Source organism: Ambystoma mexicanum, chromosome 1q, assembly GCF_040938575.1.
Source record: "Ambystoma mexicanum isolate Mex_15411 chromosome 1q, UKY_AmexF1_1, whole genome shotgun sequence".
Classification (NCBI taxonomy): domain Eukaryota; kingdom Metazoa; phylum Chordata; class Amphibia; order Caudata; family Ambystomatidae; genus Ambystoma; species Ambystoma mexicanum.
Genome location: NC_090922.1, coordinates 645747563 through 646035920, shown reverse-complemented (window position 1 = coordinate 646035920; position 288358 = coordinate 645747563).

Genomic DNA, 288358 nt, shown 5'->3' with positions numbered 1-288358 from the left:
GCCATAAGTCATTGACTCCATGGACTGCTTCACCACTAGCCAAAGACAGTTGCACATGCCACCTCATTCCCATGCATCCTCCAATGGTGGTAGAGGTAATGAACCAACGTATACTCTACTCTCTACATGAACCTTCTCCACTTACCTATTTACTACCTGTTCTTGAACACCACACCTCCCCACTATTGTGCAAGCTGTGTCCAGCTGGGCCTGGGTTTATAGCGGGGTGTGGGGTCTCTAGCGCCACTTGGATGCGTCTGCCCAGCCTCTGCAGATGGAGATGTGAAGCATGATGGTGGGGCTTGCACCAGCGGCATCTTCAAGATCATCTCCATCATCATTAGTCGCTGTTCAATGGCTCACACCCTTAAACTGATACATGGGAGAATGTTGTGTGTTCTGCGCCCCTGAATGTTGCTTGGCTCTAATGTTTGCTTTAACCTCCATAACAACTTCCCCTGGCACAGCCTTCCCAGGCACCAGGCAGCTAAATTGCTCATCAGAAATTACCAGTGGTGTTTACAATGCTTGGGGTACAGCAAAGTGGTGGAAGTGGCAGGGAGCCACCGAACATTTGGCTGTGTTGGGGATACAGGGGTGCAAAGGATACTCCAGTCATCGACAGTGACTGGCGGTTCAGGGGTCGGCACAGAGTCACAGGTGGTGGCAGTGGTAAAGGTTGCAATGAGATATGAGAGTTAAGAAGGTGTTGGTGGTGGCGTTTCCAGTTGTGGCGGTAGCAGTGGTGGCAGCAGAGGGGCAGCAGAGTGTCCTGGTAACCAATACAGAGTATATGCAAGTCTCAGACAAAGTGTTCAACACTCAAACACTCCCATTAATGGCTACTGCCTGTGATGGCACCTCTGTGATATGACACGTTCGAAAAGGCTGACTTAAATGCAGGAAGCACTTTCTCATACCTGTGACATCTCCTTGCTGTATATGTTTGTGTCGGTATGCATGTGTGTATTTGTGTGATTGCGTGTTTGCGTGTGTGTGTATGAGTGTGTGTGTGTGTTTGTGCTGTGCATGAATGTGTGGATTTGTTTCTACGGGGCTGATTTTCAAAAACTCCTTTACAATGTTAAAATCCTATCAAAAACGTTTTTATTAATCAGACTATGATCTGTGTATATTTCTTTTTGTGTGGTGAGCATTTCGTTTTTTCGGTATGTACGTGCTTGCATATATTCCCACAGGTGGCATGTGTAGTTGTGTTGGTGTTTTACGCATGGGGAACTTCTTAAAGAGTAACATGTTCTTTCATTACAGACAATCTTTTTTATGTGTGGCCATATAACAATTATTTTAACAACTGGCGAATCTTAATATCCAGTTAGGGCAGCTCGTCAAAATGCTGTGTCGTCATTGCACTGTAATAATAACCACTTGCAGTAATGCAGTTCTGCCTTCAGGATTTGACAATGAGGACTGGTTGCATGAAATGGAATGATAGAAAAGTCGGCCAGTCCATACACATATAACAGCAAGGTTTACTCTGCTACAATATAAGTCAAGCTGGCCACCTAAGTCTTGTTCAGATCACCTCAGGAATTTATTGCAAATTTTGCAAAGCTTTTGACCTGTATCGTCTTATTAAACTTTTATGAAAAATCAATGGAGTTCAATCATATTGTGGGCTGTTCCTCACAGAGATGTCACTGGTAAATGGAGAAGTCCATTTATCCCTCTGTCGGGAGGGAAAACGTTAGATCTGTTAAAGTCTTACATTGCAACACTCGTCCTGCACTGCTTGTAAACATGTCAATTGGTCAACAGAAAGAGACAGAGCAAAGGCAATTAAAACACAGAAAATATGAAGCACGGGCTACCAGTTCGCAGACGCTTCCAGCCTCGTGCAGATGTTTGAGATATGTTTAGCAATTTTCTAGCTGCCAACGTACTCTCCGTTTTTATTCCACCCTTGTGTGAAGCACCAGAGAACCTTGCACCATCGTGTAGCAAAGGACTGCCTAGCACTGATGATTTCTCTTCATCCTTTGCAAACATATAGTTTGATGAGCAAACAACACCTTCTGTCAGTGCCACAGCTGGGATAACAACGTATTGTGTAGTTAATAATGTATTTAACATGTGCAGACCTTGAGCTATTTGAGGGAAATGGTAAAATAACACATGCGGTCTGAAAGGTCAAACCAGTAGCTTTCTGCTTAAGGGCATAATTACATCCTGGGCCGAATTTTTAGCACAAATACGGCCTTTGGTAATTACTACAACCACCAGTGATAATTCCAAACATCCTCTCAATTGCAGATTTAGCAGTATCCCTGGCTGATAATAAGCTGTAGTTATTTTAATCAATCTATTCATTGCCACACTTTCTTTTATGAAGCAAACAGATAGTTTAGGAGTGGTTTATAACATGCAAAAAAACAAGGGGAGGGGGGGCAGGGTCCTGGGAGTCCCTCTGGCAGATATTAGTCCTGGTTAGAAGGGCCTTACCCAGATTCTTTAGCTCACTATCTTTCACAGAGGAGAAATATCCAAAGCATATCAGTCTTTGTCCTGCCCTGGGACAGTCCAGCACGGGAATGCTAGGCAATTCTCCTCTGAAGAAGAGAACTAACAGCAACCTCAGACATGTGTTTCGGTCTGGTTGAACCTCTGCAGTAGGGTGGCGCTTTACCTCTCTAAGAATAGTGAACAAAGGGTCCATGTCTGGATTCTCCTAGTAACTTAGAGTGAGACTCAACGTTACTTAAATTAACAAGGGGGGCTATGGGAGTTGTAACGTTCACCTGGTATCCACGGGGACATCACTCAGCCTGTTCTGACCTCTTACGACCTGAAACCCTTCCCTGGAGGCTATTCGGGTGGAGACTGGGCCTGAAACACAGGATTGGTAGAGTTTAACTCCCTATTGTCTCTGTGTGCTTGAAAACCTTCTTCCCCGGGGTCCAACCCTTCCCTTTGATCCACAGCTCACCTTGTTTTCTTGGATAGTGTGCTCTCCGTCCTGCTTTCAGCGCAGGGGCCCGTTGATTGATGCAGGCTCGTTGCTAGTTACTTCACTGGCAAGAGTCCGACAGGTAAGTATAATGAGTCTTTTGAACAGTTTGTTCCTTTCCTTCCTTAGATGATGGCCGGCGTCCGGGGATGGCGGCGTGCTGCTGAGATGAGTAGCGCTGAAGGTGAGTGAGAGCACGATGCGTGATGCAACCTTTTCATATTTGCATTGAACTTAGTTATTTTTCTGTGTCTTTTAGGTGCTGCGACGTTTTCAGCGTGGATGCCGGTTATGAAGAACAAATGCGGTAGGTAAGCGCGGTATGCAGCGCCTCTAGATGTTTCCACGCTAACCTGGAGTGTCTTTTCCCTCTTGCAGGTGGATGAGAAGTTCCGGAGTCAAGAGTTCCCCCAGAGCGGCTGGGATTCAGGTAAGCGTTTGAAGCTCGTACAGTATTTAAAAATAAGCGGAGATTTGCAGAATGCCTACTAATGCCATTTTTCTGTTCTTTTCCCTTTTCCTTAGGAAGCGGCGTGCCGGGATGGGAATGACACCTCCGAAGATGCCCGCAGAACAGAAGGAGCGATGAATGATGGGCAGAAGCGCTGCAAGGTAAGGCTGTTCCTAACTGTGTTCTTGTTCTTGCAGGAGCTGAGCGCAGAAGAAAGATGCAGGCCTACTGGAGACCGATCCGAACACGGTGAGTGTCACGCTGCAGGTGCAGAAAACGCAAAGCATGTTTCTCAGCCTGGGTGTGGCTTAGTCTCTGGATATCCCAGGTGTCTCTGGGCTGAATCACATCCAAAAGACTAGACCGCACATGCAGTTGTGGGAACCGAAATATGTGGGGCCATCCATCTTGACCCCATCAATGCACTACAAGTCCAATCCCCAATGTTATCCTATGGGAGGTAGTGAGTCTGGTGCCACAAGCGCCAAGTCTGACTCCAAGTGGGTCTTTGGAGGGATGGAGAGGCCCTTGAGGGCCATGTAGGTGATCGTGGCCTGACTCCAGCCTGACATCTTGGAGGGCTGGGGACATGAGGGGCGGGAATCATGACATGAGTCTCTCTGATAGCCGTTGATTCTTTGCCATCTTTTGTTTTCATACTTCTGGAAAATGATTGGATTCCTGCTAACATAGGTGAATTATATAGGAATTCATAGTAAATGCCTCCCAGAAGCATGCATTGTGGGAGACATTAAAATTACTTTGCCCTATTTTGGTGAGTTTTAACATGCTTTTTTAAAATGTATTTGATGCTTCTATGGATGATGTTTTGTGGTTGTAGTTGCTTTCTCTACGTCTGGGCTGTCCAAAGACATTGGTAAGTCAGTAACTGATGTTATTCTCAGGAGCTTTATTCCATGTCTATCATAGTTTCAGGAAGGTAGTAGGAATGGCTCAGGAATTACTGTTGATGTTGAGGAGCGTTCATTCACTTCAGTAGGGAGCACTTTATTACCCTAACAAATCGGGGTGAAGTGAGGTGGCATAGACCTACATGGTAGGTACATGGTAGGATCCATGTAGGCTGATTGCTCGTTTTGATGATACGTCACTAATGGACGCAACTCTGTATGCCTTGAAAGTAAAGTTGTTCCTCTAGTTTCCAGATAATTAGAATGATGTAATATTAGACACTTCCAGTTTCTTGTACAAACAATTGCCACAATTTTTAACTTTTCCACATGTAGATCAATTATTTTTTAGCTCAACCCCCTTTAGAAATTGGAATCCCAGTTCAGAAGTAGAATATGTTTCGAGTGCCCCAAACCTTAACTCCCAGACCAATGAGTCGTGTACTCTTAAATTAGTCTGCTCTTTTTGAAATACAGTAAAGGCACAGGAAAAGTTGTAGAGTGGGTATGGAATATTTGCCTGGAGTGACTCTTTTGACAGCTCCTTTGATGAACATTCTAGATTCAGCTGAGGAGGCTAGGTCTCACAGAGGGCCAGTGGACCAGTGGGCCCATAGATGCTTCAGTTTCGGGCATAATGGGCTTTATGTTTTAATGGTGATGCTAATGCATCCTGTTCAGAATTCTATGCCAAGGGACAGACATTTGATCCCCCTTTTCGTTTACTCTTTCACATACATTTACGTATCAAGCTCTGTCTATGTCCAGATGTTAGAGATATCAGAGAGAGGCTGTTAGCTTTGTCTGAAGCACAGAATACATATTCCATTCAAACTACAGCCATCTACTCTTTCACTTCAATCCCACTCATCTGAACAACAACAGTACCCTCCATGATTACTAGAAACTTGAAAAAGCAACTCACCCAGGGCTTGAAATGGGTCTTTCTGACCTTACCTTTCAGCCACATTATCTGCTGGAAAATTGGATTTACAAATATGTGAATTGGAGAGTACACTAAGCGGTGAATCTCATCCTATCCCAGGTTGCCATTCACTAATCTCATCACTCATCTATCTGTACCCTGCTCTTCTTGGTTGATTACCAAGAAACATCACCCAAAGAGTGACCACTTAGAATCCATTAAATCTAGAAAACTAAGGGCTTCTTTACAAGTTGGGAAGTATCCCAGCGGTAAATGTGCCGGGTTACCACCCAATGGTATTAGCGTTACCGCAACTCGTTCCAGAGCAATTTGCGCTTGATCCCGAGTTCTGGTGGCACTGTTAATACTCACTGATTCTGTATCCATAAGACTCTATCAGGCTTTTATGCACTATTACCTCTAGCGTTAATAGCACCAGTGGTAATAGCACCGAAAAGGGGTAGAAAGGAGAGGTTTTTACCTCCAGCAAAAAGCTGGAGGTAAATCTCCCACTTTTATCTCAAACTCCAGATTGGGTGGAGTGTTAATGCGACAGTAATAGCATAACCACTGCATTGTTATGGCTCTGCCCAGTCCCTTATGAGTCTCTTTTGGCACCGCATCATGGTGCTGGGGGTATCCCGGCAGTAATTGCACCAGGATACTGCCAACGCAAATAGTGTTACCGCAACTCGGTCCGGCGCTGTTAGAGCTGGATCCCAAGTTGCGATAAGGCTGCTACTCCCCATTTGTTGCAGAGTCCAAAGGACTCTGTAGGGCAGTATTGGCGCTATTAGAACTGGTCAATTAGCTAATTACAAGGCATGAATAAATGGAGAAAGACTAAGGAAGCCATTATTTCATTTGCTCTTTGGACAATAATGGTTGCCAGTGTTATAATGTAAGCAAAGGGAAAGGTGACCCCCCAACACAAAAGCTGCAGTTACTATCGTGAACAATGAATGGGTTCCAGATCTGATTACATCATGTTATCAGAACAGTACTCAATCTATTGCATAGCAAACAGTAAGGGTACAGAAATACAGCTATGCTGGGAATTTGAGAGAACAATGTCTGAGACAAGTAACTCAAAATATTGTCATGGAATAAAGGAGTGTGCTAAATAATTTGAGAGACAATTGTGTTGATGCCTCTATTCAATAATGCTTCCAGCTTTCTTCTTTCTCTAATAGAGAATTTGAAACACTTACCCTGATCCACAAGATGTACTGGAAAATAGTTTTACCCCTATGATCAAGAATATCGCTCACTACCAACCAAGTTGACTATAAATATCTGCTTCACCCATGCAAAGGATGGCTGGCCATGCTAAAAAAGCAAGACTTTCAGGAAAGAATCTTCTAGAACTGGAATATCTTTCTGGAATTATCTCACCTTTTCATTCAAAGAAGCAAAACAAACAGAAATTCAGACTAATGCTCAGAAAGAAACTTTGTCATCATAGAATATTCACTTAACACTCATGGCTCGCCACTATCTTTCAGACTTAGAACTTAGCCCTTTATAGAGGACAACTGAAGGCATAGCCCCCAAAAGACTCATTCTGCATTGTGAATTTGAACAATTGTATCCCTTTATGCCAGCCATTAACATTTAAATCCAAAGGTCACCAATCTGTTGTCCTTGCGCTTGTCTCACTCCATCTAACCTAACTCTTCAATCTTTGGCATCCCGAAGTGAATCTTTTTTTACGTGGTGCCTTCTTTACAAATCAAAATAAATACATTAAGAAGTCAAAATAGATCTCATAATCTTTGTCAAATATCAGTATTTACATGGGGGTAGCCTAACCTAATATTAGGGGTTTTTCAGTTTGGTCACTGATGGATGAAAAGAACGCAGCGTTTAGCATTAACGTTCCACTTATTCTGATGCCTTGTAGTAATTAACATTTTTGTTGTTGTGCTCTTGGTTAAAAACAAACCTTAGACACAAAACTATGTACAAACATACATACATACAATAAATAAAAATGAAAGCCTGTATAAAATGTAATACCCAATATCTATTCATAATAATAAATCCAGTAAATGTTAAAATAATTACAAGCTAGGCAGTAAACCTATTTAAACCCATCAATAAGTAACAATCTGAAAACAATGGCGTGCTATCCTATAAACTCTGCTTAACAAATACAAGTAACACCATAGCGATTGTCTAAAGTCTTTTTAAAAATTCTTTCCAGATGACCAAAGAATCTCCTCAAAATATCAAACTCCAAAACTTGTGTCAGAGACAATGTTTTCTGATCTATGTACAAAACAATTGTATCCCTTTACATAAATGGTTGATATATAAGGGCAATTGGTTAAAACATGACATATTGTTTCAATCTTCTTATTAAATAGATGGCATAACCGTTGTTCATAGGGTGTATCCTTTCAGGCCCCTATATCCTCATTAGTTTGCGATTGGTTGATTTTCATGCCAGAATGAAATCTCTGATGATTCTATTGTTACATTTTGTTGAATAGTCAAAAGGTTGGGGGAATCGTAATCAATGGGTCACGTTTTCAGAGACCTTTCTTTTAAAAGCTAACTTTGATAACAGCTGATTTCTATCTCATAAGTCAGCTTTATGTTTCATTGCCTTAATGACCACCAATAGAATGAGTGGATCATCAATATTAAACTCAATTAGCACAACAAAAACTGCAAATCTCATCTTCCCAACTGCAAAAGATTTTTGTTTTAATCGTTCTACCTTTGGCCCTATTCAAAAAACAGATGAGTAATGAACCAACATTCTACTCCATATCTAGTCATTTTTGATAGAATACGCCACTCCTAATCAACCAAGAAGTTTGGGATGACATAACGCCAGTCTCACAGCAAATAGCTTCTGTGGTTTCACAGCTAGGCAAACTGAGAAAACATCTCCAAATATTCCCTTCAAGGCTATGTAACCATCATATTTCTTTATCTCTGAATGCTTCTAGCCCACATAAGATTCCAGGTGCAATACAGCTTCCATACAAATGTATTAATCCGGCAAAGGAATGTCCCCCTTTGTGAGTAATAAAGGATTTGATCATTCTTATTTTCTTTAGTATTTTAGTCTCAGTAAAGGTGTGCAATACATCTGTATGTAATCTATAATTGATAGGTATTCCTAAATAGATTCAATCTTGGATTGCCTCAATGATAGTGTCACCTATTTTCCAATCAAACCCAAAACCTTTTTTCTGTGTTCACCTATGAACATAATGTTGGTTTTCACCACATTTACAGTAAGGCCATTAGCTCTAGAATATGTACTAATACTATCTATGCTCCTTTGCAAACCTATTGATGTTTTAGCCATTAATAAAGTATCATCAGCAAAGCCGAGCCATGCCGTTGATTTTATTGTTATTGTTATTGTTATTTTGCATTTATATAGCGCCTTATATACCATTGGTATGGTCTGAAGGCGCTGGTAGGTTGAACGCCCTTGGGAACCGAAGTTCATATCAGTAGAGAGAGTAGAGAGAGTCAAAAGGTGCGTGTGAGCACCAGGTATGTGTACAGCTCGTGCAGTATCAGTGTAATAGCTGCTTTCTAGCGGTAGGTGTGGTGGTTGAGAGGTCAGGAGTATGTGTTCGTTCTGGCAGGATTAATCCAGATCGGATGTGGCTGCGTTAGGCCTGAGGAGAACGCCTTGCTGGGGGGTGTGTAGCCAGCAGTGATTATTTAGAATGATGTGGAGTGAGCAGCGAATGTTGATATGAGAACAGTTATACCGAATGGTGTCATAGTATCTCTGTGTTCTAGTTGAGTGGTGATGTAAGGAGAGAGTAAGCGTGTTGGTGAGATATGATGGCTTTCATGCACTTTCAGAGACTTCTAATTCACAGGGAGGCTATTGAGGACACTTCTAAAATCAACTTTTACGGAGAGGCTATTGGGCACATTTCTAAATTTGACTTTTCACAGAGAGGCTATTGAGCACAATTCTGAATGCAACATTTCACAGCTATTGGGTGCACTTCTGAATTCAACTTTCTGAATGGAACATTTCACAGCTATTAGGTGCACTTCTGAATTCAACTTTCTAAATGTACTTCTAAATTCAACTTTTCACAGAGAAGCTATTGGCTACACTTCTAAATGCAACTTTCTAAATGTACTTCTAAATTCTACTTTTCACAGAGAGGCTATTGGGCACTCTTCTAAATTCTACTTTTCACAGAGAGGCCAATTTTGGTTGAAAAATGCATACAGTTAATCACATTTTGCATATCTGAGACAAACTGGTTGTGGAGCAGTGGTGCCAAAACGCAAACCCTGGTCTCAATATCCTCAGACATCATTCCATTTGTCTCCAATCTTATGCATACAGAGGTTCCTTGAAAGAGTTGCATAATCTGATTCAACATCGATACATTGCAACCCAATATCACCAGTTTCTGCCATGGTAACACTCTAGATACTGAGTTGAATGCCTTTGAGTAATCAATGTAACACACATATACTTTGCTTTCTTTTAGATCCCAAGCAGATCCTATTGAATAAATCAGTGTGTATATGTTAAACATTGTGCTCATTCCTTTTCTTAACTGTTTGTTCGGGTGGTGGGCAATTGTATGTTTAACCCACTCGTTTAATGTTTCCAAAAAACATAACGAGAACATTTTAGACATTGCATTATTTGAAGCCAAAAGTCTGCAATTATTCAGGTCAGAACGTGTGCACGTCTTAAAAATACGCACTAAATGTACCTTCTTCTACGAAAGAGTGTGTCTACCAGTGTTAATAATGTTTGTGAATAGAATATTTATAATCTCTGCCCACAATTGTGGTTGTGCTTTTATCAAAATATTCGAGATTACAGTCTGTACTGGGGCTTTCAACTTTCTAATAATTCTACAGACGTTTTCCATTTAAAAGAAAACCATTGACAGTCCTTTAAGTCACTTACAGTCATCATCATATTCTCGTTTAATCTACCATTCGCAACATGTAGTTAGTATTATCAAACACAGTAGAACATCGTACTAATAGTAGAGTTCCTTCATATTCTCTGTGTAAATTCTATTTTGGCCAGGTTTTATTGAAAGTGGACTAGAGGATTTTTTTTTCAGAATTCAAATTAGTAGAGACGAAAGCCATAATGACCCATTATTTCTAACGCATAAGCAAACATACCAATCTTTAGAAGAAAGTTTATTTTGAAACACGTGGGCAATAGCTAGTAATAGAAATGCTTTGAATGCGAATTTTTAAACCTGGTGGAAACATCAAAACAATTAATATCTCATTCTAATATGAACATAGAAAAAGGTGTTTATGATAAGAATATTATGGCCAGCCAACCATTGGCCCTGTGCAATACAATTAAGAATGTCTCATAGATCCTTTTAGCCCTTATTTAAAATGGTAATTCCTGCACCATAAGTGGGAGAATGGCTAAACAAGCACTGCTAAACACTGTAAAAAATCAATTATGTGATAAAACCAGTGTTGTCCAACATGATACTAATCATATCAATGTCATCACTGCCATGAAAACAGAATTACTTGATGGGGCCTAGAAAGAACCAGAACCGACATCGTATAGCAGGGACAACTGTGAATTCAGGAAGGAGATAACAAAATAACTATTTTTCACCAGCAGGTGCATCATATAACATTAACGTCCAAAGTGTACAGACTATTTACCCATTTCCAAAATCTGTGCAATGCTATTGGATACCCAGAGGTAAGCAGTATGATGACTTGTGCAATGGGAATTGAGGAGTGGGTCCAACTTCACTGCTAAGTGGTGCAACATGCCTTCATGACTGCAACTGCAAATAAAGCCCTATCCACACACAGGATAGATGTAGATTTATTTCTGAACCATTAAAATTGACCCTTCTCTTGACAACATTTATTTATATTTTGGTTTGAATGGGCTACTCTCCTCCCCAAATTCTTTATATAACCTTCTGCCAGTTTGTTTTGACAGACTGTTCTACAATAGGAACATGTACTGGGTGGATGAGAATAAAATGCTGTACAACATACACTATGGGCCTAATTACACGGATGGCGGTAAGGATTTACCGGTACTGGTAAAATACCGGTACCGGTAAACCCTTACCGCCTTACTACGAGGTCCCTTTGCGGGTTGGGAGACTTAACGCCTGCTTTTTGCAGGCGTTAAAAACCAACCCGCAAAGGGAGCCAGGGAGCTAATTACGGTACCGCAATTTGCGGTACGGTAATTAGCGCCTTCCCCATTCCCATTGAGCCCTATGGGGCAAAAATGGGAATGGGGAAGGGCAATGGTGGAAGGGGGAATTACCGCCCCGCCAACCTTGGAATGGGGCGGTAATTCGCCTTTCCGCCAAGGCGGTGCCGGTATTTTACCGGCATGAACCATGGTGCTAATAGCGCCATGGTTCTCCGCCATCCGTGTAATGAGGCCCTATATTTTCTAAAAAGGACAGGGACTATTGAACAAATCTTGATCCTTAATCTGATCTGTGAAAAGTATGTCTTTGGCTAAAACGTTTCAACCTACCTGGATTTTATGGATTTAATGGGGGCATTCAACAACAACAACAACAGTTGTTAAGTGGAAGCTATGGGAACTCTGCAGAGACATGGGAATGACACATTATTTCTGGAGAACAATAGTCAAAAGCAACTATGACCTAGATGTCAAAGTCTAGTTCATTTAAGCAAGGGAACTCCAAGAGACACCCTTGCATGGTATCCTTTATGCCAATTTCTACTTAAAGGAACTTAATAAACTCAACCCTGACACACCAGGACAACAGCACATCAGTGTCATGGATTTTGTCAATGATGTGGTATTATTATACCATACCCCACTATCCTGTTGGAAGCTAGTAACAGGTTGTATTGGTTTTATGGGCACACATTATTGTATATTTACAAGCACTAAATCTAATGGTCTGTATGTGGGTAACGCTATAAGGACTCCTCATGGGTACAGTGCACAAATTGAAATGTGCCACTGTGTGTTGTCTAGGTGATATCGTTTCCAATACGTTAAGCTGGAGGGCCAATGAAAAAACCCTGCAACAAAACTAACCCTGAAGCCCACTATGGAAATGGTTTACTTCTTAAAGTTTCAGACATACATTGCACTGGACCCTATGTTAGAAAAAATGATCTAAAAGAGGTGCATTTAATTATTACACATTACCAAATGCTCTGTTCAGAAATGCCACGTAGACTTGCTTGTGGTGATTGTTATTGATGTATTAGTCCTATCATCTAATTGTGCCCAATCTTCTGCTTTTTGTGAATGAACACATTTTGGACAGTAGGCTGTTTTTCAGAGCATAGATCTCAGTATCCCTATTATAAATATTTCAATTCCATACAAAAAATGCTTTCAAAACAGTAGTCAAAACATTTCTTATGGTTTCAAAGAAAGTATAAATAGTCAAATCAAAAGACAATCAGATCAAAATTATAATCAAACATTCATGAAGTAATATAATATATTAAGAGAAATATGAAATAACAGAATACAAAAAGAAACAGTATAAAAATGAATAAAAAGGGAAAAAAGAGAAAGAAAAATATGAATAGTATATTCTAGTTCTCTATCATCCTGAATTTCATATTGGTTCTGAGGAGTTTACATTTGCATTATTTGCTTATCCACTGTGTATGTAGTTAAATGTGTAGCAATGATCAGTGAATCTGAATGTTACCCATTAATTGATGTCCCAAATGTGCTCCATGTCACAAAGTGCAGTGCAACTCCCTAAATCACTGTGTCTGTGTGTTTTCCACCTTACTATGGAGCAGAGCCTGCTTCAATGACTGGTCCTTCAAAATGAAAACATTAATGAGACCCCAACTCAAGTCATTATGTACCATTTAATACATTTAGAGGTTATGACAATGTGCATAGCGTTAAAGTATAGCTAGTAAGATAGCTCAGCGGGTTGAGTGATTGCTGCTGCAGTCTTTGTGTGATCTGCAGATACAAATCCCGAGAAGGCCAACTCAGCCTTTTATACTTTGGAGGTCGATAAATGAGTATCAACTTCGGTTGGGTGATATTGTATGTAAATATTATCCATGTAAAGCACTTTACCAAAAGCGATATATAAATAACACATAATTAACACATCATTAAAGTACATCAAAAGAATGATGAGAAAAGAATTCCTCATGTTATAAAAAATATTTTGGTAACAGCATTTGATAAATTCAACTAAAAATGATCCTACTGAAAAGTGTCATGCACTAGTAGTAGTAGAAGTACATTAGAGATTAGTTCAAATAAAATTCCTCAAACACATATACTAAAACGACATGATACAATAAATAAAGATACAAATATGCAAACAACAATACTATAACCATGCAAAACATAAATAGTGCAAGTTATATAGGGCCTCATTACGACTCAGGCGGTAAGGGGTTTACGGCGTCGTAAACAGCGCCGACCCTTACCGCCTGATTCCGAGGTCCCTTAGCGCCATGGAGCTTTTAACACCTGCTTTTAGCACCTGCTTTTAGCAGGTGTTAAAATCCATGGTGCTAAGGGACCTTGATGTTAATTACGCCACCGTAATTTACGGTGGCGTAATTAACGCCTTCCCCACTCCCATTATGCCCTATGGGGCAAAAATGGGAATGGGGAAGGGTAAATGGGGATTGGGGACTTACCGCCCCGCCAACCTCGGAATGGGGCGGTAAGTCCGCCAACCACCATGGCGTAAACGTAGTTTACGCCATGGTGGTAAAGGTACGACCCAGGCGGTAACTTACCGTCTGGGTCGTAATGAGGCCCATAGAGTTAAGATTTTGCTCTCTAACTTTCATTGCCACATCCAGAAAATGTTGCATCTCACAACAGATGCGTAGATCCTCGGCCTTCATGCCATAAAGACATGTCAACAGCATTATCTTTGGCTAGAATTCGGGAACCTCTGTACAAGCAGTAGAACAAGCATAGGTCTCAGCCTCTCGAGTCAGAAAGGCGGGTGAAACACACAATTCCGTTTTAGGCGGGTGAGAGTCCATTAAAGCGACTGGAAACATACAGAGTTTGGTGGGTGAATTAACACTTTCTCTGGCGGGTGACACCCGCCAAAAGCGAGTGAGTAGAGAGGTATGGACATTTTTGGCAATAACAACATACCAGTTAGAAAACAACAACATGCGCATGTTGAATTCTACTTATATATCATCACATCTACACAAATAGAGCCTTCATTATTCCAAGCTTGTCTATTTAAGAACAATGGGAACTGATGGAAATGTTGTACATGTCATTGAATAATTGTTATACACCGAGGTTAAGTAGCTTTCAGAGAAAGCCAATGATATTGATGATGCAAGGTAGCTTTAACCATTATATTTGTTTGCTCTGACAATAAAAAAAATACTGTCTTCATTAGTTTTTAAAACCTGAGAAAACAGATTCTTAGAATGTAAGTCAATAGAGCCAGGATTCTAAAGTACATTTGGAAAACCCAGCTTAATAAGACAACATTTAACATAATATACCCATTCTATACCATGAAAACCTGAGCAGCATTTGGCAGGAGAATTTGAGTAGTGAATGTCAGGTAGGGGCTAAGGCACAGGCTATTTTCTATTCACTAGGTCTACATCGGCAGGCACTTAGGTTGTTTCTCCTGATGGCAATGCAGTAGTAGTTGGAGTTCTAGTGAACTTGCAACTAGACTACTGCAACAGCCTTCTTGCAGGCAGCCCGCTTAAAAGTGTCACTACCTGCAGAGTGGGGAAATCATTTCACATCTCAGGATTGTGCTGTTCTCTTCATTGGCTGGCTTTGGGGGACAGAATAGATGTTAAGGTCCTCTGTTTCATATACAAATGCTTAAACAATCTTGGCCCATCATTATTGGTGGATCAAATCAGCAGATATACAAGATGCTCCGGTCAGGCGACAAACTGTTCTTGACAGTCCAATCCTCTTCTTGTGTTTTTAGGGGACACCGTAGATTTGCAGTATTTGGTTGTAGAATATGGAACCATCTTCCTTTTGAGATTAGGGAACTACAACCCTTTCTTCAATTTCACAGAGCCCTAAAAACGACCTTATTTAAATAAAACATTGTAGAGAAGTTTCGGGGTCTGGATACTGCTTGGGGTCATGAATTGACTTGTCTCCGTTCTTTCTCCCTCCGTATATTATCAACATATGTACCTAAATATGATTAAGTTCACTCAGCGGGCTGTATAAATATATCAAATCAAATCAACCTTCTCCAATGCCGATACGTCTTTCATAATCAGTTTATTTAGATGTGATTTTTTTCATATGCCCACACCAACAGCCATGATAGAGCGGGAGCAAATCGACATTGTGGTCCGCTGAGATTTGTAATAAAATAATTTCTCAAAGTCAAGGATACATCCACAGAATATATTTTATACACCGCTCGGCCACCATGGGCTTTATAAAAATGCAAAATTCCTATATTTGCTTGTTTCATACAAGATGTAATGTACACAATCTGTGGACAGTGGGACTTTGCATCTGACACCCACATAATGAAAAGTATTCACTTTCATCAGAGCAACACCCTTCACATATTACTTTGGAAATTGTTAAACACTTTTTTTGTAAAGTAAGACATGAGATTTAGATCTATTAATTAGCATACTATTTGAACATACTCATGCAGAAGTATTTCAACGGCAACAGCCATTCTCCCAATCAACACCACCTTGTCCACATAGGCTTAGTACAGTATGAGCCTATACTTGGCTCTAGGGATGTCAGTTGTTAGAACTTGCAAATATTCATCCAGACTGTTAAACAATTAATTAAATAATAAAGTCAACATCACACATCACTGGTGAACCATAATTGAATTCTGAATGTGTCTATGCAATCATCTGGCTGCCATACATGAACACAGTCTCAGTTATAGCATATCATTTAGGCAAAATGCTGTGTAGTTGTGGTTATATACCTTAGTTAGACAGAATGCAGCATACCAGGGATCAATCCACCTTATTGAAAGCCATCAACAAATCCATGAAGGCCAAATAGGAATTTCCTTTTATTGTGGTATTTTTCAATTTTAATTATGAAGGATGGATTAAGGCGTTGCTCCACAGTGTCCAAGTCCGGTCAAACCCCCAAGTTGAAACTCAGATAGAATGTTCATTCAATTAACCCAATTGTAAAGATCAAATAAATGTGGCCAGAATCTTTAATGAAACCTTCCTGACTGATATTGGCCAAAAACAACTAGGTGTAGAACAGGATACTGTTTCAAAAATAGGAGTAATAGAACTAAGATGCCAATAACCTGGCAGCCCTCTAGTAATAAGTACTAATTGGATTATTTAATAACAGAGGTCCCCATAGCTCAATATTGTGTTAATAAAGGTCTCCAGGTACCCGTCTGGCCATGGAGCTTTAGAACACCCTAGCTGGCTAATGAAATCAATTACTTTTTTTAGTGATAAATTGGGTGGCAGTTATTTTAGGTCTTAAAATGTCATTCCTAATGGATGTTCGTAGTTGCCAGTAGTATTTGAGCTATAAACTGGATGTTCGTAGTTGCCAGTAGTATTTGAGCTATAAACTTAACTAAAAAGGTGTAGCCAATCACATGAGGATATATTTCCCCTTGCACAGGATTCACCTAGGATCCTGATGCTACCAAATACCAAAAACGTTTGGAGTCTTCGGTATTACTACAAAATATAACTTTGTCCCTCTTTTGCTTTTTAAATCTTTTAGCTTTACACATAACACTCCAGTAGATTGCACGGGCGTCACTAAGGTCTGTATTATTTAGGTGTGTATTCTTATAAGCTAACAACAACTCTCTACTCGCAATTCTATATTTCCTAGTATACAAGCTATGCTTAGTTTGATTACCTTATGTTCAGGTCACAGTTGTAAGCACTTTCTTAAAGAGCAATAATGTTTAGTATCTTCGCTCCATCATCATCATCATCATCATCATAATAGGAACGTCAATATTTTAAATGCTCCTACCCTTCCTGGTCTATTTGCTTTGTTAAGCAAGTTCCATTTTGGGTGGTCGATTTCACATTTTTTCTGTCATAGGATACTACTTCCAGAGGAACAACATCATTATGATCAAATGTTAAGGTATCTGCCATAACTACTGTGAGGGAACAGAAATGAGGCACGGATACAGAAACTTAGGGTTTTGGCAATACACTTTTATTGATAAAAGTAAAGGGGTTTGAAAAATGCCTCTCTGTCCCTGCACTAAGAGGTGTTTCCCCAGCAAAAAAAAGAAGGATCTGTCGGATGTCAGAATGTCCAAAGTAAAATATCATGTGTCCAAATTACTGTTCTGACTCTCACATGCTAACAAACGAAACTCTAAGGTGAAAAGGGTAAGGTCTTTGGCCTTGAGTGATTTATAAATGTTCAAAAAAGAAAATGCATAACTCCAACACAAAATTTGCAGAAGGGTAGAGTTCCTTGTTCCAGAGGGTGGTTTCCTTCCCCTGGAATTCTCGTCTCTCTGTTGTGTATTCAGAGATATCAGTTCCCTGAGTTTCTCTAGCTCCACAATACAACTGATGCACAAAACAACTTGTCTCTGTGTCCTTGTCTTGTCAGACCTTCCAGGATTTTGCGGCATGAAATGGCAAATTTTGCGGCAAGAAATGGCAAATTTTGTGGCACAAACCTTTATTTATTGCGGCATTTTTGCGGGACATGTTGTATTAACTGGAGGGTGTAAGATTGCCACATTGCAGGAAATAGGCAGAGTGCAAGGCTAGAAGAGAGCCAGGGTATCATTATTATGTATCTTTTGTATTAATTTAATAGGAAGAGTCCCAGATGTCTCTGGCTTGGCAGAACAGTGTTTGCTTTGGCTACATTTCTGGTTTAATGTTCATGCCTATTTAATAGTATTAACTAAATTGACCATTATCAATTGTAATGCTGAAAATATTCCCCTTCTATGTTCTCCAATCCCCCAAACACCCACACACCTCTCTCACCAACACACATCTCACCAACTCTCCATCACAACTTCCATTCCTTAACCTCTCACTCTGTCATACAAATACTCATGTGCTATGTCACACTGTCAAGTCACAATTTGCACTGTCACAATTTGCACTGCCCAGCCACTGCCACACTCCAAATCATACTCCCAACTCACACCTTACACTCTACAATTCCTCCCTCAATATACAGTCCTTCATTCTTTTGTGCTGCTTCTGCATCTTGCATCTTTTCTCCGATTCTATCGCATTCCTCCCTCATCCTTTTTCCCAATCTGCAGCTCACTGCCTATTTCTGGCCAACCGCTTCCTCTCTGCTTTCTGGCTCACTGACCACACGCTACCTCTACTTTCTGTACCTCTGCTCGCTCTCAGATTTCTGGCCCACTGCATCACTGCTTCCTCTGCTCTCTTGTGCAGCACTTCCTCCGCTGACCCACTGCTCTCCCTCTGCTTTCTTGCCTATCACTTCACATCTCACCCATCACTCTCCCCCTCTCTCATAGTGTAACCATTTTTTTATTTTTTTTAAATGTAGATTTTGACCCAGTTCCTCAAATAATGGGGCATTTAAAAAAAAGAACGGAGGATATGCTATTTTTAGACAACCCATTTTTGGAAATGAGCAGGTCACCTTATTCTCAAAGGTGACCGGCGCATTTCCACAGGCTTGAGCTGTAGCGCAAATTGTTTGCTGGCAGCTGCCTTGAATGGTGTTCTGGGTTGTTTGACCGAAGTGTAATTATTTGCGGCGGAATTGACCGTAGTCAATTTTGCTGTGAATTGATTTGCACTTCAGCCAAACAACCCAATATGTACCTTTCACCACCACCCGACCCCCACCCCTACTTAATTTCTTGGTCGCTGCCGCTTCCCCTGCAACCCTGCGGTGCCAGATCCGTCCCTCTAACGCGGGTCGGATCCGACTCCGCAGGATCCCTTTTTCGTTATTTTAATTTTTTCTGTCCCCGCGCCCAATTTTGAGGAAAAAGGGGAAACACTTCTGCAACCACCCTAGACCAAAAATACTGAACATGTGGAGCGGGTGACACCCCCGCAACACATGTTCAATATTTATTGTCATCAAAAGGGACAGTACTTTGCATAGAATCGCTCTCCCGACAGTTTTCTGCAAGCTCCCAGAGCCTTTCACAGGGACAGGCACTCCAGGTGCCTGCCGCTGTAAAATGCGACCCAAAAAATGCATTTTTATCCTATTTGAGGAACAGAAATGCAAGTGACTCAGCAGCGGTTCATACCTTAAAAGAAATGCATGACAGGGTCAGGAAAGACCCTGTCGTGCAGTGGCAGCCCCACATCCCGTGCGCGTAGGGTTGCCTACAATTTCTGCACATTTAAAAGTGCATCTTGCTTGGAAATGAGGGATGCGCTTTTAAATTGACAGAAACGCCACTTTATTTGATCAAGGAGGAGAAAAAGGCCATCTGAATGGGCGCGCATATAAAATGTGCCCATTCATGTGTCCCTTGTGGATTGGGCTGCACTTTTTTGGGGCACAAGTAATTTCATTTCTTGTGTAAAAAAAAAAAAAAGTTGAGGACCTGGCACCCTGAGGATTTGTTTTCTCAAAACAGTAATTTTTGCAGATTACTTTAAAAAAAACATTTTTTTTTTTTAAAGACGCTATTTTTGCACAAAACGGCCATTTTTGCGGCATTTTGCGCAAAACGGCCGTTTTCGCAGCATTTTGCGGGATCGCAAAATCGCTATGAGCTGGAGGGTCTGAAGTCTTGTTAGGATGCCTGGTATACTTTATTATCAGGTTTTTCCTTCCTCTCAGCTGTTACACATACCACAAAACAACTTGGCTATGAGTTTGTATTTTGGTAGGATGCCTGGGATAATACTTTGCCATGTTTTCACTCCTCTTCTCTTTTAGTTTCACACAGCCATCTTGCTAGTCCTGATGTAGCCTTCTCAGGATTCCTTTAAGTGCTGTATTTCTTATACACTCTTTGGTTTATCTTTGCCTCGTGTGCTTACCTACTAGGGCTTTCCTCACATGAACACTCTCACAATTGCCTGGTATTTTCTCCTGCCAGGGCCTTTTCATCTGACCACTCTCGCAATTGCCTGGTATATTCTCCACCCAGAGCTTTCTTAAACAAACAGAATTGGAGCTGCCTGGTATACTCTCCTTCCAGGACTTCCTTATATGCACACATTTGCATCTGCCTGGAATACTCTCCTGCCAGGACTTAGTTAGATAAACACTCTCCTTCCAGGGTTTTTCTCATGTGGACTCTACCCACACTTCCAAACTTAATATGCTTTAATGTTTGGTTTTTCTGATGCTGTATCTGCCTGGTATACTATCCTGCCAGGACTTTTCTTAATTGTGTATTGCATACATTCGCAAAAGTGAAAGACTTTTGCTTTACTTCTGATTTCCCTTTTTACAAAATGTTCACTGGCTTCCTCTCTTTCAAACACTTTATTTGCTACTTCAACAGATATTTTCATGTGGCATGGCTGCCAATATGCCCCAGAGTCCCTGCTTCCCTTTCTGAGACTCACTGGCTCACGCTGGTGTACCTCACTCTTCCTATGGCAAGCTGGTGGTGGTCGTCCAGAGTCTATTCCCATCTCACTGCTTTGTTCCTCAACTTCTCTGCCCCTCCTGGTTCCTGCTAGCCTCCTCTGCTTTGCGTTAGGCTCTGGTAAGGTAAATGCTGCTGCTAAACACCTGCAAATGCCTAGGAGCCCTGCATTGACTTCTAGCATTCCTGCGTTCCTTTTCATGGTCGGCTTTCCGCTTCTGCTTGCTAGAGCCGGATAGCCCCACGGAACTCTGAGCAGCTCAATGGTCTCTCGGCCCTCACAGAGAGAAACAGCTTCTTCCCTCAAGCAGCGTGCCCCAGGCAGCTGTTGCTGCAGTTTAAATTTCCCGGCTACAGGCAGGTGCACACAACAACTAGAGCGCACTGTACACTTGGTCTTTTACGCTCTACAGTACTTGGCTCATCTTCCTCGTCCCAGTATTCTTGTGGTTATGGGAATGGTAGTCCATTCTTGATGTAAAGCCTGGGTAAGTGTTTTTTAATGGCAGGTCAGTTCTAGATGACTTGTAGGTAAAGTCTGAAAATGTGTTTTTCTTTAAAGGCAAGTCAGCTCTAGATGACTTGTTGGTAGAGTCTGAGGAGCTCTTCTCATAGGTGTTAAAGGGTAAGTCTGTTTTTGATGGCTTACATACAGATCTTGTTAGAGGGTCTTCAGTATCCTTCCTAAGTGTATGTGGAGAAGTGTAACAATATGCCATTAAGACATGGGGTATGGATGGGGTATCCTCAAGAGAGCAAGGGGAATGCAATGCCTAGTCTGATGGTGCCCTGCTACTCCCACCGGAGGTTGTCTCCCCCATATGATCCTCCCTAATATAGCCACCCCGAAGATCAGGATCAGGTAGCGGCTGCCATCCCCTGGCCACCTGGGGAGAGGTTACTGCCAAGAAAGAAGTGATGACAGCATCAGAATCATCACATCACCCTGATGCCACAAAGGGAAATTGTCACTTTCAACAATTTTAGTAGATAAATAATTATCCACCAATCACAGGACTGAGTAATTAAATAATTAATCTGTGTGCCACAAGTTTGAGTGATTGATTCTTTGGCTGGACTAGCATATACATTTTAGTCAGACAGGAATATAATAAGATCTTTGTCCTGTTGATTAATATAAGAGAAGTTATTCACACAAGGAATGCCCCAAGCCTCCAACTCATTGACATCAACATCATTACTAGCATCCCCTAAGCCTATTCTAGCATTATAATCACCACCAATAAAGATACAATAATCAATAAAAAGCCTAAGGTAGCCAGATCAATTCCCAGTCCGTATATCTTACATAGTTCATTGAGATACCTAATTTGCATATTAACTCCTCCATAGTTGCTATGTACATTGATAATGACGTTCTCCTGACATGCCCTTGTGCAGGATATTCGTGGGCACAACTGGCTGATCCTTAAACCTATCTGGTGTAATATTGTCTTCTAGAAAGGTATTAACATCAGGAATTAAATTAACAGCCCTCCCAACAAATTCACAGTGGCAGGGTGCAGGTGGTCAATCAATCAAAATAATATTCCCCTCTTTTGTATGGTTTCTAGCAGAAATTAGGCCATTATCATTTCGGGGAAGGCCTGTTAAAATATGACATTAAGACCCGATCGGTGGCATGAGCTAAGGGCCTGGGCAAAGTGAGGGCATTTAACAAGGGTCCCCGGGCTAATAAGACCCGATCCCACCTGGCAGGGAGGGTCTTAACGCTATTAGCCCCCCGGGTTACCCAAGTAGAAACCCGGGGTGCTAAAAAAAGTATTTTCATTCATTGAACGGGACACCGTGTGCATCCCGTTCAATGAATGAAAAAAACTTTCTTAAGATGGCTGCCATGGAAATGGAAAGCAAGGCCCCTCTTCGATGTCCATGGTGACCACAGAGCGACAGCAGCATGGGCCTAATTAGGGTGGGGGGGCTGGAGGGAAATATTTAAAAAAACAAAAAAAGGGAGGGTGGAGGTAAGATGGCACTGCGTGCAGGGGAAGCACACAGTAGGCTGCTCAGAACGCGGGCTGAGATTAGCAGTTGCAGTCTGCGTTTTGAACAACCAGATTGGTTGGCTCCCCCGCCATGGGTGCTAATCTAGAATAAGAATAATGGACCACCCTTAGCTTAATAAATTAATTTAATGCAGGTAGAGCTCTATAGCCAATTGCCAGAAGGCCTTTTACCAGGCAGACCTCTGATAATACAATATTTATGCTGTCAAGTCTATCCTTCCAAGTGGAAGACATTATAGCTACAGACATAACATCACAACAGATGACTGCTAAACTGGTGAGGGGGATAGCTCAGGTGCAATGTGTCAGTCTTGGAAGCAAGACAACGCAGCACAACACAGGTTTGAATCTCGATCGTGTGCTTAGAAACCTGTCTCTGATATAAAGTGCATTATAAAAGAACAATTATAATTATGATGTGGTATAGCCAGTGACTGACTTTATAAACAGTGAATCATTCCCTACAAATTCGCCCAATCTTCACACATAAGAATTGTGTTAGAAGCATACTCCAGCGCTTGGTTGTGATGCCCCTTCACTGTTGAACTGTTAACTAAATTGAGATCAAATGAGTAGGTGGCTTACTAAACTGAATCTTTTTGGCAATTACCTCCATAAGGGGATTCTTGTTTTGGCTTTATGCGGCTGCGATTAATTATAGACAAATACATCATCCGAAGGAAAGTCAGTGTCTATGTAGTCTTCGTCTATCTGAGAACTGCGTTTGAGGCAGTGCCTAGGCAGCGGCTCTGGCAGGTGATTAGGGGGCTTGGAATCCCAGAGGCCGTTCTGAGGGCCATTCAGAGCCTGTACACAGGCAATATGGCAGCAGTACGATGAGGAATTGATGGCAGACCACGAGCTGGATACACATTGAAAACGATGTGTGCCAGGGATGTATTCTAGCCCGTGAGCTATTTTACATGTTTATCAACGCTGTAATCAAAGAGCTGCTGGCCTCTCATACCAATGCCCCAGTCCTAGCGTGAGACAAAATACTGGTTTTGATGTAAATCAGTTGTACTTTTGTTAACACCTGGTGGCTTCCGCAGGCTAATTGGATGTATTCAGTGGTCGAAGTGAGCGCGAGCGGTCGGAATCGGTGCGCCTGTACTTTTTTAAATGACCTTTTACAGCTCCTATACTTTTATTTTAAAAAGAAACCGTTCCGGAATGGTTTCATTTTAAAATAAAAGTTAAGGAAGAAGTTGAAACTTGCACTTTCAGTGCACTGCACTGAACGTTCCCTTAAACAGCAGGTGCAAGTGTTTGGGGGTGTGTATTGTGTGTGGGAGGGGACGAGGTGATGGGGTTTGTGGGGAGTGGGTGCAGGCCGGCAGGGAATATAGTTCCACTACTTATTTTCGTACACTTCGACCACTGGATATATTTGTTCATTTTAGTAGAAACAATGGCCTGGCACTGAACGTATCCAAAACTAAATTGATGATATTGAAAACCAATGTCAGGGGGGAACACATGGGCCTCAAGTTCTCTCTTGAGGGTGCTATTGAGCAGGTGGTCTTCTATCTGGGTAGATATGGTCGGGGCTTGGCCAGGTTCACTGCTGAATATGGAAATGGGGTGCTGCGTGTGTCCCTATTCGCCTATAAGGCCAAGGCAAGACATGCCGCTATTTATGGGGCTGAACTGTGGGGCAGCCTGATTTACATGGACTGGCTGTCACGGAAAATAGGTACTTGAAGAATGTATTGGGTTTACCTACCAGTACGCCCAATTTGTTAGTACTCCTGGAAACGGGCATGCAGGGGATTGAGTCGGTCTGCTGGGTACGCCAAGTGTTGTTCTGGGTGTGAATTTGGATGATTGCGAATATGGCTAAGTATAGGGACGCAATGATCGATGTTCGTTAGCAGCAGGGGGGCTCGTCGCTGAAACGAGTGTCACTTCTCAAAGCATCTCTGGACGCTCTTTGCCTCTGTGCTTATTGGAGCAATCCTAGCTTATCTTATCAAAAAATCGAAAGAAGTGGTTGGCGCGCTATTTAACCATCAAATCACAGGCCGGATTGGAAGATTACCTCAATTCATGTCAACCCGAAGTGTGAAAGAGTAATTTATCTAAAGTTTCGATCTGGCAAGTTGCCAATAGCAATTGATTCATCTAAGGGGCGCACTGAGAGCTCAGCTGTATGCCCCTATGTAAAAGCGCGGTTGAGGATCTTGAACATTTTCTTACACTGTACCCATCCACACTACCCCTGAGGAAACTCCATCTAAGGCCACTCTGGTGCATGTTTGGGTACAGGGCCATCGCTGATGCTCTGGCAATTTGCACACATTTTGCTCATATTCTGGCAGTTTTTGCAACCTGCAGGTATCCTCAATGGGTGTGGAGCGCAATAATTAAAACTCTTGGTGCAAACTCTGTATGAATGGATTTATGGAAGCGGCAGGATGCTTGATTTGAAAGGAGCATGATGAAGCCCACAGGCTGTGATGAGTGGACCCCTACCCCAGATATCAATCCACACATCTTTCACAGTTTGTAGGGGTCACTGGAAAGGCGTGTTATGGTTTTGGCAATGAATGCATCTTTCCAAAGGCCACTATATCAACCGAGCTATAGCTTTCTCTTTCTCTATCAATCGAACTGCCACCAGGCCTTGGAAACGCACCGTTAATAATTGAAAGCTGCTTGCTTGCGTTCAAAGAACTTCAGTTTTTTATTCCAAAAAGGCGATGCAAACGTGATAATAACTTTGTTTCTGAAGAATTCAGTGATAAATCCATCGAAGGGCTTCTCCCTCGAGTAGTCATGAAAGTTCTCTCTAATGTGTAGACTACTATCTCTGTAGTGAGTTGGCAACACAAAACAGACTTACACTTTTTAGTGAGCAAATGCGCTGGGACACTTCTAAAATGTCTGAGTCTATGGAAGGCCCAAGTGAAGAGAGGACTTCAGTGAGGGCTTAGGGGCGTTGCCGGCACTGTCTGCTCTGAACAAGGGGTGATATCTGTTAGCACCCAGATGCCTTTTCCCACAATCCCAATTTATTTTTTGTTTTCGGGAAATTGAAGTTGCTCCTAACTATCAAGCTCAATTTTCCTTAAGAAACTACAAACAGAGACAACAGTAAGGGGAGCAAGCTCCTTTACCATTTCTCTGGCATCCATGAGTGGCGAGTGAGATGGCTAGTGATTAGTCAGTCTGTGAGCTGTGGAGAAGGTTAGTAGGGTGGGCAGGGTCTCACGTTGGAGGTGGCAGATATTACCTTGCGTGGGTGAAGGGGCCACTGGGGGAGGAAGAAAAAAGATGGTGGCGAGGAGTGGAGGCGAATGGGCTGAGGCATTAGAGGCAAAGAGGTATGGGGGTGGTCACTGGCCAATTACACCCTTGTTCCAGACGTCATGAAAGGTGGGTGCTCCTCCCCACACTGTTTATTGGCAGGGGTGGACTGGCCTATAGGGAACTCTGAAGATTTCCTGGTGGGCCTCCGCACCCTGGGCCTCTTGTGGGGTAGTTACAAATTGTCTCATAGGAAAAGCATTGGGCTTGCTGAAATTGTGTCATATGGGGCCACTTTGAACATTATTTCCAGTGCCTCTTTTGGTCCCCAGTAATTATTTCCAGGACCTCTTTTAGTTCCCAGTCCACCCCTATTTATTGGACTGACTTCCCTTCTGATCCCATTTGTGAGAAGATGATGCTGGAGGGCAGAGGCTGGATGGTGCATATAAACAGGACGTCCAGGCTTCCATCTCGAAAGGCAGAGGGAAAGAAGGTCAGGGCAGGCATAATCATTGTTGTGTGGGCACATGCGAAAGGTAGGGAGGCCTGTGGAATAGGCAAGGTTTTCATATCAGAATAAGTGTGTACTATTCAACCCTGCCCTGCACTAGAGTTGGAACTTAGATGGCTAGAGAGGCAAGATATTGTAAGATTCCTGATGATGAATCCTAAGGGCAACATTTAATATGCGTAGAGCATGAAAGGAAACATCAGGGCAATAAGCACCCATTTTAACGACTTCAGGGTATTGGCGCCGGGCCCAAAGTTAAGGCTGGCCAGTTCCACTCGGTGAATCCCCCAGAAAGGGTGTGTTTTGCTATTTGCACCCCGAGGCTAACCCTCCTGGTGTCAACAGCAATACATGTATGAATCAACAGATCACGGCCAGCATGCAACCCGTTGATGCATACAAAGGCTTCCATTATTCACCTAAAATGGCCACCATAGAACTTAAAGTAAGGGCTCTGATGTGGAACCCCTCTTCCAATTTCATGGCGGCCATTGGTGGGGTCGGGTGAGGTGTACCCCACTACAGGTAAGTGGGGGCTGGCAGTAGTAGGTGGTGGGGAACAGAGACTGGGAGAATTGGAAGCAGGAGGGATGGCTGGTTAGTGACTCCACTGCTCGTGTTGCTCAGACTCGTTAGATTCAGCCCAGGTTTTGAGCAACCTGATTGGTTGATGCACCCACTGAGGGTGCTAATAATCTGTTAATCGCAGACAGCCATGGAAACGTGCTACTATAGAGAAGGTGGTTATGGATTGAAATAATTTCCTTATATCAAGTGTGTGAAATGTTGGACTGCATTATTTCATGATTTCACAACAAGATGTCTGAAATTGAAGGTGATAGATATAACACTCTACAAGTGGCACTTGGAGCTCTTCAACAGGCTTCTATGACACCTGTACGAAATTAAAATGACATACTAACACTGATGGAAACTCAGAAACAGAACACTTCCATTGTTTACAAAATGCTTCTAAGAAAAGCAACAAAAGACGATTCCGGAAGCTTGCACACAGCCTAGTAAATGGAGAGCTACATGGAGATACTGCAGTCCTTACATAATGATATCCTCTTATTAACGTTAGATGTTTGCATTATCTTACTTTGCCATTCATTGAGCAAAAAAAGCCAGCATGCTGGGCTAGAGCAAAGAGAGTGCCTCTACAGCGGTTTAGGAATGTTACCGGCTTAGACAGCACCCTCTACCAGGTTCTCATGCTAATAGCAGCCTGGGAATCCCCTCCAAGTGCCAACCGTTTTTTTGTAAGATAATCAGATGCACAATGACAGAACGAGCCCGATTCCCTTTGACAAAAACAAAAACAAGATGGCAGCACACAAGGTAGAAAGAGGCATGTATCACTTTTCATTGTTACTGGCAGACTTTGCATCAGGTCGGGCAGGCAGTGGATGCAGCAGGATCACAAGTAAGAAGCCGAGGGTGGAGAGCCACAAGGTAATCAAGGTGAGAGGGAGAGTGTGGACTGGGTGGTTTGGGTGAGTGGGAAGCAGGTTGGGCCCCAGAGAGGAAAACAAGGTGGCAACAGGGTAATGACATGGAGGCTGCAAAAGAAAGGAGGCTTATATCATATGTGCACACCACATTCCCAATTGGTTAGTGCCACTGCCCCGAGGAGTAATTACAAATGTCCTATTGGAATGTACAATGCCAGCTGGAATAAGGTATGTTTATGTAGAAAGAACGATTTTTATCTTGCCCACCTATTCACAACATGTACCTTGGGATGGCCTACTAGATGTACTATGTCGTGCCCTTCACCTCTTCCCCTGTGGGCGCAGTAATTTGGGAGTAAGAACTTCATTGACTTTCAGGCTGGTTCAATCATTCTTTTCTCATAGCAATTCATGTTGCGAATACTTAAAGAAGGCTTTGCGTATCTAATTCATTGACTGCATGAAATAAAGATTCAATACGAGGCACCATTTTAGCTGTTCTCACTGCATCATTCTTCTCATTCCAATGAGGTTCATGACCTGTCTAAATACCTGTTCCTTCCCTGCATGTTTCATAAACATGGATTCGTGTTGAACACGATCAGCCAAGAAATGTGTCAAAAGATATTGAGCAAGGAATATTTTTAAGCCATGTTGCTTTTTTTGGCAATGAGCTAGTGCGTCTAGATTTAACAATGTTTCACCACGTGATGCATTCACTGTGCGTGAGAGTATTCTGTTTCAAAGATTCCAAACCCGGAGTTAGCTTAAACGCTTAACACACTATCTTTGATCAGAGCGTGGCTGGCTTCATGGAGCGCTACACAATGGAGAAGATGGCAGTGGCACTGATCATTGGTATTCCCTTCAGCCGTATTTAACAGAAAAGTAGACAGACTCTTGCATCCTTTTTCTCCATGATTACACCAGCACCAACACCCAATAGCATCTCGAACCAAACGTTCTGGTGCCCATTCTATGCATTCCAAAGGGTAGAAATCTTACCTCCAATTACGGAAGGGGGAATACTGCTACACCGTAAAATGGGCTCCTCTGGTTTACCACCAATAGCGCATACATTACTCGGGGTGGTCAATAGAGTGCAGCCAGCAATCCCAGTCAGACTAAAAGATAACGGGCCTCATTACACGGACGGCGGTAAGGGTTAACGGTCACCGTTAATGGCAACGGTGACCGTTAACCCTTACCGCCTTACTACGAGGTCCCTTTGCGGGTCAGAGGATTTAACGCCTGCTTCTTGCAGGCGTTAAAAACCAACCCGCTAAGGGACCTCGGAGCTAATTACGGCACCGCAAAATTGCGGTGCCGTAATTAGCGCCTTCCCCATTCCCATAGAGCCCTATGGGGCAGAAATGGGAATGGGGAAGGGCAATGGCGGAAAGGGGATTTACCGCCCCTCCAACCTTGGAATGGGGCGGTAAATCCCCTTTCCGCCAAGGCGGTGCCGGTAATTTACCGGCATGGTCCAGGGTGCTAATAGCACCCTGGATTACCGCCTTCCGTGTAATGAGGCCCAACGTCTTAAAATGGTGCTAAATACCACCACAAATGATCAGCTGTGAGCTTGACTTAAACATGGACTTTAAGCATGAGCAGCTGCTATGAAATACAGCCCATGTCATGTTAAATTGCATAACACTCCAGAAGAAATGCAGACATTTATTTTCGCCCCCATCACTCCTTCTGAAATCTACATATGTTACGATCTGCGGTACTTTTCATCGTCAGTGATACTTTTTTTCCATTAGCAGTATTCATGTTGAAAAAAGATGTTTTCTGTCAGTTTTTTTTTTTGTTTTACCTCTGCCAATGTTAACTTCTGTTGGTTATTGTCACCTGTGCCGTTTGTTTCAGCAAGTACCACAGAATGCTAACACCTGGTTTCAAACCATGGTCTGGCAATCATGTAGGAGCAGCACTGTACCACTAGCGGAATATCCTACAGAACAGGGCACCAAGTTTCACAAATTATGAATATGCAATGTGAATGTTATCAGGTGTAAAGCACAGTTACAGTGTTGAGTTATATATAACAAACACACATATAGGGCAGAAATATTACTTTAACTGGATAAAGATCTCTGTGGACCAGTCTCCACAATGCAGCCCTGCACATATATCCACGCACTGCATACACCCCTAAACAGAGATATTAAGGAGGAAAGTGAACAGAAAATGCCCTACCTCAGTATTTAGCTGCAGTGAAATGAAAGGGAAAAATCTAAACTGCATGTGGAATGGTGCAGAAGTATCCTGCCATGCGTGTGGGGCTAGGGGTGGCGATCAGATGAGAGCATAGGCCCCTTGCTCCTGCTTGCTCCTGCTGCTGGTCTGATCATAAGAGTTCAGGAGTGCAGCCATCATGAAATATGGTGGGAAGAGTAAAATGCAGCCAGTTGCACCTCATGGGGAAAGAGGCCGAGCAAATGCTAGGTCACATGTTAAAATAGGGAGGGAGGTCAGCTAAGGCTATGAGGAGAAAAGGGGTGAACATTGAGCAGTGGAAAGGAATGCAGTGTGGAGGTGCTATGTTGGTGTAAGTATAAAAGGAATAATAAGGTGGATAATACAAAACTATTTCTCCTGCATGCAACAGGTTTAGAGGCCTGACCTTGTAAAGTGGGGCAAGAGCCTCCCCTCAACTTGAGGCAGGAAGCCTGCCTAGGGTGTCTGTTAGAGGCAGTCCTACCCTATCAGGGTGGTCGGTGGGGAGTTTGGAGGGCTCAAGTCTCTGTCCCTTTTAACTGTGCCTGGCTAAATGTGGGAAGTACAATTCTTTCTTAACGCATACCTGTTGCACACTATGCTGGCTAATGTTATTCTCTTTTCCGGTAGAACTAAAATGCCCAAAATCCCTGTGGTTAGAGGAAAGAGTGAGGCACCCAACCGTGAGAAGACCAGCAGGAAACACCAGGACCACATAGCAAACTGCATTGTACGCCACTGAAGATCCATGCTGACAGCATGAAGAATGAATGCGGTTGTCACAAACTGCCATTGCAACATTCCAACAGACCTCAACTTGAAGATCACACGGGGGAGACTGTACCTCGTGTGGGGCACCATGTCTGAACTCCAACCGACCGCTGCCTAGAGATCACATGGCTATGAACTCTGAAAGTGACTGTGCTTGTTATGGGCCGCCATAGAAAAATTCTAGCGTACACACAATTGAGGAGGAAGCAAGGCTTCAAAGGCTTTTAATATCTCAAAGCGGTACAACAAAAATGCAGGGCAAGAACTGGCAGGTTATTGGCCCGGGGATCCAAGTGGGCTTCAGCACCAATCAGAGGAGGAGAAAGAGGATAAAAGGTCTTAGGCAAGATTGTATGCAGTACCCTTTGGGTGCACTACAACAACCCTGACCTCCTGGCAATAGGAACCCAACCTTTGGTATAAGTCTGTACTACACAGGTTGGTAGTGTGTTGAGCAGCCAGGCTTATCTCAAGAGGGGTCAATGTGAGCTGTAGGGGAGTTACTCAGAGATTCACAGTGACACGTATTCAAATAAACTCTAACACACAAGGTTTCTTGATTAAACAATTATTAATTGATTTAACAGTCAGTTAGAGTAAGCCTTCTTCAGAAGGGCAATATAAAGCAACACACAACTATACTTCAAAATGCACACTCATAGTTTTCTAAATCAGCAAATACCCATTTGGGATGGCCCACAGACACTACTTACACCCTCAGGTGACTTCAATAGTTAGGGTGCTGGGGACATTAATATATCACTGTTGCATTTAGAATACTATTGAGAAGAGTGTCAAGAAAAGAGGTTTCAGAATAAGACAGGTATTTACACAATTATTCTTAATCAGGTAAGTACTTTCAAAATAACGCCCCAATGCAGTCAGTTAACTCCTTCCTTTAAGGAAGGCACAACAAATAAGCACAGGAGAGAAGAGTCATTCTGGGAGCCAAGCAAGCCAATGTTAAGTTAGCAAAAGTCAAGGTGCTACCGAAGCACTTCTTGCAGGTAAGTAAAAGTATTGCACAATGTTTTAGAAGTATTTGTAGAATAAGAAGAAATCAAAGTAGGGCCACAAGCTGAGTAGGCTTGTGAGGTAAAGAAGCTGTTAGCAACTCTACAGATGCAACAAGACAAGTCTCCAATGAGTACAAGTGAGGTTACGCAACAAGACTGTACAGTACCTTTAGGATGAAGAAAAGTGCAGCAGATGGCTTCTGGTCCTGAGCAGCTCTGCAGAGCCTGGTGTTCCTGGGCCTCAGTCGTGGGGACAAGAGGGAGGACTTCTGGGGACTTCTGCACTGCAATGGGATGGTCATCGATCACAACGGGGAATCTTCAGAAAAGTGGCACTTCAGTGTTTCAGCTCCTCGAGTCCACCGCAAATAGCAACACCGCAGTTCCTGGCTGTCGAGATGGGCTTTCCTTGCATCTGGGGTCCAGCACTCTATTGAGTTAGCTCAGGCTCAGTCAGTCCTGCTTCCTGGGAGTCTGAAGGATCTCCCTGGAGCTCTTGGCCAACTTAAAAGCAACGCACATGAACTTGTGTTCCTCTCCCTGGCTATTGGGTTCCAGGAGCAATTGCAGTGGAAATTCAACCAGCTTCGAGACGATGTCCAGGTGGCTTACTTTGGAGTTGATTGGTCCCACCAACTCAAGGGGAGAAGTCGTCCTTACAGGGCTTTTCTAGTCGAAATGAAAGTGGAGTTTCAGCACAGCAGCAGGGCTTCACCGGGAAAACCAATGGTCCAGGAGTTGCATCAGGTATCCTCTTCAAGTAGTTCTTCGGATTCCTTCGTCCAGTGGTTGACTCTGCCTTCCAAGCCAAAAAGCTTTGCCTTTAATGCAGGTTTTGCCCATTAATTCCAGCCTAGCTGTCAGTCACCCAGCATGGTGGCTGTCCTTGCTGGACAGCCAGCCAGCCAATCACCTAGGAGTTCATTCTTGTCTCCTAGGAGACTAAGCAGAGGGAGTTTCAGGCACCTCCCTCGGTTTCTGCCCCCTCCAGACACTCTGGAGACAGAGGCGAGCTTCACTTGTGAATCCCGCCAAAGATAAAATGAACAAAGGGACCAAACCTGGTTTGTCACGCAGAGTAAATCTCAAGAAGGCCCTTTCCACGGGGGCGCTGTTGCGCACAGAGGAAGATGGCGGCTTCTGTGTAAGCTCCGGCAGACTTCGGTGCCATAAGCCGGGATAATCGCTTCTAATTGTCCCGATTCCCCATGAAATTCGAGAGGAGCCTGCAGTAGCACCCTCGGAAGACGCACAGAAAATCTGAGGCCAGACGGAGAAGGGATCGCTGAGAAATAAGCGCAGCAAGATCCCACGGTGCGTGGAGGAGCAGCAACCGAGAACGGCGGGGAGGAGACCGGATCCAAACCTACACGAGCAACGCAGGCGAAAAAGCAGGCAAATGCCCTCGCGAGAAGGAGAACCGCGGGCGCTCCGAACATCGTAGAGCGCCTGCGGACCCTCTCGTGGATGATCAGATGAATCAGGAGAGAGGGGAAGACTTCGGATCGCACCGCAACACAGAAGCGGGGAGGTAAGACGGGCCGACCCCTCCCCCGCCGATACATGCGACTCTCCCTCCGAACGGAAGGCTCATAGAGCGGCACTAAAGGGGGCATAAACCGAACACTATAGGCACTGGCAGAGGTATTGCATAGCTTCACAGTTCGGGGCGAGGTGTCCCCCCAACTTACACGCGCCCCCTGAGATAAGGAAGTAGCACGAATGCTAGACAAGGTGCGATTCAAGACGCATAGATTGCCGCCTCCTCTCGTAAATGAGCGCAACCCACGTGCCCATCTCTACCCACGCGCTGTACAGACCACACAACCCTGGAAAAGGAAAGAGAACTAGGAAAAAGTGCCTGCTGGTATACTGGTTAACGGTATCTGCGCCCTAAACACACTTTGGCAATTGTGGCACTCGCAGGACATATAAACACAGCAAGTTGAGCACTCCCATAAGCTAGTCGGAACTTCCAGCTAATTCGACGACAAAGCAAGACGCACATCCCTTTTAGAGGAAATCATTGAGGACACTCTTGCAGAGAATTTAACATTGAATTCAACTGAATAGGTGACGATGCCCAAGAACTTTGGCCCCAAAAAGAACAGAGGCACAATAGACAAATATACAACCGCAATCCAAAAAGACACGGCATCTGAGGTCGAAGGGGAGATGGCAACGCAGGACAATCAACCCCCTCCTGCAGCAATGAGGAACCCTCAGGAAGTTTTCACGGTTATGCAACAGGGCTTTACAACGCTCACCGAAAAACCTGACGGGATCACAGCCAGTGTGGCCACCCTGAAAGCCCAACTTGACAAGACCACCTCTCGTATGATAGAGGCTGAAACAAGAATATCAGGCACGGAAGATGCCCTTGAAGCATTGAAATCCACAGTCTCCACTATGGCTATTGAACTGGGCACCGTGAAAACCAAATGTGAGGACTTAGAAGCGAGATCTCGGAGGAACAATGTTCGCATTATTGGGGTCCCGAAAGACGCAATTAAAGGGCCGATGGAAAAAGCGATAGAAGACCTCCTGCGCATGCTATTAGGGGATCCTGGATGGTCCCCAATGTTTATAGTGGAGAGGGCACATAGATCAGCGGCCCCGAAACCCAAGCCAGGGGCTTATCCGAGACCAATCATTGCACATATATTGAATTACAGGGACAGAGATCTGATCCTGAGAACCTCCAGAGAGAAACAGGAGTTAAGATGGGAGGCAAATATAATACGCATCTACACGGATTTTACGTTGGTGGTCCATCAGGAACGGAAGCTCTTCAACGGGGTCAAGAAAATGCTACGAGACCGGCAAGTGCAGTATGCAATGCTTTACCCCGCCAGATTGAAAATCCAACACCAAAACAAGCCCTTTTTCTTCACATTTCCTGAAGAGGCGGCGAACTTTGTAGAGACACATATTCCTCCGAATAAGGAACGATCCGCAACTGATGGTGACTAAGATCGGAAAAATGGCCACATTACCACCAGCACACCATAGAAGCGAAATGGACATTAGGCAGGCTCCACACGGAACACTACACTAAGGTGCGTCGAAATTCAACTCTCAACGACTGTCAATAAGGACCTCAGACAGCACGATAAGAGCGAGTAACGGGACAAAACCGGAAATGACTCGACACCGGCAGCTTCACAGAAGACGCCGCAGCCCCCCCTGTAGCAGGTGATTAAGATGTTGATGGGAGGGAAGGGATAGACAATCTATTGCACAGTTGAAGTTTGGGGAACTGTGAGGGTGGGGGAGGGAGGACACAGGGGATGTTGGGGGTTTGTTATGTGCAAGGGGTGGAAAAAAGAAAAAGCACACAGGGGAATGGCACGTTTGCACTATAGCACACACCGGGAGGCTACTGTAGTACAAACCAAAAGAAATACGTAAGAGACAATGGGTAAACTAAACAGAGATGATATAAATGCGATAAGCTGGAATGTAAGGGGCCTTGGGTCTAAGATAAAGAGGAGAAAGATCATGGCATATCTAAACAGACAAGCTGCTAAAATCATCTTCCTTCAAGAGACACATATTGGTCCAGGGCAGACAGAACATGTGATACCTAATTGGGGCTCTTATCAATATTTCACCACATATTCCAGACGAGCGAGAGGGGTCGCAATATTACTGCATAAAACATTACCATTCCAGCTAATAAAGGCAGAATGCGACCCGGAAGGGAGATATGTGCTACTACATGGCAATCTCTGTGACAAAGAAATCGTTTCCTAAACATATATGGCCCAAACGTAGACCAACCAGATTTCTACGCATCGATCTTTGAGAAACTAGCAAGTTTCCCAACGGCGCAAGCGATCTGTGGTGGGGACTTCAACACTATCTTAAATGTACAACTCGATCGCACATCCACTCAACCTAGGTCATTAACTAAAGCTGCCCAGTCAATCCTCACATATATGTCAGACCTGAAATTGAGGGATGTCTGGAGAGCACTACACCCAGACACGAGGGAATATACATACTATTCCTCAGTCCATGATATGCATTCCAGAATAGATCTATGGCTACTGGACCCGGGCAGCATGACATGGGTCACAAACTCCCACATTCACCCTAGGACCTACTCTGACCACTCTCCGATACAACTAACACTGAGAATCTCAGATAAGACACATTTCCGTCCACCATGGAGATTTAAGCTGGAGGCACTGAGAGATCTAGTTTATAAGAATTCAATGGAACAACACATACAGGAATATTTTGATTTAAACAAAAACTCGGTCTCAACTCAGGCTACTTTATGGCAAGCATTTAAAGTGTGCATCAGGGGGCAGTCGATATCTATAGAAGTGGGAATCCTGAAAGATATTAGGGGATGGGTAACCCGACTTGAGTCACACATAGCCGCCCTACAGGCCCAATATGCGATCACTCCATCGCCCCGAATTAGCTTAGAGATCAAAAACACGCTCGATGAATACATCGAGGCAGCAGACCAAGAGGTCAGATACTTCGATAGACCAGTGGCAGCACGTAGGTATGGAGAAGGGGAAAGGCCAGGAAGGCTATTGGTTAGGACAGTGCAAGGTGAAAGGGGTCCCACGACTATACCCTGTATACGAACGACAGATGGTACAGTGACCACTGATCAGACAAAATTGAAGGACACATTTTATGCATTCTACAAAGACCTACACTCTCCACAGAGCACTGTCACAGAACCCGAAATAGAACAATATCTGTCCCGAATACCCACGACCCTCATAGAAGATGCCACTAGGGAATCACTGGAAGAACCCATCACAGAGGCTGAGATAATAGAAGCAATCAAAGCACTCCCCAGTGGGAAGTCGCTGGAACAGACGGGTTGGGAGCTGAGTTCTACAAAGAATTCAGTCATCTGCTAGCGCCCAGACTTCATGCAACATGGATAGAGGCGATACAAAAAAAATAGCTCTCAGAAACCACAAGAGAGGCAATAATAACACTGCTACTCAAACCGGGGAAGCCTCCCGAAGACTGCGGGTCATATCGACCACTCTCTTTAATAAACACGGACGCTAAGATCTTAGCAAAGATTCTGGCCATTAGACTCACACCGCTGATGCAGTATGTGGTTCATGAGGACCAGGCTGGGTTTATAACAGGCAGATCCGCAGCAACTAACATAAGACGATGTCACCACATCATCTCCACCATCCCCCCCGAGACCCAAGCGATAGCAGTCTCTCTTGACATGAGGAAAGCGTTCGATACAGTTTCCTGGCCCTTTCTGCGAAACTATGGGTTTGGCCCGCAATTCATAAAACTGATCAAAATATTATACAAACGACCCCAAGCGAGGATTAGGATCAACGGGACACTCACAGAGGTCCTGGAACTGCTGGGTGGTACGAGACACGGTTTCCCACTATCCCCGCTCCTTTTTGCTTTAATAATAGAACCAATGGCAGACATACTTAGATCACGCTACAACACGTTTGGGATCCAGAGCGGCGGTAAACTGCATGTAATAACACTATATGCCGATGACAACCTATTATACCGATCGCACACTCAGTAAGGTCCTGGCAGAAGTGGGGAAGTTCGGCGAGTACTCAGGGCTCCGCCTTAACCCTAACAAATCGGAGATATTCCCGCTGAACGAAAATACAGCCCAGCCTCGAAACCTGCATGGCCTCATATGGAGCCCAGTCCATATCACATATCTAGGCGCACACATAGCAAGGACGGCCCAACTTTCTCGCACCCTGAACTACTCCTCTCTAGTAGAAGATCTATGCATCAAAATGAAACGTTGGAATACCCTGCCCATATCTATGATGGTAAGGATAGCACTGATTAAAATGATTATACTACCAAAACTTTTCTACCTTTTCAATGCTGTCCCAGTCTGGCCAGGCCGAGCTCTGTTTTCCAGGATAAACAGTGCCTGTATAGCGTTTGCGTGGGGTGGACATCCGAGATTAAGCTGGAGGGTCATGTCTGACACGTACCCTAGGGGTGGATTGATGGCACCTGACCTGGAAATATACTACCTTGCGGCACAGGCACACCATGCTGCGAGCTGGGCCACATCCTTCATAGACCCAGGCCCCTCTCCCCCCATATCAGTAGAGCGTGAAGCAGTGATAGCACTGCAAAGGATCACTCGGCCGGCCCCCAAGCACTATAACGCAATAAACCCAACCAAAGTCACGATCACAGCATGGGCAAAAATCACGGAAATATTTGAGGCCAGTAAATTATATCATCCAAGCATGCCAATCTGGGGCGACCCTTATACATCTCTATCTGATGAGAGTGCAGTAGCGAAGCACTGGAGCTCGAGAGGAATTACACAATGGGGACAGCTATTCCCAGAGAAGCAGTTTGTACTTTGGGAAGACATTAAAGACGTAGTGGGTAACACAAATAAACATAAGCTTCAATATGCTCTGGTGGAGGACACTTCACGTCGTATGTTCCCTTCATTCCCGAAGGAACCGGAAATTAACATGGCGCTAGGCTACTTTTACACTGGGGGGACACAGAAGATAACCGCCTCAGCGTTGTATAAGATTATAATACAGACACGACCGAGGGTGAATCATTCAGCCAGGGGTAAGTGGGAGCAAGATCTGGGACAACAGATTGAGGATCAAGAATGGTCTCAGATATGCTCACTAACCAAACAAATATCATGCAACTCAAGGTTTCAGCTGATTCATTATAAGATAACACATAGGACACACTACTCCCCAGCAAAACTCAAGAAAATATATCCCACCATGCCCGGCAACTGCCCAAGATGCAACAGCGAGAATGCGAACATATTTCATATGCTGTGGGATTGTATTAAATTGAAACAATATTGGGCTGATGTATGTGGAGCACTGGACATGATGGCAGATCAGCCAATGGAATGGTCCCCGAGAATATGTATGTTGGGGGCAGTGGGAAAGATGAACCCGACATGGCGTAAACTGCTAAATGTGAGCCTACTAATCGCTAAAAGGGTCATACTGATGAGGTGGAAGAATATAAGCCCCCCGACCAAAGAAGACTGGAATAAGGACATGATGTGGGCTAATGACAACGAGGAATTGTACATTGACTCTGTGTTACCCTCCTCCAAACCTAGAAACATATGGTCAAGATATAAACAATACCTAGCGGAGTTAAATGAACTTGAGTTCCCAACCACTGAAGAAATCTCGCCGGCTTAAGTGATGTAAAAACCAAATGTCTGGAATAGTGTTATGTGCATAACCTGTGTGCAAATATAAATAAAGTTGTTAAAAAAAAAGAAGGACCTTTCCACAAAGAAATGGTGAAAAAAGAAGACTGGGGCCATTTTGACAATAATTGCACCCTTGGGTGCTTTACCGCAGCTGCGAACGCCACCTGCAGTAAAAGCACATCACAGTCGTTAAAAGTAAAACACTGCCACCAGCCATTCATCGAGGAAAGGGTGACATAAAAATGTTACTTGAGAAACTAGACAAAGGGGATACTAAGTAACCCCCGCAGCAATGTTATTGTAAGATAGTGTGTGCTGGGTCTAGAAAGTTACAAATGTAAGCAAAGTCAAGTTCACTTCACTGCTCTTGGAAACAGTATTTATCCAGGATAAGGTATTTAAACCTTTGGGAAATCTAAAAAGACTGAAGGTGCTGTGTGACACAATGTAAAAGAGGATGCCTATGGAGTTTGTCAGACTCCACAACCAAAAGAAACACAGTGTTCAAAACTCACGTAAAAATACATGAGAGAGTGGGGAAAAAGGTCTCACTTTCTCCAGGTTAAAAATTCAAGTCCTCAAAATCCAGCAAAGTTCCTGGGGGTCTCTAAGGTAGAGAGGAATTAGCACATTTCTGAGAATTCTCCCTAACAAAAGGTTACCGGGAAATCTGGGCAGTAGGAGTTGTTTGGGCAAGGTCTAAGAAGGAGTAAACAGACCAAGAGACCAGGCAGACAAAGAACAGTGCAGCGGAGCATGGAGGAAAGTTATTGTGAGAATGTGCAAGTTGAAGTATTTGGTTGGTGAGAGAAAGTTGTACTTAGGTGTGAGAGTGCGTCAATGGCACGGCGAGTGAATGAGTTAGTGAGATTGAGTGGGAGTGTTAGGGAGTAAGTAATGCTAAGTGAGAATGAAAGTAGTGTGACTGTGACAGAAGGAGGGATGGAGTGTACTGTAGAGTGGGAGTAGAGCAGAGAGAAATAAAGAGTAGAGGGAGGACAGTGTAGTCGAAAAGTAGAGGAAGAGGGAGTAGTGGAAAGTATTGGAGGGAAGCATAGTGGAGAGTAGTGCGAGGAGAGAGTACTGCAGACTAGTGGAAGAAGAAACAGTAGTAGTTAATGGAGCAGATGGTAGAGTGAGAGAAGGAACGTCAGAGGGACAGAAAAGGGGAGAAGAGAGAAAATGGGGCGATGGTGGGAGGAAGAGTGGGGAGGAGAGTAGGGAGAAGGAAAAGGAGACAATTCAAATATCAGGCAAGACATACAAGGGCATGAGAGGGAAGGACAAATAGAGATTTGGTAATTGGAAGGCACCTAGTCCAATTGAGAAGTTCATTGTTATTCCTGAGGGACCCCTGAATAGGATCTACCTAAGAAATCCCAGAGGGATAAAGCTAGATAAGGTATTTGCCTTTACTCAGTCATGGCCAGCTTGTGAGTTACTAGATAGTAGGGGTTACCAATCTCTAGTGGCCATCTATGCATATAGGGATTCCTGGTGTATGGTGGCAAGAGCCTAGGGGAGACCAGAGATAAAGGGACAGCTATTATTGAGCTTCCTTCTCAAGCTTTTTAATGAAAATCCTTGAACTGTCTGTGAGAGCTGGTATGTCCTTGAGCCCATCTGTGACATCCAGCAATTCATGATAAATTAAGATGTGGGGTCTCAGATGTGACAGAATGCTATATGATGAGAGTGAACTATTCTTGAGCTTTTCTTGATTTTTATTGAACATACAATTAAGCAGGTAATACTGCTTTTGAAAGAGAGGTCTGCTAAAATGTTTCTTCAATGGACCCCATACAGAAAGCTTGCCCTGTACCAATCCCATGTTGCCTTTTGCATTTAAAAGAAGAAGAGCACCCCTCATTCTTTCATACTTCTTTAGATACCCAGCAAAAGAAGAATACAATTGTGTCCTTCTATTGGGAGTGCCGTCCCTCCCAGTGCCTGTTGCCATAGAGGTGAAGAGAGAAAGCATGCAAGGCAGAAGAGAACTCTGGCCTCTACCGATGTCCTGAGGAAATTGGGGTGTAACTTCTGTGGACCAAGGTTTCACTCCTGGCTTCAGTAGAACCAGGGCCCTGTCACTGGAGGTGATTGAATGCTTCTAGCTGTCAGCCAATCTGCCTGGAATGGGAGTACATCAGAAGTACTCACTTTGACCTGGAACCCCTGGATTAGGGCTCACAGCAAGGAAGAATTGCAAGAGCAGATGTAATCCTGTTTCACTGCTTCAAATCATCATCAGGCCAGTATGGCCATGTTTGACACCTTCAAACTACACCAAACATGCAGTTCTGTGTTTGGCATTCCACATACTTTGAGCTGCTTACCTACATCTTTGAGGCATCCTGACACTGTCTTGCACCAGTAAAGAACGCTGCTGCCTCCACCGAAACACTGACTGACCACTGTGAAAGCGCTTTGAAGCACTGCACTTGTGTATAAGCACTTTATAAATAAAAAGTTACAATTACAATGCTCCAACATAACCATAAATTGGCCTGACTCAACCATCAACTTGAACTGATGGAAGCCATTGTGTCTCTTACCGACTCGACCCAGCACAAGCATTAGTTTGAGCCGATTCAACCACCGACTTGAACTGTTAGAACCATCAAATCACATCACCTTGACTCAATCCATGCACAGCCCCATCTCAATACCAACTCACCACTGAAGCAATGTAATTCAACATGTCTTGATACCAGCTCGACTACAGGAAAGTGAATAGCCCTGCCTCTCTGGTCCACATATTCATGAACATTAATCTTTTGCCAATTGAGTATCTGAACACCTCTGCTCATTTACCCAGAATGTTATTCTTCAACAGGTTGTATTTCTGTGTTTCTTTATGGGGAAGCTTTTTTGAGTGTGTACTTAGTTATTTTCATTTTAATTTTTTAATTAGAAGTCTACATGGAGTCTGGATTGGGTATTCTTTTATTTTAGAGGCTCTGTATTGTGGTTACTGTTATCAGCGTACACGCCTCCTGCATATATAGGCTCCTTTGGCATTCACTACCACACAAGGTGCAAGATATATACCTGTCGGACTGAGCCTGATTCACCTTTGTGATTGGGATCACTGCTGGCTTACTAGTAGTGTGGGTCTGAGTAGGTGATTCACCATCACTCATCCCTGTACTACAGAACAGTAGTCATTTTCTCACATCAGATTTCTCAACATTGTATGTGGCCAAATTTGATTCAAATACATCTTATTGTAATAGTTTCCTTTGATATAATTTCCGTTGCTTGAAAGTGCTATTCATTAGTTTAACAGAAGCAAGGTAATCAGTAGTTTTGGGCCAGCTTCTCACAAAGCAATCCTTTCTAAATGTTCATAGATCACCCTGTAAAATTCCCCTCGAATAGTTGTGGGTCGACTGGGGCACTATCAAATACCTGGAAGGTTTGATGGGTATGTATTTGTATAAAGGCTCAGACTAGATTTCGTATATTTTATAATTAATTTGGGTGTGTTTTAAAAGGGAAAAGATGTCCCCTTCACTAAACTTTTAGGGCTGTCCAGACTTTACACAGGACAGAGAGACATTTATCACTAATAAAACACATTTGATAATAATTTGTCCCAAGTTCACAAACTGTTTGATAACTTGGTAGCCAAGTTTGAGGATTCATCTTGCTATCAAATATGTTTTCCCAAGCCTCGTAACCAATTAATCACTTATACTTTATTTTATTTATTTATTTTATTTATTTGCTCATTTGCAGAGTGCACCTAACCCAAAGGTATCTGGGCACATTGTTTGAAAATTACAGAATTGTTACAGTAGGGAAGCCATTTCAATACATTAATGGTACAGATGGAGAGTGACATTTCATGATATTACAGATTCAATTATGATATGATATGATATGGCATTTATAACGCGCCCATACACAAGTGTTTCAAGGTGCAATGAGATGGGGGTGGGGGCAAAGGGAGGACAGACAACGATCCTACTAGGCCAGGCGTCATTCAGATTGTGCAAGTGCATGGGAAGGGGGGAAAGGAAAAGTTTTCGGGGGGAACGGTAAGGGGAAAGTGGAATAAATAAGATAAATAAGACAAATAAAACAGCCAGCTAGTGGCAAGTGCAAGGAAGTGCAGACATAAGTGCTGGTAGGGGGACTGTGAGAAAGGAGCGACATTACCGCTCATGTGCAAAGAGCCAGGTTTTCACATTTTTTGAAAAGTCCAGAAGGACAGTTCTGCTCTTAGATCTAGGGGCATGGAGTTCCAGAGTTTAGCGGCTACAACCGGGAATCTGTTACCCCCTTTTCTTTGTAGTTTAAATCTGGGAGTCTGGAGATGGTGTACATGTGCTGGTGTGGGTGTAGGTCTATTAGAATGATTTCTTGTGAATTTGTTCGCTAAATACTTGGCGCTGAGTTTGAAAGGCACTTATTTGTTAGTGATAGTGTTTTGAAGGCAGTTCTATCCTGTACTGGGAGCCATTGGACATTTCGTCTTTCTGATGTAATGTGGTTGGCTCTCGGGATATTGAGTGTGCATTATTTTGTAACACCTGCAGTTTGTTTTTTACATTAAGGCTACTCGTATCTTCATACAAGGCATTACAATACTCCAGTCTAGATCTAGATAATATGAGGGCTCTGGCCAAGGTAATGCAGCTGTTTGATGACAGGAATGATCTACAGGCATTAATAAAACTTGATGTATAGGCCGCTGCTGAGGCCGTTCCATTAATTTGTCTTGTTAGTGTAAGGGCTGAGTCAAGGTATATGCCTGAAGTTTTCACTTCTTTGGAAACTTTAATAGTGATGCTGTCAATATTGAAGGCTTTGAAATGGTTGTCTAGTTTGTCTAGTCGGTTCTGTGATCCAACAAGGAGTAACTCTGTTTTATCATCGTTAAGACAAAGGCCTGTATGGTTAGGTATATTTCATTAAGTAGTTTAGAGTCGGTGTCGTAAGAGCCTGTGATAGGAATGAGGATTTGGGTGTCATCCGCATAGTTCATGTAGGTGATACCCAAGTCATCCAAGTGGTCAGGTCAAAAAGTGGCTTAGTAAAAATGTTATACAATGTAGGGGAAACACAAGATCCCTGCGGTACTCCACAAGAGACTGGCTCCATAGATGCTGTTGGGGCGAATACCCTCATTTTTCTGTCAGAGAGGAAGGACTGTATCCATAGTGAGGCTTTCGTGGAGAAGTGGGCCGCCGAAGTCAGGTGTTTACAGATGACTTTATGGTTGACTAAACCAAGTTGAAGCCCACTGATACGTCCAGTAGGTGGAGTAGCGCTAGATTACCTTTGTCTTTTAGTTCATCCATTCAGTGCTGTGACCTGGTCTAAAGCCTGACTGGCGAAGGCCCAGGAGATTATTGGATTGAAAATGGTTTTGAATTTGTAGGTATGCTGCGCTATCAGGGATGTCATTTGGGGGTCGCCAGAGGTCGCAAGAGTGACCTCTGCTGTTTCCCCAGTGACCTCTGGCATAATTTTGCAACCTCTAGCCTTGGCCTGGAGCCTGGAGCTTGTTTTTTCTTATAAATAGTTTGCTACAAACTATTTAATTAAAAAAACGAGCTTACTCCTGATGCCACCGACCCCAGGCCTGGCCAGAGGAAGCATAGAGCCAAGCGGCGGTCCCTGATGAGGTTTGGTTGCTAAGCAACCAAGTTCGAGTATAGACCTGAAGGCACCAGCGTGGCGCGTAATTGCCTTCAGGTCTATTACTCGAGCTACGTTTGCTTAGCAACCAAACCTTGTCAGGGCCCGAGGCAAGAATGCAGTGAGAGAGAGAGGACAGGCATGGAAGAGGGTGGGGAGCAGTGTAAAATCTTCAGAAGTGAAGAGGGAGTGGCTGGTCTCGTGTTTAGGGCCGGGTGCACTTTCCTCCTCTTCTCCGTCCGTTTTACTCTTAACTGCACCTTTTCTTTGTACATCTCTGACCTGCACATATTTTTACATGCATGTTTTCTGCAATGCACAAAACATCATTCGCTTGCACCCGAAATACACCCCATTGATTGTGGGTGCAAGCACTGGGGCCATTGCTGGATTCATGGAGCAGTCCCGCTTCAGGATGCTACCCTCCAGGGTCCTCTTCCTAGGTAAGTGCACCAATCCCACTCATGCAAACTCTGCTGGGCCGGGTACCAAACGGGGCCTCTGTATTAAGTGGTCGCTAATGAGCTCGAGCAAATGAGCGCATCATTAAAAGTACAATCTCGGCCAATTAGAGGAAGTGAAATCACTCTCTGGGCGCGGGACACCGGCCTCACTCTACCAATAGAATTACATGGGCTTTCCGGGGCCTTTCAAGCGCCCAGCGCATTGCAAGTATAGGAACGCTGGGCACTATGTCACGTGAGGCTGTATGGGTCCCAGAATATGTGTACCCCCCGCTGATCTGAAATCTCTGGTGTATTGTCAGATGGTAATTGCGGTACTGCTGCTATTTTATCCCGAACTGTATACTGTTTTGTCTTAATTGGCATTGTGTGAGTTTCTGGTGGAGATAGCCCCACTTATAGACCAACACAACCAACCAAGTGCCTTGCTGGGATGCGCTTTTTAAAGCTAACTACAATATGCCAACCCTGAGTATTTGTCAAGATTAGTTTGTGAAGCCGAAAGCAGTGCCTGGAAGTTGTCAGAGGCCATCGGTAGGCGCTATGGAAAGCGTATGTCAAACATTACTCTCCGCACTCTAGGCAACCCCTTATATGGTCTTGAACCGTCTGTGTTTCTTTGTGCGTTGGAAACTTGCTGGAGGGCGTAGAAAAAATACGATGTCACAAACAAGAACTTTGAGTGCTGGGGAGACACCGGGGGGTTGCATGTACAAGGAATTGAGACAATGTAGAAACGAGAGCGGCAGGACTCTGTGCTGGGCTTTTTCAGGGCCAGGAAGGAGCTCAGGAGATTGTAACCAGATGTGCCGGGGGGGGAAGCGGTGGGGAAGTGGGTCGAAGAAAAGAAAGAGGGGCCAACAAAGTAGGAGGTTTGAACAGAAGGGCATGCAAAGTCTGGGAGAAAGAGAGGGCCATGAGATGGAAAGAGAGAAGACTTGGAAAGGAAAAATAGAGGGAGCAACAAATGTGTGGGGGAGGGAGAGAAAGAGGGGACAGGAGAAAGAGAGGGGTGACAGCGAGAGATGGAGATGAGGGAGAGGACAAAGTGGAGAGAAAGAGGGGCAGAGAGAGCGGGCAAGTGGTGTGAAAGGAAGGGAGGGGGTTGACAGGTCGGAGAGAGGAGTAAGTGGGAGTGGAAGGTGGAGATGAGTAGTAAAGAGAGGGATGTGTGAGGAGGGAAGGGTGTACCTCATCATTCAGGCATGGATGGCCTCACATGGTCTATGCCTGAATGATGACAAAACAGAACTCCTCCTTCTAGGATCCTCACATAACCTTAGCAAATTAAACCATAATTACTCCTATTTCATAATTGACAACAATAAGATTATGGTAGCCAAGGAGGTCAAAACCCTCGGCTTCTACTTAGATTCCACACTTACCTTCAAAAAACAAGTTAATGCTATGGCTTCCGCCACATCCTACACATGCAAACTTATCAGAGCAGCTAAACCTTTTCTCTCTCCATCCAATTGCATCACACTAGCCAGGGCGTTGATCTTGTCCAAGCTGGACTATTGCAACGCACTATATGTAGGCTGCAACAAGTATATCACTAATAGAATACAGATCCTTCAAAATAATGCCCTCAGAGCGGCCCTCAATATCCCGAAGAAAGCCCACATTTCTGACTCTGGAAGATCCACCAACTGGCTATCCACTAAAGACAAAATATTCCTCAAATCGGTCTCCCTGATTCACAAATACCTCCACCAAGCAGCCCCCCAATACCTTATCACTAGATTCACCAGACCAACTTCCTCTCGCCCCTCTAGAATGGCCAACTCCAATTTCCTCCTGGTACCTAGGTTTAAACGTACAATGTCTGGAGGGAACAGCTTTCCGGTAAAAGCAACACAATTCTGGAACTCCCTTCCTCCCACCTGCAGGGATGACCTCCCCTACCGCCAATTTAGATCTAAAACCATCCATTGGCTCAAGGCTCACGACACATAATGACCGCCTGCTCCCTCGCTGCCCTGATGTCCCACACCACTATGCTTGTAATTTTGTATATTTAGGTGTCAACTGTTAGGCATAGATACCTCTCATGAGACAACCGGCATCCTGTATATAATGTTGATACTGTTTTTTTGCTGTATTCTATGCCTTTTTGGCGTGCATTGTCTATTCTTGACGCGTCCAGCACTGTAACCACAGCTGGGCCTCACACCTCTGTATGTAATCAAGCTTTGCAATCCTCTTGATGTCTCTGCGCCTTGCTACCTCTGGGTTAGGTGCGCAATATAAATAAATAAAATACAAATACAAATACAAGGGTGTCAGCCCCAGAGAGGCGCATGTGAAGGGAGGAAAGGATGGCACAGGCAGGCTAGTGGTGAGAGCAAAGGAGAGAGTGGGAGGAAAAGAGGGGAGTGCGAGAGAGAGGAAGTAAAGCAGAGGGTGGGGCGGGTAGGACGTCTGCTTGCATTCATATTGATTTGGTAATATGGGCCAATACGCAGTGCTATTAACGATACATATGGTGATCCATTCTTGTGTAAAATGTACATCAATTTACAGGGTTATCGTAACCATATTGTTCGTAGTGTACTTAGAAACAATGCTATGTGATGCCACTTCCTGTGATATCACGCAGGGGCGTGGTCAAATGACATCACATCATGTGATGTCACTCTTGGGGGAGTGGCATTGTGATGTGACTTCCGCGACCCCTGGCATTTTGGTGAAATGACGTCCCTGCGCCCTCTCCAGAATTTTGAGCAGGAAAGGTACAGTTGTTATAGACCAATAATTAGTTGCAACATTGGGGTCTAGGGTAGGTTATTTGAGCAGAAGGAGGAGCAAAGCATCTTTAAGGTCGGTTGAGACAGTACTTTATTCAAAGGAGGCATTTATTATGGAATAATGAATGGAGCAAGCTCCTCTACAGCATCTTTGATGACTATAGCTGGGCAGATGTCACCCTGACATCTGGATAGTTTGAAGTTACAAATTATTTTCTTTACTTCAGTTGCTGAGACAGGGGCAAATTCAAATGGAGTGTACTAATTAGTGGGGGGAGCCATTGGCTTTAAGAATTGGGTATACGGTGGTAGGCTACAGTTTTTAGCTTCGATTTTCTTTTGTTGAAGTGACATTTTGTCCAACAAGACTTTTTTAATATTTTTGCATCATGTCGAGTCTTTAGTGCAGGATTCTTGTGGTGCCACAGGAGATTCTAATTGTCGAAGGATGGCAAACAATTCTTTAGTACCTGAATTGGCATTTTTAATTCTTTCGTTGGGGCACTTTTAGTTTGGAGGATGGCAACTTTATAGCTGTTGGAGGCAATAGTGAACTTCTCTTTGTTCAGGGCTGTAGTTTATTTTTCTCCAGTTTGCTTCTGCTGTTATTTTGGTACTGCGCATAGTTTTGAGGTTAGTGGTATACCACATGTTTAAATGTGCAAGCGGCTTGGCTTTGCGCATTTTTAGAGGTGCCACTTTATCTACAGCCTGAAGTAGGGTTTGATTGTACAACTCTACCAGTGATGATGGATCCACGCTAGTGTGGTTAGAGTGATTAGTAATGGGATACAATAGGGGCAGTAATCTCTCAACTGTGATGTTCCGTGTATTTCTCGTGAGTGCTGATGGTGCTTGGGTGGAGCAAGAATCTAGGAGAGGTTTGTCCTGGATGTTGAAGAAGATAACGTGATGGTCAGACCAGGCGCACAGAGTGTTAGAGAGAATCTTACTGTCACAGTTTAGGTCTGCGAGCCAGTCCACAGTTCTACCTTTAATATAAATGGGGTTGGTAATGCAGTCAAAAGCCCAGCTCAGTGATAGTATTAGTTAAGGCTATAGCCTTGCCATTGTTGATGTCATTGAGGCCTATGTTTAACTCTCCCAGCAACAAAATTTGGGCTACTGGTTTGGTGTTCCATGTGAGGAGTTGTGTAATATCTTCCTCAAATGATGATGTTGGACCTGGGGGTCTATAGATGAGGTGGATAGTTAGAGTACGGGTGGCAGTGAGAGGTAGTTTGATGGAAAGGAGTTCTCCTGAGGGGAACCGTTGGTTAGGGAGTTCTCTTAGACCAAGCAGATTTTTTGCTATTAAAGCTACTCCCCCGCCTCTTGAGGATTCTCTGTCCATTCTGAGAATAGTGTCATATTCAGGAATGGCCAGAGAGTGACCCAGGCAAACCTTACTAACAACATGGTTGGTGTAAATGGCAATTTTAGCAATGTGTTAGATCGCTATAGGTACGCAGGCGAGATTGTAATCCAGCAGGAGTATGGATGCACAGGTAATATAAAATGGCAGCTAACATTGCATAATATCACACAAACTTTATATAGGCGGCGCTACAGTTCAGGGGCACAGTGGTGAGTCGGCAGTAATTTAGGTGTAAGACATGTATTGTGTATCATTCTATTCCCGACGGCAGTGCTAGAGTTACAAGTGGTAACTACACAATGTGGCACGTTGCTGACAATACTGGCACACTATCTTTTGGTACATCTTTAGCGTAGGGTCGCAATTAGCTCAAGCAGACAAATGAAACAGCTAGTGGCATAGTAAAAAAGGTTTACTGTTAGTCGGCAAGACAAGGGTTATTCTCGGTACGTGCAAGATAGAACGAAGGTGGACCCTGTAGTTCAATGTTAACGCAATGATTACCAACCACTTGGGTTAAGCTCTGGTTGCACTCCCTGTGGCTTACTTTAGATGATCTTGTGAGTGTTCCACTTGTGTAGGGACTTGGCTGCAAGGTTTGCATTAGTCTGCAAGGGCCAGTATCGTGCTGTGAAGTTATTGTGGCAAGTGTTCCTTCTCACAAAAGTGTTGTTACTGCACTTCGGCATGGACAGGGACAGACAGGGGCCTTGATCGTGGGCCTTTGGTGGGGGCCGGCACTTGCCTGCCAGCTCCCTGATTGGCTAGTTTAAAGGAAGTATGCAGCCAAACACAGCCACATTAGGCTGTATTCCGGAAGCTTTCAGTGAATGTAGAGCGCCGGCCATCTTAGAAAGGAGAATTCTCCTCCGGCAGATGATACAGATTATGGCAAACCTGGTGGCCGTGTCCTCAACAAAGAATGAATAAATGCTCTGGCTTTGCCGCATTATTTACAAATTCACATTTTCAAACATAAGACATAGTTCTCCCATCCATAAGAAAAACTGGGGCAGGGGAGGCATCGGATATTTCACAAAAAAGATATTGGGCTCTTTCTGTTAGATAAGTCAAGAATATGAACCTAGGTCTGCGTTACATGCACTAGGAATAGGCAGACAATGTATAAATGAGGGATATTAACAATTTGACACCAACAGGCTGTAAATATGTTTTTCTGGGTGATGTTTTACCATGTTAATTTAGCAACCTAGAATAGTCTCAACACCTTTCTCCAGAAGTAACTCTCGCAGACTCCCCCGATCTTCCAGAATAGGTTCAATAATGACTCAGACCCATATTTCAGAACTGCCACAACCTTTTGCTTATAGAAGGTCAGGATTGGAGTCATTGAAAACCTTCCATAACAGTAGTGAAGGACTCTCCCTTGTTTAGTCAGTTTTGTAAGTTTATCCCTGATCAACGTATGGTGTCCTTGTTTGTTGATATTTCTTATTGATCACGGCTCCCAGGTTTATTATAGAGTCTACCTTCTCCAACATTTAGCCATTAATAGACCTATCAAAGGCTTTCTCCCTTTTTTTGTTCCTCGCGTTGACTTCATTATCATATTTTTTAATTTCTTATTGCTTGCCTTCATCTCATTATGGTCTAAGAAACCTTTTGAAGGTGTCCAGCCTTCTTTGCAGACCAATTTCCGTCTGGTCTATAAAGACCAGATCGTCTGCGTGTAATATCCAAGGGATTACCCCCTCATTCATTTTTGGTGGGAATGCTTGAATGTCTTTTTGTGATTCATTCATGTCTGCCATGTACAGTACAAACAGGAAAGAGCCAGTCACATCCTTGCTTTATACCCCTGTATGTATGGATCTTTCTTTTTTGGGAGCCTTCTCTTGTGAGGCGCACCTGGATTGTTGTGTTCGTATAGAGCGATTGTATAGTTTCTATTAAATCCTTGGGACACTTCCACAGCTTTAGTTTTGTCCACAAGTGTTCTCAGCAGACCCTGTTGAATGCTTGTTCTAAGTCTATAAATCCACAGTGGACTTTGGTATACATCACCAGCGCACGTTGTTTTAACAGATTCAAAATGAGGAGGTCTAATGTTGTACCTACTCCAGTAATAAACAATGTCTGTCTCGGGTCTAATATCCCTGCCAACGTTGCCCATAATTTCAGATCTCTAAATAGTAATGAGGTGAATAGTTTCATATTGAGTCCAAAAGGGCTATTGGCCAATAGTTGCAGGGGTTTCCCCGATCTCCCTTTTTATAGACAGGATCTATTAGGGCTTCTTTCCACGACTCTGGTAGGCTTTTGGTTCTTAGTATTTTTCTTAATACTAGGGTAATCAAATTACTAAAACTCTCCTCATTTGTCTTCAAGGCTAGGTTTGAGATGCCGTCTGGTCCGGCTGCCCTTCATGAGCTGAGATTTTTGATCATTCTTAATATCTCTGCTTGAACAAAGCCCAATTTCCAAACACTTTGATCTTTAGAAGGCTCATCACATTTCGTTGTACTTTTCTTTTTGAATAGAGTCGTGTAATGCTCTATCCAACGTTCTTCCGACACTTGTGTTACAGTAGAAGCTGACTGGAAATCATTTCCGTTGTTTATAATGTCCCATAGGTTTCTTCTGTTATTTGCGCACACTGCAGCTAGCATCTTTTCTGCATTACATTGGGCTCTATTCTCTCGGGTAGCTCAGAGCCAATTGTTATATCTTTGTTTACATACTTGGATTTTTTCCTGCTTATCCCAGCATTCGGATGTGTGCAGTGTTCTAAGTTCTGCGCTATACTACATAGGCATGCTTCCTCTCTATACTTAGTTTCTTATCCACACTTCCTTTAATTTCAAATTCTTTTAAGAGCCACCTGTATTCCGCACCCTCTGGATTTTCCAACATCTGTTTTTCGTATTTCCTTGCAAGTTTCAGTAGTTCTTTCTGCTTGATCCGCAGTTTATTCATCCCCCAAGAGACTTCCATGGGGTTGATTTTCTGGGTCTTTGGAGATTCTAGGGGTATTACTGTTTCAATCCTCAGTAAGTCATGGTCGAATTCTTTTTGCTTTTGTACCTTGAAAAAGTGACCCATTGTAGTAGTTTTTCAGACATGAAGCAGTAGTCAAGGCATGCTCTGCTTGTACCCCTGGACCAGGTGTCAGCTCCTTGGAGGTCCCCATTCATTTGACCATTTAACATCCTCATTTCCCTGATTTCCATTTAATGTATCCATCGTAGGGGCCTACCCCTCAGTTCCGATACAGTTATCAGCTTCCCTTTTTTTGTTAGTAATGTAATGTTTAGGTCACTGCAGATCATGATTAATTGATGTTTTTCTTTTAACATTGCTTTGTACAGCTCACTCATTATATCTTCCAGTTGGGTCTCTATTTGTAGCATATTTTCACTCTAATATGTGTTTATTAGCAGTAGTTTTCATTCTTTCGCTTCAAGCTGTTTACTTATTTCCAGAATTTGTAGGAAGAGGTTAGTAACTCGATGTTCCAGGGCCTTTAAGCCAGCTTCGATTTTAACCAAAGTTATGAGCCCAGCATAAGGTCTTCCTCTTTCCCCTTGCTTAACTTCATAGTTCTCACATAGTGGCTTATTCCTTACCCATGTGTCCTGGCGACATAGGATTTCATATTGTCCCAGGCAGTCATCGTCTCCTGAGTACAAATGCTTGAAATCGCATGTGTTCCACGAGGCACAGGTAAGTCTCCTCCCATCGTCCTTCTTCTCATGCTACTGCTTCTTATTGTCTGCAAGGGCTCCAGACATCCAAGACCAGTCTTGCACTGTCTCCCTAGACTGTACTTTAGTTTTTGTCAATTTTACGTGCTTCCTTGAGTTATCGATTGTAAATCGTAGACTTTTCTTCAGATGGTCGAGCTCATTCCACTGTACAGTCTCCTCTGCACCTCCAGTCCTCAGTGGTAAGTTTTGGCATTCACTAACAGTCGACTTCTTCTGTTCCTTTTCACTTTTCTTTCTGATTTTCTCGAGTGTACTATCTCCCCAATATCTTTTTGGGAATCAGCAATCTGCTGCTCCCTTATGGTATTTCTTTCAGGGTTGGGCACTCCCTTTTCCTTCAGGGATTTAGTAGTATGTTTCCTTTCTGTTTTCCGATCTTTAAAGTCAGTAATTTCATAGCCCAAACGGGCTATTTCATGTCTTACTTCTAAGAGAGCTTATTTGATTGCAGATGAGTTCAGGTGCAAGGTTACCCAATCCGATCTTCTCTCATTAACAAATTCCACTATTCGAATATTGTCTGATGATATATATCTTTTTTTCGGAATGTTGCAGGAGGTTCATCACATTTTATCTATTTTGGATAATCTTTCTGGAGTGTTTCGACATTCTTTCTAGCCGTAGCTTGTGAACCCCACCTTCACGCCGAGGATTTTTCTTTACCCATTTCCTGACTGCACTTTGATGGTACATCTCCTTAGGTTTGTAATTGTCCTCTCTGCCCTTCTTCAGTTCTTCCTTCTTCTTTTTTTCTGGTTTTCTCTCTCCTCTTTTACAGGCATTTCGTTTATCTTCCAGTGTTCTAAATGTGTCTAATTTACCTCAATTATTGCTTACCACTTTATCTCTCTGACTCTGCTTGTTGCTCTCACCTTTATCAATGATACTATTCTCTTTCCTTGCCTTTAATTTTGGCACGTCTGAATTAGGTATCACCGTCAGATCTCCTACTTTTTTCCTCCCATTCCGTAGAGCTAAGATTTTCCCACTCTTCCTCACCCTGATTTCTTTCCATGATCTCTATCAGATCACTCAGGCTGGCTTCTGATTCAACATCATCAACGTCACCATCACCAGGTCTTCACTTATTACTAATGAGTCTTCTAACACCTGCAATTCCTCAGGATCCACAGATATAATCATTTCCCTTCTTGCTTTCTTTGCACATTGGGTCAGTTCCAATTTAGGAGATCTTATGTTCCTTAAAAAGGATGTTGATCCATTGAATTTTATTTTAGGGACCGCTTTCATGTTTTTCATTTTTTCTTTTTTATTTAATTAATTGTGTTCCTTTACGTTTGAATGTATGACTTTTACATTTGGTTTTCCTTTATTTCTATTTTTTTTTGTTGAGTCATGGGACCAAATAAAAAATTGCGAAGTTTATTCCCCTGATCATTTATACTTTGCAGGTTACTGGGGTTGACATCCTTCCCCTTTGGGCTCGTCTTCGATCTTTACCTGGTTATCCGCTCTTTTGTTTTCGCCCACTAAAGTAGGCTGCTCACTACAATCATAGTTGACTAAAGTAGCTCTTTTGGGGCTGGCTTGTTAGTAGTGTTTTGCTTCAGCTTTTTTATGGCACTGTCTCATCCATTTACAGTCTTCTAAGACCACCTCCATTAATTGTGATTTATCATTCCATTTTCTCCTGGCAATATCACATAGGCGACTTTGCCATATGTAGGTTAACTCAGCTTCCTTATCCAGTCTCTGTTCTATATTTTCCATGAAGCATTCCAATTTTAACATCTGAGAGTAGGTATTATCGTTTCCCGCTTGAAGATCTTGCAGCAAACTCTTCATGGCTTCATACAATTTTAGGAAGTGGAAACTGCTATAGTTAATGCGGTGATCACTGTATTTTGTATGTGTGCCGAAACAATCCCTTTTTTGCTCTGTCCATGTCTGCTTGAGCTCTCCCATTTCTCCTCCTCTCCCTTCTTCTTCTGTACGTCCTTATTTCCTTCATTATATGGTAACACTCTAGGAGTAGCTTCATTCTCTTGCTGGACACCTGCTATCACATGATGTTTTTGGGTTAGTGGAGCATGAACAAATCCCAATACACTCCATACCAAGGTTTTCTCATCCATCTTGTGCATTAGTAATGCCTTTTTATTTTCCAATGCGGATATTTTCTCGATTATGAATGATAAAATGTTTTTGCTTCTGTCACGCAATTTTCCCAGTTAAAGCAGTAATGCCTAGTATCATTTTTTCTGCCAAAGCGAGCCTTGCTCGGCATTGAGATCACTTACATTTTTTCTTGTCACTGCCATCAAAGTGGCTTCCTCTTCCTGGGGTTTCTCGGCAAGTGACATTTGCCTCATGATGGAATCCACTTAGTTTAAGTCTTTAAGAGCCAGACCTCTATCCCCTTCCCTTTATTTTCCAGATATAGGGGTTGGAAAAGACAGTTTACCTTTTTCTGAACCTTTGCGACTGTTTATAGGCCAAGTTTGCTCCTCCAAATCATCTCAGTCATCGAGGTCTTCCCAGGTCGGGCTTTCCATTTCTTCTGTTGTCAGACCCATTGACCTTCCTTCCAACTGGGCTGGCCGTTCACTTTTCTCCTGTCGATCGTCAGTCATAATTGGGGAGGTTAGCAGCTCTTTAGGTTGCTCCATGTCAGTCCACAAGGGGGTATTTCGAGCTTCTATCCCCTTTTTACCTATGTGATAGGTGTGATTAAGGGAACAGGGAGGAGGTTCCAGCATGCCCGACGAGTCAGTACTCATTGATAACTCTTGATGAAAATGACTTCCCCCCCTGGGAGATTTTGGCCAGGTCTTCTCTGTCAACTTCGGGCTCCACTCTTAGAATTCTTTCTTTTGTAAGTTCCTTCGGAATTTCATTTAGGGTATAAAGGTCACGTTGCTTCTACGTCTTTGTTGAGTCATTTTCATTCTCATTGGCTCCCATGGGACTTACGAGGGAGACTGAAGATTTTTCTCCCTCTACCGAGTCTTTCATCAGGCACATGGGCCACTGCCCTTGGACCAGAGGCATTGCTAGGGGGGGGGCTAAGGGGACTATAGCCCCTGATCTTTTGGTTGTAGCCCCGGACAGAACTTAGGAGCTACAACCAAAAGGCTAGCTAGCCCCCGGTCCCGACAGTTCCAACATGAGCGTAGCCCCAGGTCTTTTCCAGACCTAGCAACACACCTGCCTTGGACCCCCGATTCTGACCCCTTTTCCACCCCATGGATACCATTTGGTAGTCTCAGCGTTTCCGATGGTATGCAAGCGGGCCGAGGTGCATCATGAGTGATGCCATTTGTATTTTTACGTGCTTTATCTAGTAGGGATTTCGAATTTCTCCTTTCAATTGACCCTTTCACTTCCAGCCCATATATATCGTTTGATTGCTGTTGCAGATTTTAAAATGTGTCACCGGAGTCTATTTGCTCTCTTTGCTCTAATTGCTCTAGACTCCGCAAGCGAGATTGGTTAATGTCCGTTTGACAATCCGTTTTACCCTCTGTGATGTTTGCTCTACGGCCCGGCCTCAGCGGGTGAACGCGGGCGGGCCTGTTCAGTGGCGCAGCGCGGGAACAGTCGCAGCGCAATAAAACACGACTCGTTGGTGCGATGCTTAAACCCGGACTGGCGTCCTCACGCCAGTTCCGGTGATTCCTTTAATGCTTCCGTGTCACGTGACCCTCTGCGTAAGGGCACGTGACACCACATTCCTCCCCAACTTGGAGATATAAATACACGGTAATTAACAACAACTATTGTAAACTGATACGACCTACGAAGTAATACACAATCACAATGCACCTGCTTTCATTCGCTGCTTTCAGGGTTCATCTTGGCGTGGGTGTCTGACGATAGACTCCATCTACTACATACCCCTGGAGGCGGCACGACGGTTTGGGTTTCTCTCTCAGACGGTAGCGGGTGCTTCTTTCCTTGGGCATGTCTTTCTTGGTGGTTTCCGCTTCGGTTCTCTCATCTGGCAGGTGTGATCTGTCTGGATCTCCTGGTGCGGCCAGACCACCCGGTGGTGTCGGTCCTTGAGGTGTACGTGGCGTTTCTCCTTCGCCCCCTCTCGGGGGCCTTGACGGTTCTTCCCACATTTCCGGGGGTACTTTCCTGAAGTGTGACATGTTTCTTGTCACGGTTTCTCCCCCTCGGGTGGCGGTGACCATGCTATGGTTGGTCGTACTGACTGTCCATGGTCGCACTTCGAAGTTGAAGGACATCTTCTTGGGCGGTGCGCGGTTCTTGACGATGACGGTGTCTCCTGGGGTCAGTTCTCAGTGGCAGGCTCGCCTGGCGATGCTCTCTTGTTCGTTCCGCTTTAGCTGTCTGGCGTCTATTACTGGGATGTCAGGTTCTGGGGCTGTCCAGTGGGGGTGTACGGGGAGTTCCGCTTGTATGGGTACTCCGAACATGAGGGCGGCGGGGCTGATCCCGGTGGCTGAATGCAGGGTTTGTCTGTGTGTTCTCAAAAATCGATATACTGTCTTCAGCCACGGGTGCCCTTGTTCTTTGGCAATTCTGATGACTTTGTTGAGCGACCCCATGAATCGCTCAGCATCTCCATTTGCTTGGGGCCATCTCGGGGTGATCCGTTGGTGTTTGACGTTCACTTCTTTAAAGTATTCGCGTAGCTCCTGACTGGTGAAGGAAGGCCCGTTGTCGCTTTTCACTTTCCTCGGAATTCCATGAGTAGCGAATATCTTCTCCAGCGCGAGGATGGTGGTTTCAGCGTTGGTAGAGGCTACGTACTCTACTTCCGGATATCTGCTAAACTCGTCGATTAACACGAGCAGGTAACCTTCGCCGGCAATGGTGCAGTGGTCCATGCTGACTGCGTCCCAGCGTGTGCAGCTCCTCGGGACACTGCTGATTGGTTCAGGGTTTTCGGGCCTCCTGGATGCTTGGCAGGCTGCGCAGGATTCTACCAACTCCACTACTCTTTGCTGCATGTTCGGCATCCACATCCTAGACTTGAGGTATGCTGTTGACTTTACGATCCCTTGGTGCCCACTGTGGGCTAACTTGAGAGCTCTTTCCTCCAGGGACTCTGGTAGTATGATTCGGTGCCCCTTTAACAGCACCCCTTCCGGGGCTATTGAGAGTTTGTGTCTGATCCCGAACAGCGCTCTGAGTTTGGTCTGTGCCGATGTTGTGCGTTGGGCTATTGACATGAGATAGTTTTTCCAATTCCGGGAGTGGATGGCTGCGGCTGTGTGCTGTAGGACGGTATCCTCCTCTGTCTCGCGCACCACTTCCTGCAGTGTCAGGGCTCTCGGTCTTGCGCAGGCAACTATGTGACAGACATGATCATCGGTCTCCTTCGCATGGTGTTGTTCACTGTCGGTAGCTGGCCTCGGGTGACGGGACAGGTAGTCTGCCGGGTTGTCCGATCCTGGGCGATACTCCACCTCGATGTTGTACGGTTGTAGCTGCAGCATCCATTTTTCTATGCGTGCAGGTGGGTGGGGAGCAGAGCCTCGGAAGATCGGGATCAAGGGTTTATGATCTGTGAAGACTTTCGCCTGCTTGCCTAGCAGGTACACTTTGAAATGGCGGCATCCCCACAAGATGGCTAGGGCCTCCTTCTCTATGTGTGCGTAGTTCTGTTTGGGTTTTGTGAGTGCTCTGCTGGCAAATGCGATAGGGAACACTTTGCCTTCGTTATCCGTTTGGGTAAACACCGCCCCTAGGCCAACTGGGCTGGCATCAACGAGGAGTTCAGTCTGCCTTTCTATGTTGAAGAAGGCCATGGTGGTGGAGGCAGATAGAGTGTCCTTGATTTGTTGAAACGCTTGTTGATGAGCTGCGGTCCACTCCCACTTCTGGTATTTCTTTGTTAGCTCCCTGGGCGGGCTCGCAATGCTTGCGAGGTCAGGGATGAAGCGTGCGCAGTAGGTCGCCATCCCCATGAAACTTCTCACTTCGGAGGCTGATTGTGGTGCTTTGGAGTCCTTTATGTCTCGCACTTTCGACGGGTCGGGGGATACGCCTTCCGCGCTGAATATGTAGCCAAAGAAGCATAGTTCACTCCTGCTGAATTCGCACTTCTCTGCGTTGAGTGTCAGGCCTGCTTCTTCGAGCCTTTTCAGGACTGCCGCTAAACGCCGATGGTGCTCACTTTTGTTTGGGGCGTATACAAGGATGTCATCGCTGATGTTGGTGGTTCCTTCTAATCCCGTGATGACCTTGCGGATTTCATGTTGGAACACTTCTGCAGCAGAAGATATTCCAAAATTGAGCCGTTTGTACCTCATCAGGCCGAGGTGAGACGAAAAGGTGGTAATGTATCTTGACTCTTTAGATAGTCTTAGCTGGTGATAGCCTGATCTGAGGTCAAGTTTACTGAAGACTGTTGCTCCGGTGAGGTCTACGATGAGTTTGTCGATCGTGGGGGTCACATGGCGTTCCCTCCCAATCGCTACTTTGGGAAGCCTCATATCTATGCATATTCTTACTGCGTTCGGCTGTTTGGGTTTTTGTGCTACAACCATGGGTGAGACCCACGGAGTTGGTCCGGATGTTTTCTCAATGATCCCTTCTTCTTCGAGCTTGGCCAGTTCCTTTTCTACTGCGCCTCTCAGGTGGAATGGGATCCGTCTGTGTCGAACTGCTTTCGGTTCAATGGTGGGGTCTATATGAAGCTTGATGGTTCTCCCCTTGAGGCACCTGATGCCCTGGAATAGCTTTCTGTGTCGTCTTAGTAGGTTGCTGAGTTCGTCGTGTTGGAGGCTGAAAGCGAAAATGTATTAGCTTCAGCTTCTCTGCCGTTTTGCAGCTCAGTAGCATCTCGCAGCCGGCGTCCACTTCATATATGCGTGCACGGCAGTTAGTGTTCTCGTGGGCAAAGTTTGACTTGAACAACCCTCGTACGGGGAGGGGTTTCTTACATCCGTATGCATATAGCCTGACTTTCTTCTGTTGGAGGTTGGGTTTCGGGTGAAGTCTGTTGAATGCTGCCACTGGCATAATGTTCACTGTTGCGCCAGTGTCGATGACTACTTTTAGTGGTTCTCCATTGGAGAGAACGGTGCACGGCGGTCTTTTCCTCTGTCGTGACCGATGTGGTTCTACTGCAGATATTAGGTGTATGCGATGTACTTGTCTGCTTCCCTTTTTCCGTCTTCCTTTGTCTCTCCTTTCAGGGGATGTGCTGCTGTCGCTGTCGTCGCTGTCGCTCGAGTCTGGGGACCTTTGGGATTCGTCGACGGCTCTGGCTTTTCCTTTGCGTGCTTGTTGGTGGGATGATTCTCTGGGCGCAAACTTTTTCCGGCGTTCTTGCGTCTGGCGCGGGGCAGAGTCTTTGTCAGGCGGGTTCAGGCAGACCGTGGAAAAGTGGTTGAGGCGATTGCATTTCCTGCACGTGGATCCCCATGCGGGACAGGAATCGCCTTTGTGCCACGGGCCTCCGCACCATTTACAGCTCTTGCCCCGCCCCTGTGATGGGTGGGGCCTCACATCCTGCCTCGTGCGAATGTTCTGGCGTCTGGAGATAGCTGCTACGTCCTCTGCAGATCCAGGGTTGTCTAATGGTAGTCTCTGGATTGCTGCTTCCATTACCGCTACCTGGTCCTCCGTTTGCTCGCGGAGGCACACCATTTCGAGGATGCGTGACAGGCGTATGTTTCTTTCTGATAGTATGGCCCTTCTCAGTTTTTCAGAGGATATTCCGTTGATGATCTGGAGACAGATGGCGAATTCTTCGTCCGGGAACTCACAGCCTACTGCCATTTCGCGAAGGCGAGCGTGAAATTTGTCTACTGTCTCCTTCTCCCGCTGCCTCGCCATGCAAAAATGGAAACGTTCGTAGTCTGGGTTGAGATCGGGTTTTAACATGTTAGTGAGTGCAGATCTCGCTGCGTCATAGTTGTCTGCGTTACCGCGGTTCAGTGTGGCATTGAAGAGGCGCAGGGCCGCTGCTCCGATGTTGAGTAGGAGGAAAGTGCGCATCTTCTTTGGCATGGTAATGTCTCTGGCTTCGAGGTGCATCTCAAATTGTTGAAGCCAGATTTCCCACCTGATGGCAGCACCCATGGTGAATGGGTCAAACGGTGGCATGAATGTTGTCTGTGTTGGGTCGGGGTGTTCATTGGAGAGGCTCCTCCCGGAGGATGGACTCATGCTGGTCCTCCCGGGGCTGGTGCTTGGGCTGGACATGTCAGTTTTCTGCGTGTTCTTCCTAGCGTTGGGGCGTAGGCCTTGGGTGGTGGTGCTAAGAGTGTCGCTTTAATATCGCAGGGGCCAGTGCAGCCGGCATGTATAGAGCTGCGCAGTACCTGCTTTGATCCGCCAGACTTCTCCAGGAGGTGCAGGAGGAGCGTTAGATGGCCTTATCCTTGCTGCGTGTGGGAGCCCCTGTCTTGAGCATTTGCGGGGCTCCAACCAACTTGTGCACAGCATTATGTTCAGCCGCGTGACGTTCGCAGCCTGTGGCTGTGTCAGAGGTGTTGCGCCGGTGCGGGCGTTGGTGCGCGGCTCCGCGTGAGGAGGAGGCGCAGGTCCGCGTCGGGTTCTTAATTAGCCTCGTCGCCAGTGTGATGTTTGCTCTACGGCCCGGCCTCAGCGGGTGAGCGCGGGCGGGCCTGTTCAGTGGCGCAGCGCGGGAACAGTCGCAGCGCAATAAAACACGACTCGTTGGTGCGATGCTTAAACCCGGACTGGCGTCCTCACACCAGTTCCGGTGATTCCTTTAATGCTTCCGTGTCACGTGACCCTCTGCGTAAGGGCACGTGACACCACACCCTCCCCTCTCTTTTTGCTATTTCCAGTTTAAAACGTGGTTTCGTCATGATTTATGCTCAATGAGCGCGGTGGTGGGTTAATGTTAGCTCCTGTGTTTGGTTTATTGTTTGCTTTGCTCGCTCTGCTGAAGATGAAGACAAAACCGGCAGGGATTTTAAGCGCTGCCTCGCCTGCATTCTGGTTCCCGTCGATCCACCTGGAAATTCAGTTTGTTTTGTCTCTGCCGGCGGGCATTTCATTGTTGTGCAGCTCCTCTCGATAATATCGTCTGCAGCTCCTCTTGCTATCGAGAGGTCCAGGGCCTCCAGCGACCTCCGCAGAACACCACTTTTCCACCACTTTCAAACAACCTTCGCGGTAGGAAGTGGTTTTCTGAGTGGTCACACCATCAGTACAGCGGCTCTGCCTCCTGGCAGGTTAAAGGGACAGCCAAGCAGCAGGATGTCCGTACACCGGACAACACCACTTTTCCACCACTTTCACAGTAGAAAGTGGTTTTATGAGTGGTCACATGGTCAGCAACAGCGGCTCCACCCCCAGACAGGTCAAAGCGACAGCAAGGCAGCAGGATGGCCGTACACCAGACAACACCACTTTTCCACCACTTTTGCACTGCATTCGTGGTAGGAAGTGGTTTTATGAGTGGTCATGCGGTCAGCAACAGCAGCTCCACCTCCAGGCAGGTCAAAGGGACAGCAAGGAAGCAATGTCTGTATAGAGGACAACACCACTTTTCCACCACTTTCATGGTAAGAAGTGGTTTTATGAGTGGTCACACGGTCAGCCATAGCGGATCCGCCTCCAGGCAGGTGAAAGGGACAGCAAGGCAGCAGGATGTCTGTACACCGGACAACACCACTTTTCTACCACTTTCGTGCTGCTTTCACAGTAGGAAGTTGTTTTATGAGTGGTCACATGGTCAGCAACAGTGGCTCCACCTCCAGGCAGGTTAAAGGGACAACAAGGCAGCAGGACATCCATGCACCAGACAACACCACTCTTCCACCACTTTCACATATTATATCCAGGTGGCCCACACTCTCACATTGCAACCCATGGACAGAACTCCATTATGTGTTGTACTCTTGTCATAGTGTCTCCCATCCCCACTCTCGTCATTACCTGTAGGAAGCCTACCTGAAAACAAGGTCACTGTGCCACCTGTCCACATAACCTCATGCAGCTTTCAATGATCACAGCCCACACACCATCGCACACACAAACCTACAACATGCTGCTGATTAATGCCATCACATTTCTTGGACATGCAACTGTATCACAGACTTGTTCACTTTTTGCAACCTCAATGCCATTTGGTTTAAGTACAATAATTTCAAAAACTCTTCTTCGCACGTGCTCAATATGCTTGTTTCCTTGGGATTCCATATGCATTGTGTAGATATTGTTTTATTTTAAAGTTATTGCTGATAGGGTGTACCTAGCTTGAGAGCAGCATAGTAATTTAAAACAGGAGGGTGTCAGCATTGGGCTTGGAATGTTTTACAGTAGTGCTTTATTGTTAATGGCAATTGGTAATTGTTGGTGGAAGGAAGGAGGGATTTTTTTTGTTTGCCAGGTATTATTGAAAGTGTCATGTTTTTGTGGAACAGGAAGATAGTGAGGGCATTTCGAGCCTCTGCAAGGATGAGTTTGAGATGGACAGGGCATGGCAATATAAGGACTGTTTGCAAGTCTTCTCTTTACCGGCTAGCTTAGACTCCACACTCTCCTTCTCTCCCTACATCTCTGATGTCTCTAAGAAGCCACACTACCAGCGGCACCTCCTCAGAAGTATTATTCCTTTCCTCTCCTTCCTCCAGAAGCTCACTGTCATCAGAGCTCTGGTTCTCTCTAGGCTGGACAACTGCAACAGCCTCATTCTAAATCTGTCTGCTTCTACTCTATGCCCTCTGCAACTCATCCAGAACAGGACTACACGACTTGTCCTTTGCCTCAGGCCCATGGATCGTATCTCTCCAGGACTGAAATCTCTGCACTGGCTCCCACTGACTGTGAGGGTAAAGTTCAAAACCCTCTACATTGTCCACAAGGCCTTCTGGGACCTGGGGCCTCAATAACGTCAACTCTCTCTTCCTAAATATCTTCCTTCTCGAGCTTTTCGCTCATACGCCTCCAACTCCCTCAGGGTCAGTCGCTTCTCCAAGCAACACAATGGTGGTAGATCTCTTTCTGTGGCTGGGGCCTCACTCTGGAACAGCCTCCCTGCCTCTCTGAACTTGAAGAGAACCATCTCTGGTTCCAGAAGCATCTCCAGACCTTCCGCTTTGCTTCTGCTTTCTCTCCTCCTCTCGTCTGCTGAATTCCTGCCTGAAATTGCACTGGTCGCCTGGCTACCCTCTGATCTCGAGCCCAGGCCCCCCCCACCAGCTTCACACCTGCACAGCCTCCCAGGCAACCCATGTACTTGGGAGCTGTTTCTGTATCCCTACATTCCCCACCAGCTCTTCACACTGCTGCACTTGCCACATGCTGGCTGCACTTTTTAACTATTGTTGTATTTATTCTATTTATTTTCTACTGTTGATCCTATGCACTGCACTGCCCCCTTCCCTTTGCCCCCACACTTTCCCTTTCCCCCTCCCCTGCACTTGTGCAATCTCAATGTCACCTGGCCTATTAAGATAATTGTCACTGTCTTCCCTCTGTTTGCCTCGTCGTGCCTTGAAACACTTGTGTATAGGTGCGTTATAAATGCCATATTATATCATATCATTTTATGTTGCCATTGATCTCTAATTACAAGTGTCTATGTCTGCATAGATGTAATACTACATATTTGTAAGCTATGTGACTGTGGAACAAGGCATAAACTCAATATTTGTGCATTTGCTGCCATCTCAACAGTCGGAAATAGCTGTAGCCTAGTGCAGGAATCTGAGTATATGTATGCTCACACAGCCATTTACATTATTGAATTGGTGGTACTCTACATCTGCAGCTAGTGAGATACACAATAGACTTACACAATGCCAGAATACCTACTGACACCCTAGTACTGTTTGCACCCAGAGGCAGCACTTTGAACGCATTCAGAAGCACACAAACACAAGAAACAATCAGACAAAAAATTTTCAAACTAGAACAACTTTCCAAAAAGAAATGGTATGAAATGGTATGATAAGTCATTTATAAGGCACCTGTACACAAATGTTTTTAGGCACGACAAGTCAAGGGAGGGAAGAGAGAGGGAAAACAATACAAACAATGTTACTAGGCCTTGTGACATTCAGATTGTGCACGTGCAACAGCGCCAGAGTGCAGGGGTGAGGGAGAGGGGGAAGTGCCAGAGAGAGGGAGGGGAAGTGCGATCAGGGCAGCAATGCTCTAAATTAGTGCATCTAGGGCAGTGTAGTTCTGGATAAGTGTAAGGAGGCTGAGGATTGTAGAGGTAACTGTTACAGCCCCTAAGTGTGCGTAGCTTGGAGGCAGTGCAGGGGAGACTGATCATGGAGGAGCCTGGTACCCATTATGCTTAGAGGGTGGCCAGGCAGCAAGTCAGTATGGTTTGTTTGTTTGTTTGTTTGTTTGTTTATTCACTTATTACGCGCACCAGACCCGGAGGTAATAGGGTGCGACAGAAAGACAATGCAAGGCATACATAGTTATGCAGTAAACAGGTATGTACAAAAATAATGCAACAGCTTCAGTATTTACAGGCAAAAAATGAAGTAAAAATATAACATCTATAGACTACAGTAATATATCATGTACAAGTTGCATAAGACATGCATAAGTGTGGTAAACAGGTAGGTCAGCAGGGGAGGGAGACAGAGAAGCAGAGGAGAAAAGGAAGGTCTTGTGCTGCTTTCGAAACTTCAGGTAGTCTGACTCAAGTTTGAGAGGGAGGCACCTGCAGAAGAGAGAGATCTACCCCCACTCTCTGCCTGGAGAAGTGTCTGACCCTCAGAGAGTTGGAGTTAGTTGAGCCAAGCGCTCGAGAAGGAAGGTAATTTTGAAGAGAGAGTTGGATGTAGTGCGGGACCCAGCCCCAGAAAGCCTTGTGGATGATAAAGAGGGTCTTGAATTTGATCCTTGCAGCCATGGGGTGCCAGTGGAGAGAATTCAGTGCTGGAGAGATACGGTCCCTGTGCTTGAGGACAAGGATAACTCTCGCAGTGCTGTTCTGGATTAGTTGAAGAGGGTGGAGAGTACTGGGAGAAAGCAACCATGTACAACTATTTGGAGCAGGGCAAGATACCAAGAGGCCTAAGCATACTAATACTCCCAGACTTCACTAACTCGGAAGATTCAGACATCGCCCAAAAATGGGAAGACAATTTAAATCATAACCCCAAAGTCATTATTGAACTACTTGTGGTGCATGCCAATCAAGAGCATGCCAGGATAGAGAAATAATTTGAGGGAGTCAAAAATGAGATAGAAGAAATACCAGTACCAGAAACTACCAAACACAAAAATGTAAACCATGTTTGATATACTTAAGACACAACAGGATGAAAATCACGTACATTTTTTCTTGATGATAAAGACTATAGGGAGGATAGGGTTTACACCATCCAGCCTAAATACAATGAACCCTTAAAATGAAACTCACATAATAGCACAAAGGGCTCATCCCCAGCCAGTTCAGACGTAAAGAGTGACATGGATAGACACCATGGAAGATCAGAAAATAGAAAAATTGATAATGGTAATAATGAAAAGGCAGAGCAGTGGACCAAAAAAGTTCTTTCAATGAAACCAGATGGTACAAGAAACGCAATCAAAGGGTACTCACAAAAAACATACAATTTCAGGACCCACTAGAAACAGATACAGCAACAAGAAAAACAGACAGAGAGGAAAGCCATGTGGTAGACTACGACATAGACAAGAGACCAGAGACACAGAGAGTAGTCACAAGATTGTAAACAAGAAAACAACAAAGGCAAAACTGACACCAAATGTACTACTCAACCTCTCAGACAAAAATCTCTCACCAATGGAGATATCCTTACTCAACAAGGGCCTATAATTTGCTCGCACACATATCAGTGATCCTGTAGAAACGCAAGGTGATATCTACAAATTCATGAGAACGTTTACATTAAAGAAATATTTTCTGTACAAACAGAACACATATGAGAGTACGACAGGTCCTCCTATGTTCGGTTCCCGCAGGTGTCCCACGGACGAAAGGTGAACTAGTTGATTGTGGGAGAGTCGATGCCAGGGGCATCAAGCTGATTACTAGATGTAAGTAGACCATTGTATGGATTGTAAGGTTCTTTTAGTTTAAATCAGATAAATAAGGAATAACTGGATTTTTGGGGATTATAAAAGGAAGAGAGATAAGAGTTCCTCGAATTCACGGGCTCAAGAGAGACAGAAAGGGTACATGCTACAGTTCCATATCAGAACATTAAGGGTTCTTAAGGACAGAGCGTAGTAGAAGAGCATGAATTAAACTACCAGAGGGGACCCACTAAGGCGGAGGGGAAAGACATATGTGATGGGGAATATATATATTGGAAGTGTACATAAACAAAGGGTATAATATGATTGTATAAAAGATAACGTGTTTAAAACAAACAACACAAACAAAGACTAGCACAGTTAAATAAATAAATAACATGTATTTCTTTACACTTTTTTAACAAAGGATCGACATCGATGAAATAGCTAGAATTTAGATGAAACCAAAATAGAAGTAAAAAAGACAGTTTGAAGATATTAAAAAAACAATAGAAATATAAAAATAAAGAATGGAAAGTGTAAACGAAGGAGTTAGAAAAGGTGTCAAATAAATTCTATTTAAAAAAAATAAGTAAACATAAGGTAGGGAAAATATTCTGATCTGCTGGAATACGAGTGGTGGATTATGGTGCCTACTCAAACATATTGAAACAATGGCCCTCATTACGACCCTGGCGGAAATCGTGGTGCAATATGCACCATGGAGCACGGCGGAAAGCTGCCGATAGCGCCATGGGGGTTGGCGGAATGGGGCGGTAAATCCCCATTCCCCATTTTACCCTTCCCCATTCCCATTTTTGCCCCATAGGGTATAATGGGAGTGGGGAAGGCGTTAATTACGCCACCGTAAAATACGGTGGCGTAATTAACAACAAGGTCCCGTAGCGCCATGGATTTCTCCGCCCGGAAAAACCAGGCGGACAACGCTCCATGGCGCTACGGGAACTCGTAGTGGGGCGGACGGGTCCGCCGCGAATACCGCTGGCGTAAACCCACTCCGCCAGGGTCGTAATGAGGCCCAATATGTTTAATTAATTTGGAAGTAAGAGAAACATTTGAGTAAGTATTGACAGATGGATCAGCTTGTCATAATGGAAGAAACACCTCTCACACATCTATGCAGGACACTGCACAGATACACTGCCAAGATTATGCAGTACCATTCCGAAAGGCTTAAGAGCACGACCAACAAGACATTTATGCCCTGGCCTTCAGGAGGCTTGTTGTCAAATACGATATTACGAAACATGGCAACATATTTACATGCAACGCATAAGGTAAAGAAGCTAGAGAAAAGATTGACAGTAGTAGAACTTTTGAAAATGTACCAGAATGAGAAAGTAGACCCAGTCTATAGAAAGTGGATGCTTAATCAGCATAAAGGGGAAGACCCAACGACTTCAGCTCCTCTTTCCCCTCCCAAGAAGCAAGACATAGAAGATAAAGAGAAGGGATTTTTCACTCTAAAGGAAGTGAAAGCAGCAGTGGGGTATGCTAATCCACCATACGACCCCCCTGCCTATCCTAGTGAAGAGATAGAGGAAGCGAGTAAAAGTATAGAACGCAAATATATACAGACACACAATGAAAGTAAACAGTGTGATGAGAAAAAAGATAGAACAAACAGATAGAGGTAGAGGAAGAGGCACAGAAACAAATAACATAAGAATAACAGATATAGCTAAGGGTATGGCAATAGTACAGAACAAATGGATGGGAGGACAAATATTGCTCAAACTAGATGATAAAGGCCCTGATGGAGTTCAAAAAAGAGAGGCAGGAAAGAGTAAGACTAGAAAGTGAAAGAGATGGAAGAAGAGAGTATTTATGAACAAGAAAGAGACAACGAATGTAAGCGAAGGGAAGAACAAAGAAAACATGAGGCAAAAAGGGAGAAGGAGAGGCTAGAAAAAGAGAAATGAGAAGAAATAGAAGTCCACAGATTGAAAGCGTGTAAGTAACAAAGAAGGCCAGAGGAAGAGGAATGAAGGGAAATAAGGGAAGAAAGTCACAGAAGTAGGGGATTTAAAGATGATGAGATTGAATATTTCTCCCGTAGAAGCATTGTTAAGTATTTCAATCAGGCGATACACCCTGGTCCAAGCCTAGTATGCAGCGCACAACTGAAATGCCTATTTTGTTATATATGTATAGGGTCAATATTTGAGAGATACACCACTCATATCACCCCACTTTTTCAAATACCCTGGGTATCAATGGACCAGGAACCAGGCTGGTTGGTAAAGGTAGTATTTATTTATTTAAAATTCAAGAAAATCATACACTTTTTAATATATGGAGCAGCAATTACCAATGTGGTGACAATAACAAATAGGAATGTGAAAAATGCATTTAAATTATTCCTTTAGCAAAACAGATATAAAATTCCAGAGAATAGAGATACTTTTGACTTTTTGGAAAGATAGCACTCAAGTTAGGATTTCCCCCTGCAATATCCCTCAATCCACAAATAATCAATTCTAAATAAATATAAGGAAGCAGCAGGTAATCAGGAATGAGGAATAAGAAACACAATTCAAATCCAACCTTCCCTCCCAAACAAGAGAGAAAAACAGATTTGAAACCCTTGCAATGTTAAAATGACACTCGGAAATGGCTGAATAAAACAATGAATGTGTGCAAAAATCCTTAAATAAGTACAATTATCTAAGGGAGCAAAAGCATACAATTTGAAAATGAATGCAAGGTTTAAAACAATTAATAGTAAAAATAACAAGTGTAAAACTTTGCAAAAATGCTCATTCCCTCCTGAAATTAACCAAACGGTTTTTAATATAAATTCACTGTTTTGGAGTGTGGTCTTTTGGTAGGGGTGTAGCTATAGATCTTAGGTACAATCTGGAAGTGAAGTTAAGTATCTAGCTATTAAACTGAGGGAGATAGGTAATGCAGAATAAGAGGCATTTTTAGAAAAATTGGGTAGTGAAACAGAAAAGAAAATCAGTTTGGACAAGAACAGGTTTACTCTATACTAGAGCATTCATGCTAGAATACCAAAGAGGGACAAAGTAAGCTCCGGGGTTGATTCTTGAGTTCAACCCTAGTTCCCCATCGCTCGCCTTGGTCGATCTAGTCCGATCACTCGAAATAGGATTGATAGTTTAGGATTTAAATCACAAGAATTACTAAATAGTTAGCTCTTGCACTAGAAATCAATGACAGGGTTGCAATAAGGATTCTGATAAGGTTACAAGTTAATAAGGTAAGGATAGGAGGGTTTTAGAGATTGGGATAGGACAATCAAGGCAAGGTTTACTATGTTTATAAGGTTCCTATTGATACTCACAGTCCACTTTTAGTTTGGTTTTTGGACAGTCAGCGGTTCTGGTCACCACACGGGTCTGGTCTAACACAGGACAGCCAGACAGAATCAGCGGGCATGGACTGGATACCGGGTAGCACTTCTGGTTACTGGATAAAAGGGCATCAGCATGATGGCAGGTTTGCAGCAGCATGCAGTGAGTGGTGGCAAGCCAAGCTGGATTTGGATGCTTCCCAACACCACAGCATTTCCCTTGGTTATGGGGATTATTTTAGGATTGAGGCCTAGCTGAAGAAGAATCAGCAATGCTTGGCCTTGTGGTTGGGATCTGGAGTTTAGATGGATAAATGCAAGATGAAGACAGGAACAGACAGGAACAGGACGCCCGCGTAGGAATCAGGAATCAGTGTGTGTGTGTGTGTGTGTGTCTGCTAGTCAGGGGCCCTTATTTATAATGCCAGATGAGATCATAACAGTATATGACAGAGGCAGGATTCACTATGCCCGCCTTTAATAACAGGATTGAGTAAGGGTAGAAGTATCCACCTAGCTCTTTTCTGATTGGATTTCAGGAAAAGGATTTCATGTTTATGAGGTTATTTTTACTGTATCTAGAAACTCCCATATTTACTTTACTGAAAATCCGATTTTGCCAAAAACACATACTTCTGCAGTTACAACCTCTTAGTAAGTCAGATATACAGGTTACATATTGTGTGCTGCACAGATCAGTACAATTCTCAAGTCTGTGGGACCTTGCTTCGCCTTTCTGATACATTTTGGTTATTTTAAACATTAAAAATTTGGCCTTAAATTCCACAATTTTATTCACAGATGCGAATCGTCCCCAGGGATGTATGTACAAAAATGTAGGTGTGCAATATTAATACTTTTCTTGCAATTCGACATGTATCACTCTTTCTGTCCAGAGTGTGTCAATATATTCTACCAAGTTTCAACATACAAGTTGGAATTCCATTTTTACGCTGTGAAAATTCCACATTTTTAACAATTTTGTCAGCTGAGATACAAGTCTTTTAAAGTTCTTTATGAAATAGTCTTAAGACAAATGGGAGTCAATGGGCCTCATTGCGGGTCGGGCGGTCCAGAAATAACAGAAGCATTAAACCCGCCGCCACTGTTAATTCCGGACCGCCCGATCTCGAGTCCTGCAGGCGGGAGGTGGCGTTCCCGCCAGGTCAGACCTGCAGGCGGACGTGGAAACACCAGCACCATCACGAGATGGTACCAGTGTTTCCACTTCCCCATTCCCATTGAGTCCTATGGGGATTTACCGAATTCCGCCTCGGGAATCCCCGGGACACCGGGGTCATAATGCCCCGGTAATTCCGGGAATCACGGAGGTGGAATGTTAAAACGAGTCTGGCGGTAACCGAGCCGGAAAAACCGGCAGGTTACCGCCGGACTCGTAATGAGGCCCATTGTCTGTCATTTCTTTTCTTCCCTGCTGACACCAACTGGCAGGTTCTTTCAAGCAGGATGGGGGCCTCTCTCTTAATTGAAGGTTTTATTTCCCCTTCCCACTTGACAGGTGAATGTCCCAGGACTGCTATTGTCCCAGCATGGGGCACAGACAAATGTTTGATGAGCTTGTAAACTTTCTTTGTCCTGGTCCATTTAAAGTTTTTCAGGCTCGCAATTAGCACTTTTGGTGTCCTGGAAGTTTCTGGTGTGCCTCTCTTCCTGAAGGAAGTTACAGAGCTGGAACTTGAACAACTGGTGTTTCTTGAGAGCTTGCAATCTCAGTGTTTTAACCTTTATTCTCTTATTTTAAGTCTTGAATTAAGCAACCCTGGGGAATCAACATAGCCTATGTATGTATTATCACCAGCCACATAATCCTTTTACATTGCTAAATAAGTAGGCCTTCACTCAATAGTTTACTTTTAAATAGGCAATATTTTCTTCAGTCAGCAAAACCCATTTGACCACATGTGTTAAAAACTGCAAGCATTTCTTTCTTTTAAATTCGGTTTTCATCTCCAGCAGATTCACACACTGCCTTGGCAGCTGTAATCATTTTCCTTGCAACAGGACTCTTATCTAAAGTATAGATATAATTTTCCTTGACCTGGCCCAAAGGGTAAAAAGTCTCTTTGAACTGCTGCACCTGGATGCATTTTGCCAAGAAATAAATGCGTGTGTCCTGTATGAGTGAAAATGAAGTTGATTTTGATTTCTCTGAGAGTTGGTTTTAACTGGGCCTTTTTACTCAAAGTGGTTTCAGAATGACAGATGAAATTGGCATCAAAGCAGCATGTTGAAAGCGTGAAAACGGTTTCATTTTGAAGGGGATTTTGGCTTTTGCAGCAATGGCAGGCTTTCCTTTTCATTTGATTCCATATATGTTTCAGAACACACTGGTGTATTTTTCAGTGTGTCCCCTAGTTCCATTTTGCCCGAAGTGTGTGAGGCAAAATGGTGCAGCCATTTTTCTGTTGTTGCTGCCAAAAGCAGTTTTGAGAGCCAGCGCAGCCAGGTTACTGTTTCTTGCGCACAGGCAGCTCAGTGATGTAAGGCAATGCCGTTGAGTGGGTCAATATATCCCATACATCCCCCAACTTCTCCTGTGCTTTCCAAGTCGAGGGGGAGTCAGACAAGTGGGAATTCTCCTTGGGTCACAGCAGGATCAGTTGGATATGAGTCCTTCTTCCATCAGAGAACGGTGCGTCCTGCTCCTCTTGTTCTCTCTGGTCAGAACGTGGAATGACACCACCACGCTTTCCCTCAGATCTTCCTTTCATAGTGTGGAGCAACACTGCCGGATCTCCTTTGGTTCCTTCCTTCCAGGTTGCCGGGGAGGTCCTCCTTGGTTGTTAGATAGGCGCAACCCGTACAACTCTATAAAAAAGAACACAAACCGGTTACAACAATTTCCCACTAACTGTCCTCCAATCGGGATGAAATCAGTGGGATACGCATGCATTCAGTGACAATTAAAATATACCTATGCTTCAGATGTATCCCTCGCTGGGTTTTCTATGGACTCCTCTATTTGTTGCAAAGTGTGCCAGGGGTGGCAGCTCTTTAGCTGATTGATGTGGACCCACTTCTCTTCTGTCAAGTCACCTTTGGGGATGAGGATTCTGTAGGCGAGGCCTGGTATGGTGACCTCTCCTCCATTTCTGAACTCCAATTTCCTACCGTAGCACTGGGGCTGACGGGAAGGCTTTCTTTGGAACTGCCATGGCGCTGAGATTTACTCTCCAGTTGGGACCGGGCTTGGCAATAACTGGGATCCAAATTAATCTCGAGTCAGTTGAGGATGTGACTGCCCATATAAAAGGCAAAAGGAACACATTGCACGACCCAACAATTGTGTTCTATGCTTTCGTCACCTCTAGACATTTTTAACATACAACTTCTAAGCAGAAGGTGTTTGGAACAGGGAATTTCCAGGCCCATACCCATTGATAAACTGACTCTATAGCGGTTAGGGTTTGATCTTTTGAGAGTTTCTTGAATAATACTTCACTGATTAAGCTTTCTTCGCTATTCAAGTCAACTTAGGCGAGGACAGACTCCTTCCCGTCATTTAAATGAATCGGGAAGAAGAGCTGTTCGCCCTTCTTCTGAATGCCAGCCACTGTTGGTGCTGGTTTGTTATCAATTTGGGCTATGGAATTGGGATTTTCAGATTGTGAATTGGTATAGAATTTCAAAGTATTTCCTTCTAGTGTGGAATGCTACTTGAGACTGGAAGGAAGGTTGATTTTCAGGAATGGAGAGGAGTTCTCATCACCAGTTTGTTGTTCCACAGCAATTATTAAGACATCAAGTATTTCATTATTTTGAAGATGAAACTTAATTTGATCTGTTTTTTGTTCAACCATGTGGCATGTGCCATTTAAACTAACATGGTTGACACTATGTTTAAACTTGATTGGCCTGTGAGTCTGGGTCCAGAGGAACCTGTTCACACAGCCTATTAAGGGGGACAACCTTCGCAGGATGTCATTCCCTAGTAGACAGGGTGTGCCCCCTGGAACCACGACTATAACCGGGTTCTTCATCTTGTGTCACCCAATTTTAATTTCCAGCTCTGCAGACCCCTTGACAGGAATTTACTTCCCATCGAAGTTCTGGAGTTGTCCAGGAAGTGGGGTGAGAGGGATCTGCTTTCTCTCCCCCTTCCTGAATTTTGCTGCTCAAAGGCCCTCTTTGACAGAAGAGTAGTTTGGGATTCAGTGTCCACCAGTGCTGGAATTGCACATTGCCCTTGCACTTGGACGGAGGCGTACAATCTACCTTCTTTCTCCTCCAAGGGGCAAAGGTAATGGGCATTCTGGGTAAGCTGGGTGGTCAATTTCCTTATTTCTGACTCTGACACAGGGATAGTTTGGGAATAATTCTGTGTTGGAGTTGGGGAATCTGACAGAAGATTTTGACACACTGCTATTTGGGGAGTTTCGGGTTCCCCTTTTTCTGATTCTCGGCTGCCCCGCCCTTTTTGGAGGCAGTAAATAGAAGTGGTTGGTGAGGTTTGTTGTTCCTCTTGTGCTGGTTCTGGGCTGCCCCCCTTCTAGGAGGCGGTCCCCAGAATGGAGTTGGGTAGCTTGGGAATCCTCTTGTGCTGTTTCTGGGCTGCCCCACCTTCTAGGAGGCGGTCCACAGAATGGAGTTGGGTAGTTTGGGAATCTTGAAGGAACATTTCGCACTCAGGGATTCGAGGAGTTTCGGGCTCCTCCTTTTCTGATTCTGGGCTGCTCCCCCTTTTTGGAGACAGTGACCAGAATGGCTTTGGGGAGCTGGGGAATTCCCTTTTTCTGATTCTTGCCGCCGCCCCCCCCTTTTTGGAGGCCATCCCCAGACTTGGTATGGACAGTGTGGTTTCCTTGATGCTCATTCTGGGGTTCAATGATGGGCGATTCTGACTCAGTTCCCACATTCACCAAGTCTTCATTTGGATCTCTTGGGATCCATTTATCTTTGGGAGGAGTTCCCCGTCCCTGAAGGAGATTATTTTTTTCCCAGAATCCTCTGAGGATTCCTCTCCTTCAAATTGAAGGCCACTAACCTCCTCCACAAAATGGGTCTTTTTGGGTTCTTTATTTCTCCTACCCGCACTCTGTTCCTTGGGTGGCAGGTTTTTGGGGGCAGAAGATTTTGGTTCCAGTTCCTGGGTTTCCAGGGGCTTTTCACAGGTGAGGAAGGAAGCGTCCTCTAGGGCTTTACACCTCCCTTCCCCCTGTGCCTCCTCCTCTGGAACCAGTGAGTTGTTGGGGAGTTCCCCCGTCATTGTTCTGAGGTAACCAAATCTTGGTTTGTGGAGTTCTGAGCCGCCATGTTCATCTGAGGGTTCTGTAGAGCCCTCAACATGCGACCCAGTTCCTGGGATAGGTTCTGGACCTGGCGCTCCAGTTGTGACACCCATTCAGGCTGGTACGGGGGTCTCTGTTCACCCCTACGTGAGCCACGTGAAGGGTAACTATCCTTTCTCCCATAGTACCCTGGGTATTGGGGAGTCTGGTAACCCTCCACCCTTGGCCTCCCCTCTCCCGGATTGGGCTGTCTTGGCTCCTGAAAGCGGGGAAAGAAAAGAGGGTTGTCCTGCAGGCTGGGGTTTTTTGGGTACCGGGGAAATAAACTCAACCTGGCATTTGGGGGATTACTGCCCTCCTGAGGGAAGTTAGGGGGGAAGTTTCCTGGGACAGCACTTACCTGGTTGAACCCCCCCTGGGGTCGGGGAGTCCATACATACCCCAGGATGGGTCTGTTACCCTTGTATCAGGGGCTGATGTAATCAGGGGAGTTAGGGGTCCCATTTGCGGGATTACCTCCCTGACTACCACCTGTCTGGGATTGGCCCGAGGGCCTTCTGGGTCTTTGATTAGGTTGGTTTTGTACAGGTATACGTTTAGGCCCCCCCCATCTCTAGATCTAAAATGGGGGCAGCCTTCACCTCCGCCACATTCGCAGCAGCAGGGGTGTTGGCTTGTTTGGGGTTTTTGCTTGTGTTTTTGTTATCTGCCAGTTTTTGTACCTCATAAATGCGGGTCACCTGTCCTATGACCCAGTCCAGTGATCTTTTCTCATGAAAGTCCCTCACCAGCTGGGTCGTTATGTATTTTGGGAGTGCATGAAAGAAGGTGGTGATGAACTCCCGACTATCTGTGCGCACACTCCATGTGGTCTGTGCAAATGCGCGTTTGAGCTCCTGCACAAATTCCTGTGGGTCCTGATCTTCCCTGCACTGCAGATTGTAGGCCGCCTTGCGTGCCTCTTGGGGCTTTCTGTGTGCAGAGAAATGTTTCAAGATGGACGACCTGTAGGTGGACCATCATCAGTGGTTCTGGTCCTCCAGTCCCGCAAAGAAACTGGAGTATTCAAGGGAGAATGTGCATTTCACATACTCTATGTGATGTTGTCGGTCCTTCATATGAAAATTATCCATCATTTGCTCATACAATTCTAGGTGTTCCCAGACAGAATACTTTGCATTTTTATGCTATGGAGTTATCACACTTCTAATGGACTTGATCTGCCTAATAGGATCTTTGTTCATAGCTCTCTTAAGTTTGTTTGCCTTCTTTGTTATAGTCACCCGAGTCCACTCATCCTCAAACTCTGAGGCGCTGCTACTTGAGGTGGCTTCTTGATCCTCTAGGAACTCCTTGATTCTGCGAGCTTGAGAAGGGCTCGCAGAATGTTGGGGCCTAGTTTTCCTACTCCTGGGGTGCTAAGAACAGTCTTCCGACTCTTCCCTGCTCCCAGGATTGGCGGAGTATCCCCCCCACTGCTCTAACTGGGTAGAGGTCTTCAGGATACTCTTGTTGGGCTGTATTTCCTTGAATTCCCCATACAATTTCACAAACTGGTCCCTTGAAAGTCAGTGTTTTAGTGGCTCTAATTCCCTGACCCTCCCCTCATAGGAGTTTTCCTTGTAAGAGATATCAGCCCTAACATTTGTGTATCTGTACAGGAACGACCGCCTATCAATTTCTGGGGGGCGCTGATCTGTCAGTCTCATTTTACCAACCCTATTGAATTCTGCCATCCTCATGGCCCCTCGATAATATGAGCCAGTAGACATTAATCTGGCAGTGTTCATGGTATTGAAGGGGTTTGAGTCCCTGAGTACAGAGGTCCTTATGTTATGAACAGGGGTTGCCCTGTTCCACTCTACCTGTTCAGGGTCCCTCACGTTGGAATTTAGTCTAGCACCCTCTTTCTCCAATCTTGCTGCCTTTTCTTTTTCAGCCCCTCTTTCCTGGTGATAAGCAAAAATCTGAGCCTTTTGTTCGTCTATCAAGGCCTTACTGGTCTCAATGATTTGCTCTTGCACTGCTACTTGTTGGTGGAGTCCATCAATCTTTTCACAGAGCGCCTCATTATCCCTCTGCGCTTCTTACATGTTTTGGGAGTACTGGGACATTCTCTGTTGCAAGTGATTTATCTCCCGGGTCTGTGTGTCTTTGGCTTGGTTGTTCTCTTTCAGAGCACCTTCTACCCGTCTGGCATGCTCCATTAGCTTCCAATGCTCAGGTCTTAGTTCTTTTAACTCATGGAGGGCCAACTTACCTTCCTGTAACTCGGTTTGTTACTCACTTATTTCCTGGACTAGGGCGTCTTTCTCTTTAGGGTGCATCTCTGCTCCGCCAGGGCATCTCTTTGTTTTTTTATAGTATGGAATTTCTGGCGCCCTTGATCAAATTCCTCTTGAGAGTGGAGGTCTTTCACAATTAATTTATTATTTTCCTCATTCAATTTATTTATCTGGCCTTGTAAACTGACTACCTGCTCTGTGCAGGCTCTATTAAAATGTAATTGTTGCTCCAGCTTGTGCTGACTCTCTTGCAGAGAGTCAACCCTTTTCTGACACTCCTTTTTTTTAGTGCCTGTAATTGGGTGTCTTGCTCTGCCTTCTTGAGCTGTAGGAGGGCCAAATCCTCTTTTCATTTGGTGACATAATCTCTAGATTCTGCCTCCAGTTCTTGGCTCTTCTGTAGCCTTTGTTCTGCTGAGTCTAGATCAGTCTGGATTTTCTCTAATCTTTCAATCTGGTTCTGTGCCAGAATTGTGTTTTCAGCATGCTTTTCCCATATAACTCGTATGTGGAGGTATAGGTAGGCCGCAATTCTGGCAATTTTGCTTTGCTACTCTTTGACTTTTGGGGCCATGTATAATTCACTAAGAGCTTGGTGTAATAGGCCATTGTCCTGCCATGTATCCAGGTTCATGGCGGTGACCTGTTGTTTGATTTACTGTAGCCAGACATGTCCATCCTGTTCTGGCCACTCACCTCTGACAAAAAACTTGTGCAGGTAGTGCTCCCTAGCCATACTGATTTCTATTGCAACAGCCATTTTGGAGATGTTCTTTCTTTATTAATTATTTTGAGGTTGATTTAATTTTACTTTTACAGACAGGCCTGGTTTTGGAGCATTTGTTTTGGGAGGCGCTTGTACAGTGTACGACAGTATTCCAACCACACAAAGTATTACTACTCTGCAGGTAAGTCTGCTGTATTAGACTGTCACGGGTGGTAACCAAACTCAATCCCCAGACTTGAGCCCCTAAATCTGTTAAGTATTTCAATAAGGTGATACACCCTGGTCTCAGTCTAGTATGCAGCGCACAACTGAAATGCCTATTTTGTTATATATTACACAGCCACGGTAGTGGCTGTGTAGTTATGGTTAAGTTGCTATTTCCATAGGAAGAGCACTTTTTGGGCGGCCTATAACTCCCCCTTGACGAATCCCCACCAAACTTTGCAAAAAAAGTATATGGGCCACTCTGAATTTTTTTGCAAAGTTTGGTGAGGATTCGTCTACGGGGGAAAAAGTTATAGGGGGGCCCCATAGACTGAATGGGGGAAAAGGTTTGCGCACGCCTACAGCCCAAACTGCTGGACGGATTTTCACCAAATTTGCAGCAGGAGCTTGGTCCCGAAAGCGTGCTTTTGTAAATTTGGTGCCAATCCGTCCAGTACTTTTCTTTAAAATGACCAAAAAGTAGGTCTAAAAAAATGAGTGATATCTATGTCCGCTCGGCGGTCACACTTCCCTGTTCGCTCCGCGGACAAGATACTGACTGGCTAAGGGGCTCACGTCATGACGGCAGACACGCAACGTCTCTGCCGATTGGCTGCAGTAAGACGTGTTCTGTATCAGATTGTTTGGATGCGCCCAACATCTTGGATATGCCGACAGCGCAGTGGCGACCAGTGGCAACATGCAATTTCGAAATCTATTTTGCTGTGTCATAGTGCTTGGGGAGGTTCACACAGTAAGAGATGGGTGAAAAACTGTATTTGTTCAGGCGGTAGGTGTTAATGATGTATTCACGCCTTGTTTGGAGTATTTCTGCGTACAGAAAATGAGGGTTTTAATAGGGGTAGTATTTCAGTCCGTGCTGCTCACATGCACCTTGAAACTGTTCTAAGGACACGCGTGGTGTTCGCGAACATTGAAATTGAGTACATGTTGTTATTACATTATTTTTTCCTATGGTTGTGCTATTGATTAGTACGCCACCATGGGTGTGACATGCTGCGGTGATTGTGGCCAGGGCCTAGAGTCTTGGATGCATGGCCGTAGGCCACATACTTCCAAGACTGTAGGCCCTGGCCACAACCACCACAGCATGTCACACCCATGGATACACCTGTAGTATTGGTTATCGATCACATGGTTGTGGGGAGTGTGTACAGTCTTGGGCAGGCCATACACCAAAGAACAAAGTTATAAGCACTGGAGGTAAAAGCCACTGCACATCCATACATTGTAATATATATGGACATACAGGTAGGAGTCTAGCCTCTGGCCAGAACCACTGAAGCATACCACAAGTATCGATACACCCCTACTACCGCACATCACTCAGGTGGTTGTGGGGATGATCTGCAGTCTTCGGTGCATGGCCCAAGAACAAACTTGTCAACTCTAAAGTTATAAGCCAACATGGATTTTACATAGTGCGGTGGTTGTGGGCAGGATGTACAGTTTTTGGTGCATGGCTTCAGGCTGTAGGCCATACACCGAAGAGCGTAGACACTGCCCACAAGCAGTGCAGGATATCACATTCATACATCACACCCATACGTTCAATTATGTATCTGGTAGGTGTGGGCAGGGCCTAGAGTCCTGGGTACAAATTGAGTACATGCTACAGTTATAATGTTTCATTGTATGGGTGTGTCACTCATGAATAAGCGACCATGGGTGTAATATGCTGCGGTGGTTGTGGCCAGGGCCGTAGGCCTTACTTCCAAGACTGTAGGCCCTGGTCACAACCACCGCAGCATATTACAGAAATGGATACACCTGTAGTATTGCTTATGGGTCAAATGGTTGTGGAGAGTGTGTAGAGACTTGGCTGCATGGCCAAAGGCCAGTCACCCAAGAACAAAGTTATAAGCACTGGAGCTATAAACCACTTCACACCCATACATTGAAATATGTATGGACATACATCTAAGACTTTAGTCCCTGGCCACAACCACTGCAGCATATCACAGCTGTAGATACACCTGTATTTGTATTTATTTATTTATAACGCGCAAACCAACAGGCCCGGAGGCATCAGGGCGCAATTTGTACAAGGTTAACAGATATGCAGGCATAACAGAGAATCATTAAACATTTACACATGGGTGCAGGTATAACATAGAATCATTATATACATTTACAAGAGGATCTTATATACATATGTACAGTAGTTTCAGTGCCGATAGGTGATAATAGCGGTCGGCAAGTCAGGGTAGGTCAGGAAGAAGCGCGAAGCCGGCCTTAAAGCTGGTTGAAAAGCCAAGATCTAGTATTGGCTTTGAAGGTATTGAAAGAGTCTTCCGCTCTAATTGAAACAGGGAGGGAGTTCCATAACTTGGAAGCTAAGACGGGGAAACTTGAGCCCCCTGCTTTTTGCAATTTAAATCTGGGGATCGCTAGACATTGGGATTGGGCTGTTCTTAGAGGTCGGGAGGAAGAGTGGCGCGACAGTCGACTACCAAGGTAGATCGGGGCTTTGTTGGCTAGGCATTTGTGCGTAAGGGCGAGTGTTTTGAGTGAAATTCTTTGTTTGACAGGTAGCCAATTTAGCTTACTTCTGGTTTCTGTGATGTGGTGGTGTCGGGGAATGTTTAAAGCGGCACGAATGGCGTTGTTTTGTGTCGTTTGAAGTCTGTTCAGGTTCTCTTGGCTGGTGCCAAGATAGAGAGCACTGCAGTAATCAATTTTAGCCATAATAAGGGTTCTCGCTAGCGTAACGCTGTTAGACGTAGTGAGGAATGGTCTGCAAGCTGCGATAAGTTTGCATGTGTATGCAGACGCAGATCTGACAGCATTAGTTTGTCGGGTTAATGAGAGTGTGGCATCAAGGTAGAAACCTAACGTTTTGGTGTCTTTTGAGACACGAATGATATTACCATCTATGTTGAATGACTGATAGGATGGCTCTAGTCTGCTCAGGCGTTGTGTGGTGCCCAAGATCAGGAGCTCCGTCTTGTCATCATTCAAGCACAACTGATGTTGGGCCATCCAGGCTTGGATGACCAAGTAGACGTCGTTAAGGGCCTTGGTTTCACCTAGATAATCACCAGTGATGGGGATGAGTATCTGGGTGTCATCCGCATAGTTAGTATAGGAGACACCCAGATAGTCAAGCACATCAAAGAGTGGTTTCGTGAAAATGTTATAAAGTGTAGGTGACACACAAGATCCCTGAGGAACGCCGCAGTGAATCGGGGAAGGGTCCGCGGCTGCGGATGGGGCAAAGACTCTCATGGATCTGTTGCTCAGGAAAGATTTGATCCAAGCCGCAGCCGAGGAAGAGAAGTTGGCAGCTGAATGGAGGTGCTCGCACAGGATCTGATGGTTGACCAGATCGAATTCGGCTGAGAGGTCGAGAAGTAGTAGCATTGCTAGTTTGCCTTGATCTTTTAGAACCTCGATTTGAGTTTTAAGGTCTAATAATGCGGTCTCTGTCCCGTGTCTGGGGCGGAAACCAGATTGTCGTAGACCTAGTAAGTTATTAGTTTCCAAGTAATTTTGGATCTGAAAGTATGCGGCACGGTCTAGGATCTTGAGCAGAAATGGTACAGTGGTGATAGGTCGGAAGTTGGTGGGAATGTTAGGGTCTAGGGAAGGTTTTTTAAGCAGTGGGATAACCCAAGCGTCCTTCAGATTGTCCGGGACAATTCCTGTTTGAAAGGAAGAGTTGATGAAGGCCGTGATGAATGGGGCCAACTCATGCGCTGAGTCCTTGATAGTAGGGGCTGGGCACGGGTCACCTTGGCAGTTAGTTGGTTTAATTCTAAGAATTATATTTTCTACCTCTGCCACGGTAAGCGGGGAGAATGCGAATGGTGTGATATTGGTAGAGTCTGGCAAGGGGGCCTTAGTGAGGGAAAGAGCGTGGTTGTCGCGGTTCAGGCTGTCCTGTTTATCTTTGATTTTGTCTTGTAGTGTGGAGATTTTATTTAGTAAGGCTGCTTGGATGTTGGCACACCATTTACTATCTTTCACGCATGTGTCAGGGGGGGCGACTGGAGTTTCAAGCTCTCTTAGGATTTTAAAGAGTTCCTTGGTGTTCGAGTCGGCTTGTATAATGCGGTTGTTGAAAGATTCCTTTTTTGCCGTGATGATGGCATCTTTGTAGGAGAGTGAGGCTAGGAGGAAACTGTCTTTATGCTCGTCTGAGGGGTGGCTTTTCCATCGATTTTCGGCACAGCGTTTGGCTTTGCGGAGCAATCTTAACTGAGGTGTGAACCATGAATTGAGATAAGCTTGAGGTTTAGCCTTTCTAAGTTTGAGAGGTGCTATACAATCAATGGCAGTTCGCATTGTTTGGTTGTAGGTGTGTGCTAGTGAGGTTGGATCAGAGTAAGAGTTGGTGGCTGTGTTAAGGGAAGGGAGTAACAATGGGAGGAGTTTCTCCTTGGTTATATCTTTTTTGCTTCGAGTTGGGAGTGCTGGGGCTAATGGTGACGGGATTCGTGGTGTGGCTTCAATGTTGAAAGTTATAATGTGATGGTCGGACCATAGACAGGGGGTATTGTTAAGGACCTTGATATTGCAATTGGAGCCAGCTACCCAGTCAAGTGTTCTACCTTTAATATGGGTAGGCTCTTGGATGTATAAGGTAAGGCCGAGGTCAGATAGTGCGATCTCCAGGTCAGAGGCCACAGGACTTTTGAGTCACCAAGACCTAAGTTAAGGTCGCCTAGGATGATTGTTTGCGAATTGTTCTTTGTATTGTTGAGGAGGAGAGAGGAGATTTCACTGACAAAGGTTGGTGCGGGTCCTGGAGGTCTATAGATTAGGTGCATGGTGGCTGTTTGGTTAGGTGTGAGTGCTAGTTTGACAGACAGCAATTCGGCTGATGTGAGTTTGGAATCAGGTAACACTCTTAGGTCACCTGTACTATTGCACATTACTCATGTGGTTGTGGGGAGGCCCTGCAGTCATGGGTGCATGGCGAAAGGCCATGCACCCAACAGCACATTTATACGTAGTGTTGTTACAAGCCACAATGGGTGTGATATGGTGTGGTAGTTGTGGCCAGGACGTAGAGTCTTTGGTGCATGGCCAAAGGCCATGCACCCAACAACAAACCTATAAGCACTGCAGTTGTAAGCCACTATGGATTTTATATACTGCATACCTATACATTGAAAAATATATGGCCTTAAACCCAAGTCTGTAGCCTGTGGCCACAACTACTGCAGCATATCACAGGTATAGGTACACTCATACTATGAAACATCATTCAGGTGGTTGTGGGGAGGCCATAGCTTTATGGGAGCATGGCCAAAGGCCATGCTCCCAAAATCAACTTTATAAGTAGTGAAATTAGAAGCCACAATGGTTGTGATATGCTTTGCTGGTTGTGGCCAGGACCCAGAGTCTTAGATGCATGGCCAAAGGCCATGCACCCAAGACTGAAGTCATAAGCAGTGAGGTTATAAGTGAACATGGGCGTGGTATGGTGCGTTGGTTGTGTGCACGTTCTAGTGTCTTGCCTGCATGGCTGCAGACCATGCACCCAAAACTAAACTTAGAAGTAGTCAAATTAGAAGCACCATGGTTTTGATATGTAGCGATGGTTGTGGGTAAGACCTATAGTCTGGGTTGCTTGGCCGTAGGGTGTAGGTGGTAGGTTATACATCAAAGATGCTAGGCCCAGCCTACAGCCACTGCACCATATTACTGCCATAGATTAGCCATGTAGATTTGCATATGTATGAAATGACTGTAATTATACTTACTGTTTAATTTGTTCAGAATCCATATATGTTTTACATGACTGTAGTACTTGGCGGAACTAGCCTTTTCAATTTCTGTGATAAAAGAAAAAAGTATGTTAGTGTTTGCATTTTATGAAGACGTATTACATTGTATAATAGACAGTTTAGCTTTTTTTTTTTTACCCTCATATTTAATTTACAAACCAGTGTACTGTGCATTTTGCTCAATTTCTGTGTTTGTTTTTCAAATCCTTGGGTCGGGGGAAAAAGAATCCTTGTTGGATTAAAAAAAAACTTTATTTGCTATGCTACAAACAATTATTTTCTTTGAGCGTTTCCTTGTTCTTTCTGATTAATGTTATGTTTCTTGCCTTGTTGCCGATTTTTTACAGAAGTTAGATACCTGTTGGTGTATTCTAACTGTGCATTTGTTGTTATGGTTCTGTGGTATTCATTTATCTGTGTCGTTGTTATACACTCTTGGGCAGTTAGATACCTGTTGGCATATTCCAACTGTTTGTAGTCTTTCACTTAATTTTTTGGTAATGTTAAAGTACACATTAGTCAAAACATTTTGGGCTTGAGAAGATTAAATACACATTTGTAAGATTTGCTGGCAATCCCTGCTTTAGAGTAATGGTGCTATCATTACATTCCACCCATCCACATTTCTTTTTAATGTATGCAGTGTAGTGACCTGCATTGGTTGTAGCTCCTGCATGGTAGATTATACCTACTGTTCTAAAGGTTTTCTTTCCAAGCGACACTTGACCGTGTGTGAATCCAGTCAGCTTTCAGTTGTTTTTCGTACCATCTGTATTATAACGTAGCAGCAAAAGTATTATGTACTTACTATGAGTTTGTATCAGTAAATTGGAACGATTGTCTGAATTGCACATAGTACATAATCTGCCATGGTTTGCATTTCGTACAAGTTGCTGAAATGGAATGGATTCACAATTAGATATGGATACATACACAAATCCCTCATTTGGGATTTCTTCCTGTATCACATTGCTACAGAGTGCATGTATGTTTCCACATGTAAGAAATCTGGAAGATTTCATTTATAGGTATGCTTTTGTTTTTTAGTACTTGTAGTAAGTACATTAGAAATTCTTGTGGATCTTCTTGTGAGTTTATAGTGAATCTCACCATTCCTGCACAGTAGTCCAATTTTATTCCGTGAACACTGTACGTGTTGTCAGGATTGTTTGTTGTGTTTCTATGAAGGACTAACATTTGCAAACTCAATTGGTCTGTACTGTGTAAGTAAATATTGAATACTCATTGCTACATTTGCATAGCAACTTACACCAGTTTCATTTGAAAATTTGAATGGACCAGCTGGTTCTGTATCTGAGTGCTTTTTTCGGAGTTTCTCTTCCTTCTTTGAAGAAGTACTTGGTTTACTTTCTCTAATAGGTTCTTCTTTGCTTGTGGTAATTGATGAACCTTTACCTTCTTTTGTTTTCTTTGAAGGATTTGCTGTCAGATTCTGTTGCATTTCTGTTTGAATTAGTTTTCTTTTACCACGTTTTACTTTTTCTGGAACAGGATATTGTTTGAGATGGGGGGTGTACAGTGAACGCAGTCGATTGTATTCTAAAATGCAAGGAATATCAGCGTTCACTTTACTTGCATCAAAGTTGATTAGAAATAGACCATCAAGTGTAGGTAAGCGGGGTAGTGCTACGTAGCTCATGCCTTCTTTAAAGACTGTGTTTCCTATATCTATCAATGCTTTGTCTAAGGTAAGACCTTGGGATTTATGAATGGTGACTGCATATGCAAGAGTTAGAGAAAGTTGTTCTCTACGTACATACATGTCTTTGAACAGAAGGAATCGAGCAGTTGAGCGCCCTATCCTTTTCACTTCTGAAAGTTTGTCAAAGCGAATATTGACAGACTGAATGTTGTTGTAACGTGGGTATGATTGAAAGCCAACAACTGTACCCAGTGCCCCATTAACTAGCCCTTGCTCCACGTCAAGGTTATGTTTAAGCATTACTCTACAATTTAAGGATAATTTTAATATTTTTTCCAACCCAGCTGTGTTGGAGATTGAATTTTCTAAGCTACTTAGTCTTGTTGTGGCTTGCTCACACATGGGTAGTGTTATACCATGTACATCTAGTTTGTCTGTGGCGCAAATTTCCATTATTGGTTGCATTTCTTTATTTAACATTGTTTCATTAAATTTGACACAGCTTGCAAGAGTTGGCATTAAGGCCATACAATTGACATGTTTGTGCGCTAATTGTTCCATAACATCTGTAGCACATGCATTATCGCCATAAAGTGCATGAATGTGCTGGTTTTTCAATATTGCTTGTGCTTCTTGAGATAGTACACCAACTCTAATACTTTTTAGGATGTTGGCATAAGTGAGATCTTCAGATTGCTGCATGTTTTCTGTTAATTCTCTATATTGGAAATGTTGCCAAAGGTTGACATTTCCTATGCTGCCAACAGTTTTACGGCAGAGTTTGTGTCCTACGGGTTTAAAAATAGGTTCACCTTTCACTGGTGTCAAACGTAGAAGATCTCCGAAAATGATAATGTGTTTCCCTGCGAAGAGTTCTTCGTAGTTTGTTTTAAGTACTTCTTGCAATCTGAGGTGAATCAAAGCCAACATTAGGTTGGAGACCATGCTCACTTGATCTATTAGTAGCATTTTCATTTGCTTTAATACTCTGCGTAGTTCCATTGCAGCTTCTGCAGAAAGTTTGTAATAGTCTAATTTGTTTTGGTGTTCTACTGGAAGAAGTAGTAATCGGTGTAAAGTGACACTGCCTATGTTGTCGGCAGCTGAAGCTGTGGGGGCAGTTACAACAGCTGACAGTTTGTTGTTTGTCAATTGCTGAAGGAACTTGCTGATGATTTTGATTAAGAATGTTTTTCTTGACCCAGCTTCACCACTGACGTACAGCAGCATTGGTTTGTAATTTTGGCAGGTACATTCTTTATTTTCGTGTTGTACACCATGTGCTATTTGTTTTGTTACATGTTCAAAAATGGTGCACTGATCTTTGTTAAGTATTGCTTGTTGTACAGTTAAGCCATCTATATTTTCTTGATAGTGGCACATGGTGTTTTCCACTTCTGTCATAGCTAATTCTGCCTCCTTTGCTGTTAGTGGCTGTCCTAGTGGTTCTTGAATTCCTGTTACAGAAGGTTGACTACTGTTAGAAGAGTCCTTATCTAGTTGGGCCTGAAGTTCTTCTTTGTGTTGCTGTTCATTGTGCAACATTGTTTTGTACTGCGTAAAGTTCACATCGGTGATAGTGCTTTCATTTGCTTTGAAAGCATCTTCATAGCAGTCATAGTTATCTAGTATCTCTTGCTCTTTTCTCAATGGATTAAAAAGTTGTAGCAGAGACAGGTAATATAGTTTTTTCTGTTGAGGAGTTTTTAATGACAATTTAACATGATTAATAAGCTTCATTTGGTAAGTTTCACTAAGCTGCCTTCACAATCTGTGACTTTATTTCTGTATTTGCTTTCATCGGGTTTTATATTATTTTTGTATGAAACGTTTTGAGCGATGTGGTATAGACACATGCTTTCCAAAGTGCTACTCCTGTTCGGATAGTATGTGTCCAGTAAATTGTTTATTAAAATGTCTTGGCTGTTGGGATCATTTCTGGCAATTGTTTCTATGTCCTCATATGATTTCAGAACTCTTTTTTCTAGATTTAGCAGGACCAAGACTTAGCCATACTATGTTGTCTGATTTTCCGTACAAAGCAGTACCGGTTAAACGATCTGCCGCTTCATATGCGCCACATTCTCTATGAGAGAGCATTTTTATGCCTAGGCTGTACAATTTCTGAGATAGTGTTTTGTCTGATGATAAGTCATCCCAGAGGTCTTGAAGCTCTGTTGTTTCTGCTTTTGTTAAGAAGGCTGTAACATATCGTGCAACAGCAGTGGAATTGTCTGCAATGTACTGCACATCTATGTTTGCATTCCATAATAGGGCAATGATTGCATTGTAATCATTGATATATTTAGATTCGTCGGTTCTTTTTATGTAATACGTGTTCTTAGGTGATTTACCTTTCACACTATGTCGAACTGAAGACATGAAGTTGTTCACTTCACCTGTTTCTGTAACTGGTCTAGGGAAACCAAACCGGCATTTGGTGTAGTATTTCCCTTTGTTTTTGTATTTGCGCTGACAATATTTGCCGCATTTGTGTCTTTGAAATTGTAAATTCTGCCCGTGCGGACCACTATGTGTCCATTGTGAAGGGATTTCACAAGTGACATATTTTTGAATGAACTGCAAAACAGTGGCATCAGTGTTGTGACCAAACTAAGGTGCACCTTTGATCCATAAATGCATGTGAATATGTGGTGCTCCTCTCGCTTGTTATTCTTTTCTCCAAAAGAAGTGTTGCACTTCACCGAGGGGAGGAACAGTTTTATTGCAAATAAAGTGTAGCATAGCAATGAAACGATGATGGAAACATCCTGACACATTTGGATCTAGAGAGCAAAGTTCTCCTGGTGGCAACATATCTATGTTGGTTTTGTTGTTGTTTGATATGCATAGGAACTCATGTAAATCTTCCCATGTATATTCTGCACAACTTAGTGTAACAAACCAAGTCGGTGGTCCAAGGTTTCTGATCATACAATGTACGTCTCTGTGGCGTCGGAACCAGTATTCTTTTGTACCACGCATTTTTGCAAACAAATTTGTTATACTTGATTGTAAAACCTTATCTTTTTCTTGTACTTTTTGTATTAATTGCATAGCTGACATATTTTGAAAGTGAGTTCCAGATTTCAAAATGTGTGCAACTCTGTAACATAGGGTTGCTAGTTCACTTTCAAAGAGTAGATGAATATGTATTCCACATTTTGTCCAAACCAGGGATCTTGCGAATATATTCATAATGAGCGGTATTCTCATTCCGTAATCTGAGTGGGTCTATCATCGTATCTTCTACCTTTGCCAGTAGGAAATAGCAGTGGAAAAGCATGTGTTTCTATATGTATGTTTTTTCCCATATGCTCATTGGTGAACCTTTGGTTTGTCACATTTGGTAAATTTCTAGTGCATCATCTATGCTTTCATTGGAATGTAATGGATGAATTGTGTACTGGTCCAATAGAGTGGATACTGCAGCAGGATCCAGAAGTTTGAATTGTACAGTTTCTGATGACTCTTCAATTATTTCAGTAAGCATTTTTTAATATTTATTTCCTTGTAGTATTCATTATTGTCTTTTAGATATTGCAAGGCGTGTCTAACTTTATGTAAGTCCACCAGTTGTTGCCAATTTCTTTTGTCTTTTGTTGGTACACCATTTACCAAGACAATTAAAGAATGCTCTATTGAATGTTGCACTCCTATATTGTGTACATTTTCTGTTAGATCTAATGGAAAATAAACTACTTTGCCACAAATGCCTTTCACCAATTGAAAAGGAGGTAATTTTGCTGTTTATGGGTGAAGGCGTATAATTGCTTGAAATGGGTGAACTGTTTGAATTATGATGCTCTCATACAAATTGAGTTGTTGGAGGGTTTTTGGTAGTGGGAACAATTCCAAATTATTCATGATAGCTCCTGAAGGAGTTTGGTTGTTGTCTAGTTTTGTAGTGCAGTAACTACAACATATTAGGGGTTCACTTATTTGATATTTGTTTTCAGCTAAAAGGTAGAGAGCTAATTCAAACCATTTGGAATCTTCATTGTCTTCTATTTTGTATGCTATGTCTACATTTTTTGTGTTCCTTTTGTAAAACATTCTGAGGCAACACACACACACATGGTTTGGTATTTCAGCCGATGCACTTTTAAATTGTAGAATTTATTTTTTGTATGTGTGTAATAGAAGGTTGCTATGTGCAGAAATGTTGCTATTCAGTTCTAAAACTATTGCATTTTGTAAGTGGCTTTCACTTCCAAAATATTTTCTCTGGATACGGTCAATTTCTTCTTATAGATATTTGGGTGTACCATGCAGAAGAGTGTTATTTAAGTTGGCTAATTCTGAAGCTGGACTTTTAGCATAGTATATTTTATACACTAGATTTCTTACATTTGAATGATGTATTGATATCCTTTTGATATTGTGGAAGGTGCTTTTGCAAATAGGTCCACAAATGCTGGCTAATGAATGTCCTTGTAGTCCTGTGTATTTGCGCACTGGACAGATATCCATATTTTGTAGCACTTTCATTTAAATTTTGTCTTTACCTTTCACATACTGATTGAGGAACTGACGTAAAGATTTGAACAATTTGTTAGGAATGGCACACATTGACGTGCATGGCCATTTGTATACTGGACGGTCTGGTTCAGTCGAATCGAGAGGTAAATCTGAGTTTTCAGGGTATACTTTTCTAAGCAGTGTTTCTTGTTCCATGATGCTATTATTGATTTTTTCATACCCTCGTCCACTGCTATGGATGGCAATTGTGTTTGTTTGATTTTGTTTGTATGCTTCTTCATTAAAATATGGTTCTGTGGTTGTTGTGTGACTCCATTCACCTCCATAAATATGTAAGAGGTTATTTTTGTTCACATTCCGTTTATTGATCAGTTTCTTTTGTAGTTTGGTACTTACTTTTGTTAGTGGTTTCATTCTATTTAACACTAATATAAACAACTTCCTTTTCAGAATGATTGCACGGTCCACGAGAACTTGTAGGATTAATTTTCTACGGTAGGTTTTAAGGGTTGAGGATGATTTCCATCCTCTTCTTATTAGATTCTAAAGGACTCTGTTGTGAAACATTTTTGCTAAAATCCTTTTTTTACTATAGGTTCTTGTTACTATATCAGGATTAATAGGAGCATTGTTAGCAGTACTGGTAGCCAATTTTTTGTGAAGAGTTTTGTGTTTCATGCCACATTTTGTTGGAGGAGGTAAAGTTTTGGTAGTTGAAGCTTCCTTTGTTTTGGTAAACGACTGTATTAGCTGTTTTGTTCCAGGGTTCTCTACAAACTGTGCTACAGATGGATGCTTAGGTTGGACACTTTTATGTTTATTTGCTCTACTTCTGCGTTCCTTTCTATGGACTTGCTTTTTTGCAGGCATTCTTTGGGGTCTGTTGAAAAAAAGAAGGCATGGTTTGGTCTGTTGTACAATGTATGTGTGCTGTGTGCATGCGTGCATGAGTTTGACGGGGAAGCTCTTTGTGGTGGTGTGTGAATGTGTATTGGCCTCTTACAATGATTTGGGAAGGCTATTTCTCTGTTTGCATACTACTACAATGTGCTTCAGATGAGAGTACAAAGTGGGCTAGTGGTGAGGAGAAGCATTAATACTGAACGTAATGGCATAAAATTGAAACAGCTATTTGTTTTTTTTTTGGGAAAATCATACTTTATTGAAATTTTGCATGTGTTATATCGTCACAAGGCATATATGAAGATAGAATAACATGAAAACCAATTATAACACATCCTCCCCACCCTCCTCCTGTAACCCTCCTCCCTCCCCCTCCAGTCCAAGTTCTCATTTGCTTCTTGCTTAACAGGTCTGCGGGGAGCATAGCGGTACTATAATAATGTGTCACTTAGCACGCCAAAGTCGTGGGGCAATTATTAGGAAGATCACAATCGAGATAAGAAGCAGCGGCCCAATACCCCTGGGAGAGAAGCCCCCGACCGGGGTGTAGCACATCAGGCAGGGCATCCATATTTATCAAAGAAGGGCAGCCATATTGCTTCAATATTCAACTTAGCCTCATCAAGCAAATGCGTGAGGAATTCCATGTCGTAAATCGCCCGCACTTTGGTGACCCATGCTTTTTCCCCCGGCATTCTGGGGCTTTTCCATTTCTGTGCCAAGCAACACCTGGCCGCTACCATCATGGTTTGTAACATGTGATCCTGGGTGTCTTCCTGGCCATTTCCAGGGTCTATTCCAAAGAGGAGAAATCAGGCGCTGGAGGATCGTTCAACCCCGTCCACGCCTTTAATCCAGGATAACAGCTCTTTCCAGTACTTTTGAACCTCTGGGCATCCCCACCACATATGGAAATAGTCCCCCCTCAATGCCTTGCACTTCCAGCAATGTGGGTCGTATCCCGGCCTCATTCTTGCAATCCTCTGTGGGGGGTAGTGCCAACGTTGCAGAACCTTAAGAGCCTGGTGGCGATATTGGAGTGAGGCCATGGATCTGTTGGCCCGCCTACACATTTCAGCCCATCTTTCATCATCGATTTCCTCTCTCAGGTCCCTCTCCCATTGCGTGCGTGCCAGCAGTGGGTCTCTCGGGACAGAAAACAGGAAGAGTCTGTAGAGGTGAGATATTATCCCCTTAGAGCCCCTGGCGGAGAGGAGGAGTTTCTCAAAATCTGTAAGGTCCCTCCTAAGGGTATCCCCCCATGATGGTTCGGTGAGGATTCCCTTGAGTTGGAGGTAATGGAAGGGGGACAGAGTACCTATTCCCAGGGCCTCCTCCAGGTCCCTCAAGGGTAAGAACGTGCCCCCCACCCAGAGGTGGCCGGTCTTGCTAAGGCCAGCTTGGAACCACTCTTGATATGCCGCAGGCTCTGCTATCTTAGCTAAAAAGGGGGGGCCCATATGCAGCTCAATGGAGAAGGCCAGGTTGTAAGCCAGCGATAATAACCTCCCTCCCTCCACAAGGAACACAGTACTTTCACAATTGGGTGGTTCAGGACACTTCTGGGAATATTTTTCCTAGGGACCCAAAGCCATTCCTCCACTGTGACAGGAGCTAGGACTCTATTGTCCATGGCCACCCATTGTTTTTCTGAACCTGGGGTAACGTGGTCGATTAAGATTCTCAGCTGGGAGGCTCTGTGGTATGTTTCCAAGTCGAGGTATCCCGCCCCGCCGTCTTCCTTTGACCTGGTAAGTACCTCATAAGAGATCCTATGTTTTTTGCCCGCCCAGAGGAAGTTGAAAAGGACTCGCCTCGTTTTCATGAAAAATGTTTTGGGGATCAGTACCAGGAGCATTTGGAAGAGGAATAGGAGCTTGGGGAGAACAACCATTTTTATAAGATTAAGGCGTGCCATCCAGGAGAGACCCGACCCCGCCCACCTCTCCACATGTTTTCTGATTGCTGACCAAAGGGGGGGGAGTTGGCCAAGTATAGGTCCTCGGGATCGCGGGTCACTTGGACCCCAAGATATCGGAATCCCTCCTCCCGCAGAGTGAAGGGGAGCCCACTCACATAAGCTGCCTCTGGATCCGGCAAGTTTCCCCCTATGAATGCCCCCAACTTCTCAAGGTTGACCTTGTACCCCGAGAGTTCCCCGTAGCGTAAGAGACCCTGTAACATCACGGGGACCGTCAGGGACGGCTTTGTAATGTAGAGTAGTGCATCATCTGCGAAGAGGCAGATTTTGCAATGTGTATCCTCTATCTGCACCCCCTCTGATGGCCTCGTCATTGCGGATCGAGATTGCCCATGGTTCCATTGCAAGGGCATAAATTAACAGGGATAGTGGGCATCCCTGTCGTGTGCCTCGCTCAAGAGGGAACACTCTCGATTCAGTACCGTTTGCTACTACTCTGGCGGAAGGGGAAGAATAGAGCGCCGACATCCAGCCGGGCCACCTCAGGCCCATGCCCATAGACGTGAAAACCTCCCCCATGAAAGCACAGATGATCCTGTCGAAGGCTTTCTCCGCATCGAGGGCCTAGGAGAGCCCCCTCATCTCGAATCACCTTGGATGCGAGCACGTGGAGAGTCTTCCCCATGTTGTCAGAGCCCTGTCTATTTAGGATGAATCCCGCTTGGTCGGGATGTTTCAGGCGAGGGAGGCAGCGTTCCAGTCTGGAGGCCAGGATTCTCCCAAAGATTTTGGCATCCAGATTTAGGAGCGAGAATGGTCTGTAGGACCCACATTCCAACCGGTCCTTGCCTGGTTTGGGTATCACAGTGATGAGGGCCTGTAGGAACGTCAGCGGAATTGAGTCTCAATTTCTGATTTGGTTAAATAATTTGACTAATGGCTTTAGCAGGACAGAAGTCCGCTGTATAGCCATCCCCCCCTGGTGCCTTTCCCATCTTTAATCTCTTAATGGTGCCCTCCACCTCCTCCTCCGATATCTACCCCTCCAGGGCCTCCAGATCGGCTTCCGACAGCTTGGGCAGAGGGTGTTCTGCCAGGTAGGTGCGGATGTCATCTATTGATTCGCCCCCTGTCTGGAATAGAGCTTGCTATAGTAGTCGGCGAAACATTCTGCTATTTCCACCCGGCCCCCGTGGGTCCTGCCTTCCCCGTCCCTGAGATGAGCAAATCCTCTCTCTGCTCTACAGCCTCGGGTTCTTTGTGCCAGGAGGGTCCTGACCCTATTCCCCCGTTCATAGTACCTTTGCTTAGTGTATCGTATTTCCTTAATGACTTCCCCTATGAGGACTGTGTGGAGTTCCTGTCTTTTGCCTTGCATCTCCAACCCCCGGAGGCCCAGCCTGGCTCGCAACGCAGCCAACTCTGCCCAGATCTTACTTTCAATTAGGCCCCTTTCCCGCTTGTGCCTTGAACCCTCTGTAATGAGGAGGCCCCTGAAGGTGGCTTTTGCAGCCTCCCATACCGTGGACATGTCGTTCTCCCCATTGTCATTTGTCTCAAAGTAGGCCAACATCTCTTTCCTCATGAAGTCCTGAAATACGGGGTCCCTGAGGATCGTGTCGTTACACCGCCATCGGGAAGATCTTGGGGAGACGGGTAGAGACCAATTGGCTATAAGTAGTTTGTGGTCGGACCACGTTTTGGCTTCTACTTTCAGTTGTTCCACCACCCCATCCCCCTCTTCGGAAAGCAACAAAAGGTCAATTCTGGTGTAGGTGCAGTGTGGAGGTGAGAAAAAGGTGTATCCGCCCGGGCCTGGATACGTTTTACGCCAGACATCAACCCAATAATGTTCCCTCAAAAGGGTTTGCAGGGCCAGGTTATCCCTGGAAGCCACCCTAGGTGCCCCACCCTCGCAGTCCACCAGTCCAGACGGGGATCTGATATCAGGTTGAAATCCCCACCCAATATCATGGCCCCTTCTGACCATTCGTCCATGAGATTGAAGATCTGGTTAAGGAAACGTATTTATCCCGAGTTGGGTGCGTATAAAGTGGCCAGGGTGATGCGTTCTCCCTCATAGGTACCCTTGATTCCTAGAAATCGGCCTCCAAAGCCCCTCTTGGTTTCTATGCCCGTGAGGCGAAAAGTCTTACCAAGGAGGATGCCCACCCCTTCCTTCTTCGAGCTCCTGTGGGAAGCCCAGTAATTGCCACCTATCTCTTTCCCCTTTATCTTCGAATCTTTTCCTTGCCTATAGTGTGTCTCTTGTAGTAAAAGGACCGTCAGGTGTTGTTTGCGAAACATATTACTCATGAGGGACCTTTTGTTTTGAGAGTTAAGGCCCTTGACGTTCAGCGTGCCTATCCTTCCGTCAATCATTGTCGTCTATCATTTTGTGCTCTGCGAGCTCCTTAGAATGTCCGCTGCCTAGAACCCGTTGTAGGACCAGTGTCCATGACTTGAACTGGATAACCCCCTTCCCCTTAACCCCATCAGAAACTCCGTCTCCCCTCCCCCCTCCCCTCTCCTTACCTGTTTTGTGGGGCGTTCACCGCCTGCTCCCCAAGAGGGGTTGAAGCGAGCAATGAACCACCTGGGTCATTTAAACATAAAGCTGACCCCCAAACCGTGGGGTAAACATACTGTGCCGGCCGTGGACTGCGGGCCCACAAAGACCATGGAAGGGTCCTAATCGGGCCCTGGCCCGGCACTCGGACCTCAATTACCACGTATGTGTTCATGGGGGGGTCCACCCGATCCGCTGAGGGGTGTCTGGTCTTCCGGAACTTATGTGAGCCTTTAACTTTTAGCTTCCCTTGAGAGGGGTCCGGGCCCCGAGGGGCATGTCTGCGACCTCCGTGGGTTCCCCTCCGGTCTCCAAATGATCCTGCTTGGTCACTCGTGAGGTCTTCTGTGGCCTTTTGAATGTCTGTTTCTGTGACTAGTTGGTATCTCTGGCCCTGCCACTCAAACACCAGGTAGAATGGATGACCCCAGCGATATCGCACCCCCTTTCCTTGTAGCCATCTGGTGATGGGGCTGCATTTCTTTCTCATCTGGAGCGTGAGGGCGGAGAGGTCCTGGTATATCGTAACCCTGGAGTTCCCATGCTGAATATCACGCAAGGTTCTTGCCCTCTCCAAGACCCTAGCTTTGTCTCTATAGTAGTGAAATGTTGCTAGAACCGAGCATGGGCCCCTGCCTCCGCCGCCGGCCCGGTAGACTCTGTCGAGGAGAAGGGTTTCGCCTGAGTCGGACCCCAGGACAATTCGGATGATGTCTTGGATTTTGCTTTCCAGTCCCACCGGGGTCTCTCCCTCAGTCTCCGCAAGGCCGAAGATCCTCAAATTATTCCTCCTCTCCCGGTTTTCCATGTCATCAACCGTAAGCCTGAGATCTTCCTCTCGGCGTTGAAGTTCCTTGAATCTTATGTCCATTTGTGTTTCAAGGAGGTCCGTTGAAACCTGATTATTCTCGACCCCCTCCATTCGGTCCTCTAATGTTGTGACCTTGGCCGTGAGGTCGGCCAATTTGGCCCCCATGTCTGTCCTCAATCCTCTGATCTCCTCGAGGATCATTTGATTGTTGCACTGCATGGCGTTCATATCTGGGGGCTGCGTGGTGGTGGGACCGGTTTCCATCGTGCGGTGTCCTGGGGTAAACTGGTGTGGCATGAGAGTTTCTCTCCAGCTCATGGGGTGCTGTTCTCCTTGGGGTGCCAGGGCCTCCCAGAGCGTCTTTTGGGAGGATCCCGGGGCCCCGAGGCGTCTGCCACAACGCTGTAACTCGAATCCTTGTGGTTATCTTTCAGGTGGTAGGGCTGTACCTCAGCGTCCGTGCTTTGTTCTGAAGTGCACCCCTTCGATTGCACCAGGGGCACAGTCTCCCCTGGTCGGCCTGATGTCGCTGGGGTTTCCTGGTCCACTGTGATATTCCTCACGGGGGGTCAGGGCGGGACTTAGCAGTTGGCTGGAGGTTTGAAACTGGGGGTACCGCCACCCGGGGATGGGTCTGGCCCGGTCTGGTTCCTTGCGCCTCTTCGGTATGGCGGGCCCCCTGTGCTGGAGCAGTGATCACCAGAGGGTGCAGATGGAGGTATGGACCCCGACGGAGCCCCCTGGGTAGGGGGTGGTGCTGTTTTACCCCTGGTGCGGCTATCACGTGGCAGGGTTGTAGGGCAGCGCCCGCGGTGCGGTACAAAGTGCGGCTGGTGGGCAGGTAGTTCAACTTGGCTCTGTAACTCAATGTGGGGCTGGAGCCGCAGGGCCCAGTGGGCAGACCCCTGCGGATGGAGCCGGTCCAGGCAAATGGGTAGACCAAGAGGCGGGGGAGCCCCGGCGCTATCTCCGGTGTGTCGGAAGGTTCCTCAGCCTGCCATCACAACCCCCGGGGAGTCATGCAGGGCGAGCCCCGCTGCATTCGTGGTGGTAGAGTTCAGCGGGGGTGTAGGCCGCCGGGGCGTGTCTCCACTCACCCTGTGGCGGCTGTTCAGTGCGGGCTGGCAGGTTGTAGCTGTGGGACCCGGGCGCGCTCCCGCGTCGGCCCGGGCCAGGGCGTGCCGGTGGCACTAGAGTCGGGGAGAGCCCCGCAGCCGCTGCGTTTGCCTTTCCCGCGCAGTGGGCGGCAGTTCGCCGTTGATCTCCTGGGGTAGAGGGGTGAGTCGCTGGCAATCGGTGGGGAACTACGGGAGGCCCGCTCAGCCCCTCAGTGTCATTGTGGGCAGCGGTAGCTCCGCGCGTAGGCGTAGGTGGAGGGCCCAGCTCCTCCCCCAATGCGTGGCTCACCAGCACACGGCTCTCGCCGCAGAACCTCCACGAGTGCGCCTGGGGGGGGAGGGCCGCGGCCTGCAAGCTTGTAGCGGGAGAATGGAGGCACCCCCGGAGGCCGCGAAAACACCTGCACGTTCCGTATGAGTTCCCCTTCTCAAATCTTGCTAGGAATCGGGGCGCATGGGTTGTTGAGGCATATCTTGTGGCTTATTTCCCGGGGCCAAGTGGGGAGCTTAGATTTCAGGCAGCCATCTTGCCTGTGCCCCCTGGTGGCCTTCCAGCTATTTGTTTTTTAGTAGTAACATTGTAAGGGTTCTGTATGTTATTTGAGTTCGAAACATACAGGGATTTATGAGTCACTCTGCCTGTTATTCGTTGTTTAATAAATGGAGAATTGTGGGTAGAATGGTTCAGAAATTACTGTTAAATATATAACCCACACAGTCTGTTTGAGGAATAGTTAGAATATAAAGGTCGTACTGTACTTATTTTTTTTTGCAGAATGACCAGGTTTCTTCAGATATGTCGTTTGCAGTGTAGATGCTGTTGATTTTCAGGAGAGTAGTCTTCACTGCGATTGCAAAAAGAAGAAATTAGTAACTTAGTGTGTTTAAAGCGCGATGTTACTGTACAGGTTAATTTAGTGATCGCATTGGAAGTAACATTTGGAAGTAACATTTATGCAGGGGATACACAGTAAAAAATTGTGCCATTTTGTAAAGGAAAATCGAGTTTCGCACTAAATAGGGAGGATTGTAACGTATGTATAGGTTATGCGGGAGACAGTAAGAAGTAGTGCAGTTTGTCAATGAAAAATCAGACAGCGTTGGTATGTATTGGCTATGCAGATTTAGTGGCATTAATTTGTTTAAATGAAATCATACGTGTGCGCATGCATGGAGCTGTACGTAGAAATCCGCGACACTTGCACAGTAGTTTTTCAAGTAGGTGCTTTGCAATGATATGCGACTTGCATTCAGAGTGATCAATAGTACATTTGAAGTGCGAAATTTTGATGAGAGAGTTAGAAGTAGGAATGTTTAATGTGATAGGTGGATGGTTGTGGATGGTTGTGTGACTGCTTAGCTGTGTACAATGAGGAAATGGATTCGTGAGTGATGCAGAAAGGGTAGAAGGACTGGGTACGTGCCGCACATAGACAGCGCTTGGCCGTGGGTAGAGCGTGTCACAAACGGGTTTCTACAGCAAATCCAGCATGGAAAGAGGACTGTGTGCAGACACAAAATACCGGGTGTCTGTAAGGCATCTGCCCAAAAAGAAAACCTCTCTTTTCAGAGCCCACCTTAAAGGGGAAAAGGGGAATAATATTTAAATGTACATTTGTCACGCTCTGATCCTGTACGTTTCCGCGAACATGGCGGTATTTTGTAGGTGGCGCGTATCACCAACGGGGATTCTAGGGTGGAGACACATGCAAATGAGAATGTGCGAAGGTAGGGATTGGTCAGTAAAAGTCAGTGGGGGTTCTGTAGGGAGAATTTTAGTGAGAACGTCTTTTCCCTGACAGGAGATCAGACAGCCATGGCTCTGTGTGTTCAAAAACAGATTATCTGAATTTGGGGAGACTCATGGATACATTGGTTGAAGGTGCATGCAGAAAGTTGCGGTCTATCTGCAGATCTTGGATTTCCTCATGTGGAAGTGCACTGGCATGGCGTGCATGGAATGAGGTGGCTGGACTCGGTACCTCTCTGTGCTTCTTTACAGACAGAGCGTCATCCTGATATACTTATCATTCATTGTGGAGGAAACAGTTTGGCTATGTGTTTGGAATTTCTTTGCAATTTGCAATGAAGGAAGGACTTGCGAAGGTCATGGACATGTTTCCAAATTGCCAATTAGTTTTTTCCCATATTGCACAAAGACAAAAGTGGCTGCGTTCTTCTGCATTTGGTCCACAAATGGAAAAAGCGAGGCGCAATGTGAATAAGGCAATTTGTGCCTTTCTAAGAGATGTTGGCATGTCCATCTCACATATGCTGGCAATCAGATTTTTCTTCGCAATGTACATCATGCATTGCAACTTTTTTTTTCAATCATAGTCACCTATTTGGCTATCCGTTTTTTCAAACCTACAATTTTTGAAGCCCACACAACACCACTGAAAGGCTGTTTTCAGAGCCACCGCTTACTCCCAGCGAAAACTCTATTGGTTTTGCTTTGCTTGCACCCTCCATTTTTGTGTCCTATGACCATCCACTGACTTTTAAAAAATGCGTGGGGCCTTCGACGGTCACTTCATAGTTCTATTGTTAAACTGAGAAAGGCGGCTCTGAAAAGAGCCTTTTTTGTAATTTTTGTCATTTTCCAGTTTACTGCTTTTAAGGACACGACACACTAGGAGAGGAGGGCAAAGGAGGGTAAGGAAGGGACACCAACCACGGGGATAAGAAGGGCCAGGTGGAGAGAGAAAGATATAGGGTGGCCTTTACTTAGGTAGGGAGCAGTTCTTCTGATGCTCAGTGACCGTAGCCTCAAAAGCACTTTGAAGACTCTCCCCCTGCAGATTACTGAGTCACAGTACACACACAATATTGTGACCCTCGAAAGGTAAGGGTCAACAGCATCGCGAATGTCCGCACTGTGGAACGAAGTTAGGTGTTGCTTCACGGTTGTCGTACCAAAGCTCTACGCACCAGGTCTCCCGCGACTCAGCACCAACTGGCACTGGTTATACTTGACCAGCTTCGCATGTGCTTTCGGTACGTTCACAAAAACGGAAAACAACCGCCACACCTACGACTCCCGCCGAGTGTTTGTAGTGTGGAGTTCCTCCACCTCATTCTATTCTTCCTCTTCTTCCTCGATCTCTACATCCTCACCCGTATATCCTTCTGCAGGCCCTTGGGGAGGTGGTGGTGGTGGAGGGTTTGGGGGTGGTGCTGAGGCTAATGAAGCAACAGTAGCCATGGATGCCATAAGGATTAGTTGCCTAATGGTCACTATAGCAGTAAAGGCAGCACAACTTTAACTGCTATAGCCAGTAGCACAATGAAGATGAGCTCCAGGGTGTGGCCATTTATATGGGTCGAGGGGTGTGGCTCGTGACCATATTGATCACTCAAAAGCACTGAAAAAATCATAAATGACACGTTCACAGGCAGAGCTATTGTATGGGACATGTCAAATGGTGATTTTATACTGAAAAATAATTTCCCATGTATGTATAAGTTATTGTGCAATGTTGCGGAAGCAGACAAAGTGTGCAAATTTGTCCACACGCTCAGCGTGGGTGCGGTCACATGATGACATCCTGAACACATCCACAAGGGGAATGCGTGTCTGCTGGACAGCAAATGCAGACTAACAAACGTGCGCATGCGCACCATTTTGTGAAAACAGAAACAAAATATCGAGGCTGAGTACCCCAAAAGGAAATACACCGAACACAGGTTACAAAGGTACATACCAAGTACTTTATTCTCTACTGAATTCTACTACAAAAACAGTGCAAAGTCAGATAGCCATCGGCCCTCAGTAGAACACAACGACCTCCAGCGTGGTTCAGTGTGTTCAGTGAGAGAGTGTACATTAGAGTGCATTCGCTTTTTATACATTTTGTGGGCACTATGTCCAGCCCCACTTTGGGTTAATATTCTATGTTATAAATCACCAATTCTAGGGTTTGTGCCGAGTCTCAAATAACCGCATTTAACTGGTTTGTCTTTAATACATGTAACAACAAGCGTATGCATTAACTGTGTATTCTACAGTTTCGCATGCAGGCCTTCTTAAACATAAATACAATGTAGTAAGACAGATGTTCTTCGTTCAGTATGCAAACACATTGGGCCTCATTACACGGTAGGCGGAGAACCATGGCGCTATTTGCGCCATGGTTCATGCCGGTAAAATACCGGCACCGCCTTGGTGGAAAGGGGAATTACCGCCCCATTCCAAGGTTGCCGGGGCGGTAATTCCCCCTTCCACCATTGCCCTTCCCCTTTCCAATTTTTGCCCCATAGGACATAATGGGAATGGGGAAGGCGCTAATTACGGCACCGCAAATTGCGGTTCCGTAATTAGCTCCCTGGGTCCCTTTGCGGGTTGGTTTTTAACGCCTGCAAAAAGCAGGCGTTAAATACCCCAACCCGCAAAGGGACCTCGTAGTAAGGCGGTAAGGATTTACCGGTACCGGTAAAATTCTGGTACCGGTAAACCCTTACCACCTACCGTGTAATGAGTCTCATTATCTCCAATATATACTCGTGGATTAGTTTCATTGCGCGAGTGATCCCTTTACACATAGGTCAATGAAGGACAAGGTCTCAGTTCATGACCTCAACAAGTGGCCTGCAGGCAGATTACACATTAGCTATGTAAAGAGGTCAAGACGGCCATGTTGTATTTTGCAATGACATCGTCCACCATTTTAGCTCACAGGGTGACTTTTCATCAACGAATCCTAAAATGTCGGTTTGACCTAAAATGGCAGCCTACATAGATTAAAGGTCAGGACCTTGCAACACAGATCTCGCAAGCGACTTTCGAGCAGCTTGGCGTAGGCCAATATTAATATATTTATTACAATAAGAGGCATGATATACTTTCTATTCCGACAAGTGTTCTACGGACAGTGCTCGGGTCCTGCAACTAATTAAAAGTACGACACAAGTGAGACGGACAGTTAGGGACCGGCGCGATGTTCGTAGTACTGTACTTATGGGTGTACTGCGCATGTGCGTACCTGATGTGATGACTGTACGGACAGGTCCAGTGTCCTTAGGACACCTCCATTTTGTTTGACGACGAACATGCCGACCACCGCGCGTGTTCTACGGACGGTTCCATCTTGGCTGCGGACGACACAGACAGGTACAGTACAGTGTTTCCTCCCATTTGTGAGCGGTACGGAGAGGTATAATGTTCTTAGAACGCCTCATTCTGTTTATTTATGCACACCTTGTGTTAGGCAGAATCCTGTGCAGTGCCCCTAGGGACCACTACACACAATTAAGACTACAGTGGTGGTGATACAAGTTTTACCTTTGGTACAAGCCTGTACTACTATGTCATAGTGGTAGAAGTGGCAGAGCAGCCAGGCTTATCTCAAGAGTATATGAGCAGTAGCAGAGATTACACAAAGGGACCAAAATTACTGTGACTCAAGCAAACACTGACTCAAGGTTTCAGGTAGAAAAATTTTAAGTACATTTATTTTTAAACCAGTCATTATAAACACAACACTTCTATTAAACTTCAATAAAAACCACACGTTAAATATACTACAACTAACCAATTCACTTTGTACAGTAAGTCTCAAGGTAAGTACCCTGTGTTGGAATGAACCGGTGTTAGGCACAAAACACGTTATCGCGAAATAGATTGCAATCACTTTTTGACAGTTCGGTCTACTAAACAAACGAGTATCCGTGACATGAAATGCTACCGGAGCAAAAAAACACTTAGCACCTGAGCTACCCAGAGGGAGTTGGAGGCAAAAATCACAAGCAATATTTTGGTTAGGCAGGCAGATTCAAGAATACTCAGAGACAGGAGTTCAAAGTCAAAGGGCCGGAGCCAGGGTCGAAAGACACCGGGGCCAGTTGCCGAAGATCACACGGTCTAACAGTTCACGATTCAACGGAGCCAAAAGTACTTCGATATTGTCAATGTTCGGAAGCAAAAGTTATAAGAAGGAGGGAAGACAAGGTCAAGCCTTGGAAATGAAGAAAAAGGGATTCACCCAGTTTCCTCAACAGAACACATTACCTTGTTCCAATGGTGCAGCTGGTGCCCTGGCAGTTGTTCCTGTTGGTTTCCCGCAGACCCACGATTCCTGGAGCTTAGTCGAGAAGGAGGACGTCTGAAGGGGGTCTGCACCACACAGGGATGAGGCCGGCAGCAGCGACACAGAATAAAAGGTGCGCTCCTTAAGAACAGGAGAGGGTCTTCAGGTGGCTATCCGGACCACTACAGCATTGTGCAGCGATTTCGACCACAGAAGAGGATCCTCTGGCTGTAGAAGATGAGCTGGTTATCCCCACCAAGCTCAAGGGAAGAAGACTCCGGACTGGATCTTCTCTGAGTCATTGAAGGGCAGATAGCTCAGGACTGCAGCAGGGCTTCACCGGGACAGGGTAGTTGCAGCAGCCGTCGTTCTCCCTGCTTCTCTTCGGTTCCTTGTAGTTCCAGTGGCAACTCTCTGACTTCTAGCCCAAGAGACCTGCCTTTTATGCGAAAAAAACCCTTTCTCGCAGCCTGGCTGTCAATCACCCAGCAGGGGGGTTGTCCAGCCGGGACAACGACCCTGGCCAATCATGACAAAGTGCGATTTGGGTTTCCTAGGATACCCTGTGCAGGGGGTGACTACACCCCTCCCTCACATTCAGCCCACCTAGACACCCAGGCGCCTTGAGGAGGGCTTCTGGGCAGAAGCCCGCCAAAAGACAGTGAACAAAGAAGGCGAACCTAGTTTGCCGCGCAAAGTAAAACACAAGAAGGACTTTAACAAAAAGAAATGGCGAATAAACCCAACCAGAGCCAAAAGAAAGACGATTTGGTCAAGCAGGTTTTTGTTCGAGGCTAATATAATAGCCAAGAACAGTACCACGTTTATCTAATATAATCGCTGTAGAAAAGGTAGGGTAGATACCACTGCCACCAGCCAAGTCTAAATTTTAATTAAAAGAGCGAAACAATGCTCTAGGAGGAACAGATACAAAGGGATATGAGTTAACCCTTTCCAGTGCTCCATGGAAGATGGGTGTACTGGATCTGTGGTAGATTGACTAAGTAAAGTTAATGGTAACTTTTCCCTTTTCTGGGGGACAGTAGTCGCCTCAGAAATGGAGTCAAGGGAAGTCTCAAAGACAACCCTGTGCCACGGCACTGAAGGTGCGGTGTGACACACACAAAGAAGGGGGCTACTGAAGTGGTGTACGTCAGAGTCCACAATCACAAAAACAGATGGAAACACATAGCAAAACACAGGTAAGAGTGGGGGAAAAGCTCTCACTCTTACAAGGTGGAAAAAAATAAACTCCAGAAGTCCAGCAAAGCTGCTGGGAGACTCACTAGGTGAGGGAAATTAGCCATAAATGAGAATTCTCCCTAACACCTTGCACAGATGGTGCATTCTAAGATCAGTTCCATCTTGGTTGGCATTGGTACGGGTGCGTGTATTGCCGTTAGAACATCCATATTTTATTGCTTTCGGCTAGCTTGAACAGGCGCGCTGCTCGCAAACATTTTAAGTCTTTTTTAAAAAAAATGTTTCCCTCAAATCCTTCCTCTACAACAAATGTACAAAAACTTTCTAAAAACACACACACACTTCAATCAACAGAAATACAGGGGGATGCAGATACTGACACGAATATAGGGGAATTAGGGTTCAACACGGGCTGATTGTGAGGAGATCATTTGTGTGGGGAAGAAGGGATGGATGTTTCATAAAAACGTCTATTTTCTTTTTTAAGGTTTGGGGACGGTTCACTAGGAAATGTAGAAGTGGGGGAGGTACAGGTGGGACAGTGATAACATATTTTTGCTCTCACAAATTCCTCCACAAATTCCCTTAAACCTTAAAATTGTCATTTAGTGTGTCCATTTTCAGTTCTATTCTTTTTAGCCTGTCTTCCTCTGTGTCGTTTGTTGGCCTTTCCTCTTTTTTTCCTGGTCGGTTAAAAATAAATATATATATGTTAAATGCCCATAAAATACTGATCATTATTTTGCTTATGCAGAGCATTGTGTACCATTACCATTGCTATCTTCAGACATTTCCCCATGCGGAAAATTCTCCTCCAGCCACTCCAAAGTACTGCACATTTCTGTGTCAAAACAACAGAAAGAAATTATTTTTTCTGCCCCTCATACCAAAAAAAGTACTCACACATAAGAAAAATGAAGTTCACTTACTATTTTGTTGTAATTTGTCTTCGTTGTAGTGCATGCGTCTACTTTTGGTCCTGGCTGCAGAGTTTCTGTGATTTAATTACGTTGGAGTCATACTTTCTTTTATTTATGGTATAATCTCTTTCATTCTACATGGTCATTAAATGCATGGTTTTTGTTCCAGATGTTTAGATTTCCATATTTATTTACTTGTACTTAAAATGTCTTTGTGTGTCCTTTTTCAAAGTTGAGCATTTTTTGTGTAACACAATAGTACAATTTCAGATACCGCCTGACTGTTTGGGTAGTGTTGACCTCGTCCATGCCTGTACACACACAGGTGCTCAGTCCGTGCCTTTCAAATATCAATAGCGAGGGGGTTCTGTATGGTCTATGTTACATGTATATAAAGTAAGCAAATTATACTACATATCGCCCAAGAACACATGATGATAGTGTATATTCAGCAAAAAAACTTTATTAACGCAATGTTATGATTGGGTTCCCCTTCAGAAAACCTGTGAAATTCAGTTAAAAAAAAAACTTTGTTAAGGGAACATTATGGTTAAGTTGCCCTACCAAAAACCTGTGCGCTTCACAAAAAAAACTTTTCAAACGTGCCATTATGGTTCAAAGTAAAACTGATAAAACCCTGAAATTCGCCAGTTATGGTAGTCTAAGCGCCCATAACTGCCCGCACCACTGTCCTCTGCTAACACTAACACCCAGGACATGAAAGATGGCATCACAAATGTCATTAACAAAGTTTTATTTTAGTGAATATATATAGGTTCAATATTTGAGAGATACACCACTCATATCACACCCCTTTTTCAAATACCCCAGGTCACAATGGGCCATGAACCAGGCTGGTTGGTAAAGCTAATATTTATTTATTTTTGTATTTAAAATTCAAGAAAATCATACACTTTTTAATAAATTGGGCAGCAATTACAATGTGGTGACAATAACAAATAGGAATGTGAACAATGCATTTAAATTAACCCTTTAGCAACACAGATAGAACATTTCAGAGAATAGAGATACTTTTGAATTTTTGTAAAGATAACACTCAAGTTGGGATTTCCCCTTCAATATTCCTCAACCCACAAATATTCAATTCTAAATAGATATAAGGAAGCAGCAGGTAATCAGGAATGAGGAATAAGAAACACGTTCAAATCCAACCTTCCCTCCTCAAACAATAGAGAAAACAGATTTGAAACCCTTGCAATGTTAAAATGACACTCGGAAATGGCTGAATAAAACAATGAATGTGGGCGAAAATTCTTAAATAAGTACAATTCTCTACGGGAGCAACACTGGAAAGTTACAAACAATCATAAGCAATATATTGAACAAAAGCATACAATTTGAAAATGAATGGAAGGTTTAAAACAATTGATAGTAAAAAGAACAAGTGTAAAACTTTTCAGAAAATGCTCATTCCCGCCTGACATTAACCTAACGGTTTTTAATAAAAACAGGTGAAAGTCACTGAAGTGAAATGAATTCTCTAGCTATTAAACTGTGGGAGATAGGTAATGTAGAATAAAAGCCGTTTTTAGAAAAATTGGGTATTGAAACAGAAAAGAAAATCAGTTTGGACAAGAACATTTTTACTCTATACAAGAGCATTCAGGCTAGAATACGAAAGAAGGACACAGTAAGCTCCAGGGTTGATTCATGAGTTCAACCCTAGTTCCCGAGCGCCCGCCCTGGCAGAACCAGTCTGATCACTCAAAATAGGATTGATAGTTTAGGATTTAAATTGCAAGAATTACTAAATAGATAGTGCTTGCACTAGAAATCAATGACAGGGTTGCAATAAGGATTCGGACAAGGTTACAAGTTATTAAGGTAAGGATAGGATGGTTTTAGAGATTGGGATAGGACAAGCAAGGCAAGCTTTCTATGGTTCCTATTGATACTCACAGTCCAAATTTAGTTTGGATTTTGGACAGTCAGCGGTTCTGGTCACCACATGGGTCTGGTCTAACACAGGATATCCGGACAGAATCAGCGGGCATGGACTGGATATCACACTTCTGGTTACTCAATAAGATAGGGCACCAGAGGGATGGCAGGTTTGCAGCAGCATGCAGTGAGTGGCAGCAAGCCAAGTTGGATTTGGATACTTCCCAACACCACAGCATTTCCCTTGGTTATGGGGATTATTTAGGATTGAGGCCTAGCTGAAGCAGACTCAGCAATGCTTGGCCTTGTGGTTGGGATCTGAAGTTTAGAAGGATAAATGCAAGATGAAGACAGGAACAGACAGGAACAGACAGGAACAGACAGGAACTGGACGCCGGCGTAGGAATCAGGAATCAGTGTTTGTGTCTGTGTGTGCTAGTCAGGGGCCCTTATTTATAATGCCAGATGACATCATTACAGTATATGACAGGGGCAGGATTCACTACGCCCGCCTCTAATAACAGGATTGGGCAAGGGTAGAAGTCTCCACCTAGCTCTTCGCTGATTGGATTTCAGGAAAAGGATGTCATGTTTATGAAGTGATTTTTACTTTATCTAGAAACTCCCACATTTACTTTACTGAAAATCTGATTTTGCCAAAAACACGTACTTCTGCAGTTACAACCTCTTAGTAAGTCAAATTCAATGGTTACATATTCTGTGCTCTACAGATCAGTCCAATCCAATCCTCAAGTCTGTGGGACCTTGCTTTGCCTTTCTGATATATTTTGGTAATTTTAAACATTAAAGATTTGGCCTAAAATTCCCCAATTTTATACACAGATGCGAATTGTCCCCAGGCATTTATGTGCAAAAATGTAAGTCTGCAATGTTAATACTTTTCTTGTAATTCAACATATATCTCTGCTTCTGTCCAGAGTGTGTCAATACATTCTACCAAGTTCTACCGGAATTCCTCTTTTACACTGTGAAAATTCCACATTTTTACCAATTTTGGCAGCAGAGATACAAGTCTTTTAAAGTTCTTTATAAAATAGTCTTAAGAAAAATGGGAGTCATTGTCTGTCATTTTGTTTCTTCCCCGCTGACACCAACTGGCAGTTTCTTTCAAGCAGGATGGGGGCCTCTCTAATAATTGAAGGTTTTATTGCCCCTTCCCACTTGACAGGTGAATGTCCCAGGACTGCTATTGTCCCAGCCTGGGGCACAGACGAATGTCTGATGAGCTTGTGAATTTTCTTTGTCCTGGTCCATTTAAAGTTTTTCAGGCTGGCAATTAGCACTTTTGGTGTCCCTGAAGTTTATGGTGTGCCTCTCTTTCCGAAGGAAGTTACAGGGCTGGAACTTGAACAACTGGTATTTCTTGAGAGCTTGCAAACTCAGCCTATGTGTTTTAACCTTTATTCTCTTATTTTAAGTCTTGAATGCAACAACCTCAATAATTTACTTTTAAATAGACCATTTTTTCTTCAGTCAGCAAAACCCATTTTACCACAGGTGTTAAAAACTGCAAGTATTTCTTTCTTTTAAATTTGATTTTCATCTCCAGCAGATTCACACACTGCCTTGGCAGCTGTAGTCATTTTCCTTTCAGCAGGACTCTTATCTAAAGTATAGATATCATTTTCCTTGACCTGGTCCAGAGGGTAAAAGTCTCTTTGAACTGCTGCGCCTGGATACATTTTGCAAAGAAATAAACGCGTGTTTCCCGTGCAAGTGAAATGAAGTTGCTTTTGATTTCTCTGAGAGTTGGTTTTAACTGGGCCTTTTTACTCAAAGTGGTTTCAGAATGACAGATGAAATTGGCATTAAAGCAGCATTTTGAAAGGGTGAAAACGGTTTCATTTTGAAGGGGATTTTGGCTTTTGAAGCATTGGCAGGCTTTCCTTTTAACTTGATTCCATATATGTTCCAGAACACACTGGCATATTTTTCAGTGTGTCCCTTTCTTCCATTTTTCCCGAAGTGTGTGAGGCAAAAAAGGTGCAGCCATTTTTCTGTTCTTGCTGCCAAAAGCAGTTTTGAGGTCCTGGTGTGCATAGGAGCCAGCCCAGCCAGGTTACTGTTTCTTGTGCACAGGCAGCTCAGTGATGTAAGGCACTGCCGTTGAGTTGGTCAATATATCCCACAGCATGATACTCATAGAAACACAAGAGCAAACCGAAGAGTAGAGAGGATCACAACCATCCCGTGGAGGGTGGTGAGGACCTTTAGATATGCCAACATGGAGAGAAGAAGATACAGAAACCATAGGAACAAAAATGGGGAAACTATATAGACAAATGAGGGATAAGGTGGGGTATGGAACTCAAGGGGCGAACAAGGAGCATCGTTCAGAGGAACAGGAATAAGCTTAGATTACATCAGAATAAACGATCATAGAACTATATTTTTAAGTGGGCTAGAGCTTGAGGAAGTGGAAGACAACAATAGTCATACGAGTTGGGGCATAATAATGTCAGATTTTTAAGAGAAGCAAGTGTAGATAAAGGGGTAAAATGATTAGTTATACAGGACCCTATAAGAAACACACCAGAACCAATATCATATACAGAACAACCACAAGTATGATTGCATAGTAATGTACGATTGCATAGCAGAGGAGGTGCATTCCTGCCCTATGTGAGCAGGCTAAGGGCATTGCCACGGAGAATACAAGCAGGTGATGATAAAACTGCCTGGAAGACAAAGAGTGTGGGTAGGTATGACAAAGAATCAGGGTTTTCACAGTTCCCTCGATAAGAGAAAGGGGGTTGTGGGTCAACCACAGTATATACCATGGCCCCAGATGGATAAGGATAAATTAAAAATGCACACTGCCGAGTTTGACTTCTAGTGCAGGAAAGTGGATTCAGGAATTGGAGAAAAGGACGCCAGGAATGGTGTTAGCTATAGGTGATATAAAAGGCCTATTATAGGCCAATCTAGGGTAGCAATCTTCTGACATTTGGAAAAGGGCAGGGTATCCAAAAGTAACTGAGCAAAACACAGTACATGATGGTGCGCCATTCAATAACTGTAGATCAGACCTATAGTGAGTGATTAGAGTACATTATCCAGAAACATCAGATATTGGGGCAGTAATGACTAGGAATATGAGGGAGGATGAAGACCCTGTTGCTTATATTCAGGATATATGGAGTGTGGATAAGCACGGACCGTGGGATAAAATGGTAGCATTATTTTACCACATATTATGCCAAAGACTGACAGGACTAGTACAACGGCAGTTAAAGAAACAGGTGGGAATGGAAGAAAAACCATGGCCAGAGATACAATTGGCAATTGTGCATTATTGCAGATTGCTAAAAGAAAATAAGAAGAAGAAAGCCAAGGGTATAACGTGTAAGGGAAGCATGGTATCAAAAGCAAGACAGACACAAAAGATACATTTGGAAAATCGTTATTGTTCTCGAAAAGGGGTTGAAAGAATGCCTATCTTGCCCTACTTCTAGGATGAGAGTACGCTCAACCATCAAATAATAAATAAGACAGTCCTAGTGGAGTCTGTCAAAACAAGATGGCCTATACTAACAAAACCTAATGCCAGCCCTTATTCTAATGTAACAAAATGTGTGTGTGGAAAATGTGTATGCACAAGGAGTAGAGTGCAAGCATATAAAGAATCAATGTGGCTGAATCAGCTCTCCTCCCCACATTGGACAGCACAGAGAAAGGCACCCCCTGAAGCCAGGATGACACACTCTGGCTCAGGTTCTTAACACAAAGGCACTACAAAATGTGGATCGAAAGCCCGCCTGGCCGTCCATGTTAAAGTCTTACTTTCCAATTTCCAAAACACAGTTCACCAAAAGTTTCACCTTGGTCCCCCTGTGTATGGTTCAGACCTCTTAAAGCAAAAGTTCACATCGGTCTCCCTCAGTCGGGCTCAGACCTTTCACAGTAAAAGTTCACATCCGCTCTGGTGTGGACACCACCAGGTAACCCCAGCTGCCCCGGTTTGACTCCCTTGGGGTATAGCTCCCTCTCCACAATACAGCCTTCCCTGTACTCACAGGTCAATCAGTAAGGCAGTCCTTCATCCTCCAGGCCTTTCAGGGTCTCTCCTGCTTGAATTCTCATCCTATAGATTCCGTGCACTATGCAGCATCCCTAACTCGCTCAGCGTGTGCTTTATGTTTCACCTTTTATACTCCCTGGGAGAGTCAACCAGAATCAGGTGTTAGTGGTTGTAGAGGGAGGCCTGATCTTGCCTGTCCTTGTTAAGGGGACAGTCTTTTGGTAAAAAGGATGACTCTGTCCTCTGTGTCGACTGCGTCTCTTCTCAGTGATCTTCCTCCTCTTAGTCTCTCTCTTCTTCATCTAATTGTTTGTGTAAAAAAGAGGAGTAGGCGGAGTTGGCAAGACGTAGGCCCTCATTACGACCCTGGCAGAAATCGCGGTGCAAAATGCACCATGGAGCACGGCGGAAAGCTGCCGATAGCGCCATGGGGGTTGGCGGATTTTCCGCCCCATTCCGACCTTGGCGGGGCGGTAAATCCCCATCCCCCATTTTACCCTTCCCCATTCCCATTTTTGCCCCATAGGGTATAATGGGAGTGGGGAAGGCGTTAATTACGCCACCTCAAAATACGGTGGCGTAATTAACGACAAGGTCCCGTAGCGCCATGGATTTCTCCGCCCGGAAAAACCAGGCGGAAAACGCTCCATGGCGCTACGGAAACTCGTAGTAGGGCGGACGGGTCCGCCGCGAATAACGCTGGCGTAAACCCACTCCGCCAGGGTCGTAATGAGGCCCGTAGTGTTTTCTGGTAATTAAAGGAAAATTGGGTATGGTATTGTCAGATCGTGGAAGGTGGATGCAGGGTTGCAGGTACATGGTTTCTGGTTTACCATGAGGCTCTCCCCTTCTTTCTTTAGGGAAAAGTACTGAGGTAGGATGGGACTTGGTTTAATATATCACATGTAGACTAAGGGGGTGTCGGGCAGCGGTGTGTCAGAAAGGCAAGAATACTGCGTCCCCCCAGGGCATTTCTTCTGACGTCCCCAAGGACCCCCTGTCCAGGTGATCCCTCCATACTGGTCTACCCCCATGGTCTGGTTCCAAAGGTGGTGGCCGTGCCCCTGGTCACCTAAACAAAGGATTTTCTGGTTCTATCCGTGAGAACACCCTTGGGTGTCTCACAAAAGCAAGAAGAGGTGAAGTTAGTGCATAAAGAATTATCAAAGTTCACCATTGAGGGAGAAGTGTTGACAAGTAATGAGGGAAACATGGCACAAATAGTACAATTCCCACAGAAAAATAACAGAGACAATGGCCAAGATCAGAATGGGTAAAATTATATACCCAGAGTCAGAGGTAATGGCCCTCAAGGAGGAGGATGTAGAGGATTTCAAGACCCTCAAGGAAGGGGAGGATTTAATGGCAGACTGCTGATATGTTGGAATTGTGGAAAAATAGGATGTGTTGTTAGAGTATGCAGAAGGGAGGATAGGATAGGCTCCACAATATAATGCAGAGTTGCATGCATATTATGCCCAAAATCACATGCAGAATCAGGCATATGTGCCATGACCACAAATGTTTCAGCAAGTGCCAATACTAACACAATTGTCACAACTTCAGCAATTTCAACAAGTACCAACACAGACACAGTCAGTGCATGGCAGCAACAGTGAGCACCAATGCAAATGTAAGAGGTGCCCACACGACAGACACAATATATCCCAATGCAACAGACAGATACATCACAATGGCAGATGAACACGGGAGCTACACAAATGGCAAAACCTAAATTAGAGAGTGTGCCTGTGGTGGGAGGGAATCCTTTCACCGCTATGGGGATGAATTTATACCCAAAATACGACAGCCTACAGGACAACTTGATGTGTTCAGTACTATCCATGTGTTCAGTACCATCTGTAACACCAGACCCCCAAGAGGAACCAAGGGTCAAGGTGACAATAGGAGGTCAAGACATTTTCATTTCTTGTAGATAATGGAGTGACTTGTTCCTGTGTCCGTGAGGGAAAATACCCAATGTCAGGCATTGCCATGAATGCTCAGGGATTTACTGGGCGAGCAGTTTAGTTCCATTTACAGATAAATTACCCATTTCTATAGGGGAACATGATAGGTCCATACCATTACTATATTGTAAACAGGCACCAATGAACATAATAGGACGTGATTTGATGACAAAACATAACATGATGGTATCTTTTGCTGATGAAGGTTTAGTGTGCTCAACGCCGGGGATACATTGTATAAATGTAAGGGAATTTATATCAGCCTTTGCAGGAAAGAATGCCTTAAGGGGAGTCCCTCTAGGCAAAGAAGTGTTGCTGTATGCAGTGAATGTTCTATTATCATGGTTACCCAAATTGACAGGTACAAAAATAAGGGTGCCAAATACATTTTTGTAAGGCCAGAAATTCCCATGGATAATGACAAAGGGCAAGTTATTCCATTGGAATTAGAAACAGCTGTGGTAAGAGAAGAAAGGGTGGTCCTTCATTTGACAGACGATAATGGAAGAGGATGGAGAACAGTGATAGCCCTCAATGAAGAATATAGACTGACTGATTTGACCGATGAGGAACTATTTAGAAATCACTAGTCAGATGACGAATTAGTCTTTTTTATAAGTCTCACCTACTGGATTAATGTTGAGAGCATAGAAGTACCACAGAGAATGGCGTTGGTAAAAACAAAGCAAAGCAGAAAAAGTGGGCACCACAATTGTTAGTGTTTGTAGTCGTGGTTAATCACATGTTATTTCATGTCTACTATTTCACAGGAGCTAACTGAAAAGAGTCCAGAGACACCTAGACTGCAAATGACTGTGCAGATAAGCTGGATAAGATATCCATCTATTCAGTTCCTCTCATAGGGCCTCATTACACGGTAGGCGGTGAGCCATGGCGCTATTAGCGCCATGGCTCATGCCGGTAAAATACCGGTACCGCCTTGGCGGAAAGGGGATTTACTGCCCCATTCCAAGGTTGGAGGGGCGGTAAATCCCCTTTCCGCCATTGCCCTTCCCCATTCCCATTTCTGCCCCATAGGGCTCTATGGAAATGGGGAAGGCGCTAATTACGGCACCGCAATTTTGCGGTGCCGTAATTAGCTCCGAGGTCCCTTAGCGGGTTGGATTTTAACGCCTGCAAGAAGCAGGCGTTAAATCCTCCAACCCGCAAAGGGACCTCGTAGTACGGCGGTAAGGGTTAACGGTCACCGTTGCCATTAACGGTGACCGTTAACCCTTACCGCCATCCGTGTAATGAGGCCCATAGTGTCCCAAAAGTTGGGTTTCAAATGGAACGTTATATTTACTCTTCAGATATATTGCTTAAATATCCAATTCATTCTTGCCAGAAAAAATCAGCCAAAGTCATAAATTCCTTTTTTGTGAAGTAATTCTATTTAGTTAAATTCACTAAATGCTCAGATGAGGCAGACTTCAGCACAAATATACATATCCTTGAGGATTCTAATGCCAATGCATTTCGTAGTTATTCCTTCATCAGGGCAATCCTCTTGGTCTATGCATTCAAAATGGTTAGAACATAACAGCAAAAATAAATGCAACAATCAAGTTTTGCAGTAAAAATGAAGCACATACCATAAATCCAAATGTTTCATGTTGTTATCAGCCCATTAGATATGCAAGAGAGGCAAATACAGCAAAAATGTGTCAATAATTGGGCAATGTGTTCCTAATTTTTAGAGTAAATGAAATATCCCATTCTGTGTTACCTTAGAATGTTGTTCCTTTAGCAAGTGCTTGGTCGATTCGTGGTACGGCTCGGACGCCGTCATACAAACTACAGGAGCTGTTCAATGTAAACATATCCCTGATTAATATCACGTTAGTATTTCTGAGTTTGGGATAGCTAGATCATAAGTGTCCCCTGCTTTCCTGTCTGTGTGAGCTGCTTGTTCTCTCACGGGTGCATCACTGCTAACCCATGTGCGCGGCTCCGTTTCCTATTCAGAGTTCGTAGCTGTGGCAACGGAACTCTTTCATTGTATTCTGCCGCATTTTCGAGCGGTGTGCGTGATAGTAAAAATTATTAATACCAGTCTTTTCCACACACCAACAGATAGGAACAACTTACTACATAGACTCAGCTTTCACCTGCCAAGTCTAACCATAATCTACCATTCAGTCAGCTACTACGAGTTAAAAGAATAGTGCGTGATCCCGAAGACTATAACCAGCAACAAACCATGATGTGCAATAAATTCCTAGCTCGTGGTTACAAAAAAAAATTAAATAGACTCTACAATACAACAGATTAACACCACTGACCGAGAAACACTTCCTTCAACCAAAGCTAAAACTACTAAAGAACTGACAACACCAGTGTATGTATCAAAGTTCTCGATGCAGAGTGTTAGGATCAAAAATGCTATTAAGAAACATTGGAAGATTTTTAGTGATGATATAAGAGTACAACATCTTTTCAAAGATCCTCCGGTTTTTACATTTCAGAGACGCCACAATTTACGAGATGAATTGGTGAAAACTAAACCACCCACAAAAGAACCAGCAACACAACATAAAGCAACATACCCCTGTTTACATTGTGTTAATTGTGGTTTTGTCAACAGAAGAGATACAGTGTACCATCCATATACAGGTGAAAAGATTAAACTGAAGACTTTTGGAGCATGTGACAGCATCATTATTATCTATGGGATTAAATGTCCTTGTGGACAGTATTATGTAGGTAAATCCACAAGACCAGCTAAAATCTGCTGGGGCGAACACCACTCATGTATTAGGAAGGGTAATACTAACTCAGCAGCAACACGTCACTGGATTAAGAAAGGACACAATTTATCCCAAATAAGATTTGTAATTCTTGAAGTACTCTCGAAAAACAACCCACATGAGGATATGGACCTGAGACTTCATCAAAAAGAAACTTATTGGATTGATCGGTTGGGGTCTCTTACCCCGAATGGACTGAATGAGGAGACCAATTTCCATTGCTATATTTGAATTGGTCATGAGATCTGTGGACACAACATGTGTATATACGTGCCAAACACTATGTGATATGTGCTACAAACAATATGTAACATAACTGACTGTTAGTTTTACTTTCATGCTATACACATTATATTATGGCATTTGAGGATTTATTTTTGTTACGTTGATAGGGGAACTGCTGTTTTGGTCAACATGTTATGATTTAACTTGTTAGGAATATTGAGGGCTTTACAGATGTATAAAAGTTTAACTTTCTTAACTTTACTGTACAAGTGGGCCAGACAACCGGTCCTGAACTTTTCTCCAAACGGTTGGGACGCAAGGTGCCGTTTCGCCTGGCTTGATATTACATATACTGCACAAGGGGTCGAAATGCCCAATACAATTGGAATATCCAATTACCACTGAGTACGCCTGGGTACCATGGGAACTCACCATGGTTACCAAGCGCATATGTATCATTAACATTTACATTTATTTTTTTTAATCTGTAATACCCACCTTTGAATGCTTATGCTCGTAAAATGCACACAATATTTTCCATCACATAAGATGCACACATACATTTCCATCATTTTTACTATCAAGCACACCGCTCGAAAATGCAGCGGAATACAATGAAAGAGTTCTGCTGCCACGGCAACAAACTCTAAATAGGAAACGGAGCCACGCACGCGGGTTAGCAGCGACACGCCCGTGAGAGAACAAGCAGCTCATACAGACAGGTAAGCAGGGGACACTTATGATCTAGCTCTCCCAAACTCAGAAATACTAACGTGATATTAATCAGGGATCTGTTTACATTGAACAGCTCCTGTAGTTTGTATTACGGCATCCGAGCCGTACCACAAATCGACCCAGCACTTGCTAAAGGAACAACATTCTAAGGTAACACAGAATGGGATATTTCATTTACTCTAAAAATTAGGAACACATTGCCCAATTATTGACACATTTTTTCTGGATTTCCCTCTCTTGCATATCTAATGGGCTGATAACTACATGAAACATTTGGATTTATGGTATGTGCTTCATTTTTACTGTGAAACTTGATTGTTGCATTTATTTCTGCTGTAATTTTCTAACCATTTTGAATGCATAGACCAAGAGGATTGCCCTGATGAAGGAATAACTCTGAAATGCATTGGCGTTTCCTTTTGTTCCAAACCCTGCGACAATATTGTGCAATGTTGCGTCAACAGCCAGGTATATTACTGTTGTCAATTTGAAAACAATTTTTTTTTTTATTTCCTTACACGAAGACCCACAGGATTTGACTTCCTTTTCATATAGAACAATTTGTCTGAAACATATTGGTTTGCCTCATGGGTACTGTGAGTCCCCTTCTATTTTTAATAGAGTCCTTCAGATGGACTTGAGCTTGAGAGCACCATAATTCAATACATGGATGACATTTTAGTGTGCAGTGAGACAGAAGAAAAATGCAGAGAAGACTCTGTCAAACTTATGACGATACTTGCAGAGAAATGGTACAAAGTAGACAAAGAATAATTACAGTATTGTCAAGATAAGTATTTTACATAGGGCAGTTAATCTCAAATGAAGGTAAAAGAGTGACACCTGAAAGAGCAGAAGCCATTATGAGAACTGTGCAGCCGAACACGGTGAGACAAATGCAGTAATTTATATGTAATTATTGCAGAGCTTGGGTCTTTGACTAAAGTACATATATTCAACCACTTTTGATAGTGCTTAAAGAGGCATAGGTGGCTAAAACTAAAATAATGTGGACAGAAGACATGACTGAAGGATTTAATTAATTAAAAAACACGATTAGTACAACTCCTGTATTAGGAATTCCAAATTACAATGAAGATTCTTTTTTTTTCCATTCAAATCGAGAAGTCATGACAGCAGTCGTTACACTGAAAACGACATTAGGACACAATCATAATCCATTTGCTTATTACAGTGGGATTTTAGACCCAGTAATTAAAGGACACTACCCTTGTGAATAATCTTTAGCAGCTGCTGCATTTGCCATAGAAAAGGATTCAACTATAACTATTGGGTGTTCTGTAACTCTATTTGTAGAGCATGCACTATTTGCAATTCTAGAGAAACCGAAAAGTACATTGACCACTCAAAGAGCATCAGGGTATGCCACATTCATGTCATGATGTGCATGATTGTGTTACTTACATCGAATGTTATAATGATATTCCCCATGTTAGTGAGAATGCTCTAGGAAGAGGGGAAGTGGTTTTCATTGATGGTTCATCTAAAATTGACCAACAGACTGGGTTGAGACATTCGGGATCGTCAGTAGTAAGGGTGACTTGAGAGGGCACCTTTGAAGTATTAATGAGTATAATCTTTGGCAGCTGCTGCATTTGACATACAAAAGGCTTCAAATATACCTCTGGGGTGTTATGAAACTTTATTTGTAGAGCATGCATTATTTGCAATTCTAGAGAAATCCAAAAGTACATTGACCACTCAAAGAGCCCCACTGAGGAAATTTGGAGACAGGACAATATAGGAAAGCGTGTTAAGCCTCTAGTATTGTTGAGAGTAGATCTGGAGCAGCTCCACTATCCCGTGTGTGTGACTCGAGAGAGTCTAGCTGCTAAAATAGCAGAAGACTAGTATATACCAAACCTCAGTGAACATGTGGCACAGTTCATTGTAAACTGTATTGTGTACCAGAAATGTATGGCAGGGCACAACCTGCGAACAGAGAGAAGAGTCATTCCTAAACCTAATGGCCCTTCCAAAATTTGCACATAGATCATGTGGATATGTTGCAAAACATGTAAAGGCTATCGATACATGATAGTTGTAGTTTGTCCCTTTTGCAGATGGATTGAAGCTGGTCCTTGCAAAATTTTAATCTCCGAGGTGTTTCCAAGATGGGGAGCGTGCGAAGTTTTGCGATCCAATAATTGACTGCATTTTCTGAATGAGCTCTTTGAAAATATAGTCTCACTATTAGGCATCAAGCATACGTTTGCTTCAGCCTATCACCTGCAAGCCAACAGGATATGTGAGGTATTCAATGGACTTCTGAATGAAAGGATAGCAAAGCTTAAAATCACATTAAAGAAAGGATGGCTATATTGCCTAGCCCTTACAATATATGCACTACGACATCAACCTGGCTCTGCTCACCATTTAACACCCCATGAGCTGGTGACAGGACACCGAAGGACAACTCCTCACACCCCCAACAAGGTCAATTACAGATGCACACAGTGTGGCAAGGGCCTTATGCGATGAGATGCATGATTATTTGAATATGATGAGTCAAGGTATTTCTTTTATTTCTCAACAGTTCAAGCATCACCAGGAGGGATCAAGTGTAAATAAAGAAGACAATTTGCCTATTAATTTGGAAAAAGCATTAAATACATTGCCAGTATATATAGGAGAATGAGGTGCTGGCATGCAAATTTGGGCATACCTGAGTACCCCTCAATTTGAAGGGCCCAATGAAGCGGAGGACATAAACCCTACTGCAGTTAAACTGAAGGGAAGAAGTGTGTGGATCCACCTGCATGACACCAAACCCTATAAAGTTGGAGCAACCGTGACCTCTCCTGCACCTACCTACAGTGAAGCAAGTATCCCCAATGAAGCAAGTGCCCACAGTGAAGCCAGAGAAGGACAACAAAGTGTCACACCCCTGGAGTATACACAACTACTTCCTAGCCACGGAAGTCAAATGTAGTGACCCCTCCCACCTTGGTTGACACGGGCTCCTGATTTTAGAAACACAGGTTCCTCAAGGCAGCCAAAGGGGGAAAGAGGGTTAGGGAGTGGTTGTGAATAGGGAGAGGGTGTTTAGGGTAACCGGAAAAGGGGAAGTGGATAACATACACCAAGAACAAAACCATACTAAGCTTGCATTGGTATACCTACTGTCAGTATGCTTCTTAATTAGAACACTAACTCACCACACTGCAGTTGCGAATTTCCCTGAGATAGCCACAAACATAAGCACAGAAAGCATGAATGAAACATAACACTGAACACTTGTATACTCATGAACCATGGAGGCACGTACTTCTTAATTAGTAATGCCCCTTAATGCGGGCCTCAGTGCTCTTCTCAAAGACACCTGCACCATCTGGTAACATTAAACAGGACTAAGAACATGATAAATAATACAACATGAAATGACAAAATGCAGCCACAAACAAACATAGCGTTACTTCACGATATGCCTTGCCCTCCCTGCTTTCACACTGCTGAGTGTCTTTCTCAGTCCGGAAAACATCTGCGTTGCTTTAACACACATATAGTAATCACAGAACAAGTAATCATGTGTATTTCCTAACCATACCGCACTCTTGTACTTAATTCAGAGCAAACTTTCAAAGAACGTTCCTATTCAGACTCCTCATGAAACGCGACATCATCAGCACAAACATTCAAGTGAGCACATCTGAGGCCTGGGGGTGGCTCACCTGCACCACCCCGGCATAGAATATCCTGCATTGTATGGAGACCTGCCATGTGCAGCTCCGCACTGCTGCAGAGTTTCACCTCTGGGCCCGAGACTAAAGGAATCATCGCTGGACCCCGATCAGCATATCAGGATTCTCCATGTGCTCTGACTCAGCACTCTGCTTCCTCCGGCCTGTGTCACATCATCAACGCCAGCAGGCAGCAAGGGCCGGGAAGTCCTTAAATAGCAGTTGGCTGCACCTGCCTTTCCAGCCAACTGCGATGTGAAAGACCTTGGGGATTGTAATTTCCCAACCCCTTTTTGCACAAATCCTTATTTACCAACGTTTCTTCCAAGGCAACAGCCCCTTTTTCCTCACACAAAGGATGACCACACGATCAATGGTCAAAAACTTGGATAAAGAAAGCAAACATTTTTTAGATTAGGATCGATTTATGGAGTAATTCATCTGCAATAATCTTGGAACACCTTCTCTAGACTAAGGTAAAGAAGACTATGAAATAATCAAAGAAGGAATATTTGAGCTTTTATGTTCCTGATTGTTCATACATTCCTACTTGCAGTTTTTTCCTATATACTTCGGTCTTATCCAGCTTTAATAAAAAGAACTACTAACATTGCAAAATTTTTCAGAGATCCAAAGAGTTGCTTTAATGTTTTAAAAATTGTTTTGGCAATCATTTTAAGGTTCTTGTTATAAATGTATTACTCACAGCTAAAACAATAGGAATTGATACATTAAAAATAAAGCAGTAACAATGGAAATGTTCCAAAAGGTGAGAACTGTAGCACCACGAAAGAGATGTACCAAACAAAAAATTATTATTGGAGCTTTTTGTGGTATTTTGATTTTGACAGTTCTCCTTATAACATTGGCATTCATGAATGTTATAAGCAGCGAGAAACCAACAAATTAAGCATCCCCTGCTAGTCCCATTATTCCTATTTTCCGTATAAAGAAACAAGAACCCACTTACGTTCTGATATTAAAAAAACCTTTTGCTAAATATAGAGATGATGAGGAAGATAATGAAAGTACCAACTTCTACTTAGATAAATCGGCTCATTTGGCAAATAACTTATGGTATCAGCATATGAAAGAGGTGGGAGAAAGAAGTTTTTTCTTGTCTGCTCATTAATACTGTATGTCAGGAATGCAGCAAGAACATTTATTGCAAGAGAAATGTCCCCACATAATGCAAAATGTCTGTCATCTAGCTACCTCCACCACAAGAGGCCAATTTGAAGGGAAGTGGGCAACTTTAAGATTGCGATCAAGGCAGACTTCTCCATACAAAGATACATACTTGAAGAGACCAAGGATGGAGAGTGGACTAGGGTGGACAAACAAAAAGCGTATGTATCCATCCCAAATTGGAGAAAAGATTCAAGTTGTTGATATGAAGAGAATGGATTGCTCAGACATGACTGAACAATCAGGAGAGCCACTTTGCTAGGTAAGAGCACAGATGTTGGTGTATGAGCAGCACTGGATGTGAAGATGGCCTAATATCATGACCTACACATTTATTGGAGAAAGAAGCAATCCATGAGGTGCTAAAGGTGATTGATGATGCCTATAATCATGCGCCAAGCATGCAAGACTACTAACCTGGGTTGAGAACGAAGCAGGACCAGTGCATATATTGCAAGTGGAAAACAGACAACCTGCTTCAAGAATGATGGCAAGGTCTATGTTGGAAAGAACATAGGTTAGGAGAAACAATAGACGTACCAGGAATGCATGGAGGAACTGCAGTTCTGATGGATCGATATTGCGCCTGCAGATCCAGAGCCTACATGCAGTTGCCTAAAAATTGGAGAGTATGCTCAATAGTAAATGTACATGTCCCAGCAATAGTCATCCCAAGGTGACCTCCACATCGAAGAGTTCCCAAGAATGAATGAATATAACAGAAGGAAGAGATCACTTCATCTTCTCCAACTAAAAAGAGAGAATTACTTCTCATCAAAATCAATTGAGGCTTACGACAACATTTCTGATGAGTACAAACTACTCAACAAGACCACTATGATAATGACATATATATTCATACCAGGACTTCAAGCTTCAGTGAATGCCAAGTGTCTCCATATCACAAGATGGGAGCTGCTGCAGACAATCAATGCAACAATAAAAGGATTCAGTGCAATAAAGGAAGAGTTGACAGCCATCAGGCTGATGACTCTCCAGAACAGGTATGTTCTGGATTTGATAACAGGAATGGAAGGATTCATGCGCACCAAGGTGGGACCTTCTTGCTGTGCATTTAAACCTTCTCATGATGGAGAAAATGGAACCCTGACAGAGGCAATAATGATCCTGATTACCATGCACACATAGATGGAAAATGAAGCCGATAAAACAGCAGGAGACGATTGGTTTTCATCGTTGATTGGATGAATTCCATCTTGGTTGGCAAATGCTTTTAAACTACTTGGAGCAATATTACTATTGGAATGAAAGTAATAATTGACATTAACAGCCATGCTGGAGAGAAAACACAGACTGAAGAAATAATTTGAGAGGAAAGAAAGAAGAGTTCTCTTGCCCCTCTAGGAATGAAGTCCTATTATCCACAGGATCAGAAAAAATATGTGGGAGGATGGATATTTTGTGCACAAGCAGGATATTGTCATCTGATAACCTGGAGTGTAGATGAATATATGAATAATGCTGGCCACCTGAGGTGGGTGAAAAATATGGGTTCCAAAGAAAAGAAAATATGAGGAGATGATCGAAGAAGATGAAGCAGGAATTGCAGAAGAGGAGGCAAAGAGTTAGTCCCAAATGCAACCAGAGGGGGAACGTAGAGGAACAAGTGGATGCACTTTCCTCAAGGGGCCACCCATTGACCCCTGTCCTATTGGAATAACAGATGAGAAGCCACAATTGGGAACCCATGCACAAGTTTATGTGACATGTCCACACCACATCAATTACATGAAAGACGATATGCACCCAGGCATCCATTCAGAAGATACCGCTACGTTGAAACAGTGGAGCAAAACTATCAAGAAGATGTCCATTGCTGAGTTGCCGCAATGCATCCATGAATAAAATGGTGTTCGACAGGGATGTACGTTAAACAAAGTCTAATGACAGCAAAAGAATGTCCCAAAGAAGATGTATGAATCTATGCTGAAACAATATGAAAATAAGTAAGAACAACAATGTAATTGGAGTACTAAGAAAAATATGTGCTCCATGATGCAGCACGTGTGAGCACAAAGAAGAAAGAAGTGACCCATTGGTCAATAACTGTAAATACGCTGAAACGCAAGGTAAAAAGAATACGTAGAAGCTTGCTTATGAGAAGTATATATTCAACGTTTAGGAAGACTATTAGAAGATGGACGACAGATTATGTCAATCAACCAATCTACCTCCAAATACGAGACCAGGATCTTAACATGGAAAGATGATGAAGAAGCTGTTTTCCTTTGAAAAATAAAGAGGTACATTGGCTTGGAAGCAAAGATGCTTTCTCAAGAGATGGAGGAAAAGCACAAAGGGAGTCTACGAATATACCATATTTCCCAAAGATTAGGAGGTTCAAGAACATTTACTGATGCCAAATATTGGACAATTAAAAGAGCATGAACTTAATATGGGATAGAGCGAGCAAGTCTCTAAAGGCCAAAAGGAGCAACTGCACCCAGCATAATTTAATCAAATCATGTTAAAAGCGCCAATAGCGATATGGATAATTTCATGGTCTTGTTACACATGATGAATAACTCTCAAACTATTCATTAAGTCCGAAGATGAGATAATGATGTGCCTATACTCCCTCGAATGTCCCGAGACAGTGCATATTGGCAAGGTCAGCCTTCAAGCAAGAAGAAACTGGCACGAGGCCTACCGATGAGAGAGGGCAGACTAGTTGGGGAAACAAGGGGAAAGCTGACGTATCTCTAAGCACCTATGTTTAATTTCTATGTACGTGTTGCTAGAAAGCCGAACATCCAGTTGTAGTTGGGTCACCACCCAATTAGAAAAGCATGCCATGCACTTTTACATACAATGTTGAAAACTATTATTCCGCTGCCACATTCTCTGCTATGACAAGTGTATAATACCACAAGTATAGAACTAGTTCAGGGCGTGTCTTACAGATAAGAGACCGCCAATGAGGGATTGATATGCGTATATTCTCTATGTAGCCATATTCCCATAATACAATCCCACCGCTTGATAGGTTTTTTGATGAGTGTTTATTCGCCCTGCTTTACTTCTTTGAGATTAAAGCAGTATTTTACCATCCACTCTGAGTGATCTGAGATGTTTTATTGAAGATTCCATCTAGCGCACAGAAGCTTCAAGGTGCTAGAGCACATTAGGAAAGCAAATCATGCAAGAAACATTTAGTGCAGTCTCTGATACCCTCAGAAAGTGGGAGCAGTTCCTCTTCATATTTTAAAGAAATAGAGCACAAAAAGAGGAGTTGGTAAAAGATCAGCTACGACTGCAAATATTAATTTCCTAATTCAATTGGCCGTGGTACTTCCTTGCAGTATTCCTACCTTCTCTGGTACCTTGTGCAATTTCTTCCAGGATTTAGAATAAAATATAAAAAAAAGGGTGGATTCAGAGAAAAGAGCTTACATCTAGGTATTCAAATAATAAGATCGTAAAGGGTGACCGTGTGGAATTAATCAACAACCCATGACCCTATTGGAAGGAGTTTATTAATTTGATTACATCGACAAAGAGCAGCTAGTCCACATTTGAATAAATAGGGAGGTTCCATTTTGCCACATTGTGGCTGTAGTCATGAACATCGTGTGCTACTACAGGCTTTGTATGCATGGATGTACAACTTGTGTTTTTCTATTGTATGTTTTACTTTTTGTAATATGCAATCCTCGTGCATTCAGCTGCATAGATGTTTCAGGCTATAGCTAGGCCCCTCTGTCCTATTTGTAAAATAGTTACATACGAAATCTGTACTATAGTATGTGGATGCAAATCTACTCTCTCTTTTTTACATTGTCACAATGTGGGTATGTTGGATTGGTGTATTGTCTGTATTGTATCTGTATGTGCTAAGAGTCCATTAAAATGCAATTGAATTCACATTACTCATAAAGGCAAATGTAGGTACATATGTGACTAGTCTAGCTATGTCCTTTTACTGGAAACCGTTCTAGAGGTCCAAGATCGTAGAGTAGTATCATGATAATTTTGTAGCCAGCGCCTTTCTTCAGGTCACTGGATCCTTGTTATCAAAAGAAGGCTGACTGTGACGCCATAGAAATGGAGAGTGCGTGCACAGGCTATACCTAGACAAAGCTAATGCTCAGGTTGCCACACATGTGCAAATCCATTCTACATTTTCAATGCGCAGTAATCGGTGTATGTGCTCACAGTTTCAGTATCATCATGGTCAGTCTATTTCTTCACATGTACTGGAGCTAATGATTGCTTTGTGGGCAGTAGATTGCAATAGGAAAGCCACATGCCTAGTGGCACACTGGGCCCCATTATTGTTTAAGCAGTGTGGTACAAATGCAGCGGTAATACAATTACTGCCTCATTACTGCACCGCCCAACTACAAGTTTGGTGGTGAGGAGGTAGAAAAACCTCCAACACAATGCTGGAGGTAATTCTGCCACCTTACCGCTAATATGAGCCCATGTCAGTGGCATTACCGCTGACGGTAATACCACCAAAGTACCCCAGGAAGTCCTATGGACTACATCAATGGGGACTAACAATGTCAAACTGCCCCTTGTAAACCTGCAGTAATACCACCAGACTAAGTGGCGGTAATAGTAATACAGTTTGGTGGTATCTTGGCAGATTTACCGCTGACTACCAAACATGTAGTGAGTCCCACTGCCCTATATATATGGGCTGTGGGTTGAGTATGCAGTTATTGGAGTTGATGTATTCAATTCCACTGCCTCTCATGGTGTTAGTGTCTCTGATGTTGCAATTTAACTAGCCTTAGCACATGCCATCTGATATTACTTTCCCACAAAAACCCCTGTTTTGACATTTCATTACATGTTCTTCCAGCCTCACAGTAAATCAACCAATGATATGTTTGATGTAAAGTAATGAATTAGCAGGTACATCTTTTATTGTATTAAAAAAATGTAATCTACTTGCAATTTTCCCGAAACATACAGATCACTGGTGAATGTATTTCTTATATCAACACCTTTTAATCCATATAATTCACAGAAATAACTGTAATCTCAAATAAGAATGTAATAGTATAGTGTAGTGAATTTGGAAAATATGCTAGATTCTGTCACTCTACAAACCCATGACAGAAGAACCTAAAAAGACCACCATTTTATCTATCATAGCACATCCATTCTGAATCATATCACATTACATAGGATTTCATTTTAGACACGGAAATGTTTGCATATTAGGGAAGCCACTTTGTTCCCCTTTGCTGTCCCTACTAACTGCACTAGTGTACTAAACAGATTATTTGCAGGAGACATTCATGATAAACCTTTCCATGGTGAATGTTTTCCTTCTGCATGTAATTGCCCCCATACCATGATAATGCTCATGGATGATTGTAACCTCTGAACATTGTATGGGTAGAATATCAACTAATCAGGCAAGGTTCATAGCAGGGATCAGTGGACATCAGCAGAGACCACTTTCTCTTCATGTACCACAGCCTCTTGGAGATCTTAACAGTGCTGCTCGGGTGTCTTGGACTGATGGTAGAGACGTATACATGTGCTGACTCAGCAATAACAGAGTCTTCGTTGAGACAGTCTTCCATGGGAGGAGCGCACTGCTGCTGCAATAGGCCCTACGATCTACTTTCAGGAATCCCTGCACAACCAACAAGCCCATGTTCACAGCTCTGTCTAGTGTAAAAAAGAAAAAAATGAGAATGCCCAGCTCCTGTAAAACCTTTCTAGCCCCATATTGCTCCTTTAAAAATTCAACATGCCAGACAACATGGCACACCTCATAATTCTGCCTCCTTCTCACTTCAACCTTAGCACTGATAACTCATGTACATCTAGCCCTTGTGCCATATTCTCTTCAGAATACCAAATGTAAATCCAACCTCAGTTAATGACTGACAAAACAGAGTCAGAAAACAAAAGATAATTTCCGGTAGCGATAGTCCTTAGATCTCAATAAATTACAATATTTTTCTAAATTGATGTTTTATTGAAGTCAGAGTAGGAAATTGGCCAGAACAAGACAGAGCGTTGCTCCACCAAATGTTGCCTTTCCCGCGCATCCTGCGGCTCATGAGCTGGTCCAGGGAGGTTTGCAAGCCGACATCTCATGCTTCAAATGACTACGCACAGGAGACTGAATGCAGAAACATAGAAGGCCTATGCTACTAGCTAGCAGCTGTCCACACTGGTATATATCTCTGGCAATTTACAAACATTGTTTTGCTATCGTGAGAATTGTGTGTAATGAAAACTTCCATTACTCACTCAAAAGTGTTTCTTGCTTTGAAACATGTTTAACATTTAAAAGTGTGTCTGTTCTTATTTTCCCATAATGCTCTTTTGCTTGTGTGCAAATGACCGGGCTAGCTTCTATGGATATTGGGCTTCATTATGACTTTGCCAGTATCCTGGCAGTCATTTCTCCAGGATACCAGCAAATGATAACACCATTACCAGCACTCGGTCTGGCTATATTACCACTGGATACCGATGCTGGTAAGTCTGATAGGACTCCATGTGGGTTTTTGCCGTTATTACCGGCACCAGTAATACAGGTGCCGGTAATACTGGCTAGTTTTGTCAGTAGGGTGGCGGAATTCCTCCACACCACCGGCAAACTTCTACTTTGCCAGTGCAGAAACATGCCGGTATACGTTAATACTGGCATGTTAATTCCACGCCAACAAAGTTAAAATGAGCCTCATTTTGATGCGTGACTTTGTCTGGGGCCATGACCCTCGGTCCCACCCGCCCCTCTCCAAAACACCCCTCAAAGAGGACAGGGCTCCCCATGTAAATTATTTCCATTTACAGCACTTAGTACCATGTTGTCAGGAATAACCAGGCAAAGGCACGTTCTGGAGGTTAGAGAGTTGGAGTCTCATTGGATAGCCCAGCATACACGAACATTTACAAATTGTTATCTTTAATTATTTACGTTATTTAAAAAAAGAATTCAGCTGTCAGATGTTGTCTACCTTCTGTTTAGAAAACGAAAACTGAGGCCTCAGAGGATCATTGGCCAGCCTATCACTGCTGTCCTATTATGCAGTGTCACCTTTCCAACTCACTGCTCACTCCCGCCAGACCCAAGATGAATTTGGACTCTTGGCACCTCTGCAGACCAGGCAAGTAGACAGGTCAGATGTCATTCAGGACTACAGTCAAACCTCCAGACTGATGCTTGGAGGCCTGTGGGTGGTTGCTTCTTCCTTCCTGTTTCAGTGTCTGTTGGGGGGATGAGGATCAGAAGCCCAGCTGCATGGTTGAGTATATATAATAGGGGTGCCTACCAATGGGGAAAGAAACCAAGAAGGAATGTGTGGTCCCTCCTGAGGGCCAAAAGGGCCGGATTACGTAAACTCTGCACTGCTGCAAGTGCAGTTTTACACAATATTAGCGGTAGGGCAAACATTGTCCAATGCAAAAACATATGTTTCCAATGCGCTTTTGCACCATGGAAAGCTTTGCTCTATTGTTAATACCATTCCGTATTAGCATTAGAGCGGACTGTTCCCTGGTGCAAAAATGCATTGAAGGAAATAGGTTTTTGTCATAGAACAAACGTTGTCATTCTATTAATACTGTGCACAATTGCACTTGCAACAGTGGCACATTTCTGCAATCTTGCTCCTGGTGCTGAAGTATGCACTGGCTGACTGGTAATCAGCATCTGTGCCTACTGCCAAAGGGGGCCCAAGCTGGAAAACAGGAGAGCACGTAGGGTACAGAGCCGTGGGACGCAAGTCTCTCGCCTCAGCCTAAACGCTCTTTCCAATTACCACTCAAAAGCCTAACATTATGTGCCTCTATGGCAGTCACAAAAGTCCCGCAATGTGAGAGAGTGACAAAGAACACTTATGGAATGACAGCGAGTCCTCGTGGGAATTAAGGAATTTATATAAACATTGGCAGAATGATTAAGACACATATACTTCTGTTTCCCAGTACCTGCTTTCTAAAACATTTGCTTTCATCCACTACAGTATAAATCGATCGGTTTGAGAAAACAAAGACATATTATAACTATTTAACATAAGTACCTTGAAACCACCGTATATTTCGAGTTATTTTCTGGCAGAAAAATAAACAATTATTTAAAGGATACATCACCCCTGAATTAAACTTTTCATTTTTCTGTGCTGTGTTATAAAAAAGCAAAGACCCTTCCTGTTCTCAGATATGAACGTAAAAATTGCTGTGAGGACCCTGGCCTGGCAGCGGAAACGCGCGAGCAATACGACCTCCTATTCCACATCAGAGAGGCTGCATTTTAGACCAGGTAAGACAATCTAACTCATGTATACACATTTAAATTGTTGTACATTTAAAATAAAAATAATAACAAAAATAAAGCTGTAAATATTGTAAAATTAAATATCTTTGGCATAAGGTTATTTTTTCTTGAGCCCTGGTGAGTGAGGGGCTAAACCGCCCTTGGTCCTGAGTTTAGTTTATTTATTTAAGGACTCCCTAGTCATTCCTTGTGCAAAGCATTCCTGGATAAAAGTTGAACAGTTGGAAAAATGTCACTCTGTGTTTTCATTTCACCGTTTATGTTACATATAACAATGTGGGTCTAAGTGACTGCAAATAGATGAGCCGAAGTCGGTTTTCCTGAAATGGCGGTCCCTCGCTGAGGTGGATGACAATCGCCTCCATCCTTTGATCGCAAATGGTAGAGAGGAAATCCGTGTCTCCCAGGATGGGAATGAGTCCCCCTGGTGTATATCTCCATTGTCCCAGCGTCATGCAATTAAAACATAGGCTATATTTTTAGCTCATATATCCAAAGTGAGGATTACGTTGTAATTGACATCAAAGTCTTGACCGAAATAGTTCAAAGTGTGCCTTTGTCCTCCAGTGCACCCAGAGGAAATGAGAAGTTGACAGATTGTGTAAACCGGTAGCCAGGGTGCAACACAAAAAGCGTTGTTTATTATGGAGTATATTCTCTCCATTACAAAACGCTTAATCCGTGTTGATAAACTGAAAAGGGTATTATCCACCAAGAATGACGATTCTGAACAAATCACACCGGATGCACGTTTTTAGATGCCCGTTTCTTGGATGTCGAATTCACGAAGTAAACTGCTCATTGGCTGCAAGTTGTGGTCTAGCTCAAATAACGAAGTCAGGCTCCATTGGATACATCAGTGTCAGGAGCACACATCCTAAACTAATGTGATGAAGACCCACACCACCACTTGGGTGTTGGCAACTCACTATGCAATGGTTGGTAAGCCACCTCAGAGCGGTTTAAAGTAGGTTTTACTAGGCATTGGGCAATTAGTTCCTCTGCCCTTAAATCTTTGAAGAGGTGGTGTAATTGAAAAAAAGAAAGGAACTTGCATTTCTAATCTTATAAAAGGGATAGAAATATATGTAGGTTTACAGCAGTTCATACCACAACTGTACGAGTGGTGTAATACAAAATGTGTGGGCCCCACTATGAGCCAGGCTGTGGGGACACCCCCAATCTCCTCAGCAAAGCATAGGCAGTGCCACACTCAATGCGCATGATGACCATGGTGCTGTTGAGGCATGCTGAGCGCTGCATTTTTATTTATTATTTTTTTTAAATGTATTTATTACGCGCCGAAGCTCGCAAGCATCAGGGCGTGAAAAAAAAACACGAGGACGGAGATTAACAGGACAAAATAAATAGAGAGAAGAGAGGGGAAGCAGAAAGAGGGCGAACTGGTGCGGTGGTAGTTGCCTAATAATTTGAAGAGAAAGGTCTTCAATTGCTTCCTGAAGAGTTGAATATTGCTTTCCAGTCTAAGGCTGCCAGGCAGTTTATTCCAGTGGGAAATCGCCAGGCTCGGAAAAGCTCGACCGAGGCCAGTGGCTTTACCTGGGAGACTGGAATTGATCAATCCTTGTTTAGAGGATCTCAAACTACGGCTTGGCTCATACCAGCTGAATATTTTTCTTAGGTATGCTGGCGCCGTGCCATAAAGACATCGGTGGGTTAGGGTCAGTGATTTAAACAAGATCCGTTCTTTCACTGTCCTTAGTGATGTGTTCTCGCTTAGATTTGTTTGCGAAGGACCTGACAGCATTATTCTGGATGGTCTGGCATAGTTTCAGACAGTTTTTGCTGGCGCCAAGCATTAATGCATTCCCATAATCCAAGTGGGACAAAATGGTAGCTCTCCCTGTTGTGGCGCTATTCTTGATGTTTAGAAATGGTCTAATTCGGCAGAGGAGCCTTTGGTAGTATTGACAATTTCGCTTCAAATAAGCGGTTTGGGCTTCCGCACCTAGGGAAGATTGTAAATAAATACCTAGGGTTTTCACCTTATTTGATACCTCAATGGTGGAGTCTTTTATAGAAAATGCAGAGTAGTCCGGGCCAAGGTTGTTTAAGGCTTTAGCGTTTCCAAAGGTCATACGTTCCGTTTTGGAACTATTAAGACACATCCAGTGTGTTAACATCCAGTTTTCAATGGTGTTATAGATTACTGATAACTTGTCGTTGTCTATGGAATGGTTTCCACTCAATTCCAGAATAAGCTGTGTATCATTAGGTAAAAGATGTAAGTATGTTTTTTTAATAAAATTGTAAATCTTTCACATAGCATAGAAACAATGGGGGGAATACCGGGTCACTGTGACCCAAATGTACCAGCCACCTCTCTGGATGGCCAATATGTTTTATGCACAGTAATAATACCAATAGAAAACATGTTCTTTCTGGCTCTCACATTATATGCCAGTATCCCCGTGTATGAACATATGCCTGTTGACTATGCCCTTATTGCCAGCAAAAAACTAATTGTGAGGAATTGCCATCTGGCAAAGGTGCAAAGCACTGGCTTTTTTATTTGTTTTAAATAACTAGCAGAAGTACCCATTCTCTGAATGGGTTCCGTAGAAATACATGATAACAATCTCATCGATTTTTTAAAACGAATGCTCCTGTAGGTCGCTTTTCCACCTCATCCTTGCATGGTGCAGTTCGTTGTGGTGCATTGCGGTGCAAATATCTCAGAAACTGTGCATCCTTAGGCCTTGAAACATGTTTTCGAAGTCCTAGAAGGAGCTGGAGTTGTTTTCCTCGTGTCGGGGCCCATTGAGAAACACATTTTCCCCCCCTTCCTGGTGAACATGGTTTACGGCTTCGTCGGCAGACACCATCCTGCACAAATCCTCTGGAAAAGTAACTTCACTTGATACAGGAAACATTTTTGGTTCCCTTCCCGGTGAACATGGTTTACGTCTTTGTCGGCAGGCACCATCTCGCAAAAATCCTATGGGAAAGTAATTTAACCTGATGCGGCAAAAATGTGGAGACTTCTGGAATGCTGCCTGCCTTCACCTTTGCCTCTGTGGTCCACTCACCTCATACATTTTTTGTTTCCATTCCCAGTGAACAAGGTCTACGGCTTTGTTGGCAGGCCACAAACCCACATTCTTTTTTACTTTTGCTGTAATCCAGGGAAAAGGGTGGGGCGTCCACATGTCATGTAGCCAGTAATGTCCAGAGGGTCCTAACAGGTATGTTTGCAAAATATGGCACGGATTGGTGAAGCGGTGTGGAATTGTATAAGGAGCAACGCTTTGCCAAGCCACATACCCACCAACACATTTTGACTTGTGCTGAGATCTGGGGAAGAGGGTATGGCGTCCAAATGTCATGTAGCCAGTATTGTCATTAGAGTCCTAACAACGAACTATGCAGGATTTGGTGCAGATTGGTGAAACGGTGTGGAATTGTATAATGTACAACGCTTCCACAATCCACAAACCCACAAATCCCACCACAAAACCACAGACACATTTTGACTTTTATATAAGTAGATAAAATGATGTGGGTAATTTCATCTCTGAAAGAGTAATCTGCTGATCAGATTCCCCTTTTATAAGCTCCATATCAAAAGCATACTGTGGACCTGTGTCCTGCTGCATCAGTATACAGATTTGCACGGATCTACGTTATAAAACCGAATCCCAGAAACTCGAATTACAAAATCACAAAGCCCACTTGTTTGCTTTTCGTAATTCAAATTTTTGAGATTAAGGTTTTTTCCCCCTGCTGGCCATGTATGTATGCAGGGTACAACCCTGCAAGCCCTGAAGCCTATAATACCGAACTAGGGGAGCAGGAGAAACCCCCACAACCCCCAGTCCCCTTTTTAGATATTATGGGTTTTGATTTATTTTATACCAGGTCGAATGCACAGTAAAGGTGCATCCAACCATTTTTTCTCCTGAAATGTTGGGGTAAACCCATTTGCAGCACCTGCTCTAGCAGTGGTACAGAGCAGGTTCAGTGGTCACAGTTGACCATTTGACAGCGGCATTGACAGACAAGTCTCTGCAGCGCATGGACTGCATTAAAGATATCTGCCCCTTTACCCTGTGAGTGCAGGTATATTGCATGGTACTACTTATGATCATGGCTGCTACATCCCAATTGATATCGCACATGGGTCAGCTCCTGTGAGTCAGCTCTGCTTTGATCAGTAATGTGTATTCTATTCAGTCTGGTGGAGAGATGGCAGGCAGCTGTCCTGGGAACAGGTTTCAAAGGAGCACACCCATTCAAAAGGGGTAAACTCACAACAGGGTGCTGCTTACCTAAGGTCTTTGGTCTAAGTGAGAAGGGAAAGGGGCTGGATTAGAGTAGGAAGTAGTGAGCTGGTCAATGGAAGGAAACTTTCACCATTTTGTTTCTCTCTGTCCCTCTTTCCCTTTCCTGTCTCCTTCACTTTGTCTGGAGCAACGCACTTTGGCTGTGACATCAGAAGGGCAAAGTCTACTCCGTTCAATAGCAGGGATTTGACCACTAAGGCAGACTTGCGTTAGCCAATCACCTGGTGACATGTACCTATAAAAGAAGGGGTCTCTCACCCTTTCTTCATATTTTCTCAGATCCTTTCAAATCCCCTCAAGACTGGCAGATTTGCCTTGAAAGAACTCTCTGGACTTCCTTTGGGAAAGTTGTACTTTCCAAAGACCACGGCCAGAGGTGAAGAAGAGCCATCCAAGGTGAAAGGAAGATTTGTCACCTACCCTCTCCCAGGGCATATTGAGAGTGACCTTTACTGTGGAGCAGGACCCACCACTCTGCACTGTAATCTCCTAAAGATGGGAACGCTGTCCTGAATGTAACCCTCCTTTCCTCGAGTCCCCCTTAGTAGGCCACACAGCTGCTTAAGGGGCAGACTAGCCAAAGCTCCCTGTTCTATCACAGCAAACTGGTTGCTCCGTGTTTACCGCACCTTGGATGAGAGGCAAGGCTCCGGCAATGGCTTTTGCGCACCCTGTTCTAATTGAAGCTCTTGCTTGCACTTCAAACCAACTCGACGCTGCATCGTGCCCTAGCTGAGCCTGTCACCTGCTAAACCTGAATCGACTGCTCAACGCCAGGACCCGAACCAAATCAATGGTGTGTCACATGCCGAATCTGACATGGGGTTAAAACCATGTCTTGACCCAACTAGCCCTTAGATGACCGTCACTTCAACCTGCACCTCAATGCACCCAAGATCAGCACTTCACTGACCATCGCCCGGCGACTGGAACCTCTGGACCGTCTCTCATCGATCCATCACAGTGCCTAAAGCCCACATTGGCCTGGCCCAACTGCAAAGCGATCCTGGAATGGCCCAACCTGCCTCTTTGAGAGCCGCCCTTCTACCACACCGAGCCTCCACATTCACTCCTACTCGACGCACGCTACCTGCTTTGGCCAACACAAGCCAATGCCCACAAACTGAGCATGATCAGCTTGCATTATCATTCGACTCCGGGTCTGACTCTGTCAGCCCACTAAGAACTGAATCCAGGTACTGTTGACCCTGAACTGCTCCCCCAGTCCACTTGGGCTCAAGAGACTGGACAGGACATGATTGCTCTTATTTTTACCAACAACTTATCTTTGTGGCTAGTTACTTACCTACCTCCCCCGGAACTACGCTCAGAGTGCTGCTTGCCTTCATCTGTTGCATCTTCTCTGTCTTCCTTCGGGTTGGGTTTTTGTACAGTGTTTTCTGTTTGTTCTATTGCAGATGCAGAGGTGTAGCCAGGATTGTCTAACAAAGTAGGGCCTGGAGCTATTATTTTAGGGCCAACCCCAAGGGGTTCCCACACAGAGGGAAGGGGTTTGTTCTGCCCCCGGCCGAATGTGCAGGAGCGACTGAGCACAGGAACGGAGCCAAAACCAATCATATAGTGGTTGGGGGCGGGGTAGGGAGTTCTGCAAGAATTTTCTTTTTAAATAATGTTTTAAGTGGTACATTTTGCAGAACATTATTACAATCGGTTGTCTAGGGTAACACATGAAAAAACAATCCATTAGAGGTCAAACAGCCAACAATACACAGAAGCATTTTCCAATGCATTTTTATAATGCCACTGCCCACTATTTCCAGTACTCTAAATGTAAACACATTTTCATACTGATTGTGCCCATACATGTCCATGCTGGTGCACCCATTTAGGCAGGTATTCCCACAGAAAAACATACTCCTGCTTTGCCAATAATCCCAGTAATGATACAATAACAAAACATGTTCATGCAAGGTCTGCCAATAAATGCCAGTATCCTAACAGACTCCTGCTGGCTTTGGCCTTGCCTTAATACCAGTGAAAAAACATACCACAGTAAGAAAACATGCCCTTGCTGGCTACACAGATACACCCTTTCCTCTCTATAAGAACACCTCTGATGTATTTTCCCCCTAACACCAGTAAGAAATGTCATACCACAGAAAGAAAACAATGCCTTGAGACTTCACAAATGCCCCTCCATGTAAGAACACTCATGATGTTGCCTTTGCCCTTAATGAAAGCACAGAATTCCATGCCACAACAGTACACAGCCAGACACATAGTACTCTCCCCCCACCAAAAGCACCCGTAAAACATGCCGTGCTCCTGTGAAAAGGGGTCCATGCTCCAATGCCCATCAGTTGTTCTCTACCTGAAAAGATCAATGGCACAACATTTAAGTGACCACTGTGCAGCCAGGAGATTCTGGATTGAATCCAGCATTTGGCGGGTGATTTAAATAATAATGCCGACATTGTAAAATGCTTCAAGGTGTATAGTGTCCAACCACACGTATGCAATGAACATCTCTCAAACAGTTTGTCTGACCAGTAATGCCTAGGAAGAGTAAGCATGGGGAAACATGCCAGCAGGAGTATCTCAGAGGAAAAAATATCAGTCATTCTTTACCTGATGGCGGGGACTGAGTCGCACCTGCTGGCTGACTCTGCAGCGCATCCCCTCTCCATTTTGAACCCCAGGCAGATGCCTGTTTCACCCACCCCTAAAAGCTGCTTTGCACAGACACATTCATACACATTCATACCCATCATGCACGCACACAGATTCGCTGTGATTCACACGAGCACCAGCATATTCACACAGCATTCTCATTCATATGTGCCCACACACCAATGTACATCATTCACACTACATTCATTCATATGCATTCACTTGCAGACACCCTATCACATACATGCATAGATATATATGTGCACTTTGCATGCATGCACGCATACATACATTCACACATACATACAACACTCACATACACACAAACAAAAATGTTTTCCCCTTACCCAGAACATTCCCATGGCATTATCATTCACATGAAAACTTGCACCCATGTTCACCATTCACGCTACATTCATTCATATGTGGTCACTTTCAGACAGTCCCTCACATACATACATACGTACACTTACACACCCCTTTGCATGCATACATTCATACATACATGCAATGCTCGCATACACACAGACAAAAATGGTTTCCCCCTTACCAGTTTCCCTGTGGACTCAGCACAATGCTTCCTCTGCATGTTCTTCACTGCAGACAGGAACCAGACAGCTATGGTTCCTGACATGCGCAAATGAGTCTGAGAGCGACTCCTGCTGCTAAGCCTGCACAGTGATATCTGTAAATGTGCATACACAGCTGCTGAGTCTGCATTTACAGATTTTGAATGGGCCTTGCCCACTCAAGCCCTACCTTGTCTATTCCTCTGTGCAGTTGGTGTGTTTGATTAAAGTATATATTTTTTATAGAACCATGATAGTACAGTCCCTTTATTTTGGACTGTGATACCGTATTCTTTGGGTCACTACTGGCTCACCTTCACACCCCTCTTAAGAACATAGCCTCCCTGCTACCCATGTTACCACAAAAGGCAAACGAGGTACATCGCTTAACTGTATGAGGTAAAGAATGTATTATGTAGGGCAGTCGACATGCACTGCAGAAGTGAGATAGAACGAGCATCGTTCGTGCATAAGGAATCATAATAAGAACTCCGCAGTGGCACGACACTGGGACAGTAAGAAACCTAACTTATCGCAGATAAGATTTCAAATACTGGTGGTTGTAAAGAAGATAGAACCACATATGAATGTACAACAGAGACTTGACCAGAGCGAATCATTCTGGATAGACAAATTGGGAACCCTATCCCTGAGAGGATTGAATGAGGAGATTAATTATGCTTGTTAACTTTGAGCATATGGCATGTTGAACCATGTTTGGTTTTCTTCAGTGCTCTAATGTCTGTTGATTATGTACAACATTGGAATAGTTGTGCATGATCGGTGGACATTGGAGTATTAAAGAATAATTGAGCATATTGAACGTTGAACCATGTTTGGTTTTCTTCAATACTCTAATGTCTATTGATTATGTACAACATTGGAATAGACTTATAAGGCTTGCTTTAATTGAATGCTTTCTTTACATACTTTTTTTGAATACGAATTTGTTGGAACTTTATCATGCAGAATGGTTAATACATTATAATTGAATTAAGAACATAGCACTTGCCCACACTTGAATTGTGAGAATGGACAGTACCAGGATGGAGCACTCTCCTCAGCGGTTATTTGAAATAGGAATATAATAACTGTACATATAACATTTAGGTATTGCGTAACCCTTAGCGGTTGTACACATCATCAGCTTAGATCTACTAAAGATTGAGTATATTACTCACTTGTGTAGAGTAAGAGATATGTATGTGAATTCAGGGGTAAATGCAGTAACTTTATAGACCCGAGTCCCGTAAAGTTAAGAATTTACGACTAAACACGGTGCCTCTAATAAGTCAATTGCGAATATTCTACTTCTCGCAGTATTTACAATAATGTTTTGAACGTAATGCAAGGAGAAACCTCATAGTGACATAATTCAGTAATGAAATACCCAAGAGAATGAGCATGCATTCCACTTTAAACCGAAATGGTAACCCGCCTGCCATAGGGATACCATGTGAGTAACGACACAGTACAGTCGGAAGGTATGTGAGGAAACCATGGTGATCAAACGTCCTGCCTACCCGCATCCATGGGGAATCGGGACGCGAGGCGCACCCACGACGACCAATCCTGGCCTGTGGATGACGCCATGATCACCATGGTTACAGTTAAATACAGAAAACTCTTGCGGACGCGCATCGCTGCAAACCCGTATACGAGGTGCACGAACAGACGCGTAAGAAAGGTAAGCTCCATGAGCACGGCACAGACATATTAAGGATATCCATGTTGAGGTTGATATTCAGCAATACTGTTTGTAATTGCAGGGAGACGTCTTTACATATGTGTAACTATTCAAGGAGAGGAGGAATAATGCTCGTATAAGCTCAGGTAAATTGTATACGTGTTCTGAGTAAACATATAATGTTGAAGTAGCTAAAGTTAAAACGGCAAAGAAACTAATTAAAACTTTGTATTTGCTCTCCTTACCTCTTCTACGTTATATTGAACCGCAACACACATTACGATGGCCTTGATATGCCAACATTGGTATGTATTTATGACCTTCATTGTAATCTGTGTTTGCACACTGCATATGAATTTGACATGTGATATGAATTAATTAAAGAATTTTTTGAAAAAAGCCCTGATGATGGTGCTGGGCGCCGAAATGCATTGGCATTAGCTTATACCTAAAGGATGAGGAATTCTTTTTTCACCTTTGACATATTGTGTGATTAAAAAACAAGTGTTTTATTTATAAAGCATTCAGAGAAGTTATTTTGAAATATATTCGAATCTTTTGGAAATCCTTTAGCGAATGAAGAAATAATACAATAATTGAATAAAATTTACATTGAAAGATAAACGAAACACTTTGGGATCTAATATAAAGAAATGAGTTTAGCTCCAACTGGGAGCAAGGAGTGAGCACTGTTTTTTACGGGGTGGATTCCATCCTGTTTTTCGACTTGTCACATCTCTTAACTGTCCCTGTTTCACCTTCACAATTGCATTGCATTTTGGTGTGTAGTAGTGTGAGATGTTGAGTGGGCCCTTTTACTCGTAGTCATCCTTGCACTCCCCCAGAGCAGAATCCAATTCATCACACTCATGCCACAGGAAGAAACGTGTTATTGATGGCTGCTCAAATGTTCCCCGCCACCAAGTAAGACCACTCTTAATGATGACTTAGCCCTTAGCGCCACTAGAAATGTATATGCAATCGTAAGGACTCATCAACTCCTTGCCGACTGCACAAAAATACCCTCACTAGATACGTATATTCATCGTGTTGACTTTGCCCTTAATCTCAGTTAAAAATGCAAAGCCACCATAAGGAAACATTTATTTTAAGGATGAACATATGCCTCCCCCACCATGTGAGAACACTCATTTTGCCTTACCTTCAAAACCATTAAGTAAACATGTATTGGCTTGCTACACACATGCCTCCCACCGCTATGTAAGAACACACAGCTTGGCTTTGCCAGTAAGGAAACATGTATTGGCTTGCTACACACATGCCTCCCACCGCTATGTAAGAACACACAGCTTGGCTTTGCCAGTAAGGAAACATGTATTGGCTTGCTACACACATGCCTCCCACCGCTATGTAAGAACACACAGTTTGGCTTTGCCAGTAAGGAAACATGTATTGGCTTGCTACACACATGCCTCCCACCGCTATGTAAGAACACACAGTTTGGCTTTGCCAGTAAGGAAACATGTATTGGCTTGCTACACACATGCCTCTCACCACTATGTAAGAACACACAGCTTGGCTTTGCCAGTAAGGAAACATGTATTGGCTTGCTACACACATGCCTCCCACCGCTATGTAAGAACACACAGTTTGGCTTTGCCAGTAAGGAAACATGTATTGGCTTGCTACACACATGCCTCTCACCACTATGTAAGAACACACAGCTTGGCTTTGCCTTTAACACCAGTAACAAATGCAATGCCACAGTGAGGAAACATTGGCTTGCTGGCTGCACAAACGACCTCCACCCCAATGTAAGACACACATCTTGTTGTCCTTATCCTTAATGCAAGTACACATTGTCAAGGCACAGTAAGAAAATGTCCCCATGTCTGCCCTATTGTAAACAGCCCACGTCAACCCCTGCTCCATGTAATAACACTCATCAAGTTAGCGTTGCCAAATGTCAGTAAACTGTTCCATGCTGCTGTAAGAAAATGTCCCCTGGACCTCAGCCTCACATGCACATATGCCCAGTAAACCACAAGTAACACAACCAGTACATTCATAATGTGTTCTGCACACCCACGCAGCCAGGACATTCAGATTTGATTCTCATTCACACATACATTCACACCCGTACATGCAGACCATTCACACTGAACTGAGAGCGCTCATTCATATGCCCACTTACACAGATACACCCTTGCATGCAAACAAACATACAAAAAGGTGTGTTCTTACTTGTTTATCGATCCAGCCAGATCTGGACCTGATGCTGCACTCCAGGCCTCGGGCTCCCACGCTCCACAGGGAAAGGAACCAGGAATCAGGGAGCACGTGCTGGTTCCTGACATGCACGGTGGAGCCAGAATGCCTCCATCTTGACTCGCAGCTACCACTGCTGTTCAGCACGGCCCTAGCCTCTGACTTTAGATGGAAATCATGTATTTTGAAAGTCAGTGTGCCGCAGTGTACCCTCCTTCCCCTCCCTCGGATGTTGGGTGGCAGGACCCCCACCACTGGGCTGCAAGGGCCTCTGCTACAGCAGTGAACTTTCCAATTAGAAAATAATGTTTAGAAATATAAAAAAATGTATCTCCTATTCATTGCATCCCATACTGCACATGATTTTTAAAAAAAAGTGCAGCAGCATGAGTGGATTTTTCATGCATGGAGAAACACATTCCACTAGTGATGTGATGTGGGATCAGGATCGGACTGGGACATAATATTGTCTCGGGTGCCAATGAAAAAGCGGACCACAGTTACAAATGACAATTCATTCCTTTTGTGACAGACCATTTAAGTAGTACCCAAGGGCGAGTTTTTTAAATAAAATGTAATGCAAATTGTGCATTTTAAAGAATATTGATTCAGTTACACTGGTCATAACTATTTGCCGCATGGTGAATTAACATATCAAACAGGCCCAGATTTGCCTAAAAAGTGACCCACTTTGACCTAAAAACTGTCCCATACTAGCATTTTATGTTTTTGTTTCGGGAATTGCCCTATTTCCCTATAGGCAATTCCAAGCCTGTGTGAGATAGACTTCAGTAGGGCAATAATAAAACAGCCTAATTGTTACGCTCCATTCCATCTGTAACAATAAAATAGCTAGACTTTGCTTCTAAATAACATCTTTGACATTGAAACAGTCGAGTAAACTGTTTTTTTTAATGATTCCATATAGAGCAAAAAAAACAATTTGGTTTTCAGTTTTCCTGGCTTCCTTCAAAATGTGTTGTAAAGTGGTTCTAGCTAGATTTGGAGCAAGTCCTATTCCCGCGATTCCCTTTTACAGCATCAGAAACAATGAATTAAGAATTTGAATTAATTGGAAAAATCATTGGGCCTCATTACAAGGTTGCCGGTACCGTAGTTCCCGGACCGGCAAACTACGAGTTCTGCTCGCGGGTGCCATTACGGCTGCCAGGTCTGACCCAGCAGCCGTAACAGCAACCGTGAACAGAGCATGTCGAATGCACCGGCACCATTCTGAATAGTGCCGGTACATCCGAACGGACCGCCCCATACCCATTTGAGCCCTATGGCTCAAATGGGAATGGAGAGCATTGTATTCCGGCGCCTGCGAATGGGCAATTACCAGAATTTGCGGGTGCCGGAAAAAATTGCAAGTTTGGTGGCAGCCTGCCGGTTTTACCGGCAAGAATACCACCAAACTTGTAATGAGGCCCATTGACTAATGTGGATTGGGGGAAATCCAGTTTGCCCCATTCCATATTATACTTGTAGAAGGACCTTAAGTAGGCTGAGGCAGGATTGGACGCAGCCCTGCAAGGGTTCCGAGATTGTCCTCCAGGTTCTGCCAGAACTCCGTGACTCTATTTCCCTGAGCTAAAAAATCATCCAAAGAAAACACTACCGTTTTCTTCCAATAGATGTCACTCTCATCCATGTTTACATTCTCATCATTAGTTTCAGACTTTTGAAGTTAGAGTATCTGTTTTGTAGTTCTCAGAAGAGAAAATATAATATAGCAAACACATATTTGATTGTTGCAACTTAAGTTTGCAGTGAAACCTAGTCATTAGGCTAATATGTCAAAATCAGAACAAACATAAGAATCATGGGTTTCCTTCAAAACAACTGTGTGATTGGAAAATGTGTTGACCTGATTAGATTTGGTTTTTATATGCTATTCTAGTTGCTTTATTCATTGATGATTCATTAGATTTTAACAATGCACATCCTTTCATGCTGTGTAAGAGAACTCAAAGGCGTCTGTCTTTAGTCGCAAAGGCTGTCACACCTTTTGAAAGACTCCTTACTAGCTACTCACAGTTCTAGTTGTAGAACAACATTGCAGTTTGTTACATCAAGGACACTAACTTTTCAATCAACAGCAGCCGTACAGCATCTACTGCCAGACATTTTTTAGGCCTCGCCCCCAAATATTATTTTACGACTCGCTAGAGCCTTGCATCAATTTCTAATGCCCCTTAAAACACTTACCGGCAGTACAAATGGGGTTAAGGGCATTGGCAAAATATTTAGCCCGTGTGCAAACATAAATGTGTAGCTCGATAGCGCTGGACCTTGGCAAAAACGGAGATGCGGAAATGAGAAGTGAGCCTATAGTGATAGCAACTAGCGTCATAAGGGGAGTCATAGCTATTACTTGATGGTACTGATTTTGTGAAAAACTTTCAGTGTTAAATTCAACGCTGACCTACCAGGAGACACCTCTAACAGGGCCTCCATTTGATATGATACGATAAGTTATATATAATGCGCTTCATACTCAGAGCTTTCTAAGCGAGGACCAGGGGATCGAACTTGTGGTACTCCATATCGTTTTGTTTCTAAGGCGAGCACGTTGCCCCTGAGCTATCCTCCCGATAAAGAGACTGCTGTTTTGCAAAAGATAAACACGTTTTCAGAACACTGTCCTATCACTAGCACTTACGCCCAGTGCTGTCTCCATTAGGCTGCGGTAGCATTGTGCATGTGAAAAGTAAAACACGAATCAACAGAATTCCAGTCGCATCAAAGCAAAACAAATACATCGTGGGGAAGTGCTGAAAACCTGGCGAGCTACTCGGGATGTGGATGTCTGTGTAGCTATAAACAGGACATGCAAACGCTCGCGCTTAGACTGCCCATATGGCCTGCAGTTGCTCAGAAGATGCTAGCTTCAATGCTTGTTGACCCTGCTAAGTGGAAGAACATTTCCATTATTCTTGCTCGCCTCATCAAATAGACTAGTAGCTTTTATTTCTTTGTGGCATGTTCTATAGGAGCACACATCTCACCTAACTGTAGAGACTGAAGTACACGATGAAGCCAGATGTGAGAAGTCTATTTCTGGTCACGTGCCATGACATACTATTATCCAGTTTGTACATTCTATATCCAGGTTGTGTACTCCATCGCCACCAAAATAATTGGGATGAGCTGCATGGTTAGATCTCTGGGTATGAGTCGGACTCTGAGCAGCAATGGGCTACAAGTTTGGCATGAGTCTTGGAGTAGGGATGGGCCTTAAGCCATTGATGGGACCCAAAGAAGGGATTGGCTGCAGGGCATGGTGGGCCTCAGGGCCAGGATGTGACTCAGAGCATGCATAAGCCATACACCTTATGGAAGATATGGGCATCTGCTAGTATATGTCTCGGGGTAGGGAAGTGCCTCAAACCCACTAATAGGCCAAAGAGCAGAGGTGGGTTGCTAGGTAGGAATAGACTTTTGAGCAGTAACGGGCCTCATTGTGCAAATGGGGCTAATAGGAGGGATTGGCCGCAGGGCAAAGGGCATGGGACAGGGATAGGCCTCATGGCATTATAAATGAGATCTTATCAATTCCAGCCATAATGATGGAAAGAATTGCTATTGTTAACTTTCAAAACATTGTTCTGCTTAATTCTCTTAAGCATCTTAAGTATAAAAAATACAAAAAATCTCAATTGCATTTATAAAAAAAGTCTAACTAAAAGGATTTTATAAATGAAAGCTTAAATTAAATTGAGAACATAATATCTTTTAATCATGGGCTTTGGTGGTTCATATAAAACTTGAACCCTTAGAATGTCTATGGCTTTGACCAGATAGAGCTGTTGGGGGATTTCCCACAGTTTGAGATAAGAGGTTCAGATAGGCCTGAACTCCTGTCTATATAATGTTATGTTAATGTTAAAGGTTTTTATACCGCACACTGAGGCCACTTGTGTGGTCTCCAGGTGCTCTGGCAGATCTGTAATGCATGGAGGGGGTGTGTGGTTAGTGGGGTTGAGCGGGAGAAGGGCAAGAGAGCTGTGATGTGCTGTTGGCAGCTTCATTTTGGAAACCCTGTTCACTGAGCATAAATGTGATTTTCGGAAATTGGCCACCGTGTGCTGATGTGCAAGATTGTGTGTGGTTTGCTTTGTTGTTATGGAGTTGTGAAGCACATGCAGATCGTGGTGCAGTAGAGTTCTGGTTGTGTTAAATCCAGAGTTTGAGAGGTGTATGCAGAGGATGAGTTTATTAGTATGGGTTGCTGATAAGAGTCCTGATAATCCATCTAGGTGTTCCTCAACTCCCACCCCGGAAATCAACACAAGTGCACCACATGTCTCATTCTAGGAATCCATCCAACTGCACCCCTCCTCCTCTGAAAAACCACCCACATGCACCACTCCCCCCACCCCAAGGATCAATCCAGGTGAGTCATACCTCCACCACCCCCTGAAAAATCTATGCAAGTGCATCACACCTCCCACCACTGAAGTTAAACTAGGTGTGCCACAACTCCCACCCCTGAAATCCATCCAAGTTTGTCCTGCCTCCCACCACATGAGTCAATCTGAATGTGTCACACCTTCCCCCTCCCCTGAAAATCAATCCAAGGGCATCACATGATTACCCCCAAAAGCCACATATGTGCATGGCCTTTCCCAGCCCTGACATCTAAGTACGTGCATCACAATTCCCACTCCTGAAATCTGTCGAAGTGAGTAACATTTCCTACCCATGAAATTCGTCTAACTGCGTCACCTCTGGCAGGGGTGATCTTTGTCTCCCTCCTTGTTTCCCCTTTCTGAGTTTTGCCTTGATTGCAACCTCTGTGGTCCTAATTCCTAAACTTCTCCCGGATTCGGTATGATGTCTATTTTTTTTGTTTTGGTACTGGCCCTATTTCTAGCTAGGTGATGTGGAAGGTCATAAGCAATTTGAGACAATTGGTTGGTGGTGGTTGGTACTTGAGTTCAGGATAGTTCTGGATAGTTATGAAAGGAACTTTTTGTGGTATGCCAGTAATTAGGATTAGTTACGGTGTAGGTTAGCATGGTTTTAAATCAATAATAGGGTCTAGATAGAGTTTTGGAAATAGATTAGAATTTGGAAAAAATGAGTTTGGAGCACATGAGTTATAGGTGGAGAAACACACCAACTCAGGAGAAGGTTAAATAAGTGAGAACCCCTCATGCATTTTGTAGGTGTGGAAGTACTGCAAAGCATTCTCAGGCAAGCATTAACTTGTAAGTGTGGAGGTATATCAAAGCAGTCTTAGGAAGATATAAATTAGGTAGGGAAGGGAGTACACCAAAGCAGTGTTAGGTGCACCTGAATTTCATAGTCTGTGGCGTTTGCCGAAGCAGGCTTAGGGACACCTGAATTTTGTATGGGAGGGAGTTTGACAAAGCAGTCCTGGACACTTTGAGTTTTGTTGGTAGGGGAGTATGCAAAGCAGTCTTTGGCATATGTGGATTTTATAGTTGGGCTAGAATGCCAAAACAATATGAGGCATAAGTAAATAAGATAAAGCAGTCTTAGGGACACATGAATAGGCGGTGATAAGGCCAAAGAATCCGAAGCCACATGTGAATTGTGTGAGTGGCGGAGTACATCAAAGCGGTCTTAGCTACATGAATATTTTTTAGGTGGAGGTGTTCACCAAATCAGTGTTAGTCCATTTGTTTAATTAAGGGCAGAGTTGAATAAAAATAATATGTTATAGTCTGCTGTAATAGCCAAACATGGTAGGGGTCGGATTAAGAGCAGGAAGCTGGATGTATCTTTGGGGCATTTTTTCCCTCCTACAGCAGTGGCTGTTTGTGTTGGAGAAGCTCAGGTAGGATGCGTGTCTGTCAACAGGACACAGTTAACAATCAGTAGCCTCAGAGGTCTTCCTCGCCACAAAATAGGGGTGTCTGTCAAAAGTGGGTCTGTTGTACTGGGAAGAACTGCAGTCATGCATGCAGCTATGTTTCAATTGTCTTCAGTGACAGAGGATTATGTTCAGGAGGGGAATGAGGAAGTTGAGCCCTCAACATCTGAGGCACAAGGTGCAGAAGTCTAAGAAATTATATCACCTCAGGAACAAAGAGAGCAATCCACAGATGATTAACAAGATTCCTGAAAATTACATGTTACAGATTTCCTTGTAAACAGACAACAATGAAGAATATGACAAATATTATTTGCTGCCCCCTTATCCAAGATCGAGGTTCACACACCTCTGCTTTGAGCATCTCAATGTCTCCCCCTCTGATAGCGGTGGAGAAATTGAGGCAGAAAAAGAAAGTGTAAGCTGTGGCAAACATTTGCAATTGCACGTGCAAGCAGTAGGGACAGAAAGTACATTTCAGGAACTACCTGTGCTCCAGTGTACAGACCATAAAAAAGACAGCCTAAAAAAGGCACACTAGTGTAATACAACTTTGAAGTTAGTTAGTTACATCCAAACCACTAGCTGCTCAGCAAACAACACTCATCCAGAATCTACTGCAAAGTAAACCTAGAAGACCCCAAGAAGTATTAAAGGATAAGGCCCATCTCAGCCCTCATAAACACTGGGTGAATTTAGTTACTTTACAGCAGAAAAGTATCAAGCAATCCTGCCACCTGCCATTTATGTAAATACATCATCACCTCTTCCTTCTTAGCCCATGTTGTGAAAACAAAATCAAAATATCGAGGCTGAGTTCCCCAAAAGGAAATACACCGAACACGGGTTACAAAGGAACATACAAAGATCTTTAATTTATACTGAATCAGTTACAAAGAACAAAGCAAAATCAGATAGCTATCGGCCCTCAGTACAACACAGCGAACTCCAGCGTGGTTCGGTGTATTCAGTGAGAGATGCTGTACATTAGAATTCATTGCTCTTTTATACTATTTGCGAACACGATGTCCAACCCTACTTCGGGTTACTATTCCTCTAATACATTACTGATCTATGGTTCATGCCGTGTTCGCATATCCACATGTAAGTAGTTTGCCTTTAATACATACGTCAACAAGCCTACACAGCAACTGTGTATTCTGGGATTTCCTATGCAGGTCTTCTCAAACATTAATACAATGTGGTTAAACAAGTGTTCTTAGTTCAGTATTTGAATACATTGTTCTTAACATATGCTCGCGGATTAGTTTCATTGCTGCAAGTAATCCTTTACACACAGGTCAACGAAGGACAATGTCTCAGTTCACAACCTCAACAAGTGGCCTGCAGGCAAGTTACATATTAATTACATGCAGAGGTCATGTTGTATTTCGGAATGACATTGTCCACCATTTTAACTCACAGGGTGACTTTACAGAGCGAACCTAAAATGGTGGATTGACCTAAAATGGCGGCTAACATTGTTTTTAAGGTCAGGACCTTGCAACACGGGTTTCTTCGCAAGTGACTCACAAGCAGCTTGGCATAGGTCAATATACATATATTCATTGCAGTAGGAGGCACGATATAATTTCTCATTTGACAAAACCCTCCTTTTGGCCTATGCCAAGCGCTAAACTACTTCGGATCTCCTTGCACATAACTCCATGCATCATCGTCCATGCACCCTGAATCGCTGTCAGAAATATCTATTGCCATAAGGTCATTCGCTAAAATTTCTTTTAACACATATTCCTTGGAAGTTTTATCTGGGGCATACACTTTATGTCCTATCGTACCTATCGCTTGTGCGCAACATCCGCCTAACATCGAACATATACTAGGTAGACACTGAATACAACAACAAAGGAACAACAGAATTCCCAAAATGATCAGTAAGACCGAAAGTACCTTCCAACCCCAAGATCGCAAGAAGTCCCAGAACCAAGCGCTAAGATCCCAGTTTCCCTCAGGAACATGCACTTCTGAACTAAGGACGTGCAGATTCTGTATTGCCTTGAAGATAGTTGGGGAGGAATCTGGCACAAAAACACAGCAAGCGGACCCCACCAATTTACACACTCCGCCACATTCAGCCAGTATGACATCTAATGCCATCCGGTTCTGAAGTGCTACTAGTCTTATAGCTTTCTGTTCTAATGTCATATTATAGAGTATGTCCGTGGTCCGGTTGATGGTTCTCTCCAGTACCCTCGCTAGGATTCTGATACCTTCAGAATTCGCTATCTGCCCCCAAAATGGCACAACTGATTTTGCTATATCTCCCAAGATTTGTGCTGGGGTGTCACCGTTCTCATCCCGCCGTGGACGAGCCTTTGAAACTTCTATTGTACTAGCTATAAACACCCCAGGTAACAGGATCCCTAAATAACAGGCTCCCTGCCAATCTCTGGGCTACCATGGAAATGCTATATTACCACAAACAAAGTAGACAGGTTCGCATACATACAAAGGTCTGTCTTCCTCAGTCAAATTTGCAACATTGGCACAACCTTTAAAATCTCCCATTGACTGAGTACCATTCCTCTGTATGCAAACAAAAAACTGAATCGGGGCTATGGTTAATAGTGTAAGAAGGCGGCATGGCATCCTTATTGCCTATCGGAGCCATCTTAAAGGAAATCAAAGATTGGAAAGGACGACACAGTCTATCAGAAGGCCTAATAGAAGCAACGTTGGGCTTACTCCTATTTGCAAAAAGCGAGCACCCCAGGGGAGCCAGAACACGTTTCTCAAAGCTATTCAAATTAGTGCAATCAAAGTTCCCCGAGATGCTATCATTCCAACGGCCAAAGAACAGTGCTCTAAGAGAAGCATAACAAGCAGTTGTCAAAGGTAAAGGATGAATATACCAACCTAGCCCCTTATCCCCGTGTTGCAGTAAATGTGAGCAGACCCAACAATTAGACTTATTAAAAATGGCATGCGTAGCATTCATGATAAGTTGCAGAGTATTATTGTGGTACCTTTGTCAATGCTGAGAGTCCCTACGGGACAGAGTATGCAAATGTACAAAGGGAGTAGGAACAGTAGGTACGCTTTCAGTCGGTAACAAGGACTCTAAAGGATGAGTTTCCTCAAGGTACCATAAACCTAAGACAGTGACTATTATAAAACCAAATATTATTATAAAAACACAGCAATACGTTTTCGGGGGCCCAGGTGCATTGTCCATTGTCCCGGTTGGTCACACAATCATTTACAAGTCCCATACGAGCGGTAGCGGTGGCAGGCATTGTAGTCTTCAAACAGAAACCCCCAATGTTCGTTGCTGGCAACCTCCCGGCTGCACAACTACTCAGTCCTTCCACAACCCTAGCCAACAGAATCCCCTTTCTCAAATTTGGGCAAAAACAAGCCCTCGATGATCCTTTTCTTCTTCGAATGCACAGCTGAACCGTGCAGTAAGTCTATTTTCCTGGACGCAGATTGTAACTTGCTTTTCCCGGCACTTATTGATCCCGAAAAATGTGTTGTCACTTCCCGTTGGAAGCAACGTATCAGAGACAAGTGAAGATGCCGAATTTGAAACAATAGTTTCCGGATGCAAAATTTTTGGAGAGTGTGGAGACAAAATGGCTTCTTCCCCAAGCCTCACGGGCTCAGAAAGATTCTCCGACACACACTACTGGTTTGGGATCGTTGGTTGCAGCGTTAGCGAGGGGTTCTGTTTCTTCTATATCGTGTGGCACTGGGTGAGGAAGTTTCTTGACATGCGACGCGTGGATCCAATTCTTTCTTCCAGAAACCCGCACTGCTTTTTGGGTGACCAACAGGACCTGGAACGTGCCCCGCCAGCGAGGTGCAAGGCAGGAAGCACGCTCAAATGCCTTGAAGAGCACCCAGCTTCCAGGCCGTATGCTGTGGCCCGGGCCCTCGTATCGCACAGGTAAAGCCTCTCACACCTGGTGATAAATCAAATACAGGTTTTTAGTCAACTGTCTGCAATAATCTGAAAGTTATACATTTTCAACATTTCTTAAGGATCTACATTTAGGAAGGTTCCAGATATTGGCATGTTTCCCCATTACCACCTCAAATGGAGAGAGCCCAGTCTTAGTTTGAGGGGTTGTACGCATGGATAATAACACGATCAGTAAGGTGTCCAGCCATTTCAATTTAGTGCCAGCACACATCTTAGTGAGCTTGTTCTTGATGATACCATTGTGTCTTTCTACTAGTCCGGCGCTCTGAGCGTGTCTGGCCGAATGGAACCGTTTGTCGATCTGTAATGCAGCACATATCTGCAGAATTACAGCAGCTACAAAATGTGGACCATTGTCCGACCAGATGACTCTTGGTAGCCCGAACCGTGGGAAGTACTCCTTTAACATGGTCTTCACAGTAGTCATGGCTGTAGCATCTTTGACAGGGAAAGCCTCAACCCATTTACTAAAAGCACAGATGACCACTAGTACGTAATTCTTATTGTTGCATCGTTCCATTTCAATAAAATCAAAGTGGATAACTTCAGAGGGGACAGAGGGTGGCCCAAAACTTCCCCTTGGAGTTGCTGTTCCCTTTCCCACATTGTGTTGTAGGCAGATCATGCAATCCTTTACATAATGCTGGGCAATTTTCAAAATATTGTCATTTGCCCAAACTTTCTCTAACATTTTTCTTACCTTCTGGGCACATACATGCGTAGTACCATGGGCCATGATGACCATCAACATTACATATGCGTCAGAGAGTAGCCATTTCCCTTCAACTATGTCCACCCAACACACGTCATCATCAAGTTTCCCCAAGCCTTCAGCCCACCTCTTGTATTCTTCTAACGTGGCATCAGCTTGGATATCCCGTACAGACCCAACACCCTCATCCATTGCATAGGCATTTACAGTCTCCCCTGAAACATACATCTCCGTAAAGAGATCGGTAGCAGTTTGTCTAGCTACCTGATCAGCGAAAGCATTCCCTTTTCCTATGTCATTTGTAATCTTTCGATGTGCTGCACATTTCATAACAGCTAACTGAACAGGGAGTGCAAGCGCTGAGAGCAGTTGCACTATTAGGGAGCCATGTTGGATCTTGGAACCATGTGAAGTCAAGAACCCTCTCTCTGACCAAAGTCTCCCAAAGTTGTGAACCACCCCAAAGGCATACTGACTATCAGTATATATGTTTACTGCAAGCCCTTCGGAAAGTTTGCATGCTCGGGTCAATGCTATAATCTCTGCAGCCTGCACAGAGTTATGTGTGATTCTCTTGGTTTCCACAACCGTGCTTAATGTGATGATTGCATAAGCAGCTGTGGATGTACCATCCGAAAGTTTGAAGCAGGAGCCATAACAAAACAGCTCTCCTTGCGGATTATTCAAAGGAGTATCTTTCAAATCAATTCTACCCTTTGTCTGGTAGTATACAGACAGTCATGTGACTCTTCATCGCCGCAAGTAGTATCTTGCGGGAAAGGTAGGAGTTCAGCCGGATTAAGAACACAACACCTTCTAATTTGAATGTGAGGAGCAAACAAGATCAATTCATATCTCGTCAACGGTGCGTAAGTGAGGTGTTACGTTTGGGTTCGGTTCAGAAGAACATCTACAGAGTGAGGCACCATCAGGGTTAGATCATGGCCTAGGACCATTCCCTCACTCTGTTTTACAGATGCAGCAGCAGCAGCGACAGCTCGCAAACATCTTGGCAAAGCGTATGCTAGAGGAACAAGGATGGAAGAAAAGTAACCGCACGGCCTATTCTTCCCTCCATGTTCCTGCGTTAATACAGCCAAAGCACATCCATCACATTCATGCACAAACAACACAAAGGCCTTTTCATAGTTTGGTGTGCCCAAAACTGGTGCAGAACACAATGCAGTCTTGAGCAAGTCAAACGATTGCTGGTGTTCTGCGTTCCACGTCAATGGCAAAGAAATGCCCTTCTTTGTCAAAGCCAACATCGGTTTGATCACTAGTGAAAAATTTGGGATCCACAACCTACAGTAAGAAGCCATACTTGTCAAGGCTCTAACTTCCTTCTGTGTATTTGGGACAGACATGCCAGAAATGTGTTTTATACGTTCAGGTGTCACTCTACTTCCCTCCTTTGACAGGAGATAGCCTAAATAGGCGACCTCCTGGCAACAATATTGAAACTTTTTAAGCGAAGCTTTGTGACCATGCTTAGCTAGATGAATAAGCAATAACACAGTGCCCTCCTTACAGGCGCTCTCAGAATCAGCAGCTAAAAGCAAGTCATCAACATACTGAAGCAATGTACAAGTAGAGGGCAATTCAAGGGTATGCAGCTGTTCTTTCAAAGCCCTACTATAGATGCTAGGACTCTCTCTGTACCCTTGAGGTGCACAAGTAAATGTGAACGAACGTCCCCCTAAGGTGAACGCGAACAAATATCTACTATCCTTGTGTATAGGAATACTAAAGAAAGCATTCTTTAGATCCACAACACTAAAGTAAGTAGCTGTTGCTGGAATCATGGTCAATATTGTTGTCACATCAGGCACAATTGGAAACTTTATTAATGGCACATAAATCAATTATGAAACAGATTGTAATTGCATTATCGCCTTTCTTGTACACGGGTAAAATCGGACTATTGCACAAACTTCCTGAAATTTCCTCAATCACCCAGCGATGCACAAAATCGGAAACAATACATTTCAAAGCTCGCTCGCCCTCAACTGAAATCTTATACTGGGGAATGCATGGCAGCACAATCCTATGTTTCAAAATGATCTTAGCAGGCTCAATCTGTGAAACACTGACATTGTTGTCGTGTTAGGTGTATCGACCCACGTTCAAGTTATTATGCTGCAACATTTGGTGGTGTGGGCTAGAAAATCCAAGATGGCCGAAAAGCCCACAATTGCGCCAGAATCCAGGAAAACCGCGCAGTTTTTGCGCAAACCAAAATGTTCACCTGACCTGCCACCCACCAGTGCTAGCGTATGGGCCAGAAGCGCCATGAGTGAAACGTGGTGCCAAAGGAAAAACAGCAGTGCCTGTTACCTCAAAGAGCGCTTTGAAATCACCTTTGTTTATCTGAATGCAAGCTCAAAATGCCTGTTTCAAACATTGCAAGATATTCCAAAATCTTACTGAACACCAGCAGACGTCTGGTAGAATGAAGTCTTGTGTGCATCCAAAATTTGGAAAGATGAAGAGCCTAAAATAATGTTCATAACAAAACTGGCTGGGCTGTGGATGTCAGCAGTTTAAGTGAAATGGGATTTAAAGCCACTAAAATCGAAATGTTTAAAATAAATGAGTGACCTACTATTGAGTGTCACGTAGGTTGCAACTGTTTAAATGTAATAGTTTTGAACTTAGAATCAGCGTTCTAGCTGCATGTGTCAAAATTTTAAGTTTGATTTGAATGAAGAAAATTGGGAACAAAAGTGACCTTCGCTGAAACCTGGGTTAAAAGGACTGAATTCTGCCCGGCAGCTACCCCCGACAGGAGTTGAAACTTGCCCAGCAACTGTATTCACAGGCCTGGCCTGCCTTCTGCTGCCCCACCAAAAGGAGATCACACCTCTCTGATTGAATCAGGGGAGGGGTACCTGGGACTGCAGGGAAACAGAACAATGAACTTCCCTTTGCTCCAAGCAATTGCTAAATCAGGGGGTCCTAAATGGCTTCCTCTTGGAAGGAAATGGGAGGGGCACTGCCTCTTTGAGCCAGCTGAGCTTGGAGGAAGTGGACAAACCAGAAATTCCCCATGTGCTTTGGGAAACCACACCCCTCTGGGCCAGACCATACATTTGAAAAGATGGATAATTCATAATACAAAATTGTCAAAATTATATCAATATCATTAGTCCTGTGATTTTTCTGTGCACATTTTAAGAGGTGTTAGGACTCTGTGGTATGTTCTGGGAGGTAGTAGCGGAAAATAGGGTATTACTCCAAATGTCTGTATGTTAAAAATCTGACACTTCATCATCTGATGTCCATATTCCTTGCGCACATTTGTGTAAATTCTGGAAAAGTTTAGAGATTGTGTTCTGGATGAAAAGGGCAGAATTCTGTCAGAAGTGAACACAACATCTTACAAAGACAGGGATCGGATGGTTTGGCACTACAGAAAATATGTTAACGGGACATATAATATTAGAAAAATTGTACATTGATAAATATGCATTTAAGTCAAAAATAGATTTGTGTGCAAAGTGACAAGGGGAGTGTTCTTTCTGTATGCCATAAAATGATGCCTGATGAAAACAGGATGACTCACAATTCAGTTCCCAAGTCAGGCGACAGAGAATCATCTAGCCTATCAGGATCCTCAGAGGGTTGGGCATAGAAAGTCAGCCTTCCCACCCATTTTCAAAAGACATAAAAAGAGCCACTGAGACCCAGGTAGAGACATTCACTTTCCAGTTTCTTGCGAAGCACTTTGACGGACGACATCCAAATTCAGGCACTATCCAGAGACCAGACCACTGTGCAGTGCCAAGAACTTTTGCCAGAACCAGAGATCCAGACCAGCAGAGCAGAGCTCACCCTGATAGCTGTGAATTCAGAACCACCCGCTAGAAGTCCAGTCTAAACCTGTTGACCATATCTTGACAGCCTATTTCAAATGTATAGTGTGAGTATCCAGCCAGAACTGTGCAGAACCAATCTCTTAGTCTAAAATAATCTCATCCCATCCATTTCCACTTACCTAGAACTGCATCATAGGAATTGTGTGTCCATTCTGTGATTTCAAACCTGTGAAAGTGTCATTTGTCATTTGAATCTTACTTTATTTCTGAGAATCTACCTCCACTAAATCGTCCGTATCTTTTGAACCATACATGCTAGGAACGAGATTTAACTTTCATTTTAAAGCTAAGATCCTAGGACTCTCTACTCCTTATAGTTGTATTGTATCCTTGCTAGTGTTGACCTGAACTAATTCAAAGTAGCTGTAACCTACCCTGAATCTCCTATAGGGAATTAAAATCATTTTTAGCATATTTTTCACTTCATTGCAAATCACATTTAAAAGTATTTTTGACTGTTTACAAGCATACCGGTTGCTCTAAGCTTGCTAGGGGGGAACTGGAATTTTTATTGCATTTCATTGTATTCCTGAAAACTGTGTGCTCTTCTTCCATCTCCTTATATTGCATAGGGGGGGGAGTGAATTGTCAAAAGAAAAAGTGATCATATTATCTCTTGTTGAAACCATATCAGTTTATTTCTGTGCTGCATTCTTTCCATCATTGCTTTTCCTTGAAAGCTTAAAAGTATTCTCTTCTACCTTATCCTTCCGATGCTAACTCCTCACTGATTGAAAAGAGTGTGCAATTGTAACATTACCCATTGTTGATCAACATTATATTCATAACTGTGCTATCAATTATTAATTTATTCATAAAAGTGTGATCTATATATATATTGTTTAATTTTTCAAATAAATCTCTTAATTTGCCAAACAAACCTACTTTTTGGCTCAGTGAGGTCAGGGGGATTCAAAGAGAGGGGCGTTATACAAGGGTTTATCATCCAGATCTATGAACTTGTCATAAAAATATATAAATAAGGGCTTCCCTTGGGCATCCCAGACTAGGCATTGACTTAGTTGGAGTGCTGAATTGAAGTCACTTAACAGTCGTCAACAGCCCATAAGCTCTCAGGTACATTAATGAATTCTGGCGGCAAAGGTCTAGTCAAGAATTGTGAGACAGAAAATTGCTGTGGTGAAATCGTCAAGCGCACTCCATCAGAAGAACAATAAATCACTGCATTTAATTCTTTTAACAGGTTCAACACCAGCAAATTATCTCCACAATTCGAAGTCAACAGAAATGGGCAGTGGTCCGTAAATGGACCCAAATAAATAGGTACTGGCGAAGAAACTGGACAAACAACTGGCGTGCCAGAAAACCCTACAGAAACATCGGTTTGCCCTGACAGTGGAATGTTTGGAACCCGTGAATGATCAATGGAACACTTCTGTGCTCCAGTATCTATCAAAAACTGATGTTTCCTGTTTCCCACCACCATTTCAACGTAGGGACCTTTCTGATTGACGGGAATAGGTGTAGGTTCCAAACCCTGCTTTGGGCAATCCTAACGAAACAGATTATCATCAAAAGGAAGCTCCTCAGAAAAATATGCAGCAGAAGGGTGATCAAATATGTTTCTAGTATCCACACTTGGAGTCTGATTATCCTGTGAAAAGTTTGCTGAGGAGCCTGTGCAAACTGACCTCTACCAGGGCCCCCTACACCCAGGCGACCTCTGGATCGTCTACCCATATTCTCAAATGTGTTTTTTGACGTATGTCGAAGGATGGGGCATTGTGCACGCCAATGACCCTCTTGTCGACAATAGGCACACTGGTTAATGTTCACAGGACCCAAGGGCACATTCCCTTGTGGAACATACTGACCTCTAATCTGCGAACTACCCCCTCTAGGGCCTCTAACAATTTGCTGTAATAGCACTTTAGTCTTTAAATCACCTTTTCGTTTTTCAACTCTATCTTTTTCATTATTGACACGATTCTCGTAGTACTGAGCCATATGCAGTACTTCTGATTGGGACTTCGCCTGCCAAGCACTCTCAGAAGACATCATTTGTGACTGGATGTCAGGCAGCAATCCACGCACAAATTTGTCCACAAATAACCTTTTCCCAGACTCTGTGCCTAAGTCTTGTCCGCTGAAATCCGAGAATACCTGTTTGAACCGATTAAAGAACTCGGTAGCACCCTCAGACTTCCCTTGGACACAGGCCGTAAGTTTGTCCCAAATAATTATTTTCTCTGGAATTATGGTTTTCACCAGCTGGCTTTCTCCATCAAATCTAGTTATATTCGCCCATGTATCTCCCAACCCTGGCACGTCGTCTATAGTTCTAACTTGTTTCCACAAATCTACGGGCAGGAGTACAGGAAATAACAAATCAATATCGCCTAAGGTGAACACTTAGGACTGCAAGACAGACTCTATTTCTTTATAGAATCCTGTCAGATTTTTCCTAATGTCAGGAATAGATTGTCTAATAGTATTCACTTCATGTCTTGATGTGGACAAGCTGTGATACATAATGTTCAGGAATGTCCACAGTGACTATACCCCGTGCAGCATCGGCCGCAATCTCGACCTTATGGACAAATGTCGGAGGAACCTCTCTCATAGGCAACTTAGAAGTAGGTGACTCCGAACGTTTACTAAGCAACAGAGCAACAGAGCTAAATCGAGCGCTTAAGCAGTCGAAGAAGTGTCAAGTGAAAAAGCTCTCTTATAAATACTCAATAACTCTGTGGGACAAGTAATCTTTCTTTTTACACAATCATCCTGTAGGTACTCTATCATTACCTGAATCACTTTCCTCTGCATTTCTGGCGTATACTGACTATATGTGTCATATATTTCAACTGGAGTTATCGATATATATCTGAAATCCATCTAAGCGTGTCCATCGTACAAATTTGTGTTTCCTCAGATATCGATTTTCGACAAGGAAGGAATTGTTTCTGTACATACATACTTTCCCCCTCGTCATCCTCATACTGTAACCTTTCCAACCCCTTTCTATACTCAAATAACCTCTCGACAAGCTCATTTACTTTCTCCACAGAGTCTCTTGAAAACGCTAAAGTGTTTAGATCCCTTAACCCTTGCGGGAGAACTATATTATTTAATTTGCCCGACATTACACATAAATGATTCCCTAAACCTTCAATAAAAACATTTTTCTCAGGAAAATTATCCATATTATAAAGTGTGGCAAAAACATCAGCTTGATAATCCCTCTCCATACAATGCTTAGCCCATGCAATTAACTCACTTTTCTTCTCTGGTGGTACAGTATTGCGAGTGACAACCTTCGACCCCGCTCCTTGATCAACTACAAGTGGCACAGGCCCACTTGGAAGAGAGAGAGCAGGCAAATTCAATGGAGGTACTGTTCCTGGTGCGATAGGAAGAGGTGGAGGAGCTGGAGGAAGAGGAACATTAGGAGGAGCAGGAACAACAGGAACAACAGCAGGTAGAGCAGGAATAGCAGGAGGAAGAGGCAAAGCAGCAGGAAGAGGAACATACGGAGGTGGCGCAGAGGCACCAGGCCTTCGTTCATTTACCAATTTGTCTGTGAATTCGTCAGAAACACAAAGGTCTTTAGAAGGATAGATTTTCTGAATTCCAAGTGAGAAAGCCCTATCCATATTCCTAGTCGACTCAGAATGTTTATCTTGCTCATACAATAATGCTTTTTCGGCGTTCGTCTTATGACAGCGCGCATGTTTTTCTCTACTTTTAAGTTGCTGCAACGCTTCTTTTTTCCAATTCTGCAAAACATCAAATGCTGCAGGTCTATCCTTTTTCTTTAATAGAATCAACTCTAAATACTCAATACGAGGGATTTCGAAACTGCCATTGATTGGCCACTGAAGTTCGGAGGCATGTCTGGTTTGTCTGTGCCAAATATCATTAAATACTACACTTCCAATGCCATGCTTACAGTACATAGTACACGCTGGCGACCCCTCCTGTGGTGTGGGACGGCTAAATTCCAAAAATTGTCTATCGCTGTGGAATAACGCCCTGAAGCAGGTAGACAATTTCCCAGGCATATCAAATTATTGGTGTTACCTGGTCAATAATTGTGTCTGCAGATACAATACGCCAAAATCAAATTATCAGGATTATTTAAGAGTCAGGTCACGACTCACCTGATTGATTTCCTAAGGAGGTCCGACCGGATTTCAAAGAATCTTACCTAACTAATCTTACCTCGTGTGTGGTGTTTTCGGCAAATCTGTCCACCTCGATAAAAGGACCCTCGTCAAGATGCCGTTCTCGGACCACAAGGTAATCATCCAGGGATCGGGTCGTGCAGCGCTGCTGAGGTGTCGCGTCTCGTTCAGTTTGGCCCCTTTTTGTCACACCATCCGATCCCGGTTCGATAGCGAGGGTCAACCTTCGATAATCCGGCATCAATCTTGAGGGTCCCTATTCGGGCGCCAACTGTGAAAACAAAATCAAAATATCGAGGCTGAGTACCCCAAAAGGAAATACACCGAACACGGGTTACAAAGGAACATACAAAGGTCTTTAATTTATACTGAATCAGTTACAAAGAACAAAGAAAAATCATATAGCTATCGGCCCTCAGTACAACACAGCGAACTCCAGCGTGGTTCGGTGTATTCAGTGAGAGACGCTGTACATTAGAATTCGTAGCTCTTTTATACTATTTGCGAACACGATGTCCAACCCTACTTCGGGTTAATATTCCTCTAATACATTACTGATCTAGGGTTCATGCCGAGTTCACATATCCACATGTAACTAGTTTGCCTTTAATACATACGTCAACAAGCCTACACGGCAACTGTGTATTCTGGGATTTCCCATGCAGGTTTTCTCAAACATTAATACAATGTAGTTAAACAAGTGTTCTTAGTTCAGTATTTGAATACATTGTTCTTAACATATGCTCGCGAATTAGTTTCATTGACGCGAGTAATCCTTTACATGCAGGTAAACGAAGGACAAGGTCTCAGTTGACGACCTCAACAAGTGGCCTGCAGGCAAGTTACATATTAATTACATGCAGAGGTCAAGACGGCCATGTTGTATTTCGGAATGACATCGTCCACCATTTTAACTCACAGGGTGACTTTACAGAGCAAACCTAAAATGGCGGATTGACCTAAAATGGCGGCTTACATTGTTTTTAAGGTCAGGACCTTGCAACACGGATTTCTGCACAAGTGACTTACAAGCAGCTTGGCGTAGGCCAATATACATATATTCATTGCAATAGGAGGCACGATATAATTTCTCATTTGACAATGTGACATGGCATCAGCCACATGCTTTGCAAAAGCAAAACGAAACAGGTCAGTCCCCCTCCCCTTAACAGCAGGAAGTGGGGATAATTGCATCACCATCCCAACACACCAGAGACTTGCTGATTCATACATTTGTTCAAGCCCTGTCAGAATATGATCCTTGCCTGCTGATCTCATGGCAGAAAGAGTACATATTTCACCCTCAGTGCACTAGTCTATCATTGCTAAGGATTTTTAGTGATTTACACAATATCACAAATACCCCAAACCCTCTGTTCAATGACAGCCCTGGTGTCATCTTGGCAATTAAATGGCTAGCCCACTACTTTGTCAAAAATAAACTTGCTTTCAGATATCTCTATGGCTTCAATGATCCCCACTGGGAAATTCAGAGTTGTCACTGCTTCATGCAAAACACAGACCCCCACCTTAATGACCATTTTATTGAAGCAGTGGGAATTTTACTTGAACACTGTAAGAGTAATAAAGCCCAACTGACAATTGCAGAAATATTTGCTGTTTTATTATTGGCTCACCCAGAGTTGATGCCATGGCAAGAGGGTCATGCAGATAACAGAGTATAACAAAACCCTTGAAATTCCGTGAATGTGGGTGATGACCCTCTTAACTTGCCGTCCCACTGTTGCAAAGCTCATGAGCACATACAAATCGGAACAGAACGGAGTCACAATGTCATATAAAATGACATCATGAGGGCACAGATGGGGGCGCCAAGTTAAGATGGATAAGATGAGACGTCATGCCTGGTTATCATCAGCTAGAGCTCCATCAGATTCCAGTTCATTAAAAGCTTTTGCTTCATATGATGGGGTGTTTCAAATTCAAAGGATGCCATTTGGGTTAATAGCTGCATCCTCTGTGTTTCAAACCATGATATTTCACATTTTTGGTGAATTAAAGAAAGTAACTTGTTTTCAGGGTGACATATTGGTGGAGAGCCAAAGACAGAAAATGATAAAAGAAATTGAAGATGGGTTTTATGTAAAGAGAAGGCTACTCAAAAAAGCAGTTGGGGTTGAGTGGAGCAAGCAGAGTGCAAAAGAGTTCAAAATGATAAAGGAAGAAATTGATCTCATGGTTCCTTTCGCATAGTTTGATATGTTGGGAAGGTCAATAATCATGCTGGATTTGAGTGATGTGGCTATTGTCTCTACTACCCCATGGATCAGAACATGCGGTCTACTACTTTAAACTATACATTGGTGTATTTGTACTGGTGGCTTTCAGGGCAGGTATGGCTTTTTTTTTCATTTCTATTCTCCCCATGTTATCTAGATCCATTATCTTTTCGAAAGATAATTTCCTTTTTTCCAGACTTTTCTCTTTTTTCACAGGCACTGACTGGTGTGAAATGCATTGGCATCAAAATCATATGCCTGATTGTTGATAATAAACTGTTCTCCACCATCATTGTTGTTGGATTATGTGCTACAAGTGAACTGTGTAATTTACTTGAGTTTACATAGCCGTTTTCCTACTAGAGTGCAGCCATCACTGTGGGCATTGTCTTATGATTAAGATGCAATTCCACCACTTTGAGTTTGAGGTAGTGGCTGGAAAGGTGAATCAACTGTCTGATTGTTTATTGATGTTGGCAGTGAACAAGGGGCCTGAAGTGGAGGAAAGAAATGGTCAGGTGTTTGTCATGTGTGATGAGTGGTTATTGGAAAGCAGAAATGGATGGAGGCTGTACAGAACAATATGGAAATGGGGTCTGTGATGAGTTTTGTGAGAGGTCGATGGAGGAGGTGAGGGAAGAACTCGGTGTAGAGGAGGGGATGTTGTTTTGTGCGGGAAGTGTGGTTGTACCAAAGTGTGTCAGATCAAAGCTTATCAATATTGCACATGGAGGACACATTGGCATGATGAAGGGTGTGTTAAGGCCGGATGTTTGGTGGCCAAAAATTGATGGTATGATGGAGGTATGATTGAAATACTGTGTGGGGTGTGAGAAATTGGGGAACAACTCGAGAGTCAGGAGGAGGCCTCTGGTTACCTAACAAATGCTGATAGGAGTGTAGGAGCAAATTGCTGATAAGATTGCTCAGCGGGTTAAATGCTTGTTGCTGTGATCTGTGTGTAATCTGTAGGTCACAGGTTCAAATCCCAGCATGGGCAACTCAGCCTTTCATCCTTCTGAGGTCGATAAATGAGTAACAACTTCGATTGGGTAATAATAGTAATGTATGTAAATATGTCCTATGTAAAGTGCTTTTGATTAAAGTGCTATATAAAAACCAAATTATTATTATATTCTTGGGTCATTTGATCTGGGAAATGGTATGACGTTTGTGATTGTGTTGGTCAATTTGTTACCAAGCTGGATTGAAGATAGTGAGGGAGGCGACCACAGGAAGTGTGATGCAATTTATGGAGGATGTGTTTTGTCATGAGGGTTATCCTGAAAGCATACTGGCGGATAATAGACCACAATTTGTGCATCAAGAAATGTTTAGGTTTCGGGAGAAATATGGTGTCAGGCACAAAAGGATTGTGCTGTAGCATCTAGAAACCAAACGGGTGCTAAAGCATGTGAATCAGAGTGTGATGGGTGTGGTGCGTTGGGCTTGGTGGATGTGGGGTTGGAAGAAGAGAGAGTGTTGGAATGTGGAGTGGTGTTGAAGTGGTCTTCATATGCTGTTACAGGAGAAACCTTTGAGTTGATGAGGGGTCAAAAGCCCGCACCAAAGTGTGCCTACCAGGAATGGGTCAGGCCACACAAAGAAGTGTAAATGTGTAAGGGGTAGGAAAAGTAATTAAATGGTAAAGAGGGGGAGGGAAGGAAAGGAGGGATGAAAGGTTGGGTGTGGAAGAGCTAAATGTGAAAGAAGTGAATTGGGTGAGAGTAAGAAAGGCAAATATAAAAAGAAAGGGGAATGTACTGTTTATAGAGCATGTGAGGGTGTGAAGAGGTATGAAGGGGTGGTGGGAATTGAAGGGGGCATGTGGGGGGACATGGGCAGAATCGTGAAAGTCGAGATGCCTCTTCATTGGTGATGATGAAGGAGGAAAGATGTGTTAGAATGGTTATGGCGAGCGTGGGTTAAGAGAGAATGCGAAAGTGCAGAATGTTGGGAAAAATTACCGAGTTGGAAAGCAATTGACGAGGCTGAAGGTGGAGGAAAGGGGTTCCGCCATTGCCATCAGGCTTAAGAGGATAAATAAGAATACCATGGTACCTTTTTTTACCAACACCAGCTTCAGCGCCATAATTCCAAAATAATTAGAAAAGAAAATATATTCCATACATAAATAGTCATTATGCTACACAACCCTTGAAGTGGTGAGTTGATCCCCACAAGTGTGAATTCAGCCCCATACGAATACACCCACTGACAGTCAGGCCTGTATCCCCCCATGCTGAAGTGCACCGGGACCACTTAAGCAATGATTATGCAAATTGCACTTCTGACATAAATCACTTCAGTAAAGCAGTATAGCCTTACCTTTGGCCTCGCTGAATTCTTTGAACTCTTAGACATCATCCATAAATATGCTATCCACATTTTTTGTGTATGATTTTAACTGGCTGAAATCAATGGCAATCTGTTTAAATTTACAGCAACATGGTCATTTGTTTCTCACCCACAGAGCTAGGATCTCTGGGAGTCAAAGGTTGTTATCCGTTGCAGGGTCCGTCCCTTGGAGGATGTCCAAGGAGGATACTACAGAATTCCAAGAGCTCTTCCTTGGTGATTTTAGGGCAACAGTTAAAGACTGTGGCCATGGGCAGTGGCCAGATTGTCAGGGTCATGTAATAAGGTTCTGACCTGGACAATCTGGCTACTGCCCATGACCACGAGGGAGAGCACACAGGGTTAAAGTGTTATGCTCACCTGGTATCCACAGGGACGCCACCCAGCCAGGTTCCTCGCTGGTATGCTTCTCAGCTTTGCCCTGATGTGGTCTGCGGGGAAGGTTCTGCCTGAAAATACAGGACGACTGTGTTCAAGACTGACCAACTGGGGTAAGTATCCTCCCTCCACCCCTGTATGATTTCAGTCCCTCTGGCGCCCTCTCCTCACCTTGTGGTAGAATTAGGCATGCTCTCCATCCTGCCTTCTTTGTAGGGGCGCGTTGTCTTTCATGGGCGAGTGCGGTCCATTTACTTCACTGACGCCGGCCCGCTTGATATTGTTCAGGTAGGTCTTATTGCTGTTCTTTAGATTTGTTGCTATCCTGCATGCCTTTCTTTATTTAAAATGTCTCTTTTTTCTCCCTTAGGTATGCAGAGCTTCAGCGCGGCGCACTGGCTTGGTTGGGCCCCACTGGTAAATGATAGCGCATTAAGAGCGCTATGATGCGGTAAGTAAGCGCTATGTGCGCGCTGCAAAGTCTTGCCTTTGCTAACCTGTGTTTTCCTTCCTTGTAGGTCACGGTGTTCTTCAGCGCGAGTGGAACGTCCGGAGTGGTGCCAGCCAAGAGGCGACCAGCCAGGTAAGCCTTTTGAGCAGTTCGTAATTTGTAAATGTCTCTACTGCTTTCTTTAATGTTGCCTCTATCTTCCTCTTTCAGGTTGTTCTGTCCAGGAGGCGTGCAGATTCGAGGAAGCTGTTCGCAGTAGCTGCGAGTATTTAAAGAGGAAGACTGCAGGTAATATGCTGCTGCTAATGATGTTCCTTTTGTCTCCTTGCAGGTTCTGCTTCCCCGAGGTTCGAGGGAATAGCTGGACACGGTGAGCGTCACGTTGCAAGCTGCAAAGTAACGCGAAGCGCATTGTCTTGCTCAGGTGTGGTTTAAATAGCCCCAACAAAATATTCCAGGTAAAGTTGTCCCTAGGCTACCACACCCAAAACACTAGACCGCATAGCTTGGTTCTTAGGAACCAAGCTATGCCGATGCCTCCATGTTGGCTGACAATACAATGAAGTAGTTCCCAAGCACATTGTTTTTCATGGTATATGAGCCGCCTGGCGCCATAGGCACCAGGATTGAACCCATGAGGGCTTTTGAAGAGGATGCCAGGCTCTAGAGGCCCGAGTCCTGACTCCACCTGGCCAATGGGTTTGCCAGAGGGGGTTTTGGGCGAGGGTCATGACATAAAGTGACCATGTCCAACTGTGACTGGCTTTGTGGTAAAGTTATTTGAAATTGGGATAGGTTTGAAAGGGAAGGAAAATGTGCTTGTGGTTCTCTTTTCGCCTTCTGCAGGCTGCCATGGAAGGCGAAGAGGGGCCCTGTACATAACCCTGCCTTCCCTTTCCATGGTGGCCATCTTGGAAAAGGATTTTCCTTCCTACACCGGGACGCCACAGGCACAGACGTCCCGGTGTAGGAAGAAAAATCCTTTTTTTAGCACCCCGGGTTCCCACATTGGGAACCTGAACCTGGGGTGCTAATGGCCTTCATTCCCCATTACAGGGGCTGGAATGGGACGATAATGGTCCTCGTTATCCACCCTCGCTTTGCTTGGGATGATAACTTGGGCTGCCAGGCCGGTATCTACCGTTCCATCCCTGGAACGGGGGATAAACACCACAATATTGCCATTAGTATAACACAAAATTCAAATGGAAATGTTGAAAATCTTATTGAGTCAATGTACTTTACTGAGAAATATCAAGTAGATGGAGTCTATAAGTTTTTTCTTTTAGTTCTATTTTTTAACTTTGAAAGGTGGTTCCTAAAGGAACATTTCTTTTATTGTTTTTGGATGCATTTCTTTTTGGCAGGAGAGCTTAGAACAAAAGGTGGGGAAGGAAATGAGGGAAGAGGCACCAAACACTAATATGGAGAGGCAGGTGGACAGGGGAAAATGTTGCAAGTGTGTTATTTCCAGGGTAGAGGACAGTGCTTCTCATGCTCCTTGATTACAGCAGTGGTGGTGTCTCTTGGGGAGGAGGGATGGTATTAGGTGATTCCATTTTAAGATAAATAGTTCTGCTAAAAGTATGTACTGTGTACTAGATTCTTAATGAATGAGTAGGAATAGGTGTTGGAGCTGTGCAAGGAAACTTTGAAGTTGAAAGTTCCTAGATCAGTAGAAAATGCAGTTCCAAACTGTCCGCGAAGCAATTGATACAATTGAATTCTAAGGAAAGTACTGTAAGAGCATGTGAGAATAGCAACATCTTCAAATGTAATACGTTTTGAATTACATTTTTTGGCTGTTAGTGAATAAACTCACCATCCCTAGATATGTCAGTGAACAAAGAAAGTAGGGCTAGACATGTGATGTCATCAGTGATGTCATCAATCATATTTGTGATGTCATCTTTGATGTCATGGGTGTTATTCTTAGTAGTGCACAGTGGTGGCGCGAGTTATGGTTGCTTAGTTTACCATAAAAGGTGAATTTCAGGGTTTTTTCAGTTTTACTTGTAACCATAAATGTCCCTTTGACAAAGTTTTTTCACTGAATTTGGTAGGTTTTTAGTAGCGCAAATTAACCATAATGTCCCCATAACAAAGTTTTTTCATTGAATTTCATACGTTTTTATTAGTGCAACTTAACCATAACATCCCTTTAACAAAGATTTTTCAGTGAATTTCAAAGGTTTTTATTAGTGCAACTTAACCATAATGTCCCCATAACAATGTTTTTTCATTGAATATATATATATATATATATATATATATATATATACATATATATATATATATATATATATATATATATATATATATATATATATTACAGGGCCTATGGTAGTGGCCCGGTAGTTATGGTTAAGTTGCTAAACCCATAGGAAGAGCACTTTTTGGGTGGCTTTTAACTTCGCTCCCCCTGGATGAATCCACACCAAACTTTGCAAAAAACTTATAGGGCCCAGACTGATTTTCTGCAAAGTTTGGTGAGGTTTGGTCAAGAGGGGGGGTTTCTGGTGGTTTCTACTTCAGTCATGCTAATTCTGCCTCATTTGCTATTAATGGCTGTCCAAGTGGTTCTTGGCTTCCTGTTACAGAAGGTTGACTGCTGTCAGGAGTGTCTACATTTAGTTGTGCTTGGAGTTCTTCTTGTTGCTGTTCATTGTGTAACATTGTTTTGTACTGCGTAAAGTTTTCGTCTGTAATAGTGCTTTCATTTGCTTTGAAAGCATCTTCATAGGATTCATGGGTATCTAGTAAATCTTCTTCTTTTCTCCATGGTTTAAAAAGTTGTAGTAGGGACATGTAATACAGTTCTTTATGTTGAGGAGATTTTAATGACAATTTCATGTGATTAATTAAGCTTTGTTTGGTAAGTTCCACTAGGCTGCCTTCACAATTTTCGACTCTGTATCTACCTTTCTTCTCATCTGGTTTAATATTATTTTTGTATGTGACGTTTTGGGCTTTGTGGAATAGACACATGGTTTCCAAAGTGGTACTCCTGTTTGGGTAGTATGTGTCTGGTAAGTTGTTTTTCAAAATGTCTTGGCTGTTGGGATCATTTTTGACTATTGTTTCTATGTCTTCATATGATTTGAGAACTCTTGTTCTGGATTTAACAGGACCAGGGCTTAGCCATACTATGTTTTCAGATTTTCCATACAAGGCAGTACTGGTTAAATGGTCTGTGGCTTCGTAGCAGCCACATTCTCTTTGGGAGAGCATTTTTATGCCTAAACTGTACATTTTTTTGTCACAGTGTTTTGTCAGATGATATATCATCCCAGAGGTCTTTCAGCTCTGTTTTTTCTGCTTTGGTTAAGTAGGCTGTAACATATCATGCACCTGCAGTGGAATTGCCTGCAATGTATTGTACATCTTTATTTCTATTCCATAGGAGGGCTATGATTGCATTGTAATCATTGATATATTTTGATCCTTCTGTTCTTTTATTGCAATATGTGTTCCCTTTGTTTTTATATTTGCAACAGCAATACTTTCCACATTTGTATCTTTGAAATTGTAAAATCTGTGCATGTAGGTCACTATGTGTAATTTGTGAAGGGATTTCACAAGTGACATATTTGTGAATGAACTGTAAAACAGTGGCATCACTGTACTGACCAAATATAGGAGCATTTTTAATCCACAAAAGCATGTGGATGTGTGGTGCTCCTCTAGCTTGTTATTCTTTTCTCCAAAAGAAGTGTTACACTTCTCCGAGGGGAGGCATTGTTTTATTACAAATGAAGTGCAGCATAGCAATGAAGCGATGATGGAAATATCTTGATACATTTACAGGATCTTGAGAGCAGAGTTCTCCTGGTGTTTTCATATCTATATTTGTTTTATTTTTGTTTGCTATGCGTAGAAAATTGTGCAAATGTTCCCATGCATATTCTGCACAACCTAATGTCACAAACCAAGGGGTGAGCCAAGGTTTCTTATCATACAGCGTACATCTGCATGATGTCGGAACCAATATACTTTTGTACCATGCATAATTGCTAAAGGATTTGTGATGTTTGATTGTAAAACTTTGTCTTTTTCTTGCACTTTTTGTAGTAATTTCTTAGCTGACATATTTTGAAAATTGGAACCTGATTTCAAAGTGTGTGCAACTCCGTAGCATAGAGTTTCTAGTTCACTTTCAAAGAGAAGGTGGAATATGTATTCCACATTTTGTCTGAATCTGGGGTCTTCAGAATACATTTGTAAAAAGCGGTTTTCTGATACTGTTATTTGTGTAGATATTTCATCATACCTTCCTCCTTTTCCAGTTGAAAAGAGTAGAGGAAAGGCTTGTGCTTCTACACTTTCTTCCCACATGCTGATTGGAGATCCTTTGGCTTGTCACATTTGGTAAGTTTCCAGTGCATCATCTATGGTGTCTACACAGTGCAATGGTTGAATTGTACAATGGTCTAAAATATTGGATTCTGTAGTAGGATCTAGAAGTTGAAATTGGCCAGTTCCTGATGAGTCTATAATTATTTTGGTGGTTTCCCTCAGGTTTTCTTCAATGTTTATTTCTTTGTAGTATGCACTGTTCTCTTTTAGGTATTGCAGGGCTTCTCTAACTTTAAGTAAGTCCACTAGTTGTTGCCAATTTTTTTTGTCTTTTGTTGGTACGCCATTTACTAGGACAATCAAAGATTGATCTATTGGACATTACACTCCCAGAATGTGTACATTTTCTTTGTGATCGAACGGCAATTAAACTACTTTGCCACAAATACCTTTCAGTAATTCAGAGGGAGGTAGTTTTGCTATTTTTGGTTCAAAGCGTATTATTGCTTGAAATGTGTGCAAGGTTTGAATTATGATGCTCTCATAAAAGTTAAGTTGGTGCATTGGTTTAGGTAGTGGGAATAATTCAAAGTTATTAGTGATAGAACGTGAAGGTATTTGGTTGTTGTCAAGTTTTGCATTGCACTAAGTAGTGAGTAGTTAATAATTTCATATTTGTTTTCTGCTATAAGATAGAGAGCTAATTGGAACCACTTGGAATCTTCATTGTCTTCTATTTTGTACATTATGTCTACAGTTTTTGTGCTATTCTTATAAAAATTCCTGCGGCACCACACACACACATGGTTTGCTACTTCAGCAAATGTGCTTCTAAAATTTAGTATTTCTTTTTTGTATGTGTGTAGTAGAAGGCTGTCATCTGTAAAGATGTTGCTAGTTTGTTCTAAAGATATTGAATTTTGTAAGTGTCTTTCAATTTCAAAATATTTTTTGTGGATGTGGTCTATTTCTTCAAGTAGTTTGCTGGCTGTACCATGTAGAAGAATGTTATTTATACTGGACAGTGCTAAGCAGGACTTTTGGCATAGTAGAGTTTATGAACGAGAATTCTTACAGTTGAAGGGTGTGTTCATATCATTTTGATATTGTGGAAGGTGCTTTTTCAAATTGGTCCACTGGAGTCCATTGTTTGTAATAGTTTTATTTTCATTTAGTCTTTGCCTTTCACATACCGCTTGAGGAGGTGGCGTAAACATGTGAAAGATGTTTTGCCTATGTTACACATTGATGTGCACGGCCATTTGTAGACTGGACGTATTGGTTCAGTGGAATGGAGAACTGATACTAAGTTTCCTGGGGATGTGTTTGTGAGGAGCGTTTCTTGTTCCATAATATTATTATTAAGTTTTTCATACCATCGACCACTGCTATGTATGGCAATTGGGTTTCTTTGCTTTTGTTTCTATGCTTCTTCATTGAAATATGGTTCTGTGCTGGTGGTGTGACACCACACACCTCCACTGATGTTTGTGAAGCTATCTTTGTTGATATTCCATTTATTGAGAAGTCTTTTTTGCAGTTTAGTAGTTAGTTTTGTTAGTGGTTTCATTCTGTTGAAAACTAAAATAAATAATTTCCTTTTGAGAAGGATTGCACTGTCTTGAGAGCTTCCAGGATTAATTTTCTATGGTAGGTTTTAAGGGTTGTGCATGGTTTCTCTCTTGTTTTTATAAGGTTCTGAAGGACTCTGTGGCAGAACTTTTTTGTAAAATATTTTTTTTGGTATGCTTAATTGTGGCTACATCGAGATTTATTGGTGCAGTGTTTACATTAGTGGAAGCTGCAGTCTTTTTAATAACTTTCTGTTTAGTTTTACATTTTTAAAGAGGAGGCAAAGTTCCTTTAATGGAAGCTTTTGTTTCGCTTAGTGACTGCATAAACTATTTTGTTTGAACTGTTTGTATAAATTCTGCCAGAGGTGGATGCTTATTTTGTACACTTTTATTTTGATTTGCTCTATTTCTGCGTTGCTTTCTAAAGCGTTGCTTTTTGGTAGGCATTCTTTGGGTTCCCTTGGAGAAAAATAGAAAGTGTGGGTTGGGACGTTGTACGATGTATGTGTGCATTGTGCATGAGTGTCTGAGTATGATGGTAGGTATCTATGGAGAGATGTGTGATTGTGGAATGGGCTGTTACTTCAGGTTGGGTAGGCTATTCTCGTATTTGTGTTACTATACTGGTGTTCAGATGACAATATAAAGTGTGCACCTGCTGAGGTGTAATCAGTAATAATGAATCTAATGCTGCAGGGTTAATACAATTGTTTGTTTTACAATGCTAGAATTCTACAGCGTTTTAGTAACAGTTACAACATTATGGCAGTATTGCACTTACTTTTTTGGATGCAAAGAGTAGATTTCTTCTGAGTTCTGTTTTGTACTTCAGACGCTGCTGGTTTTCAGGAGAGTGGTCTTCACTGCAATTGTGAAAGAAAGAAGGTAGTAAATATGTGTGTTAATAGCACTGTTGTTAATGTAGACATGTATTTCTTTGTTTTTGTAGTAATATTGCTTTCTGTTAATTGTGCATAGCATGTACATGAAGTGTCCTTTGTCTATGTGCATTCAGGATATTTTACTTAGAATCTGACAGTTGAACTTGCCTTAGAAATTATTACAATAGTAAGCACACAGAGCACACTTGGCTTTTTAAGGCAGCGTTATTTGATGATAAGAGATAGGAGAAATATCAGTATGCATTTCTTGCTACTTATACAGGGTAAATGACAGGAACTCTGGTGAAAAGCATGCAATGTATGTGTTTACAATGTAGGGTACCTGCTGCTTACCCTGGATAAGTAGTACAAATGTCATGCTGTCATTTCCCTCATCTGCTATGATCAAGTGTCACTTTAATGGTGTGTGTTTTACAAGTTTTCACTTACCCATATCACAACACAGAATAGGAAACCTTATATTGCATGCATTTGAATATGGTTCTTGCCATTTACAATCATACTGTTATTTCTCCTATCTTTTAACATGAAATGACACTTTCTTAGACAGCTGTGTGTGTTGTGTCTGATTACTGTTGTAATCATTTCTAAAGGACGTTCAAATGATAGATTCTATGTTAAATGCCCGGAATGTACAGAAAGGAAATTGTATGTACATCCTATGCACTATAATGCATGAAAGACTATTGTGCTTGAAATGTGGATAAATAGGTGGCAGTGGTTACACAAATGACAGAATGAATGAAGAGAATAACAGTTTGCATATTACAATTAGTAATATGGGTAAATTAAAATTTGGAGAGCACATAGCTTTGCAAGTGACACTTGATCATAGAAGATGGGAGAAATGTCAGTAAGGTTTTTTGCAGGTTATACAGGGTAAGTGGCAGTTACCCTGTTCACATGCATTTATACAAGAGTTGTACATGTACTGTGCACAAAATATTGATACCTGTAGTTTGTGTTCATGCAAGAGTTTTACAGTAGTTATTGATGTAGGTGCTTTGCAATCACAGCAGAATTGATTGTACTCAGAGTGATCAACAGTATATCTATAGTGGTGAACTGTGATGATGGGGTTAGATGTAGAGTTCTTGAATGTGATTGGTGGATGGTTGTGTGACTACTTAACAGTAGCCAATGAGAGAATGGTGCAGAGAGTGAAGTGGAAAGTGTAGAAGAGCTGCCCCAGTGTTACGCACTCCGCGGACACGTTGGCTGTTCGCGGACAGGGCGTGCTACATCCGGGGCTTCACAGTATTTCTGGCATGGACATAGGACTAGGGGAATTAGCCAAGCAGGTGTTGAAGTTGTTCTTTGCTTGCAGGACGAGAGGGTGTGTGTGTGTGTGTAGTGAAAATGGCAGAGGTGAAGAAAGTGAGGGTGTTGGTTGTTGGAGATTTATTTGTAGATGGTTTGGAGAGGTATGCTATGTTTAAACATAAGGCTGCCAGTTTTGGTTTTGAAGGAGTGGAGGTTTTCTGGTCCACTATTCCTGGTTCCAATATGCAGGCAGTGGTTGGAGTTTGTAAAACTTTCTGCATGGGAAAGAGTCCAGATGAGGTGGTGTCCATTTGGGATATATTAGTGCTCCTAGTTTGTTGTGTACTCTTGAAAACTTGGTTCAGGCAGTGATGGAGGTTGTTCCAAATGGGAAGGTGATTTTTTATGAAATATTGCCTAGAGTAGTAATGAACAATTCTAATGTTTTCTGTCCCCAGCAAAATGGTGCACGGTGTTTGGTGAATAGAGGGATGTCTGCTTTCTTGTTGAGAAGTGGAATGTTGTCTTGTAACAATGACAATATTGATTTTGTTGATGGTGACTATTTTAAAGCAGATGGCATTTCTTTATCCATATTGGGAAATGCTATGTTATTTTCGATGACTCGTGGATAAATTGGTTGGAGGTGCATGAAGATCGCTGTGGAGTGGCTGCACATCTTGGATTCCCTCATGTGAATATGCACTGGCATGGAGTGAGTGGAATGAAGTGGCTGGATTTGGTTCCTCTTTGTGCTACTTTGGTGATACAGTGTCATCCAGACATTATTATTATTCATTGTGGAGGGAACAGTTTAGGACTTGTCTCTGGAATCTCCTTGCAATTTGCAATGAAAGAAGGACTTCGGAAAGTCATGGACATGTTTCCAAACTCCCGAGTAATTTTTTCTCGTATTGCACAGAGACAAATGGGGCTGCGTTCTTCTTCATTTAGTCCACAAATGGAGAAAGCGAGGCGCAATGTCAACAAGGCTGTTTGTGCATCTTTGAGAGATGATGGGATGTCCTTTTTCCTCAATGAAAATATCATGTTTCGTAGTACACACATTTTTCGCCAAGATGGAGTACATCTTACTTATGCTGGCAATCAGATTTTTCTGCGAAATATACAAAATGCATTGCGACCCTTTTTGGAATTATAACAATCCTTTTTCCAGTAGGTGTCGACCATTTGAACTTTTTGAAACACAAAAAACACTACAAAAGGCTTTTTCCAGAGCCACCACTTCCTCCCGGAGAAGAATGCAATGGTTGTGATAGCGCAGCACCCCAAAAATGTTAAATGTCTGCGGACTGTCCGCAGACTTTTAAAAATGCACAGGGCCCTGCAGCATTTCATTGGCACTTCTATTTTTAAACTGTGAAATGCATCTCTGAAAAGAGCCTTTTTTTTCTTTTTTGTTGTGTATTTTTTTTTTTAAACAAGACACAAAAGGAAAGGAAAGGAAAGGAAGAGAGAGTAAGGAAGGGGGACCAACCAGGGGGATAAGAAAGAGTAGATGGAGACAGGAAGATGTACGGTGGGCCTTAATCAGGTAGTGGGCAGCCCTTCTCATGCTCCTGTACTGCAGCCTCAAAAGCACTTCGAATAGTCTCCCCCCTGCAGAGTACTGCGTTGCAGTACATACACAATACTGTGACCCTCGAAAGGTAAGGGTCTACTGTGTCACATATGGCCTGCAAGGCAGCTTGAGGGATGCGCTGCCCCACAGGAGTGTGGTGGCAGGAGCAGAAACGGAGGATGCTGCAGAGGAACTCAACCTACAACTCTTATCGCAGGGGAAAACCCTCCAACCTTAGGTGTCGCTTCATGGAGTTAGTACTGTAACTGTACAAACCTGGTTTGTCACGACTGAGCACCATCTGGCACTCAGTGCAGCACACCTTGTTTGCACGAGCCTTGGGTACCCCTTCAGGAGTGGCAAACAACCTGCACACCCAAGATGCATTGGGGCTATGAGTAGTAGGGACTTCCACTACCTCAACCTCGTCATCCCCTTCATCCGACTTAGCAACCTCACACCTGTCCCTTCTCCAGGCCCTTGAGAAGGTGGTGGTGGTGGACGGGGTGGGGGCGGTGATGAAATCAAGGCGGCCATGGTTGGCATCTAGAGTGTAGCACAGCAGGCAGAGGAATGGCACAGCACACACAGGACAGCAGGCAGAGGTCAGCAGCCAATGCAGTCAAGGCAGGTCAGATAGCACAGCACACCAGTATTAAGCAATGCTCTCTCTGGTAGCCAGAAACACAGTGAGGAGCAGTTCTGGGGTGTGGCCTTTTATAGGGGTGCTGGTGCACGCTTCACGGACAGCTGTGCTCTCCGCGAACACTCCAAACACCAAAAAGGGTTCAAAAAGTTCCCAAAAGAATCCAGATTGCCAGGTGCATGGTCTGGGACATGTGCAAGGGTGATGTTTCACAGTAAAATAGTTTGGATTGCTTAAAAAGCACTTTTTGTGTGTCCGGGGGCCTGGATTGTGTTCATGAACAAGGACCCACGCTTAGCATGGGTGCGGTCACATGATGACGTCGCTGACACGTTCACGAATGGGACGGGTGTCTGTAGGACACTGAATGCATGGGGTCAGTTGTACGCATGCGTTCGGGTGTCCTAAGGACAGTGTTCGGGTCCCCAAACTAATTAAAAGTGCGACACATGTGCGGCGGACAGTTACGAACAGGCGCGATGTTCGTAGGACCCGACGGTTGGATGCGAATGTGTGTACAGGTGTCTGCGGGACAGGGTTTGGTTCCCCGAACTAATTAAAGGTGCACCATAACTTTGCGGACATGCGGACGGGTTATGTGTTCTACGGACACATTTACTCTGATTGCGGACAATACGAACAAGGGGGATGTTCTTAGGACATCCTATTTTCACTAATTACAGACATGCGGACAGATTATGTGTCCTACGGACATCCACATTTTGATTACGGACAGTGCGAAAAAGGCATAGTGTCCTTAGGACACCCCCATTTTGGTTGATTGCGGACATGCGGACAGGGTATGTGTCCTACGGACACCTCCATTTTGATTGTGGACAGTGCGAACAGGCATAGTGGCCTTAGGACACCCCCTTTTTGGTTGATTGCAGACATCCCGGACAGTCATGCCGTTCGCGGACACCCTAACAGCCTTTTAAAAAAATCACAGAGAAATATAGTAACAGTATGCATAAAATGTTATTATTGTACAAAAATATTGAAATTATGAAAGAGAGGGGGAAGCAGAAATTGAGACAAATACAGGGAAATTAGGGTTTTCTACATTTTGGATGGTAGGGGAGGAAGGGATTGAAGTCTCATCACAACGTTTTTGGTAATGGGGATTTTTTGGGGATGGTTGACTGGGACATGGGGAAGGGGTACAGGTGCATGTGGGACAACGATATTAAATTTTATCCATGATATGGTTTTCTACAAAGTTCTTCAAAATAATGAAATTGGTCATTAATTAATCAATTTTTTGTTCCAAACGCTGTAGATAATTTTTCCACAGTTTCTGTTTCAGTATTATTCTTACTTTCTGTATGTTCTGTTAAATAAATGTGTTAGGTACATATAAAATAATGTGTATTAATTGGCTTACTTTGAAAACAGCAGTGTCTACCATTAGTATCACTGTTTTCACTAATTTTGTTGTGGGCAACATTTTCTTCAAGCCACTGCAAAGTACTAGACATTTCTGTGTAAACAAATCTATATATATATTTTTAGTGTATCCTACTACAGAAAGTCTATAAATATAGGAATTAATGTAGTGTACATAACAGTTTGTGTTTTAGTTTTCCTGTTACTGCTATGTAGGTGTGCTGTTGATATGTGTTGTGCAGTTTCTGTATAAAGCATCAGTGAGGTAATTTTGTTGGAGGCATATGTTATTTCTTTTTGGTACCTCCCATTATGTTTCATATGTTATGTAAATGGACTGTTGGTGTCTTACATATACAGTTTGCACTTCTTGCTTATTGTTTAATGTCAGTTATTTATATGCTGCTCTTTGAACATGTTTAGTGTGTTTATTACATGATACAACAATGTCAGATACCCCCTGAGTTTTTGGATAGTGTTCATGTTGACCGAGGCCGTCCGCAGACATGCACACGGTCTGCGGACATCCCAAACACTAGCGTGGGACAGAGGGTTCAGTATGTTGTATGGTATATCTATATAAACTAAGGAAATCCTAGTAAACACCTATCAAATTTATGATATCTAAATCTATATTCAGTGAAAAAAAACTTTGTTAAAGGGATGTTATGGTTAAGTTACACTACTAAAAACCTATGAAATTCAGGGAAAAAACTTTGCTAAAGGGACATTATGGTTAATTTGCGCTAATAAAAACCTATGAAATTCAGTGAAAAATCTTTGTTAAGGGGACGTCATGGTTAAGTTGTGCTACTAAAAATCTATGAAATTCAGTTAAAAAAAATGTTGTTTAAAGGATGTTTTGGTTACAAGTAAAATCGAGAAAAAAAAAACGAAATTCACCAGTTATGGTAAGCTAAGCAACCGTAACTCGCACCACCACCGTGCTCTGCTAAGACTAACACACAGGACATCAAAGATGAAATCACAAATATCACTGATGACATTACATGTGCATTTAGCTTTCATACAAGGGATTGTGAACGTAATGTGAATGTAATGTCACTTGCATGGGGCATTCCCCATGAAAATGCACTCTGTCCCCATTCAACAGGTGTCAACACAGGTGAGGCCTGGTTTACAAAGCGATTTTCAAAGGAAATATTGCCATTGTAAAATGCTTTTGCAAATCAAGAACGTTGTGATTGAAGGACTATGATAAGAGAACTCTTAAGACACATGACAGAGTGTTGGAGCATTCATGGAGGTTGCAGCCCTCATGTAGACAGTGCCAAACAGGCCCCAAGAACTACCAACTCTAATTGCCTGGTACTACCTAGATTTAAACTTGCCAAAATTGGCGGCATTAACTTCCCTGTTCTTAGCTGCCAAACCGTGGAATGCTTTGCCACATAACCTGAGAGCAGACCAACCCTTCTCACACTTCAGAAGGAATTTCATCAAACACATCAACTCTAACAACTTGTAATTCACCTTTAGATACCCTGTTGCGTTAGCACATCTGGACTGTATATATGTATTATTAGAAATATATTAACAAATGTAGATAACCTTAACATTGTATATAACTTATCGTATCACTTGATATTATTTCCCTAAACAACTGGTTATATCAGCAGTAGTGGAAAGTATGTACAACGTTTATTTCTGCATCATTGTAAACTATGTAACTTTGTAAATTCTTGTAACACTGTATGCCTTGCATATTCTTTCTGCTGCGCCTGGTTACCCTTGGGTCTGGCACACATTACAAATAAATAAACAAACAAACAAGGAGCTATGCAGGAATGTGTAGACCAGGTGGAAAAAGCCAGGGTCAATCAACCGGTGTTCGTGCTTGGCCAGTTGGCGAAACAATACTTTTGGTATATGGGAGTGTTTAGGTTCCAATGCACAAGCCATGACACGCATATTTCCTCTTTTTCCTTTAGAAGTTTGGGTCTACAAATTCCACAAGGAAAATTGCTTTTGGCTAAAAGTGATGTGTTGTCCGTCCAGTTGTCCTCTTCATGTCCAATCCTTCACTGGCACGCGATGGAAACATTCCACAGCACTGTCGAGCAATGTTTAATATGCAAAAAGCCATTCCTTATGGGAGGCACGCAAGCTAAGCACCTCATTAGAGATAGCGTGTGAAACCTACTACACTGAAAAGCGGAAGTTGATGTAAACAGCTTTTAATAGCAAATGAACGTGTGTCTGCCTTGTTTAGACCATCTGGAAATGTCATTCTGTTCAGTTCACCACCGACTGCTATAGGGTGATATTTGTTAAGTACGGGCAAAGCTCCTCATCTCACCCAAGAGACCCGGGGGAGGCCATTCAGTGTGCGAGAATTCTGTCAGAAGGCGCGAGAGTCGCCTGCTTCCTTGGCGGCAGCATGCCAAAATCCCCTGGCTTTCCCATCAAAGGAGCGCTTGGCGTCCACTGTTTGAAAGGTTAGGGGAACTGGGCCAACGTTCTTCCCGGCTGAATGGAGCGAATCAGCTAACAGGAATGGCTTTCAATGTGGAGCAAACTAACAAAGGGAAGCCAGACCTCGAGAGACTACAGGTGAGACGCGTATAATATGCATAGCATCGAACAAACAAGCATGTATACATGAGAAAAACCTTAGCAATAAACATGACTTCTACTACAGAAACGTTGCACCTATGCCATAGGGAGAAAACTATTTTCTTTCAAAACATTTTTGCACCAGGGCAACGTTGGTCCTAGCATTAGTCGTTTGCCCTGGTGCAAAAATTCATTGAAAGATTATGGGGCCTATTACAGAAACTTTGGACTGTGGAAGTGCAATTGGGACAGAGGGCAAACATTGCTCTAGCGAAACATACTTATACTTACAATGCATGTTTGCAACTGGGCACTGCTTGTTCGAGTTCTAGTACATTGACCTGCTGCACAATCTCTGCCCCAGTGCTAACTGCACTTCCACCTGTGCAAAGGTTCTGTGATATATAGTCGTTACGCTTCAAGCTGTTTTGTTTTTAAATGTATGCGCATGCTTGCGGTCAGTCAAGATCCCGGTAGTCTCAGTGCAAATACGAGAAAGCACATAATAGACAATGACCACTAAGTGATACATGGAATCAGTGCCATGTCTCCATTTCTCAGTGAATACAGTTGTTGACATGATATCGTTGCTGCTAACACATTTTTAGGCAAGGTATTGTGTCAGCTGCAGGTCACATGCGAAAACCTCTGCTGGACAAACTCAGCTTTTTATCTACCCAAGTTCCAGAAAAGGAGGGTCACTGAATGGGTTAATTGGAACACATGTTATGAAGGCGGCTTTGAGATGTATGCCCTTTAGCGCAAATAAATAAATTAGAAAAAACAATGCTGTCATTTATAACATTACTGGTTTGCAGATGTTTGTGGGGATGGGCTAAAATTATTGCAGAAAATGTTAATCAAAATATATTAACGCACAAAGTATCCAAAAATAAAATAAGATTAGCGAAGGACTTGTCTGTCACAGAACAGTCCAATGCTTTCACATTTTCAGATTTCCACAATGAAGATGCATGAGACAAATTAACAAATAATCATTTAATGGTGGAGATGAATTGCATATAAGAGGTTTGGTTATTATGCAAACATGATTGCATTTTAAGATTCAGTTGGTCAATGAGCACAGCCCTACTACATAGGATTTCTTGCACATCCATCTAATGAGTGACATTGTGTTTCTACAACGAAAATTATCACAATGACTTTGTTCTGTATGGTCAATATCTGAAGTAATTGTCATGTACTGATGTTTCTAAAAGATGCAACCACATACTACAACATTGCTCCAGTAGTAAACAGAAGTCACATGGTCTTATTATGATATCTTGGTGTGTCACAATTGTTCTTCATTAAGTGTCAGCCTCTTATTTACCCCCTCTCCCCATGGTATACAATCCCACCTGACAATACTGGGAGAAGAAACAGGCTGTATCAGGAGTCAACATTTGGTTTATAAAGTAAAATCAATTCAAGATGGTGCCCTAAAAATAGGCTGAGAAAGTCACCACAACATTTTGTAAATATATGAGCATAGGTAGCTCGTCAACAGAAGAAAATGTACCTGCCTATGAAATTCTGACTAATGTCCAATACACACAGTCATTCCATGAGTCATCTTATTTTATTGCAGAATATCTAATTCTAATACGACAATATTATTTCAAAACTGCATAATCTAATTCAATTATTTGATCAGTGCTAATTGGCCAGTGTGTTTAAGTACTTGAAACAACATATACATAAAGCTATCTTTGTTTTTATAAATGACAGTTTTAAAAATCTATTGTATTTCCTCCAATATCAATAACAATTCATTTTACCAGAGAAAATACACAGAAAAATACATTTGCTAGATATTTCCCATTAGCAAAGTGCTCCGATATACAATATGGTGTAATTTGTTCCAAGCACATAAATATAACTAAAACAGAAGCTCTTTTGGGTTGCATCCCAATCTACGGGATTGTGATTATGGAAGTTGTGCTATCAATTTAGAATTGACAGAACATTGATTTCTCTAAATTATGTATGGGCTCAGGATTATGATTTTCTACAAGGACAGCAATTTTCCAACTAATTCTTTTGGATGATTAGGGTGTATATAATTTGGATTCCTCTCACTTCAATAGAATGCTTTTGGTGACATGTTACTGTTTATTTGAAATTGCAACTTTTCTACAGAAATTGAAAAGGCCCAGCTAAGCTCCCTTTCATCCCAATATTTATTTTTAAATAGAACAGGGCACACATTTCCAATCAATCATGGAAATGTGGAATTGGTACACCCTTACACAAATCCATTGTCAAACGACACCTTTGAAAACCACAGGGCTCAATTTATTTGGATATGATTTACAAAATGCGGCACTCTCTGTGCTAGGGAATGCTATCGGTTCTATACTGTACAGACATCAGAGGGAAAAGTAGAAAAAATATAATTCTTATTGAAATGTAATCTCGCTCAATTTATGAATACAGTGAGAAGGCAAAGGGCATTTTATACTAACATGCAGCATTCTACACACATTCTGACATTCAGATCAGAGTTTATCAGCCACCGTGCAATTTCCTCTGATATAAATCTGATTTCACTTGGCTTTAAATATAATGAGAAAGCAATATCTAATGTCACACTAAAATGTGAAATCATTTTATTTGGGATCGGTTTCAAAAAGTGGCTATCCCGCCCACAATTCCAGGGACTTATCAGGGAAATTATTCTAGGGAATTTATGTCTAATTGAATTGGGGAATTCTTTACTTATTTTGGATCATTCTATTAAGGCACAGGGACAACATGTACCCAAGGAGTTTCCTGTCAATTCTCTACAAACAGCTGGGCTGCTCTGTCTGCGTCACCTGCCTCTAAGAAATCAGGTAAAATCTGCTTCAGGCTTCCTCATGGACAAGGCCCATTCACCTCCAGATATTATCCATGCATATTGAGCATCCATTTGGGGGCAAGGAACCCTGTTTTGCAGTCTTTTCTAGCCCAGAGCTTTCTCTTAACTTCATGTATGTTTCTCTTTATATCATGTTTAATAATCCCACACTATGTCATAATAACATCACACTTTTTGATTGGTCAAGTCTTTCCATTGGCTTGCTTAACAGGCGCACACTCCCAGAGAATGTGCACCTCAATTTCATAGGTTGATTACATTTCTGCACATGTAACAAGGTGAGGCTGTACACTTTGTACTTAGAATCATAATTCCTCCCATACCTCCTGATAGGAATCCCTCCCATCAATAAAATTTGCATTTCTATGTGCCCCTTTCACATTAATTCAGGGAGACGCAACATGAATTTGAAAGTACATTTTCATTAAGTTATGTAACTATTTAATTTAGTAATTATTGACAATTAATTAAAATATGTTGCTTAGTCTCTTATTTTGTGGTAGACCATTACAACATCGGAATATTTTCCTTTTTGTTCTAAGTTATTTCATTGCAGATTTACATAGACATGTGTGTTCTGCATGTCTTATGTATTTCAAAGGGCCCATTTTAATATTTGCTGAAATATAGACATGGAACAAAACCTTGAGATATCATAATGAATCATGTGAGCAGCTCTCAAAGACCCTTTGTGAAGCTTATAATTAATAGGAGGGTCTGATAAGTAATTTTGTGTGACTTTCCATTAATACTGCATGTGGTTGGTTTTATGGGGAAAAATAATGTCAAGAGGTAAAACCTTAAGTGCATTCTGCCCTCTGATGCTTCGAAAATAAACTCTCAGTCCTCTACAAAATGTGAGCAGGTGAGATTATATCAGTGTAGAACCTACATCTTTACATTTAATTCCAGCTATAATTATGTTGTTTGGTAAGCATAAAGGCATGATGCAATTCTTGTGCTGAAATCGATGTTTTCCTTTCACTACTAATTTTGAGGATCGGGTTTCCAGATGGCCGAGCTAATGTCCACGAGGCGCCAGCCCCGGCCACATCAGGAATGGGGTTTCCAGTAGGTTGAACAGAAATGTAGTTTATTATTTTTTTTTATTATTATTTATTATTGAATATAGTTGAAATTATATCAACTTTTTCAATTTATACATTTAGAAAATTCTTAAACATAAAAATCCAAATAAAACAGCCAAAAACTATATCAATTCATATTATACAATCATCATCATTCTAGGTTCAAGGCCTGTAAAAAATTGATTGTTGCAATTCTTATGCTCATACATTCAGTAGCAGCCAAGGCGACCCATCTATTTTTTGGATCGAGTTGTGCAAAGTATGCAAAATGGTTAACAAAGTGCAATTTTCTTAGTGTACTAAGTGCAGGGCATTCCAGTATTAAGTGTTGAAGGGATTCCACAATCATAACATTTTTACAGAACCGGCACCAGTTATAGTCAGAAGCAATTTGTTTCCCTCTTGTTTTGACCTCACCGGTAGGCCAGATGTTAAACCTTAACCGAAGAATCGCAGATCTTAGAGCAGCAGATGGTGCTAAAAGCAAATAGGACGCAATGTTTTTATAGCGTTTTGGACCAAAGATTGTAGGATCAAAGTCTTTATAAGTTAGACACAAAGTTCTGGTGTCGATCCAGTCCATCATATACACCTTCTTCTTTGCCAGCTCTGGATGAGCAATAAGCAGTTTTAGTGAGATGTCAGCATGTACCATGATTGTTAAAATTTTCATAGTCCAGTATTTTGGAAACATTTCTGTAGAATTAATCAGGTAACTTGAAATAGTGGATAATGTAGAGTCACCATATGTAGACAGTAAACATTTACGAAATAGGGCACATAAGCGCTAGTTATATAGTGCACTTAGAGAAATTAATCCCAATTCATATCTTATTAACACTCCTGGAATACATTGAGGTAGATTTAAGATTGTACGCCAAAACTTGGCTTCTAATAAATTCAAAAACCCTAAAGGGACAATTAGTGTTTCCATACCATAAAGAATGGTTGCTACAACATTCTGATCCCAATAAGTAATGGCAGCTTTGATGGAAAATTTACCATATTTATAAATGATTACTCGTGTCTGACAAATTGCTGTGATTAGCTTCTGCTTAATTTTATTCAGATGTGAGTCTAACGTTGGGGTGCCCTCAAAAATCAGGCCCAAGTAAACATAATTTGGTACCGTTTTTAAGGATATTCCGTCAATCTGCCAGTTCATTAGGTGTTTACGTGCGCCTTTAGGAACATATGCAACGATTTGTGTTTTACTCGTGTTTACTACAAGTTCATTTTCTTTGAAATAGGAGCATAAAGCTAACAAGAGATTGTGTAAACCACTTGGGGTTTTTGATACCAACACAAGATCATCTGCATACCACAATGCACAGATTTTTACATTGTTCAATTTAGGAGCGTCAGCGATTACTTTGTGAAATATATCCTGTACATCATTAATAAAAAAGTTAAATAAGGCAGCCGCCAAAATGCATCCCTGTTTCAGCCCTCTAAACGTTAGAATAGGGGTTGATAGAAGCCCCTCAGAGTTTAGCCTTACATAAACCCTGGTTTGTGAATGGAGGGCAAAAATAATGTCAGTAAGAGTGGATGGGCAATCCGCTTTGACTAACTTATCTATAAGTTTTGGTCTTGAGACCGAATCAAATGCGGAATGAAGATCTACAAACGCAAAATAACTGGCTTGCTTTTTATATATTGCTTGTTGTTTTATAGCATTTAAAGTTATTAAATTAATGCTCGTGCCAAGCCCTGCTACAAATCCAGTCTGTGCTGGGTCACGCTGATTTACTTTCTTTGTCCAATCAATAAAATCTCTTAACACCAGTCTACAAAAAAATGTTCCCGGTACGTCTAGTAACGTTATTGGACGATAATTTTTCGGGTTAGTCCTATCACCTTTTTTATAGACTGGAATGATTACAGAAGAACGCCATGATTGCGGAATATTTTTAGTTTGTAGTATCTGCTGAAACATATTATTCAAAATTAATGACCACTCTGTTATATTTTGTTTGAGCATTACGTTGGTCAGCCCATCTAAGCCTGCCGCTCTAGATGACGAAGAAGCTTTGATGAAAGTTTGAATGGTCATTTTTGTAAAATGTAAAGACCAACTGTTTACAACAATACTATTGTAAATATAATGGTTCATCATAGGATCACTATACAAGGATGAAAAATGTGTAAACCACATCGATTCAGGTACGCCATTAAGCTGCACATGGGGTTGGGCTGAGATGTTACATCTACTCAGGAGTTCCCATATTAGGCCTGAATTTTTACCACGGCAAGCTGATAAAAAACATTCACTATCTTTTTGATACAAGGTAGCTCTCCTTGCTCGTACCCAGTTTCGATATTTCGAAGAAGCATTTTTAACAGCCTTATTTTGATCAATTAATGGTAATTTCTGAGAAATTCTAATCTCTCTTCTATAGGCTTTCTTTCGTTCATACAGCGCCAGATCAAAGCTATGAACATGTCTTTTACCTGGTTTACTATGAACAGGAAGAAGATTCGCGAAGGTGCTAAGAATTTCTATATAAGAACTGGGCCTGGGTGAGATTTGATTTTTTAGAATTGCATCATTCAAAGCCAGTAGTTTGTTGGTAGACCATTTGAATCGATTTCTGCCATTATTAACAGATAGAATATGTTTATAGTACACTGCAATTTTCGTGTGGTCACCACTATCTACCGACCAATGTAAAGATAGGAGGTGATGATCACTAGATGTTTGTTTGATTATCTCAAATTTGCTAGTGTTTGTAAATATGGAGTTCGAAACAAAGATATAATCGATGGTAGATTTAGAGGAGCCTCTTTCCCAGGTATTCATAGGTGGAATATCACCTGTGATTGCAACATTTATCAACCTTAATCCATGATCTTCCATAAAGGAATTCCATCTTGCACCTTCTCTACTCCAATTCCTCTTATTAGAATAGAAACAGGAAAGGTTCAAATCGCCCATTAGCAATATTCCAACAGTGTTAGCTTCATTTGAGATAAGCTCAAACATACAGGAGAGGGCATCATAAAAACTATCATCAGTGCTGCCTACCGGGTTTCTATATAGATTAATAAGTGCATATGTCTGTGAGTTGAAGAGAATCTTAACCAATTGAATGAATTTATTTGGTGTTTGCCAGGGGATGATTTTCAATCACCTGCTCACTTTCACTGCTACTAACAACCCGGCTGTAGGTCTACCTTTACCACCATGTGCTGCTGGTAGTAAACTAATCTCATGATCGTCCCATATGGGAAGATTTAGTAACCATGTTTCTTGTAGGGCTACAATATCATAACTATTCAAATTATTATCTAAATTACACTGCAAATGAGAGTACCCTCTAGTATTCCAACTAGCAAGTGAAAAAGTATTGGTGGAAACGGTTATTCGTGGTTACGAGTAGACATTGGGTCCTACATTGGGATCAGATGACGAGTGATTAGTACAATAATTGCAGATACACGAGGGTTCAGAATTTATACCACCAATAGACTTATTTCCATCAGTCTCTTTAGATTGCTGGCGTGCTGGGTCTTGGGCTAACAAAAAACCCAGATTAAACAATTCCATTCTGGCATTCCATAGTGTATTGCGAACAATACCAGATTTTATCCATAGCCTAACGATGGAAAGTTTTTTATCACAAAGAAACTCCACTTGATCCACATCTGATGAGGAAATGGCTTCTAGGCCCTCTATGTCTCCAAATATGTTGAAGACACTAGCACGACATAAATCATATTTTGGAAAAGAACCATCCCGACATTTTAGGATCAGAGTATGATACTGGTTAAGTTTCTTTAAAAAGGCAGCACTATCGTCGTTTACATAACGTTTATTACTACCATTGTGTATATTCATGTTACACCTATTTCTATCTTTGGATTGATCTCGAAGGTGCTGCATATTAGAGGGAGGAGGCATGATTTTCATACAATTATCAGATCAGTTTTTGAGAACACTAACGTCATTTTGTGGGTTTTTATTAACATTATGTGTATGAGGGGGCTGTTCAAAGGTATGTAAAGCATCAGATAGCGCTTCAGATCTTCTATTAAGTAGATAGGAATCGACTGCATTTCTCAAAGCAGTTAAACGATCTTCTACTTTTGCTATCGGAGCACTAGGGAGAGATACCTTTGTAGCACCTGTCGAATCAACCTCATTTTGGATCACTAGTTTCGTATGTACATTCGAGCAAGCTTGTGTTGTCGGTATGTTATCAGATTTAGATGTTAAAAGAAAGACCAGCTCATTCAATGGATCATAGTTGGGGAATGATTTAGGAACTTCTGCTAGGATCCTGTGAGCGGGAGCAATATGAGGGGGAGGAGGGATATCTTGTACAGCTCCATCAACCCGCGTATTATCGGGTATATTGACATAGTCATTATTAGGTATCTCATTGCTTAACGCTGGCAAAGCAGCAGATCTATGAGGAAGAGACGTAGTAACATCTGGCAAAAGAGGTATCTGCGATGTTTTTTTTAACTCTGATAGAGCTTTTTTATTTCTTTGTATAAGCTTAGATGACAACTGTTTAATTTTTTTCTTATTTAACAAAGAACCTCCCAGCTTCTGTGGTTTTTGGATAAAGTCTCGACATGTCTGGCTCGGTATTAGTTGACCCTCAGTTCTCACAGGGGAATCAATACTAATCCAAGATTCAATAGGTTTAGCTATGTCTTCATTGTAATCACATTCAATAGGTCGAATTATATTAGTAAACATTGGTAAAGATGGCGTAGTTATTAGGGGATCTTGCATCAGCTTCTCTAAGTGTGATATACGCTGAAAAATAGATGTAGCTTATTAGACTCACTGGAAAACCAGCCATAACAAGCACTGGCAATGCAAAAATAAGAACTGCTTTGTGGACATGCATATTAAACTCTAATGTATAGCGTCTAACAGTCTAACATTGACCTATACCAATTAATACATTTACAATTGGCTTCTATTTGTTTGTAAAAGTGTATCTCAGAATTTTTCCTGATATATATTCTTGAAAGGATAGTCCCCTTGGTTTCGATTGCTGTTGGATAAAGAAACACATGGCAGTTTCTGTTTATGAAATTACAGTTGAATGCATTGCTACTGTGGTTTTCAAACTAGAAATGCCAGAGATTTATACACTGAGATTTCTACATTTGCTTGACTATATTTTTAAGGTAATGTTACATCTGAATTATTTGCAGGGAACAGTGTTAGTTTAAATTATCCAAAATATTGATCTTCATTTCAGAGGCTCCATATTTCTTGTTATCTATATATACTGAAGGGAAAAACCCTCGTCCCACAAGATTTGGGTAGTTCACTGTATACTGCACAAAAGGGGTGTTCCCATTGGAAGTGATTCAGTGAATTCATGTATAACTTCTTCATATTCAGATACTTGTTGATCAAGGAAATCAATTATATCATTGTAACATTTAGTGGCCACTCATTTTAAATTTTAATTTGAAGTACAAAATGATTATAGTTAAAGAGTTAAAAACAGAAAATTGAAAACGGACAACACAAAGTCTGAATGCATATAAGGTTTACAACACATCTCATCAAAAACATAACAGTAAAAAAGGTAAGGCAACATAGCTAAGTAACACGTAACATACTAATAGAAAGTCAATTAATCTTCCTTAATTGGAAAATACATCACACTGACAATGTAAGTTACTTCTCAGGGCAAGTCCAATTTATACAAAAAGGGAGAATGTTTGGCTCATTCGTAAATACGGGGTTGATGTAGGAGTACGTTTTGGCGCATATATAATTGGCCATCTTCTTCAGGACCATTAATTTATCTGACTCTGTATATATTACCTATATAGCCTTGTAATTGATCTGGTTTGATGGATAAGTATTTAGGATTGCCCTATGAGAAAGAAAATATCAGGTCTCACCAGTCATGTTCTTGTTAAGGTACAGCAGTCAATATATGTCAAAACATTGAATGATGATACATTTGGAATTCAAGGACTAGTTCAGAAGGATCTGAAATATTCAACCAGATTCATTATAGAAATAATCTTATATTGTTTAGGAATAATGGAACAATTGTGGTCGTAGCAGGTGTTTCCATACTTGAATAGCAATAGATAGGTCTGTTACTGAGAATGCCATATGTGAATATATCACATACATGTAAAAGCCTTAGAATCTGGAAAAATACATATGGGCAGAGATACCTTCACTATTGAATCATGGAGTATACATGCACCTAAAATTCCTACAATAAGGTGGAATTGATACAACTATCTTACCTCAACACTGAATGTGTGTCTAGATTGTCAGTATTGATGCATAATAGCCAAAGAAAAGAAGAGGCAAAAATGTGCAGGTAGAAAACCATCACACTCTCAGTGAGTAGTGACATCATATCACTGCAGCATGGTGACATCATCACTCTCATGTGACGACATCCTGATGCTGGTTCATTTGACAGCAGAATAGAACACATGAAAGAAATAATTAAATGCTACTAAAATGGAAGCTAAACTGCTCACATGCATGACGAAAGTTAATAGAATAAGCACAGGTACATCAAGACACATTTTGAGCCATTTCATATTATAAGTTGTTTAAGAAAAAACAGTAAAGATATTATGTAGGTGAATATTATAACATAGAGGGCACTTAAACAATATTTGTGTATATTAAAAATTATTTGACACAATTGACACATTCAGATTTCATTAAGTTTATCAGGCAGGAACTAGGACATATAATGAATGTGTACAAGGAAGGATGATGTGGTAAAACATGGGGTTGATATTTAAGCCACTTAGTACATCAATAAAGAGAGTAATATATCAAATGTCACATTGTGGTGGAGGATAATACCCAAGGTGGCACTTAGGGATCTAAATTAATGATAGGAAATGTATATATGCAACTTGTAAATACACCCTGCTTTCTTTTTAAGTAGAAGATGTTCAGTATTATTCGAAGATTTAACTGTCTCAACATTCCACCATAGAATGTCATCTGGCGAATGCTAGAATTCCAGAAAATGAGACACAAGTGGAAGTGATGTACACTTGCATCTTATGCATGGGCAATGTTCTGAAATTCGGTGGTGTGCAGCTCTCTTAGTTTGGCTAATATATCTTAGGCCTCATGAGCATTTAATACAATAGATTACTTTCTTCGTTTTTCAATTGTTCATCTCCCTTATCTGCAATTAATTATCTCTAAATGTAAATTAAGTTATTGTCGTTGTAAGTTTGCAAACCAGGCAGGAACCACATGACAAATGGCCTGTTAGAGTTCTCATGTCCCAAAAGTTAATTTTGGAGTCATTTTGTATCAATTGTGAATGTACTAATTGATCACAAAGATTTTTGGCTCTTTTTAATGCAAGCTCTTTTTAAGGTAGGCTTAGATGTACCAACAGCCAAAAGTTTGATATGCTTTTCTTCAAATCAGAAGTATTGAGACATTAATTACAAATGTCTCAATACATTCATACGTTGTCCTTGTTCATGTCTTAAGAGAAGTACAGACTGTTAGTAGAACTTCCCTCGTGGTGTATCTCACTATTTATCTTGAGTGGCTGACACTTTATTTGGGTACCCATGGGCTAGGAGAAGTTGGCCAAGGATCTCTGAATTATGATTGATGTCAATGAGTGAAGTGCAGTTGCTTCATAGTCACAGGTACTGTCTAAGGGGTAGGTTATCCTTAAGGCTCTGGGGATGGAAACTCTTAAAGTAGGGTATTACGATCACTCAACCTGTGAAATAGTGAGCATGCCAGGAAGCCATTATCATTCTTGATTGACAGATCTAAGAAAGTGATCTTTTGATTGCTATGTTAAATGGTGAACTGGTTGCTTAAGAATTGAAAGAATTGTTTGAGTCTGTAGCTATTTCCATTCCTGATCATGATAACATTGTCAATGAATCTTTTTCAAAGTCTGATATCATTATGGTAGGCATTTTAAGATAAAAATATGTATTGATCTTCGAAGGATGCCATATAGATCACAGCAAGAATGGGAGCAAAACTGCTCTCATTGCTCTTCACCGTATTTGCACAGAAAATTGATTTAATTATGCTATACTCCATGATTCAATAACGAAGATCTATCTGCCCATCTCCATTTTCCAGATCCTAAAGCTTTTACATTAATGTGGTATATTCACTCATGCTGTTGTAAATAATAGACCTATGTACTGTTATTTTGGCATGCTACTACCACTATTTTTTTACTTATACCCACACATCATAAGAATATTTCTATAATGAAGCTGATATAATATTTCACAACCTCCCGTACCAGTGTTTGAATTCCCAATTTATCATCATTCAACACTTTGACATATATTGTCCACTGTTTCCTACAAGGAACATGAATGGTGATCCCTGAAATTTTGTTTCTCATATGGCAATCCTAAATAATGATCAATGATATTAGATTAATTATATAGCTATATTTTTGCTATATACACAGTAAAATTATTTGTGGTCCTGAGGAAGGTGACTGGATACACATGCACTGATACAAATTCCTACGGCCAAAATGCTGCCTTTGTTGTTTTATAATTTGGACTTGCCCTGAGAAGAAGCTTACATTTTCACCTAGATGTACCTTCCAATTAAGGATAATGTATTTATTTTCTCTTACTGTATTGACACTTAGCCGATTTGTCTTGTGTTTTTTGCTATATTATGTTTCAGATTAGATCTGTCCTGAACCTTCCATATGCATTCAGATTCTGTTGTGTCTGTTTTCAGTTCACTGTTTTCAACTTCTTAACCATAATTATTTTTGTACTTTAAATGCAAATCAGTAACCACTAAATGTTGCAATGATATAATTGATTGCCTTGATCAACACATTTATGTGAATATGAATACATTGAGAAATTCATCCATATTTATTGCTTGCAGAGTTTGGTAAAGTATTAATGTAGTAAAGTGGCAAATCGTCGGTTAATGGTTTAAAAAAAGTACACCATGAATAAGCACAACATAGCACCATTCTGGCACCTCATGCTTTAGATTAAACCAGTTTCAATTACAATCTATCTGGCAATGGCTGTGGTGGAAAAGATAAGCTAAGGGCAAATAGACAAGACAGAATTACGATTACAGACTGTCCCCCTGCAACAATGAGGTTCATTTCACCTCATGATCCTTTGTAAAATCATAGACAATTCAGTCTAGATATATTGATGGATAACTATCAATAACAAGAACTTATTGAACTGAAGGGTTTTGAATTATGGGTTTGTAACTCAAAACCTGTCACTTAATCAAAAGCTTTATTCAGATTTCTCCATTAAAGTCATATCAAATCAATAAAATACGTAAAAACAAATTCCAGTAAATTAAATGGAACCAAGCCCTGTCCCAACCAACATCCACAAACTTGTGTATTAAAATGTTAATCTTTATAATCCTGTAATTGAATTTACTTTAATTATCCTGAACTTTCAGGCCTAGTCTAGATAGTTAATAACACAAAGAGAAATGGTCTAACTGTACAATAAAAAGAAATAAAATCATTGAATTCTTACAGGTTCTAATATTTTGTCATAAAAAATTGGGTTTCAGTCAACTCGCCCTCTCCCTTTTATTTGATGGACATATCAGAATACAAATAACCAAATCGTTGTCTGTGCCCATATTACAGTGACATTTTGGCCACGCCTTTAACCAGGCTATTCTTTTTGCCAATTGCAACACATTTAGCCTGGTCTTCATTAAAAGTTTTCTTCCCTTTGGGAAATCCAAACTAAGAATAGGACCCGTGGCACCAAGTTACCTTTTGCTGAGAGCAATGGCAACATTTGGAGTTTCCTTACATCCTCTGACAGCAATCTATCCCTAGACCAGTTTTTAATTTCTGTTTTTCTTTGAATAGCAGCAGCCCCTCCTTTTTCAGCAGAAAACAGGTCCCAGATCACACGTCTTGACGTGTACCAATTTGGCTTACATATCTCTGGACGGCTTTCCCTCACCGAGAATCCTAGCTGCAAATGTGAGTTTTTAATATCACCTTATTTCATTTTAGAGAAATAAGCCAGTTGTCTAGCTTTTCTTTTGTAATTGGTTATTTATAACATCCTTAATACCCTGAGGATTCTAAGCGCTGACCCAGGGATCGAACCTGGGTTCCTCCGTGTCATCTTGCGTCTTGCTTCCAAGGCAAGCATGTTACCCCTGAGCTATCCTCCCGAGACAAGTTATGCCATTAGCTTGTGCCAGGGATGTGATGCTCTGGATCCCTAATTCAATTCTCAGGGAGCTGCTCTGGCAACCTGAAGTGAGCCCTACAATTTGTCACCAAAAATGTAACTGTACAATCTCAAGAGGATGACGATCTCAAGAGGATGACAAGAAAAATAACCCGAGATCTCACTACCATACAACATGTGGGTCAAAACATTTCATTTGAAAACATCTATACACTTGTCCAATTTACTGGCACCATATTAAAATATGAGTTGTGTAAGCCCTAAAGGCTAATGTTGGCCCTGTCCGCCTGGTATCTAATATGTGCCATTCAATGACAGTCTTTCTAGAATTTGAACCCCAAAATAAATATATGAATCAACTACCTCTAATGGAATCCCTTTTAATTCCCTGTTTACCGACTCCTTCTTACCCCAAAAGATCACAATCTTGGTTCTCCCTTAATTTACCTTAAGTTTGTTTACTTCCAGGAAATCTGCTATGTAATTAAGCCCATGCTTCAAACCTGCCGGAGTGAGTGACAGAATAACAGTGTCATCCACATAAATCAGAGTGCTGTACGCCCTATTCCTCAACCTCCCCGGGCATACCCTATTAGTGAATTTTGTAGGGCCAAAATCTACCATAAAAAGTATGAACAGCCACAGAGCAAGCAGGTAGCTTGTGTTTACCCCCTTATTACACATTGAAAAAATCACAGTTATCCCCTATTCTGCCATATCTGACCGCCAACTTAGTTTGATCATAACAGAATTGAACCAGCCTTAATAAGCAAGACGAAATCCCCAAAAATACCCACATCTTCCAAAATACTTCTGTCAATTCCGTCAAAGACCTTTTCTAGAGCATGTAAAGCAGCGTATACTGCTCTGCCTCTGAGGTTACAATATTTATCCGTGATTAGTGAAAGAATGAATCAGTGATCAATTGTTGCATAACCCCTGAAACCTGCTTCGAAATGGTTCAGTATGTTATTCTCCTGAACCCATTCTTTCAGTGTACCCAAAAAAACGGTTGCGTAGATCCCAGAAAATAATGCAAGTTGAATATGTCTTGCTGTTGATGTTTATCCATGAATGCATCTACACAACTTGCCAAATGCTTTAGGTCTGGATGTTTTAAAACTTTGAGTGTTAACGATGATCACTGAAAAGTCATGCTTAGTTTTCATCCAGCAGACAACCCAAACTCCGATCTCCAAATGATGTCAATCTAAAATGTGTCTTCTAAAATAAGGTAAGGTAGTGCTCCATGGCATAAAAAGTGAGAATTAAAAAAATTGAAGTTTTCAGTAATAGTGGCATAGTACGTTCAACAAATAAGACACACAATGATGTATCAAGTGGAATCCAGGGCCAATTCAGTACATACCACTGCTACTGGATTAAATCATGCTGCCACTGGAAATTATGCTTTTTGCCTGCAAATCAAGGTTTATGTTATAAATGTTTTGCCCATTGCATCCTTGTTAATCTGCAGTATCTTGAATTATGTCTCTGGGTATCTCTGCTTTGGAAAATATTTGTGCTATTTGGGATGCTGTTATGTAGGTTTTGTTTCTGCCAGTTGAGTATCAATTAGATGAAAGCCCTGCAGGTGACTTCTCGTTGTCAGGACCTGTACCCAATACATTTATATTGAAGATCCACGTGTGTATGCATACTTCGGAAACCTTCTTCAGGAAACACAATAACTTTGAGAGTGGATAAGGTATTGAAACTAAATACCATAGAATGCAGTAAACCACTCAACCCACCGTAGAATATTGGAATGTGCAATGCAGGTTTGGAGCTTTTGCAACACAAGTTTACCTGAGTGTGACCACATATAACATATTCTTCATATTGTAGTAGCTAGTGATAGGTTGTATTTTATTTTTAAAGCCGGCTCTAATAACATCTTATTTTGGGCTGTCATTTCCAAACCTACTGGGTGGTATACTGTTCTATAATGAAGTTTGTGGGCAGTAATACACTTATATTTGCTGGCAGTTAATTTATTTCCACAGTAACCTTAACACCAGTGATACCTCAGCAGAGCCGATTTTCCATGCTGGCTGTGTATATGTTCCTAATGTTATGTACATAATTTTTCCATTGGTTTTCCATTGGTAGTACAGAGAAGGTTCTGACAATTGCATTCATGTTGCCTTTTAACAAAGCAGGTGTAATTACATCTTTCTTTGAATACACTTAATTCTCTAGTGATTGATTATGGAGAATATTCCTGATCTAATGATCTAATAGCCCCCACCATGACAGTCCCGCCCCCAAGTAAGGGACACGGCTGTTTATAATCCAAATATGTCGTTATTTAAAATAAGAAATTAACAAATTAAAGGTTGTACCATAACTTTCAGTGCTGTGGATGTCACGCACAAAATAGCACATGAATACAGGCAGTTTACAAAAAGAAAAACACGATTGGCCTGCTATTGTCCCACTAAAGTCTTCATTCACATTCACACAAACATTGATGCATAGTGAAACAAAAATTCACAATTATTGTAAACAATGCAATAAAACATCCTGACATAGACACACACATTGGCATTGATTATTTGATTCAAAAAGATAACACAGTTCTCAGAATAAAGTTTTGATTGAAAAAATATTGACTTTGTTTTCTCTTAGCCATTGACAATTACTGGCATCAGATTAACATTTTTGCTTTAGCATATGGTTTGCAGACTCTAGGTGGATTCTAATCTAAGATGTGGACTCTTTCTGTGACACACAATTGGGTCCTAGCTTTGGATCACATACTATTAAAGATATGTGTTAGGTTGAATTGGTTACAATCAATTTAAAGTGTTGTGTATGTGAATACTGTTACATATGGGAATGCTGGAACCGTATCACCTACCTCTCTCACTATTTTCTAGAAATCAGGTTCACTTTCTCGCCACCCCAGATCCATGTGTTAATTCAAGAAAGAGATAAGTAACACTTCATTTACTATGGCAGACACCAGACAAAGGACTTGTTCTTCCACATTTCAATGTGATGTGTCTAAAGCATTCAGACATGCCAAATCACAGGAGATAAGCCCTAAGACAACAATCCTGCAGGGGATTTCAATTTTACTTATCAATCACAAACTACATATGTGTTGTATTGTATTACCTCTTTCAGTGATATAGCTTGTAAACACAGCCCCCACAAAATAAATGTAATTGCTATCTAAACTTTAATTGATGCTTGGGCAATTTGTCTAAATACTCTTGGCTGATTGTAATCACTTTTGTGATTTCTTTCTGGGGCCCAGGACAGGTAGGGACACCAGGTGACGTTAGGCACCACCACTCAGTACTCTTTTCGTTTCAGCATGTCCACTTACTCACTAAATACCTCCTTCTCTGGTAATCTAGTTCTGTCTTGGTAAAGACATCTACATTCAGTCCCATCTAGACAATACCCTCTTATGAAGATTTTCATTTAGCTACTACGAGTTAGAGTCCCAATCAGCTTTTCTTATGTCAGACATGCCCACTTGCCTTTCTGCATTTCCAAAGGCCTACCTCCTTCCTTTATGTTTGTGCTTAAATACCCACCAAACACTACCCATGCAGCGTCATATGACATATCATTTTTGGATTGGATAGGACCTGTAATGGGTTGCCTCCACTTAAATCCAGAAGGCCCCTTGTCCTTGCTTTCGTTGGCACATTCAGCCTTTTGTGTCATAAGATGATGTGGTAGCTTTGAGTCAGCCCTCCCCTTCAGGAATGAGGAATTAAATTGTCTAAACTATTCATTTTCCTTATAATTCCTTGCATGGACATGTGATATTAATAAACATGATATATTAAAATTGATAAGAATACTCTGAATACTAAATGCATAACAGAGTTATTAAAATGTGCAAACCAATATATGAATTTTAATATGATATGATATGATATGGCTTTTATAATGTGCCTATAGTGTTTCAAAGCGCGCAGAGGGAAGGAAGGGGGAACAGAGGGAGGAGAGAGACAACAATCTTACTAGGCCAAGTGACATTGAAATTACACAAGTGCAGGGGAGGGGGGAGGAGAGAAGTGCCAGGAGAAAGGGGAGGGGGCAGTGCTGTAAATGGGATCAAAACAATAGCAAGGAGTGCAGCCAGCAGGTGGCAGGTGCAAGAGTAAGTGTAGACAGTAGGCGTCCTAAAGTGCAGGTAGGGGGACTGTAGGGTTACAGATACAGACCCGAGTGCAATGGTTGCCGGGTGGCAGTGCAGGTATGCCCTGGGTGGGTAGGGACCTGGGCCGAATTCAGAGGTTAGCCATTTGACCAGTGCAATATCAGACAGGAAATCAGCTGGGGAGAAGATAAGAGAAGGCAAAAGCAAAGAGGAAGGTCTTGAGGTGCTTCCGCAACCAGAGATGGTTCTCCTCGAGATTCAGAGAGGCAGGGAGGCTGTTCCAGAGGGAGGCCAGAGGGAGGCCCCAGCCGCCCCAGCCGAAGAAAGAGATCTCCCACCAACTCTTTGCTTGGAGAAGTGACTGACTCTGAGGGAGTTGGAGATGGAGGAACGAAGAGCTGAAGTAGGAAGGTATTTACGAATAGAGAGTTGGAGGTATTGAGGACCCAGGCCCCAGAATGACTTGTGGACAATGCAGAGGGAACTTAATTCTCGCAGCCACTGGGAGCCAATTCAGAGATTTCAGTGCTGAAGAGATACGATCCCTGAGCTTGGGACCAAGGACAAGTCTCACAGTGCTGTTATGGATGAGTTGCAGAGGGTGCAGAGTAGAAGCAGGCAGATTTAGAAAGAGGCTGTTCAGTAGTCCAGCCTAGAGAGAACCAGAGCTGTAGAGACAGTGAGGTCCTGGGGGAAGGAGGGGAAAGGAAGAATACCTCTGAGGAGGTGCAGTTGGTAGTTTGACTTCTTAGAGACATCAGAGATGTGAGGGGAAAAGGAGACTGTGGAATCGAAGATGACCCTGAGGTTCTTAGTCTCACAGGTGGGAGCAGGAAGAGGCGCAAGGGAGGCCAGCCAGAGAGTGACAGGTAAAGAGGGTGCAGGTGTGCCAATGAGGAGAATCTCTCTCTTACTGGCATTAAGGCAGAGATCATTGGTGGCACACAACTCCTTGATAGCAGACCGCCAATCAGAGTTGAGAGAAGGAGAGGAGGTGGTAGAGGGGAGCCTGAAAAATGAGCTGAGTGTCTTCTGCATAGCACTGAAAGTTGGATCAGAGAGCAGCAATGTGGTGGGTGAGTGCTCCCAGCAATTGGTTGAACAGCTAGGGAGAGATGTTAGACCACTGGGGAACACTACAGTTAGAGAGTGAGATAGAGGAAAGAAAGGACCCAAGTTGGATCTGGGAGGGTTAGAGAGGAATGAGGTCAGCCAGGCCAGGGCCTGATCAGTAATACCCAGTTCATCACAGAGACAATTGGGCAAGATGGCATGGCTGATGGTGTCAAAGGCAGAAGAGAGATCGAGTGAGATGAGGACAGAGGGGAGATTAGAATCAAGGTTAGAGAGCAAGTCTTCACAGATGTTCAGTAGAACAGTTTCCGTGCTTCTGGCTGCTCTGAAGCCAGACTGATGGTCATGGAGACAACCAACAGATTCAGTGTGAAGATTAAGCTGGGAGATGGCCAGCTTTTCCAGGAGTTTGTTTGTTTGTTTATTTATAAGGCGTCAGAAAACCCTGGGCGCACAGAATAACAAGAATGCTTAGAACTTGGTTACAGGTTGCATATTACAGGTTACTGGTAACATAAATTGTATACAGTAATTACATTATGTACATTCTTTCCATGTAAGGGTGGAAAGGTAACAAGTTATAGACAGTAAATACATTATGTACATTTTACATGTAAGAGTGGAGGGGTACGTGTGTCATCAGATCACAATGCTCAGGGTCACCGGTTTCAGAGGTCGTTGCGTCGAAGCCAGGTGCAGGTATGGTGCCGGAAGCTGTTGTAGGGCTGGTCCCTTCTTAGTTCAACTGGTAGGGCATTCCAGTACTGGGCTGCTTGCACAGGGAAGCTATTACCTCCTGTTTTTTTTTTTTGTCGGAATCTAAGGGTTTGGAGGCAGAAAGAGTTGGCTGTTCTGGTTGGTCGTGCAGTGGTTTTTCTTATTATTCTATCCCTAAGGTATGGGGGGCTGCGTTGTTCTGACATTTGAATGTTAGTGTGACAATTTTGAAGGTGATCCTAGAATGAGGATCTCTGTTTTTTCGTCATTCAGGCAGAGGCCATGAGTTGCCATCCTGAATGAGGGCGTACATTTTGTTTACTAAAGCTGTATCCGTAGTAAAATTGCCCGAAAGGGGGATCAGGATCTGGGTGTCGTCTGCATAATTTGTGTAGGTGACACCCAGTCTGTCCAATTTGTCGAATAGAGGTTTAGTAAAGATATTATACATCATTGGCGAGACACAAGAGCCCTGTGGGACTCCACATGTTGTCTGGATAGGGTCTGCAGAGTCTAAGGTGGAGAAGAATCGCATGCTTCTGTTGTGGAGAAAGGTTTGGATCCAGGCTATGGCTTCACTTGAGAAGTGGGCGGCTGACGCTAGGTGTTTGCAGAGTACTGCGTGGTCCACTAGGTCAAAAGCCGCCGACAGATCAAGGAGGAGTATCATAGCTGTGTTTCCTTTATCATTGAGCTCGTCCATTTGGGCTTTGAGATCTATAAGGGCAGTCTCAGTGCCGTGTTGCGGTCTGAAGCCCGATTGACGAGTGCCGAGGAGTTGGTTGGTCTCCAGGTATTTTTGGATTTGGAGATAGGCCACTCTGTCAATTATCTTCAGGAGGAAAGGGACAGTAGTGATGGGCCTATAGTTGGTGGGGATGGAGGGGTCCAAGGTTTGTTTTTTAAGCAGGGGGAGAACCCAGGACTCTTTTAAGCTACTTGGGATGGTGCTAGATGAGAAGGAGGCATTGATGAGTTTAGTGACAAAGGGGGCATCCTTGATTATCTTGGCCAGGCAGTAATCGCTTTTGCAATTGGATGGTTTTAGTGAGGCAATGATTTTTTCAGTTTCATGAGTGGAAACTTTAGAGAATTTGATGGGTGTTAGGCTAGGTTTGAGTGTGGGCATGCTGGGAATTTCACCAAGAGAGAGCAAGGCTTTTTTATAGCAATTTTTGATTGTAGTGTTTTTACTTTATTTGCTAGGGCATTTTGGATATTGGTACACCATTGCTTGTCTTTGGGTATGTTATCAGGTGGTGATATGGGGGATTCGAGTTCTCGCAAGATTGTGAATAGTTCCTTTGTCTTGGAGCATGCATTGGAAATTCGGTCGTTATAGACTTCTTTTTGAGCTTGGATGATTACTTTCTTATAATTCGTAGCGCACAGTTTGAGTTTAAGTTTATGTTCAGCTGTAGGAGAGTGTTGCCATACAGTTTCAAACCTCCTTTTTTCCAATCTCAGTTCTTTTAGATGGGGGGTGAACCAAGTATTAAGGTGGGATTGTTGTTTACTTTTACAGTTTTTCAGTGGGGCGATGGTGTCCATGGCTATGGCCATAGTGTCGTTGTATATTTTAACCATGGTGTCTGGGTCAGAATCAAATGGCAAGGCATTGATGGTTGGCAGGAGCAGGGGTAGGATATTGTCTAGTGTGATGTTTTTTCTGGATCTAGTAGGAACAGATGGTGCCATTGTTTTTTCAATTCTGGACATCTTGTTAAGTATTAAGTAGAAATTGATGAGGAAGTGGTCTCCAAGGCTGGGGTGTAATTTTAGTGATAGTAGTAGGGCAGTTGGAAGTGGCGACCCAGTCTAGTATTCTTCCTTTGTCGTGGGTGGGGGTGAGGACTTTCTGGGTTAGGCTATGCCCTTCAAGCATGGTAGCGATGGCTTGCGCTTGTTTGTCATTTGGGTCATTAAGACCTAGGTTAAGGTCGCCAAGAATCATTGTCTGGGATTACTTTTTTGTGTTGCCCGCCAAGAGGCTGGATAATTCCTCTTCGAAAAGGCCTAAGGGCCATGGTGGCCTGTAAATGAGATAAATAGTTAGGGTTTGTCATGGGGATATCGGTAATTTAGCGGCAAGGAGTTCACAGGATTTTAAGGTGGGCAGTGTTGTTAACCTTACATTCAGGTTGGATTTGGTGATGATGGCTAAGCCACCACCTCTGGCATTAGGGCGGTCTAGTCTTAGTAGTTGGTACTCTTTGGGTATTGCTAGGGAGAGGGTGGACCTGCTGCTTCGTGTAGCCAGGTTTCTGTGACTGCTAGGAGGTCAAGGTTATTTAAGGTAAGGAGGTCAGCTATTTCAGTGGTGTGGGCCACGACTGATCTAGCATTGATCAGTGCTCCTGTTATGGAGGTTGCTTTAGGTAGACAGTTGGTGTTAGAAGCAACCGGGATGGGTTCTTTCATTAAGGTGCTAGCAGGTAATTGTGGTTTTAGTTGCGTTGAGTTCCTAGTCTGGTTTTTGGGTATGGTACGGCGGTTCAAATAGGCATTGCTAGGTAACTGCGGTTCGTAGAGGGTGGAGAGTCTAGCACAAAGCCTAGAGTTTCTGTGGAGAGTAGGACAGGGTGCATGTTTAAATTGGTCCATAGTTGCCAGTATAAGCTGTAATAACAGCAGTGGGGCGAATGTTAATAGGGTTATGCTAAAATGCATTCTGCTAGAGTTGACGATATAGTACTATATAATGTGTCGTATAGATAAGTGGGTTGAGAGCACAAGATCCTAAGGCTGGCACAGTAGGCAGTCACTCGATTAGGGCACAGTGGACTAGGATAAGGCTAAAACAACTATTCAGAGGTTCTAACCTCGCTACTGGGCTAGTCAATAGTCTAGGCAATAGGCTAGGGAATAGTCAGAGTCAAGTGGTGTAGTCACAGATCGTAGTGGGCAATACAATACAATGTGCTAATACGCATATGTTCACAGTAGAAAGTAAGCCTGGTAAGGAGCATGGTAAAATGTGGCCTATGAACAGCAAGAGCACAGTCAAGAGGGCAAATGTGGACTATAAGTGACCATAGGTACACTCAAAATGGCAGATGTGGCCTAGTTTGCCCAGGAAAGGAGTGACGGAGATCAGGCAACAGTTAGCTGTGCCGAAGGGGTCGGCTGAGGGTTTCATGAGAAGAGGGTGCACAAGAGAGTGCTTCTGGGGGGAAGGGTAGGCTCCATTGGCGAAGGAGTGGTTGCGGAAGTCAGCCAGGGCGGGATCGAGGGTGTCAATGTGGTCCTTGATGGTTATGGAAGAACAGGGAAAAACCTGTTTTGACAAGACTTTCATAGATTGACTTGTCTAGAAACCTTGTCAGGGGAGAAGAGAGGAAAGGAAAAGAAAGTAGCAGGAGAGGTGGCCACAGGGGGGTCCGGAGGTAGAGGAGAGAGTAGAGGGCAGGGGAGGAATGTTTGAGAGGGTGGACAGGATGTCCTGGGTTTTAGAGATGAAATGAGAAGCCAGTTCTGTGCATTGTGCCTGGGAGCGGACAGGAGAGGTATAGACTGCAGCAGGATTGGCCAGCTCCTTTCAGATTTTAAAGAGTTCCGGCGAGTTGTTAGATGCTTCAGAGATGCAGGCTTGGATGTTAGCTCTCTTCTAACTGTGGACGGAGAGCCGGTATTGCCTTTGTAGCAGGAGGCAGGCCAGTTTTCCAGAGGATGCACAAGAAGCTAGCTATTTCCTTTCAGCAACCCTGCGCTTGCGTTTAAGGGTGACAAGGTCAGAGTCAAACCAGGAGTTGCACTTCGTTTTGGGCCCCAAGCAGATCCTCATGACAGGGGCAAAAACATCAAGAGTATCGGAGATTGAAGAGTGGAGCATGGAAGGAGCTGTGTCAGGATGTGAGTCAGCCAGAGGAGGAGGAGGGGGAGAGTGAGTTGCGGCAAAAGCCTCAATTGATACATGCTTCATGGGTCGGATGACCGAGAAGGTAAGTGGCAGTGCTGGAGTTGGCTTGGCCTGAGGGGTAGAGAGGGAGAGATGGGAGGGAAGGAGAAAGTGATTACTCCAGGAGAGAGGAGTGGTGAGGGGGAAAAGGGGAGGGGCCTGTGGAGATCAGAACATCCAGAGTGTGCCATGCAAAATGAGTCAGGCCAGAGGAGAGAATAGAAAGAGATAGAGAGTTGCAGAGGGTACAAAAGAGTCCAGAGGAGGGACAGGAAGCATCCAGGTGGATGAACATGATCCATTTTTAGCCCCTGAATTCAGCTCTATATATGTTTTTTGATTCAGATCAATGGTTCTAAAGTTATAGCCTAAATTGATTTCCCAGGGACTATACAAATGCACCTCTTTGGTTGCACATTTTAAAACTGACATTGTGTAATCCTATCTGAATTAACTTATATTTTGTGTGGGTTAAATCAATACCATTAGACCATCTTCTGTCTTTAAACAAAGAACCATTTTAATATGTTACTTTCATGGAGCAGGTGGGCATTTTTATTGCACTGCAAGGTGAAGGGTTGATGATCTACCTTGGACCTCTGCTTCTAAGAGTGCACTTACTGATACACCAGACTCTGAACTCGTTGACCTTTTTGATCAGTTTATACGTGCAACACTATGGATTAGGGCTGACTCCCCAATACTAAGATAGGATATTATTGTGGAAACAACGTATTTGTCTTCAAGTAAACACAGATGTGCCAGTAACGGTTTTAATTCCTGGATCAAAGGGATGGAAAATCTATCTGGGCATTCCTGATTTCAAAGTAGCTAACTTCTGCATTAACATACAGTTTGAAGTGAACCAATGGTAACAGATTTTGTACAGAATGTAAAAGCTATCTGAGATATGATTTGTCCCATGTAAGAGAGACATACTATTTACATTATTTTACACATGATGACAATTTGACCACATGGGTGTTCTGTTCATAAATATACTCAACCTATTGTGTGATTTGCAATAACTGTGCGTCATTTCCTTCTAGGAACCATGTTAGAATACCTACATTCAAGTTGTGTTTTTATTATGTTTTGGTTTAAAACAGTAAATAGTTCACAACATGTAAAAAAAGAAAAAACATAAAAACATGCATACATTTATACAATTAAAGTAATTCTAGTTGTAGATTAAAACATTAATTCACATTCAATTCTAGATTTTCGTAGAATGTTATTTAAACTCTTAAAAATGCAGGTTGTACATTAATTTTCAAATGACATCATGAATACAAAAGGCCTTTTGGATTACTTAATTTCACTATAGGTTTGAGCTGAAGGCATGCGCAAAGTTTTTTTCCCATTATGTCTATGGGAAAAAAAAGACATTTTGGGCCCCCCCTGTAACTTTGCCCCCCCTGAACAAAACCTCACTAAAATTTGCAAAAAAATTCAGAGGGGGCCATATACTTTTTTTTGCAAAGTTTGGTGAGGACTCGTCCAGGGGGAGTGAAGTTATAAGCCACCCAAAAAATGTTCTTCCTATGGGATTAGCAATTTAACCATAACTACACAGCCACGACCGTGGCTGTGTAATATGGCATGCCTTGATTTGTCAAGTGCTTTTGATAGAGTGGACATTAACAGGATGTGGTGGAAAATGTGTTTATGGGGATTGGCCTAATTATTTTACTCCATTCTCAAACAAAAATAAGTGTTTGGTTATCCGATGAAGGACATCTAACTAGACTCATTGATACTTTTCTTGGCTTCATCCCCTTACTTTTTAATTTGTATTTGTCGGATATAGATTCATAGTGCGATACGTCAGAAGTACTTCCTGTAAGGTGGAGTCAATTGAATTTGCATTGGCTGGTGTACCTAGATGATACTGTTCTTTTTGATCCGACCCGGCTGAGTTTGCAAAAATGCTGACTTTATTCTTCAACTTTGCAGTGGAGAATAACATTTTAATGGATGGTGTGAAATCCAAAGTCTTGATCTTCTTGAACAAGGGAACAATGTTTTGGGTCAGTTGGTGACCCAAGACTTGAGATGGTCAAAACCTTTAACTATCTTGGCCTTTTTCTATATCAGTATCCAACGATCTTAGGAATTAAAGCAATGCTGAAAGCAGAAGCTGCTGCCTTGTTGGCAAAAATGAAGTGATTTTATCAATCAATTTCTAAATGTTCTATTGTTCTATTGTTCCATTAAGGAAGTTTAATTGTGCTAAGGTAGTTGCTTCACTTTTGTATGGTATTGAGGTTAGCATGTAACATTTAAATGATTTTTTTAAATACTATTGAAGTCATTTTATGGAAAAGAGTATTAGGGATGCAATAAGCAACCCTGCGTAGCATATCTATCATCTCTTGGTACCCAGCAAGGGGGCTGTGCTTGCCTCACATCCAATGAGGAGGCTCAAAATGTGGTCCTTACCACACAAGGAAAGATTCCGCTCAGAACCTCCTCAGAACGGGAACAAAGGTAAGGGCACTCCCCGCATTCTTTGCCCCTTTCCACTGACCTCCACCCTCTTTTCCACATATCCGCTCCCTTCCCTACCCCAAACCAATTTACCTGCATTGCTCTGTCCCTCGCTGGTTCCCGGAATGGTACTGTTCCCAGCACATCTCTGCCATGCGATTAGTCACCATGGAAAGGGAGAAGGGACTATGTGTAGTAGCTTCTCCCCGTTCCTTGTTGGCCATTTTATTTGTTTACTTTTTTAATGTTTTTTTAATGACTACCATGGAAAGCGAGAAGGGACTACCTGTAGTCCCTTCTCCTCGATCAAAGGCAGGCATTTCTTTTCTTCTCAAGTTGTGTAATGGTTTCCTCGCAATTTCTCAACTTGAGAAAAAATGCTATTAGTACCCTGTTACAACGTGCCAGTGTACTAATAGCACTAGAACCCTTGGAAGGGGCATTACCAGACCAGCAATGCCCCCACCCTCCTCAAGATCTATTGCTGCATTGGAACCCCCTTTGCCTAGAAGTGGCCACAACATGATCTTTTACTAGCGTGATATTTCTCAATAAAGTAGTTACGCCCCTTACTCACAACCAACAAATCAATGAATTTGAAACGTATTCTGAAACGTGATGAACACTCTCAAATCATCCCTCGACATGTAATTGTTTATTTTTTGTTTTTTTATTTGCTATTGTAAGGAAGGCATGGTATCAAACAGTAAGACAGACACAAGTGACCACAGTTCAAGGGTTTTTGTTGAACTTCAATTGGGTATGAAAAACACCTATCTAATCCTAAATCTAAAGATGGGAGCAAGCTACAAACATCAAATAATAATAACAAAGTCTTAGGGGTGTCATGTCAAAATAAAAGGGCCTATTCTACTAAACCTATTGTCAATCCTTATTTCTAAATACAAATAGTGTGAGAAACAATGTTAGCCAAAAGAAAAATGTTCAAGAAATTATATGTCAGGATAGTTGAACTGTTAGCTTACTTTACCCTCTATTTCAGTACGGGACAAGGCGGCACACTTGTGCTTAGCACATACTCTGGCTTTTCTTAGCATGAGGATGCAGTTCAAAATCTCAGTATCAAGACCTTGTGTGCCAATGTCAAAGTCTCTTTGCCATTCAAAGTCTCCTATTTCAGAGGGCCTGATGTGACAAACAAACATTCAATGTTCCATTCTCCACAGGATTTTGAGATGCACAACTTCTTTTGTGATTCACTGTTCACCCCCGGGCACCTCTCTGCCGGGCTCACACCCACTTTAACACCAAACCTTTGATTAGTCTCCCTCCGGCGGGGTCATCTCTTATCTCATTTTCCAAACTTTATTTACTGTATCAAAATTTAAGACTTTTGACTGTGCGCAGGATCGTGCTTGACCCGTCGAAGGACCATTTCGATCAACAATCCTTTGTTCTCATCTTGATAAAACCCTTTTAACTTTCACTTCTGCCACTTCTCAGCTGGATACCTTACACACTCAGTGCCAGACCACTCTGTCAAAGGTATCGTATCTTGCTTTTCAAAGTTCAAACCCTCATAAACAGGTCAGTTTTTACTTGCTTTTCTTAGCACACGCATTTTAACAATCCTCATTCCAGTGCTCCCCATGTAATGTTGCTGCTTGCAACCTTGGCTTCAACAAAGAACGGTCTTGTATCAGTCTCCCCAACTCACGGGCTGTTTTGATTTCACTGACCCTGTTCCTGGAGCCAAGGATGCTACTACGCTGGCTGCTGCTTCTCCCTGCCTTGATCAGTGACACAGGAGGGTCCTAGGTATCTCCAACACACAATACAGGATTCTTTTGCCTGGTGTCCTGGTCTTATGCCGTCTAATATCGAGGGCTCTTGAAAATAACATTTTCTTGTCTGAAAGGTCAAGGGAACTTCCCTCCTTGCGATCCCCTCCTGTTTTGCAGTCTTTTTTCTCGCATTCAGCTGCCGTCTGCTTTGCATGGCTCAGAGTGTGCTTTTGTGCTCCACATTATATCCATGTGGGAAAGCTTAATGGAAGTCAGGTGCGAGTGCTGGTCAGTAATTGCCTGACCTCACCTGACCATTGTATTGGGACACATCAGGTATACTGCTCAGGTGTTAGTCTGTTTTCTCCTTGAACGGGCTTTCTGTGTAAAAGTGTATGTGGAGTAAAAGGGGGGTAGAGTTCCTACTCTAACAAATCAACTTCTGGGGCACCAATGGTCCAGGGATGAATATCGGTTTCTAAACCATCAATCAACCCCACACCTGTAGTACACTAGAAGGGATCCAAACCGATTGGAATACAAATGAATTAATAGACCTCTGTGTCCAATTTTTGGTAAGGTGGACGGAATGGCCAGCTTATCTCTGCAAAGTCGTGGATAGTTAGTTGGTTGCAACACAGCAAAAATGCAATTATTACCCATTGATAAAAGGGACTGTCCAGTCAAGGTTGTATACAAATATCTACTTTATTATTACCACAAAAGACAGTTCTAGCACTCTACAAAATACAACCCACCCTGTAAAGGAACACAGAGGACAAAGTGTTTCACGAAGGAAAGGGAAGCACTCTGGATACTGACAGGAGGGTAGTTGGTAAAGTAATCAGTCTTACGGTTCAAAGTTATTTGGTTTAAGCACCAAGGGGGCAAAATGTCATAACTGTCTCTAGGGGAATTTCGGAGAAGGACCAGGGGGCAGAACCACAATGTACCTGATGCTGAAGAAGTTCTTAGTGCTGGACAGCACTGAGGTGGTTCCATAGCGCTTTGCAGCTCTTGAGATAGAGTTAGTGGCGGGAGACAGCTGTGTGATCCAGGTGGCAGGCGGGTCAGCAAGTAGGGCTTGATGGACCTCTGCAGGCTGTCTGGCGTGGCGGCTCAGGGTCAAGAATCATTGTCTCTGTGCTGTTTGGTGGATCTGGAATGCTGATTGAGGCGTCTCAGACAGATCTTGGGACTCCAGCATGACAAAAGTCATCAATGCAGCTGGATGCGGTTCGAGGACACGGCTGTCTCAAATATTTCCTTAAAAGATGGATGCTGGATCATGCGTGGGTGGCACTCCTCCTAGCTTCTTTGCAGGGCTCGTGTCCTTTGAAAGCGGATGGGCCGAAGCTAGGAGAGTGATTGCAGGAAAAGGCCTTGTCATTTGTCCATAGACTCTCCGAATCTTGCTTGTAGAACCTAGCAGGGCACAGTGTGTGCTGGATGGGTATCAGTCTTGTGTCTCCCTCTGTTCCCTGGGAGATGTTCAGGGGAGGGATCGTGCTCCCTTCTTGGAACACCTGGCCTTCCTTCACTGGTGGAAAATGCAAGGTAGACTGTACCTACAGCCTGGGTCCAAAAGAGTCCTTTCAAAGTCGTCGGATGATCTGCTGAGTGAGGGGTTCAGCCCTCTTGTAAAGCCAAATGGGCCCCAGTGGTGCAGGCTAAACCCACCTTAATGAACCAATCCTGGGTCCCCACCAACAATGTTCTGTTATGAATGAGGACAGACAACGGGGTGACAACATATACCTAAGTACCACTCATCTCCCTGTCTGTTGTAGATCAAAGTTTCTCACTGGTTAACTGAGTTCTCTGTGACTCTTGATTAAAGTTCAGGGTTCCCTTGAAGTGTATGCAGACGTCCTGTCTCTACCAAGCCATATACTTCTCACCTCTGTCTCCCAGCCATCAATAAAATAGACATACTAATGTGTGCCTGGAAATGTTAGTTGGTTTAGTTTAATTGCAGGTCTCTAGTTACATTTTCATTAAAAGCTATTCGCTAATGCACTTCTCCGGAAACATTCAAAATTATCACAATAAGCACAGTTGTTTGGTACCTCAAATCAATACATTTTGTATCTGGTTAGTGGATCAAATAACAAATGCGCAATAATTACTTCATCTGGCCTTCTCTACCTTGTACCCGTTTTCTGCTAATACGGTCAACATATGCACCGAGTCATTTCTACATTGTGCTTATGTTGTGCTACAAATCAAGATGTCATCTACATATTGTAAAACAACACTCTCTACCTGCACGTTGCCTAGGTCCATCTGGAGGACCCTGTTAAATATAGACAGGGACTCGCAGCACCCTTAAGGAAGACAAGTGTGTTTCCACTTTTTGTTTCTGTATAGGAACAAAGTAAAATCTTGTGAGTCTGGATGGAGTGTTGTAGAAAAGAAGGCACTCTTCAAATCTATAATCATAAAATGGGTAGCTTCCATAGGAATGCTGCACAAAATTGTAGTTGAATTTGAAACTAATGGGAATTCTGCCTCGACAGGATGGTTTAAAAGGCGTAAGTCCTGTATACAACACCATAGCTCCCCCTGTTGCCTTTTTCACAACAGGGTACACTGCTGTGTTACACGATGATTCTGATGGTGCTAAAATGCCTTGCCTTACTAGGGCCTAAATGGTTCCATAAATGTTTTTATCTACCTCTCTTGACAGTGGGCATTGCCTTGCTCTTGGTAAAATAGCTCCTGGCTTGAGTTTAATTGTTACTGCTCCTATCCCTTTTAAAAGCCCCATGTCCTTGGGACTCGTGGTCCATAAGACACTGGGAACATTGGCCAAGTCCTCTTTGAGAAATGACGGCAGTGCCTGCAGCATCATCACCATTCTCATCGGCACCATTCTTTAGTGAATCTTCACTCAATATGTAATATTGATTTCGAACACTACCTCGTGGTCTGAGCGGTTCTCTTTGAATATTTCTTTGTCAGTGACTGTTTTCAATCTGTGCCCTTCTGCCACTGCGGTCACTGCCCTTTCTGCTAGTCCAGTGTCATCTGTCTCATGTAGTGTTATTCTGTCCTACCCCACTATTACTGCCTCTACCTGCAGTGAGATCACTGCCCCCTCTTTCTCATCTAATGGTAGTTCTGGGCTGAATATGTACTCATTTTGTAATGTGCCATAGCTTAGCTTGTATTCCTGAGGGCTTGGCTATTATCACTTCAGCTCCATATCGGAATTTCTGCTGGCACCCCCTCTGTACCGTGCATCTGCTGTAGGCTTGAATAATTACCCTCATGTTTAGGAGGTGAATCCCCGCTGTGGAACACACTATCCCTTGGTCAGTGAATGAGATTGTCATGTCGAGTTTACTCATAATGTCTCTCCCCATTATGTTTACTGGTGTCTGTCGGGAATACAATAAGGGTAAAGCTAAGTCATGCTCCCCTATAGAAAATGGTAGGATTGCCTGTAAAAGGAACCAAATCCATCACCCCTGAAAATTCCTGCGCATTCATGGCATCGCCTGACATTGGATACCTTTCCTCCCTGATACAGGACCTAGTCGCCCCTGTGTCTATGAGAAAGGAAAAGGTATGTCACCTATCATCACCTGTGCCAGATTGGGTGTAATCGATAGGATGGAACACATCAGGTCTGTCTATGGGCTGTCCTATTGTGAGTATAATGACATTCCGTTCTGTGTGAAAGGGCTACCACCTCCACAGTTGCCCCTCCCAATTTTCTAATGGGAGTCATTCCCAAAGAGTCCATATGTGGCAGTGTCTGTCGTGCTGCTGTACCATGTAATGTGGCAGTGTGTTATTCTACATCTACGATGTAAGTGATGTCTGCAAGTACTGTTGTGTGGGTGCCTGTGCCATGGGTCAGTATGCCTGCGGGTATGCGTTTGAGGTCTGCACCTGTCGTTGCATTTGGTCCTGGACATAGTACTCAGTCTATTCTCCCTTATATGTGGGCTGGTATTGCATACCCCATTCTGTTGCATCCACTTCTGCTTCAACACACCCTGGAAATGTTTTCTATCTGTCCACACACCCAACACTGGGGTGGTTCCCTCATTTGCTTCGGAGACCCTCCTGAAAATCGCTCTGGGCCTTTTTGTATTGGGAGCCCATACCCTCGACACCTCGGTGCCCCCCCTCTTCCACTGAACCTGTGCTGCGCATCGCCCCACCCCGTGAACCCTGCCTCATGGGGGACGGTCCATACTGCACACGCGATGCACTCTGTCCGCCTGCATTTGTTAGCATTGCCCCTTCCATTGCATACTTGGACAGTTTCTTCTGTCCTATCTTTTCCTTTTCTTGCTTCCTTTCCTCTTTCTTTTTCCTCACCTTTTCTTGCATTAGCCTACAATAGTGCACTATAGTAAGTTGGATTTCTGACCATGATTTTGCCTCCATCCCTACTAACCTTTTGAGCAGCTTTTGCACCCTCTCTGTCAACCCTTGACATAGTATATCATAAAATAATGCCACTGTCTTGTCCCACGGTTCTCACGTTTCAAGTGTCCATTTCTCTTGAAAGGCTTGAATATACTGCAATGGGTCTTCATCTTCCCTCATTTTGAGTGCCATGATCGCGCTAATGTCTGAAGTGTCTGGATACTGCACCCATAGAGCACTCCACAAGGCTGCTCAGCAGTTGTTAAATAGTAAACCATCATTCCCCATCATGCCGCATTCTCTGGGCGGTTACTCCTGGGTAGCCGGCCCTTTTCCATACATCATCAGAAACCTCCCAGAGAATTGCTGAAAGTACATTTTCATGTCCCCCACCGCTAATGTCTGACCTGCTGTTAGTCTTTCTATCTTGTATATCCATTTCCCCACTCCTGTGGTCAATGAGGGTAGTTTGCAGCTCCAGTTGTCCGTGACAATCTGTTGCCATGGTATGTATTGAGGTCGCCCCCCTCCCTTCTCCAGTAAGGGGAACTGTGTCAGTCCGGGCTTCCCATCCAGTCTCTTGGTGTCTTTGGTGGCGGTGAATTCTGTAACCAATTCTCCCCTCCTCCACGCTCTGTCTTGGAGCCTCTGCATATATGGAGTAACACTATCTACACTGTGCGATTCAAAGCTAGAACTATGTGCCCTTTCATCTGTGTTGCTCTGTGATCTACCTGTGTGCCATTCCCACCAACAAAACTACCCTGCAGGTACACCCCATAGTGCTCTTAGGCTCAAGAAGACTGGTGGGAGGGTGAATTTGGCCAATGCATGGTACACCTGTCACTTATCGCAGTCATTGGCATTGTTGGGGTAAGGTTGCTATGGGCTTCCTGGTTCTCCTAGGATGACCGATCTGCAGGCCATGGAACTCCTTTGAGGTGTGCTCATCTAGTTGCTGGGAGTGTCTGGCTATATAAGCCACCCCCATATTCCTAGCCGTGATTCGCGTTAATCTGCAAGAGCCGTGTAACGCTTTCCGGCGAGCACCCGACCTGAAACAAAGAAGAAAAGACATATGAGAGGTAAAGCACACAGCGTCTACCCTGGCTAAGGTCTTTCTGGAGCAGGTAGTCAGCCTTCATGGTTTTCTCACCGTTGTGATATGAGATCGGGGCAGTCAGTTTGTGTCTAAATTCTGGGAGAAGAGCTGTGACTTGGCAAACATCGACATACGGTTGTCCATGAGCCATCACCTCCAGACTGACAGACAAACAGAACAAACCAACCAAATGCTGCAACAGTACCTTCGATGCATGCTCCATCAAACAGAACTTACTTGGGTGGAAGTGTCATGGATAGCAACATATGCATACAATAACTAGATACACACCTCTATCGTACACAGCCCTTTCTATGTACTCTATCGGCGGCATCCTCGAACTTCTGTCTTCGACCCACCAGAAGCACTAGAAATGCCAGCAGTGAAGATGTTGCATGATACTGTCTCTCATGCTTTAAAGAAGGCTACCGAACATCAAGCAACAGCCATGAAGATGCACAAGAAATTTGCAGACTCTCAGCGAAAAGAGGCTCCCAATTATCAAGTGGGTGATTCCATGTGGCTGGCCACTAGACACGTTCCTCTGAAGGGGCCACGGAAATTTCATACCAAGTACTTAGGCCCTTATACCATAGAGGCCGTGATCAATCCTGTCACAGGGAAAAGGACTCTGCTCTCTAACATGCAAATACACACAGTTTTTCACGTGTCCTTACTTAAACCAGTTCAACCCAGCACTCGTGTAAAGACCTCTCCGGCTCCAGTATCAGTAGAAAGTAAACCTGAGTATGAGGTCAAGGATATACTAGATTCCAAACTAGTCCAGCAGACCCTATATTATCTAGTAGACTGGAAGGGATATGGCCCACAAGATAGAACATGGGAGCCCAATAGCAATATCCATGCATCACAGCTAATAACTAGGTTCCATCAGACTCACCAAACCAAACCCAGACCCGGTATTCCATCCTTGAGAAGGGCCCTGGGGAGGGGGGGCTGCTGTCATGCCCACCAAACAAACTACCCTGGAAGAACACCCCTGTGGTGCTCTTCAGCTCAAGAAGACTGGTAGGAGGGAAAATTGTGCCCATGCATGGTGCACCTGGCTCTTATCGCAGTCATTGGCATTATTGGGGTAAGGTTGCTATGGACTTCCTGGTTCTCCTAAGATGGCCGATCAGCAGGCTGTGGAACTCTTTTGAGGTGTGCTCATCTAGTTGCTGGGAGTGGCTTGCTATATAAGCCAGGCGATGATTTCCAGTCATGCTTCACAATAATCTGCAAGAGTAGCCTAATTCTTACCGACGAGCACCCGACCTGAAACAAAGAAGAAAGGACATATGAGAGGCAAATTGCTTATTGTCAACCTTGAACTACTCAAGACCTACCTTTGATGTCACGTGGGTCTTCGTGGATCCTGTGACAGTTCTGGCTGCATTTCCAGCGTTCCATCCCTCATCCGGTTCATGCTCCTGAAGCTCCGGTTCTTCGCGTAGCAGCGCCAGCTCACCACCCCTCATCCAGCGTGTGATACAGCACTCCCTAGCTCCTGTCAAGAGAAGATAAGAATGTTAGAAGGCAAGCACACAGTGCACAGGCAACGTTCTTTTAACTGGCTTGCTCAATTTATGCATATCGCAAGCAGTACATTCAGTTGAACTTACCCAGCAAACCAGCAAACGATACCACAAGCAGATCTTCTACCAAAGGAGGCACGCAGTCTGCATACTCAGGAAAGAACAGCACCCATGTCCCTCCAAAGACGCTATCAAAGCCCTGGGGACAGTGCAGAACAGCGCAGACTGTACAATGAAGCCACTACAAGGCCACTGAAACCTGCTAGGCCACTCTACAAGACCATAGTCACCGAAGGACCCTCAAGGAGCACTCTCAGGCCACAGCTAGTCTGGGCTTGAGTACCAGTGAGGAAACTGGTAGTGCAATTCACAGCTAAACAGAATATTGGCACCCCTCCAATCTACAGCAGAATGGAAAGCTCACCTTCATTCAGGTGAGCTGAGCACCCATTGGGACACTAGGGGAACCAGGAAGAGGCTAGTGAGGGAGTCGGAATTTATAGAGGCTTAGAAAGTAATACCTGTCCCCTCACATTAGGTGTAGACCCAGCAGTCAGCCCCAGCCAGATGCCCCAGCAGTTTCAAACATCCCAAGGCTTCTGACGTTCCCGCAGAGTCAAGGTAAGTGTAACACTGTGTCCTTGTCGGCTCCCATACTGTGTCTCGCTCTGTGTTCTTCCATATAATCCCTTGGCCAGGTCACCCCATTCCCTCATCTTCACTCCCTCCTAAGTCATCCTCCAATTCGGTATCTCCGCCATCACCGTTGATATTGTCTTGGAAGCTTAGTATTCTCAATACTGTGCTTCCCTGCTGCCTTTCTTCTATGCCAATTACGCTTCTTCAGTCCCTCCTCACAGAGGTCCCAGTGTTGCCTCTGTCCGGCAGTGTAGCTGTCCTAAAGTATCTCCTGCTTTGGTCTCTCTCTCCTTTCCCTTCCCTCTCCATGTTATCATCAAAATGTGCTAAACCCATCTTTACTCTCACTTCTCTCACAGCACACTCTTCATCTTCGCTGCGCTGTCGCTCCCTTAAAAGCCTCTCTACTTCTAACTTCCTCTTCTCTTCCTTTATTTGCACTTGCTTTTCCTGTTCTTTTTCTGCCCTTTTCCTTGCCATTTCTTTGTTCTCTCTCTGCCTCCGCATCTCACAATGTTTGCTCTCTCGCGCTTCTGCCTTCTGTTTCTCCCTTTGCACTCTCTCACATTCTTCTTTTTCCTCCTTCTCTCATCTCTCTACCTCTTCTATTATCTCTGCTCATTCCCTTGCTTCACTCGTGTCCTTAGATCCCATTGCTTCCTTAGTTGGTCCTCCCACTTCTCCCGCTGACTTCCCATCTAATTTAATGTAACCATATCTTAATGTTAATGTTATCATATCTTGTAAAGCACACGGTCGCCCAAGGGCATTAGCTTAAGCAATATGTTCCCTCTACCCACTCATTCAATGCTATATTCTGCAGTCCTTCCTGTGTCCCCTCTAGTCCCAGGTCTCTCTCCATTACACATGCTTAGATCTTGCTACGCTCTCTTTTTTCACCTCTCACACTTCCTACTCCCTCTACTGCCTGTTCGGTCTTGCTATGCCCATCCCTTCTGATGTATGCTGGAGGTGAAAATATTGAAATTGTGTACCCTGCTGCTCTAAATTTCCTCACTGGGTATAACCCCCTGGACCACCGCTGTGTAGAGGTGGAGCCAAGTACCCCCACCCAAAGCTCCTCTCCCATGCTGCCTATATGTTGGGAGCCATAGTGTGAGACACGTGCAGCACCTGTGAAAATGCCTATACCAAGGAGAATCCTGGAAGTATGATTCCCATTGAGAAAGCCATACATGCATTCATGACAATATGATGGCCATTTGAATGAAATCCCGAAGGAAGTGTGAAAACTGAGCAAAAGGGAATACTGGTGATGTCATAGGAGCAGAGCTGACGCACCCAGAAGAGATGCAGAGATGAGCGAACATAGATATTGTATAGGCTCTAAAGAGGAGGTGTTAAAGATGAGCAACATTTCGGGCCCAAAATGAAGATGCTCATGCTACAGAAGTAATGAAGGAGATATCAAGTCATTTTACAATTGTACCGATGCAGTAATGCAAGTAGACAAAGTGTTTGTAAAGGCTGGCTATACAGTGAATAGATTGCGGCAATGGTTCAACGTATATACACAGGAAATGTATGGACTATTGACGATTCCACAACGTACTTTAGCAGAGCTGAAATCAGTGAGCAAGAAGACTTTTTCAGTGTGTCGCAGTTAGAAATTGAAAACTTAACCATGGAGGTGAATCAAAGAAAGGGTTGGTTGGCCCAAGACCAGGCAGTCAAGGCCACTGTGGGCCTGAATGTTCGAGCAGCAGTTACTGAACATATGAAAAGAAACTCCTATCTTAAGTAAGGAGCGAGAACATTGAAGACAACAGAGGTTCATCATTTAATAGTATTTTACACACATCAAGACTCAAAGGCATGGTCTGTAGTCACATGGTCAGATGGAAATAGACGGTGGGACGAACAGTATCAAAACCAAGAAGACAGAGTATGCCTATACTCCTTCGTATTCTCCAGAGCAAGGAACATTTCCAAGGCCATGTTCAAAGCCTTAATTGAATAGCAGACTGCAAGTGTGATAATAGAAAACAGGCTAATTCGTGGGAAGCTTTGGTTATGACCAACCCACTACCACTTGGGTGCCAGCCTGTGTGCTGCTATTTGTGTGGAATATTACGGAGGGGTACAAGGGTGCTAACCAATTATATAGGGCCACGTAATAGAGAGTCATATAGTTTCTATAACCAATGGGACGTTGTGTATTTGATGATGTTCGTAGTGACATACACTAGAGGAGGGCTTAGTTGCCCCACCTGATGTTAGAGACCAAATCACCTTCGCTGACAAGTATGGAACATATACCTAGATGTTCCCTTAAGCATATCATCTTCCCAAGTAGGTTTTTGTAGTTTGCCATGCAAATTGACGTCAATGATGACAGGTTATTAGTATATGAACTGCTTTTTTATGATGTGCATTGAGTGAGAAGATCAAGCAAATCTGTTAATGTTCGTTGTAACTCCCTGTTTTAGATAATTGATATTAAAACAGACTCACTTTGCCAACTTCCCAAGTCAGTTTGATTATTGATGTTTGAGTATATTCTGCATCTCCATCCATCACTAAGTATTGTTACCTCGTTTTAATGGGCTGGGTCGGATACCCCAGTTCACTTGGTAGCAGAGCTGATGGTTAAAATCCATCGACCTAGTAAGCTTTGCGGTCCTGGAAATATGTGACGTCCTCTGCCATTTGGCCGGAGGAATGTGAAGCTTCTTGTAGATAACGGCCGTTAGTTTAAAAAATCTTGCAAGTACAGGTGAGAGAGGTCCCTCATTTTCAAGCGGAATCCTTTCCCGACTTCTACAGGAAGCTGAGTGGAGCAAACGTTGAAGCAGCCGGTTGAGGATGAGACTATCCCGAGGGTCGAAAGTCGAAAACGCGAATGGTGAGAAGGCTGAGTGGGTGGCAATCTGAATGAGCACTGAGTGGGGAAGAGTGATAACGGGGATAGAGTAAGGGAAGGTTGGTTGATTGAGATATTGTATTCTTTGGGTATAAAACAAGGAATGTCATAGTGTAAGACATTGAGCGTTACAGTTTAAGGTATATAGATGAGGAGCGATCTATATAGTAAGCCTGGAGACATGCGTCAAGGACGTTTAGAAGAAGCTTGTCCTAAAGTCGAAGTGGACGTATATAGGCTGCGAATGACCAAGGGTTGTCAAAGAGGAATGCTCATACTCCATCTGTGTTATTTTAGGGGTAGAAATAGTCATGAGGAACTTTGAGAGATATATGTGGGCTGGCCAGTCTATCCGTTTGTCTGTTTGTCTGAATATTGTATAAGGTGTATGTGGTAGAAACGTTGAGATTTGAAATTTAATTATTTGTTTGTATAAGTTCATTAATAATGTTTAGTGAATAGGTAGATTGAAGTAAACATGACAATGAGGTTTGGAACTGCGACAATTGGTGCACACTCATATTGTATTATTTTTCTGGAAAGCATTTATTTGTGTAAAAGAATGATAAGTAGTGACAGTCGGTTGTGACTAAGTCATGATGGAGGATATTACTCTGCTTACACACTTGTGCAGACAGCTGCCGAAACACGCATCCAAGCTTAAGCACTACAGTGCAGAATGGGTTAAGGGTACGGCAGATACAATGTTTATGCCATGGCCACAAGGGGGATCGCTGGCCAAGGCAGTTTTGCAGCATATGATGACATATTTGCATGCAGCATATACGGGCAAGAAGCTAGAAAAGAGGTTAGCTAGCTCAGAGCTTTTGAAGATGTACCAGGAGGAGCGGGAAGACCCACCTCCTGAGGACTGGATGCGCAACCAGTGCAAAGAGGGGATTGAAGAGTCTTCTGCTCCCCTACCGTGCCTGAAGTAAATGGCGATAGTACAAAAGATGAAGGATTATATCCTTTGAAATAGCTTAAGGCAGCAATGGGTTATAGTAACCCGATGTATAAGTCGCCTGCATGTAGCAGCAATGAGGGTCCCGAAAAAACTCCAGAAAGAGATGTGATCCCTAAATTCCCACGGGACAAGGAGAGAAGTGACTGACCAGGTATGTCTCTTGATATAGAGAGAGAAAAGAAAACATGGAAAGGAGACCATGATGAGGTTGACGAGGTAGCACTCGAACAGAATGAATGGATGGGCGGTCAGATATTGCTCAAACTTGATGGAAAGAGTATTGGAGAAGTGAGACAAAAGGAAGATCAGGACAAACAGAATAAGAAAGCTGAAGAAAGAGAGAAATTATTGAAAGAAGACAAGGCCAAAAGAAAGAGTAGACAAAGGTGGGAAGAGCTGTATCAAGATGAGCAGTTGAAAAAACAGGAAAGAGCAGAGAAGCAAAGGAAGTCTGATAACAGGCAAAGAACGAACAAAGAACGAGATAAACTAGAAAATAAAAGAGAGGAAGAGCAGAGGTTAAGAGATAAAGAATACAAAGACGCAGGGATAAAGAAGTGTGTAGAGCAAATGATAGAAGAGAGGTGAAAAGACAGGAAGAGGAAAGAGTAAAGGAGGAAACAAGGAAACAAAGACAGTTTGACGAGGAAATAGAACTCAAGAGAAGGCAAAGGGCACCCGACATTGATCACATAGAGAAAGAGTTAATGGAACCTAATCCAGTAGTAGCATGGGAGGACATAGAAAAGTTCTTCCCGACACATTAACCATTGCCAGGTCCGTCTAGAGCAAATCTAGAGGATGATTTTGATATAAGAAGCACTGGAGAAAAAATTGATAAGGTCTATCATGAGATGAGTACAAAGAATGAAACGAAACATAAGGGAAAAAACGATTGATTTGAAGGTGCGCAATCGCAAGGCAAAGAGGGAGGTTTTTTCAGTCTTGAGCAGAGAGACTTATCTTTTGACAGGCTGACTGTGAATAGAAATGAGAAAGAGAGAAGTCACACAATTTGGGGACAGGATATGTCAGATGAAGACAGAGAAACCTTCCATGGGGAGGAGGGAGCTAAAGCATGTGGTCCTGGGGGATGTTCTCCAACAGACAGGGAGGTGAGACGGTCAGACCTGGACCTACCTAAATCAAGGACGCCAGAGCCCCTGGCATGGCCAGGTTGACCTAAAGGGCAATCCCATAGTGTAAGCAGACTAAGGTCATTACCGGGAAGAAGACGGTGTGGAACCATTGTTCCTGCTCTGGATAGGCAAACAATGGGGGATGAATGCAATTTTGGGATATCGCAGTTCTCATTGTTAGAGAAAGGAGGGGTCAGACCACAGTATACACCATGGCAACAAATGGATAAGTATAATTTAAGGTGTAAACTCCCGAGTCTGACGTCGGTTCCTGGAAAATGGATCTATGAATTAGAGAAAATGACAGGAGGAAATACATTAGCAATAGGGGACATTAAGGGTCTTCTAGCAGCTACACTTGGGGAGAGAGCTGATGACATTTGGTAGAGAGCAGAATACACTGGTGTCACTGCCCAGAACACTGCTTATGATGGAGCGCCATTCATTAATTGTAAAGCGGCAGTCTGGAAATCGCTTCGAGCACAATATCCTGATACGTCGGATATGGGAGCTATAATGGCACATATGATGCAGGAAGGGGAGGATCCGCTTACTTACATTCAGAATTTCCAAGAGCAGTGGAGCTTGGAAACACGAAAACCGTGGGGGAAATCTATACCTGGATTCTATCATATATTATGTCAAGGGCTGCCAGACAAGGTGCAGGGACAGCTCAAGAAGCTGGTGGGTATGGAGGCAAAACGGTGGCCAGAAATACAGTTGACAATTGAGCATCATTGCTGACTGTTGCAGGAGAAGAGTCAAAAGAAAGAAGAAGGTAGGAAGCTTGAGGAGGCTAAGCTAGTACAGAAAAAGCTATCGAAGTATACTATAGAAGGGGCAATGTTAACTAGTGTAGAAGGGTCAGGATCGCAGCAGGTATGCCACAGGTGAATAACCAACGGTAGTTTGATCAAGGAGGGAATGGTTTTATACCTCGAGGACTAGGAAACATCCGCGGAAGAAGAGGTTTTCAGAATAATCAAGGGAACTTCCAGAGTAACTATGGTGGGTTTCAGCCTATACAGAACAATAATCAAGGCATGCAGTGAGAGCAAATTGGAAGACTCCCTCCTGTATGTTGGACATGTGGAATGACAGAGCATATAGCGCAAACATGTGGGAGCCAAGGGTATGTGCAGAATTGGCAGTTCTCAAGAGGGGGACCGCTTATCTGCCTGTATGTAGCTCACAAGGTAAGGATGGATTTGCCCAAGATCAGACAATGTATCAAGCGCAAGCGCCGAGAATATAACAAGCTTTGCAAGCACCATTGAATCCTCCACAAGGGCAGTCACAGCACACACCCATGCAAATACAGCGGAGCGCAAACACAGGACAGTTATTGATTGCTAGGATAGGGGGTGTCACTCTCGAGGGCGGGATTCCTTTTACGGGCAAAGAGATAAGTATGTACCCACAATAGGACAGCTCACTGGGTGACTTGATGTGTTCAGTACTATCAGTAATGCCAAATCCTCAAGAGGAACCGAGGGTTGATGTCATGATAGGAGGCAGATCTTTTTCTTTTTTGGTAGACACGGGTGCAACTCGCTAATGAATGCAGGAGGGAACATTTTTACTATCGAGTAATGCCATGAATGCGCAAGTTTTCACAGCAGCTACAAGTAGAGTTCCTTTCACTGAAGAATTGTCAGTCTCTATAAGAGAATGTGATATGTCTGTTCCATTGTTGTATTCAAAGTAGACACCAGTTAATATACTGGGTTGAGATTTAATGACAATTTTGTTTACTGATGAAGACATAGTGTATTCAACACCAGGAATACATTATTTAAATATGAGCAAATTTATCATGGCATTTACGGGGTAAATAGCCATACCAGGGGTACCATTGGAACCAAAAATGTTTCATTGTGGGGTACGCATTCTGTTAACATGGCTGCCTGGTTTAGTAGGCAAAACCATGAGAATACCTGATGAATTTCTCTTTAGATCAGAGATTCCCATTGACGAAGAGGGTGGAAGGATTTTTCCATTAGAGTTACAAGTAGGATTTGGTGAGAAAGGCAGATCATGGAGTACAGTAATTGCTATTGGAGAGTGTTACAGATTAACTGACATCACTGATGAAGACATATTTAAAGATGACCCATCTGATGATGAAGTAGTGTTTGAAATGAGTATTACATATTGGATCAGGACAAAAATACGCGAGGTTCCACAGAGAATGATGATAATGAGACAGCGTCCTGCATTTTTTGATGAAGAAATGGCAAAAGTGGCAGTTTCCTTATGAACTACGGGCCCTTATGACGTAGGCCTGTTGAAGGGGGTTGCAGAAATTAAGATTAAACTGAAGCCAGGAACAATTTTACCTCGAGCACGACAGTATCCTATGTCTCAAGGGGCAGACAATGGTATTTTTAAGATGATATCCGTCATGATGGATCAAAGCATTTTAGTGATGTCAGAGTCACCATGCAATACTGCAGTGTATCTTGTCAAAAAATTGAAGGGGAGTCGAAGTGTTTAATTCAAGCTATGCACCCAATTAATCAGATTGTAGAGGTAGTGTTTCCTCTAGTTCCTAATCCAGCAACGATTTTATGTAGTACACCTGTTGAGGTGCGATACTTCACTGTGATTGACTCGAGAAACACATTTTTCTCAAACACATTGCATAAAGATTCTCAAGATCTGATGTCATTTACATTCAGACAGACTAAGTTAAAAAGCACAAGATTACCTCAGGTGTACTGTGAGTCTCCATAGATGTTTAATCGAGTCCTGCAGATGGACTTAATCAATATTGATTTGCCAAGCATCATGCTGCAAAACGTAGGTGATGTTTTGGTCTGCAGCACATCAGAAGAAGAGTGCAGACATGACTCAGTTCAGCTAATGATTATTCTAGCAGAGAAAGGATACAAAGTGGAATAAAGAAAAATTGCAGTATTGCCAAGAAGAGGTGCTATAGATAGGCCAGTTAATTTCGCATGAAGGGAAGAAAGTTACACCTGAAAGGCATGAGGCAATTCTGAAAACAGCGAAACCGCACACGATAAAGCACATACAGCAATTTTTGGGATTGTGCAATTATGTGAGAGCATCGGTTTTTGATTCTAGTTCATAGATAAGGCCATTGTTGCAGGCCCTGAAAAAGGCTCAAGCAAGTCAGGAAAAGATTGTCTGGACTGAGGAAATGGAGGAAGGGTTTGATGAACTGAAAAAGGTAATTTGCACAGCTCCAGTTTTAGGGATTCCAAATTATTCTGAGGAATTATTTTTATTTTCGCAAACAAATGGAACGGTTATGATGGCAGTACTCACGCAGAAAACTACCTTGGGGTAAAAGCCTCTAGCATATTATAGTGGGATTTTTGGACCCAGTAAGGAGGGGTCACTTCCCCTGCAAACAATTTTTGGCAGCCACCATGTTCGCTATTGAGAGGTCTGCAAGCATAGTAATGGGGTGTTCCATGACGATGTTTGTTTAACATGCATTATTTGCTGTTTTGGAAAAACCTAAAGGTACACTGTCGTCTCAAAGAGCTTCTGCTTATGAGGTGGTCATATCGAATCCAGTGAATGAAATAGTAAGATGTAACACAGTGAACCCTGCCACGTTTTTAGCTGAACCACCCAGAAGACCAGCATGTATATGATTGCTCAAACTATGAGGAATTTTATGATGAAATCCCGAGAGTGAAAGAAAATGCTCTGACAGCTGGGGAGAATCTGTTTATTGATGGGTCTTCAAAGATCTATCAAACTGATGGGCAAAGATATTCAGGTGCCACTGTTGTAAGGTGCATGGCAATTGGAGAATTTGAAGTAATGACAAGTGCACGACTACCGTCCAACTTTTCAGCACAACCTGCAGAATTAGTGGTGCTGATTGTCACGCCCGAGAGCAACGCAGACCAGGAAGTAACTGTGTACAGTGACTCCGCCTATGTGACATCGACAGTGCACACAGGGCTAGCATGTTGGAAAAGGAGGGGCTTCCTCCAAGTGGACAGCACTCCAGTGCAACACGCAGCTCTATTGGACAGACTTATTAAGGCACTACAGCTCCCAGTAGCCATTGCAATCATTAAGTGTGCAGTGCACACTAAGGGAGTTGACTTTATTTCATGCGGAAACCAAGACGAAGAGGCAAAAAGGCTTGCATATTCAACCGACATTATGAGTTTTGATACACCTGATGTGAATGAAAGAATTGATGGAAGTTCAAGGTGGAGCACCACAGGATGAGAGAGATCTGTGGACACAGAGGGGATGTTCTTTATCACTTTACGAGGTATTGTGGTGACAGGAAAGCACTGGTAAACCGGTGATGCCTGTAGCCTTATTAAGGGTGGCATTGGAACAGCTACACTACCCAGCGTATGTCACTAGAGAAAGCCTTGCAGCAACGATTGCAGAGGATTGGTTCGTACCAAATTTGTTAGAACACATTACTTTTTATGTAGTTAATTTCATAGTATGTCAAAGGTTTACTGCTGGGCACATGCTGCAAACAGTCAGAGGAGTTATACCTTGACCAAATGGTGCTTTTGAGCATTTACATATTGACTATGTTGACATGCTGCAAATCTATAATTGCTATAGATATATGATAGTGGTGGTGTGCCTCTTTTCTAGGTGGATCGAAGCTGGTCCATGCACACATCCAGATGCCACTTGCACTGCAAAGTTTCTAGTCCGAGAAGCATTTCCTAGATGGGGAATATGTGAGGTATTGAGATCAGATAATAGACCACATTTTTTTTTTATTTTTTTTTTATTTTTTTTTTATTTTTATATGGTTTATACAAACCTTTAAAAGAGAACAACAAACCAGAGAGACCAAAGAAGCGACACTCAAGCAACAGCTGACCTCGAATTGAACCCCCTCCATATATCTACGAATCTCCTTTGTTTAGTCCTTTTACTGTTGCGAGTTATCATCATTACGCAGAAAGTGAGAGTGATACCTCCTTGGAGTGTCATTGAATATGGGATTCCGAGACTGCTGTTTCCAAGTCTGCTTTTAGACGTTTATTCAGTTCGTCGAGAAATGTTATTAGAGCGAACATCAGTGGACGGTTAGATCCTTCGAACATCCCTTTCCACCAATCATCCGCACACCGTGTCTGTACTTTTGCGAACACCGGACCAAACATGCGAGTTCTTAGTGTGCGTAAGTTAGACTACATTTTGTGAATGAAGTGTTTGTACAAATCTGCTTATTGCTTAGTGTAAAGCATATGTTTTCTTCAGTTTATCACCTGCAAGCTAACGGAAAAATGTGAGAGACTCAACGGTCTGCTCAGGAAAAGGATAGCCAAGCTTAAGTTGATGTTGAAAAAAGGATGGGTGCATTGCCTGCCTCTTGCGTTATATGCACTGACCACCATCTTACATGAACTAATAACGGGGAGGCAAATGAGAACACCTCTCACTCCTGCATTGAGGACTAGAAGTGATGCCCAGACAACAGCAGAATTGTTAGGAGATGAGCTACGTGCGTATTTAACTTGTATGACTACAAGTATCTCTGTAATTTCAGACCAAATCAAGCAGAAGGGGTGTCAGTCTCAGAACATAGATGAAGATAATACAGCAACCGGATCACGTGAACTACTAATGCCAAAATTGTTTCCCAGAGATCAAATTCTGATCCGGAACTTTGTCCGCAAATAGCATCTATCCAGGTTTAACGGTCCCTTCATTGTGGAGGACATTACACCATCAGCAGTCAAGGTGCTAGGAAGATGCACTTGGAGAGACGTGAAGATCTACACCGGTGAGGCCGCTTCAACCCCACCCCATTTGGAAGCAAGCAACGGAGAAGAAGTTCACCATGTGCAGACTAGATCGATGACGAGGAAGAAGGACGCAGAGACTATCCACTAGACAGAAAAAGAGTTAATTGGACTCTGGTACGTTCGAGGCACTCTTTGTAGCTGCTAAGCAAGGAGTGAAAAAAAGCTATTGTTCTTGTGGCACAGGAGCTTGCTGACATTGGACTGAGACATATTGAAGTCTTGTGGGAAAAGAAATGCCAGACCTAGAATGTATCTTTGACGATTGGAAGAGGGAACAGTTCCCAGATTCTTTTCTCTCTGAGTTTCTCTTGGCAGGTACCCATGGTGGTGCCTAATGGCAATGTTCATTGGATCATTCTTACTGTTTTCCTCTGCATTCTTTGTGTGTATCCTCTACTGTTTGGGAGAACTACTGATGTTCATGTGTTTTTGCAAGATCCTAAAAATGGTCCAGTCATTGGGGGAGATTGCTCAGAAATATCATAGAGCCAATACTCCAACTACCTGAGTATAGTAAAGCAGGTACAGTGGTCCTGTCTGATGAAGACGCTCATAAACTTCTGGGAATTGCTTTTATTTCCTGTTTGAAGAGCATCCTTATAGTGTTGGATGACAAACCAACACATGTGTATTTCTGGGGATCCTAGAAATCGACCTGTGATAAATTGGCTGATACACGAAATTTGCAGGCAGATCTGTTTATTGTCTGACACATCTCCTTGAATGCATGGATGGGTTTGTCACGTGAGGACATTCACAACCTACTGTCCTTGGTCTTTTACTATTTGCTGGAAGCACATCCTCATTTGGTTTGGTGAAAATATGACTCTTTGGTATTCATAAGGAACCCTATCAACTGTCCTGCCATCAGCCAGTTGCTTGTGGAGCTTGTGGAGCAGGTACATCAATTGCCAGAATATTTTATGAGATTGCCTGATTAAAGTTTGGTTTTTCCTTCCTTAAAAGTAAAAGTAGAAAATGGGCAACCTTGATAGCAATAACAATGGGGCAAACAACGAGAGAGCACAACAACGTGCAAGAGGCTATTGCTGTGTAAAATGGACTTACTGGTACATAATCTATACATGCATTATATTAATTATCATTCTTTCTCTCACAGTATGCACTGTCTATTATGTAGATCCAAACAAAGCTGTAGTTCCTGTGTATCTTCCTATGCAGCAGGAGGGTACAGAAGTGGTAATTGTAAGGCAGCCAATGGCTTATGTGATTGTCCCTACTCCAGTGGTGCATATGTAAGCACCTTGTCCTGTACAGATAGGTCTGGGTTTCCCTTTGTGGGGAGGTCGGCTTTACAGGTTTTTCATGATTCTTTGCTACCTTTGTATTATTCCAATAGGAAGAGACCTTATGTGAATGTTCCTACACCAGTTAAACATGTAAAAACACTGATTTTACTGACAAATGTCCCAATGATTCCTCAGCGAGAAGGAGTTATGCTCATATACTTCATGAGATGATTATAGAAGCTCATAGGGCAAAAAAGGAGACCTAAGAGAAGTACAAGAGAGGATGATCATGAGCTGAATGATTATCTATTCAGTACAGCACACTTGGGAAACAATATGTGGTATCAGCACATGAAAGAGGTAGGCAATCAAATCTCAAAGGAGGAATGCTATGTATGTTCACTCCTGCCATATGGTATGGGCAAGTCTAAAATATTCATGGCTATTGAAGTAGATGTTCAAACAGCACATTGCTTATCTCACTTTGCACTCTGCTGATAAAAGAGGTCAGTTCATGGGCCGAACAGCCTAATTAGCATGGTCAACAGAATGTACAGATCCAGATGAAGATGATTATGTTCAAGACACAAAGACAAGAGCAAGAGCCCATACCAGAAATCATGTGATGATATATGAGCAGCCTGGAGTGAAAGGGGCTGTAATTAGATGGGAAGTAAACGGAAGACTTGAGAGTCCAGGAAAATCTGCAGAAGAAATCCAAAGATGGAAGAACAGAGGCCAAATGCAATTTTGGTATCAGTACTCTCTCCAGATGGATGGGCGGAAGGAGTGGTTATTTTCAAAGCATGGGTAGTGATTGGATGCTACAAATGGACTATTGACATTGTAGAAAAAGGATGCAAACCATTATGGCCGAGACTTGCTAAACTACTGAAAGGGGTCGAAGACAAAGGAGGGCCCTTACAGATAGTGCCTCTGGAAAGTGCAAAGTTGTGTTTCAGAAACAATGGCACAAGAAAGCTAGGAGAAAATCATAATTGTGGTTGAATGTTTGATGTGCCAGGAATGAGCATCAGAACAACAGTGATAATGGATCACTACTGGGTTTGTGGATCCAGCGCTTACTGTAAGAAGATTCAATTCAACACTACAGCTAAGTCAATGCCTAGTCTGGGATACTGAATGGAAACCCTTATTGATATATCTTTATGTCCAGTTCATGAGTTCTGGATGACTACCCCTATATAACACCCCTCTCTTAGAATCCCCCTGACCCCACTGAGCCAAGAAGTAGTTCTGTTTTGCAAGTTTAAAAGGTTTATTTTAGAATTTAAACAATATATATATATCACACTTTATAATAAATTAATATCTGATAGTACACTTAGACATATGAAGTTGATCAACAATGGGTAATCTGGCACGAGCACACTTCTTTACAATCAATGAGGAGTTAGTATAGGATGGATAAAGTAGCAAAACTACTTTTATGATTTCAAGGGAAAAGCAATGAGGAATAAAATGCAGTACAGAAATACTTGATATGATTTTAGCAAAAGATAAAATAATCACTTTTTCTCTGGCAATTCACCCCCCTCCCCTATGCAATGTAAGATATGGAAGTAGATGGAAAGAGGAGCACACAGTTCTCAGGAATGCAATCAAATACAATATGATATTCAGTCCCCCCCCAGCAAGCTTAGAGAAAACCAGTATGAGTTTTAAAACACAGGCCCAAGTGCTTTGAATGTGGTGGCAATGAAGTGAGAAATATGCTGAAAATGCTTTTAATTCCCTTTAGGAGGTTCAGGGTGAGTGAGAGATACTTGGGATGAGTTCAGGCGCAATGATTCAGGGATGGTTCTTAAGATGCAAACTAATTTTTAGCAAGGAAAGAAATGACTGCTGATGGTTACACGTGGCTGGATTTTTAACCAAATCGCAAATCGCGGTAAAATTCGCGAGTGCGTGAATCGTGATTACGGCAAAAGTATAAGGAATATAGTATAGGCTTGTTGGAAAGCTTAGATTCTAAGCTTTCAGAGGAAAGTTAAACCAAGTTCGTAGCCTAAACAGTTCCAGAGATACGGACGATTAAATAAAGGTAGTTTTTCGGATTTAAAGTAAACTCAAAATGACAAGTGACAGCTATGCAGCTGCAGAATTGACAAGTGACAGTGGCGCAGCTTTACAAAATGACAAGTGACAACTTCTAGGAGGCAGTTCTGGTTAGATTAAAATAGTTTGGATTAGATTATTTTAAACTAAGAGCTTATTTCTGTCACAATCTGACCTAAGTACTCACAATATATTTTGGAAGGACTGGACCTCGTCACGGATCTGATCAATCAGGCTAGCGGCACTTCACAGCAATCTGGTCTCTGGGTCTGCGGTTCTGCACGGTCTGGTCTGGTCTGGTCTGGTACTGGTCTGGTCTGTCCGGATACAGCCGTCTCTGCACGCCTCCTGGATCTCTGCACTGGTCCTGGCAAAAGTTCTTGGCAAGGGATTCAAGCAGCTCGCCCGGCTGTGAGTAGCTTGCAATGATTTGAGGCCTGCTGCAGAGAACTCAGGTTGTGGTTTTAGGCCTCTGATTTAGGTTCTAAAGTATAAGTTCTAGGTTCTGGAGTATGTAGCTGGAGTCAGCCTGGAACTGGTATCTTCTGGATGTTGTGTGGTCCGGCAAAACGCTCCGCAGCAACTGGATTTGAATGTCTCTACCTGTCCCAGCAGTCTCTTTTTATGTGTTTTGAAAATGGGTGTGTGCCTGGGCCTAGCTAAGCCTGCCCCTCTCTACTTGTCATTGGCCCAATTCTCCCCTCTCCCAAGATTGGGGGAAGGAAATGTGAGTCAGACTGATGCTGTAGGTTTTATGGGTCAGAGGATCCTCCCCTGGTCAGTTTCCCCACAAATCTATATTTGATTCAAATACATCCTTCCCAGATATACAATTTGTTGAAATTACATGTCCACATTATATATTCCTTATGGTCCATGCTTGTCCGCCTCTGATCTTCCTGGGGGCTTGCATTCAGAAATGGCAACATTTTGCGCTTTTTAACTGGTTTTGCAATATCGGACACTTACCCAAAATTACACACATGTGCGCAAGGAGTATGGACATTAATTGATGAAGTGTCAGATTTTTAACATGCAGACATTTGGAGTGACAACCTCTTTTCAGCTCGTAACCCCCCAGATCATACCACCGGGTCCTAAAACCTCTTAAAATGTGGGCAGAAAAATCACAAGAATTATGGTATCATTTAGATAATTTTGACAAGTCCGCACCATGAGTTATACATATTTCTTAAAATCATATTCTGGCCAACAGGGGTGTGTCTTCCCAGGTCACATGGTGGAGAAACCAGTCTATCCACTTTCTTTAAGCTCAGCCTGTCCTCAGAGGGGGCTGCCCCTCCCCGTTTCTGCCAAGAGGAAGCCACTTTTACGACGCCCCCAATATAACTTCTGCCTGAGTCAAGGAAGGGCTTTGTTCAAAAGGAAGCCATTTACGATCCCCCAATAAACCATCTGCCTGGGCCCTTTGTTTAGTTTCTTGCAATCCCCTGGTAATTCAATCAGAGAGTGTGTGACCTCCTTTTGGCAGGAGCAACAGAATGCAGCCAGGCCTGGGAATGCATTTGTTGGGCAAGCCCCCACTCCTGTCGGGGGTAGCTGTCTGGCAGAATTGGAATCTCCTTAAGCCAGTTTTCAGCTACATGTCATTTTTTTGTTCCCAGTTTAAATCACTCACGATTTTTACATACACATTAAATAATGACTTCCTTCAAGTCATTTCAGAGTATAGTTTTACATTGTATCCACCTCTTAGCAAGTCTTTCCTTGGTCTGGTTTTGTTTCATTTGTTCAGTTTTACACAAAAGTCTGGTGGTTTTAAAACGCCAGCTTTCTGATAGTGGTGAGTACTGGTAATGCAACCATTTTTGGGATTTAAGAAAATGAATTCCCCACAGTTCTGGGTTGCTTTTGGCAATCAGCATTGCCATTCCCAATGGTTTCAGGCTACTATGTGGGTAGCCCAATGGTGGTTTTAGGCAGTGCCCTCCTGTGCTCACAACATAGGCAAAAATGGGTGGCAGCCTATTCCTCATGCATTTCCCTGTGCATTTTCTGGGAAATTCTGGCCATCATGATGTTTTCCATGCCAGTACTGCACAGTTTTCCTATTCTGGCGTACATGTGGGCTTTTTGGCCATCTTGGATTTTCTAAGCCCACAGCACCAGATGTTGCAGCATGATAGCTCAAACGTGGGTCAGGACACCCAACAAGGCCCCCCCACGTGACTGCACTTTGAATTTGAGTCGATGGGGAGTCGGGTGCACAGAAGGTTTTGACCCACGCACTGGTATGTCCGCATAATCTTCTTCCAATTCTGCAAATGGCACAGTTCAGCATATTTTCCTCCCTCCAGTCGATCAATCAGTCCTCCTTCTGGTCCTGATGGGAGGATTGGGCGGTACCCTGGGTCCCTCGGGTCTCTGCTCCCGGTCTCCGGATCGTCCTCCTTGGCCAGTCTCCAGGTTTTCTTTCTCCTAGGACGACAAAGGAAGAGCGGCAATACCTATTCATGGACATTTCTCCCCCATTGATATAGTGGGGTGGCATATATATTTTAGAACTCAACAGATATGAACATGCACATTTTTTTTAAATTAAGAGACAGGAACACATAAACTTGAGAAACACAGAAATTGATAGGCTATATGTAGGATATTTTAGGGTTGGAATTGAATTACTCTGGAGCGTTACCCTCTGGGATTAAAGAGGACTCCTCCAGTTGCTGCAAAGTGTGCCTGGGATGGCAACACTTCAACTGGTTTATGTGGACCCACTTGTCTTCCCCCTCTGCCAAACCGCCTTTGGGGATGCGGATCTTGTAGGCCACAGGGGAGATCTTGTCTATAATTTCAAACGGTCCCTTCCATGTAGACAAGAACTTTCGCTGTTTGGCCTGGTTCCTTTGGAAATTGTATATATAGGCCCGATCACCCACCTTATATTCCTTTCGGGTAGTTTTTAAATCATAGTGGGTCTTCATGCTCTCGGCTGATCTTTCTAGATTCCGCTGAGCATAGGCAAAAGCATGCTGAAGGTGTTTCCTTAAATTCTCCACATACTCATGAGTTGTGGAGGCATTTATCAACGTTTGCTCTTGGGTTCTGTAGAGCAAATGCTGGGGAAGCACCATCTTGTGTCCAGTCATCAACTCAAATGGTGACATTTTGGTTGCAGATGAAGGGGTAGATCTGATGGCCATTAGGACCAGAGGTAATCGGATATCCCAACTTGGCCCAGCATCTGCCACAAACTTCTTTAATATGCTCACAATGGTTCGGTTATATCTCTCTACTGCCCCAGAAGAAGCTGGCCGGTAAGCAATATGTAACTTCCTTTTGACCCCCAGTATCTCCCACATCTTTGTCATTACTACACTGGTGAAGTGGCTACCCCTGTCTGACTTAATCCTTTGAGGTAGACCAAAACAGGAAAAGATGTGGTTAATCATCAGGGCAGCTGCTGTTTGTGCCTTGCAGTTTGGGGCTGGGAGACATTCCACCCACTTGGTAAACAAGCATGTAACGGTCAACATGTACTTGTTTCCTCTAGACGAGCGAATCACCGGGCCTACAAAGTCGATTTGCAAATCTGACCATGGCAGTGTCATCCCCCTCTTTTGGAGAGGCGCACGGTGCGTGAGGGATGATGGCTGAAATTGTGCACACACAAGACACCCCTTCAAGTATTGGTCAAGGTCCTGCCACATGTGTGTCAAGTATGCAACCTCTCTTAAGATTTCCAGTGTTGTGTGAAACCCCCTATGACCGGCGGTGGCCGCATCATGGGCGTGACTTAACATCAGGCTTCGGAATGAGGTAGGAACCACCCACTGATCGTGGCCAGCTTTGGATTTCCTTACCAGCAAACCGTCTTGGATTCGGAACCTTTTTGGACATTTCATCAACACTCTTAGGTCCTCTTTCCCAATGTAATCGGTATCCGTCAGGGGAAAGTTCTCAGGGTCCTCAATGTGTTGGTAAAACTTACCAATAATTGGATCCCCCTTCTGAGCTGTAATCAAATCAGCATCAGGGGTCTCCTTGCTCCATTGGGCAGTTGAAAGATCATTGTGAGCATTTGTCTGGGACCTAGTGATAGCAGTGACCTGGATTTCCCCCAACAGGGACTCTATTTCGCTAAGATCCCCTTGGATGGCCCCGGTTTTGGCCAGCTGATCAGCTAAGTCATTTCCAGTTTTGTCTGGTCCCTCTACTTTGGAATGACCCTTGATCTTTTTCCAGTAGATGGTCATCCCAATCGATGTGACCAGATCATCAATGTTTTGGATTAACTTCCCATGTTTCAAGGGTTTGTTATTAGCACATAACATGCCTCTGGTTTTCCAATTAACCAGGTGCTCCATGAACCCCTTCCGTACATAATCCGAATCGGTGATTATGACCAGTTCGTGGAGTTGATGTTGGACAGCAGTGAGGATGGCCTGATGCACAGCCATCAATTCTGCCACCTGACTACTTCGGGGACCAATTTTGTATCCAGCGGAGGGTTCTGGGAACTCCTTCACCCATGCATTCCCTACGCCAGCCACCAGTTCTTTCTCCCCGTCGTTGTCAACATGGTAAGAGCATCCATCCACATAGACAGTGGGCATTCCCTCACACTTGTCTTCTTCAAAGACTTTGTGTGGGGAATTAAGGTATGCCTCCATGTTGTCCTTGATTTTTAGACTTTCGTCCTCGAGACAGTTTTCTCTGGCACAATCATGCAAGTCAGCCAGACCTTGCGTGAGGGGACTCTTCTTGTTTTGGCCATATCTGACCTCCACAGGAAATCCTTGCATTGACAGAATCCAGGAAGTAATTCGGGAATTACTCACATTTCCGGGCCGGATTCCGTCACTTTGGAGATATTGCAGAGGCTGGTGTGGAGTCTCCACTATGATGTGTTCCCCTGGATAAACGGGCGATAATTCTTCAATGCCCACACCGTTGCCAGGAGTGCCTTCTCACAATCGTTGAATTTTTCCTCCACAGAGGATCAAGTTTTGCTCGCATAGGAGATTACTTTATTGACCTTGTCATGCTTTTGCTATAATACTGCCGTCAAGCACGTATTAGAGAACCCCATCTCCAGGAAGAACTCCTTGTTTCTGACAGGGTAAGCTAGGCAAGACGCTTGTGAGAGGCTTCTTTTGAGTTGTCTTACCGCCTCAGCTTGTTCTGGACCCCAGTCCCACTTGACCCCCCCCTTCAGGAGATGAATCAGGGGTCTGGTGATCTCTGCGTAGCCCTCAATGAACTTTCTGCTGTAATTAGTCAGTCCAAGGAGGCTCCTTAGTTCCTGCAGAGTTGTGGGGTCTTTCAGTTTCTGAAGTGCTTCCACTTTCTTTTCCTAGGGACAGAGACCCTGAGGAGTAATCTCATGCCCCAAGAAATTAACACGGGTTCTACACCACTGTGCTTTCTGAAAGGAAAGTTTTGCTCCGGCGGCCCTCAACTGGGTCAGAACATAACCGATCTCCGCTATGTGTTCCTCCACAGATGAACTTTTGATGAGGACATCATCTACATAAGCCAGGTTACCCCTTGCACCCAGGTTGGGCATGGCCTTGTGTAGGAAAATGTTGAATTAATTGCCGGAGTTGAGGTATCCGAAGGGAGTCCGGGTCCATGTGTACTGCTGGCCCCCAAAGGTAAAAGCCAGCTTGTATTGGTCCTCCCTACTGACAGGCACAGTCCAGTATCCATTGGTCAGGTCTATTGCAGTGAATACCTGTGACCCCTGGATCTGGGCCAGCCCTTGGTCAATGTAGGGCAGAGGCCATCGGGAAGTATGGACCCGTTTGTTGAGCTCCCTGAGGTCGGCGCAGAGTCTCCACTGGCCGTTTGGCTTCAATATTCCCATCACCGGATTATTGAAGGTGCTGTGTATTGGACAAATTATTCCCCGGGACTCAAGGTTCTTAATTATTTCAGTAAGGGACTCTATGGATGCGAGAGGCAAACGATATTGCTTCACAAACACTGGAGTCATTCCAGGGTCCGTGGGGATTGTTGTTGTGTGGATGTCGGTGCGGCCACAGTCATATGAGTCTACCACAAAGAGATCTTGGAAATCCAAGAAAACTTGTTTCAACTTTTGCTTTTGTTCCAGAGTCACACAGGCATCAGCTAGGTTGACTCTCTCTTCCACCATCTGCCTGAAGCCTGGAAAGACTTCTGGTTTGGCTATCTCAGCGGCCTCCTCCAGCTGGGTGGAGAAGTCCCTGGTCAGAGTGCTGATTTGGACTGGAGGACTCAGGTGGGAAAGGCAACCCTCATGGACCTGGAAAATCACCTCATCCCTCCTGAAGTCACAAGTCACATCTTCCTTACCATAGGGGCAGGAAGTGTACAACAGGAAGTTCCCCCCATGCCGGGTGAAAATCCTGTCTGGTGTTCTGTTCTCATCACTGTCACCGTCAAAACAGTCCTTGGGGATTGGTCCTAACAGTTCATTTCCTAGATCAATGGAAAAATGTCAGTCATCAACCGCCATTCCAATAATGGTGCCTGTAGCTAGAGTAATACTCTTTAAGTCGCTGTTATCCACCTCTATTGGAATGGTGTCATGTTCTATGTTGACTAATGGTGTTGGGTTTACCCCCAACCCTTGCTGTCGGAGAGAAGCGTTTAGATGTATGTAAGCATCAGGTTTTTTCAAATGTTGTCCTCTTTTAACTTTCACTTCCAGGGAGAATTGTCGGGTCCTTTCTGGGATGGTGACTTCCTCTTTGATCTGAATTTCAACTGCATAAGGTAGCAATTGAGCTGACCTAAATGTTTTTCTGGATCATCAAAGCCCATGGGATTATCCGCTAATCGGGACCAAGCTTTGAAGTTTATTAGGTCCAAACTAATGGCAAAGCGATTGAGAATGTCACTGCCTAAGTAAAAGGCGGCAGTGACGTCTCGCACGACCCAACAATTATGGACTATGCTCTTGTTGCCAATGGAGATTTTGAGCATACACCTGCTTGGCAGGAGATGTTTGGAATTAGGTGCTTCCAGGTCCATTTCCCATTTGTCTATCAGTTTGAATGTGGGAATGGCCTGATCTTTTGGGAGTTGGCGGAACATGGCTTCGCTGATGAAGCTCTTACCGTTGTTCACACACACTCGAGCGAGAACAGAGTCCTTCCCATCATTTAACTGAACAGGGATGAACAACTGCTCTCCAATTTGCTGAATATCAGCCAGGCTCTGAGCTGATTTCACAACTTTCTGGACTATAGGAGTGGGAGTTTCTGATTCCAGTGTGGAATACCACCTTAAACTGGAAGGAAGGTTGATTTTCAGAAATAGAGAGGACCCCCCATCACCAGTCTGTTGTCCTACTGCTATTACTGTCACGTCTGGAGTTTGGTTGTTCCGGAAGTGAAATTCTACTTGGTCAGATTTTTGTTCAACCATGTGGCAGGTGCCGTTTAAACTAACATGGTTGACACTCTGTTTTAATTTTTTTGGTCGGCTATTCTGGGTCCAGAGGACCTTGTTTACACAATCTATTAGGGGTGACAACCTTCTCAGGAGGTCATTCCCTAGTAAACAAGGGGTGCCCTCTGGAGTCACTACTATGACCGGGTGTTTCACCTTGTGTCGCCCAATTTTGATGTCCAAATCTGCAGTTCCCTCGACAGGAATTTCCTTCCCGTCAAAGTTCTGCAGTTGTCCAGAAAGAGAGGTGAGAGGAATTCGGTAATTCTCCCCCCTTCCTGCATTTAGTTCCTCAAAGGCCCTTTTGGACAGAAGGGTAGCTTGGGATCCAGTGTCCACCAGTGCCAAAATTGTACCCTGCCCCTGTACTTGTACCGGGATATAGTATCTTCCCTCCTTCTCCTCAAGGGGGCACAGATAATGCACATTTTTGGACAACTGTTGGGCTAACTTTCTGGTTTTGGACATTGCTAGCGAAGAGATTTGGGCAGAATTCTGTGGAGAGCCTTGGGAATCTGAAAGAAAAAGTTGGCAACTGGAGATCAGAGCCATTGTGGGTTCCCCTGGTTCCGGTTCTGGGCCGTCCCCCCCTTTTTGGAGGCAGTCACCAGGATGGGTTTGAACCAGGGGATTTTGGTATTGTGGGTTCTGGGATGAGATGATGGGCGGCGGTAGCTCAGTCCCCATATCTCCCCAGTCTGAATTGGCATCCCTTGGGACCCATTTTTCCTTGGGAGGAGTTCCCCCATCTCTAAAGGAGAAGATCCTTTCCCCAGGATCCTCTGAGGATCCCTCTCCCTCAAATTGGAAGACCTGTACCTCCTCCACAAAGTGGGTCTGTTTGGGTCCTTTGTTTCTCCTACCCCCCCTCTGCTCCTTGGGAGGCAGGCTTTCAGGGGTAGGAGATTTTGTTTCCAGTTCCTGGTTTTCCAGGGGCTGTTTACAAGTTGGGAAGGAAGCTTCCTCCAAGGCTTTACACCCCCCTTCCCCTTGTGCCTCCTCCCTGGGAACCGGTGGGTTATCGGGGTGCTGCCCCCGTCATTGTTCTGGAGCACCAGGTCCCGAGTTTGGGGCATTCTGCGGTGGCATGCTCAGCTGAGGGTTCTGTTGAGCCCTCAGTATGTGACCCAGATCTCGTGCTATATTTTGGACCTGGCGCTCTAACTGGGAAACCCGCTCAGGCTGATACGGGGCTCTATTTTCTCCACTGGGCTGATCCCGGGAAGGGTAGCTATCCCTTCTCTGGTAGTACCCCTGGTTGGGAAGATTTTGGTACCCCTCCACCCTTGGCCTCCCCTCTCCCGGATTAGGTTGTCTGGGCTCAGGGAATTGGGGAAAGAAGTATGGATGATTTTGGGGCGGGAAATTGGGTGGATACCTGGGGAAAAAGTTCTGCCCAGGATTTGGAGAATATCTGCCCTCCTGTGGGAAGTTGGGAGGGAAGTTCCCTGGGTTAGGTGCTTGGCTGGATCCCCCCCTTGGGCTGGAGGAGTCCACACATAACCCAGGATTGGTCGGTTTCCCTTGTAGCGGGGACTTACATAGTCAGGGGAGCGGGGGACCTCATTTGTGGGACTACCTCCTCGACTCCCTGTCTGTGACTGGCCCGAGGGCCTTCTGGGCTGTGAATTATTTGGTGCAGGCAGGTTTTTAGGCCCCCCCATCTCCAAATCTAAAACGGGGGCAACCTTTACCTCTGCCACCTTGGCAGCAGCAGGGGTGCTGTTGGTTTTGGGGTTTTTCGGCACGTTATTTTTATTTTCGATAGGCTTCTGCACCTCATAGATCCGGGTAGCCTGTTCAATGACCCAGTCTAAAGATCTTTTCTCATGAAAATCTCTCACGAGCTGGGTCATTATATATTTAGGGAGAGCATGGAAAAATGTATTGACAAACTCTTTGCTGTCTGTGCGCACCCTTCTGGTGGTCTGCGCAAAAGCACGTTTTAATTCTTGCACAAACTCTTGTGGGGCCTGATCCTCCCGACATTGCAAATTGTAGGCTGCCTTGCGAGCCTCTTGGGGATTTCTGTGCACAGAAAAATGTTTCAAGATGGCTGCCCTGTATGTGGACCACCTTGAATGATTTTGGTCCTCCAGCCCCGCAAAGAAACTGGAGTACTCTGGTGAGAAGGTCCACTTTACATATTGAATACAGTTTTGGCTGTCCTTCAAATGAAAAGTCTCCATCATTTGCTCAAACAGCTCTAAGTGCTCCCAAACAGAATACTTGGCGTTCTTATGATAAGGCGTGATGATACTCCTTATTGCCTTTATTTGCTTCAATGGGTCCTTAAGCAAGGCCCTTTTTGCCTTATTGGCCTTTTTGGTTCCGGTAACCCTGGTCCATTCATCCTCTGACTCAGAGGCACTGCTCCCAGAGGTTCCTGTCTGATCTTCCAGGTTTTCCCGGATTCTGCGAGCCTGGGAATGGCTTGCAGAATGTGGGGACCTGGTCTCCTGTGTCCTGCGCCGTTCAGAGGAGTCTTCAGATTCCTCCTTGCTGCCAGGATTTGATGGGTACCCCCCCCACTGACCTAACTGGGCAGAAGTTTTCAGGATGCCCTTAATGGGCCTACTCTCCTGGGGTTCCCCACTAAATTGCACTGTGCTTGGGTGCCCATACCCAGATGCCCGCCCATCCATTCCTGGGAGGGACTGGCCTATGAGCCCCATACTTCTAGCTGGATAGTAATCTGCCATCCCCGTGGCCCTGGGCTCAGGTGCGCAAGGGGACATGGGGGTGGCAGAGTCCAGGGACTGGGAGAGATGAAGGCCTCTTGTACTAGGGCTCCTGAGGTTATGCTCAGGAGTTTCTCTTTCCTAGCGAACCTCATCTCTATCCGCCCCTGCTTCCTGTTGCAATGCAAGAGCCTGCGCTTTCAGTTCCTCAGTTAAGGCCTTACTAGACTCTATCAGTCTCTCCTGCATGGCTACCTGTTGCTGGAGCCTATCATTGTGCTGACAGAGAGCCTCATTTTCTCTCTGTGCCTCCTGATTGGTCCTGGAGTACTGGGCCAGTCTCTGCTGCAGGAGGGTTACCTCCTGAGCTGTGTCCCTATTGGCCTGCTCCTTTCTTGCCAGAGCATCCTCCACCCTCCTGGTGTGCTCTAACAAGTTCTGGTGTTCTTTTTGGAGGTCACCCAGTCCCTGGAGGACCAGGTGATTTTCTTCCATTTTCTTCCATTTTCCTTTTTAAGTGGCAGACTTCCTAAGGTATCCCTTTCCTGACTAAGAGCCTGCATCTCTGCCGCCAGGTCGTCCCTTTGCCTTTGGAAGGCACCAGCTTTCTGGCGCTCCTGGTCAAACTCTGCCTGGGTATCCAGGTCTTTCAAAATCAGTTTATTGCTCTCTGCCTTCTCCCTATCTAGGTGGCTTTGCAGGGTGACTACCTGCTCAGCACATGCCCTATTGAAGTCTAACTGTTGCTCCAGCTTTTTCTGGCTCTGCAGTAGGGAGTCCAAACCTTCTTGGTACTCCTTCTGCAAGGCCAGAAATCTGGTATCCTGGTCAGCCTTTTCCTGTTGCAGCACATCCATGTCCTCCTTTATTTTAGTGATGTACCGTCTGCTGTCATTTTCTGACTCCTGGCTCCTGAGCAGCCTCTGCTCAGAAGAGTCCAGATCAGATTGGGCCTTCTCTAACGCCATCTGTTGCCTATTTGCCAGATCCTGGCCTTCAGCACATTTGTCCTGCATGTCTCCCATATATAGGTACAAGTATGCCGCTATCCTGGCAATCTTATTATGTTCATCTTTGGCTTTAGGGGCCATATATAGTTCACTCAGGGCCACATGTAATGGACCCTGATCTCCCCATATATCTGACCCTGTTTCAGTGACCTGTTACGCGATTGCCTGCAACCAGACCGTTTGGTCCTGATGAGTCCACTCACCTCTCACAAATAGCGTATGTAAGAAGTGCTCTCTGGCTATTTTGATATCTACCAATAGCTTATGTAAGAAGTGCTCTCTGGCTATTTTGATATCTACCAGTGTCGTCATTCTGGAATTTGAGTTCCTTCCTGACTTACAGAAGTTTGTATTTTATTTTTGCAAAACAGACCGTTTCCTTAGAGCGTTCCGTTGAGGAGTGCTTTACAGCGTAACACATCATGGTGATCCGACCGGATGTAAGTCTCCTGTCAGTTAGCACACTGTATTAATCTGCACAAGGGATAAATTTTAACCCAGAATATCCCGGACGAGCCCCCACTTTGTAAGAAGATTCAATTCAACCCTACAGCTAAGTCAATGCCTAGTCTGGGATACTGAATGGAAACCCTTATTGATATATCTTTATGTCCAGTTCATGAGTTCTGGATGACTACCCCTATATAACACCCCTCTCTTAGAATCCCCCTGACCCCACTGAGCCAGGAAGTAGTTCTGTTTTGCAAGTTTAAAAGGTTTATTTGAGAATTTAAACAATATATATATATCACACTTTACAATAAATTAATATCTGATAGTACACTTAGACATATGATGTTGATCAACAATGGGTAATCTGGCACAAGCACACTTCGTTACAATCAATGAGGAGTTAGTATAGGATGGATAAAGTAGCAAAACTACTTTTATGATTTCAAGGGAAAAGCAATGAGGAATAAAATGCAGTACAGAAATACTTCATATGATTTTAGCAAACGATAAAATAATCACTTTTTCTCTGGCAATTCACCCCCCTCCCCTATGCAATGTAAGACATGGAAGTAGATGGAAAGAGGAGCACACAGTTCTCAGGAATGCAATCAAATACAATACGATATTCAGTTCCCCCCCAGCAAGCTTAGAGAAAACCGGTATGAGTTTTAAAACACAGGCCCAAGTGCTTTGAATGTGGTGGCAATGAAGTGAGAAATATGCTGAAAATGCTTTTAATTCCCTTTAGGAGGTTCAGGGTGAGTGAGAGATACTTGGGATGAGTTCAGGCTCACTTTAACAATGATTCAGGGATGGTTCTTAAGATGCAAACGAATTTTTAGCAAGGAAAGAAATGACTGCTGATGGTTACACGTGGCTGGATTTTTAACCAAATCGCAAATCAGAGGAAAGTTAAACCAAGTCCGTAGCCCAAACGGTTCCAGAGATACGGACGATTAAATAAAGGTAGTTTTTCGGATTTAAAGTAAACTCAAAATGACAAGTGACAGCTATGCAGCTGCAGAATTGACAAGTGACAGTGGCACAGCTTTACAAAATGACAAGTGACAACTTCTAGGAGGCAGTTCTGGTTAGATTAAAATAGTTTGGATTAGATTATTTTAAACTAAGATCTTATTTCTGTCACAATCTGACCTAAGTGCTCACAATATATTTTGGAAGGACTGGACCTCGTCACGGATCTGATCAATCAGGCTAGCGGCACTTCACAGCGATCTGGTCTCTGGGTCTGAGGTTCTGCACGGTCTGGTCTGGTCTGGCACTGGTCTGGTCTGTCCGGATACAGCGGTCTCTGCACGGCTCCTGGATCTCTGCACTGGTCCTGGCAAAAGTTCTTGGCAAGGGATTCAAGCAGCTCACCCGGCTGTGAATAGCTTGCAATGATTTGAGGCCTGCTGCAGAGAACTCAGCTTGTGGTTTTAGGCCTCTGATTTAGGTTCTAAAGTATAAGTTCTAGGTTCTGGAGTATGTAGCTGGAGTCAGTCTGGAACTGGTATCTTCTGGATGTTGTGTGGTCCGGCAAAACGCTCCGCAGCAACTGGATTTGAATGTCTCTACCTGTCCCAGCAGTCTCTTTTTATGTGTTTTGAAAATGGGTGTGTGCCTGGGCCTAGCTAAGCCTGCCCCTCTCTACTTGTCATTGGCCCAATTCTCCCCTATCCCAAGATTGGGGGAAGGAAATGTGAGTCAGAGTGATGCTGTAGGTTTTATGGGTCAGAGGATCCTCCCCTGGTCAGTTTCCCCAAAAATCTATATTTGATTCAAATACATCCTTCCCAGATATACAATTTGTTGAAATTACCTGTGCACATTATATATTCCTTATCGTCCATGCTTGTCCGCCTCTGATCTTCCTGGCGGCTTGCATTCAGAAATGGCAACATTTTGTGCTTTTTAACTGGTTTTGCAATATCGGACACTTACCCAAAATTACACACATGTGCGCAAGGAGTATGGACATTAATTGATGAAGTGTCAGATTTTTAACATGCAGACATTTGGAGTGACAACCTCTTTTCCGCTCGTAACCCCCCAGATCATACCACCGGGTCCTAAAACCTCTTAAAATGTGGGCAGAAAAATCACAAGAATTATGGTATCATTTAGATAATTTTGACAAGTCCGCACCATGAGTTATACATCTTTCTTAAAATCATATTCTGGCCAACAGGGGTGTGTTTTCCCAGGTCACACGGTGGAGAAACCAGTCTATCCACTTTCTTTAAGCTCAGCCTGTCCTCAAAGGGGGCTGCCCTTCCCCGTTTCTGCCAAGAGGAAGCCACTTTTACGACGCCCCCAATATAACTTCTGCCTGAGTCAAGGAAGGGCTTTGTTCAAAAGGAAGCCATTTACGATCCCCCCAATAAACCATCTGCCTGGGCCCTTTGTTTAGTTTCTTGCAATTCCCTGGTAATTCAATCAGAGAGTGTGTGACCTCCTTTTGGCAGGAGCAACAGAATGCAGCCAGGCCTGGGAATGCATTTGTTGGGCAAGCCCCCACTCCTGTCGGGGGTAGCTGTCTGGCAGAATTGGAATCTCTTTAAGCCATTTTTCAGCTACATGTCATTTTTTTGTTCCCAGTTTAAATCACTTACGATTTTTACATACACATTAAATAATTACTTCCTTCAAGTCATTTCAGAGTATAGTTTTACATTGTATCCACCTCTTAGCAAGTCTTTCCTTGGTCTGGTTTTGTTTCATTTGTTCAGTTTTACACAAAAGTCTGGTGGTTTAAAACGCCGGCTTTCTGATAGTGGTGAGTACTGGTAATGCAACCATTTTTGGGATTTAAGAAAATGAATTCCCCACAGTTCTGGGTTGCTTTTGGCAATCGGCATTACCATTCCCAATGGTTTCAGGCTACTATGTGGGTAGCCCAATGGTGGTTTTAGGCAGTGCCCTCCTGTGCTCACAACATAGGCAGTAATGGGTGGCAGCCTATTCTTCATGCATTTCCCTGTGCATTTTCTGGGATTTCTGGCCATCATGATGTTTTCCATGCCAGTACTGCACAGTTTTCCTATTCTGGCGTACATGTGGGCTTTTTGGCCATCTTGGGTTTTCTAAGCCCACAGCACCAAATGTTGCAGCATGATAGCTCAAACATGGGTCAGGACACCCAACATTACATGAAGCTGCCCAAGGATTGGAGAGTACTATGTACTATAGTAAATGTTCATGTTCGAGCACTGGTGATTCCTAAAAGTGACCTGAACATTGGCGAGTTCCCAAAAGCAGATGCTCAGCTGAGGAAGAAGAGATCTGCTGAACCCCTGAATCGAATGAAGAGAGAGAACTATTTCTCAGTCAATAGAGGCCTTTGGACCTCATTACAAGTGTGGCGGTAAGGCAACTACTGCGCCGGTATCACTACCAGCACTGTTGCTACCGTACCGCCATACTATGAGTTCTGCAAAACAGAATGGTAGCACCAGTACCATTATTAACGGTACTAGTGCTACCACCCTACCCATTCCCATTGAGCCCTGTCGGGTTCAATGGGAATGGGGATGTACTGGGCCCGGCACCCGCGAAAGGGCAATTACCGGGCCTGGCTGGACCAGAATAACCCAGTAATTGCCCATGTGCAGCTGCCGGACTCGGATGCGAGTTTGGAGGTAGCATTGCAGGTTTTACCGGCAAGGTTACCTCAAAACCTGTAATGAGGCCCTTTGACTCCATCCCATATGAACACAGACTGTTTAGTAAGACGTTGTCGATATTCACAATAATCTTCATGCCCAGGATCCAGATAGATGCCAATACTAAGTGGTTACATGATGTGCATTGAGTGAGAAGATCAAGTGAATCCATTGATGTTTGTTCTAACTCCCTGTTTTAGTTAATTGATATTAAAACAGACACACTTTGCCATCTTCCTGAGTCAGTTTCATTATTGATGGTTGAGTATATTCTGCATCTACATCCATCTCAAAGTATTGCTACCTCATCTTAAAGGGGTGGGTCGGATACCCCAGTTCAGCTGTTGTGCCTTCTCTTTCATGTTCAGCAGGAGGAGGGATGAGGGCTGAGGGGTTTTCACCCGCGGCCTACTGTTGGTTCAGCATTTATTGATGTGTAAATAAAGAGATGTACCCTTTCTAGTGGACAAAGCTCGAGGCAGTTATGCTATACAGATACAGGGTTATGGGCCTGTCCGTGAAGTAATGTGAGGGTTGGTCAGCTGAGTAGCGAATCCCAACCTAAAGTCAAGGGTGTGTTAACCGCTCACTGTGTAACAAATACAATTGGCAGCAAACAAAGATTTATTTGCTAAACATACAAATAGATGCTTCATTTATAAAAACTTAAGAAATGATGTTGAAAAGTGTAACATACATAAACAGAGAATAATTTTCAATGACTGATACCAACGATTTGGCAAAAAAGGGACAAAGAAAGGTGCATTATTTATAACAAAAGTGAACAAAAAAATGCTGTATTTTCAATATACTTGGACACATATGAATTTTTTGTGAATGAATCCCAAGGTCATGGAATAGAGGCGAAAAAGACTATATCATTGCCCAATTTTGTATGGGTGTCCTAATTAGTCTAAAGTTTCCTAGTCAGTTTCCTGATTTCCTTTCAGTATTGCTTTTTGGTTATAACAATGAATGTTCCAGGGTCTTTATGAGATATCTTTGAAAAGCCAACATGACAGAGACTGAATAAACAGAATCTGGTTCAAACAGGAACCACTGGATGCAGGTGTTCCCGAATTGGCACGTTTCGGCAGATGTGCAGTGATGTGGCGTCCGCCTTCATCAGGGCTCCGTAGGGGCTACCCTGAAATATGTATAGAGAACTTCAGTGAGTAATTTAAGTGAATGCCAATGGTATTGGGCATACATGACAATGTACATATTTTCTCAAACACCGTGCTGGCGGCTTACCTGCCGGTGCTGTAATCCCAAAAGACTCGGTTCTCAATCACCGAATGGCATGGGGCCGAGCAAAGAGGGTCCTCAAAAGGGTCCTGCTGGAGAAAATGCGGGCCCAGGACAGTAGTCGTGTTATGCAGCGTGGTTCTGCATTGGGGACGAAAAGAAAAGGGGGGAAATATTGCAGCGGTACAATGAGGACTGTTGTATGAAACTAGCTGCTAACAACAGTATCTTGCGGGCAAAAACCATTGGGCAGTGTATTCTGGTAAGTAAGGAAAATACCTGCAGGTAGAGAAATGATGATTCACTGAATGATGGATACATAGAGGTTGAAGCGTAGACTGTCTTCATTCACATATGGCATATTTGCCAAAAGTGGTCCTAGAAGAACTGGGACAGAGATGAAAAAGAAAAACCCAAAATGAGATGGGAAACCAGGGCTGGTTTACACACTAATTGGTTAATGTGTGAATTGCATGTGCTGTCCATGCTGCGTGAAGAAGACATAAAAGACATAAAAGACACGGTGAGAGAAAAATCACCACGGTTATCTATGTCAGTGAATGGCTATTCACAGGCACTAGTGGCTTTGGTGTCATGATGTGAAGAGAGGGGAATTAAAACTGTCCCCTTGGGTGCTTATGGTGCTTGCATGCCAAACGTGCATTACCCTGTGCTCAAAAGTGCAGATTTAAACTGCAAGAAACAGTGCTGTCAATGCATTTAAAACAGACGATGTGTGTTAATGCACAGACAAGTAGACCGGAACTGCGCTCAGGGGTATAAATACCTGGATCTGTTGCTCAGTCTGTTGCTCAGTCGTCCCAGCCGTCAGCGCGGATGATCACTCTCATTCTGGCGGAGGTCGCGAGTGCGAGTTGCTAATGGTGGTGCCGGTGCCGACTGCCGTTTGTAAAGAAGACGGCGTCCTTAGAAACCGCGCGTGCGCGGGGCTCGAGGTTGCATGACGCTAGCCAATCCCCTGCAGACACAGAAACTGTGTCGTACGGGGTAGAGGAGGCACGTTCTTGTTTGTTTTTTTGTAACCATAGGAACCCAGGGACTGCGCAAGAACTGCAGCCGCTGGGCAGCTTCTCATTGAGCCATAACGTTTAGAGCCTCCAAACTGATCGGGGTAAGAAGGAGGGTGTTGAGAAGGGAGAGGAGAAGGGCAGGGTGCGGGGGGAGGGAGGGGGTAAGGGAAGGCGGGGGCCAAAGGGGGGAAGGTCCAGTTTTTATTGAAGGTTCCCAACAAAAATGAGTGGGACCTGAGAAAGTCGTGAGTTGTGGCAGGGCACACTAGGACCTCATGTATGGGTATCCAAGCCCCAAGGAGGGGTGTGGCTGATGGGTTGAAGGGCCACGGTGGCTGAAGGAGCACGTTGGTAGCAAAGTGCAGTATGATGCTGCACAAGCTCCCGGAGTGGGCCGGGAGGGAGGGAGGTTTTTTGGTTGTTTGGGAGGAGGTGTTTAGTCTTTAGTTGGGTGGTTGTGCCAAGCAAGTGCATAATGAGTTGTAGTGCAGCGGATACCTCATAGATGTTATTGCTCACATGAGGCACTGAAAAATCTCATTCAGGCCATGGTGGTACGTGTCTAGGCGGTGGATCCATCTGGATTCTTTTTTTAGAAGACTGTGTTGGATATCTGCCCCGCCTTTCACTTTTTCCACCACCCACCAGAGGATGTTGTTGGGGGTGTGATTCATAGTCAAATAATGCTCCACTAGTGGGGCTGTCATATTCTTGCATCGGATTTTAGAGCGATGCTCCGAAATGCGGATATTGACAGCCCGGGTGGTCTGGCCTATGTATCTCAGGCCGCACGGGCACTCAATACAATAAATCACATTGTTGCTCTTACAGTTGGACAAATCTTTTAAGGTCCATTGTCGTGCACCGATTGCAAAAGATTTCATCTTTTTTGTAAATTTGCACGCGACACAACTGCCGCATGGGTGGTGACCTTGTAGGGGACGAAGTTTGCGGGTACTGCCGCATGTAGTATCTGGTTGGTACAGGGAATGTACCAGATGTTCCTTAATATTTTTAGCCCGTTTGAAAGCGAACCTTGGGAGTGGTTCATCCGGTAGGTTCAAACGTGCTAAGTGCCAGTGCTTCTTCAGGATTTTCTTCAGTTGTGCCGTGTGTGTGCCAAAAGTAACCACACATGTCATGCGAGTCTCAGTGGACTGGCGATCTTCCGGAATCGGGTGGATAAGGATGTCTCGATTTGTATGCCGGGCTCGTTTCCTGGCCTGTGCAAGTTGTTTCTTTCGGTAGCCTCTTGCTCGTAAGCGAGCAGACAGGTCTTCTGAATGGTGTTTGTAGTTCACAATCGAGGTGCAGTTTCTCCGGATACGGAGGAATTGTCCGTAAAGTAGATTGTCTCTTGTATGGGATGGGTGGTTGCTAGTATAATGCAGGAGGGTATTTCTGTTAGTGGGCTTGCGGTAGAGGTTGCATTGTAAGGTTCCCTCCTCGTGTCTAATAGTTAAATCCAGAAAATTAATCTCCGAGTTGTTTTTGTCAATAGTGAATTGAATATCCCTGTTACAGGTGTTAAGCCATGACCAGAAAGCTGTTAGTTCAATGTCAGTGCCCGTCCAGATGAATATGACGTCATCAATGTAGCGATGCCAATTAATGATCTGGGCCTGCCATTGGTTCTGGTCTGAGAAGATGTCAGCATTCATTGATGCCATGCCACAACCCCTCCATCATCCTGGAACATTTTCCACATTTCTAATATAGCCATTCGCTTATTGAATTTCTTGCCCTTTTAGACCTTGTGTATATGCGCCTGTAATGGTTGCTGCCCACATTTGGAGATGCTCCCACCTTTTGGCCATAGTTTAGGCAGTTTGCCCTCTGTGCTTTGTGTCCACTCCATGTTATATTTATGAATGTTGTCCGTATATTACTGAAGGTACTTGGACATATGCTGTAGGGGCTTGTCCCCCACATTGCTCCCACGATTAATTACTTTAATAGTTACTTCACCCCAAATCAGCGCTTTCAACATCTAGGTTTTTATCAGACAAATGCACTTACTTTAAAGCAACCTCAAATTTCCAAATAACAGTTCAACCTACAAAGTCCCAAGCCTCTCCGGCTCTCACTCACTGTTCTGGCAATGCTGCGTGCACCGCACTTCTACAAATCTCCACCTTTTTAGGCACAACCACCTTCCACTCACTGCCTCAAAATGCCACAACTTGTTAAGCCTCAATCGTAAAAAAAGGGTTCCACGGTTCCTCATGCTCTCCGAATCCTATACACAAACCTCACTGGTGACATCAGCCCTATAATATGAATGTGAAGGACACAAAATCTCCACTACTCGCCCCCTCACAACATTGCCCAAAACAATTCTCAATGACACCGAGACTTCAACAAACACAAACAACATATATCCTCATCCGTCTTCATGCCTAACAGGGGAAACCACTATTTCATGTGCTCAATCTGTACCTACAGTGTGCCTTGTAGATAAAACGCCTCAATGAGACTTAACCGGAAAAAAACATTCCGCAATTCAAGCTAGCTTCAGTTGCTAAGCCCTATGCATGGGAATACCGTCATCTATGACCCGAGCTACAACTTCCAACTCACAGGAAATCCAATATGTACATAACTTCTGTCATTCTTAACCTCAAGTTGATCATTTAGCCCACCTGCCGCAACTAATCACCTCAAGATGGAATGCTCCCTAACAACAGATATCTAATGTTCACCTCCGCTTCCTACCACCTAATACTCAACAATATTCAACCCCACACCGCACCCTACAGTTATTCCCCACTTCCCTTATTTGCCATATGGCTGAGTCAATACTTACACTCTGGGATCTGCTGGTGCAGCTTGGCCACTGGCTCTCCCCAAATCTACTGCTGCACCCTTCTGGTCTGCTGGGCGTCCCATGGACCGTGGGCAGGATTTTCTCCAAAGTGGCTCCTGACGGCCTCTTCACAGTGTGCACTGTCCGTGTGGTCCTCATTTTCCATGGGTCACCTCACAGCCCTCCAAGCATTGCAAAGGAAGAGGTGGCTCTGTGCCAATCGAAAGTAGCGACCATCCTCTGCTACCAATTTATAAAGTATTCCAGAGAATTGAGGGTTTGCACCACAAGTCAGAGCTTAGCAGAGTACCGAGGGCCCACCGAACCCTCCCTGGCAATGAAAGAGGACTCAGCCAAGGAACAAAGCAGAACTGTCTTTTATTTTTCAACACAGACAGGGATCATACATGAAATGACACAATCTCCAGCAATCACAGGGCCTGAGCCCTTGTTACAAGCTTTTATCCCATTATGACATTGTAATTCATAACCCTTTCCTAAAAACCTAAGATCAAGCTCTATTGGGTAGCTCGGGTAGTATCACTTATAGGTGTCCCCTATATGAGGGGGTCTAACTGGTCCGTCCATGTCAGGTGGGTATGCCTGAGACTTCCCCACAAGCTATCTATTACATTGTTGAAGGGTCGTAGAACTGCCGATTGTTTCTTGCCCCATTACACACCACCTCAGGATGTATGTGCCCTGATTGGCTGGACTGGGTCTCCTCAGGCCTGGGACCCTGCTCTGTTCACAGCACTCAGTATACCTTCTCAAGGTAATGAGAAGGATTGTGTGTCCCAATTGTTGCCACTGGGGTAGCCACGTAGCCTGGGAGAGTGCCTGCAGGTTGCAATGGTTGTTGGGCAACACATGTACCAATTCTGTCTGTCTTCGCTGGGAACATCTTCTCTTCCAATCACGGGTAATTGGCTATAATTCAGCTTGGCTGAATCACGTAGGTGAGGACCGCAAAACTGAGCTTTACAGTCTGCAATTAGTGAGGATGTATTCTGTATTTTGCAGGTGGCTCCTTCCCCCAGGAGCCAGGAAAGTTCCACCCACCCGTGTCCTTGGATGCAAGCGATGGCCCTGTGCTTCGTGCTGCAGAGTCTGCATCTCTTCATCCATTATTATGAGGCCTGTGGTTTCATGTGAATTCACTACAGTCAATCTATGGGTTCGCTTATGATAAGCACAAATGAGCAAGGACATATCTAACCCCACTCAGCTCAACACCAGATCAAAACAGTCAGTGTACACAACAAAGTGAGAAAATTCTGACAGCTACTTTAATTCAAATTCATACATATAAAAGTAGCCAAGATTAACTACAGCTAATTGATATCAGCAAATGATAATCAAAAATACATACAGCATGTGAGCATAAGTATGTACATAATGCAAAGAAGACAAGCATCAATCATTCAGTTTCCAAATATGATATGATATGATGAGATGATATGATAAGGCATTTATAACGTGCCTATACACAAGTGTTTCAATGCGCGACGAGGCAAGGGGGGGAACAAAGGGAGGACAGACAGCAACCCTAATAGGCCAGGTGTCATTCAGATCATGCAAGTGCATGGGAAGGCGGAAAGGAAAAGTGCGCGGGAAGGGAGAGGGGAAAGTGCAGTACATGGGAAAGTGGAATAAACTAGAAAAATAAGACAAATAAAACAGCCAGCTAGTGGCAAGTGCAAGGAAGTGCAGACATAATTGCTGGTAAAGGGACTGAATGGATACAGAAAAAAAATGGTCCCCAAGTGCAGGGGTTGCCAGGGAGGCAGTGCAGGTAGGCAATTGATGGGGCCTGGGCCAGAGATCAGAAAGGGTGGCCAGGTAACCAGTGCAAATTCAGTCAGGAATTCAACAGGGAAGGGCAGGAGAGAAAGCAGAAGCAAAGAGGAAGGTTTTTAGGTGTTTCCGGAACCGGAGATGGTTCTCCTCGAGTTTCAGGGAGGCAGGAAGGCTGTTCCAGAGAGAGGCCCCTGCCGAAGAGAGTGTTCTGCCACCAACTCGTTGCTTGGAGAAGCGACTGACCCTCAGAGAGTTGGAGGCAGAAGAGCGAAGAGCTCGAGAAGGAAGATATTTGGGAAGAGAGAGTTGAAGGTATTGCGGCACAGACCCCAGAAGGCCTTGTGTACAATGCAGATGGTTTTGAACTTAATCCTCACAGCCACTGGGAGCCAGTGCAGAGATTTCAGTCCTGGAGTGATACAATATTTGGGCTTGAGGCCAAGGACAAGTCTCGCAGTCCTGTTCTGGATAAGTTGCAGAGGGCTGAGAGTGGAGGAAGACAGATTTAGGTAGAGGCTGTTACAGTAGTCCAGCTTAGAGAGGACCAGGGCTCTGGAGAACGTGAGCTTCTGGGGGAAGGAGAGGAAAGGAAGAATACCTCTAGGGAGGTGCAGATGGTAGTGTGACTTCTTAGAGACGTCAGAGATGTGAGGGGAGAAGGAGAGTGCAGAGTCGGAGATGACACCAAGGTTTTTAGCCTTGATGGTGGGAGTGGGAGGAGGGCCAAGAGAGGCCGGCCAGAGAGCTGCAGGGAAGGAGGGAGTGGGTGTACCGATGAGTAGAATCTCAGTCTTACTGGCATTAAGACAGAGGTCGTTGGCGGCACACCATTCCTGGATGGCAGACAGACAGTCAGAGATGAGGGAAGGAGAGGAGGAGGAGGCCGAGGGTAGCCTGAAAATGAGCTGGGTATCATCCACATAGCACTGAAAGTTGGGACAGAGAGCAGCGATGCGGTGGGCAAGGAGTGCCAGGTTTTGGTTGAACAGCCAGGGAGAGAGGTTAGATCCCTGGGGGACACCACAGGTAGAGAAAAAGATGTTGGAGAGGAAGGATCCAAGTTGGACCTGGGAGGGTCGTTCGGAGAGGAAAGAAGTCAGCCATGCCAGAGCCTGACCAGTGATACCCAGGTTATCACATAGACGGTTGACAGGATGGCATGGTTGACAGTGTCAAAGGCAGAAGAGAGATCAAGCAAGATAAGAACGCAAGGGGTGTTAGAGTCGAGGTTGGTGAGCAGGTCTTCACGGATGTTCAGGAGAGCTGTTTCTGTGCTTCTGGCAGCTCTGAAGCCAGACTGATGGTCATGAAGACAACCAACAGATTCAGTGTGGAGATTGAGCTGGGAGATGGCCAGTTTCTCAAGGAGCTTGCCCAGGAAGGGAGTGATGGAGATTGGGCGATAGTTAGCCGGGCAGGAGGGGTCGGCAGAGGGTTTCTTAAGAAGAGGGTGCACAAGGGAGTGCTTCAGGGGGGAAGGGAAGACTCCAGTGGCGAAGGAGTGATTGCGGAAATCCACCAGGGAAGGAGCCAGGGAGTCAATGTGGTCCTTGATAGTTTTGGAGGAACAGGGGTGAACCTGTTTTGACGAGACTTTCATAGCTCAGACTTCTTGACTCAAATAGGCAATTCCATATCATATGTATCATTGGAGAGTGTGACACCACAAAATGATAAAGTAATTGCAATGCGAAAAATGCAAGTGTGTACAAATAACGGAATGAATATAAGAAATGGGTCAACACAACTGTGTTTCGGCCTTTGGACTGTCTTGAGTAGCGACAATAAGGTCGGCCTTCATCAGGACAGGGACTTTCATTTAGTTTCTGGAATTGTTTTCCACCTGGCATCTGAAGACGTGGATTCTCAGATCGTTTGCCCTGGTTCACTAGACTATGAACGCATAGGATCTCGCCTGTATACCTTTTATCCCTGTCCTGATGAAGGCTGACCTAATCGCTGCTACTCAAGATAGCCCAAAGTCCGAAACACAGTTGTGTTGACCCATTTCTTATATTCATCCCGTTATTTGTACAAACTTGTATATTTCGCATTGCAATTACTTTATCATTTTGTGGTGTCACTCTCTACAATGATAAATATGGAATGTAATTGCCTATTTGTAAACTGAATGATTGATGCTTGTTTTCTTTGCATTATGTGCATTCTTATGCTCACATGTTGTATCTATTTTTGAGTATCCTGTGCTGATATCAATTAGCTGTAGTTAATCTTGGCTACTTTTATATGTATGAATTTGAATTAAAGTAGCTGTCAGAATGTTAGCACGTTGTTGTGTACACTGACTGTTTTGATCTGGTGTTGAGTTCAGTGGGGTTAGATATGTCCTTGCTCATTTGTGCTTATTATAATTGTTCCTCCCTGGGTAGAGCAAGGCATTAACCAGGCGCCCGATGTTTAAACTCAATCTATGGTTTCCCTACATGTATATTCTATTATTCTCCTTAGGGTGTGGAATCAGAAAAATACAATATTAAGTGCCTCATTACACGTTGTGCGCTACAAATCGTAAATTAGCGACATGGCGCAATTAACGTGTCCGCCCTCGCAAGAGGGTGCTAATAGCGTAACATTAGTAGTATGCGGACACGAGCATTGCGCCATGCCGTTAATGACCCTACCGCCATGCTGCTAAAGTGACCAAAAAGTCCCTTACTGGCCTTCCCGAAGGTGCAGATAGCACCTCCGCCCTCGCGCAGCATGCAAATATCGGTGTCTGCTATTAGCGGTGACCGCTAAAAAGCGGAACTGGAAATAGCGTCATCGCACAGGAACGGGAAAGAGCGCGGCGGCCATCTTTAAAAACACAATCCATTGCCATCCTCTGCCCCCTGGACCTGTACGTGTTACCCTGCTGCCTGGAAACCATCCTCACACCCTTACCATGCCCAAGGCACTAAAGAAATCCACAGACAGGCAGCGAAAGGAGAAGTTCTCCACTGAGGAGTTAGTCATGCTAACTAAGACATTAGCTAACAATGCAGGAGTGGTCTTTGCTAATGACATGCGGAGGGAGACCCTCCTAAAGAAGAAGGCCATCTGGGAGGAAGTGTCAACCAGAGTGAGTGCCGTTGGCAGCAGCACGCGCACCGTACGCGACTGCCGAAAAAGATGGGACGACCTGAGACTCCGGGTCAGGATGATCCTGTCCGAGAATCCCAAAACTGCCACTGCTGGAGGATCAGGGTCTCCCATCAAGTTGAAGGAGTGGGAAGAGACTTGTGCAAACCTCATCAGGGTAGAATGCATTGAGGGTGTCGGAAGGATGGAGCACGGCGTGCAAGACACATCTGATGGAGGTAAGTGCACTGATGCAAGCATGCAATGTGAATGTACAGGTCCCCACAAATGTCAGCCCGGGATCACTGCATGTTTCACCCAGCACCAACACATGCATACATCAACAGAGCCAAGTGCCACACACAACACTGCATGGATGAGGCACTGAAATGACACCTCACCTGCATCCTCCACAATGATTTTGAAATGGGCCCAAATGTAATCATGATGTAGCCTGCATTGAGTAAATGCGACCATAACCAATGACATCCCCCTTCTTGTCCCCGACAGGGTCGCATTCAGACAGCGAGGGAGCTACCCAGGCACCCCCTGTGCAAAAGAAGCGAAGGCCACAGCCCAGCGAGGATGCCCCAATGGCATCCAGGGGAAAAGGGCCAAGGCCCCGATTGCAGCCTCCACAACAAGATCTGCGCGCCACTGCCAGTGCCAAGCAACACCCTACTGCCCTGGCTCCAGAGGTCCACCCCCCCCCCAAATCCCCGCCACCGAGGGTCCACCCTCAGCTGCAGCCAGTTCAGCAGGGGAGGCTGCAGCAATTGGCCCATTGTCCGACGTGGATGAGCCCACGTATCTAGATCTGCCCATGCACACCCCAAGCCCTGCTGTAACCCCAGAGCAATCCCCCGCCCCCACACCTGGCTCACACGTCACTGCTGACGAGTCATTAGAGGCCTTCAGTAGCCCCCCAGAGGCGGCATCTGCAGACCGGCAGGCATCCGGATGCGCAGCAGACACACCACCACAGGCCGCCACTGCCCTTGACCTGGCCACCGTCATCCAGCGCCAGCAGGCTCTAACAGTGCTTGTCGGTCAACATGTGGAGGAGGTTGCCCGTCTTAGGGCTGACCTCCCTGAGACATCCAGGCACTCCAGGGAGGGGATGGAGTCCTGCACGGAGAGGCTGTGTGGCGAGCTAACACGCGTCCGGGAGTTGCTGACCCGCATCGCTGATGCAATGGAGCACCAATTTACACAAGGACAGTCTGCCACCTCTTCAACCTGCAGTTCGCGCCAGACGAGTCCACTGAGACGGTCTTCACACACCACCAGGCACACCTCCAGCCAGCCCCCAAATGCTGGCCCTGGTAATGAACAATAGGGCATGAACGTCCATTGACCTCGGTGCATGCCAGAACACATGCATTGTTGAAGACTTATGAGGGACAGTTGTGGGGGGTGGGGGGAAGGGTGTAATGGGACAGTTGTGGGGGGTGGGGGGAAGGGTGTGATGGGACAGTTGTGGGGGGTGGGGGGAAGGGTGTGATGGGACAGTTGTGGGGGGTGGGGGGAAGGGTGTGATGGGACAGTTGTGCGGGGTGGGGGGAAGGGTGTGATGGGACAGTTGTGGGGGGTGGGGGGAAGGGTGTGATGGGACAGTTGTAAGGGTGGCGGGATGGATGTGGAGTTGCACATTTTTCTGTTTCTGTTCATTAATACACAGTTGTTTGAGCAAAACACAGTCCTGGACTCCTTCATTGTGTATGATCAATTTATTGATGCCAAGGTCCATTGTGAGCTAACAAACAGACACCAGTGCCCCACCAGCCATATACAGGTGACAGTATGACTACATGTAACTCAGAACAATTGGTTGATCAAATGCTGTCTCACAGCGCGTCCCTCCTGGTCATCCCCTCTTGCATGACCTGCATCCCCTTCACCTCCATCCTCATCCCCATCATCATCCTCATCAGGTGCCTCCATTTCAACCTCAGGGGACAGTGGCACATTCCGTCTCATACACATATTGTGCAGCATGACACATGCCGTGGTGATCTTTGCCACCTTCTCATGGCCATATAGGAGTGCGCCACCAGACCTGCTTATGCACCTAAACCGTGACTTCAGAAGTCCAAAAGTCTGCTCAATGACAAGGCGGGTATGGGTATGGGCACGATTGTATTCTTCTTCATGCCTGTTCTGTGGGTTCCGTTCACGTGTGAGGAGCCACCTCTTCAGGGGATAGCCGGCATCACCTATATGGGGGGAGGAATGGGTTCCTGTTACTTTTCGGCACATGTGTGGCCTGTTCATGTCACATACTTTGACCTATCATTGAGAATCATGTGCACATTCAACTGCATCAATGAATATGGTCACTGTGACTGCTTTGTGCAAAGGTGAGCGCAAGCATGCAAGCAGACATGCCCCATTGAAGCCTCCTACAGTAATTGCCATGTCCTGGATGAGGCCAGGTAATTGGTGTCCCTGTGGCCAGGCAGATTTGGTGCCACACTGGTGGTGTACAGTGCTTCCGACATTGATCTTGCCATGCTGAGAGGCAACGCCTCAGTGGTGCCATGTGTTCATGGTGCATTGCCATGGCTAGGGGGGTCCCAATGCATGCATCCAAGGGCACAATGCATTGTTGATGTTGTGCTGTAGGAATGCTGCATGACTATGTTGATGTCATGGATGTCATATGTGCATTCCATGGCATGGATTGTCGTGCAATGTGGATGAGGATTGATCTTTAATGTCAATGGGTTTGGATTGGCAGCTGTGTCGTGTGCCATATACTTGCATGTCCGTTCATCCCAAGTACGTTGCTGCCCTCACAGATGCCCTTTAGTATACATCTGTATGTGCATTTGTGCAACGGACTACAGGCCACACCCAGTTGGAGGATCTCTCTACCCCCCCCCATGCACACCCAGTTGCAGGATCTCTCTACCCCCCAATGCACACCCAGTTGGAGGATCTATCTACCCCCCATGCACACCCAGTTGGAGGATCTCTCTACCCCCCCAATGCATACCCAGTTGGAGGATCTCTCTACCCCCCCATGCACACCCAGTTGGAGGACCTCTCTACCCCCCAATGCACACCCAGTTGGAGGATCTCTCTACCCCCCCATGCACACCCAGTTGGAGGATCTCTCTACCCCCCCAATGCACACCCAGTTGGAGGATCTCTCTACCCCCCCATGCCAGTTGGAGGATCTCTCTACCCCCCCAATGCACACCCAGTTGGAGGATCTCTCTAACCCCCCATGCACACCCAGTTGGAGGATCTCTCTACCCCCCCAATACACACCAAGTTGGAGGATTTCTCTACCCCCCCCAATGCACACCCAGTTGGAGGATCTCTCTACCCCCCCATGCATACCCAGTTGGAGGATCTCTCTACCCCCCCCAATGCACACCCAGTTGGAGGATCTCTCTACTCCCCCATGCACACCCAGTTGGAGGTTCTCTCTACCCCCCAATGCACACCCAGTTGGAGGATCTCTCTACCCCCCCATGCACACCCAGTTGGAGGATCTCTCTACCCCCCAATGCACACCCAGTTGGAGGATCTCTCTACCCCCCCATGCACACCCAGTTGGAGGATCTCTACCCCCCAATGCACACCCAGTTGGAGGATCTCTCTACCCCCCATGCACACCCAGTTGGAGGATCTCTCTACCCCCCAATGCACACCCAGTTGGAGGATCTCTCTACCCCCCCAATGCACACCCAGTTGGAGGATCTCTCTACCCCCCCAATCACACTGCCATGTGCTTGCCCTGCTACTCACCAAGTAGCCACGAACATTGTGCCGTTTGTCGCTCCATGTAGCGGGGGATAGTTGAGTTCCGCAGGACCATGGAATCATGGGTAGATCCAGGAAATCTGGCACAGCAATGTGTGATTATATTGTTTGCGTCACATACCATTTGGACATTGATTGAGTGGAATTGCTTCCTGTTTCGGTACACTAATTCATTGTGATGTGGTACAACCAATTCCACATGTGTACAGTCGATGTCCCCAATGCAACTTGGAATGCCTGCCAGTGTATAGAAGCCAACTTTGGTGTTTGCAATCTCCTGGGCAGTCCGTGGCATGGATATGTGTTCGGGTGCATGCTTCAGGAGGGCATCGAGTACCTGGTTCAGTGTGCGTGAGAATACTGGTTGGGAGATGCCATGCATCTGCCCCACTGTATGCTGGTAGGTTCCTGTGGCCAGGAAGTGGAACACTGACACCACCTTCAGTAGAGGGGGGATGGCAGTTCTGATGTCTATGAGGCTCACAATGTCGTCGTGTATCATGTCCACGATGCTGGTGATGGTGTCCCGGTCCAGACGGTACAGGGTGTGTATCTGCTCAGGTATTAGGTTGAATGGACTGGCTCTGATCCTGGGAATTGGTGGGTGCCTCTGTGGTATGAATAGGTGGCGTGGTGGTGCTTGCTGTGCCTGCCTAGCCCTCCTCCTCCTCCTGCATCTCCTTTGTGCAGCCTGTTGTTGTAGCAGCAGCACTGCAATGAGGTCCTCTAGGCCATGTAATGCTGCCAGTATTGGAACCATCTTAGTGTGGGAAGGGGTGTGGGAAGGGGTGTGGTGTGCTCCTTTTGTGCTGCCACAGTGTCCATTGCCTCCACCTGTGCTGATTGTGTCCACCTGTGGCAGGTGGGAACAATGCTCGGTTCTATTAACGGGTGGTTCGCGATGCCGGTATTAGCATCATGGCGGTAAGGGGTTTGGGGGCCTTTACTATGCCGCTATTACCATGTCCGCTCGCCTTGTGATGGTGTGCTATTAGCGGCATGGCGTTATTTATGGGATGGAGGGTCGCGCGCACGCGGCCTGCCCGCTATTAGTGGCACCGTACTTAGCGATGCCACTAATAGCGGTGAGCCAGGTCGTGATTGGCTTGGGGATTTAACGTTACCGGTATCACGTTACCGGTAACGTTAAATCCCTACCGCCTACCGTGTAATGAGGCCCTAGGGCTTTTACACCATGCAAAGGAAAATACAACGACACGGGCTTGTAAAGATTCCCAGAATCTTTATTACAAAACTGAACAGTATCGAACAAAGTCCACAAATAGCTATTTGGCCGTCAATACATCACAGAGACCGCCAGCAGGGTTCAATGTGAGCAGTGAGCAGGATTTGCTAGCTGGACATCAGCATATTTATACAGTTTGTTATAATGATGTCCAGCCTCTTACAATTTAATTATGTACTGGGCTAGGGTCACGCCAGGTTTGTTTCCTAATTTACATATCTCGTGCATGCGGTTTACTTTTCAACATATTTACTAACACACACTATTATTCTTTATTTTAATGTTACACTCTTTACACATTGCTTTAATACAGATCAAACAAATGTGTCGCATGTCGTATTTGGATAGTGTTATTGTAGGTTAACATCGCTGATTCAAGTAATCCCCTGATCCTGAGGTCAATGAAGGACAAGGTCTACATGACCCTAACATGTAGTCTGAAGGCAGGTTGGACATTAACTCCCCTACAGAGGTTGGAGAGGTTAAAGCAAGAACAAGAGCACACAAGACGGCCATTTTAGACTTTGCACGAATAACTAAAATGGCGGTTTTAACCTAAAATGGAGGCTTGATTTACTTAAGGTCACGACCTTGCAATACGAATTTCCTCACAAAGCGACTGGGCATAGGCCAACATATAGAATGAGGACGAAACAATATTATATCAGTTCTAACAAACCCTCCTTTTGGCCTATGCCAAGCGCTAAACTACCTTCAATCATTTTGCGACTAACTCCATGTTTCAACATCTATACATCCCGAATCATTGTGGGACATATCTATTGCCATTAGTGTCTGAACACTAGAGTTTCTTTCAACACATACTCTTTGAAAACCTTATCGGGGGCGTATATTTTATAATACACTTGTTGCTTGCGCGCAACACCCCCCTAATAATGAGCATATACCAGGGAGACACTGTGTACAACAACAAAGGAACAGAAAGCTTCCAAAGATAATCAGTAGGGCCGAAAACAACTTCCATCCCCATGATCGTAGGAGGTCCCAAAACCATGCACTAAGTTCCCAATTTCCCTCAGGAACAAACACTTCTGAACTAAGAACATGTAGATTTTGGATAGCCCTAAAGATCGTTGGAGAGGAGTCTGGTACGTAAACGCAGCAAGCAGACCCCACTAATTTACATACTCCTCCACGCCCGGTCAGAATGACATCTAATGTCATCCGGTTCTGAAGAGCCACTAATCTTATCGCTTTGTGTTCTAACGTCATATTATAGAGTATGTCGGTGGTCCGGTTGATGGTTGTCTCCAATACTCTCGCTAGTCCCCTGATATCTTCTGAAGTCGTAATTTGCCCAAAAAATGGCACAAAGGATTTCATGATGTCTCCTAGAGTTTGCGCTGGAGTATCCCCTTTCACACCTCGTCGTGGACGAGTTTTCGAAATTTCTGCAGTACTGGCAATAAATACCCCAGGTAGTAGAATCCCTAAATAGCAGGTTCCTTGCCAATCCCTGGGCAACCATGGAAATGCCACATTACCGCAAACAAAATAGACAGGTTCGCCTACGTACAGAGGTCTGTTCTCACAAGTCAAATTCGCAACATTGGCGCACTTTCTAAAATTACCCATTGACCGTGTTCCATTCCTCTGTATGCAGAAGGATACTGAATCGGGGCTATGGTTAGCAGAATAAGATGGAGGCGTGGCATCCTTATTGCCTATAGGATCCATTTTGAAAGAGATTAAAGACTGAAAAGGCCGAGACAATCTATCAGAGGGCCCAACAGAAGCAACGTTTGACTTACTTCTATTTGCAAAAAGCGGGCATCCCAGGGGCATCAAAACATGCTTTTCAAAACTATTCAAATTTGTACCATCAAAGTTCCCTGAGATGCTGTCATTCCATCGGCCAAAGAATAGTCCTCTAAGAGAAGCGTAACAAGAAGTTGTCAAAGGTAAAGGATGAATATACCAACCTAGCCCCTTATCCCCAAGTTGCGGTAGATGTGAACAGATCCAGCAATTGGTTCTATTTAAAATTGCATGAGTGGGATTCATAATTAACAAAAGAGTATTATTCTGATAGTTCCGTCTATGCGAAGAATCTCTTGGCGATAAAGTATGCAATTGCACTGAAGGAGTGGGGATAACAGATACATTTTCAATAGGTAAAAAGTCCTCTAAAGGACATGCTTTCTCCAGATACCATAACCCAAAACCAACAGTTACTAAAAATCCAATTATTATTACAAAAAGGCAAAAATACACTTTGGGGGTCCCCTTACATGCTTGATCATTGTCTCTGCTAGTCACATATTTATCTAAAAGTTTGGTACGAGCGGTAGCGGGTGCAGGCATTGTAGTCTTCAATCGAAAAACACCAATTTTTTGTTTGCTGGCGACTCCAGTCGCGCGTCTTCTTAATGTCTTTCCCACAACCTTTAGCCAACAGAATCCTTCCGTACAGTCGGGCCAAAAGACAAGCCCTCAAATGATTTTCTCAATCGCACAGTCAGACCGTGCTGTACGTCTATTTCCTTGGACGCAAATTATATTTCACAGTTTCTGGTGAGGACAAAGTGTCGTCACTTCCTCCTGGAGTTGCCGAGTGAACGGAAATGGGATCAGAAAAGGATTGATCCGGAAGTTCCACTGTTGGGGAGTGCGGAGACAAGATGGCCGTTTTGTCTGGCCTTGCGAATTCTGGAACGGTCTCCGATACTCCCTTGTCGGTTGTTGCTGTTTCAGGCACGCTAGTTACAGCAGTGGGAAGGGATTCTGTGTCTTCTGTATCGTATGGCACGGGCTGCGGGATCCATTTGGTGTGCGTTGCATGGATCCAGTTCTTACGACCCGCTACCCGCACAGCAGTCTGAGTGACTAGCAGGACTTGGTAGGGACCCCTCCACCGAGGTGCAAGGCAAGACGACCTCTCAAAAACTTTTGTGAGGATCCAGTCCCCTGGTTGTAGACTGTGACCCGGACCCTCGTACCGTACAGGTAATGCCTCTCGCACCTGCTGATAAATTGAAAACAGATTTTTAGTCAACTGGTTACAGTTATCTGAAAGAAGCACATTTTCCATATCCTGCAACGAACTATTTTTGGCAGACCCCAAATATTAGCAGGTCTCCCCATTACCACCTCAAAGGGAGAGAGCCCAGTCTTAGTTTGAGGGGTTGTTCTCATCGACTGCAACACGGTCGGTAACGCGTCCGGCCATTTTAGCTTGGTGCAGGCATTGTACGAGCTTAGCAAGCTTGTTCTTTATAATGCCGTTATGCCTTCCACTAATCCGCCACTTTGGGCATCTCTGGCCGAATGGAACCGCTTATCAATCTGTAATCCTTTGCAAATTTGTAGGATTACAGTAGCGATAAAGTGTGGCCCATTATCCGACCAGATGACTCTCGGCAGCCCGAACCTAGGGAAAAACTCTTTCAACAGAGTTTTTGCCGTGGTTATGGCCATTGCATCTCTAACCGGGAAGGACTCAACCCACTTACTAAAGGCACAAATGACAACCAACACATATTTAAGATTGTTACAACGTTCTATTTCAATAAAATCAAAGTGAATAATCTCAAACGGAACAGAAGGTGGAGCGAAAATTCCTCTAGGAGTTGAGGTACCTTTTCCTACATTGTGCTGAAAGCAGACCATGCACCCTTGGACAAAGCGCTCCGCAGTTTTGAAAATCTTATCATTGGCCCATACACTGTGTAGTATTTTAGTCAATTCACGCGCACAAACATGTGTCGGACCATGAGCCATAATAACCATCATTGTAATGTAGGCGTCAGGGAGTAACCATTTTCCTTCAATATTTTCCACCCAACACCCATCATCATCCAGTCTCCCTGCACCCTCGATCCATCTCTTAGTTTCCTCTATGGTAGCATCTGCTTGAATGTCTTTTACAGAATCGATACTTTGACCCAAAGTGCAAATATTTACAGTTTCTCTTACAGCATACATTTCTGAACTGAAATCAGTGGCAGTTTGTTTAGCTATCTGATCAGCGAAAGCATTCCCTTTTCCTACATCTTCTGTAACTTTTTGATGTGCTGCACATTTTATAATAGCTAACTGAACAGGGAGTGCGAGTGCTGAAAGTAATCGCACTATTAAAGTGCCATGCTGAATTTTCGTGCCGTGCGAGGTCAAGAAACCTTGTTCTTTCCAAAGTCTACCGAAGTTGTGGACCACCCCAAAGGCATATTGACTATCGGTATATATATTTACTGTAAGCCCTTCAGAAAGTTCACAAGCTAGAGTTAACGCTATAATTTCTGCGGCCTGCGCGGAATTATGCATAATTCTTTTGGTTTCCACAATCGTGCTTAAAGTAGTGACGGCATAAGCAGCCGTGGATGTACCGTTCGGAAGTTTAAAGCAAGAGCCATCACAAAATTGCTCTCCTTGTGGGCTATTCAAAGGCGTGTCTTTCAGATCGATTCTGCCTTCAGTCTCTTGTTCTGTCACATAAAGGCAATCGTGTGACGTTTCATCACCATCAACAGTATCTTGCGGGACAGGTAAAAGTTCAGCCGGATTTAATACACAACACCTCTGAATTTGAATGTGGGGGGCAAACAAGATTAGTTCATATCTTGTCAATCGTGCGGAAGTGAGGTGTTGCGTTTGACTTCTATTCAATAAAGTATCTACAGAGTGAGGTACCATTAGGGTTAAGGCATGACCCAGGACCATTCCCTCACTCTGTTTTACAGACGCAGCAGCAGCAGCAACAGCTCTCAAACATCTCGGCAAAGCGCATGCAACAGGATCAAGGGCGGATGAGAAATAGCCGCATGGCCTATTCTTCCCTCCATGTTCCTGCGTTAACACAGCCAAAGCACATCCATCACGTTCATGCACATACAACACAAAGTCCTTGTCGTAATTCGGAGTTCCTAAAACCGGCGCTGAACACAGCGCGGATTTGAGCAAATCAAATGCTGTCTGGTCTTCCAAAGTCCATGGCAATGGCAAAGAAATGCCCTTCTTTGTCAAAGCCAGCATTGGTTTAATCGTTAACGAAAAGTTAGGGATCCACAATCTACAGTAAGAAGCCATACCTATCAGGGCTCTAACTTCCTTCTGCGTATTTGGGACATACATGCCAGAAATAGTCTTTATTCGTTCAGGAGTCAACCGTCTTCCCTCCTTTGACAGGAGATAGCCTAAATAGGTGACCTCCTGACAACAATATTTGAATTTTTTAAGTGAAGCTTTGTGGCCATGTTTCGCTAGATGACAAAGCAACAACACGGTGCCTTCTTTACAGGCGCTCTCAGAATCAGCAGCCAAGAGGAGATCATCTACATACTGTAGTAATGTGCAAGTAGTAGGCAACTCGAGAGTATCGAGCTGCTCTTTCAATGCCCTACTATAAATACTCGGACTCTCAGTGTACCCTTGTGGTGCACGAGTGAATGTGAACGAGCGTCCACCTAGGGTAAACGCGAACAAATACCTGCTATGCTTGTGTATAGGAATACTGAAAAACGCGTTTTTAAGATCAACAATGCTAAAATGAGTGGCAGAAGCCGGAATCATGGTTAGTATCATTGTAACATCAGGTACAATAGGAAATTGAGGAGCCACAATTTTGTTAATAGCACGTAAATCAATTATAAAACGAAAGGGAATCGCATTATCACCTTTTTTGTATACTGGCAAAATGGGGCTGTTACCTAGGCTACCCGTAATTTCCTCAATTACTCCACGATGTACAAAATCAGAAACTATACATTTCAAAACCTGCTCGCCTTCACCTGAGATCTTATATTGCGGGATGCGAGGCAATTTTACTTCATGTTTCAGATTAATTTTAACAGGTTCAATTTGAAGAATGCCCACATCATTATCATCAATTACCCATAAGCATTCTGGAACATTACTGAATTCTGGCGGTAAGGGTCGAGTCAAAAACTGAGAGGCGAGTGATTGCTGAGGTGAAATTGTTAACCTAATTCCGTCCAGAGAACAATGTATTACTGCATGCAATGCCTTCAACAAATTTAGCCCCAGCAAGTTCTCCACACAGTTTGTGGTAAGTAGAAATGGACACTGTTCCGTGAAGGGACCCAGTGTTATCGGTACCGGCAAAGAGACCGGACAAACTACAGGTGTGCCTGAAAACCCTACGGAAACGTTGGACTGCCCTGACAGGGGAATATTTGGAACCTGTGAATGATCATTGGAACATCTCTGTGCTCCCGTATCTACTAAAAATAGATGCTTCCTATTTCCCACCGCCATCTCAACGTAGGGGCCTTTCTGATGAACGGGAATAGGTGTCGGTTCCAAATCCTGCTTCGGGCAATCCTAGCGAAACAGAATATTATCAAAAGGAAGCTCTTCAGAGAGGTACGCGGCAGAAGGGTGATAAAAAATGTTTCTATTATCCACATTCGAAACGTGCTTATCTTGTGAAGGAGGTTGCTGTGATTCTGGTGAAAATTGACCTCTGCCAGGGCCCCCTGCACCTGGGCGACCTCTGGATCATCTACCCATGTTCCCAAATGACCTTTGCCTCAAGGTCGGACATTGTGCGCGCCAGTGGCCTTCCTGTCGACAATAGGCACACTGGTTAATGGTTACCGGAGCCAAGCGCGCACTTCCCTGTGGAATGTACTGACCTCTAAATTGATTACCCCCTCTAGGGCTTCTAACAATCTGTTGTAATAAGACTTTTGTGTTCAGGTCACCCAAGTTTTTGCTTTTCAGTATTTACGCGATTTTCATAGTACTGAGCCATATGCAGTACTTTTGATTGAGACTTCGCCTGCCAAGCGCTTTCGGAAGACATAGGGCCTCATTACACAGAAGGCGGTGGACCAAGGTGCTACTAGCACCTTGGTCCATGCCGGTAAAATACCGGCACCGCCTTGGTGGAAAGGGGAATTACCGCCCTAATCCAAGGTTGGTGGGTGGTAATTCCCCCTTCCCCCATTGCCCTTCCCCATTCCCATTTTTGCCCCATAGGGCATAATGGGAATGGGGAAGGTGCTAATTACGGCACCGCAAATTGCGGTACCGTAATTAGCTCCCTGGTCCCTTTGCGGGTTGGTTTTTAACGCCTGCAAAAAGCAGGCGTTAAATTCTCCAACCCGCAAAGGGACCTCGTAGTAAGGCGGTAAGGGTTTACCAGTACCGGTAAAATACCGGTACCGGTAAACCCTTACCGCCTACCGTGTAATGAGGCCCATAATCTGTAACTGGATGTCAGGCAGCAATCCACGCACAAATTTGTCGACAATCAGCCTTTTCCCTGACTCTGTGCCTAAGTCTTGTCCACTGAAATCTGAAAATACCTGCTCGAACTGATTGAAGAAATCGGTAGCACCCTCATATTTTCCTTGGACACAGGCCGTAAGCTTGTCCCAAATGATTCTTTTTTCAGGAACTATAGTTTTTAGTTTAACAATAGTTCTATCAGGCAAGGTTAATATCACTTGAGGCGGTCGTTCGCCAGCTGGTCTTTCTCTATCTAACCTAACCATGTTATCCCATGTATCTCCAAACGCAGGTATATCATCTATAGCCCTAATCTGTTTCCACAAATCGACTGGCAGGAGTATGGAAAATAATAAATCAATATCACTTAAGGTGAATGCCGACAACCGTAAGACCGACTCTATTTCTTTATAGAACCCGGTCAGATTCTTTCTTACATCGGGAATAGATTGCTTTATGGTGTTCACTTCCTGTCTTGAAAACGGGACGTGAACAAACTGTGATACGTAATGTGCAGGAATGTCCACCACAAGTATTCCTCGTCCAGCATCGGCCGCAATCTCAACTTTTGGGACAAATGTTGGAGGGACCTCTCTCATAGGCAACTGAGAAGTAGGCAGCTCCGAACGCTTACTAAGCAACAGAGCCAAACCAAGCGCAAAGGCAGTCGAAGAAGTATCAATCGAAAAGGCTCTCTTATAAACACTCAACAATTCTGCGGGACAACAAATCTTTCTCTTTACACACTCATTCTGTAGGTAGTCTACCATCACCTGTATCACCTTCTTTTGCATTTCTAACGTATACTGACTATATATGTCATATACTTCATCTGGAGTTATCGACATATCCGAAATCCATCTTATCGCATCCTTTGTACAAATTCGCGCTTCCTCACCTTTTAATTCACGGCGAGGAGAAAAATGTTTCTGTAAGTACATAATACCTAAACTACCACCATCTGCTTCCTCATTCTGTAACCCTTCCAACTCCTTCCTATACTCAAAAATCCTCTCAACATGCTCATATACCTTCTCCGCAGTATCTCTGGACAACGCTAAGGCATTCAAATCCTGTAGCCCTTGTGGGAAATCTACATCGCTTAATCTATTCCACATTATACTCAAATGAATCCCTAATCCTTCAATAAAAACATTTTTCCCAGGAAAACCTTTTAAATTTTCGAGTGTGGAAAAAACATCAGCTTGTTCACCCTTCTCCATACAATGTTTAGCCCAAGCAATCAATTCATTCTTTTTGTCTGGGGACACAGTATTACGAGTCACAACCCTTGGGCCCTCATTACAACCTTGGCGGAGGACCATGGTGCTATTAGCACCATGGTCCATGCCGGTAAGGTTGCAATTCCGCCATGGTGGATGGCGGAATTACCGCCCCATTCCAAGGTGAGTGGGGTGGTAATTCCCCATTCACCAATGGCCCCTTCCCCATTCCCATTTTTGCCCCATAGGGCATAATGGGAATGGGGAAAGGCGATAATTACGGCACCGTAAATTACGGTGCCGTAATTATCGCCAAGGTCCCTTTGCGGCATGGCTTTTAATGGCTGCAAAAAGCAGCCGTTAAACAGCCATCCCGCAAAGGGAACCTTGTAATCAGGCGTTAAGGGTCGGCGCCGTTTACGGCGCCGTAAACCCCTTAACGCCTGAGTCGGAATGAGGCCCTTGGTCTCGCTCCCTGGGCTACTACAAGCGATGCAGAATCACTTGGAAGAGGAAGAGTAGGCACATTCTGAATATCAACAGGTGAAGGCAAGGGGGCAGGCAAAGGAGCGACAGCTGGAAGAACAGGAAGAACAGCAGGGAGGACCGGAGGAACTATAGGAGGAGGAATAACCACTGGAAGGGGCAAAGCGCCAGGAGGAGGGACGTACGGGGGTGGCATGGAGGCATCGGGCCTTCGTTCATGCAAAAGTTTATTAATCAATTCATCTGACGTATGAAAATCTTTTGAAGGGTAGATTTTCTGAATGCCTAATTGAAACGCCCTGTCCGTGTTCCTAACTGACTCCAATTGTTTATTTTGATCATATAACTGTGCCTTTTCGACACTTGTCATATGTCTACGCATATGTTTCTCTCTACTCTTTTGTTGCTGCAAAGCTTCTGTTTTCCAACTATGCAATGCGTCAAATGCTGCAGGTCTAGCCTTTTTCTTTACTAATACAGACTCTAAATATTCTATACGAGGGATTTCAAAACTGCCATTGGTTGGCCACCGAAGATTAGAATTATGTCTGGTCTGTCTGTGCCAAATGTAATGCTATACTACCAAAGCCTTTCTTACAGTACATAGTACATGCCGGCGACCCCTCCTGTGGTGCGGGACAGCTATCTTCCAAAGATTGTCTGTCGCTGCGGAATAATGCCCTAAAGCAGGCAGACAATTTCCCAGGCATATCAAAGTTCTGGTGTTACCTGGTCAAGTAATTGTGCTCGCAAGTACAATGCGCCAAATTCAAATTGTCAGGGTTAAATTAAGAATCGGGACACGATTCATCTGACCAAAGGACTGGGAGGCCCGATCGGGTTACTAAGGACAATGCTAAGGACCCACGTGTCTGGTGATTTTCGGCAAATTTACCCACCTCGATATATGGACCCTCGTCAAGATGCCGTCTCGGGCTACAGCTCACCGTTCAGGGATCGGATCGTGTAGTTTTGTCGAGGAATTCGCTTCTCGTCCAGAGTGGCCGTTTCTGTTGGCACCGTCCGATCTCGGTCCGATAGCCGAGCCAACCTTCAATGAGACAAAGTCGATCTTGGCGGTCCCTATTCAGGCGCCATCTGTAGAATCAGAAAAATACAATATTAAGGCTTTTACACCATGCAAAGGAAAATACACTGACACAGGCTTGTAAAGATTCCCAGAATCTTTATTACAAAACTGAACAGTATCGAACAAAGAACACAAATAGCTATTTGGACGTCAATACATCACAGAGACCGCCAGCAGGGTTCAATGTGAGCAGTGAGCATAATTTGCTAGCTCGACATCAGTGTATTTATACAGTTTGTTATAATGATGTCCAGCCTCTTACAAGTTAATTATGTACTAGGCTAGGGTCGCGCCAGGTTTGTTTCCTAATTTACATATCTCGTGCATGCGGTTTACTTTTCAACATATTTACTTACACACACTATTATTCTTTATTTTAATGTTACACTCGTTACACATTGCTTTAATACAGATCAAACAAATGTTGTGCATGTCGTATTTGGATAGTGTTATTGTTCTTGTATACTTGTAGGTTAACATCGCTGATTCAAGTAATCTCCTGATCCTGAGGTCAACGAAGGACAAGGTCCCTAACATGTAGCCTGAAGGCAGGTTGGACATTAACTCCCCTACAGAGGTTGGAGAGGTTAAAGCAAGAACAAGAGCACACGAGACGGCCATTTTAGACTACAGGGTGACTTTGCACGAATAACTATATTGGTGGTTTTAACCTAAAAAAGAGGCTTGATTTACTTAGTGTCACTACCTTGCAATACGAATTTCCTCACAAAGCGACTGGGCATAGGCCAACATATAGAATGAGGGCGAAACAATATTATATCAGTTCTAACAAGGGGTTAGTAGTATTCGGCTCTTCCAGGTTCCTTATACGTCCCTGTAGTTCCAAATGGTTAGTTGCAGTGAAATGTTTGCAAGCTTGCTCTGTGTGACTTTTTGCTTTCTTGCATTTCTGCATTTGGCTAGTGAAAAGAAAGAGGCTTCTGACAGTATGTACACGTATCTGTCCTCTATCTACAGCACTGTGAATGCATGTTCTTCTTGTGTGCACGGGTGTGTCAGTGTAACTTTGTGCTGCAGGGATGCAAGTTTACTTTGTGAATAACGTTACTATGTTGTGATATCACTAATGACTTTAGCACAACTGGATTTTTATCATTCGTCAGTCTGGTCGATATCTGATCATTGCATCGAACCGTCGAATGCCAAAAAAAGCATTAAAAAAAAAACATTGAATGCATTTTATTAGATGGTAAAGGGTTTCGTTTAATATAAATGGGTTTTAAAGGTTAAAAAAGGGGGGTTAGGGTGAACCCCCCATTAAAGAAATGTGTTTATTTTAAAAATTAATTCGATGCATTTTTTTCAATGGTGTGACATTCAACGGATTGGCAGTCGATACCATGCCTTACAACCATCTGTTCTAGCGATGGGGCACCTGTATCCACAAAGATGTCAGCTATAGAGTTTGAACAGTTGTCTGAGCGAAGATCTGCTCCATACATGGAATTCAGTGGTCCACCTGGGGTAGGCCAAACAGTGACTGGCATCTATCATTTCACATCCTTTGGGCAGTCACGTGAATAGGAGACATGAGGGCCATTCCAGGCACCCTCTCTTCACTTCTCCTGTTTGTTCTTACCGATTGATTCTGTATTTGATGTTCTTGCTCCTTGCCTTTAATCCTCTCCCTCTTCATGGAAAAGACTTCTACCTCCCCCTAACTCCACTGTGTAATTTTGGTGAAATTATTCTGGACTTATTTTTGCATTACCCTCCAACTTCCTTCAAGGATTAAATTGTGCAATAAAAAAGCACTTTTTTGGTGGATAATTCAATTCCAATTCTTTTTAGGGTAACAGTGGTTTTAGCAAATCTTGCCCTGATTAGCAGGTATGCTTTCTTCTGTGTGTTCCAGGTCACAAGCATCTTACGTTCAGAGCAACTTCTACCCTAATTATAGGTCCTACATCAGGGGTCAAGTCCTAAAAATTAAAGTGGGGGGACTCATCAACAAATGCAATGGGATGTGATGTCACCAGAAATGAGCATATCAAGGTGAAATATGCCCATTTCATTAAATTGGCTTTGCATAACCACCCAAATTGCACAGGATGAATGGCATTTGCCTTTCATAAAAACAACACACACAAAACCCAGACAGGATTTTTTCTTCTAGTAGTGTTTTTGAAAATGTTAAATGATGTGCATGTTTTAAACTCCAAGAACCAATAAAAATGTTTTCCCTGGGACTTGCAGTACCGAAATGAGACATGTCACCTTTAGTTGTTTGTTATTTTTCATCAGTTTATATAGTGCAGTGGTGAAGTTTCCAGCCTACAAACCTAACGACTGGTGGTTGGCTTTAATGCATACATTCAAAGAGGACATTCCATGTTTCTCATTGTAGCTGGAGGGGACTGATTCCACCCTCTGAAAAAAGTGTGTGGACTCCGTCCCCCCTGCATGTAGCCTCGACTTGAGGTCTGTCCTACATTGTCTGTTAAAAGCATACCCCCATTCCTCATCAGTCAGAAAGTCCTTCCCATTATGGTTAACGGTTTAGGGGATTGTCGTGGTTCGCCTCAGTACCTATTCCCATGCAGTTATTTATTTGGGAGTGAGATCATCTTACAGTGATTTGGGGGTTTTGCCACATGTGAGCCTGAAGTCTACAATTAGCCCACTGTCTTTTATGGAATCAAAGGGGTTGTATCACACTTGCATTGGCTCCCTTATGTCGTGCCCACGGACCCAGCAAAAAGTGGATCCCAAAAGTCTTCCAGTTGAGTGCCATATATCTCATAGGAATAGCAGTTAAAGGAAACCACTTGAGCCTTAGCCTGACCAGGACAGCTTAACCGACTTTTTAACTTTGCCACACGCACTGATTCCGATGAAGAAGATACAACAAAGTGTGTCCCACATGGCGCCACATAGGGTGGGCAGATAACACCATTTCAGCAGGACGCTGTTTTCCAGCTTTGGTCATGCTTTGAAGTACCATTAGTATCAGGTGCTTACATCCAATATGTTAATTTTAATTTAACAAAGACTACAATCTTCATAATGCATTTGGTTGTCAAATTAACTCCTGGCACTGGAAACGTGGCGTCCCAGCGTTTTGGAGTCATCTGGTCCCCCTCCACATGGCAGTACACGGTGCATTAATCCATTATGTGAATGTTTCAAATGGGGAACGGTTAATAGGACGTCCTGGACTGGTATCTTTACTAATTTGATGAGTATAACCCATGTCCACACATCCTCAACTCTCTATCCTACCTGAGACTGGGTAGCCTGCTCCCCACTGCCCCGGGCGCCCTGATTGCTCGTAGATCCCTTGCTGCCACATTGCCCACCCTGCCCTGTTGTTACCTCCGCACTCCCTTTTTTCTCTGCTTCCCTCACCATGTTCTTGCCCCCATGATTGTAAAGTGCTCTGTTGCTTCTCGAAAGCTAGGTCTACACTTAATAACTACTCTAATAATAATAATAATAATAATAATAATAATAATAATAATAATAATAATAATTCATGTATTATGGATGGTCAACTGTGTAGAACGGTTTATTCTAATATCTCAAGAGCACTAGACCAAAATCTACCTTTCTAGCCAGACTCTGTATTCTGTGAGTAGTTATTTCACTGTCCCCATTATGAACATGGGCCTACAAGTCCCAGCATGCATGCTGCTATTAGCTAATAAACAATGACTGGCTGGCTATCAATCTCACGTCATTGGGCCAATTGGCTTAAGGCATGGCCAACTCATTCCACTGTCTAATACCACCCAGCGGCCGGGAGCCAGAAGTCATCAGCGCACACATTGCAATGTCGCTGCTTAAACGAAAAGTTAAGATGCTAATTCTGCTGATGAAGCCATCGCTTCCCCTCCTGCGCCCTATTCATTATGCAGAGACGGCAGAATATGAAGAGTGGCTGCGTGATCGGGCCGATCTAATGATCTCCCACACCTGCTCATCTGGTGCAATTTTAATTAACACTCCAAGGAGGTTTGTCAAGTGTAATCAAAAACATTGTCGCTTATAAAGCTGTGGCAAGAAATCAATAGTTTTCATCAAAAAAGGTAAGGTCTGGCATAACTGAAGCATTTAATTGCTTTATTCCAATAAACAAAAACTGCACATTTTAATGACTTGATTCGGCGATCAATATATCCCCGGCGCATATTGCATTAAACCGCAACACGTGGCGTGATATTTGCAGCCATTTCAATTCGCAACGAGGCATTGCTCTTTTTTATTTCATCTCGAATGGCAATGGGTCGCTCTCCCTATCCAGCGCGCTGATTTATGCCGAGCGGGTGACCTCTGGGGACGGCGGGCCCAGTTCGGGTGACTGGTTCTCAATGGTGAGCTACTGGCACTTGACAAAGTGCCGGCAGCGGAATGAATTCACTTCCCTTTTCCTCAATCTTCAACAGGCTCGAGCCTGACCCCCCTCGCGCTGACTGCCTTAACAAGATCTCCTGTCACCGCGTGACAAATGTACTGGCCTGTCGGCTTTTCGTTGAGCTCAAGTGAGCACTCCTGTCACCTTCAGTGAACTGAGTCTGAGTCTGCCAGAGATGTGACCAAGTGCCACTCACAGTTTAAAGAACCACACCAAGAACGTTTCAAGAACAGAGGGGAAGTGTTACTGGGAAGCCCTTCTTTGCTTGCAACGCCAACCGTCGAGTTTACCTCATAATGACTCTCAAAATGCTTGTGACGTAACACAATCATAGGCCACTTTTACAGTGGAATACTCTACTATTTGCTCTTCAAACACTGCACTTATCCCTTTTGCATACGATATTTTGGCAGACATCATCCCTCCTTACAAGAGGTATATTTTAAATCAGGCAATCCTTCCTCGACATTCAAACCAGCATTACTCCCCAAGAGGCGCCATATCAATACAATGCATTGGCCTTAATAATACGCGGCTCTATTACGCACAGCCATCGAAGCAGACCCACTCCTGGCACGTTACTGTTATGGCATCATTCATCCCCTTGCATATTTCTTCAGACATTCGCCATAGATTCTTGAACGGTGATAAGTTATTAGAAAAGACAAGCCACTTACCTTGTAATAATGTCCTACGTTTATGTTATTGATCAACATAGACGCGCTAGAAGGGACAACGATATACGTATACAGGAGTGCCATGTTTTGTCAAACAATATAAATCCATGAAAAATAACTGAAGGTGAAACGTTATTAGCATATTATGTAGACGCGCATTTATACGCAATATGAAGCAACAAAAACATTGTATTCGCCGTTTTTTTTCTTCCCGTAGTACGGCACCAAAGCCCCGCGTATCCCCTCCCTCTTTAATTTTCAATTTTTTCTGCCCTCCCTGCATCACAGCCCTTGGCTATTGGCTTTTCCAATCTGTCCCCTGAGAGGCAGGAGTTATTACCCCTGTCCATGAAAGAGAAAAGGATGTTATTCCCCTGTCATCCTCTGCGGCTCCAGCAGATTCCGCGCCCTGATCTATGGCCCTCATTGGGGAAAGGCGCCTGCCGCGCTCTTCTCTTCCCGGCCCTTCCCGCTGCGTCTACCTGCGGCCCTGGTATTACTTACTGGAGTGCGAGTGGCACTCGGTGCCGGAAGCGTCAGGCTTCGGAATCGGAGACACTAACACTGCACAGCACTGCTTGCCAGCTAAGTAACACCGACTGGGGATGTCGGAGGAACAGCGGGAAAGTGGCTGCGACAGTGTTTGAGACATAAACACACGATGCTACATTAGGCACACAACCTGAAGTGACAAGCGTACACGTGAGAACTTTACTGGGAAAACAGGCAGCTCTCTTTATACGGCAGAGCACTGGGACAGGCTTCTGATTAGCTGCGTGCTCTGCTGAGCGTGATTTCCTAAAGCATGTGCTATCCCTGTCGTTCCCAAATTATGAAATAATGCCACGACCTCAAAAGAAGAAGGACACGTGTGTCTTCACGGCTTATAGACATCTTCATTTCCCAAGGTTTTAATTTAAAGTAATATAGGTAGGATTGTTGAGGACACCGCTCTATTCTCTATCGTTATGAGAACATCAATAACACATTCCTAAAAGTAAATGGGGTGCACTAATTATTTAGTCAGGTGGTTATTGGGTGTTTTAAAGTAACCCTCTTGTCAGTCTGTGTTTTCATATGTGACAATCTCAGTGCTAAAACACCACTAGACAATATAACAAGCAATCTTGTGTTATAAGAATAAAGAATAACCAGAAATAGCAGATGTGTCTTCTTTGCAGGGTGTAGGAAATATAGCACAGCTGCGAATGGCATGATAACTCTTCTAAATGCCATATGCTTTTTCTGTGATGTCACACAAGTGAAATATGGAATGAATAATTCAGTTGCATGAGTCACAACAATGGAAAACAGACTTTTGTCTACCTATCCTGAGTCTTCTCAAACACAAGTCAACAGGGTCAGAAAAGGCACAAAAAAGAACCCATGCGGAAATAAAAAGTGTCTCACATTACCAAGTCACACTTCACGACTTTTGACAGCAAACTCTTCATGACTTTTGATAGCAAACTGAGTAGCATCTGCAATGGCATTTTTCCAAATATTAGTGGCAAATTTTTAAGGACACTGGTCAGCGCCATTGTGTTAAACTAACAATTGGTGCACTAAGTAATTAAATGAGTCCAGAAATAAGGCCCACGCTGACCTATCACTCCAGCTCTTAGGGAATTGCCCTATGGGCCAGTCCGATCCTGCAATTGAAGTAGAGGGCACAGAGAACGCTGTCAGCAAGGCTTGAGTTACTCTTTGCAACAGGCCTCTTACAACATAAATTGGGTACATTTCATAATAAATGGTGCAGCTTTGCATCCTGGATTATGGCATGCAGTAGGTGCCATCATCTCATGTAGCAATCTGATGGTCACTGTAGGGAAATCTCTATCAGAGAGGAGTATGCAAGGAAAGAAGGGTGCCAGTTTAAGTAAACACTTGATCAGCAGCCTGGACCCACAGCATCTAAGAGGAGCGCATGTGTATCGAAGAGTGCAGTGTTTGCAGCCCATCTACAATCAGATTGTAGGTTCTAAATAGCTGATAAAGGCAAGAAACCAATGAATTCCAACAATTAGAAAGAATTAATCAAACTTTATTTAAAACGGAAAACAGTGCAATATGAGAAAAAAAAGCACATCATTTGATAGAAAAGGAAAGACGAAATTTGGCTTTTCATTGCTCTTATTTCCGGTGCAGAATTGGGAATCAGTGTTTTAAAGTCTACAGATTTGGAAAATAAGTTGTGAAAGGATTGTGATGTAAACTAAGCCACCTTCTTCACAGGACAAGATGGGAACCAGAAGGTAAGTTTACATGTAGGTTTATTCTCCAGTTAAAAAGTAAAGAAAGCACTGGGATATCCATCCAGCCCAGCACATTAGGTCCAACTGCCACCCGTAGAACCCAGCACTCCAAACCTCCACCAACACTCCAACACTCCACATTCTATGTCAGTGACATCACTACACATCATAACAACACATAGCCATAATCAGGCCCCAGCACAGATTATGAAAGATTGTAGTTGCAAAAATAAAGTTATAATGTTGCTTTGTTTTGTCGGCAGTAAAAAAAAGCAAAGGGAAGAGGAATATGTAACTTTCGAAGCTGCAATTGTGAATGAAACCAAGGAAGCTAGGCATGAGCTGACAAATGGTATTCCAACTCATGACCCTCATCAACAAAATGCAGGATATGGGGGTTACTTTCAAAGATGAACACTTGTGAACACTGGCTAATAAATTCGCCATTAAAAAATTCAACGTTATGACTGCTTGCATCCTAGTTTACAGAGACATGCCAGCAATAAAGACAAGTGATACCCATGTTCAACTTGCATCTCTTTCAGGGCTTGTACTAAATACCTTATATGTGCATGGTAATCATTCTGAAGGACGGTCAGTGGTGGTCCCCTCTTACCTAATCTGATACCATAGAAATATAGTATTTTCTGAAGGCAGGAATTTAATACTTTTCAGGACTGGATGTCTGCTTCAAAGGGGTAGCCATATCTTGGAATCACCCAAGGAGGCGGGAATGAAGGCGATACAAAATCCATCCAGTTTAACTTTGAAGAATATTTGCCATCGTAATAGAGCATTTACAGGAGTCATAAAAGACCCAGTCCTGAACGAACAGGATCAGACACCAGATGTTCTGGTGCTGGGTAGATTAGCCAGAGCTTTCATATAATATTTGTAAATAAGAAAACATGCAAAATTGAAATTACATTGGATTCAATTTATCACTTATAAATTTCGATGAAAGGTTGAGGAGACTCATTTAAAAAAAATGTCAACTGGAAAAGTCCTAATCCTAGCATTTGTGCTGCAGAGTATGTTATTCTGACCTGGAAATTGAATATGTGTGTAAAAATATCAGTGCTAAAAGGCAAAAATCTGTGTACACATCTCCCAAGTCGTAATGATCTCAGACTAGCATAAACTGATTGATCTGAGTGAGGGCATTCTGATAAACCATTTAGTAACATGATTACCTGTCTTGTATATGCTGTTTCAAAAAGTTACTACTGTTTAATATCAACATCTCTAAGATAACATCTTATCAAATGGGAGGGACACTGGGTTTAGAAGTTACTCCCATTAGGCTGCCCCCTTCATTAATATGCCCAATATCCATGGAGGCGCAGATTTAGTGTGATATCACTTTTGTAACACTCTCCAATCACATATATTGACCAATTAGATTAGAGAAATGATTCACACCTTTATGGGCTTTGGTTTCTGCTCTATACAAGTTAAAACCCAGGGATTCTCAGGGCACTCACACACTCACTCACTGAGAGGAATGAGGAGAGAAAGAAAATTGATAACAACAGAACGGAGAATGGAATAGACTGCCTTCCTTTTTGGGAGCCATTTTTATGGATTACCAACAAGCACTGCTGTAAGAGAGGTCTGCCTGGAATTAAAGACTCAGGCCTTCCTCAGTGGAAGAGACAGCAGCCAGGTCCCAATACAGAAAGAGGGAGACCAGGCTATGGAGGGAAGTTGACCTCAAATTGCTAACTAATATCCACTTGTCAGAGAATTGAACCAGTGCTTAAGAGGCTGCCCACCCATCTGTGAGACAGGCAAAAGAAACTAAGATGTAAGTATAATATAAAGGGGAAATAATCCTGAGCGAAGCAATGCTCTAAAGGCAAATAGATTAAACCCCAGACCCTGTAATTTGTAAGTACTGAGGGGCGGGCACATATATATTGACTGTAAATCCTGGGAAAAAAGTAATAGATTTGATTAAATAGATGCTATTGTGTGCATTTTGGGAGATACCTTGAATCCTTTTCTGTGCAATGTACAAGCAGAGAAGAGCAAGAGACATTGCAGAGTTCTTTTTCTGGCGGTGATCGAGTCAGCAAAAGGGACAAACGGTTAGTGCCACCTATTTTCCCGCCTTTAATGTGCTCATGGAAAATATGAAATGTGCACCCTTACACACAGTAATACAACAGGAACACCACTGAGACAATTGTAGCAAACATATTTTCTTTAATTTTTATAAGTAATTTACATGTGGGAATGTGAAGTAGCTTGTTTCAATTGAGTTTTCTAGAACATTGTTTAAGATTCTGACATGACCATTGATGGGGGAATGTTCATTTGCAATGAATAAGAAGTAGATACATTGAGATAGGCAAGGATGTTCTGATTTAATTTGGGTTTCCATAAAATGACAATTTTATCCTGAGGCCTCATTCACTGTTCAATGCATGGGGGGGGGGGGATTGAGCGCTCAGGCTGATTTAAATGTACACATAGCCATGAATCTGTATTAAAAGTTCACTTTCATAATAGTGCCGTTTTGACTATTTATGATGGAATTTCAAAGATGCTTATTTATTTATACTTACATTGATGCAATCAATTTCTATTGTATTAATACATACAATGTATGTGCAACCCTGCATGTTTCTTATCTTGAAAGGGGAGAAGGGTGATGGGATTCAATATTATTAAAGTGGGGGTCCCAGGTTCATAAAAATAACTTTCTTCAATAAATAAAAATTGTGCATGCCTGGTTTGGTGTTTGTGGAACATATCTCCGAATTGGATGTTGCCAATTGAAACATCCTACATCACTCTACAATGCTATTTTTATACCATTTATATTTACTACTGGATGTGCAGCAACAGCAATGACCGCTACTGCATGCAATACATTTGAAATTCTGCAGGCAGTAATTGGAAAAGACAGTTACCACATGGTAAATTACCATTAATGCATTTACATGGCAAGAAGCCTCTGAGTGGGCATTTGGAATTCGGAATGTATTCTAATTCACCCTCTTTCAGGTACAATCCAGAAGGCATATTGTGCCTAAGTGATGCACGAGGTAGTGGACTGTGATGCAAGTTGTGATGGATGTCAGTGAATGGTGTGGGTTCTGGTGGAGGAAGTTTCCTAGTAGCCCCCCCCCATTCTGTGACTGCATCCTAATATGCATCTTGACATCTCCAACATTCTCGACATCCTTACCCCTGATACGAGATACGAGGATCCATCTAAAACCTGCCACCAAGAAAAACAGCTGGTATGACTTCGACCTAGTATCTCTAAAACGCAAGTGCAGAGTGGCTGAAAGGAAGTGGCAGACCTTGGGCTCAAACTCTGATAAACTGCTTGCCACCTGCTCAAAAGGCAATATCGCTTCTCTAACTATTCCAAAAAGCGGGCCTACATCCAAGCCCACATCACTGGAGCCTCTAACAACACGGAAGAACTTTTCAAAATCTCCAAGGAACTTGCCATTTCACTTTCAGTCTCCACCTTCCGCCCTTCTTCCCAAGCCCTCTGCACTGCCTTGGCCTCCGACTTCTCATCCAAAACTCAGGACATCCTGTCCTCACGCTCCTAAACCTCCATCTTCTCCCCCATTCCTAGTCCCCTGCCCCCTTTGGCCCGCCTCCTTGTTAGGACAGTTTTTCTGAAGTCCCAAGGACTTAGTAAAATCATTCAACTGAGGCTATACAAGACTCCACTCTTAGTATAAGGCTGTACCACCTGAGTTCATTGTAGCGTAGACAGAACAGGCAGGCTTATCTTAGGAGGGAGAGAGGGCTGTAGAATCATTACAACTGATATTGTAATACAAATGGTCCAAAGAAACACTGAAACACTATGGGCCTCATTACACGGACGGCGGTGGACCAAGGTGCTATTAGCACCTTGGTCCATGCCGGTAAAATACCGGCACTGCCTTGGTGGAAAGGGGAATTACCGCCCTATTCTAAAGTTGGTGGGGCGGTAATTCCCTCTTCCCCCATTGCCCTTCCCCATTCCCATTTTTGCCCCATAGGGCATAATGGGAATGGGGAAGGTGCTAATTACGGCACCGCAAATTGTGGTACCGTAATTAGCTCCCTGGTCCCTTTGCGGGTTGGTTTTTAATGCCTCCAAAAAGCAGGCGTTAAAGTCTCCAACCCGCAAAGGGACCTCGTAGTAAGGCGGTAAGGGTTAACGGTCACCGGTACCATTAACGGTGACCGTTATCCCTTACCGCCGTCCGTGTAATGAGGCCCAATGTATTGTAAAAATAAATTGTTTTTTTAAATACAAGCAGGCCCAGATTAATGTTGGGGGAAATAAGTACTATCACATTATATATAGCCATAATTATGAATATTTTATTTTTTTACTTTGAATACAGCACATTGACAGAGAAAGACATTTGTCTCCAGTTGATACAAGGGCCCTCATTAGGACTCCGGCGGAAAACCATGGTGCTATTAGCACCATGGTCGATGCCGGAGTCTGACATGGCGGAATGGGGAATTACCACCCCATCCAAGGTTGGCGGGGCGGTAATTCCCCATGCCACCATGGCCCTTCCTCATTCCCATTTTTGCCCCATAGGGCATAATGGGAATCGGGAAGGCGGTAAGTACGGTACCGCAAATTGCAGTACCGTACTTACCTCGAGAGTCCCTTTGCGGGCCCCTACTTTAACGGCTGTTCTAGACCAGCTGTTAAGGTCGGGTCCCGCAAAGGGACCTCGTAGTAAGTGTAGGGTGTCCTGACCCACGTTTAAGCTACCCTGCTACAACATTTGGTGCTGTGGGCTTAGGAAATTCAAGATGGCGGAAAACCCACATGTGCGCCGAAATCCAGGAAAGCTGCGCAGTTGTGCGCAAACCAAAATGGTTACCTAACTTGCCACCCACCAGGGTAAAGAAAGGTCTTTGTTAACAAAATCCACTTTTACTGATGTCAAAAAGTTGCTGAAATCGTGACTCATTGGACCACTTTAAAGATTCAACCCTTTTTGTGGGGTTCCACATAACCATCTTACTGTAAGGAGCCCCATCAAAACAATGTTAAGCAAGGATTTACTACCATGTAAGAACCATTCCTGTTTAGAATGCATTAATCCAAGAAAATCCCAAAAATGGGTGCAGTACCAGTACTCACCACTATCCAAAAGCCGGCGTTTTAAAACCCACTGTGTGTTTTTCTGAAGGCAAGCAAAATGCCTATTTCAAACCTTGCAACATGTGCAAAATATTCACTGAACACCAGCAGACATTTGGCAGAATGGAGTTTTGTGTGCCTACAAAATCTGGGAAATGAAGAGCCCAAAAACAATGCTTATAACAAAAATGCTATGGAGTCAGCAGCTTAAGCCTAACTGCAACTAGATTTAAAACCACCAAAATCGAAAATGTTAAATTAAATGAGTGACCTATGTTTGGTGTCACATGCCTTTGTAACTGTTGAAATGTCATAGTTTTGCACTTAGAATCAGCATTCTAGCTGCATGTGTAAAATTACAAGTTATTTTAAAAGCAACAAAAAGTTAGCTGAAAGTCTGGCTTAAGGAACTTGATTTTGCCTAGCAACGGATCCCATCAGCAGTGAAACTTGAGTCACCACTGTGTTCCCAGGCCAACCTTCCTTTTGCTGCCCAAGCTGAGGATATGCCATCTATCTGATAATTGAATTATCTGTGCTCTGCAAGAGAGTGAACAAAGCCCTCTTCACTCAGGCAAAGGTTTTTATTACTGCAGTCGTAAATTGTAGCTTCCTCTTGGCAGGAGCTGGGAGGAGCACTGCCTGTGAGAGCAAGCTGGCTTGGCAGAACTGGAAAGAACCAGAAATTCAACCTTGTGCTGAGGGTAAACCACACCCCTTTGGAGCCAGAACATAACTTTAAAAAGATGGATAATTCATAGTGCGGACATGTGAAAATTTTATAAATGATACCATAATTCTTGTGATTTTTCTGCCCACAGTTTAAGACGTGGTAGGAACCGGTGGTATGTTCAGGGGGGTTTTAGCGGAAAAGTGGATATTACTCTAAATGTGTGCATGTTAAAAATCTGAAACTTCATCAGTTAATGTCCCTACCCCCTGCACACATGTATGTAAAGTTGGGTCCATGTCAGAAATTGCAAAATCAGTTAAAAAGTGAAATATGTGCCAGTTCTGAATGCAAGCTCCCAGGGAGAGCAGAGTTTGAACAGGGGATACCTCCTGTAATGCATGATGGGTGCATATGATTTTAAAACAATATGTACCTCTGCAAATATGTATTTGTTTCAAATCTAGATTTGTGTGTAAGTTGACAGGAGGAGTGGACTTTCTGCAGGCTGTAAAATGACATCAATCTGACTCACAGTTCAGTTTGCCAATCAAGCGGAGGAATGGAAGCCTGACCAATGACGAATGAGAGGGGCAAGTCTAGTGATGCAACACACACACCCATTCTCAAGAAACAGATAAAAGCAGAGAGTCAGGACACATAGAGACATTCAATTTCATCTGCCGCTGGAAGCCCTGCCGGAAAAATCCATACTTACCTCCATCAAACTCCAGAAAGCCAAACTAGAGACTTCAATCTATCCAGAGCAGAGACCAGACCAGAGAGAAAGCAGTGCTGTGCCTAGCAGAGACCAGACCAGAGAGAAAGCAGTGCTGTGCCTAGCAGAGACCAGACCAGAGAGAAAGCAGTGCTGTGCCTAGCCGAGACCAGACCAGGCGCTGTGAGCAGAATCCGGAAAGACCTGACCAGACTGAAGATCGTGACCAAGTCGCTTTCCTGTTCAAAATCTCTTGTGAGTACTTAGCAAAACTCAGAACACATCTCTTAGGTTAAATTCATCTAATTCAATCTATTTAACCTAAGTAGAACTGCCTCCTAACTGTCACCTGTCAATTCTAGTAAAATTTGTCACTTGTCAAAGTGTGCGTTTAAAACTGGCAAAACCAAAAACGACCTTTACTAAATTGCTCATATCTCCGCAACCGTTTGGGCTAGAGACTTGCAATAACTTTCATTTGGAACCTGAGATCCTAGGCTTTCCTAGGACCCCAAAACGGTAGAGATAGTCCTTGCGGTTCCTTTGTAATAGCGCTCGGCGCATCCGCGAATTTTGCCGCGATTTGCAATTTCTTCACATGTAAAAAAACTGCTGATGCCTGCTTTCCATTTGCCAGAAATTCGTTTAACCTGCTAACTATCCCTGCATCATTGCTAGTGTGAGCCTGGACTAATATTAACTAGATACCACTCATCCTGAACCTCTAAAAGGGAATTAAGAGCGTTTCCAGCATATTTCTCATTCATTGCTAGCACCTATCAAAGCATTTGCCTGTGTTTTCAAACTTCTGTTTAAGCTTGCTGGATCGAACTGAATTACAGTTGATTGCATTTCTGAGAACTGTGTGTTTTCCTTCCATTTCCTTGCCTTGCATCAAGGGGGGGAGGGGAGTAGCCAGAGAAAAGTGATTACATTGTTTGGTTGAAATCATATTGCGTATTTTCTGTACTGCATTCATTGAATATTGCATCCACCTGAGCTTACATAAAGCATCCACTACCACATTATACTTCTGTACCTATTTACCAGTGTGCATTTCATGTCAACTCATTAGTGATTAAAGAAGTGTGCTAGTGCCAGATTCTCCGTTGTTAATATTTACCATATCAGATTAAGTGTGATATTCAATTATTAATTTATTAAAAAGTGTGATATATATTTTAATTTATCAAATAAACCTTTTAAACTTGCAAAACAGAATTACTTCTTGGCTCAGTGGGGTCAGGGGGATTCCAAGAGAGGGGTGTTATACAAGGGTAGTCATCCAGAACGCATGAACTGGACCTAAAGATATATCAATAAGGGTTTTCATTCAGTATTCTAGACTAGGCGTTAACTTGGCTGTAGTGCTGAATTGAATCCTCTTACAAATTGGGGGCTCGAGCCGAGACGTTGGGTTAGATTTACCACTTGTGCAGCTTAATACAGTGTGCTAACTGACGGGATACATACATCCGGTCGGATCACCACGCTGCATTACGCTGTGAAGCATTCCTCAAAAGGGACACTCCAAGAAAAGTTCTGTTCTGCAAAAATAAAATACAAACTTCTGTAAGTCAGGACAGAGACCAATCTCTAGAATGACGACCTTAGTAGACATGAAAATAGCCAGAGAGCACCTCTTGCATAAGCTATTTGTGAGAGGTGAATGGACCGAACAGGGCCAGGATGTGTGGTTGCAGGCCATCACACAACAGGTCACTGAAACAGGGTCAGATATATATAGAGATCAGGGTCCCTTACATGTGGCCCTGAGTGAACTATATATGGCTCCTAAAGCCAAAGATGAACACAATAAGATTGCCAGGGTAGCGGCGTATTTATATTTACATATGGGAGCCGTGCAGGACAAATGTGCTGAAGGCCAAGATCTGGCGAGTAGGCAACTGCTGGCATTACAGAAGGTCCAATCTGACCTGGTCTCTTCTGAGCAGAGGCTGCAGAGGAGCCAGGAGTCAGAAAATGACAGCAGACTGTACATCACTAAAATGAAGGAGGATATGGATGTGCTGCAAAAGGAAAAGTCAGAACAGGATACCAGATTTCTGGCCCTGCAGAAGGAGCACCAAGACAGTTTGGACTCCTTACTGCAGAGCCAGAAAAAGCTGGAGCAACAATTAGACTTTAACAGGGCATGCACGGAGCAGGTAGCCACCCTGCAAAGTCATCTAGATAGAGTGAAGGTAGAGAGCAACAAGCTGATCTTGAAAGACCTGGATACCCAGGCAGAGTTTGATGAGGAGCGCCAAAAAGCTGGTGCCCTTCAACGGCAAAGGGACGACCTGGCGGCACAAATGCAGGCTCTGAGTCAGGAAAGAGACGCCTTAGGCCAGGAAGTCTGCCATTTAAAAAGGAAAATGGAAGAAAATCACCTGGCCCACCAGGGACTGGGTGACCTCCAAAAAGAAAACCAGAACTTGCTAGAGCACACCAGGAGGGTGGAGGATGCTCTAGCAAGAAAGGAGCAGGCCAATAGGGACACAGCTCAGGAGGTAACCCTCCTGCAGCAAAGACTGGCCCAGTTCTCCAGGACCAACCAGGAAGCACAGAGGGAAAATGAGGCCCTCTGTCAACACAATGATAGGCTCCAACAGCAGGTAGCGATGCAGGAGAGACTGATAGAGTCGAGTAAGGCCTTAACTGAGGAACTGAAGGCACAAATGCAGGCTCTTGCATTGCAACAGGGAGCAGGGGCGGATAGAGATGAGGTTCGCTGGGAAATGGAAACTCCGGAGCATAACCTCAGGAGCCCTAGTACCAGAGGCCCTCATACCTCTCAGTCCCTGGACTCTGCCACCCCCATGTCCCCTGGCGCACATGAGCACAGGGCCACAGGGATGGCAGATTACTATCCAGCTAAGAGTATGGGGCTCATAGGCCAGAACCACTCAGGAATGGAGGGGTGGGCATCCGGGTATGGGCACCCAAGTACAGTACAGTTCAATGGGGAACCCCAGGAGAGTAGGCCCATTAAGGGCATCCTGAAACCTCTGCCCAGTTAGGTCAGTGGAGGGGGTACCCATCAAATCCTGGCAGCAAGGAGGAATCTGAAGACTCCTCTGAACTGCGCAGGACACAGGAGACCAGGTCCCCACATTCTGCCAGCCATTCCCAGGCTCGCAGAATCCGGGAAAACCTGGAAGAACAGACGGGAACCTCTGGGAGCAGTGCCTCTGAGTCCGAGGAAGAATGGACAAGGGTTACCCGAACCAAAAAGGCCAATAAGGCAAAAAGGGCCTTGCTTAAGGACCCCTTAAAGCAGATTAAGGCGATCAGGAGCGTCATCACGCCTTACCATAAGAACGCTAAGTATTCTGTTTGGGAGCACTTAGAGTTGTTTGAACAAATGATGGAGACTTTCCATTTGAAGGACAGCCAAAGCTGCATTCAATATGTAAAGTGGACCTTCTCCCCGGAATACTCCAGTTTCTTTGCGGGGCTGGAGGACCAAAATCATTTAAGATGGTCCACCTATAAGGCGGCCATCCTGAAACATTTTTCTGTTCACAGAAATCCTCAAGAGGCTCGCAAGGCAGCCTACAATTTGCAATGTGGGGAGGATCAGGCCCCACAAGAATTTGTGCAGGAGTTAAAGCGGGCTTTTGCACAGACCACAAGAAGGGTGCGCACGGATAGCCGTGAATTTATAAACACGTTTTTC